Raw genomic sequence first — 226139 nt, forward strand, 5'->3', positions numbered from 1 at the left:
AGCAACTGAATTAATAACAGGAGAGAGTTATTCACAACCTGAATCATCAGGCATATAAGATGATGGAGGACGCTTTAAAAGTTCATGTATCCCATGTGCGCCAGTTTCTCTCTCTGTCTCTCTCTCTCTCTCACACACACACACACACACACACACACAAACCTTTCCCCATTTTCTGCCTATTTTTTAGTTTGAGGGATGTGCACAATGAAACCGTTATCAAACTTCAAACAAATGAAGGCTAATCTTGCTGCTATAGCCGGCAGAATAGGTGGAGAGAGTCAATAGACGTGAGCCGAAAGGCAAGATCAGCTTGATTAGGGAGAAGGACGGCCAGCGCATCCAACAGAGAAAATTACCCTCAGGTACACACCACGTGTCCACAGTCACAATCTCATGTAGTCCTGCCTCTAATCTTTCAAACACCTTCATTAAGGATTAAAAGGCCTTTCTATTTGCTTGCAAATGTAATGTGATTTTGAAAATCAGAATCTAATCAAGGTAGCTTTGACCTTTTGGTCCAGTAGAATTATTGTTGGATGAGCAATCTCATTGAGTTAGGCCGGTCATTTATGTTGTTAGTCAGCTTTTAATGCTGGAAGTGTCAAGGGGCTTCTTTAAGACAAATTGTGGCGGCCTCTTGTGGCCAACTACGGAAGTGAAATACACATGGTTTGCTCCACAGTACGGAAAAGTGCTGTTGCGATTCCATAAACGATCTAATATCAGATGCTATTATCATGATACTTTTATATAAATTTTAATGAACTAATACCATGGTATTTACACAGTTTTCCAATGCACAAGGACGTGGTATAGCTTATTGTGAAAATAGTCAATGTAGTTCGGTAACAGTTTCTTAATTCGTTGTTAATACGGTTATCCAACAATAAAAATATTAAAGTCGTAATTTAAAGATCCTCTATAGACCTCACGGTAGCAAAGGATAAAAGTACAGTGCGTTCAATGGGGTCAAGAACACCATCAAATTTTTGAAAGTTGTGAACATTTTGTAAACACATATAGGCCCATCCCTCATAGCTTCGTTTAAAAATTTAAAAAGATTAAAACCCTTTATAAAACGTCGTGCATTTTATATATTTTACAAAAGCTAAAAGGCCAATCATTGTACCTAGTCATTTACCCCTAAACGGTATGCATAATTGCCTTAAAGGTATAGGCCTACGTAATAGTACATTTTTGAATGTGCCCCAGAGACCGCATACAGTACATATTTGCTAGAATATTTGCTACTATTTATTTATTTTATAGATAATAAATATAGATAATTATATTTTAGTTTGATTTTCTATATAATTTTCAGAACTCATCAATTAAACCAACATGACAGTTCTCATGTATAATAACTTTAATGATTCAGTTGTACATATTCTCATCTCCATCATCCAGATATCACATCTACTACATGATACAAAACAATTTTGTCGAAAAAGGAAACAAAAGACATACAAAAACAAACAAAAGAGAAGATGCAAACATGACACCACGTCCATTACCATGATCGCCCAGCAGAAACCTTCAGTGGCAGTTTGATTGCTCTGAAATCCATCCTAGACACAAACACAATCTTTCTGTGACTTCTCCAGGAATGCATTCCAACATCATTACCACACTGGGTTCCTGAACAAATGGAATAACCGCCACTAATTGCTAAATTCTAAAGTATTTAGATTAATGGTCTGTGCCCTTAGTAAACATTTTAATTTGATTGACTTGTGCTAATACATATTCAACACCCTGAGCAACAAAGGAGTTGTAATGTTTTGTTTTTTTTCTTTTTCCACTTTCTAAACCCAGAGCTTCAGCACTTCTTCATACGCCAAACTGGATCCACTGTTTTGCATAAAACAATTTATAGATAGGCCTATTATGTTCAAAAGTTTGGGGTTGGGAAGATTTTTTACAAATGTTTTTGAAAAGTTTCTTATTCTTGAAATGCTGCGACGTAAAACAGGAATGTTGTGAAATAGTTTTTTATTATTTAAAATAACTATTTTCTATTGTGATATATTTAATGCATCCCTGTTGACTAAAAGTGTTAATTTATTTTAAAATAATAATAATAATAATAATAGTAATAAGACCTAATAGACTGTATACCAAGACAAAACATAATTATATTTCAATATTTCGCACTGGGAGTCACCCCCATGCAGGCCACAAAGGGTTTGCTCCCTAATTCTTTAATGCCAAGATTCATTAAATATTAAAAAGCTGAAAGAATGAAGACTTTGTTAGGCCATTTACATTGAAATAGACCCACTACTCCAATGGTTTAATTTTATGATTTTGTGTTTAAATAGTATCTCACAGAAAATCTAAATTCTCTGATCCTGATTTATTTGTACATATATGTTCAACTACTGTAACTACTCAAACTAATTTTGTCAAAGTAGTTGATTTACCTTTCCATCACTTTTTGTCCAGTTTATTAAGATGAAACATCATGAATTCACTTAATACTATTCATGCTCAAACTCTGTAATAGTGGCCACACTTGTGAATTAACATCCATTTAACAAATAGGCTACAATTTACGAAACAAGACAAGTGCCACAGAAAGGCCAGCACTGGTGTTTCAACTACAGAAGCTTTACAAAATGAGTATGAAATCTTTTAACATAACGCTAGTACAATTTATCTTTTATAAATCTATGTTTTGGCACTGTTTTTGTCTACTTTTATGAATTGGTTGAGAAGGAATCACAATCGAGTTTGTTCCACTGTAGTGCATGAGATACAATCAGAAGTCACTAAAACACTATAAATGCTTATTTAAATATCATTTTTGATTGTGGATTTCAGTACAGGAGATTTCAGTTGCAGTTAAAGGCTATAGCAGCTTATGTTAATGCACCTCCCTATTAGGGTGATTTATTGCTGAAGGTTTAGGGTGGTCAATATGACTCAACCTTCTGCTTTTTTACAGGATTAAACTCTTAACTGAGCAGTACATCTGATTTTATTACCAGGAAAACCTTGCAGTGCTGATGTTGGTTTAAAACATATTGATTCATCCTATATATGTTTTTAATGATTTAATGCTTTAAAGTGGTGGTAAACATTCAGCTCGCTAGAGGAATGGTCAAGCAAGTAATATCAGTAATATTAGATGTACTTGCATACAAACTTAAATAAGTCTATTTTTTTAAGGACTCGCGGGTACGTACCTCACATTTAAAACTGCCGCTGGTAAAAAAAACCTGGGCTAGGAAATCACAAACCGTATATATGAGAGTACTTAAAAGTGCTGTAACGTCAATAAATGTTCTCCTTTTTATTCTTCTCTTTTCTTACAGAACTAGTGCACAGTCTTTGGTCAATAATAAAAACCTTTCAAGGCTTATTATAGAACTACAATTTAAAGCTTCCTCTTCATCCAAAGCAAAAAACTTAAAATCGAAGACTAATCTGATTGGCTGCAGAGTGGAGGTAACATCAGTGAAAATGGCTTTCACTCGCACGAGAGGATCTGGATCCTGCAGCAGCATCAACCAGACCTGTGGACAGTAAAAAAAGACATGGATCAAAGAATGAATCAAAGTACATAAATGTAAAACAAATATATATATATATATATATATATATATATAAGTCAAGTAATAACCAAACAAATGCATAGGGGATTTATGGGACAGTTACAACAGCAATATCTTCTACACTGTGTTTGACCAGACAAGTCTCCATTAAAATAGAAGCAAAAATAATAGATTCCTTAGGTCCCACGAAACAACAAATGTAGCAGAATAACAAGGATGTGCTGTCCTTGCTTAAATACTGTATATCTCTTGACTGCAGATATTATTATAGAAATGCTGTACCTACCCTTGGTTACTGATCCCATATTCATATGGGAGAAATGCTCATCAGGAAGGTTCCCAAGCAAAAACCCTAAGAATTCACACAGACAAAAAAAATAAAATAAAAATTGTTACAAACAAAAAACAGTAGGATTTTTTTTTTTTTTACCAATAAACATGGCAGCACTGGCTCTGATCTCAGCCCAGTTACTCTTGAAGAACTGAATGACTGTGATGGGGTAGAAGTTCAGCATGCCTGGAAAATCCTGGATCTTTGACAAAAACACATATTTATTAGTTCTGGTTTTATAAACTTAAAGTGCATGGAACCGTAAAAACATTGAGTATTAAAAAAGGAAAAGTGGTTATGATATTCTCAATAAAAGGGAATCTCTGAACTCATAAGCAGACTCAGCTATTCTATGTGTGTTTTTATAATAAAAGGCTCCATACTAGGTATTTGGTGAGGTCATTAATTTAATTTTATTTAATATGTATTTTTTCTATTAATTATTTATGTCTTCCCATCATGCCTTATAAAGGGGTTCAAAATACAGAACACACATAAAAAAGTTTTTGGTAATTGTTTTATAATTGTTTCATAAATTATTGGATTTGTGCCTTTTTGTGTTTTAAAAAAATGTTATACAAATACAAGATCATCTTAAAGAAGTAGCATAAATACTAATTATAGCTGGAAATTGTAACTTTATAATTGTGATTTAAACATTCCTGTCTTCTTTCAAGACCCTCACATTCTCCAGGAAGGGTTTTATCTTCATGAAGATGTAAACCACAGTTAGTTGGACGTTCTTTTGGTCCAGGTAAAGCAGTATCTTGGACATTCCAGACATGGCCTCCAGCGTGATGAGTTTCCCTGGATCATCCTTTTCTTCCATACCTGAACTCATGGCTGCTAAAAGCTCCTTTGCATATTTATTCACCTAAATGGGAACAGAGGCAGTGAGATTAACATTTAGCAACATACAATTACATGCTGAACTGACTGCTTTTGTTACAACACTGTTGTAAGTAACTTAACTACAGAGAGAAGACATAAAATGCAAAGAATTGCTCCTTTCAGGCAGCATTTCAGAATACAGACAATTTTCTGCACACATCCTTACTGATTGCTGCATAAACAAGTTGCCATGTGTCTCAAACTGTTGCCAAGAATCACTGCCCAGGAAATCAATTAAGACTCTTTATCCAATGAGTGTTTTCAGATGTCAAGCGGAGCATCTATACCTTTTCAGGTGAGCCCACCGCAATGTTCCCCAGGCCTCAGACCGCCAGCATCCGAACCGTACCACAGGTGTCAAGTTATTCTTTCCATCATGTTGTTCATCAGCATGTCCAAAATCATCAGTTCAGTCACTACGTGGTGGTTCAGAAGCTTGGAGGAATAAACAAATAAATCTTGAACCGCTATGAGGAGTACACATTAATACAGGGGTGAAAAGGTTCCGGTAAAAAAAAAAAAGACCTGTCTGGTTCATCAGCCACAGTATGGTACATTGCTGCTGCACGGTTCATTTCGGATCTAACAACATCTTGGCAAATATTAATATTAGCACATACACTCGTATTGGACTTGTAAGGGGTGAAGATACAACAACATGTCAAAGCTTTTGGTTATCAATTGTAAAATGAGGTTGCCATTATTATAATCTAGAAATTTAATGAAATGAAACTTATTATTATTATTATCATCATCATTAATTGTTTTCTAGATTGCATTGTTTGTAAACAAAAAAACATTCTATAAGCTACAATTCAAATATCAAGTAAGATTTTTTTTTATGTTTTTGAAAGAAATTTCTTATGCTCACTATTTAATCAGAAATACAGTACAAATAGTAATACTGTTATAAACTACTAAAATTTCTAATAACGGTTTTCTATTTGAATATATTTTAAAATGAAATGTATTCCTGATTAGAATATTCTAATGACTATGACAGTTTCCACAAAATTCAGGATTCTCATAAAGTTTAAATGAACAATTTATTCAAAATAGAAATATTTATATTTGTTTCTTTTGATGAATTTATTGCATCTCTGCTAAATTGAAATATATACAGTACCATGAGATATCTGAACAATTACACTTATAAAAAAATGGAACAATCTGTGCTCTTGCGAAATAATTTGTCTTTAGTAATTCATGGTTAATAAACTTTGAACTAAGACCATTAACTAAAATCAAATTAAAATAAAGTGCTCTCACCTCGGAGAAGAATGCTGTGACTGTGATCCTCTGGCACTCATAAATATTACAGAGAGAAGGACACAGACTTTCCACAATGGCAGGGAGTCTTGGACCAGCATGCTTTGCCATTGCTCTGTTAGAAAGAATAGCTTCTTCAAAATGAAGTATTGTAGAAGATCACACTTAATCTTACCACAATGGGATAGAAAGCAGCATGTTAGCTCCAAACTCTTACATTTACAGGTACAATTTCCACAAGTACACTGCATGAGACCATGCACATTTACGAGAGCTTGAAATTGATGTGTGGTGCTCTCAAAATATTGTAATAAAAACACATCATGAGTCCTCAAGAACAATTCTACTGCCATACACATCTTCTTTAACGAAGTAGAACAAGTAGAAAAGTTTGCAAACAACAGACAGTAACAAGATGACTTGAGGATGACAGAGGACAGGTGTATGTACCTGGAGAGCAGAGTGACTCCTGTTGTGTGCTGCTGCGGGTCCTTCATCTTGTCCCAAGCTCCCTCCTGATCTAATGGTTTCACGACAGCGTCCGGCTGAGCTCGACCCAGCAGGATCCGCAGGGCCTCCACTGCCACCCTGAGCACACAGCAAAGAGAAACACAGATGTCTCATTAACTCGGAGCTCAGCGATGTCTGCATGGGTAGCTACACTCAAATTCACCATCCGACCCAAAATGTAACTTCAGTTATCGATCTGACTAATCAACACATAGGCAGAACGAATCATTAATTATAAAAATTGAGTTACCTAAATTATTCTATATTCCATATTTATGCCACTCACCAACACACATCAAAATTTGCAACATTAATTTTGTTGGTTGTTTTGCGGTCTAAAATGATGCTGTTGCTGTTGAGATCTTTAGGTAGCTGAACTCCCACACTGGAGCCCAAGCGCACTAGAAGAGCACTGAAGAGCTTTGGAAATAGATACACCACGGCATCAGCTGACTGGCCGTTCAGCATCATCTCACGCAGGGCACAGGTCATCTACAAAACAGTGCATTACAATAGAAAATCATTAACTATTAATCAAAACAGTTTTCCCAACAAAACTCGCCCTAATGCTACTCAAATCACATTTTGAGGAAGGTCCACCAGTAAAAAATTGCATTCCGGTTGGGTGAAATACACGTTTTTGGCAGGGTTCCCTTTATAAAATTCGCATTCCATGGGCTAAATATCACAATATTGGGGACGCTTCCACCTGCGGACATGAAAATCAACCCGCAGCAACAGTGTTTAGGCCAAATCTGCGGGAAAAGCCTAGACTTGGCAACCATTGATATGACCAATTTTTTTCTTCTTTTTTTTTTAAATAAATTATTTCTGTTATTCAGCATGGACACATTAGATTGATTAAAATAAAATGAAAGACATGTTTAGAAATGTTTTCCAAGCACCAAATCAGCATATCAGAATGATTTCTGAAGGATCATGTGATACTGAAAGCTGGAGTAATGCTGAAAATTCAGCTTCCGACATATTCTTGCCAACATATGAATAAATTACATTATTTCAAAATAGAAACCAGTTATTTACATTGTAATAACATTGTTGCATAATATTACTGTTCTCATCTATTTCTGATCAAATAAATGCAGTCTTGCATACAGACTCCAAAAATATGAACAGTAGTGTAAGCCATTTAAAATAGCATTAAAAATTAATAAATGGAACAAAAAAGTTGTAAAATTTTAAACCATTTCCTAACTAATGTAACAGTAAAGAATCTAGCAATTAATTGTTTTCATTAGCATATGTTTTAACAAGCTCTGAAAGTCAATGGCATTGCGTGTCAAGATATTTACAAAAACACATGGTTTTTATTTTTGACGTGTTCAGATGGGAAGTCCCTCTAACTGAATCGTCTTTGTAGTCCAGTGAAAAGCCTGAAAAATGAAAGAGCAAAGACCCTTTGCTAAGTATATCAGCATTACATAACACATCATATAATATTGAGATTTGCAATCTGAAGCTCACCCTAGGTTAGACAAAACTGAGTTGTGCTATGAAAAACTGGGCAGTACCTTCATAGCGCAGCTGAATGTACATTAGTCTATAGACGCAGTCTATGGCTGCCCGTCGCATTTCTCAGGGTTTGGGTCTGTGCACCGTGGGACCAGGCGCCCCACAAGAGCTCCCAAATTATGGAATGTCACAAGATTCTGGACAGAGAGAAAGAATGAAAGAGAAAGATTCATAAGCACCGAGCTTGAGATCTAATAAGATTTTAACTACATTTGTTTCCCAAAGCACATATTTCATTAATCATTGCCTTGAGGAAACCAAAACATCTTTTAGGAAGAGCAAAATAAATGATCCTATGTAACATTTCAGCTTGGGAGAAATAATAAAATAATAGGTGTTGAAAGTGAATGCACTCACAGTTATTTTTGGTAACAATCTACAAATAACCAGAAGACATTTTTTTAACCAAGAAAGTAACACTTTAACTGTTAAATTTAAATTCTATATTTTATTAAATAACTGCTTTAATGATTACTTAAAATAACTTAATATCTGTAACCTATATCTTTTAATTATAGTATATTCAAATTACTTTTCTACAAACAAAACCCTTTCCTTGCTCATGTGGTGCACAAGTACTGTAAAACAAGCTGTTCTGGGGATTTTAGAGATGCTTAAAATGTAACAATAATACGAGTATGTCAACACAGTAACACATAATCCTTCAAAATAATCCTTTCCCAATTCTAAGAATATTACTAGTTACTGCATTATGGATGCTATAGATGTGCATGTAATATACAAACACATACAGTATGTGTCAATGATAGGGGTGTAACGGTACGTGTGTTCGTACCGGACCGTTTCGGTACAGGGCTCTCGGTACGGTGCACGTGTGTACCGAATGACAGAATGCAATATTTTGTGTGCGGAACATAAGTACATTTTCGTGTTTCCAAACGAACATATTAAGTGGCGGAAGTCTCTGCGTTCAGCGCAAATCCCGCCCTACAGCTGATTCTAAGGCCGGTGAGACACTGGCTGCATGGCGTTTCTGCTGCGTGTCAGGAGCGTGACGGCTGCTTCGCGTTTTCTGTGTCTTTACACACCAGAATCTTGCCTGACGCAGCGCTGGGGTGCTGCTGCTACTGTAGGTGACATAGAGGGAGACCGCCGACAGACCAGGATCTTGTCTTCATGACGACAATATAAACTTTTTTTTACACACCTACAACTACGCCTACTGATAAAGGACACCGTCAACAGTATTGACCGCAAAATATACCATGTTTGACAGGTGCAATATTTGAGAAATCGATAATTATTTATTTATTTTTTTAATTACATTTATATCTGAATTTATCTCAACCTATAGACTTTCAAACATCAAAATGTCATGAATTAATATGTATTTGTGTATAAAATGACATATAAACATATTTTCCTATTATATTTTGCCTGGAAAAGCTTCGAACACGCGCGCGTGTCGTGTGAAAAATAGGCGTCTGTTCTATTTCTAGAACTTTTTTGTCTCAGCTGCGTGGCGTGTACGTTTTTAATTCGGCTCCCATGTTAACAGGATAGAGCTTGCAGACTGCCTGGGTGAGACGCGCGTCTCAGGCGTGGCTCGAGCAGTGCGGAAAACGCGTGCATGCTAGAAATAGAACCGACGCCTATTTTTCACGCGACACGCAAGCGTGTTGGAAGCATTTCTAGGCAAAACAGAATAGGAAAATATTTTATATGTAATTTTGTACACAAATACATATTAATTCATGACATTTTGATGTTTGAAAGTCTATAGGTTGACATAAATTCAGATATAAATGTAATTTAAAAAATAAATTAATAATTATCGATTTTCAAATATTGCACCTGTCAAACATAGTCTATTTTGCGGTCAATACTGTTGACGGTGTCCTTTATCAGTAGGCTTTATATTTATGCTCAACATGAAGTATAGATATTGTTGTCATGAAGAAAAGAGCCTGGTCTGTCGGCGGTCTCCCTCTATTGCCGCGTTTCCACCGCAGGAACTTTACCCAGGAACTAGGGACTTTGGCCTGGTACTTGGTGTGTTTCTACCGCAGGAACCAGGAACTAAATAAAGTTCCGGGTTAAAAAAAGCCCCTCAGAAAGTCCCTGCTGGCGAGGTGGTACTTTTTCAAAGTTCCGGAACTTTCGGGGGCTAAACATGCTGATTGGTTGAGTTCAACCACCATTTATTCAGATCAACATTTTCAAAATATTACTGTTATTGTGTCATGAAATGTAATTTTAAAGGTATTTCAGGCGAGAATGTAGTTGTTTAAAACTCAAATCTGTGGTTTATTTAAAAAGACAGCGCCTATTTAAAAATGTGTTTCGCCGATCTCGGAGACGGTGAGCTCCACTCGATCAGCGGGAGATCAGTGTTCATCTATCCGCTGAGAAGCAGCCTCACCTCGGCTAGACCTTCTGATATGTGCCGCTGGCTCTGATGTCTCTTTAGTGGTTAAACATAAAATATAATTCAGCTGCGGGGTAAATCTAACAGGTTTTCTTTGGTCTGTATTCAATTTATCTATATGTTAAAATGAAAATAAAAAAGGCAAGTCTGTATAATATTTCGTTTCATTGCAATGGCTGTATATAACAGGGGTTTTCAAACTGTGGGTCGCGACCCACTCGTGGGTCACGGAATGGAACAAGGTGGGTCGCACAAAGTCACTTGGCTGCAGCTAATTTTGCGTTTCAATGACACACAGACACTAACACAGTTCAGTCTAGGGCTGCACGAATGTGACGAGTGGGGCGGGGCCTAGTGCCATGGGAACAGAGCTAGGCCGGTGGAGTGATTGGGAAATGAGCAACACTCACCGGTCTCAAGAACCACGGAGGAGATCGGAAAGATACAAAAGAGGAGCGATGACAGTGAAGGACGAGAGAGGACCAGGCCTGGGTTTTATTTTGTGTTTGTTTTTTATTTGTGCACGGCAGTCATCCGAGAGGGGCTGTCGCGCTGTTTTGTGTTTATTTGGTTATTAAAACTTTGTTTGATTGTCCGCCGGTTCCCACCTCTTTCCACGAAGGAGTCATCGAGGCAGTGGGCTGGAGTGAGTTCGCCCCCCCCCCCCACCCCCCCCCCCCCCGGCAACTCACTCCAGCCCACCACATCGAGCACCCTCGGCGGCAGACTCCTTCGCCCTGCTCGATGGCACTGCGGATTCACCCCAGCGGCGAAGGATCTTCGGCAGCGCGCCCCTCCTTCCTCCCTGGCTTCGGCACCAGTGTAAAACATTAAAATCTTCACAATCACAGGAAGAAGGAGGCGGGAACTGGGAACCCACTCATCACAACGATATAGCCCACCAACATTAATAATGAACTGCAATATCCTTAGTGTGATTTTCAAATTGCAATTAAGTCCGTGTGCGTTGCGTGTTTTGAAGGTCTCAGAGCAATGTCATTAAAAGGTTCAATCGGTCTTTTTTTACCTATTTCACAATTATTTTAATCTCCAAACTGTTTTAGATAGTTCTGCTTTGCTTCTTATGCTTTTCTAAAAAAGTGTTGGATTGTGCTCCGTTCTCGCCGACACACACGGAAGGATCATGAATGCAACAAAACACAGCAGCGCAGATCACACTTCACTGGAGTGAGCCTGCTTCACGTTTTTATGGACACTACATATTTTAACGCCAGTAAACAAAAATTAAAACTTGTAAATTTGTAGTGAAATTTTCAGTTGTACTCTAAAATAAAATGGTTATTTTTCTTAAATACTTAATTTCTGTCATAAAAATTTTAAGTAAGATTAGGTTTAAAGTAATTTCACTCGTTGTTTTTTTTTTTTTTTAATATTTTGGTGGGTCGTGAAATATATTACACTTGTCTAGGTGGGTCGTGGAATGGAAAAGTTTGGGAACCACTGGTATATAACATTACACATATCCCTGAACTAAGTACATTTCTGCAGTTGTTATTATGTTTAAATGAAAACGAAAGGAGGCAGTGGTATTTTATATCCTATTTCGTTTTATTGTAAATATACTGAGGGGAAAATTGCAGTAGCCAAAGCGATCTGAGTTCACGCAGCATTGGTTGAGTTCAAACACCATTTATTCGGATCATTTTCAAACATTACTGTTATTGTGTCATGAAATGTAATTTTAAAAGTATTTCAGACGAGAATGTAGTTGTTTAAAACTCAAATCTGTGGTTTATTTATAAAGACAGCGCCTATTTAAAAATGTGTTTTGCCGATCTCATAGACGGTGAGCTCCACTCGATCAGCGGGAGCTCAGTCCTCATGTATCCGCAGAGAGCAGCCTCACTTCGGCTAGACCTTCTGATATGTGCCGCTGGCTCTGATGTCTCTTTAGTGGTTAAAACATAACATATAATTCAGCTGCAGGGGAAATCTAACAGGTTTTCTTTGGTCTGTATTCAATTTATCTATATGTTAAAATGAAATTAAAAAAGGCAAATTTATATAATATTTCGTTTCATTGTAATGGCTGCATATACACATATCCCTGAACTAAGTACATTTCTGCAGCTGTTATTATGCTTAAATGAAAACCAAAGGAGGCAGTGGTATTTGATATCCTATTTCGTTTTATTGTAAATATACAGAGAGGAAAATTACAGGATTCGCGTCGTCGCGGACATCACACTTCCAAGTCGAATGCACAAAGCCTGAACTACCAAGGATGCACGTCCAAAATCAGCGTCCTTTTTTTTTTTTTTTTTTTTTTTAATCAGCGGTACTTTGTATTGAGAAACGCGCGCAGACCTACGTCACCAGTCTATTTGCCTAATCTACCCGGTACTTTACACCGCAGTGGAAACGCAGAAAACAACAGGTCTGGGGGGAAAAAAAGTTCCTGGTACAAATGTTCCGGGTAATTTCAGTGGAAACGCGGCATAAGTCACCTACAGCAGCAGGCACGGTTCTGGTGAAGCAGGCCTACAAGCTGGGATTGGTAATGCTGCACTGTAATCATAGTTATTTATTTATATTTTTCATTATATTTTATTATATGATTATTTTATTTAGTGGAGAACTTTGCAGCAGTATTTTATTTCTTATTCTTTTTTTATTTTATATATATTTTATTAAAAAGTATTTTAAAAAGAAGTGTATAGTAATAAACAACCTGCAGTTTAATGTTTGCATTTCTTTCCCTTACTGTACCGAAAATGAACCGTACCGTGACTTTAAAACCGAGGTAGTACCAAACCGTGATTTTTGCGTACCGTTACACCCCTAGTCAATGACCTTCACACTGAGATTGTCCAAGTAGAACTGCAGTAACTCTGCTGTGGTCTTTACTGCCCTCTCCCGCTCATGGTCTTTTCCTGAGCTCAGCCAGCTTTCTATATGCTGGAAAGTGCAAAAGCACTCAATAAATGGGGCTCAGACAAAGGGACTGCAAAATGGCAAGTAACTGATGGTTTCTTCTTTACCTTAAACACAGACTGCAGACAGACAGGACTCAAGTCTCTGGCTAGCACATTCCTCAGCAATTCATGAAGAGCATCAAAAGTATCTGAATATAAGACCTGAGGGAAAACGCATTGCAGTAAAAAAAACATAATTCCTGTTTAAAGCTTACAGGACAGAGTACTAATGTTTCACATGCATGCGTAGATACACGCATATTTTATTCTGACCTCTCTTTGCTGTGTCCACAGTAGGAAGCCCATAAACTCCATTCAAACGTGTTTTTAACAAGTCAAAGATTTCATTTTCTGTTAAAGGAGGATCTAAGTTTCTGAAGACTGGAGTCAAGTTCTTAACAGAGTGTGGCACTGCATCGCAATGGACAAAGATGCCAGTTTAGCATACGTTTACAAATCTTTTAAAAATGCATGAACACAGTAGTGAAGATGAACATAAGAAAGATTTCAAATGGTAGGATACATGAGGTTGACACATGTGGTCAATACAAGATAGCGAACAGGGGTACGCATGACATTTGATGGTTCAGCTTTTATGAAATCCTGCAGGTAAATAACAGACAAACGCCAAATAAGTCTGCATACCATTATGAAAATGATCTGAGATTTAAAGCAAACAATCAAACATTTTCTTACATTGAAAACACATACAGTTCTGTATATTAAAAACTGAATGATCTTCATATCAAACCTCTCACCATCATAACGCCCATCAACTCTTGTTTGCGGGAGAACAGGAAGCCCTGTTTACGAACACTTTTGCTGATGGCCTCGGCGATGAGTCCGACACTATGAATGAGACTGAGCTTCATAGTCAGGTCCTACGAAGTACCCATAAACATTCATACACACAAACACATATAAAGAGATGCAAACACACGCTCAAACTATGCGCAATGAAACAGAGCAAATGTCAATCAAACAGCAAAGGCAAATCAAGACCTGGAATTAGGAAAGTATTTCCTGGTCACAGCATGCTCATTATAAAGTCATTTATTTTAATTTATTTAGTGCTATAAGAGATGAAAATCACAATCTTTGACAATATAATTGTGATTCGATAGAAAAAGTTGAAATGATGAATCAAGCCACCTATAAAATCCACAAAAGCCAGAAAACCAAGACACCGTGACGCTGTAGTAAGACAAAGGTTATCAGGTTAGTGAGCCCTTTTTGAACTCCTCAAAAACATTGCACTTTTACTTAGTAGTGTAAAGATAGTTTTAAATGTCATCTTTATTTTAAACTCTAATATAACACAACAGACCTTTTAAAAAGATCCAAAATAAATAGGAAGAGCTTATAAATGCTTTTTCAAATCCATCTCAGGGTCATAAAGAGATAGCTGAGAGGTTTATGAACTTTTTTGAGAAGCTCAAAAGGTTATACTGTAAAGATTTTGATTGCAGCATCAAGACTGAAGAGAAAGTGAGTTAGTGAAGTCAGCCAAGTATGGTGACCCATACTCAGAATTTGTGCTCTGCATTTAACCCATCCGAAGTGCACACACACAGAGCAGTGAACACACACACACACACTGTGAGCACACACCCGGAGCAGTGGGCAGCCATTTATGCTGCGGCGCCCGGGGAGCAGTTGGGGGTTCAATGCCTTGCTCAAGGGCACCTAAGTCGTGGTATTGAGGGTGGAGAGAGAACTGTACATGCACTCCCCCCACCCACAATTCCTGCCGGCCCGGGACTCGAACTCACAACCTTTCGATTGGGAGTCCGACTCTCTAACCATTAGGCCACGACTTCCCCTAAAGTTTAAAGTTTAAAGGTCAGAGGTGAGAGAAGGTCCTTGTGATCACTTCCCATCACGGTACCTTGGTCTCTACTTTAATTCCCAGAACCTGTGCAACAATAAAAGTAATGATGCAATGTAATTCACAAGCATTAAAGATAATTTTTATTTAACAACAAAATGCACTTTAAGAACAATGAATTAAGTGAATCTTCAGATCATCTCAGTTTAAGAAAATTCTCCTAAAATCCCCCAAAAAACAAGACAAACTCAACTTTGATATTCAAAATGGACTGCAGAATGTTAAAACAAAATGAGTTACATGGCTCCCTAACAGTGAAATTATTTTAAATTGCACAATTACATTATGAATATTGATGAGGTATGATTCAGCACTCAAATAGAATTAATGATCCTTGTCGTTAAAAATCATTTAGATCAAACTGTCATAACTGCAGCCACAAAAGCAACCAACTGAATCCTGTCAACAATACACTAGGACGTTCAAAGGACTTGTTTAGCAAAACACCTCACAGCAGCAACACATCTTTCTTTTTTGTGCCTCACTGCTGTAACAAACAATGGGAAATTATTAATGTATTAATTCTGATCAAATAAACGGGCTGTTCATCTAACATAATAGAATGTCTACAGAGGCATGACATTTTTTCATTTTTCCAAAAACCTCCACCAAACATCTAATGCAACTGCAAGTCTAGTCATCAGTTTTTTTTGGTTCATTTTTCTCAGAAAAGAGACTATAATTTTTAAAAGTGTAAATATGCTAAAAGTTATTTTTTGTCAGCTTTTATGAGTACACTCTCATGTGGTAACGGACTAAAAAGACTAAAAGACTTCAGAGGAATAAATAAGAAATAGAATTTAGAATACCACTCTGCTTTACCTTGGTGTTGAAGTTCTTGGAGATGTTGTGGAGAATGTCACTATCGATGCGAGTGAGGAGCTTATCTTCTGGAGCGTGCAACGCAACAAAACCATAACACAAAATGAGCATGCTCTTCATTTTCTCCACATCAACATAGTTTTTATCCTGAATGACAAAAAAAAGTGAAACACAACAAGATAAATGTGTAAAATACAGTCTCTGAAGCACTTACGATTTAACAGAACTCTCAACGAAACACTGTGCGCTGTTACATTTTACAATTACCATTATTAAAAACATATAACATGGTAAAACAATCATTTCAAACCAAAATTAAATGTTACAGTTTTTAACAGTGTAATTTGGGAAATAAAAAGATGTTTTAATTTGAATCACGTAAGCAGTACAATGAAGCTCGGCCTACTTTGAGAAGACCAAATATCCCTAGGCTTTCCTGAAGGCGTCAGACTTCCCAAACTCCTCCAGTTTTTCCAGAGTACCATCGAGATGACTGCTGGCACACAGCCCGATTCCCATGGCAACACCCTGCATACCAAATACTGCCTGTTACTTTCATTATTCTTAATTATCACATAGTTTCTATGATTAGAAATAATGTGATATGTGATCTCTTGCAACACTAGGCAGTAGAAAAATTACCTAAATTTGGGGACAGCAATGGATAAGAATGTCCAATTGGTCACCCACCAATGGAGTACCATGTTTTCAACTTGAAACATGCTGCTATTTATTTCCTGAAATAGAAATATTTGACTTATTTTCCGTAAAGAATCTGCAGTCAATTTGCAACTCGATTTAAATAGTTTTCTAATATTTGATTTTTCTTCAAATTTTTGGTGGCAGTGTGGTTAAAATGATGAATCGAGAAACACAATTCCCTAGAGAAGGTTTTGGTGTGCCGTCAGCATGCGGTGCTTCAGCAAGCTGTTTCACTCTCTGTGAGAAGTCATACCTCTTATTTCAGAAGCTAGAAGTGAACTAATAATTGCTCAGAGGCATACCGTTCTTTCGATTGCATCATTGTGACGAGTGTCGATCAAGATCTCCTGCAGCTGTTTCCTTACCAGCTCTTTATTATAGCACTGCTGGAGAATCACACCGATACACCTATACAAAAAACTCTGAGAAAGAAAGAAGAGTTTATCACAAGAAAAAAAAATCTATCGGACTTAGAAAGTTCCTTTTCTGAAATAATAAATCTGGTTTATAGTATGAAAAGGCACAGATGGATTTCCAAACTGACCTTCTCCTCCAGAGCGTTGTTGTAGATAGGAAGGTATCGTGTGGCTTCTACTGCAAGCTGACCAGTCCACTGGCTATCATCAATGGCTGCCAGAGTTTTAGACAGCAGCTTGATCACAAACAGAAAGCAATGTCTGATTAAATACCATAAACTTTGGCCATTAGGACGTTTGCACCTGGTCAATGCTCAACTTTCACTATAGATATAGATATGATTTATTCCTATAGATCTCCTATAACATTTTTAATAACACAAGCCTCTCTTTTTAGCATGATTTATTCATACATGTTACTACAGACCTGAAGTAAAGTTTCTTCCCATTTCTTTTTACCCAGAGAATCTTCTGTTGATTCTGGTTTAAAGACAGAGATAAAATTTCGTCAGAGATGCATTCAAACCACACTCTGGAAAAAGTCAAAGATAATGGGATATCCAAATTTACATTTTTAAAGCTATACCATGTAACTATCTTGGAAGAGTTGTTGAATGTGAAATATGATTTTTCATATTAAAAAATTACTTTGGCTGCATCTTGGAAACATCTGGTTGTCTTGTGAGTCTCTTAGGACAGGTGGTTGTGGTTTTGGAAGACACATGAGAGGTTTCACTGAAACCTCATCATATCAGATGAGCACTCGTTTGACTAAAAACTGACAGAGCGAGGCTTGAGAACCTGTTAAGTATCAGTTACTAGACTAAATAAGGTAACAAGTCATTTTATGTCAGTAAATTTACCTACTTCATTGAAATCTCACAGCAGGTTCAATTAGACAGAGATGAAGTCCAAAATCAGTTTGGAGGTGGCTAGACCTTTGGAATCATCACGAAACTTTGAAAAGTGTAGCTGGATGTTATGACCAATAGGTGGCATGTTCTGGTAGCCTGATGAAGAAAAGCTCTGTACCTAATCCACTACATCACTGTTGTATATTTTAACAAACCTTCAAGATAAGTGACCAGCTTTGGAATCTCTTTTCCCACAGAGGCTCAGCCTTAGGATGAATGTTAGGGCTGATAGCATGGAGCAGACTTAGAGAGGGGGCACCATGTCCCCTCCATCGAAACGGGAACGCAGCATTCACCTGAGGAAAATGGAACATTAATTTTAGATGTTTTACGGTCTGCACTAAGCATAGACTAAATGACATGATGATTCAAAAAAGAGAGTATGAGGAGAAACTCTGCAGGAATTTTTCTGCAGAAAAATTGCAGCAGACTAAAATCTAGACAAAAAAATACTGTTAGCTTGAAATCAATATTTATGTTTAGAAATAGTTTAGATATGGTAGAATTTTTTTTATGTTTTTTATTTTGAAGAACACATCTTTTATGTACAAAATAAGAAATAATCCTGTACAGATTTAGAACAACATGAGGGTGAGTAAATGATGACAATTTTCATTTTTAGGTCAACTATCCTTATTTCATTTCAAATAAAATCTTGCTGACATCAAATTTTTGAATAGTAGTGTATGCAAGTAGCACTGGTATATATAAAAAGGAACAGTGAAATATCCACAGTGACTGTTATTATACAAAAATAATTTATTTACATTTTACCTTACTCATTGCCCAGTTGAAACTTAGGCCAATCTACAGTAAATAAAAAAAAAAAAAAAACAGTGGGAATTTGACATTTACCAAGAGCCTTATCATCGGGATATACTGTGAGGGAAGACTAGAGCCTGCGGGAAGAATGAAGAAACAGAGAAGACGACAGAGAGAGGGGGAGGGAAGACAAGGGTAACCCATTAGTGAAGCCCATGATCCAAAAGCATTACAATTAACGAATAAATAATCACTGAACCTGGGACTTATTTGTCCTACTAGAGTTCAATTTAATCACTGTCAGCGTAAGAAACAATTAGCCTTTGCCCCAAAAACTTTATTCAGTTGATAAATACCACATTTAATTTGACTAATTAGAAACAGACTGAACAGGCAAAGCAAACGACTTGCAATGAAAACAAAACGAAATTTAGTTTCAGGCCAACAGCGGAAAAAAGGGTTTAATAACTGCAGCTGGATTTGCCACACTGCCAAAAAGACAGAAAGTGTGATTCCAGAGTGTCTTTAGGTCAGACAGTGGAAAAACTCTGAGTCTGAGTCTAGGCTCATCAGTGACATCATGTGTGTGTGTCCACACCTTGTGCATTGAAGTTGATGATGAAGTTGGGTTCTTGAGTTGTTTGTTTCTTGTTGGCCAGCAGAATTAAACTCTTGCACAATGGGGTAGCAACGTTGGCATACTGATTTGGGGTCAGGTAGCAAAGCAACATCGGCCACAAAACCTACACAGGAAATAACATCATTTCAGATGTATATGAAGTAAACCAAAGCGACACATATGGGGGTGTTGGTCAATTTAAGACAAAGTGTTAATACCTCCCATCAGGGCCACAATTATTACACTAAAATAAATAATAAAGAATTAATAGCAATAAACATCAATTAAACTTTGTAAAATGTAACATAAAACCATAATCTACTAATAAGAAAATAAATAAGATCATTTTATTTTAATTAATAAAATACATCAAATGTCAAGTGTGACAGGGATTTCTGAGAAATGTCAATTTACGTTTTTATGTTTTTTATTTCACTTTCAATTTTATGATGATTTTCCTTATTCACTTGCAATAACAAAAAATGTAACAACATTTTTTACTGTGTATAGTAGCCTAAGTGAAGTTACTGGTAACTAATACAGTTTTTTTCCCTTTTATAGATAAAATAATTTTTATAGTGGAATTTTGTTCAATATTTTGAGGTCATTTTGAAGTGGAGGTCTTACATTGTTTATTTATAAATATTTTATACTCTATGTATGTATAAATGTGTGTATGTAGATGTGTGTAGATGGATAGATACAAATAAATGTGAATTAAACAGAATAAATCCCACAAAACATAAATCCATATTCACAATAAACTTCATAAAAGTCCAAACTCAGTGCTTTAAAACAACATGTTAACAAGATAGACACAACAAAAGTCTAAATATAGTCTGGCTATATGTACATCTCCTGACATTTTCCTGGTTATCATTCGAATGTGTTTTGGCGGAGGGAATGGAGACAGTCTCATCGGCACATAAACTGTCTTCTTCTGTCTGCGGAGGAGAGATCCCTGTCAACAGCCTGCTGTTGATGTTGGGAGGCTCACAGGAAAAAAGATCTAATATTTCTCTAGACACTCTCTCTTACAAGCGGCAGTGCCGGGCTGGGACTGCTGACTTTGGCTGTGAAAATGATGGACTGTACTGAATGACAGCAAAGCCCATCTTTCACTATGTAAGAGTTTCATTGAGTTGTTTTTAGGATAATAAGATGCATTGCAGATGTGCATGTGCCTGATTTAGGGGCAGCAGGACTGTCACCACTACAGACACTGATTTTCTCCCTAATACCCTTATGAAAATTACCCATGGTTTTATTATAGTAAAAGTGTGGTAACCATGGATTTTTGGCGGACTGATTACTACAAATACCATGCTTAAACAGAGTAGTACAGCAAAACCATGGATTTAACTACAAGTTCACTTGAAAAATGACATGCAATTACAATCAATCATAATGCTGCACAACAGAATAAAACAGAACAAAGGTGATTACTGCACATTTTGAAAGACGAACCATGACTTCATGACCTCATCAAGATGAGGAAAGTATATGCTTGTTTGTACTTATCTGCATACTCACATCAGTCAGGCGGCCCACTGTGGTAGTGAAAAGGTGCAATGTGTTATCACACATGCTACGCAGAGCCTCATTAGTCACTTCCTCTGGGTCTGGAGGTCGCTGTCCTGGCTGTGTGAATATTAACAATTTTAGTATTGTGTCCCACAACCTAGCATAACTAGGGCTAGACTAAAGCCAATAACAGTGCAAAGCTAACTAACTAATGTAAATATTTAAAAACTGAGGTATGAACTGAAATATTGCTCAACATGGACTATGAACTGAATTTAAAAAGCTGAATTGATATTAAACGAATGGACTATAGACAATCTTGCAATGCAATGCATGGGAAATCAAGCAAGGAGATTGGGAACATAAAGAGAAGTTAAATATGATCAGCGAGCAGGATGTTAATTTGCAGTTACAGTCATGTGACACTGCTGATCAGCAGTAAGATAAGAAATGTGTAATTGAGTAAGTGTTGTTTGTACATGGTAAGTGTCTGGTAGAGCACAGTGCTGGATGATGAAACGGACAAGCAGGTCTCCTCCCTCCTAGCTCTGATCACCTGAACCACTCTCTTCTTCACCTGCACAGGCAAACACCATTATTGAAACCTTTCTGAGCACTCACAATGAGCAGTATTACACCAGTATGAGTTTTACATGAAAATAAAAAATAGATCACATATTTATATAACTTTTGGTACTTATATGTACCAGACGTTGAATGTCATATTAAAACTTTTAAACACTTGAAAACAAAAAATGTCATATATTATATCGTGTTTACACTTGTCTGACTTTCACCATAAACTATTCCAAGACAATAAAATAATCAACAGTGTGAAAACATATTTATTCTGCAAAAATCATGAATTTTCAGAAAAAAAAAATGCAACAAATGTGTAATTTTCAAACTGTCCAACACCAAATGACAAACCTATATATTTGTGTACTTGATTACCCAGGTGTCAGTGTAGAACACTTAAGATGATAGATGTGATGTGTGAAGAAAACCAAGAAAAATCAAGATTAAAAAACATCTGTGAACAAAACATTTTCATGTCATTTCAAATTATGCAAGTGTGAATTTAATTGTATTCATTTATACCACATAATCCTATCAAAAGCAATACATAACTTGAGATGTGGTAGCAATGACACTCTAGAAATGTTTTTAATGTTAATAGCTATGTTTCCATCCACCTATTTTTCCATCATCAAACAGCTGCATTCCCAATCATCAAGAAATGGAACATTGTTTGCGATTGCGTTTTGTCTGGCACAAGTCATTTATTTTGTAGGAATAAAGAGTTGCAGCATTTTTCATTTATATTACTGATACTTTGCATCAGTTTTCAGGAAATGTATTTTTTTTTTTTTTTTTTGAAGACATAGGATGGAAACAGTTCTTTATTTGCAAAGGTTTTATGCAATATTCTAATTTTGTGCATAAGTTAAATTCACAACTTTGAATGGAAGCCAATGTCAAATCCTTCTATGATGCATGGACATTCACTGCTGGACATTTTAGTAGAAAAATTAAATAAACTAGTAAAACTGTGAATAATGTACTTTAAGGGAGTTTATTTTCAAAAGGTCCGCAGGACAGAAAGTGCCCAAAGTTAATGAAATACCCATATTTTGTCACTTATCACATAGGGAGGATATATTTATGTACCTTATTACTGTGGTCAGCCAGAGATTGCCTGATGCTGGCTAGAATTAGGAGCCTGTTGGTTTCCATAATGGAGGCTTGAACAGACAGAACAGAGTTTTAAAAATACAGGTCTTTAAAATGACAATGGCAGCAAAACATTCTGATATTTTCATAGCCAGGTATGATAATCTGGATAAGAGTGTCTGGCTGAGGAAGAAATCATTGACGTATTTTGATTACATGTTTAAAACTCACTGGAGGAGTTGATGAGGTGTCTGAGTACAGCCAGTGAGCCCATTCTGTTCCTTTCGTTACTGTTCTCCAACCTCTGGAGAACAAATACCATCAGACGGTCCGTGAATGTGTTAGCTGGGGCCAAAAGCAGCAAAATATAGAAGTGAAAATGAATGCAATTTGCCAAGTTTACCCTCAGTTACAGATAAAGGCTTTGGCAGTGTTCTGTTCCAATAAATGAACCACCAAAATCTATGTATGAATGCATACATTAGTCAGTGGTGTCTGGTTTTAATGCCTGGTAGATGCTTCATATAAAGGCAGCTACATTACCTTGACCAGCAGCTCTCAAAAGGGTTTTGTTTTAGGACCCAAGTTGAATATTATTTGGGCTAAAAATCTGGGTAAATTGTAAAAAAAAAAAAAAGATTTGATTTATTTATTTCCTTAAATTATATCTAATGAGTCATTATTCTAATTTATATATTTTATGCATTAGTAGTCTAGCACCAACACAATTTGAAACACCAGCTCATGAGTGACACACACACAGACAGAAAACACTTAACAGCTCCTGGGACTCCTTGCATTTGCTTGATAAAACCCAAAAGCAAAAGAAGTGCGATCCAGCTGGTGTGTGTCACCTCAAATCAGCACCGAGCACACAACTGTATGATATCATCTCCCTGATTGGAGGAGCCTGCTGGTCTGACACTAAACTTAATCTCAGCTCAGACTCCATCTGCACATGACAACGATATTGCTACAGCAGTCAGCTGACTGAGAATACAACATTAGCTTGAGTTCATGTCCACATGACTAGTCCAGAAAATAGATTTGAATCAGATGTTTACATTCGCATGCACCTTAAAATTAAGGAAAGGGTTTAACCAAGACCCACCAAGAACAGTAAAGCATCGCAGGACCTCGTTGTGATTCTTCACAGTTGGGGTTGCTAAAATCCATAGGTGTGCATATCTGGAAGGAAAAATTGAGGACAATGAGGACCTGAAACACAAATTATTATCTAATAACTAAGAAAACTGGAATTTCAATGGAACAAAGCAGTGAAAAGGTATGAATACAATTAAATGATCTAAATGAAAATGATCAAAATTAATTAAACTGGCAAGAAGCTGTTAATTTTAAAGGAAATAACTAATTTTAATAAAAATGCTCAAATTGCAAAATGAATGGTTTAAAATAAACAGTTAATAAACAACTGTTCTAATCTGATTTTTTGTGAATAATTCCTACTATGTTAAACCGTTAAATGGCCCTGGGCTGTGTAACTCTGTGTAACACTGTTAGGCAACTTAAAACTTGTTCCACCAAAATTAAAACATGATTATAAGAAGTTGTGCAGGGGATGTAGAAGAAGTCTGCAAAACGCTTTTGTCTTAATGAATACGAAAAAGTGGTGCACATGAAGAGTGAGTGAAAGAAACACTGACCTGCTGGTGCAGAGCAACTAAGAGACCATCAATCTGTGTCTCCAGCACTCTGCTGCCCATATTCACAGAGGCCTCCAGGACCTGACACAAGCTCTAAACAAACACAAACAGAATTTGACTACATTAGGCAGTACAGGGTCCTGGATTGTCTCGTAGATTGATCATAAAATCAGATCTGACTATGTACTGTAAGTCACAGCAGGCTGATTAAATGATGGCAAAACAATTACACATTTCCATGTCTTTATTGAACACATGGAAACATTCCAGAGTGGGGGAAAGCATGTGAACTAATAACTTCCACCAAACATTTGCTGTAATTGTGAAATGGTGAGGAGGACTTTACCTTGCTGATGATGTAGTGTTCTGAATTATTCTTGTAAAGGCCAAGTATAGTGGGAAGTAGTTTGGGAAGCTGTTCTTCCAGTTTATCATGTGCCATCAGGTGACTCATTGACCCAAGAGCCTCTGCAACAGTCAGACGCAGCTGCAGAATGACACACAAGAATGTATCATTTTAACACATACATAAATCCACATTCACACTACAGGCAAATGAACAAAAACACTGAAATAGATAATAACAAAAACAGAGAGAGAAAAAAACTGACTGAGAAAAATTTCTAAAATGACATCTGAATCTTGAATGATTAGTGACCAAGAAGTATTTTAAATAGAACATAAGATTTGTATTCTTTTCCGGCTGCAATAATGTTATGTGTAAAGGCAAAATTACTACATATAATCCAATCTTCAGCTTTTACAAAGAAATCCACCTCTCTAAAAGAAGTAGATTTAGTTCACAAGCTCACTTCCAAAGAAAACTGAACTGAACCCAGTTGGCCCTCTCTGGTCTCAAAGTGAGTTAGCTGTAATTGGATGTGTGCTTCGTCTCATTAAATGTACCTTGGACTCTCTGCTCTGGATCCAGCTGTTGAACAGGATGTCATAGGCTGAGTAAATCTCACTAGAGAAGGTATCTTTACGCACAGTGGGGTCCGGAGCTTTGTCCAGGTTGGCCAGGTATTCTAGAATGCTCTCGCTGAAGCGGCACAGAGCTGAGAGGAAAAGCCACGTCACTACAAACATTTAACACTTATCAAAGCATTTCATGCAAGAAAAAGACAACATACAGTCATTTTTTAAAGAAATTCATTTACAGCAATGATTTAGTACAATGATAAAAAGTGACAGTAATGTTTTATGCTGTCACAAAAAATGATATTTAAAATAAATAAATAAATTTTGAGCACCAAATAAGCATATTTGGATGATTTCTGAAGGATCATGTGAAAATGAAGACTGGAGTAATGGCTGCTGAAAATTCAGCCTTGCCATCAAATGAATAACTTTATAGTACATTAATATAGATTATCTGATCAAATAAATGGAGTCCTAAGAGAGCATAAGTGACTTTATTTCTTAAAAATCATTCATTTGGCTGATACAGAAAATTTACCACTTTACGCAGATCTATAACTGAACTTACCAGATGAGAAGACCCATTTCATGTAGTCTTGTTTGGTCATGCCCAGCATAGGTAGCATGGTCCCTATTATAGCATTGAGAAAAAGCACCGTGCCGTATAATGTGGGTAGAAGTCAAACATATCAAAACAGTTCAAAAACTTAACACAGGCCTTAAACACACTTAAACAAAGCCCTTTTATTTTATTACTCATAATTTCCCTAAAGTTCAGTGAAATGAGGAACAGAAACAATAATGATTAACTGTCAAAAGCATGATCTAACTTCAAAGGTTGCATCAGGTCTGTAACTGTAACTTCCATTTCATTTCATAAAGTTAAAACGTGCATTTAAAATGTATAGGCATAACTAGAGAAAGCGCTAAATTAATTTCAGGCGTTCTGATTAAAGATACGTACCATTTGAGTCAGAGAGATTGGCTAGTGTTTGGACCACAAAAAAGTGAGGCAGAACTCCTGGATGGAACTTGCAAAGTATCTCCTCCATGATGTCATTAATATATTTGTTTCCCACAGCAACCAGAATATTACTAGCTGCTTGCTGCCATTCTGGGACAACCTCCTATACAGAGTGGACAATTCGTTTTACTGTAGGTTTAAATATAAAAATCATCACTGTATAATTTGTGTAGTATATTAAATTCACAAACAATAAATAACTAAGAAAAGTAACGCTTTGTGTTACTTAACTTTTCTAGATGTCACATAACTATTTTCCAAAATGTAATTTAAAAGCAAATGACTCAAAACAAAAACCTGTTCTTTATAGTTTTAATGGAATGGTTTAAACATTTGAGGTCAGTAAGATTGTTCAAATGTAAAAAAAAAAAAAAAAAAAAAAAAAAAATATATATATATATATACATTCTCCAAAGTCTTTAGTTTCATCAAAGTTACAATGAAAACGGTAATATTGTGAAATATTATTGTAATTTAAAATAACTTTTTTCCTATATATTTAGAATTTATTCCTGGAATGGTAAAGCTGAATTTTCGGCAGCAATTACGCCAGTCTTCAGCATCACATGATCATTCTAATATGAAGTATTAACTTTACTGACCTTCAAACTTCAGAACAGTAGTGTAAGTCAGCCGTCCCACCTTTGATTTCGTCATCTCATCTGAAGCTAGCTGTATGACACTCCTGATCTTGGGGTAACTGATGTCATCAATCCTGCTCTTCATCACCAATTCAATGGTTTGCAAGATCACCACTCTGTGCCCGACCACCAGCTACAGAAGACAAAGATAACCTGCAAGTAAACTCATGCACAGGTACTACAGAAATCCAACATCAAAGACATGGTATCCATAATTCTAAATTTATCACAGGTTCATACATCCTAATTCAACTTTTATAAAGTAGGTCTATTAAAAACTATTAAAACGAACTTTAGCCAAATAAGAGGCACAAAACACAGAAACACAGGCCTGTCTGTGAGCAGTGGCTTTCCCCTGCAACACTAGGCATTACAAATCAATAAAAGGAAGAGCTCTGGTTACAGATAAGAGGTTTATTACAGATTAGATTTATGTGTTTCCTTTTTAAAGAAACATGCACTAAATTATCATTTTCCTTTCTGTTTAGGGAAATTGTGATTTTGACCTCTTCAAAGGAAAATCTCCACACAAACAAAGAAATCAGATGTTTGAATAACATCATAGGTGTGATCGACAAAGGACAAAAAGCAGGAAACTATACAGTGCACTTACCCCCCCCCCCTCCACACCACATGCACACAGTGACATAATTTATATAGTATAATAATAAATTAATAAAAAATATTGTACTTGTTTTTTGTTTAAATGAATTTATAAATTAAATAATTAAAAAAGGGAAGAAAAATTTAAATACACATCTAAATTAAATGATTGAACAAAAAAAAATCATAAAGGAGTAATGTGGGAAATATGCTTCAAAGACTGGGCAAAATAGGGAAGAAATCCAAAAAATCTGTCAATAACTTGCTGCTGACGTGCACGTAAACTAGCCATTTATTGGGCATTTCTTGTCCTCCCAGATGTTTTGTTTTTCCTTATTACTATGGTGTCCTTTACATCTATTAAAAATAACATCTTTATTTGCCTCTATATTTTTGAAAGGTATCTTTTGTTTTTGTTCAGCCATTTTGTCAGTGCTTTATTATAAACTTATATGATTCACAACAGAAGACGATTATTAGGTTGAACGTTCAGAATACGATTCCATAGGTTGTATTTCAGCACGAATTTCGTGAATGGACAGGTAGAACTCGTTCATGTCAAGTAAAGTTTTCGGGAAAAGCGCGTGGAATTGCGGCAAGCGTTTATAACCTTGCACGTTGAGAGCGCTCTTCAGAGCTAAGATACATTGTTATCGGGAAACTCGACCCAGATCAGATTTAAGCATTCATTAAAGTGAATCGGTTCAAAGGAGTCATTAGTTCGCAAATCGGACGAGTCATTAGTGGACAGATATGCTCATAAGCTCTGCGCATATAACGTTACTCCTAAATATATTTTTAGGTCGCACAGATTAAATTTCAGGAGCATATGCGACAAAAATGTTGTCAATTTCAAGCCTTGTAGAAGCTGCTAAACTTTCTAGCTAGAAGTAAGCAATAACCAACATGGCGTTACTTTGCAAAGTTAGACCAGAATCGTTTAACATTAATGTTATGGAATCATGACAAAAGTGATCAATTGATTGGTTAAATTTTACTAGACCTGCATATAAAAATGAAAGACAATTTATTGGATTTGCTTACATGAATCACCCGTGTTCACGGTCTTCGTCAGTCAACTGAAGCTGTTCACGTGATTAGATGGTTGGGTGTGTGCACATTCAGAACGGTGCGTGTACACTTTGAACTTCAATCGTGACAAATTATTGGACTACTTGAGGAGTGACATGACGACATGATTCAAAGGCACAAAAAACGTTGACAGCAGTGAGCGATCATTATGTTTACCAATACCCGACCCATCGCAACCGCCTACACCCCGAATTGATTTTGTTTGTGTGCGGCAGTTGGCCGTGAGGGGCTGCCGCACTGTTTTGTGTTTATTTTGATTATTAAAGTTTGATTTGATTGTCCGCCGGTTCCCGTCTCCTTCTTCCCGATGATTATGAAGTTTTAATGCGTTACAGTATTAATTACAAAAAATTTTCCTGTAAATACAAAAAGTATTCCTGTGATGGAAAAGCAAATAGCAATCAAGATATATTTCTGATCATTATCAATGTTGAAAACTGTTGTGCTGGCTATATTTATGGAAACAGAAATCTTTTATAACATCTTTATTGTCAATTCTAATTATCAATTTAATGCATCCTTGCGGAGTAAACAAATACATTTCTTCAAGTTAAAAAAAGTTTACTTGCACCAAACTTTGAATGGTAGTATATCTAAATCTACAAAGATGAGACTGATTTCATGATGCCTTCTAATATTTGATGCTTTACGTATCATAAAGGCCATATAAAATCCATGACATTCAGCAATAATCTACATAACCATTAAAGGAATGCACATACAAAACCTTGAAAAACCTCCATAAAACATGTTAATGTTTTAAGGAAACGCTTTGGCTGACCTTGGGATGTTTGAGAAGGTAGTCCTGGCACATGGACAGGACGTTATCAGGCTGCTGGTTTGCCAGTGTCAAGATGGACTTCCTGACCTGTTCCTACACCACTGGGTCCCTGTCATTGGCAGCATCCAGAAGAGCCAGGGTCACCTCTGATTGGATAAAACAAACACATTCATTCATGAACAGAACGTGATGGATATAGGTATGAATTGCTGATATGTGTGTACTGGTACATATTTTCTATTTTAATATATATTAAAAATGTAATTTATTCCCGTGATGGCAAAGCTGAATGTTGAAAACAGTTGTGTTCCCTGATATTTTTATTAAAACTGATACATTTTGTGCAAGATTCTCTTTTTAATAGAAAGTTCGAAAAACAGCATGTATGTCAAATAGAAGGGTCATTCCGTGTCAAATTTTAGATTTTGCTCATATTTATTCTGAAGAAAGATAAACATGTATAGTGATGAAAACCAAAATATAAAATGTCGTGAATTAATATTTACGGAGTGATCCACTATTTTGTAGAAGGGGGTCAAAATGGCAATTTTCATCTGAGATCTAGAGCCAAATTAAAGGGGTGTAAAATTTACTAAAGTAAGATAGCAGCATCATAATGTTACTTTCACACAGAGATTGGTAGGTCTTTTACTAAAATCTGTTGAATTTAGCAATCTTTGTTGCATTATGTGCCAATGGTGACCATTCAAAAATGGGGAAAGAGCACTTTTCAAGTTATTCTGCAAAGTTTTCAGGCCTGTAGTTCAAAATGTATTAAATATATCTTAAAGCCCTTTTAGATATTGGGTCTTAACAATCTTATCTTTTGGCATCTTCATTTTTAAAGCTCTATATGGTTCAGTTCCAAGTAAATGTTCGTCTATGATATTTAATATTTTGGCATTCATAATATACATGTTTATCTTTCTTCAGAATAAATATTAGCAAAAACAAAATCTTTTATAAACATTTTAAACGTCTTTACTAAAAATGTATTTTGGATTTAATGACTGCATTCTTGCTGAATAAATTTATTAATATCTTTACTAGAAAATCTTACTGACCCCAAACTTTTGGACAGCAATGTATACAAGAACAGCTTTTCTATTGTTCTGTTACTGTGTCTGTTTCTCAAAAGACCAACTGACCTCAAATCATTTTATAGGTTTTAGTACTATCAGACTATGTGGTAAATCCAGACAGAGCACTCCTACACAAACATATTCTTTTAACACCAGAAAATGTGGTTTCTTGCCTGCTCAAAAACAACTCTTTAGTGAGTGGGTGGTCAATTAATCATTGGGATTAGTGTAATTAACTCTGAGATATGCACTATAGTTAGTCATGAGCTTTGCACTGAGGACATGATTGATGCATATGACTCACTCCTGCCCCTAAACTCACAATACAGACGGTACAACGTAAGGAGGAAGATCTGCAATGCTGAATATCTTAAAACAGACTATGCAACATCTGGACATTTTAACCTCACTTAATTTCCACATACAGACCCATCCGATTAGATTATTCTAATCTACCTACAGCGCACTGAGTAAACGAGTTGCCTAAACATATTCATTGGGCAATTAGCTTCAGATCCAACCTAAAGAACAGTGTTGAAAGACACTAATGGGATAAGAGAAAGGAAAGACTAGATTCATGGGGGAGTCCATTTTAAATGAAAAACAGGTGTTTTTGTTTTGCACTAAATATGCCCTTTCGGTATCTACAAGTGATATTAATAAAGTAGTAGTAGTATAATTTTACTTAATGCCATGTCAGCATCTTAGGCTATTTTCATGGCAAAAACAATTCAGAAAATACAAATATAACAAATACAATAAAAACCAGCAAACATACAAACACAAGTTATATCACACATTTTTTTTTTTTTTTTACATTAACATGGTAAAACTTATTCTGGCAAAATTATATTGAACAACTCTTTAAGGGATTTCACTTCATAAAAGAGTTTCATATTAATAAAGACGTGTAAAGGTATATACAGTATATCCAGGCAAATATTGATTAATAAACATTAAATACAATAATATTTAAATGTTTGGAGTATTATTTTATATATATATTTTAAAAGATATTTATACTTTTAGTTGGCAGGGTTAAACTAAATTGATCAAAACAGAGTGTAAAAACAAAAACATGTATTTTACAAAACATTTCTATTGCAAATAAATATTGTTCTTTTGAACTTTCTATCCACGTTCTATTCCATCCAAAAAAATTCAGCAGAATAACGGTTTTCATAATCAGTATATTAGAATGATTTCAGAAGGCTCATGTTACATTTGACTGGAGTAACAGAAAATTCTGCTTTGCCATCACAGGAACAAATTATATTTTAAAAATTATTAAAATAAAGAACAGTTCATTTATATTCTAACAATATTTCTTATTTACTGTTTTTACTGTAATTTTGATTAAGTAAATACATAAGAGAATTCTTTTTTTTTTTTTTACATCAAAAATCCCAAACCTTTGAACAGTAGTGGATTATCAAGAAATCTGCTGGTAATATGAAATGAAGCAACATGTTGTAATGACGAAGTAGAGGCAGTCGGATCCATCTGCAGGACTTTATTGAAGCAGGTATCAAACCAAGGATGCACAGAGCATAAAACACTAAGGTAGCATGAAGCAACATGCAGCGTGGTAAAACAACACTTCACAGAGACACAGAACCAGGCAGTCCAGATAAAGGGGGGATAATGATTAACAGGTGGATATGATGATGCTGATGAGAAAACCAGACAGGGCTGGAAACTAATGATAGCAGAAGGGAAGGATGGGAATTGCAGTCCTAGAACTCAGGTGACAAGGAGCGCATGAGACCGGAGAGAGGTGAAGCGCTCCGTGACAGAGCCCCCACCCTGCGAGCGGCTCCGGAAGTGAGGACCTGAACGACGGCGGGGTCTTCCACGGGGTCTTGGAGCGGGACGATCTGGGTGAGTGTGATGGTAGGTGGTAAGAAGAGCAGGGTCCAGGACGTCCTGAGACCTGACCCAGGAACGTTCCTCAGGGCCATAGCCCTCCCAGTCAATCAAGTATTGCAGTACCCCGCCGCGACGTCTGGAGTCCAAGATGTCTCGTACCCGTATGCCTCCTCGCCTCCGACCTCAATTGGGGGAGCCTGCACGGAACCGATCCCCTCCTGAGCCTCCTCTCTACTGGGAGCGGGAGCGGGTCTGAAAAGACACATATGAAAGGTGGGTGAGATTCTATAATGTGCTGGGAGTGCCAAACGAAATGAGACCGGAGTGATCTGTCGAAGAATCTTGAAGGGCCCAATGAAGCGAGGGGACAACTTCTTGCTTGGGAGCCTTAAACGCAGATCACGGGTGGAGAGCCACACCCACTGTCCAGGCCTATACCGCGGACCCTCACGTCTCCTACGATCCGCATGAAGTTGAAAGTGGCGGATGGCACGTCGCAGATGGACATGAGCGGTATTCCAAGTGGCCTCGCTGCGTTGCAACCACGTATCCACTGCAGGGAGGTCTGACGGCTCTCCTGACCACGGGAAGAGAGGGGGTAGGAAACCTAAGACACATTGGAAGGGCGTTAGACCAGTGGCAGGCTTTACCAGGGAATTTTGGGCGTACTCCGCCCAAACCAAGAATCGGCTCCAGTCCTGTTGGTTCTCGTAACAGTATGTCCGTAGAAACCGAATGAGGTCCTGGTTCGCCCGTTCAGCCTGACCATTAGACTGCGGGTGGTATCCAGAGGTGAGGCTGATGTTGATATTGAGTTTGGAGCAACTCCAAGAATCAAGAATCGGCTCCAGTCCTGTTGGTTCTCGTAACAGTATGTCCGTAGAACTTTAAGGGAAGTCGTGGCCTAATGGTTAGAGAGTCGGACTCCCAATCGAAAGGTTGTGAGTTCGAGTCCCGGGCCGGCAGGAATTGTGGGTGGGGGGAGTGCATGTACAGTTCTCTCTCCACCTTCAATACCACGACTTAGGTGCCCTTGAGCAAGGCATCGAACCCCCAACTGCTCCCCGGGCGCCGCAGCATAAATGGCTGCCCACTGCTCCGGGTGTGTGCTCACAGTGTGTGTGTGTGTTCACTGCTCTGTGTGTGTGCATTTCGGATGGGTTAAATGCAGAGCACAAATTCTGAGTATGGGTCACCATACTTGGCTGAATGTCACTTCACTTTCACTTTTTTTTTTCACTTTCTTTTCACTTTTCCAAAGTCCCCTCCATACACGGGAAGTGAACTGAGGGCCACGGTCGGAGACAATGTCCTCGGGGAGACCAAACAGACGAAATACGTGATTGAGAAGTTCCTCCGCAGTCTGCATGGCAGTGGGTAGACCCTTAAGGGGAATGAAACGACAGGACTTGGAGAAGCGATCCACGACTGACAGCACTGTGGTGAATCCCTGAGACGGAGGTAAATCCGTTACGAAATCCACAGCGATGTGGGACCACGGGCGCTGAGGAACTGGAAGTGGCTGTAAGAGACCGGCAGGTTTAAGGTGGGAAGATTTGACAGTGTTACAGGTGGAACATTGATGGATGAATTTGATAACATCAGCCCGGAGTGTGGACCACCAGAAGCGGTTGGAGACTAACTGTACAGTAGCAGTGATACCTGGGTGTCCCGCGCTGGGTGTGCAGTGAACCCATTGAAGCACCCGCTCACGGAGCTCGAGAGGCACGAAAAGGCGGTCCACAGGACACTCGGCCAGTACAGGAAGGGCTTGTTGAGCCTCAGTGACCTCAGAGATAATATCCCACTGCACAGGTGCCACGATCAGAGTGGGAGGTAGGATGGGTTCTGGCTTGGTGATTTTGTTGAAATCCTCGAACTGACGAGACAGAGCATCAGCCTTCCCGTTCTTGGACCCAGGTCTGTACGTGATCCTGAAATTGAAACGGGAGAAAAACAGTGACCAGCGAGCCTGGCGAGCATTCAAACGCTTGGCAGACCTGATGTATTCAAGGTTTCGGTGGTCTGTGAGGACGGTGAAAGGTTGACGTGCCCCCTCCAGCCAGTGCCTCCATTCCTCCAGGGCAGCCTTCATGGCTAGAAGCTCCCGGTCACCCACATCATAATTGCGCTCTGCCGAGCTTAACTTGCGGGAGTAAAAGGCACAGGGAAACATTCTTGCAGGGTTACCGTGACATTGGGACAGGATCGCACCCACTCCAGAGTTCGAGGCGTCAACCTCCACGACGAACTCCCTCTCCGGGTCTGGATGATGGATGATGGATGATGGATGATGGAGGATGGGTGCGGCAGTGAATCTCTCTTTCAGCTGATTAAATGCTGCAGTACACTCAGAAGACCATCGGAAGCGCTTCCCGCCCTGGAGAAGAGATGTGAGAGGAGCCACAATGAGACTGAAGTTACGAATGAACCTACGATAAAAGTTGGCGAACCCCAGAAATCGCTGTAACTCCTTCACAGAAGAAGGTTGAGGCCAGTCCACCACGGCCTTGACCTTGCTGTCATCCATGAGAACCCCCTCAGCGCTGATGACATATCCCAGGAAGGTGATGCGCGTCTGATGAAACTCGCACTTCTGAGTTTTGGCGTAGAGCTGATTCTTAATCAAACGTTTGAGAACTGCACGCACGTCCCGTACATGAGCTTCGAGAGTCTCTGAAAAAATCAAGATATCATCAATATAAACAATAACCCTCTGATTCAGCATGTCCCGGAAGACCTCATTAACGAAAGACTGGAACACAGAAGGACTATTGGACAGCCCGAAGGGCATTACCCGATACTCATAGTGGCCAGTAGTCGTAGAAAAGGCCGTCTTCCACTCGTCAACTCTCCGTATGCGAATGAGGTTGTAAGCGTTCCTCAAATCCAATTTGGTGAAGTACCGGGCTGAGCGAAGCATCTCCAGTGCTGCAGGGACTAAAGGCAGAGGGTATCGATATTTCACAGTTACCTCATTGAGACCACGGAAATCGATGCAGGGCCGAAGACTCCCGTCCTTCTTCTTGACGAAGAAAAAACCCGCGGACGCCGGGGATGTGGAAGTGGTGATAAATCCTTTAGCAAGCTGTTCCTCGATATACGCTCTCATGGCCTCAGTCTCCGGTTGCGAAAGTGGATACACACGGCCGTGCGGGGGAACGGCTCCAGGTAGAAGTTCAATGGCGCAGTCACTGGACCGGTGCGGGGGTAAAAGTGAAGCCTCTCTCTCGCTGAAAGCCTGAGCCAGATCATGATATACAGCAGGAACTCCTTGCAGATTCACACTCTCGGGGGAACTGTGGCTAGATTCAGGACCATGGAGAGCAGGCAAGCAGTGGGCGTGACAGAAAGGGGACCATTGATTGATTCTCCTGTCGACCCAGGAAATGAGAGGGTTGTGTCTCTCCAGCCATGGCAATCCCAGAATCACAGGATGAAGGGGTGAGTTTATTGAGTACAACTGAATTCTCTCCGTGTGACGAGACCCGTAGCTGAGCGTCAGAGGCTGCGTGATGTATTGTACCTCCCCTGTCCCCAGGGGGCGTCCATCCAGAGCGGCCACAGCCACATGAGACTCACAAGGAATGAGAGAGATATTTTTAGACAAGGCAAACTCCAAATCGACAAAATTACCAGCGGCACCAGAGTCAATTAAAGCTCTTGTTTCACAACTACTCCCATTAAAATACAATGAAACTTCGAGGGTGAGAGAACATGGAGAATTAATCAAAGGACTCACCGCAGAGGTATCACTGGATCTGGGTCTTACAGGACATGAAACTCTCTGATGACCGGCTTGGCCACAGTACAGGCATAATTTACTCCGCATCCTTCTCTCACGTTCCTCTGTGGTGAGATGTGTGAAGCCGACCTGCATAGGCTCGTAATCCGTGCCGGAAGGGGGAGGAGTGAAAAAGCTGGATGTGAGAGGCGTGCGTCGAGAGCGGATGAGATTGTCGAGGCGAATGGCAAGCTCCATAAGTTCTCCGAGGGACATCCCATCATCGCGACACGCCAATTCCCCTTGCAGATGCGTTTGCAGCCCCCTACGATACAGCAGTTTAAGCAGGGACTCTGTCCACCCCGTCTGCTCTGCCAGGGTGCGGAAGGAAAGCGTGTAATCCGCCGCGGTGGAATTCCCTTGACTTAATGTGAGGAGTTGCTCCCCTGGTTCCTTGCCGCCAGCGGGATGTTCAAATACCTCTCTAAATTGAGACATAAACACATTAAAGGAGGGAAAGGTATGATGACCCCCAGACCAGAGAGCAGTCGCCCACTCCAACGCCCTCCCGGTGAGTAGTGAGCAGATGAATGAAACGCGGGACGCGTCATTGGGATACAGCTGGGGTTGCTGGCTGACGAACAATTCACACTGCAACAGAAATCCTCTACAGGCAGCTGGTGAGCCATTAAACTTCTCTGGTAGAGATAATTTGGGATTGCATGCAGCCGTACTCACGCTTGATGTGACGGGCACAGGTGCAGCGGGAGCTTGAGCTGAATTAGCGACCGCGCTCTGCAGAGTGAGAGTATGAACAGACCTCACAAGTTCTTCGGTGAGATTCGTTAACTTGGTCAGCTGCTGTTGGTGTGTGAGTAACACAGATGCCTGGGAATGAACCTCGGAAGCAAGACTCAGGAAGTCTGCTGGATCCTGTGGTGGTGAAGTGTTCTGTAATGACGAAGTAGAGGCAGTCGGATCCATCTGCAGGACTTTATTGAAGCAGGTATCAAACCAAGGATGCACAGAGCATAAAACACTAAGGTAGCACGAAGCAACATGCAGCGTGGTAAAACAACACTTCACAGAGAAACACAGAACCAGGCAGTCCAGATAAATGGGGGATAATGATTAACAGGTGGATATGATGATGCTGATGAGAAAACCAGACAGGGCTGGAAACTAATGATAGCAGAAGGGAAGGATGGGAATTGCAGTCCTAGAACTCAGGTGACAAGGAGCGAATGAGACCGGAGAGAGGTGAAGGTGCGCGCTCAGTGACAGGCGCGCGCTCCGTGACACATGTATTGTGATGAATGTAGTACGTTTTTAATTAGACAATTCCGTTTCCAATAACTATGCACGTCTAAACTGGTGGATGTAAAAGAAGATGACTACATTTTGTTATGTCATGTTTAACTTTTTTCTACTGTTGTAACTCTTAATTACAGTGCATTCATCATTTTGAATCTACTTGCCAACATTTATTGTTAGGCTAAAATTATAGTTCTTCTAATTACAAAAAGACACCCTTTTTAAAACACTTTCAGAAGAAATACACAAATGTTGAGCTGTATATTAATATTGTCAAAAGGCTGAAAATACGAAGATATATTTTCAACTACATCAACCTGCCATAACCTCTATGTATAGCAGCCAAATGCACTACAAGTATCCAGTGTTGCTTTGTACATTGAGACACTGGAGATGAAAACCAACACTGTTTAACAGAAAAAAATGATTCAGGACATTATAACTGCTCTACACATGCATTGTCACAAGATCCTGTTCACATACATGTGTTGTACGTAGGTGTGTGGACTAACATGATATTCCTTGACATGAAATAGTGTGCAAAGTGGATAAGAGTGTTACTCACGCTCTACGTCAGTCTCCTCTATAAGGCCCATAATGAGGCTAGCAGCAGAGATGCTATTAGGAATGCATCTGGTGGTACAGTATCCCTAAAAAGAGCCCACCCTAAAGATATAAACCTGCAACATCAGAGATTAACCAATAATCAGTTTGACCACTAGAATTAAAATATCAGGGACCAAATTTTTGCTGAAAATTTTTGTCTTTTAGACATTTATAATTTATTAAACAACATTATGGCTTGTTATTAGTATTTTTAGAGTTATAATCAACATTATAGTAGTATGAATTTTCATAATGCATATTTAAATTGTTGCATTCTAATTCTAATTAATTATCATTGTCAAAAATACAAAACATGTTGTACATATTAATACCAGTCATAGAAAGTATCTCAAATATAGCCAGCAGACTAGACAGACAACAATGTCGGCATAATATACAACTGCAGCTCTGATTCCTAAACATGCTGTCTAGGTAGACAGCTCGATAGGTTTTGAGACGCAGCCCGACACAGCGTTCCATGTGATTGAAACATAAACATGTAAACATGCACTGAAAACGGGACGTATCGAGATATTGACACATTTTTTTTCTTCTCATTGTTCATCTAACATTGTTGGTCACTTCCACAGTCGTTGGTATTTCAGGTTCAATGTCAACTTCCTCAAAGCCACAGCGAATTATTAAACTACTATGATAGCGTTTGCATTAGACTTGCGTTAGCTGATATGCAGTCAAGGTGAGTGCAGTACAAATTCAAACGGTTAATATGATTTTACAACAACGTCAAATATCTAAAGGTGCACAATATGTCAATCTTACCTTTCCCCTCGTCTGTCTGTATGGCTCACTCGCCCTCAGGCTATTCACTCGACTTCCCTTTTCTCAGATGCATCTAGCAGTCACTAGTCAGCGAAGGGCCTGATGTCAACCCAGTAAGTAGTTTTGATCCTGAGCGTGACCGTATAATTGATTATTCGGCTGAGGTTGATGGTCTCATAGGCGCTACATTGTACCATGAGTAAACACGCCAATCACGTGCTTCTGCCCAGGAGGAACGCATCAGAGTGGGCGTGGTCGTCACGCAGTCCTCCAAACATCAACAAAACTGTATGCAAATCGACCTACTTAATTATTCATAGGTGGCGTGTGTGATAAAAATTTAAAATTTGGGACGGATATGTATGTGTGTGTGTGTGTGTGTGTGTGTGTGTGTGTGTGTGTGTGTGTGTGTGTGTGTATGGATATAAATTTGAATTTAGATTAGAGTTTTATTATAATAATAATATTTTATTTTCACTGGAAGTTTGCTGAGGCCCCACAGTGGGGGACGACTAGGTCTAGAAAAGAAGTCAAATCTGTTTGTCTTGTCTTGAATAAATAAATAAATTATTATTATTATATATTTTAATTATATTAAAATTATAATAAATTACAATAAATTATACATAATTTTATATATATATATAATTATATATATTAAGGGGCTGGATATATATATATATATATATCCAGCCCCTTAAAATGTATTTAATAGTGCTCTTAACCTTCATCCGTCCCCTCGGTTGAAAATGATTTTCAAAAAAAAATTTCTAAAAATCGTGTGTTGATCGTACTGGTTCAAAATTTCTTTACTTTTGTCACACTTGCACCGGGAATACACACACAAAAACAACAAAAAAAATGGGTGCAATATAAAAAGTAACAAAAGTGTCCCTCACAGGTCATTTTGACCCGCGTAGGAAAGAATAGAATTTACGAGAAAGCTACATTTTTCATTACATTTGATTTATATATATATATATATATATATATATATATATACGGATGAGAATAAATTAAACGGATGAGAGTAAATTAAAAACATGCAATTCTTGAAATTTTTGTAATCTAAAAAAAACTAAAATAGATTAATCGTAGTTATTTTAATGTATCAATCATATTGGTTTCTGTTATGAATGACAATAATAATAACAACTTTAAAAACAAGCAGAAATGCCAGAAATATAAATAATTATAAATGTTGATGTTTATATATTGTGTTAGACAAACGAAGAGATCAAAAAAGAACCACTAGACACATGACTGCTTGATTTGCACTTTCACATTTTCACAGAATATATTACTAAGTTTGAGAAGCATGTAAAACACTGTCATCCTATGTATTCTTACTGTATAAGTAGATATGTATACCATGTCCTGAAAAATAGCGAATACTAAAATCTGGATTATTGGAAGATAAACTTCCCCAAGGTTTGGAGGTTAACAGGTGTTATTCTCAGCTCACACAATACACACAAGAAGAAAGCCAGTGAGCTCTTTTGATATGAAATGTGTCTGCAGCCTTTGTCATGTTTTGTCAGACAGTATAGACAGCCTTATCTCTGGGCTTTCAAACTTTTTCCATATGGGTCTAAAAAAACATATTTATGCAATTAGACTTTTGAATAGTTATTAAATACTGAGGTATAACCCTTGCTATAATAAATTGCATGTGTGACTCTGGTAACCACACACACACAAATAAGATCTGAATCTTAAAGTCGCAATAAAATGGAAGAAGCCACATAATTATTCTGTATTATGAGGTACATCCAAATATAATGGATTAAAAAAGAAAAGATATTATACTGGGACTTAATTGGGGAGGCATCGGTTGTTGATTTGACTTTGGGTTTTAGCAGAATAATTAATAGGAGAAGTCCTGCACACATCAAAGAGAGAAGGCTGTTGTTTTATATTAAACATTAAAAGATCAACATTTTATTTTATTTTTTCAAATGAAACATGCACAGATTAACAACCAGATCAATATCGTGCATTAAGCAAAAAGAGTACTATTATTATTATTATTTACATTTAAATATTTATGTTTATCTAAAATATATAAATTTTAAAGATCTGGTAATTTGGTTAATCACATTGCATTTATTGTGAAATATAATTATCTGATGATATGAGTACTGAGAGTACAGATACTTCAATCAAATAAATATTAATCAAATTAAATATTGTTATTTACAAATATTGAGGAGTGTGGAATTTATCAAACTGCAACCATCCAATCTGTATTTGTTGTTTAATGAAGCTCAATGCGGCCAACAGGATTCACTACCAGCTAAAACAATGAGGTCAAATGAATGATTAAGGTTCGGAATTAATGACAACAGAATGTTAGGAGGCCAGTTTAATGCCTCATATGCAGGATTCTCCTTTTCACAGTCCAAAGTCTGCATTATTACACTAGAACTTTTGCAACCATTCAAGCCAAGGAATGATCACCCCCTGCTGGCTGGACTAAAACTAGCTGCAGCAGACGGTCTCCCACCAGTGTACTGACCACACTGTACTTAGCTTTAGTGAGACTCTATACTGCATGCAACAGCTGCGTTCGTAGACAGTACCTTAATAGAGAGGTAGTGCATCCTGACAAGCTGAATGTGGCCATCAGGATGCACTACCAGCTTAATAATCTTTTACATTTTTACCGGTCTTTTAAAGTGCAAAAATTGAAACGCCATTTCAACAGAGATTTGAATGCAAATGTTTGATTTATTGCAGAAGTTGTTTTGTTTGTGGCCTGCCGCTGTAATTACACTGTGCTGTAATGTATTTTATTTGCACAGCATGCACCATATTTTTTGCTCCTCATTTTCTTGGCCTTTTCAGAGAGATTAATGAAAGGTTTACTGCAATTGATGAGACACAACAGATAATTTGAGTTTAATTAAACAAAATCCAAAGTCCACTAGACTGTGTGGCCTTTTTAATTAGGAATGCAAAACTACTGAGACATTTTCTCTTCTGTTAAGAGAGGACTGGCAGCCATTGAAGTCATTTGTTTCATCCAAGTCTGAGAGAGAATTACAGAGTCAGTCTCATAAACAGAACTCGGGATGGATCGCTCACAAAAACCTGCTGCTTTTACTGAGAGGCACCTAATGTGCGACAGAAACATGTATGCACTACGCAGCCAAATAAGCAGATGAAATATTTTCAGTCATGAAAAAATTTGACATTTTAGAACCGCTTTGAATGTTTCATAATATACGTTTGTTTAAACAGCCAGTTATGATGGAAAGGGTTTTCTTTTTTTCAGCTTTCATTTGGAAATGATAGGCTTTGCTGACATCCAAATATGCAAAACCACCTTTAATATAGATCAATAATTCATATAACATTTACACACTCAATAAATCTGGCGTATGTCTTGCAAACAGATTCACATATGGGTCTGACTTTGTATCAACTAAAGAATTTCTAAATTAGAAGTTTGCATAAATAAATCAGGGTAACAAAAGTCCCTTACACTGCATGAAAAGGTGTCTTTAATGCACTCAGTCCCTTTAATGGCATGACCAATTTTAGAGCCCCCTGCAGCTCTGTCATTACTCCCAGAATTAATATTTTCATATCCAGTGAAACAAAAGGTGAATCGCAGGAATATAAAGGTTAGGCACACACCAAATCTCTAAATCTCCCCTAGAAATCAGGACCACATGTAGGGGAAAATGGCAGCATTACGTCGGGGTCAATTTTGCTGTTAATGCAAGGTGGCAAGACAGGAGTGTAATCTGATCTGAGACCAGATCTCTGACGTGGTGTTTGAGAACAGTTCAGGATTGCGTGTTCAGCAGTGGACTGACATGAAGCATTATATATTTATGTATAATTGTGTGTGTGTGTGTGTGTGTGTGTGTGACCGTGGACCACAAAACCAGTCTTAGCACGGATATATTTGTAGCAACAGTCAAAAATATATTGTATGGGTCAAAATGATTGATTTTCCTTTTATGACAATATCATTAGGATATTAAATAAATATCATGTTTCATGAAGATATTTTGTAAATTCCCTACTGTAAATATATCAAAACTTAATTTTGATTAATAATATGCATTGCAAAGGACTTAATTTAAACAACTTTAAAGGTGATTTTCTCATTATATTGATTTTATTTATATATTTTTTGCACCCTCAGATTCCAGATTTTCAAACCTATCCTAACAAACCACACATCATTGGAAAGCTTTCAGATGATGTAAAATCTCAATTTCACAAAATTGACCCTTATGACTGGTTTTGTGCTTCAGGGTCACATATAATATATATGTCACACCTCAAAGACCATGTGTTTTGTGTGACCTAGTTTTCCCTCATGTCTGATTATTGTCATTTGGTTCAGGTGTTTGTCATTAATTACCCTGATCAACTCTCCTATTTAAGTTATACATGTCTGGCCTGTGTTTGCCTTATTGTGGTTTATTAAAGACTATTTGCATTGTTTGTCATCTCCTTTGTGTGTTTCATTCACTGTAGCTGTGTGGAAGACCGGCCCTAAAAAGAAAAATATACCCGTCGTGTTTTCCCCGTTTATTTTTCCTGTTTCTGTCAGCTTTTGGTTTTCTTTATGGATTACACCTCCCGACTCATCTCCATGGCCCATGCTAACCCTGACCTGCTCGACTTCGCCAGGGACTTCAGTGTTTTTGCCGTGACCTGTCTGTATGATGACGAGACATTAAAGTCTCTGTTTTGGATTGGGGTGAATCTTCACCATGCCATCAACACCCCCACCCCAGACACCACTGGACTGAGTTGGAGGGAGGCCATCATTCGGTGTCTGGGGAGCTTCAACCCCTAGATCTGGAAAAAAAGAACTACTGTTTCATTTCTTAAATGGATCGGACTGTGATATTGACCTTCTGATTCACATAGGCCTTCATAATTTCCATATGAAACACGCAATAGCCAAACATATTTGTCCAAATGGAAAAGTGCAGGAGTAATTTAGCTTTATTAAATGTGACACGTCCCCCTGAGGACACAGATAGTAATAGGTCTTGTTTGTTTCAACTGATGCATTTGTTGACAATTGATTTTAAAACAATATTTTAATGCTTTTTTTATATATATACTAGACAGATCTGACCCATTATTTCCATTATGAAGAATATGCAAGCCCAGAGGTCTGAAATCTAGAGTCCAATATGTCACATCTCTAAAGCTGGAGATTACCTGTGATGATGTCATGGTTGTTATCACGCTTACTGACGAGAGGCTGGAAGAGGAGGAAATGATCTTATTAATGGTATTAAACTGTCTGCAAGGTCTGGAGCCATGAGTTTCTTGTGTGCGGCATGAATCCATTGCTGTTAGCTGGTAAGGTGATCCGTAGGATGAGGGCCCCGTGTCTGAAGCCGGTGTGAAAACCGATACGGCATACCTGTCAAGTCTCTGGCAACAAATGCGTCTTGGATCAATTGAGACATCATGCAAATCAGACATAAATATGAGATACAATTTTGCAGTATGCGTGTGTTTGTCTGCAAGGCATTTGAATCGCACTTTCAAACCACCAGCCCAACCCAGATTTTATTTTCTTGTGGTTTATGCTCTTGCTTTCTCAACTTTTAAAATTTGGCTCTAGCATTCTAGACATTAATACAATGCACAAACACAGGAGAGAGATCTGAAAGATTCTGGCTGGCTCAAACACTCTGTTCCAAAGGCCAGATTTATCACACCATACCTGCCCCAAACAACACGCTCTCCAAGATCCAATTGTGTTGTCACTGTCTGTGATTTAAAATGTGAATATAGCTGCGTGTAAATATCCCAGTGAGAAATTTTGCAGGTGGAATTTGGCTCCGGAGGAAACTATGAAGTCATGATAATGAGGTCATATTAGTGACCTGTGGGATGAGTGTCTGAATTCTTTTATTTCCCCATTGCCTTCCTTTTTTTCTTTTCTCTCTCTCTCTTCTTATCCTGCATAGCGGCATTCTTAGAAAGACTTCAGTGTTAAACAAGGTACTCTCTTCAAAAGTTTTTTAATTTATTCATGTTTTAAGAAATGAATACTTTTGATCAAACGTAACAGTGAAGACATTTGTTACAACATATTTTCATTTCAAATAAATGCTGTTCTTTAAAAAATTCTATTCACCAAATAATTCAGAAAAATATATAATGGTTTCCACAAATAATATATTAAGCAGAATAACTTTTATAACAATAAGAAATCAGCATATTAAGATGATTTCAGAGGGACAACGTAACACTGAAGACTGGAGCAATACCTGCTGAAAATTCAGCTTTGCCATCACAAGAATAAATATATTAAAATAGAAAAGAGTTATTTAAAATTGTAACAATATTTAACAGAATTACTGTTTTTATGATCCAGCCTTGGCGAATATAGTGTTCTTTCAGAAACATTTTTAAAAAATTGGATGACCCAAACTTTTGATAGTGAATATAGTTCTAGTATTGAAGAAAGTGTGAATTTTTTTAGTTTTATTCTACAGGATTTTTGCCTATTTGAGTTTTTCTGTCTGCCTGGCAAAAACTTCTTACTAAGGAAAGTAGAAACACACCTTTCAGCAATAACCAGCACAGTTTAAGGCCCAGAACAGAAACTAGGTAATGCCTACGATTTGTCTATATCATGAGCAATTTAAGTAATGATGCTTTTCTTCACAAGAACAAATAATTAAGAAAAAAATAATAATTAAAAAACATTTAAAGATTCTTGATCCCTGTCCGCTGCCAGCAACGGAAGTTCCTAGCTTATCAGAATTAATGGACAAAGTGTAGTATTAGGATCTTTGCCACTCTCCACATACACAGCTTTTTATTACACAATATTTTACAACCCTTGTGGCTTTTTCTTATTAGGCACGCTGAAATAGCTTTGTGTTTGAACAGCTGTGAACTAGAGTTTTACTTCTCCTGAGGACACTCAACACTTGCAAAAATGTGAGTTCACCCCTCTCCTGTCTTTCGTCCTGGACACTGACACCAGCTTGTAAATCGGTAAATCTCTATGAATAAAGTTTTATTCTGGGCTCATATATTAGTGTGTGCTTTGTGCCATTCTCAGCAATGAGTCAGATGATACATGACAATATCTGAATAGTGAGTCCTTTAATTGCAAGCTTAATCTCTAAGAAAGCCTAAGAGCAACTTGTACCTGCTGGCACATTACAAATAACTACTGACACAAGTACACCTAAATAAGGTGGCATGCTCACAAAATCTTTTATAGTTTATAGTTTTGTACATTTTATTTATTAATAACGAATCTGAGTTGGGTACTTTCGGAGTTTAATTGTGTTTACTCGGAGGATGTGAATTGCAAAGGCAATGTTTTAAGAAAATTAGCTAATGAATAAAAGCTTTAAACTAGGACTCTATATACTCCGATCAAATCCAAGGCACATAAACAAGCGTGATTGTCCATTTGAGTTAAAATTTCAATATTTGTTGCATTAATACCGTATTTAAAAATTAGCATTTAACAAAATATTGTATTTCACACTAAATTAAAAGCAGGGGTTTGTTTAGAAAGAATAGGCAGCATCAGATTTTAATTCTCTTAAGCAAGCGGATTAAGGTATCAAAAATTAATCATGATGTTCCAGCTTTCTTTGAACCAAGTTTCATTTATATCCCTTCTGAAATAAAAAATAAATATCGGCCATCTGAACTGTGTTAGTTTACCTGTACTTTGTAAATGAAGTCCGCCAACATGATCATTTTTCGTCATCTTGCTCAGTAGTTTTATTGTAAGTTAGTTTTGTCTTTGCATTTTAGTCTTTAAAGGTCCTGTGAAAATGCAAAGTCTGATCCAGTGAGTAGTATGAAAGTTACTATACCCAACTGGCACATAATATGAATATTGTTTGACACTCTTCTTGGAGGTCCTCAAAATACAGTGAAAAGCAACAACTGTGAAAAGTTATTAATCTTTCGTTGTTTGCTAGAGAATGTTTTCTGTGTCATGGCACACATATTGATGCTTTACAAGCCCTATAGTTTTTTTATTTTTATGAAACTGAAAGTCAGAAAGCATAAAAGGAATTTTAACACACTATACCCTGAAATAAATATGCCCCTGCATATCAATATTTCTCTTTAACACCATGCACAGTATATTCTTAGTATTCAGTGAATTAAAGCACTGTGGCTGAGATTGGACAGTCAGAGAAATCTGAGAAAGAGAGAAACTCTCTGTCCTTTGTATACATTTTGGCACTACTAGGTACTTTATTACAAAGCAGAAAGATGAATTTATGCTTTATGCGTGCTTGGCTAATGTTGAGGATAAAAAACCTGAACCATTAAAGATCCACTAAGGACATGTTCAGACTGCATATAAGACTTAAGAGTAGCAACCAGGACCTAAATCTTTCTAGCCAATGAGCTAATCTTAAGATATCCTTCTTTCTGTGAAGTCATTTAACATTTCAAGCCATTTTTAGTTTTAACTGCAATTTATATATGACTGTCAGTCTTTAAAAAATATGAATCATTTAATTCATCAATGCATTTTGCAATAAAATAGAAGGTACATTTACACTAAAGGTCCTTGCACACGGAGTCAGAAATTTCCATATGCTTTTTTATTTTTATTTAATTTTTTTGTCATCCTTTTCTATTAAATTGCTTGTAACGGATGAGAAAATGCAGAAAATTGATCTTGATCCAATTTTTTTTTATGACGGACAAAAGTTTCGTAGGCAATGTGTAAACATGATTGACACATTGTGAGGTCATATTTATTTTTTAACATACACAAATTTTGGACTCAGTATGCAAAGACCTTAAGAGTGGATGAAATGCTGGAGCTACCAATATGTTTGTCTCTATAATAGGCAGTACTATTGGGATGTGGTATCCAGCTGCATCACACTATAGTTAGTCATTGAATCTTTCTGCTCCTAATTTGCATAATGTTTCTACTTACAATGGTCCCTGGCACAGGTGTCTCATTGAAAATTTATGACATCCAGTTGTTTAGATGCAACAAAACTAAGAAATGGGAACACACCAGTGTAAGGAAATAATTTACTGAAAGGAATTAAATTATTTCCTTACACTAGCATTTGTGGGGCACACTGCTATAATAATTTTGGAAAAAATATTTAAATAAATAAATAGTGTAAATGCTAATAGATTAATAATTCTTACATTTTGGTGATGGATCTTTACATTGTCTACTTGATATGTGCTCTATGATATGTGCATAAATAAAGGCTGTTTCATAAACTATGTAAACATGCACTAAATGGATGACTTCGGACAATTGCTTGACTGTGTCAAATTAAAAAGAGCTAAAAAAAATAAACATTTAAAGCTCATCACAGGAATCCTGCTTTCTGTTCCACTCAGTTGCACTTCATCTAGTTCATTCTTTGCTACCCGTCTGTAAAAGTGAATGGGTCAGGGAGCTTAAATGAGTTCTTTTTTTGTAATTACCTCCACAAAGAGCTAACTGATCAAGCTTTAGCTTCTTCTAGCCATATTTCCAATGCCATCTGTAGGTAGTAATCCACTTGTCAAGCATGTGTTTTATGCTAGGAGGACCAGGGATTAATTTCACGGCCATTCTGCATTCTGCAGAGTGTAAAATGGCCTGCTTAGCTCTAAAGTTAAAAGATTTATTGCAATGTTCATGCAAACTACAATAGCAAACAACAAGATTCTTCATTCTAAACCATTAAGTCTGAGGGACGGATCACAGAACAATACAAAACTCTGTATTTATTTATTGATCCTCATCTCGTCATTCAGAACTGATTCATTTCTTCTGTGGAACACACACAAAAAGTTATATTCATTTATACGTTGCTCCATAGAAGAATAGCAAATGGTGACCATCGCTGTCAAGCTAAATTTTCTGTAATTTTCTGAAGTTTTTTTTTGCTCTTTTTGAGAAGTTTGAATTTGAGAAGGAGCTGTATGGAAGTGAGCAGCTGAGACATTCAAATGTTGTTTTCTACATAGGAAAGAAACCATGATGGTGAGTAAATAATGACTGAATTTTTCATTTAATTTTGGGTTAACTATCCCTTTATGTGCTTTCCAGCTGAGGACTCTGGCTTTCTGGTTCATGGCACTCTGGGGGTTTCCTGTTGTGCTGAAGGTCAATACACAGCTGACGCTTGAGAACGAGGGAGGGATAAATCAAAGTACGGTTATGAAGGAGGTGAAGAGAGAGAGAGAAAAGGGTAATCAGGGAAAGGAAGCAGGAAGAGCTGGTTTACTATGGCTGTCGTGGTCAGTTTTTGACAGCTAAAGTGGCTTGAGTGGGTATCCTCATAAGAAAATGAATTACACAGGAAACACTACAGCACCTGCTATTACAGTAGTGCTTTTACACTTTGACTTTGTAACAAATCTCTCTAACAAATGCATGTGAGAAATTACAGCCTCAACCTCATGGTCAGTCCTGCATTACTCTTTTTCCCAAGGGAATTATTTTATTTACATAAAATGAAAAATAAATCCATTAGACTTCCCTCCAAAGATAGAGAAGGGGATATTCATCAGTTAAAATCATATCAAGTCTAAAATAATTGATTTAATAATCAAACACACCTTAAAAGAGGCCCATAATCCTGGAACACTTGTGGTAGTTGAAAGTATATCCGAAACAAATCACTCATCTGTAAGAAAGGAAACAGAAGAAACAATGTTTATTCAGGTCATCTCTCATCTAGAGAGGTTTCAATAATAAAAGCAACCTTTTTATGTTTTTTTTTTTTACATCAGGGAAAATTTAAGCTTTGTGGACCTCCAGTACATTCAACTTCATTAAATGACAGAATATACATGCATCCAGTCACTGTTAAATCTCACAGATGCACTCTTTCTGAAGCAGAAGGTGTTACATTGGGCTTTGCCATTTTGTAAAGCCAAGTCAGATGTTACTAGCTACAGCATACTTGAGTGAAAAATAAGACGGAAAAACTGTTTTGGCTAAGAGTTTGCATTTCTATGCAACTAAATTATTCAGCATAATACATTTTGAGTAATATTAAACCTTGCTGACATAAAAACCACATGTATATGTATGTGGGTTGAGAAAGAACATTCTGTATTCTTCAAATTCTCTGCATAAATGTGAATGAAAAACACCACAAATAATCAAATGTCTCAGTTTTTATAGATAACATCCCTATGTTGTGAATATAGCATTCTGAATACAACATCTGACACATTTTCAATGTATATTAAGTAAAATCACTCTTACTAATTTAATGGATCATTTTTGTGTGGCATTGTTTGCTTAAGATGGCATTACAACACCAACTCGCAGAAAAAGTAAGAAATGGATCATATCAGACAGGGTAAATCAGCAGTAAAGGAAGGTATCAGGTTCAGAGAGGGAGAAGAAAGGTTAAACCAACTCCACAAACCCAACACGTTATAACACACTGCATAACGTTTCAGACACAAACCATGTGGACCTCAAAAATGATGGATCTGCCATGAAGAGAAGAATGTTCCTCAGGCTTGTGCACGCTTTTCTGTCTACTTATGTTTCTCTTGGCAAAGCTCTCCATGCCCATCTTGTTTTTCACAAGGAGCCTCTGTCCACGCATATATGGTTGAACTTTATGAGCAGAGTAGACAAAAGTGGCAGAAGCACATTTCGCTGGCTGGAAGACCCTCCATCCTCTGTCAGTTCTAGCATCAGCTCGGTGAATGAAACTAAGCATATCCACGGTCACAGAACCGGAGCCTTGAAAGGCTCTGAGGCCACTTAGCTCATGACTTCTGAGTGAACTTGACGGCTGGAAATATATTCCAAACTTTCAAACTCTCTGCTCACTTATTGTAAATACAGGAGACGTTTAAAATCAAGCATTTCAGTTGTCATGCACAGACAAAAAAAGAAAAGAAAAAAAGCAATGGTAATCTCGTCAGTGGGATTATGGGAAAAAAAGTTTATTAATAAAGTGTTTTTGATTTTGTCAGTGATTAGATGAGCCTGAAAATTTACATAATGACAATAGATCTTTGAACTGAATCAAAACATATTGTTGATGAAAATATGATGAAGAATTACTAGACATATGAGAATATACATATCAAAAATATGCATAACATCAAAAGGGCACAAATGCACAAGCAAACTATATATTATGCACTAGTCAAAATATTCCTTCCAAAAAAAAAAAAGACAATGAAAAACTAAAGTAAAAAAAATATATAAAAAAATTTACAATGTCTTATACCATAAAACACTGCAGTCATTCTGGTTCCCTCAACAAAAATCTTTTGGATTGTTGTTTATGATTCTTACATGCTTTGTTCACTTAATCATCACAAATAAGCAAAACTTTTATGAATTTTGAAGAATAAATACAACTGGCAGAAGTAAAAAGGTTAGGATATACATGAACTACACCACAGTCACACCAGCAGACTCTTTCAGACTTTATTTATAAAAAAAAAAAAAAAGTTTTTAAGAGTGCAGTTGTTGAATTATAAACACAACAATGCTGTGAAAGCAAAGTCACTGGACTAGTGACTAGACTTTACCGTGTTGGCGTGATGATGTTTCATGTCCCGGACAACTTCTGTAACCTTGTTTTAGCCACTTGTTAACAACTGCATTTTTATTTTTTATTATTATTATTATTTATTTTAACACCAGTGTTTCTTTAAAATTGTATGACCAGTGTATGATTGTATGACCATTGTATGACCATGTATCCAGTACATCAGTATGGCTGCTGTTCTGAGGGAAATCAGGGGGGGGGGGGAGACTTTAATTTTGGTCTCTGGCAGGCCCATAAAAATGCAGTGTTGCTGTAAGTAAAACATCTTACGCCATGAAGCATGTACCAAGGAATCACTCCTGAGGGCAGCATTGAAAGGTTTGGGTGTTGTAGAAATGAAAAGTCTTGAAACATTCTCAGTTCAGTCCTAAAGCTCCTCCTTACCATTTAAAGACAGCCAGGCAACGCTTAAATATAAAATAAGAACTTCTCATCTAGAAAAAAAAAAAGAAGAAAAAAAATATTTTTCAAGTTCCAGTGCAGAGAAAAGAAGGTTTTTTTGGCCGTAATTTATCGTATTTCATCAAGCGTACAGAGGATCTGAGCTGTAAACTGCACTTTCCCTGCATTTATTTTCTATTTTACAGCCATTACAAACACATTTGTGTGATTTGTAATCTCTGCAGGCTGCCCTTAGGACATTTCATATGAACTTATGCATGATTCTCCTGGAAGACGGTTTCAAGGCAAAGGTTAAATCAACAAGGCACCATTCCAACTCATCTTGAGGAAAAAAAAACTGCACATCTGATTATGCGAGTTACACCTCAGTAAAGGAAATAGTTATGAAATGAAAACTTTCAAAATAATCACGGATAATCTAAATGATGAATGCAAATCAAATCCAAATAATGCAAGATAAGTGTTGCAGTAATTCAAGTACAGCTCTTATTTACCTGAATGGGAAAAGAAAAACATTAGTGAAACTACTCATCAATGATGCATTCAAATTTAAATGAGAATTCTAATCAGACAACAATATGCACATAAATTGTACTTGTTTACATCAAATTACACCAACGAAATGTATTTTTCACATACATATTCAAGAGTAAACAAACATGCAATGCCTCTATGAAAATGAAATCTCGTAACTACAACCTACAGGCGCTGATTGTTATGATTTCTCCCATTAACATCATAATGTCTCATCCACACTGTTCATCAAAACACCTTAGAATTGGTACCGTCAGCTTCATTCCACACTGCATCATTACAAATTACCAGTAAAATGTCCAGTTCATCCATTATCATACCATGACGACGGATCCAGCACTGATGGTACTCTTTCTTGTGGTGCTGATGAAGTGCTGATATTCCCTCTCTGTCTCGAGCCAGTTTCAGGCATAACTCAGCAACACAAATGTATCTGAAATGAGGCGGCATAAAGGGTGCAATTTGGCAATTCATTTCAGATGGCGGAGTGACCGCAATTATTTGTTTTTGGATGCTATTGAGAATGTACGTTTTGAAAAAGGATGTGTGAGGGCAAATGTTCCGCCAGTCTATGACTGATATATGCCTTGTGGATTTCCTGTACACTCACTCAGAGCTTTTTCTCAATGGATAATGACAAGCATATGTCCGAAAGATCTCTCAAACACACACACAGGAATCAGTTTCAATTATGAATAGACCGCATGATCAAACGTACTAAAGCACCATCATAAACTAACAGCAAAAACTTCCTGTTAAGCTTCAAAAAGTACATTTGAAAGTTCATACGTTTTATTGACAATTTACTATAGGCTTCAATGCCAAATTTACAGAGGCCATTTTGTAAATCATCTGAACATTTTATGGCCTGCAATAAGCGTTTTCATATTATTTCTGATATGGCCAACTATAGTCGAGCAATTTTGCCAAACGCTATAAAGAAAAGAGACAACCGAGCCAATGCTTGAGGATAAAGCAGACACAATTGTACATTATACTCAATTCTTGTTTTTTACACCATACATAATGGAGCCGTGCGAGATTCCAGCAAATATTTGTTCAAAAAAATCCATCTGCATGTACTCACCCACACCCAAAATGGATTGACTGGTTTTTGGGCCCTAATCTACATTAACAGGACCATACAGCCAAAAAAAATGAGCTCATTGGTCTCACTGCAAAAGATGATATAAGCAGCCAGTTAGCTACTGCTTACATTACAAATGACCACAAGCAGCAAAGTGGGGCGTGCAATGTTGATGGAGATGAAACGTTGTTGGAAACGGTCCATGATGGAATGAACGGCAAAGGAAAACCTCCAGTTTCCATTTAAGGTTCATTTCCATTCAGATATGTTTGAGATGTCTGTGTGTTTCTGGCTGCTACTGAGCTAAGCAGCTGTAATTTAAAAAGCATAGTCATTTTTATGTATAATCATGACTGGATATTTCAGCTAGATTTTATTATGCATCTAATTCGATTAGCATTTAAATGAAAGACAAATGCTGAAGACAGACAGTCAAGGTTGTACACTCACTGTTACTCATGTTTTCTGTGAATCACTGATACACGATGTTACGTAATGAACATATTTCAAATGTAATGTGTAATGTAATGAACATATGTCATGGACCATGCTGGTGAATGTTGTAATGGAAACATATGTGACCTTGTGCACTCTGACATTCTGCCTTGGTCGAGCAGGAATCAGCGATGTTGCTGGGTAATCACCATTAATAAAAAATAATAGCTGCAAATTGCAAATTTCCTGTCAAGCTAGCCACCGCCTTGAGAAGTATTTGTGCCTGTAAATGTGTGATTTTTCTCTAAAAAGCTTGCAAAATCCGGCATTTTTCCTGAAATCTTACATTTCGGGACATATTTAAAAAAAAATCTGAACCACTTAGAATTTTTTTTAACTAATACTATATCAGTGAAAACATTCATTTTAAGTGCATTTTTGATAATGAAAGTATCTGTTAATAAGTCATTAGTTATTAACTCATCATTATTAGCTCTAAACTATTAATTAAAAACATTAAATACTTTTCTTAAAACCTTTGTACAGTTTTTAATAATAATAATAATAATAATAATTATATATATATATAATATATATATTATATATATATATTATATATCACTAAAATAAAAAGCGTGAAGCTGCAAATTAGTGAAGTGGTTGCATCCTAAATGATGATCAGAGGTTTTAAAGGGATAGTTCACACAAAAATGAAAATTCTGTCATGAATTACTCACCATCATGTCATTCCAAACTCATAAGAACACAAACTAAGATATAAATCCGAGAGCTTTCTGATCCTGCATAGAAAGGTAGTAAGGACCTTGTTAAAATAGTCCATCATGATATCAGTGGTTCAACCTTAATTTTATGAAGCTACGAGAATACTTTTTGTGTGAAAAAAAAAAAGAATTTACAAAAAAAAAATTATTCAACATTTTCTTCTCTTCCCTGTCAGTCTTCGACGTGTATTCACAACAGAGTACTTTGTTTGCAAGCAGAGGAATACATATTTTGCATTTTGGTAATAATGACAGATGTTTCATTTTTGGGCGAACTATCCCTTTAAGATTTAGTTCTGGTGTGGCACCTGGAGAAGATATATGAAGTGTTCCAACAATGAAGAGTGAACAAAGAGGAGAATGCTTTGAATTTAAAAGAGTCACTAAATTAGCAGTGAGCCATTGTTAGCGGGGCCACAGGTTAGTCCCAGGGCTCCAGTTAGAAGGGGTGGAGGTGGATTTTACAAGCCCATGCTGAAGAGCTGCAGTGGGATTGCCCACACCAGCTGCCTGCTTTACAAGGCAATCTTCAAAGATAAGGCCTTGACTTACCCCCTCTAGTACTTGCCACATCACCAACTACACTCCTTCTTTGGGTTACAAAGTGTGAGTAAAGCAACATGTCTCACGGTTCACTTGTAATGACTTATTCTGAGTGACACACTCCATTATGTGAGAAAATGCTTGTTGACTAATGGCTGTCACATAAGATGTTGGCAGGGCTCCACAGGCCACTAAATATGATGACCCCCTTCCTAATATATACTGTAAAAGCAGCCATATATTTTCATACATAAAGACTAATTTATACTATGTGAGAAAGAAACTGAAAACATAAAGACATGCTGTCTGCCAAATCAAATAACCGGCTTTTATATTATTTCTGTATAAGTCAAAGTAACAAATTAAAATATTATCAGGAAAATACTGATTTTGTAATAACTATTTTTTATACTCTCTAATATTACAGTAATTCAACAACATTTTTATAGTGCTTTTCGCAATAGGTATCGTTCCAAAGCAGTACTGATGTTAACTTTGATGATTGTGTTAACTTGTTCACTTTACAATTTGTTTCCTCTCAAATTGTATAACTATAATATAAAATTATTATATTATATTATATTATATTATATTATATTATTTTATATTATATTATATTATATTATATTATATTATATTATATTATATTATATTATATTATATTATATTATATTATATTATATTATATTATATTATATTATATTATATTATATTATATTATCAATGTTTGATGAGGATCCTGTAAGGTAGATCTGTCAGAAAAGCTCTGAAGGGCACAGAATTCCAGAAGTTTCTAAACGGTTCACTTTTTCCATCTCAAAACCCCACTGACCTGCTTTGCCGTCTGAATTCTTTGGCTTCCGAGGAACGGGACGATTACGGCATGGAATTTCAGTGAAGACTGACTTCATTTCTGCTCCTGAAATAGAGGGGTTGGAAGTCAGAGGCAAGGCCGCAGAAAGGCAATTACCAGTCAGCAGTGGAGAGATGAGATAGACGCCAGATTATTTCTCCTAGGTCGACTGAGGGGTTGAGCTTACTTGACCTACTCTAAACAGCATTGCCCTATTTTACAGAAACAGCCCCAGTCTATAGATTTGACTGATGAGGTCACAATTCATTACTAATTAGACCTCTTGCGTGACACGTAAAGTGATATGCACGTTAAAATGAGACGGCTGATAGGGTCTCTGTATCCCTCTCTCTCTCCCTCCACCCTAAATCCATCTCATCTTACACTAAATGAGCCAGCTGCAGAGGCCCTGTCCTGTCAGGCGTGGTTGCTGGCCTGTCCCCAACTATGGCTAGACAGCGGAGTCCCAAGTTGACTGGACGTACGTCCGGCAGACATCCATGACAACCATCTGCAGTCCTGAGCAAAGGATTAGTGATGGATTTTGACAGTTTCCTGACCAATGCCAGAAGAGTTCAACTACATAGGGTACAAGGAGAAGGGCACTTAATGCTGGGATGACGTTTTACCACAGATGTTCCAGAGAAAGGAATTATAATCAGATGTAGAGAAGAACGAACTACCGATCTGCTCTGATTTATAGACATTAAGTTTCAGAATACACAGCATTACTTATGCAAGTTTGCTCATACTGTTGACACAAGTCTTTGTTATTATTTCTTTCATCTAAATAAGTCATTCTGGTTAAGTATATGGACCATTCTACAGAATGGGTGCAAACTGCTGTCCCACAACCATAAAAACACATTTAAGAAGCATTTAAGTATTAAAATCTTAGATGTTTACTGAGATGCTTCTATTATCTATTGAAACCAACAATAATATTTAAAATAATTAGTAAGATTAATATATATAAAACCATTATTTATCGGGTACTTCCAGTTGGGAGGTGGCTGTCCTGAACCCTAAATTTCAATTTATGAAAATGATATTAAATTGTTTTTGTATCTTCTTCCATTGTTGTTTTTAAAAGTATCTTAATTATATAGATAGATAGATAGATAGATAGATAGATAGATAGATAGATAGATAGATAGATAGATAGATAGATAGATAGATAGATAGATAGATAGATAGATAGATAGATAGATAGATAGATAGATAGATAGATAGATAGATAGATAGATAGATTTTAACTACAGCCCTAAATTTATGATCAGGAAATATTCCTGTATGAGTAGATAGGTCCCATCTCTTCGAGGTAAATGTGTCTGAAAAATCTGTGTGTAACTTTAAGTAAACTCACTACCTAACACTTTTTTTTCTGTATTCCAGAACATTTAGTTTAACAGTCACAACCAAAACATGTCATTATTGTTTAAGTAGTGACAAAAGGCAACACATAATCCTCATATTTGGGGAAGAATTTTTTTTATTTTTTTTTTTGTAGTTCAATTCAAGTTTTCAATTCAAGTTTATTTGTATAGCGCTTTTTACAATACAGATCGTTACAAAGCAACTTTACAGAAAATTTCTACAATATTTAGTAATAGCTTATAAGTGGTGACTGTCAGTTTGTGCACATATGACAGGATTTGTAGAAAACTTATACAAGTCGTAGTCAGCAAGATGATGAACATTATTAATATTATTAACAATTAATAATTATTATATGATGCAGTCACACTTGTAGCAATATTTGTTAGTTCTGTTGTTGATTCAGGGTTAGCATCATCTGGGGTCCTCTGAGGGTCAGCATCATCTCTTCTCAGGTGTTCTGGATCCAGACTGGAGCTTGTGTAAATCCTAGTTACATAGCAAAACATAGAAACAAATAGAGACATCATTAGCATAGCTGCTGTTCCAACAAAGTAAAATTAATTAGTTCAACCCAACTATACTCACAATTTAAGATACATTATTCAAATGCTTGGCGAAAGAGGTGCGTTTTTAATCTAGATTTAAACAGAGAGAGTGTGTCTGAACCCCGAACATTATCAGGAATGCTATTCCAAAGTTTGGGAACCAAACGTGAGAAAGCTCTATCTCCTTTAGTGGACTTGCTATCCTAGGAACTACCAAAAGTCCAGCGTTTTGTGACCTTAGAGAGCGTGATGGATTGTAGCGTGGTAGAAGGCTAGTTAGGTACGCAGGAGCTAAACCATTTAGGGCCTTATAGGTAAGTAATGATAATTTGTAACTGATACGGAACTTAATAGGTAGCCAGTGCAGAGACTGTAAAATTGGGGTAATATGATCATATTTTCTTGACCTGGTAAGGACTCTAGCCGCTGCATTTTGGACTACCTGTAGCTTGTTTATTGAAGAAGCAGGACAACCACCTAGAAGTGCATTACAATAGTCCAGTCTAGAGGTCATGAATGCATGAACTAGCTTTTCTGCATCAGAAACAGACAACATGTTTCGTAGCTTGGCAATGTTTCTAAGATGGAAGAATGTAGTTTTTGTAACATGGGAAATATGATTTTCAAAAGACAAGTTGCTGTCTAATATAACACCCAGATTTTTGACTGTAGAAGAAGTAACAGTACATCCGTCTAGTTGCAGATTGTAATCTACAAGATTCTGTGTAGTGTTTTTTGGTCCAATAATTAATATCTCTGTTATTTTTTCTGTTAAATTATTGGTCATCCAATCTTTTACATTTTTAACACACTCTGTTAGCTTAGATAATTTAGAGGTTTCATCTGGTCTCGTTGAGATATATAGCTGAGTATCATCAGCATAACAGTGGAAGCTAATATTTCTAATAATATTACCAAGGGGCAACATGTATATTGAAAATAGAAGGGGACCTAGGACGGATCCTTGTGGCACTCCATATTTTACTGATGATAAATGAGATGACTCCCCATTTAAGTAAACAAAATGGTAGTGATCGGACAGGTAGGATCTAAACCATCTTAGAGCCTGCCCTTGAATACCTGTATAGTTTTGTAATCGATCTATGAGTATGTCATGATCTATGGTGTCGAACGCAGCACTAAGATCAAGTAAAACTAGAAATGAGATGCAGCCTTGATCTGACGCAAGAAGCAGGTCATTTGTAATTTTAACAAGTGCAGTTTCTGTGCTATGGTGGGGCCTGAAACCTGACTGAAATTCTTCATACAGATCATTTTTGTGCAGGAAGGTGCTCAATTGAGCAGACAAAACTTTTTCTAAAATTTTAGACATAAATGGAAGATTTGAAATAGGCCTATAATTTGCCAGTTCACTAGGATCTAGTTTTGGTTTCTTAATAAGAGGCTTAATAACCGCCAGCTTGAATGGTTTTGGGATGTGACCTAAAGATAACGACGAGTTAATAATATTGAGAAGCGGTTCTTTGGCTACAGGTAACAACTCTTTCAGTAATTTAGTGGGTACAGGATCTAATAAACATGTTTTTGGTTTAGATACAGTGATACGTTTATTTAGCTCTTCCTGTCCTATATTTGTAAAGCACTGCAGTTTATCTTTATAGTAGTGTTTTAGTATGTGAGTTAAAAATCTGTAGTGTGATGTTGTTGCTACCAAAGCATTACTGTCACTACAGAAAATGTGCCGTCACTACCAGAGCATTGGATGTTTTGTCAAAAATAAAGTATACTGAATAATCAACTAAGGTGTTATGGTAGTTTTTGGTTCAAACTAATGAATCCTTAACTTTGAAATCAGTATTATAACCTTTTTGCCTTTTACAAAGGAAAACTGGATTAGAAATACAACAAATCTCATAAATTACACTTGAAATATTGTTAAAAATTAAATTATTATTTATTTACCTCTAATTTTTTAAATTAAATAACAACAAAAATATATATATTTATAATGTAGATGAAAGCTAAATTTTAATAGGTCAATATTACCCTTCTACTTAAATGATTATTACTGTGTTTTGGTAGTGACAAATTTGGTACAAGTATTCCAAAACTTTGGATTGACCAGGTTGCCATTTCTCCATGTTTCTAAGTTTAAATGTAAGTGTGCCCATAACTGTTATACAGCTTTTCAAACAACCAATCCACCTATAACCTCCACTCAACCATTATAAGCATCATTATGAGCTTACAGTGCAAACCCTCCCCAGCCCAGGGCACTTCCTGTTTAATCAGCACTAGAGCTGCTAGTGAACAATCCCCATACACAAGAACTAATATTATGAATTATGAAGAATTTATATTATGAATGTTGCATAATATCCTGTGATATTAACCCTCAGCAACTATGCAATCATTTGTCAGGCCTCCTGTGACCGTGGTGCCAAAGGCAAAATGATCTGGGCTAACGTCCACAGACTAAATGCTGTATTTAGGTTCGGATTGGATTGATTCATGAGCATCTGGCTCTGACAATTCACGTTTGTAAGGGGGGAAAAGTGGAAATGTAATAGATTGAATTGAAATTTCAGTGTGAAAGGAATAAAAAAGTAATGCACTGAAAGAAATGAAGCAATCTATCATACAGATTAATCTTCAGTGGAAGCATTTCAGGGTCAAGTTTTTAAAAATACTAATGTGGAGTGAAAGAGACAGAAGGAGAGAGAGGGGAGTCACCATATTCTCTCATTCCTCCCACTTGCTCACTGGATTTCACATTTATGGTGGTTAAAGTGAGAGCGGACCCCAGCCACACCCCCTGACTATAAATCCAAGGCATAAGGAAACACTCAGCTGAAATCACACGTGGAACTGAAGGATCTGGAGCTCACAAACTCATTCACACACACACGTATGGGAGACAACTTGGCATGCTGTGAGCCCAAATAACCGATGACAGTGGAGAAAAGAGCATTTCTTATGAATGAGTGAGTCAGAAGTGACTCGGTCAAGCATCGCTGGATTGGTTGGATCCCTAAAGCAGGACTGGTTACAGAAGCTAGTCACTTCGCATGTAGACAATAGTTTAGACTGGGGTGTATGATTAGAAATTGGGATTGAGTTCACTCCTGTGTTTGTGCAAAGTCCAGGGGTCCTGTAAGGTGCTGAGTATGTCTTTTGCAGTGGTGCGACCAACCCCAAGTCATTTCTTGTGCTCTGAGATCAGCATGCACTCCGAGGATGATGACAACGGCAGTGAGGGTTCTGGATCTGATGACAAGTCCTTCCGAATGGCTGGCCACGGCTATGGCGCATTTAAGTTGGGTGCTCGAAAAAAGAGATACAGCTGCCGACCTGTAGCAGCTCCCAGCGAGCTCCGTTCTCAGATCGTGGAGATACACCAGCGGAACGCCGCGAACGCCCGAGAGCGGGATCGCACGAACAGTGTGAACACGGCGTTCACTGCTCTGAGGACACTCATACCTACCGAACCAGCTGACAGGAAGCTGTCTAAGATTGAGACGCTGAGGTTGGCCTCCAGCTACATCTCACACCTGGGGAATGTGCTGCTGGTTGGAGAGGAGTGTGGAGATAGCCAACCTTGCCTTAGGAGCTCGGGAGCCTTGTATCATCACCTCCACAATCTTCCAAAGAGCTTGACACCCAGCTCAGACTCAGAAAACTCACAGCCCAAACAGATCTGCACATTCTGCCTTAGTAACCAGAGACGACTGGTGAGTAGAAAAAAATGAAATGTTGCTGTCAAAATGTATGACAGGTTAGATAGAGATCAAATCTGACTGACATTTATAGAACAGTCAATACTTGTAAAATTAGGTGTTTAGTTATAAGTTGTTTTTTTGTGACAGGTCAGAGGTCAGTGCATTGTTACTGATTCATGAACTTAACCCCCCCAAAAAAAACACTCTCCATAATGTCATTCTAAATCTATATGACTTTCTTTCATCTCTGAAACTGATAATTTAAATATATTTTTGTCCAAACGATAAAAATCAGTGGGGGTTTTTATTGTATGTACAAAAACTTTTTTTTTTTTTTTTAATATCATCATTTGCATTCTACAAAAGAAAAGAAAGCCACACAGGTTTGGAACGACATGAGGGTGACAAAATGATGACAGAATGTTCATAGTTGGGTGCGCTATCTCTTTAAATGCCATTTATCATACTATTCTAGTGACTGATACAATGAACCGTTCTGAGTGTGCAATTGACAGATAAGCAGATATTCATATAGCTGTCTGAGCTCACATTAGCATAATTTCTTGATTTCTTGATGTCATCAGATCATAAATACAGATCACTTTGGCACTGAAACTTGGCAAAACCCTTAATATACTTGGTCTGACTTCAACCACATTAATTAACATCCACCGCATTCTTAACGAAAGTGTTTACATGAGCCTCTGTGATGAAAACAAGCGATTTATTTTTTCTCTAGACAAAATTTTCATAGAGAGGTAAACAAAATGACACGAACACTCTCTGCACAGGCTGCTATGTGTCTGCTGTGTTTGTGCAGCGCACTAGAAACATCTGGTCTATTCCCCTGACAAGCTCAATGTCTTCCTGCGCAGTTCACAAATGTCCTGAGTTCCACCAAAGCCTTCAACACCCTCATCATCATTATGACGGCTAATCCTGAACAGACCCTTTAAACACCACAGTTTAATGAAAACACTCCAGATTCATCCTTTCATCTAGCATTTCATATGCTATTACTGGAATAATACAGCCGTATTCGATGGGCCACAGAGGATTATTTATTTATTAATCAAAATTTCATCGGCTGCGACCAATTAATGAGAGCTGGTGAACTCAAATTTGTCAGTGTTCAACTGCAAACATTTAAAAGACTTTGTTTTATCAGCTGAAAGCACTTATTCTTCTGTTATGAGTTAAATTTAAATTTAAGATTCTTCTCTCTTAGTCCATTGTTATAGATCAGTCTTTCTTAAAATATGTACACCTAAAGTCCCACAGGTATTAAGCTCAAGTACCCCTTCATAAATGGCAAACCAGAAAAAACACATTAGGTTTCATAAAAAAATATATATATTTTTTTTTTTTAAAGAAATCAAGACCTGCATCTATCTAACAGCTATAAAATTAGCATCAGCATTATTAAAATGATTTAAATAAAATAATGTATTAAAATGAATGTAAAACTAATTACCCAAAAATCATGCGATTGATTTTATTTTGTTTTTTATTTTTTATTATATGTTCTGATGGCCCTAATTATTTTGAAATGCATGATTTATGTGTTTTTAATTGGTACATTTAATTAAATGCAAATTGAAAAATAATTGTTAAATTTGGATATCAATTTTTATTGACAGAGAGCTATCATAATCCCTAAAAGTTTTCATTTCTACACAGACCTGATGTATTATGGAATGAACAGATTTTATGCTACTTATTCAGAAAAAGGGAATAAGCACAAAAACTTGCCAAACTATGCCAAAGTAATGGCAAAACACACAGCCAGAAGTGGCAATTGATTAATATGTACCAGGTGGATATTTGTGGCCAAAGATGACGTTATGGTAAGACCCCTAACACTCCAAAGCGATCAGATTCCCAAAATGAGATCTATCTTTGAGATGGTCCTGATTACGGTTCAGACGTCTGAATAAATCTGACCTATTGGTAATGACGGTCGGAGTTCAACTGCTCATCAGTGTCCTAATGTGTTTAAACATCTAATGAGATAATTGTTTTTATGTGTCTGTAAAATGAATGGATGTACAAGATGTATAAAGACCCTTTAACCTACAAGCTACTCATTCTCTGATCACTTTGTTTTCTTTTCTTTCAGAACAAAGACAGAGAAAGAAAAACTGCATTAAGAAGTTAATGAGGAGGAGAAGAGAGAGTAAAAGAGCATTTCCATCACATCTGCCTGAAGGAGCGCGCCGGAGCGTACTAAAAATTTAGTGTAAATTTGCTGTAAATAAGCTGTTTAATTGAATGCAACACTTCTTAACCAAGTTACAACTTTCTGGTGGATGGCGTCATAATGGACAACTACACTGCATTCCACACTTCCATATTTAGAAGCCAAAAACTATGTGAATTTCATCATAACCTCTTTTTTGTTTTATATAGAGGTGATATACTTTTATACATAAGTGGTAAGAATGAAGAGGATGATTTGTAATTTAAAAACAGCGAATGAAAGAAAAAATGAAAGAAAAAAGTGACTTGCTTGCTAACCAGCAAAGAATCTGTTTGTGTTCTTTTGAGTTTGTCTATGATGCATATATTTTGTATGCACTACACTGAACTTTATTTACAAATGTCAAAACATAGGCTTTTTCCCTATCAGAACACATTCCTACAGTACGATCAAACATTCATGTCAAGGAGTTGTTTGTTATTATGCAACAATTATTGTTATTTTTATTTATTTATGCCAATTAAAATTTCAAAACATTGTTTAAACCAAATTATGTATATGTCAGGGTTGAAAAATCTTGAGTTCGAGGGCTTAAATGAAGTCAGACAGACTGTGAGAGGTCTGCAAGAGTAATTGAGAAAGAGATTGAAAGATGAACGGGAAGGGAGTCAGTAGTAAGTTGGATTCTGTAAATTCAGTCTTGATGAGATCTGCAGGTAGATTGAGTTTGGGAGACAGTGTCCTCTACTTTACCTCTGCCCACAAGCTCTTACTCACATTCAAACATACACACACAAGCACACCAACCCCCTTCCGTCTAATGTAAATGCCTGTCCAGGGTCATCAGCTATGATTAACAATTATGATATGATTTACGATTAACTGCTAGAGATATTCAACTATCGTCTCTATCGCTGTTACATGTGATGTTGCTGTGTGGTCACAAAAAATGTTTGGTTGGAGGATTTTTTATACATTGCTGTTTAAAAACAAGTGATTTTAAGACGTTGAAATGCAATCAGCAGCAAAAGAGAACTCATTTCTCTATATGCGAACGCCATCTGAGAGACTGTTTCATAAAGCGTGGAAGTACTGAACTGAGTTATTTTTGCCACTTTATAGGCCTTGAACAGTCAAAAAGCCCATCTTTGCAAGTGAAAGCAAACAGCTGAGAAAGAAAGCACTTGTAACAGTATATTGGATCCGGGCAGCTCTTAAAGTGACAGCAGTCATTCATGTTAATCAAGCAAACAACTGAGAGAAAATCTCTCACTGCTCATGACTAAATCACTTTTGTAACTTTGATTACTTTATGCATGTAGCATTTCCTATTTATATATTCTACAGTAGATTTAGTTTTTTTTATCACATGTAATTAGTTTCTTATTCTTATTTAAGCGCTGACTGTTTTTTTTTTTTTTTTTTACTAATATTAGGTTTTTGGTGATATTGACTCTGGTTACAAGAACTATGACGTTTTAATGTTATCATAAAAACCTAATTTAAAGCAAAAATGACAATATTGTGATATATATTGTTACCGTGAAATAAAATGATCGCCCAGCCCTACTATATACTGACAAATTTTCCTAGAGTACAATACATTGTTATCTAAATCCAAGTAAACAGGTAATCAAAAATTTTTCCAAAATGTGATTTTCTGTAGTGCTGAATGTCACTATCCTAAAATCGTCAGCATTGTTCTCGTCTCCGTTCAGTAAACTCTTAGTAAAGTCTCCCATACTCAGTGGATCCCTCTATTCAGCTCAGCCATATTTTGCTCAATATAGAGTCTGTGAACTGTAACCAGTCTAGTGCTCTCAGATCATTTAACTCACTCCTTCCCTCTCCATCTGCTTCTCTTATCCAACATCAACAGTGCTTCATCATCCCCTGTGGCTGGAGACTGCACTGTAGAGACTAGTTGATGGCAACAGAACTGGTCCACTAATACCACTTTCTTCATGGAAACAGGTCCAATATTCATTTTCATACAGTCAATTTGCATACAGTTTAACTAAGGTTAAGAGATCAAGAGCTGAATGGCACAAAAAATGGTGACTGTTTCTGGGACACAAGGCTTTAAAATCATGTTAGTGAAAGTTAAATTAAGTTGAAAATGATATCTAGCGTGGCGCTTTTAGCATCAAAAACAAAGGTTTGATTTCCGAGCAAATGCATGAAACCATAGAATTCAAACCTGCAACGCAAGCTGCTAAGGATAAAAGTGTCTGAATAAAAGTACTGTACACTGACCTGTACGGTGGATGTCATTGGATATTATTGTCAAAGAAAGAGTCAAACCTGTAATTAAAGACATCAGAAAGCTATTAGAAACTTTCCACATATGATGAACTCCACCAAAAATGTTACAAACAAGTATGACCTTAAAAATTATCTGACTGATTTCATATGAAGTAAAATACAAACCTTCTCTCAGTGGAATAATACGCGCCCTAGTTATGCTAACCAGCAGCACCTGCATACTGAAGAGGGAAAGGGTATGAATATCCTCAAGTCATTCCTTTGGTAATGGGCTTGGATTTGGAATGTTTTATATGGTCCAAAAATGAAAAGCCAGGATCCTGTGACAATTCTCAATAATAATATGTGTCAATCAAAATACTTTGTCTTTTTGGTATTTGAGTTATTGGATTTCAAACAGATTTGAAGTGCATAAAGACGTTCTTTACTTCCCCTTTGCTTTTTTGTTTTGTTTTTTTGTATTAGATCCATTTTGTTTTCTGTGGGAGTGTTTATGTATCAGTCCATATCTCAGGCTTCTGGTAAAGCTTTCACAGATCCAGCAGGGAGTCTTGTGAATACCACAGGACAGGAAGCAGTAAAGCAACGATGGAATGACAGGTGTCCAAAGAGCCTGACTGGCCAGTTCCAGCTCTGTCTAAGTCTAATCCCTGCAACACACACACTTACACACTCACACACCTGTGGGAGAGAAAAAACTCCTTTTCTGTGACTTGAGTTTTTAGCCAGCTCCCTCTGTGTCAACATTTCTTCAGTCAGAAAACACGATCCTGTCCACTTATACCTGCTTTTAGCTAATTGTTTCCTGCTGGAGAGGCTAATATTGAGCTGCTATTGTTGAAATAGGCCTGCTAATTTGCCCTCTCCTAATGCTGGGTTACACAGAAAACAGTAGAGCATGACTAATGTGGCAAGATTTCGTCAGGCTTTCTTTTGTTAAAGAGCTCTCAAGTAATAGCAATATAACTGTTTCCATGTTTCAGAAATATATGCAAATAAACAAAATATATACACTGGTGCCAAAGTCGAACAATTATGAAGTTTAACAATTCTAAAGAAACACAAACAAATCTGAATGTTAACTTGCTTTAGTTATAAAAGCAAAACAAGAAGAACACATTTTATTTCTGTATTTATTTACTGTAATTATTTTAAAAATATCCACACTGAACAGCTTCGTCAACTTTATAATTTATAAAGCTATACCAACTTTATAAAGTTTTATCAAAATAACTATGATCTGCTTTTTTTTCTTCCTTTTTATCAGGTAAATATTACAAGCAAATTTGGTAATAAATGAGAAAACTTTATCCATTACATCAAGTATCCAAGAACTGACCTCTAATCTTGGATTCAAATGACTTTCCCTCAGGTTTTAGTGGGCACCAGTCTTGACATCTGACCCCTGATATTACAGTGAAGAAGAGGATGAGGACAGTGATGTCAAAGGTCAGTGAGGACAGAGGGAGTTGGACTTTGCAGCTGCTTCTATCTCCTCATTTGACTGGCCTTAGGAGAATAGGTTCTTCTTTGTTTTACAGCACTCCTAATCCATACACACACTTTTATGCCCAAACATGTGTTCTCAAGACCCTGGCTTTGATGCATCCTCTCTTCTTCTATACCTCCCTCCCTCTGAATCCCTCTTTCTCTCTCCATCCCATCCAATTCCTCTAGTAAGAATGTGAGTTAACAAGTTTTGATTGTAAAGGAAGCCTTGAGATCTTAAGGGTCTCTGTCAGCCCCCTGTGGCTGACCACAGACCCATTGGCTTCATAGCAGACACGAAAAAAGCAAAGGGAGGGAGTAAGAGAGCGAACGGCAGAGGAACAGAAAGAGAAAGGTGGTATAACCCAGTCCCAGAAGCTCAAAATCAAGACTTGCTGTACTTTGTCCCATCCAATTGGGCCTAGAGTTTAATACTGGAAAAATCTTCCTTTGCTGTCAATCAAACACTTTAATAAAAACAAAGTATAACATTGCGGTCTTGCTCACTCTCTCTCTGCCCCTGGGAGAGTGGAAATGCGAGGGGTGCCTGCGGAACTGTGAAAATCCCTCCTTTTATTGCCATCAGCCTGCAATGGAAAATTGGGTTTGCGGAGGGGCCCATCTGTTGGACATTAAGCAGCCACCTGGAGCTTTAGCCAATCATGAAATTAAACATGAGTATTAAAGAAAAATGAAAAATCTCCACTCCCAGACATGTGGGTCGCCCAGTCTTTGCCGCATTTAATCAAATTTCCGACAAGAAGCAAAGGCTTAGTTGTCACCCACCACTCCACCAGTAAAACCACTCCTGTTTTTCCAGGTTTTAAATGAATAAATAAAAGCTGGTATATATGAATATTAGCCTAAACTGGTTTTTGAAGTACACTAAGTGAAACAAATTTTCTTATTGAGTGATTTTGTTCCAATAGAATTACCTAAACATTCTAAACAAGAACATTTACTTGAAAAGCCAAACAAAAAGATTTTTTTTTTTAATCCACCGGAATAATAATAATAAAAAAATAGCTTCTCCTAAATTCCCTTTGAATTAAATTGTATTTTTTTCTGAGGAGTCAGTATTTTATGTAATTTAGGTTCTCAAAATAATTTATACTTTCCATAGGATGTTTATATATTTTTTGGGCTGAAAACAAGACAAAAAGAAAATATTAAGAAAATGATTTTTTACATTGAACTGTTTGAGTTAATTGTAGATGCAGAATCAGCATAGAGGCTGTTTTTATGGACTGATTTCAAAGACATACATTTAGTCCTTGGCTAAGGTGCAATCTCAGAGCAGAGACACCATTAATAACATTTAAGTACGCAACTAAGTGTAAACTTTTAAAAAACCAGACGACTTTTTCTCTAAACATATATCAAATTGATGCACTAAATAAGCACAGAAGCAAAGCTATTAACCTGATTCTTGACAGTCATCTTTATGATTAAATTTAGTATATTGTGTTGAATAACAGCAACTTTGACTTCTGAGTGTTGGAATTTTGTACAGAAAAAATTAATTGGGTGTTTCTTCTACTTTTGGCCATGTGAACCTGTCTAGAAAAATTATTTTATACTCACACTATTATTTAAATGTCCTACCAACATTGTGCATGCAATATCTTTATGGTTTATAATTTCACCCTTTGTAACAATATTTTATGATGTTTTTTCATGTTTTAAGATTAAAGTCATCATCAAAAAAGTCTATACATGCAAAAACAATTTTCCATATAAAGGTATGGAAAAACATTTCAATGACATTTATAATATAATGTTCACATAAGAAAGAGGCCTAAATAAAAAGTTAGTTGTTAATTGTAATTAAAATTAACATAATTAACATAAAATTAAAATTAACATAATTAACTTAACTCAACAGTAGAGAAAAAAGTCAGCAAATATTCCTGAAGGTCGGAGCCCAGGGTTTGAAAATGAACCAGACATAAAGATACTCATCAGATCCTTCTATGAGTTAAAGTTAAAGTTTTTAATAAGGATTCTGGGAGTTATTTCTTCCCCAACCCACAAGACCCCCTATACCCCCTTCACACACACTCATTTCATCCATCATTTAATATCTGGAAATTGCTGATTTTTCTCCGACAGGCTCTGAATAACATGCTTTTGTGTTAAGGGTCTCTGTGAGGGGCTGGAATTAGACTCCTCTTCCTTCTCCTCTTTCTCCCTCTGCATCTCCTTCCCATTCCTTGTTCCGCCTGGAAAAGCCATTGCAGAATAAAAATCCCACTTCCTCCCGCAGAGGCTGCAGCCAGACATGGAGCGGTCACATATGTTCCCCCTCACTCCGCATAGACGGAAACAGCTCTCTATGGTGAACATACTCACATATCTGCTCACACGCCTGATCTGGTGTGTGGTTCTGCGTTGGGTCTGAGGACAAATTGCATTGGGGGCCGCAGGGGGTTTCTGTACCCATAGCCGGAAGATTTCAGGGGTCTGGAAAGAACCAGACTCATTGGCAGATGGTCAACTATCCAGCAGTCATCATGGGACAGCAACTCAAATGAGGCTTCAGTCATTATTACAAACTCATGATTTGGTTTTGTCTGTAACAAGGCAAAGATGTAATCGAGACTCTATTGAATGACCAATAAACCCATCAGCTTTGTCAGCATTTAGATCTTGCTCATAGCATTTCATGTTTCAGCAGAGTCTCATTATTTTTGTTGGTCTTTTAAAATCCGGGCAGAGAAAATGTATTTTTGATGTAGTATCTATAGTATATTTATCCGTCCAAAGTGGTCACTTCATGGTCTCGTAAACAGCGCCAACTGGCTGATCTCTAGATATGTATAAATTTGGAACATGAAACATTTGACATGCAGTTACCAATTTTCCTGGGTGGTAATATGAACCTAAGGGAATGTACACGCATTCTGTATTTATGAAATATAACTTAATGCAAAATAAATATGGAAATATTTGGAAATATCAGTGTAGCACAATTGAATTTAAAAATAAAATAATGAAATACTGAGTAGAGTAGGCCTTCTTACCGTACATTTTGGACACAACATTCCCAAAGACACTTTGTCTATTTTCAACGAAATTATATCCAAATCTGGGACCACATCAGAATCATCCGTCGCCTTTCTCCACGCAACATATGTTTGTGGCATTTCTGAATGAATCAGTGTTTGAACGAATCATTTGAAGGAAATAATTTAACTCATATTACACGAAAAGTCACTTATAGCCACTTACTGGTGTAGGGATGTTAAAGACAGAACACTGGTCACTAAATAAGGTGAATGAGCAAAATGTATCGGTTTTAAATTCTTTTGGCTATTTAGGCTAATTGTGGAGGGTAAAAAGCTTTGAGTTCTGTGAATAGGTGGAATCTACAATGAGCTACATTTAAGTAATACGACATTTTTTGTTTGTTTGTCTAACTGTCTGTTTTAAATTGAGAAGAAAAATGAAAAAGACAACCACAACGAAGAGGGAGCTTATTTGAGTGATTTTGGGTAAATGGAAAAACAGTGAGTTGTGTCTCACAGGGATTTAAATTTTCCCGTTTTGTGTGAAATAGGACACACAAACTTAGATTGACTAATTTTCTATGTGGCTTAAATATATTCAACATCAAACCACACAGACAGCATTCAGGTCAGTGTATCCTACATGGCCTGAGACCAGCTGGATGTGCTGATGGTGCTCAGTGAACCACTTGGTTTTACAGGGCTCAAGTCCCAGGACAGAACCTCTATAAATGAGGAATCTGAAGAATGTGGAGCACCGTGGTTGGTGTTCTTGGACAGGGTTGACAACTTTGACCCATAAAAAAAACCCCACGTCTTTTTTAAAGGCTATTTTTGCTCTATAAAGATTGATTACTTGTGAATCGGCTGCTGTCCTGGGTGTACTGTATATCTTTACATATAAAATATATATACACAAGACACTGGAGCTGCACTGTATTGTCCCAACGGCTTCATCCAAGTGATAGATCTTTCTGGAGATGTTAAATGTCTCTACATTTAATGCACACAAGATGCGTAACGGGTCAACATCTTTTTCATGAGAAGTATCATAGTATTGGAAGGTAGAACCTGAGACTGTGAATGTTGAAATGATTATCTCAATGTCAAAAAGTGACAGATTTACATCACTGTACAATCTGCTGATGTCCATTGTTTGTGTTATGTTGACAGGCTTTGATGTGTCAGATCAGTTGCCCTTTGTCACCTTCCACACGTGGGAACTATTGCTGTAAAGCCGAACGAGATGACAACATACAGTATGACTCCTACAACTGGGTGACTGCCATTGAGTACTAGATCTGTTCAACGTTGCTACAAGGTCTGTAATAATTTTAAAAGATGCTTTAAAGGGTTCAATATGAGTTAAACTCAGCTGACAGCATTTGTTGCATAATCTTTCTCATTAAAAGAGAAGAAGAAACCAAATCGAGGTTGCAATGAGGTACCTGCAATGAAAGTGAAAAGGACCAATTTCTGTAAGATTTAAAGGGATAGTTCATCCAAAAATCTAAATTATGTCATTAACTGACCCTCTGATGTCACGTGGACTACTTTGATGATGTTTTTCTTACCTTTCTGGACATGGACAGTAGACCATTCACACAGCTTTAATGTATGTACTGAGAGCTCTCGGACTAAATCAAAAATATCTTAAACTGTGTTCCAAAGATGAACAGAGGTCTCACGGGTTTGGAATCACATGAGGGTGAGTTATTAATGACATAATTTTCATTTTTGGGTGAACTATCCCTTTAAAAGCATACTCTCTCTTAAAAAAAATGAATAATATATATATATATATATATATATATATATATATATATATATATATTATTGGTATCTTTGAAAAACCTTTAGCATCATTGGAACCTTTCCATTCCACAAAAGGCTCTTTAGATTTTAAAATATTCTTAACAAACAGATTAAAAAAAAAATAAGAATAAAAATAAAAAAGGTTATTTTAAGAACTGTTCAATAATTGTTCTTCCCTTTTGGAACCTTTAGTTTTTAAAAGCCTAATATGAACCTTGAAAAACATACTGTGAATTTTAATTAGTTTCAAATTATAATTAAAAAACAATTATTAAATAATGTTAACTACATTTTTCTGTTAAAACTAAAATTGTATTATTTGATCTGTAAATCTGTTCTTGTCATTGTGTGGTCGTTTTAGATTTTTATACACAGAGAAAAATAGTGCAGTCAATTCAGTAAATTTTACACATAATTACAACTTTAAATGCATTTTACACAAAAAATTTACTGAAATGAGTATGAATGAATATTTTTAAAGTTAGATTGTCCCCTTTCGCTTATAGTTGCCTCACTTGTAACCCTGAATGTGTTGTTTCCCCCCTGAATCAGCATTGTAACATATAGTACAGTCGAATGAGCTTCGCTAGATTTTTTATCCCAAATAAAAGTTGAATCAACACAAAGTGCAGTGGATTGACCTTAACTTGATTTAGACCACTTTAATGCTTTTCATAACGGCCTTGTAAGAAGTTTTGTTTCATATGATCTATGTCTCTCATTCAACAGGATTAGTTGTAATTTGATGGTCTTTTGGAGATGAATGTTTCTTCAATAACCTGCTATATTACAGCAGCTGTGAGTGGAGTTGTTTTTTCACAATTGCTTTGAGTGAGAATCTCTTGTAAATCTCTTTAGACATGCTGACATCTCTGTCACGATTACGAGTAAGAAAAAGGCTCTCCGAGGTCTGGTAGAGTTGATGAAGCCTGCCATAGTCGAGAGACTGTGTGATTTATGACCCCGACAGGACGCCATCGAGCCAACGGTACCTTTCATACAGTCAGTTGGACACTGATTGTGAAAACCCACCAAAATCAACACCGTAGGACAAATAAGCACCCACGGGAACGAGATCTATATGATAAATGGAGAAGAGAGTACGATCTGTCTGATAAACGGATAGGAAAGGTGGATCTGGCCGACATATTAGACACACTCATCACCATCGCGTCTATAGAGCTGCGAGCTGTCTTGTCATAGCTGATAAATATCCTCTATTTGTCTGTCTAAAACTACATGCTGAACGATTTAATCATTTAGCTCTGTTAAATCAATGATAGACTCGCAGCAAGCCGTTCTGTGCGAGTTGGGACTAAATTTAGCAGATAAAGCACCGTTGCTAACCTCTGACCTGAAAAAAGCCATTTAAATCTTTTAAAATACTGTCAGTGGGACACAAATCAGTTCAGTGGAATGAATGGAACATTAGTGCCATTAACTGCATATGGAGAATGTTTAAGGGCATTTAAACAAGGTGTACTATGTAGTAAATATTGGTACTTAGAGAGAACCATGGTAAAGTCGGACACTTTTGTAGCTTTTCCTTGCACTTTCTAAATGCCATATTACCTGACATTACACTTTAATGGAAATTTTCAGATGTATACAAATGATCCAAAATACTAAATATAAGGGGGAAGGACAGATATGACTAATTATTATTATTATAATCATACAAATATTATAAAACATTATTTAAAAGATTATTAAAATGATGAATACCATTAATGATATTATTAATATTACAATTAACATTTTCTTTTTAAAACTCCCATTAACATTCTCTCTATGCTAATAATAATAATTAGTAATAGCAGTAGTAGTGGTATTGTTGGTCTGATACAATTTATTATCTTTTTTATTTTATTTTAATGTGTACTAAGTTAAGGAGAGGCTGTTTCAAAGTAATTTATTTCTTTGATAAAATGTATTTATTTATTGTTAAAATTACTGTTCATATACATACATACATACATATATACATACATACATATATATATATATATAATTATTAAGTCAAGGAGGCTTTCATAATCATTTATTTATATTTTCAATAATATTCACATCTTACAGACTTAAAACTGATTAATAATGATTTATTTATGCAAGTTCAACAAACAAACCAAGAACAAATTAGTTCAAATTGACATTGAAATCACAGTGTCAAAAAACAACAACAAAAAGGTAGATATTGGGCAAAAAAGATAACTCTCTACAAAGGAACCACCACATATTCCAGCATCTCTCTGCTGATGTCTCTGTCCAAAAGTTCACTGTTGACTCTTTCTGGACTATCTAAATCCAGCTGTGCTCTTGGGTTGTTGGATTCTCATATTCTCTTAGTGGGACATATTTTCTTCAGCTGGTTCTGATAGCTCATCGAGTCCTTTTGAATCTTCTGGTCCACATTAGGGGTATCCAGACTGTTGTTCTCTTCCATGAGATGTTCAACAGACGTTTCAGTGCATCCTGGGATCAGATCGACCAATTCCCTGCTGTCGTCCAGTGTGTCCTGGTCAGCGGCATAGTTCAGTTTCGCTTTGATTCCTGCACAATATTTAATAAGAGTCTCATTAGCAGTTTTTGTCTGATTATTTTAAATGAAAGGTTTTTTTTTAGTGAACTAACCTGAGATTTGTGTCTGAGACGTTCCTCGACCATCATCACCACGTTCTTCACTGTCTGGTCTATCCGGGGTGTCCACAGACTCTGGGCTGTCTAAAACCATTGCCCTTCTGTGGCTCTCCTGCTGGGGTTTATCAGTATCATGTGATATACCAGACTGGCCTTTGAGGTTCATTCTACCGGCAGAACTCTGAATTATGGGATCCATCTCTTTCATAAAGTCCAGATTGTGTCTGCCTGTGTCTGAGTTGTGTTTTTCTAACATCTTCCGGGTGCTTGGAGGTCGGTATCTCCCGTCTTTATCAGGTCTGTCCATTTCCTGACTACTAATGTCCTTCATCACTGCACAGAATTGTAAGATGATATTTTGCATGATAATTCCAAAAAAAGATTCGATTTATTTAGTGAGCCAAAACATGAATTATTTACAGACCTTGTGAAACTACAGTTTGAGTTTTATAGCTTTAAGCTATAAAACTCAATGTAAACTTAATTTATGGTTAGCTTTAAGAACCATAAATACTCCTAAAAGTTGACAAATGTAAAATATTCAAGTTAAAATAACTTTTTTATTTTAATACATTTTTAAATGTTTATTATTCTTGTGATGGCGATGCTGAATTTTCAATAAATATTTCTCATTATTATCTTTGATGAATAGAAAGTTAAAAGGAACAGCATTTATTTACCATCGAAATCTTTTGTAACATTCTAAATGTATTTATTGTTATTTTGGGTCAATTCCATGCATCCTTGCTGAATAAAAGTATTAATTCCTTTAAAGTAAATAAAATCAAATAAAAATCTTACTGACCCCAAACTTAGTGTATGCATTTAAATATTTAAACATTTGCATAACGTCTAGCAGATCTGAGCACATATACAGTATAAAACTACATACCTGTTGCTTTATCAATATGTTTGTTTGAGTCCTCAGTCATGTCTATGTCCATGACAGTCCTGTCCATACTCATACTCTCTATATTAACACAGAATATCACATCAGCAGATATGTTCATAAACAGTAGCAGGGTTAGACCAGATAGAACTATTGCTTACCTGCTGAGTTCCCATAATGCTCCTGTAATGCCTTTTGTGTGTCTGTTGTCCAGAGTATGTCAGTGAGTTTTTTTATTTTTTTAATGAAAAAAAAGTTTATTTCAACAATCACATTAAATCCAGCAGCATACCTCTGAGTGTTGTTCTCAGCTGTAACCTCTTGTCGCTGTCACCATCTGAAGCAAACCATATACTGAATTAGTTACATGCCTGCAGACAAATTATGATTATATATTTTACAGGCTGGAGTGTTTTTGTCAAATAACATCTAAAAGCTTGCATGCAGAAGTAAAGTGAATACAATACAGGTCTCTACCTCTGCTGTCTTCGATTGATGTTCTTTCTGCTAATCTGCTGTCTGTTTAAAAAGGAAATGAAGAAATAATAAATATCTAAACAATATATACTAAAGGTTTTAGTCTATGTTTCATGTGTTTTACTTGACTGATCACCTGAGTTGCTCCTCTCAAATGATCTCTCTTCAGCAACATCTTAGGAAACATAAGTTGGACAGACCAAAATCAGTAGACAAACTAATATTCAAACAGAAGTCTTTTTATTGAATTGGATAGAACAAATTGTTAATTTACCTGCAAGATCTGCCAGATTTGGTTTGGGTGTTGTATTGGAAAAGTCTTGATCAATTAAATCACCTTTTTAGGCGCATTAATTTTTAAAGCAATATATCCAAATATGTTTTGATAAAAAAAAAGAAATAAAATAAGAAATAATAAAACATACCAGCAGAGTTGACAATTTCTGGGGCGTTACATTCAGTACATAGAGAGAGAAAATCATGTTAAATAAATAAATGTCATGTATAGGACTGTACAGAATTTCTTAAATCATCAATCATACAGGTCTGAATATTGCATCAGTTTTTCCAGCACTGTCTAATTACTGACCTGCAGTCGGATCGTTTGGATGTACAGGATCCAGAATCTTCTCTGTTGCTAGATCCATTTCTAAGGAAAAAGGGGTGTCAGAGGTCAGAAACCAAAAACCAGTAGCACAGCGGACTTTTTCTGATAGAGTATTAACTGCTATTCCCCTTCACTTCCATGCATCAGACTCAAGAAAGATCATACTGAAGAAAGAATTCACAGACCTGAGAGCTGTGTTGGATCAGTGTGGTCAAGAGGCAGATTCATTTCAAATGCATCTGAGGAGAGAATGTACAAAAACACGATAAATAATAAATGTAACATTAATTTAAATAATCCCTTTAGCAGGAAAAAAAAAACATGCTCAACCTTCCAAAAACATAACAAATCTTTACTTCTTTCTAAAAACACAACTAAAATGAGTTTACCTCTCATAGCTGCTGAATGTACTGCGTTTATAAAGACTAGAAGAGTCAGGCAGATGTTGGTCCTGAGCCAGGAGGGAGAACGAAAGGGAAAATTACAACTTTTTCTAAATGTCGATGTAAATGAAACATAAACACACATTTAATATTGTCGAGCTGTCTCTCCATGCGCAATATCATTAATTTTTACACCAGCACTCATAAAACAGTCCTACATATTTGAAAACTAGTGACACGGATCTTGTATTTTATTATGGAAAATCCTGACTAAACATATCGCAACAAAATTAATCCAAATAAAAGGAAAAGGGAGTATGGCAACTTACAGCTTCATGGTGAGTGCTGATGTCCTTCTGAAGGGCTCATGTGCCATGTGCGGCTTTATACGAGTGCAGGTCTCTGATCTGGACAATAGGGTCATAGATGACCAGTTACAGGGACACTGGAGATGAGGCCTGAGAAGCCAACAAAGACCTGTTTTACTCTGAATGCCAGGTGTGTTGTATAGTAAGGGGATGCATGGCCGAATTCACCCCATGGCATTTCCTTCCCTTCACAGAGATCCACTGAAGGAATTTGTTTGTGCCATTGTGAAGAAATAGGAACCCATTATACTAAAGGCTTCCATCAGTATATTCATTTAGCTTATATACTTCTCAAAAAAGGTTTTCAAGTAACAACTGAGGAAAATGTCTTTATAAATAAAAAAGCATATCATCAGAATAGATCTCTAGACTGAGGATAATAAAGTTTAGGATGAATATAGGTCAAGTGAGACATTTTCTGATCATTTGTCATTGGTTTTAAAATGGTATTACATTTGTTTAAATGACAACCACCACACAATACACAATTTAATATAACACAATTAGATAAAAAAAAATCACAATTTTCTCAGGACTTAACAGCTTGGGACACCTTCAGTGTAGAGACACTTATATTTAAACAGAACAAAATTAAATTGGAAATGTAATTATTAAAACATAACACATGGTTCGATCTTCTAGGCTTAGTTAAGGTTGGAATTATAGGAAGATTTTAGAACTGAATAATGGTTCTTTGGTGTTACTTTTAGTAAGAATAATGATTAAACTTCAGTGCCCAATTTTAGCTCTAATTAGTAACGCTTTCAAACAAAACTACTAAATGTTCTGTAAGAACTTTTGTAACAATCCCAGTTTGTTAATATGACATTAAAAATGGCTTTAAAATAAAAAAAATAAAAACAATTCTCTTATGTCCACTAGATGGCAGAAAAAGCTAAAGAAAGAATGTGTAACGCATTGGACTACGCCACAAACGTGCAGAACCCTTTGCTCCAAATGTCAACTCGACGGCCAGGAAAAACAAGACACATGAAAGACTGAACAACTTTCTAACGCTATTACACAAGTCTGTTACACATACTGGCTTTTTAATGCATGTGTCTACTTGATTTTTATTTCGTTTTATTCATGGTCCATTTACCTTAGCTTTTGAAACTTAGTAAAGCAAAATAAAGTTTAAAACTATTTACACTCGCAATTTGCAAACATTTTAAATCAGAAAATGAACAGTTAGCATAAAATAATTAGTTTGACAATTTGGTGAAGGACTACAATTTTTAAGAATATTTGTCTTTGTGTGCGACAGCAACTTTTTTCACAAAATTGGTATTAAACGAACGATTAAACCTAGTTTTCAACGACAGCCAACAATTGTTTCCTTTTTTATTATTATTATTAAAATCCATATAAATGTGAGTGAGGTAGCCTGTTTTTCCCACCTGACTTCAAACATACCTTTTATGTTCGGACCACTGTATTAGCGGCGCTGCATTAATATAAACGTACAGCTAAATAAAGCAAGTGACATGGTCTTTTTACTTAAACAATATATTTTCTCTTTTAAATGATTTATAAAACAAACAAAAAGAAATCTCTGCAAAAGTTTCTATTGCAAACTTTAAATGAATGAATTTACAATACAGTAAAGAGATTTAGATTTGAACTCGTCACACTGAACACAGGCAGAGGACAAACAGGAGTTCAGAGCTAGTCTTTAACATCTGGTTATTTCACTACTAGACAAGAGCAAAAGCAAGAACAATTTAAGAAACACTTAAACAATTAAGGTATTAAAGATACAGTTTGTCTAGACAAAAAGCTTTGGGAGTGACACAAACCGTCCACATAATATTCTTGTTTGTTCTTCAATCAGCCCAACTAAAGGCAAACAACAGGAAAACACAAAATTGAGTGCTAAATTGACATTTCACCTGTTTAATTGATTAAACCGTGGGGTAGAAAGAAATGTGTGCATTTCACTGAACAGTCGCCTCTCAAAAGAAAATTACAAAAATTCTTCATAGTATCAAACAAATGTCTGAAACTTCTTAAAAACGAAAAACAATTCCACTCATGCGTACACACACACTGAAAACTGAAGGTAACACAAAAATTGGCAATTATTGATTGTGTTACTCAGTAATTGGTATAAGTCCTTGAACAGCAACTAGTGAGAGTTTAACAAGATCTGGGACCAAATCCAATCAACCTGCAATATACAAAGAACCAGCACAGCTGAAACAACAGAGCATCCATTATTGGTAAAAGACTGCTTTGTTACACAATGATCCAACACAAATCAGAACTGTTACAGTAGTTTTGATTGGATCTGGGCTTTAGTCTAAATGCAGAGCTGAATCATGACTCGAACTTCAAATCTGCATTGTCTTGTCCCTATAATATTCTTCAAAACCAAGGATCAAATCACTCCTGGTCTGCATTCATACTCAAGAGGTTCAATTTATGACACAAGGTTTTGTGAACTTTGTGATCAAGACTCGTTCTAAAAACAGGGACTAAAATCCCAGGTACAACAAAACAAGTCTCCCAAAAAACAAAATAAGTCAGTAAGTGAAATGGTTTGAGCACGAGAACGCTAGAGGGACATATAAAATTAATTTTATTATCCTTCTTCAGGTGGACATTTAAGTGTTTCTAAACAGTCACGGCGAGTGAAAGTTCACACCCGTTTGCTTTTCTAACTCACACAGACAGGTGCAAAAACATCATGGGTTTCTTTGAGTTCACAAACCCCCAAACAACACCTCAGGAGAAAAACAAAATGGTAACTTAACATTAGTTCGGTGTTATTTGCAACATCATAAAAATAGCCACAAATGAAATCAATGCCCCCCACCCCCTCACCACTGATTCACAATTCCAAGCAGGCCCACAGAGAAGAGAGACGGATAAAGGGATGTGAGAAAGAGGGGGGATGTTGGGGCGGGTGGTGTTCAGGGCTGGGCTCCAGCGGCAGTGGGCACTTGTGTGGCCATTGTGTTTGGGGCAGGGATGACTGGCGAGCCAGCGCTGATGTTGGCGATATTGGGCTGTGTGCTCGGAGTCATAGAGGTGATGCCTGCAGGGTGAAAAACACCAACACATTTAACCTAGTGCATGTTGAAACCTGAAGATTTCTCTTAAGAACATTCTTGGCCAATGATTTTTTACCATAGATTCAAGTCTCACCCAATGAACATTGTCATTTTCTCACCCTCATATTATTTCAAAATGGTAAGACTTTCTTCTGTGGAACATAAAATATAATATTTTGAAAAAAATGCTTGTTTTTGTCCATATAATGAAAGCCAGAGGGGTCCAATATTGTTCTGGACTCCACTGACCTGCACTGTATGGAGTGGGGAAAGTTAAAACATTCTTCAAAATATCTTTTGTATTCTGCAGAATAAATCACTCAGGTTTGCAGTGACACGAGGGTGAGTGCATGACAAAATGCTCATTTTATGCAAAACATCCAAAGAGGTGAAGTGCTGAGGAGAAAGGTAAACGGTTTACCTGCCATCGAGCTAGAAGAGCTGACAGGTGTGGAACTAGCAGCCATTCCTGCAGCTGGCGCTCCTCTGCCTTGGTCTTTAACTATAGGATCTATATACAAAAACATGAAATACATTATCTCAAATATATGACAAATTATGACATGAAGTGTCCATCAATGTGTACATTTCCATCTGAAGCCAGTTATACAGTTACATTGAAATGTACTAACCAAGGGCTCAACAATAAGCAGAGCCTTGTCCTTGTGTGATCAATTCTATTGTTTTTGCCCATAGCATTTTATAGCCATTAAATCTTTAATGTTGTTGATCATTTACTTGTGAAAGTTCCATTGAAATTGTATTAAATTAAACAAAAGTAACATTACCTAGCTGGTTGGCAGATAAAGTTGTTAAACTTATGACGACATCATAAACATATAGATACAAACAAACAAATCAGTAATCTTAACTACAATACGTCAATGTGAACATAGATGAGGTTTTGAATTTAGAATTGTCAGAGTTCAATTATAGCTATCAAGTGGGCTAGGGTTACAATTTATTCTGGATAAAATAAAATAAAATTTAATTGAGGTTTGTAAATCATCTGAAAGACAAATAAATAAGTTTTCCAATGATGTGTGGTTTGTTAGCATAGGACAACATTTGGCTGAGATACAACTATTTGAAAGTCTGGAATCTGAGGGTGCAAAAAAAAAACGAAATACCGTATTTTTCGGACTATAAGTCGCACCTGAGTATAAGTCGCATCAGTCCAAAAATACATCATGATGAGGGAAAAACATAAGTCGCACTGGACTAGAAGTCGCATTTATTTAGACCCAAGAACCAAGAGAAAACATTACCGTCTACAGCCGCGAGAGGGCGCTATATGCTGCTTAGTGTAGGCTACAGGAGCACTGAGCAGCATAGAGCGCCCTCTGGCAGCTGTAGACGGTCATGTTTTCTCTTGGTTAATTTCTCTTGGTTCATGTCAAATTAATTTTGATAAATAAGTCGCACCTGACTATAAGTCGCAGGACCAGCCAAACTATGAAAAAAAGTGCGACTTATAGTCCGAAAAATACGGTACTGAGAAAATCGCCTTTTAAGCTGTCCAAATGAAGTTCTTAGAAATGCATGTCACTAATCAAATTAAGTTTTGATATATTTACAGTAGGAAATTTACAAAATATATTCATGGAACATGATCTTTACTTAATATTCTAATGATTATTAGCATAAACTAAAAATCGATCATTTGTGACCCATACAATGTATTTTTGGCTATTGCTACAAATTTATCCGTGATACTTATGATTGGTCCGGGGTAGGGCTGTGCAATTAATCAAAATCGAAATCGCGATTTGAGACGTTGCGATTTGCTAAATCGCAAAAGCCTGTGATGTGGACGTGATATTACTCTGTTCCAGAGCATATGCATGACTGTCAGCCTTCAGTGACAGTCCTACTAACCAATAGAGTGAGTGCACCTCTGTTCTCCGTTACAACAAGGAAATTTCAGTAATGGATTTACACCACCGAAAAACCCTTGCTGTAACTCTGCTACAAGATTTATTTACGAAGAAAAGTTAAATAAAACTTTTGGTGCACCCCGTTTTTCAAAAACAACGGGTATTTTCACCCTGAAGGGAGCTGATTGAGTCGGTTCTTTTCACATGACCTGGTGTGTTTGCTTCATTCTGAAAAGATGAGATGTTTTTAACTAGATGTGGTGTAGACGCGCCTGGAAAAAACAAGCGCGTCTCTTCCATTATGAGCGCGCATACCGCATTTGAAATAACGAACTTGAGCACAAAAAAGACGTGATGTGAACGCCCCCTTCTTCGGTCAAAATGTTTACTTTCGGTTAAAGGTTAAACAGTCAATATGAGCATCTCTTACTGGCATATACACGTAATATAACATACAAAATTCATTTTAAGCCACACAAAGTTAACATGTTGGTATTTCTTGCTCTGAAACTGCCATAAAATAAGTTTATTGATCTTTGAAAAGGTGTACATCCGTTAATATGCCATTATCATTATATTAGTTGAAACTGGTCTTAGAACGACGATATTATCATTTATTGCGATAATTTCTTGGACAATTTATAGTTCAGCAAAATTTGTTATCGTGACAGGCCATTATTCACTAAATGCTCAATGTGTATAATAAATTAAGTCAATTTATTCAGCTGTGTATAAAAGAACACACATGCAAGAATGTACATTGCATTAGAGACTGGAGAAGCATTCACAGGTTTTCATGAACTCACAGAAGTAAGGGTGGTCCATGGCCTCGCGGGCCGTCAGTCGGGCCTGGTGGTCATAACGTAGCAGCTTGTCCAGAAAATCCAGAGCCTCGGTACTGACCAGGTGCTGATTCTCACTGTGCACAAACCGTTCCCATCTCTTCCGGGAGTGTCTGGGTAAACAAGTGAAAAATGGTACAAACATGATTACACACAAACAGACACACACACACAGAACTATGGAGATCATTTAAAACAGAATACTACTTTTTATCAACTTGATAAAGAGTCTATGCTGATCAACACTGTATTAAAGTCATACCTGCCCAAAATGTCATTAAAGCGTGGGTCCAGCTCAATGTTATATTTGTCAATGTAATCATACAGGTCCTCAGTACCCAGAACCTTTGCAATCCGAACCAACTAGAAAGAAAAATAACATCAAAAACTAAATTCAAGAGACAAATAATAAAAGCACCCAGCAATTTTTTTTTCTACACAGAAAATTTATGAATTCATCAATTGAATGACTGAACATCCCTGCTATAGGTTTATAATAAATAAGGCTGTTTGTGCTAAATCAAAAATAAATGTTTGACCTGGTCATAGTTGTCATGTCCATGGAAAAATGGTTCCTTCCTGAAGATCATACTGGCCAGCATGCATCCAAGACTCCACATATCCAGACTGTAGTCATACATCTAGATACAGACCAAAATATTTTTTACAACTAAGAAAAATAAACTGAAAATCATTAAATGTGAAACTTTAACGGGATGAAAGAAAATTTAATTTAAATTAATTAAAATTAATGTTCAAGAAAATTAAAATCCTGAATTTTAGGACACTAACCTGATAGTCCACAAGTAGTTCAGGGCCTTTAAAATATCGGGAAGCCACACGTACATTGTACTCCTGGTTTGGGTGGTAAAACTCCGCCAAGCCCCAATCAATCAAACGAAGCTTTAAAATTCAACAAATCAACAAATCAAAATTAAAAGGTCAATGAGGTAATTTTATTCAGCAAGGATTTACCTTTTTACTGAAAATATTAAGCAGCGTGACTGTTTTTAACATTGATAAGAAAACGTTTACTTGAGCATCAAATACACATACTAGAATGATTTCTGAAGGATCATGTGACACTAAAGACTGGAGTAATGGCTACAGAACATTCAGCTTTACCATCACAGAAATGACCAGAACGCTCAATGTAGGGTAAACTCTTAACTTGGCCAATACCTTTCTGTGCTCATGGTCGATCATGACATTGTGTGGCTTTACGTCTCTGTGCATTATTCCCATACTGTGGCAGTAGTCGAGAGCCTGGGGATAGAAAAGCGGAGATAAGAATTAGATCCTACATAAATTTGAGCAGAGCACTTTGGCACCGTTCAAACTTTCAAACCTAAACTATGGGCAAAACTGAAACCATGACCGACTGTTAATGGATGGCTTTGTTCCATGATATCACTTCATAAATGACCCACTTTTAATTATTTTTATTTATATTTTTAGTGATCATCTTACCTTAAGAATTTCATACATGTAGAAGCGGATGTCATAGTCTGATAAAGTTTGATACAGTTGCTGTGAAGAAAAAATGTATTTACTACAACATCAAATTAAACAAATCATCTATGGAGGGGTGTCAAAAAAAAAAAAAATCTCTAACCTTGAAGTCTGTGTTGTTAACATGCTCAAAAACCAGTGCTGGTGTTCGGGACTGTACATTGAAAATAAAGCAGAATGGGTTTTAAACCTGATGGCACACAAACAAACTGGCACATACATATATATATATATATATATATATATATACTTTGCCAATGCATCACGGTTCCAAGACAATAAACTAAACCTGCAAGTCATTAATAAAAAGAAAACTTTGTCTTGAAGATAGGAAACCAATAGAAAGTAAACTCCCCAATATTATATCATAAACATACCACAGGATCCTTTATGATGTCTAAAAGCGTTATTATGTTGGGGCCTCCTCTCAAGTTCTCCAGAATTTTTATTTCTCGTTTAATTTTCTTCTTTTTCACTGGCTAAAAACAAACAAACAAACAAACTGACATATCTCCGATCAAATCATCTATACAAGTGTGAATGCAAACATCCAAATATACCTTGAGTATTTTGACGACTACTTTCTCATTGTTAGTGATGTTTATGGCTTCAAACACTTCACTGTATTTTCCCCGACCAAGCTTTCGCACTAACTGATAGTCATCCTGATTTCTGCAGAGTAGAAACAATGTGAGTTTAACACACTGAACGTGTCAAATATAGCATTAAGTAAAAAGCAGCACATTTGATCCAAGCCCCTGAAAGAGAGCAACAAAAAAACTATCCACAGGGATAATGCTGCATAATTATAGGTCAAATTGGCTATTTATAGTCTATGGCATTTAAAGGTGCTGAAAATTCAAGAGTACGCACCCCCAGTCCACCACATGGGATTCATAGTCCCAGTACTCTCTGGGTCGCTGTGTGTTTACATCAGGGTAAACTCGAGAGCGACTTGGGACAGGGCCAGACATATTCTACACAAGGTATTCCCTGAAACACCTGGAAAGACAACAAAATATTGCACTGAAAGATTACAGGATGACCAAAAATATGTTTTACAAATTTAACAGTCGAATAGAACAGTAAATAAAAATTATGAATTTTATGATCTAGAATGGGGTTTTCAAAATGGGTTAAAATAAAAATTAATTGTAAAAAAAAAAGTTTAAGGGGATCCCTAGAAATATTTAGGGGGGGAAAGCGAAATATATTTTATATTTAAAATAAATTTTAAGTTAAATAATAAGAGAACGAATAAGCAAATAAATTAACAAATAAAAACATCTAAAAGTACAGTCCTATAATGAATTAAGAAAAATTAACCTGATAGAAACCAATTTTTTTTTTTTCAATCAATACTGACATTACTTTTAACAGTATAAAAAATATATATTTTTTATTTTTTTTAAATAAAGAAACCATATAAATGCCTTTGAAATTTTAGGATGGTCTACATTAATTTCATAAAGACTCATATATATATACTTGTACAGGTTATTACCTTGGAGGGTTCCTCCGAGCAGCAGATGAAAGGTGGAGCTGATGAAGGCAGATGTGATGACTTTATGGTGGAGCATAGGCTACAATATAAATAAATAGGCCTGTTAAGACATCTGATAAATCAAGCAAACTCGGAGTAAACCACTTTAATTTGCAATGTAATATATTTCCAGAAGCGCCACACGAACACCACACCTGATTGTAATATGAATGAAAGAGGACATCCAGAAGCTTATTCAGGAGACACAGCAATCCTAGAAGTCATTCCTCATGGCCCTCCAGATGCTGGAAAACACAAAGATGTTGTAAACTTTAGACACAGCTGTGCAACATCAGCCTGGGTATCAAAGTACAGATTCAAGGACCAACGTCCATTAATAAGCAACCAGGTCTCTGTACTGCCATATAGTCAATAGACTAACAAATTACTGTTCGTGACAAGCCTTTTGATCTTACTGAATTAATTCCTAATTATTAGAACTACATAAATGATTTAAATTCAAGCGGGGGTGGGAGAAAAACACACCACAAACACATAAAAGCCTAACTAGGGATGATATTTAAGTACCGCCAAGATAACGAGGAACACAAAAACATTTTCCTTTAAATCAATATCTTGTTTTGAGCCACAGGCCTTATGCTACAGCCAAAAGAAACCGGGCAAGCTCAGTGGATAGTTTATTTGCATTCCCAACTTTATCTACATATAATCCACATTATAAATTAATTGCAAACGAGTCTTATAAGCAATATAATAACAGGATTTCTCAGAATCTTATTATTAGCTTCCAAAACAGCTGTTAGCCAGCTAAGTTAACCGCTAAATAGTATAGCGTTTGCCACGCCTAAGTCATTTCTAAAACATTTTCCGACGCATTTAGCTAATTTACCCTCTAAATTATTTATTACATTGTTAAGCACATTATATAAGCATAATTTATTTACTATATGAACACAGGGCTAAATATCTTAATGTTTTATCGCAGAAACGTTGCTAGCCGAACGTGGCGCGACACGCAACAACAAAGCTAACGTCGCTAGCTACATTCGCACAAAAGATTAAACAAATTTATACAAGAAAACAAAAAAACAATTCATATTCATGAGAATTATTAAACATACACAAAGTTAATATTTGTGTTTAATCGGACATGAAATCAAATAGTCCATTTATGTCTGTTTTTATAAAGAATACACGACGGGTTTAGTGGTTAGCAAATAGCACTGGCACGCTCTAACTGTGTCGCCAGCAAATAACACTATGTATTCACATAAGCATGTATTAGTAGCGTAGTGCATTACGTGTGTCCTTATCTGAAGGAAATATTTTAAAAGTCCAAAAATACAAGTATCAGTAGGTCGTAAATGCACACTGCATTACCTCTCGGCGTCTCCTGGCAGACAATATGGCGGATGCTGCATTGAAGAAAGGCTGCGTATCAATACCTAAAACGGGCTGCTCGAAAGAAAAAAAAACGCTCGGAACGCGCATGTGATGTCTACGATGCTTTCTACGTAGGGAGCTCACTAGGTTTTTAGACACGGTCAGAAAGAGAGAACGCACAGACACACAGACAGACCGGTTTCTATAATATGTTGCATATACATGGTGTACACTCTGGGAAAACCTGTTGCCATTACAAAACAGATGGAGCTAAATAGGAATGTTCTTAAGGAGAGACGCTGTACTAGAATAACTGTCAGATTTAATGAAAATCTAAACTGATGCAAGGGTTAGAATAATACACCCATTATTCCTCTAATAGAGATTTTATGATTACTTGTTACCATAAAAACAGTAACAATTCTATTTTATAAAATGCATACATCAATAACAACTCAACGACTGGCACACACTCGTGAGAAACACCAGGTCTTTATTAAATTTTTAAGTAATCCAGATTTCAGATTGAACATCTGTTCCAATTTCATAAAAGAGCAATATGTACATCAATTAACTTTTGTTTGTTTGGCATTAAAAATTATGAATAATGCAATAATGCCAATCACTTTAGATATGAATAGGTAACAATAGATCATTATGTATCACGGTTTAATAAAACGTGTAATACAATAATATGTTAATGTCAAAAATAGGCCACGTTAGATATGATCTGGAAACCAGTGGGTCAGTGAACCTTACTATGTAGCAATAGTGTATAGTTAAAGATACCACCCATGCTTTTTAAATACTGACACTATATCATCCAGTGTCAAGGGTAATGACTTCAGCTCTGTTGGTCAATTCAAAAATCAGAAACTCAAAACAAAAATCAAGAACATTCTCGTGGATGAAGTCTTGTTCTTCAGGACCAAAAATGAATGAGGTCAGGATAAACTTGAGACGTGGTGTGTAGTCTTGCACCATCCTTCATCACAAAAGCAGGGCTAGTGATGATACCTACAGTAAATATATTCCTGAAAATGTTACCTTTGATTATTTAAAAAAAAAATTAGCTGATCGCATCGGTTACTAGAGACAATTCATCAGAACATTCCAGATTTGTAAATGTAGACACTCAACAGTAATAAAAGTGACTATACAGCACGTGAGAGAGGAGACCTTTTATATGGGAGCAACATTGAGCTGCTTAATTCACACCCTTTTATTCACTGTAAGTGTCAAAACCTGAAATGCAAACTTGATACACTTGGGCCCGGTTTCACAGACAGGGCTTAGACTAAGCCAGGATAAGACCATAGATCCATTAGGACATTTATGTAATTTTTATAAACATGCTTATAAAAAAAACATTACCGATGTGCATCTTAAAACTAAAAAGGCACTGATATATTTTTAAGATCAGTCAGTGCAAGTTTATTTCAGTGGAAACAGCTCAGACTTACATTTTAGTCTAGGACTAGTCTTAAGCCCTGTCTGTGAAACCAGGGGTCAATCTCCTATCTTAAAGTTCAGCTCTAAATTGGAGTGAGCTTAGCTTTAAAATATGTCCGTTCTCCAGCCATTGTTTTTGTATATAAACATGAGAGGCCAAGTGAATAGAATAATTGACAATTGTAAGCAAATGTAACCTTATTCCATGAAACAATTTTTCTCTTAATCTCCTCAGTCGCAATTATGCAGATACTCTATTAGATATTTCCTTCACTAGCTTTTGCTCTGGATTTCAAAGGCAGAGAAATATGTCAGTATCCCAGATCCAAGGTCATATGCATTTCATATTTGCAGATTAATGATGCATGTGAGATCACTTCAGTACCTGACACAGATTCATTACCTTTTTTTTCTTCCTTCATTGGTGTCTATATGAACACTAGTTAGGCAGAGATTATGTGATTCCATTTCATTTCCTACTATATGGACAAGACTAAATATTTTAAGCCTCTTTTTGAAAAGTTTCTTCTGAAATTCCACAGTTAATAAGTGTCCAGAGTACAAAAATGTCCATGAGAAAAAGCCACGCATGAGCACGGAGTGCAAACAGCAAAAAAATAAATAAAATAAAACCCCGGCAAGTCCAAAAAGATTTTTCATGTGAAAGTTATAGTGTGATGACTCCCTCTTGTGGCTGCAAATTAGAACAGAACTACTGATCTGCAATTGTGCTCACTCATGGATTTCTCTCGGTTTACGATTGCAATTCAGTGGTACAGAAGTGTATCAGATTAGCTGGATTTCTTTTTTATGAGTTTCAACAAGATTTCGAAGCAGCTAAAACAACCAAAAACCTGGAAGTCAGGTGAAAGTGTGCCATGTTATCCATCCAGATGCCCACAGTTCTATTAATAAGCAGCCAGTGGTGCAAAAAAACTTGAATCCCTAGAGTAGATTCATGATACCATGTAGAAAAAAAGAGAGCGCTAGGTTAGACCACTCACATGCATCTTCAGAAAAGTACAGCGACATGCATTCTGAAACTTCAAAATTACAAAAGAGAAAGAACAGGGTAGTCAAGCAGTTTCATACGAAAGCATGAGTAAAACAACAGTGATTGAGTTCTATGAGCAGGTGGCTGGTGGCCATGATCATCTTTGGACTGGGTGCTGCTGGTAAAGTGTGCATGAGTGTGTGCATCGGGCGTATGTTTGTGTTCATTTGTAAACACTGTGAGGATGGGGGTTTGTGTGTAAAGACAAAATTCAAGAGGCTTGTCTTTCACAGCCCTGAGCTGGTGAAGACCCTGTGTGCAGGGGTCTGACATATACACAAAAGGGGGTTGAATTCCCCTCCTGAATTGTAGCAAGAGTTCAAATGCACTAGATTGGTAATTTAAATCCGGTTTAGTCCATGAGTGATTGGTTCCTTCAGTGGCAGGCTGGTAAGACCAGATCACATGAGGCAGCACTTGCTTTTGTGGTTGTGTGGGTCTTTGAAACGCAGTCTCTGTTTGGGGCGGTACTTCTCCAGGTATGTCAGCTGCTTGCTGTTGATGGCGCCCCGGCGTTTCCTGTGTGGAAAAAAATTTTTATTTCTATTTTTTTAGAAATATGCACACAAAATATTTGTATTTAAATTAATGGTTTAAATTAAATTTTTGTTGAATACATAAATGTAAAGCACTATGAGAGCTACATAAAATTATTAATATCCATTTTAAACAAACAAAACTGAATATATAATATATAAATGTTTTTAGTCATATATACAAAATATTTGTTTTAATGGCTTAAATTAAAATATAAGTTTGTTTGTACATACGTTAATTGTTAATTTAAGCAGTATTACAATTATTAATGTAAGCATTTTATTTTTTGCAAAATTGTTTTCTGTAATTCATTAGCGCTATTGTGTGCTATTGTTATATTTCATAGTGGCATCAGTGCAAACTGTATTCATCATTTATTGACTGCATAATTTACTCTAATTTGTTTTTGCTGTATAATTAGCTGTAATGCATAAATGCTGCACAATCTGTCATGTATCAGTGCTGCATCATTTACTGTGCTTGTACTGAATCGCTCACTGTATTGACTGGGTGTTGTATCGCTCTGCTGCAAGGTGTTGGTAATGTATTGTTAGATTTTATGTATACTTACTGTCTGATCAACTGAATGGCGTCCTCATATTTCATTCCGCTCTCTATAAGTGCCAGAGCCACCAGCACTGGAGCCCTGCAGCACACACACACACACACACACACACACAAAGGGTTTAATACCAGGAAACATCACCTCTAACAGCTTTTGTGTGAGCACAGCCCACAGAAACAATAGGCTTTCCAGCAATAGTGAACCATTCAGCCCTTCTCAGCTAGGTTACCACCTAACGCATGTGAGAACAGGTCTGCAGTTATATATATATATATATATATATATATATATATATATATATATATATATATATATTTACATTTACATTTTTTCATTTAGCAGACGCTTTTATCCAAAGCGACTTACAGATGAGGACAGTTGAAGCAATCAAAAACAACAAAAAGAGCAATGATATATAAGTGCTATAACAAGTCTCAGTTAGGTTAACACAGTACACGTAGCATGGGATTTTAAAAGGGTTAGTTCACCCAGATAGCAAAATTATGTAATTAATAACTTACCCTCATGTTGTTTCAAACCCGTAAGACCTCCGTTTATCTTTGGAACACAGTTTAAGATATTTTAGATTTAGTCCGAGAGCTCTCAGTCCCTCCATTGAAGCTGTGTGTACGGTATACTGTCCATGTCCAGAAAGGTAAGAAAAACATCATCAAAGTAGTCCAGCTTCAATGGAGGGACTGAGAGCTCTCGGACTAAATCTAAAATATCTTAAACTGTGTTCCAAAGATAAACGGAGGTCTTATGGGTTTGAAACAACATGAGGGTAAGTTATTAATTACATAATTTTGCTATCTGGGTGAACTAACCCTTTAAATAATATAATAAATAAAAAGAAAACCGATAGAATAAAAAAAAGAATAGAGCAAGCTAGTGTTAGAGGTCTTTATACACACACACACACACACACACACACACACAATTGCATAATACATGAAAAGAAAATAGAATACAAAAAGATTAGAAAGGTAGTTAGATTTTTTTTATATAAATATATACAGTATATATATATTTTTTTTCCCTCTCTACAGCTTACCTCATAGTCTGTTCCCCACAAAAAGCTACTATATGGCTTCAAGACAAAATAGACCCTGACAGCCCAAATACCAATTCATATTCAAAAAGAAGAGTTGATAAAACAATAAAAAAAATTTTGTGAGGATTGTCCACCCTTAAAATATGATTAAAAACCATGCTGTGTATTGTAAATAACAATCGTTTATACTTTAAACTTTTTAAGTAGTAAAACATACAAACGGGGCAAAAATCTGTTTTAGGTTTAAAAATATTTTCAATCTCTCCCTCCCTTGCCTCACAGTGCTTTGATCCAAATGCCTACTTTCCTCCTTTGCATCACGTCAGTGTTGCCAATTGGGTTACTTTAACACTGTTGCCGTGTGTTGAAGTGACCCCAATAATGTGATATTTAGCCCCCAGAATGTGAATTTTACCAGAGGAACCCGCCGAGAAACATGTATTTTATCCCCTGGAACGAGACTCGACTGGGCTAGTTTTGAGTAGCAATTTGGTGGGTTTTGTTGTGAAAACCTGGCAACCCTGCATCACCTACACCAGGGCTATTCAAATCTTGCCCTGGAGGGCCAGTGCACTGCAGAGTTTAGCTCCAACCCTAATCAAACACACCTGAGCCTGTTAATCAATGTCTTTGGGATCATTAGAAAATCACAGGTAGGTGGGTTTGATCAGGGCTAAACTCTGCAGTGCACTGGCCCTCCAGGGCAAGATTTGAATAGCCCTGACCTACACACACAAGTCTGTTGAGCAAATACAATAGTTGTGCAACTGTTAAGTTGTGTTCCTCTTTCCTGGCATTCTCCTGTGTTCACACAGGGTCCGCAGCTCGACTCTGTCTGCTCCATTTGGCTCAGTATGTGAAGTCCTCCAGGGCTAGGTCCACCGCTCTCATATCCTCCTTGCGGAGTCCATCCACCTTTTCTTGGGTCTTCCTCGCAGCCGGCGGCCACCAGGGTCAAAGCGGAGCACTGTTCTTGCCACGGAGTCCTTGTCACTATTCATGGACCGGCTGTACCATCTCAGGCAGGCTTCCCTTATCTTCTCAATTATTGCAGAGACACATTGGGAGACACTGTCTCCCTTCTACACTTATAGTAGTAAGGCTTTCCCCTGTGCATACATATCCTTACAAGTACAATTTTATCTGTAGTATTTGTGTCCTCTTCAAAAATAGCACTTGAGAAATTTTATGTTTATTTTCTATTTTTACGGTTTGCGCTCAGGGTCCTAACAGCTTTGAAGTCTCCAGAGTGTGCCCCTTTCTTATGCGTAACAACACAAACTTATCCTACTAAAGCAAACATTGGCTCCCTGTCAAAAACTGCTGAGGGCTCCCACAGGAGCTGCAACCTACGTCAGAGAGGCTTGGTGCTTAACTTGTCGGCAGAAGCGGTCAGGGGTCAAAGTGGGAGGAGGGCAGGCAGGGTAAACCGGACTGTCATTAGCCTACAGTTCCCGCAGAACCGCCAAATTTGACCGTCTGGCTCAACAATTCTAGCGCCACAGCTTAATTAAAGTCTGTGTGTTTTGATAGCAGGCCAGAAAAGAGGGCAACACCGGGACTACACTAGGATCCCTCACTGAAAAGAGATATGAAGGAGCAATTAAGAGAGCTGCTTATCATTCGCTTCCTGTTTCGTCTTCGGACGTCAACCTTTTGTGCTTCGAATAATAAACTTGGATTAATATTGTGTGTCCGTTTGGACGGTTGGTTTTGGCACACAGCAGTCAGGCAGAATGGGTTTGACCTGCAGAGAACTGTGGCCAAGACTGAGAGGCCTGTCGCTGAGGGGTATTTGGGGTAAAGCAAAAAAAAAAAATTCTGATGAGAAACCAAATGTAAACAGCAGGACTCAAACACTACACTAACACGAGCCAGCTTAAAGCTCTGCCAGAGATATTACACACACAGTCCTTGATTGCATTCTGAGGGAAAAAGAGCAACAGATCCTGGGAAAGGCTGTTGATATGTTTGAGAATTCTTGTAAGAGAGAAGGGAGCCACATAAAGCCTGACCCAATTCAGATGAGCATTTGCACGTCTACAATTTCTGAACAGCCACATCAGCAAGCTGGGAAATTACTAGGACTACATGGAATCTGCGCCTGCAGAATACTGTAAAAAGCTCAGCAGATTTTTATTTGGACCAATTCTATTTCAGTATTATTTCTGCACTATTCATATTTAGAACTAGGTATTTCTTTTATATTTTCTGTTTACATTTTCATTTAAGATTTTGTACATTTGTCCTCTATTTAGCTTCTGTTCATTTTCATTTTATCTACAGTAATTCTAACTTAACTTGAACTTCAGTTGACATTTTTCAAGTTTTTTTTTATGTAACCATTTATACTTTTTTCAAAGTAATTTAAATTCTGAAAACAATTTAATAGTTAAATTTTAGTTAACAATAACAACACTGATTTGAATGGCCACTGTTAAAAAAGTCTATATATCTCTCAATCGTTGTAATTTAATAATTTTACTAATATAATTATACTTACTAGGCAGATTTTTCCCTAATTTCCAATCAGAATTATCATTTACATTACAGTGTAATTGACAAAACAGTGACATTTTTTGCTAAAATAGTCAATAGATGTCACATCTTCAACCAAAATAGACTTGAGTGGCCATATAATTCCACTGTGGAATATTAGTGAAAAAAGATTATATTCAGTGTGGTTTAATAAAGTGGTGTTCAATTCTTAACATAGCATACAGGTGGCTGTAGTTTTGGCGTTAGCAGCACATCTGGAACATCAGGATGACTTGACACTCACCGGCCCAGTCCGGCCACACAATGCACAGCCACACAGCAGCCTGGATCCTCACAGAATTTATTCTTCAGCAGACTAAACCAGTCATCCACAATCTTGGTAGGAGGAGGTGCGCCGTCATCGAAAGGCCAATCCTGAAGGAGAGAAACAGGAGGATGAGTTCACATCTATTGTCGCTACATATTTCATATTTGTCTGTACGTTACAATATAAACACTCATATAGATAGACACAAAATACTAGCAGATAAGATAAAAGTTAAATTAAAGGTAAGTAAATGACTCAAGTCACCACCAGCAGATGGTGCTCTGTAAAGATTCAGCATTATGCATCATCTCAGATTCACAGCAGCCTGCGAATCCCTCTGATGATTCCGGTGCGATTTTCACAAGTTCTGCAACAGCTAACATGGCACTCGTCCTGTCAACTCTACCGGTTCAATCAGATCTGTCACGAACAACTCGATTTAACACCATGTGCAAGAGCTGAATCATCTGAAATGTTGAATTATGTAAGATGCAAACGGGCAGTGATCACATCTTATTCAATAAGCTGTCTCAAAGTCTTTAAGTACTTAAAAGGGATGGTTCACACTAAAATTTTCATGTTCTACTGTGTGACTTTCTTCTGTGGTTCACAAAAGGTAATATTTTGAAGAATGTTTCTACTGTTTTTGACCTCACAATTAAATCAATGTGTGGTAAACAACACTGGTACTGATGGAAAACACACACACACACACACACAAACAAGATGATCTTCAAAACACATCTTTGTGCTCCGCTAAAAAAAAAGTAATAGAGGTCTGAAAGAACATGAGGGTGGGTAAACATTTTTAATGATAAGACCTGCCTAACTCAATCCGAGCAGCTGAGACCTTAGACATCTTCAAGAATCGGCTTAAAACACATCTCTTCCATCTTTATTTGACCCTCTAACATTAGCACTCACTATTCTATCAAAAAATAAATAAAAAATAAGAAAGAAAAAAAATTTAACTAGCTTTCTAATCTTTTTGTATTCTACCGGTTTTCTTTTTATTATATTATTTAAAAGCCCTTGCTACGTGTACTGTGTTAAGCTAACTGAGATTCGTTATAGCACTTGTATATCATTGCTCTTTTGTTGATTTTGATTGAAGTCGCTTTGGATAAAAGCATCTGCTGAATGACTAAATGTAAGACTTTTTTTCTTTACACAGACAGCTTTAAATGGAAGACTGAAACAGAAAGATGTATTAAAAATACAAATGTGCTCGGTCAAAATACACTGACAAACAGAGCATGGTGTTTTGCATCGCTGCTTTCTCAGAAAAGGGGACATTTATAGGGAGCGAGTTGAGGAGAGCATTTTCTATGAGGACCGTCTATGAGAATCTCCTGGTTTAAAAATAACATTTTAATCCACTAAGAGGTTAATAGGCCCCTCCTTGTCTGGTATGTCAACAGTAGGCTATTAATTCCAAGAGTCCATTCTGAGATGGAAGTGCTCTGTACTCTTGCCAGGGCACACCAACTCCAGAACCAGTAGCGTAGGGCCTAATTGTGGAAAATGCCCTGACATCACATACCTGCTATTTCTCCAGCAACTCGTGCTTCTGCTTACAAAAGAGCATGAGAAGTTTGAGGCACCTGTTTGCTGTCAACCAACACTTCAGTTTCATTACTTCCTTTAAAGGGATTCTTGTTTTTGAAACTTGAACTTTGGAGAATGAAATACTGACATAAGGCACCCAAAATGTCAACAAATCCGCTCACAGATATGTTTTCTCCTCAAAAAGAAACATTGTTTCATGAACTATACAAGAATTTAAGTTTTTATTTCAATGTGATTTATACTTTTCGGTTCGTTTTAAACAGTGTATCTAGAATTTTTACCATCTTATGCTTGTTCTATCAGACAACTGGGATCTGAAATCCACAGGTTAATCATAAACTGAAATAACACCAAGTAACGTATTGAGTTCACTGAACTTTTCTGATCCAACGGTGTAAAAATGGGGAGGGTGACCATTTGAATCCATCTGGAGTTGAGGGTAATACAGAGGAAATCCCATTCCATGTTCTGACGCCCTGCAAAGCTTTTGCCTCATCTCCACTTAAGAAGAGCAGAAGTGATCAGTATATATAACCAGAAAAAAAAAAAGGATGAGACACACAATTACAGTCCGTAAACCGAAAAAGAGAGAGCATATAGATAGAAAGTCAACATGCAGAGAAAACTATGTAAACAAATCTTAGGTAATACTGTGTATTCAAAATACCATTTAAACAGTGTGACATATCAGCTTCTGTATCATCAGTGAGAGAGTGGGGCAGGACATCTGAACAATGAAAGAAAATGAAACGAAAAGCTTAAATATGTTACACTAAAAACATTTCTTCTACACCAACTAAAAATACAAGGACAGCTGTACTGCAGAACTATACTTCAAAAGCAAAATAATTAAAATGTCATTTCATATTACGAGTAAAACATTAAATAAATATTGTATGATTATTCCTTAAAAATAAGGTTTTAATAATTTTAGTAGTAGTAGCAGCAGTCTATTCTGCAGCAATACTTTCAAGGTCAAACCGAACTTTTATTTTTGACAGGTTGCCGTGAAAACGTTTACATTTCTGTGAGTATATGATATGAGGATAGTTTTACTCAAATGAAACGGTCAAATGCTCATGAAGTGACTCTCAGAGCAGTTCTGGAGATGTTCATGTATTTTAGTGAGCGGCAGACTCTAAAATCACCGCAAGTGTCACGCGCACTTCAGTACAAGTGGTAAGCAAAACGCACATCAGCGCCATTCATTAGCACAGAGACACGAAGAAATCATATTTAAATAGTCGGTTTGCAGCTTAATATTGAAAAATACTCTTGAGTGCTCACGTGTGTGTTAGTTTTTTTATTAAGTTAATTTAGAAAATCTTTGTGCTATCATTTTACACCGAACTGCCTAACAATTCGAAGATTAGTTCATCACTGGTGTTGAGCAAAGATTGCTTCTGAAAGAGGGATTGATACCAACGCTTCGTGCACAAATGTCCAGACTCCAGACAAAGTAAGCATTACGTGTCATATTTTGTTTTCCAAAAGAGCTTCTTGGCTCTTTGTAAGGCTAATGTTGCTAAAGCTACCATTGTCTGTGTTTTCACTAATGCTGCCTTCATGTGCTACCAGAATGATGGTAAATAGTAATGTGTTAAAAATTGCATTTGGAAGCAATGTGAAGTGAGTAACACAGTCACCACCAGTTAAACTGTAACACTGCTTTGACCGCAAGCATGAGCTCTTGAAGCTCCACACTCTTCTGAAAAGGGAGGTGGGAGCACCAGCTCATTTTCATTTAAAGGGGACAAACACAAAAAACTGCGCATTTTGGCTCATACCCTAAAAGTGGCAAATTCAACAAGCTATGAAAAATTATTTGTGGGGTATCTTGAGATATACACTTCACATACACACTCCCAACATCAAAGAACAATTTAAAATATTGTATCAATGTAAACAAGCACGCATGACGCGCTGAATGAAAGCACATTCACTCTCTGACAGCAGATGGTGCTAAACTTCAGAAAACGCAGCCGGTACCCTGGAAACCCCATAAATAAAGCAGCTGCACTGTATTTAAATAGATTTAAATTGCCATTCAGATTTGTGGATTTGCTATGATGTTCATCACAGTGACAAATACTTAAATATTTAGACTTAATAGGGTATTCATTTTCAAACCTTTTTTACATTTTAATCTGGACTACAACATGATCTAGATAGTGTTTGAAAGTGTTTTGATACTTTATTGTTCATTCACATTCATTTACATTAGGGCTTCATTAATTAACATTAGTTAATTCAATAGTTAAACTGCCAATGAAAAATTATTCTGAACATTCATAAATCTTAGGTATTGCAATATTTAACACATTGTTAAAATCTAAAGTTGCAGCTGTGTTATTTAATGAGCTAACATGAACTAAGACTTTTTTTTTGACAAAGATTAATAACTTCGCAAATGATACCTTCATATCCCTAGCCCACAAAGATAATTTTTTTATAAAACAAAAAAAGAAACTCTGCCTTTGTTCATAACCCCTCCTCTAGCCCCAGCTGGCCCGCTTTGGCCCAAAAAACCCCGGCCGTTGGACCCGAGGAAGTCCTGACGAGGCACGATCAAGCCCCGGAAAGTGACAGTGGAAACGCGACTGGCCCTGGCACGCACTAGCACGCTCAGCTTAAGCTCGCCAGTGGAAACTCGGCTACTGTGGCTCTATAGAACAGTGTTGGTGGTAACGAGTTACAAAGTAATGGATTACAGTAACTATATTACTTTTTTGGGTAACGAAGTAAAGTAACGCATTACACTAATATAATTGGTAACTACACTACTTTACTAGACAATAGGATCGCGCTTTCCTGTGTTACACATGCCGTGTTTGCCTGTGTGTAAAGTTCTTGGCCGGGTTTCCCGATAACGATTGATCTTAGCACTTAACCCTCAAAGACCGAGACAGCCGCCCGCGGCTAAAAATAACTGTTATTCTTTAATGTTTACTAACTTTTGAACTGCTTATCCAATCTGAATGCTTTAAAAAGTGATGTAAAGCAGAGATTATCCACGTTACGGTGGTATCCTATTCATCTCATTATGTATATTCAGAGGTAGTGTACTTGTGTATGTGATTACGTCATCGCATTTTGACAACACTGATTCGTCAGAAGAAACCAATGCTTTTGTTCCTCTGAGCCAAACAGAATTGATTGTTGAAGCTTAGTCCTACCCCCGTACCCAGATTGGTTCAAACTCTCCCATATTAAACCAATAAGTACTCTTTTGAACTACTACTTAACATAGCCTATTGCTTTGGAAAATGAACGAAAACAAAGTGAAAGTAAAGTCTGTCGTGAGTGCATGAATACAAACAAACAATAACACATTTGCATGAGAAAACTCTCCGAAAAAGCACAGAAAACACTGGACAGAGTACTTTGACATAAAACAAATAAAAAAAACAAGGATGAAACAGTGGTACATATCTGATAAAGCACTGGGATTTATGTCTTGGGACGCTAGGCGATGTGCCAGTAAAATCGATTTTGAAACAGATTACAGTTAACGGATCGGTCATTTATATTATGTATACTTAGTAAATCAGTATATAATTATACAGTTCATAAAGATAGTTGCACTATTTTTTTTCTGTTGCACTTTGTATTGTAGAAGACAGTTTGTGCAATTGTTTTTACTATATGCTGCATAGTTTGTGTTTATTGTTCATACTCAGATTGAAAATATATTTCTCAGAAGAAGAAAAAAGAAATGCAATTTATCTTTAAAAGAAAATATAAATGAATGTTTTATGCCTTCATTTGATAACCAGAAAAATGTAAATACACAACAGAATTTCTGAGGGGAAAAAAACATTTCATAAGGCTATTTTAAGAAAAATGTAATAAATGAAGTTGTTTTTATGCATTTAAATAATTACACATGCTAAAAAAATAAAAAATATGGTGAAGAAAAAATAAAAACATTTCATAGGGCCCTAAACATGTAATTTTTGTTAAACATTTAATAAATTGCTGTGAAAATGTATAAGTGTTATGAATTAAATTAATTAGACATGCTTTTTGATGAATACAATTAAATTTAACCATTAAAAAGGAGTTGAGAAAAAATAAAACGGATTTTATAGGGCCCTAAAAAAATAAAGTAAAAAGTAGTGAAGTTCCTTTTCAAATGCAGTAACTGGTAAAGTAATCTCATTACGATTTACAGAAGTAACTAGTAACTAATTACATTTTTTGAGTAACTACCCCAACACTGCTATAGAACAATCAAAACATTGCTCTATTTGTTTAAGTATCCTGACTAGCCTGACTACAGCAATACTGGCTCATCCAATGCTGTGAGTTTAGGTTGAGATCTGTTTTGCTCCAACCAACAGAAGACGGGGAGCATTTTGCAAAACCTGTTTGAAAACAATCATAATTTTAGAAATTATTTTTTTATGACTCTACTGATACAGAAAATACACACTGTAATTTTAAACAACTATGTACACTATTCAAATTGATCCTGTATCCGGTCTAGATGAATGCAGTCATGTTTTTAACAAGCTCCATGCTCTTTTGATGGAGAGCCATGGACTAAAGCATTACAGCTTGTCCAACTGAGCATAAACACAGCAGTGATCTTTCAAACAGGCTCTGTAGTCAATAGTGTTTCTCTCTTGCGGAAACAAGTTCTCTTGATGGCACAGAGGAGGAAATTGATTTACATAACTTCTCATGCATTTCACAGAATTTTTAAAAGTAAAGCCTGGGATGCACCAGCATTCTGGATAAATTCACAAAGACCTTGGGTCAATCTAGGAGGCTTAGAAAGCTATTCTCCTTGATATCAAAGTTAAATATGTAGTGTCATGTATATGTCTTATTTAATGAGAAATCAGGCAGAGTGAAAGGACACAAGAGTGTATAAGACTTAATAAAAAGCACAGAGGGAGAGAGATCAAGCTCCCCCATGGTTGTCATGGTAACGGGGAAATGTTGACGAGCAAAATTGAAAACACATGTGCATGATGCATTCAAGCGGTTAAAACGCAGAAAAAGATCTGATGTTTGGCAAAGCGTTATTGGATTGAATCCTCAAACGCAGAGTTCCCTTCGGAGGACAGAAAGCAACCTCATCTCACTTCATGTGACATCATATCACATGACTGGGCGGCCAATTCATACAGCATGTGTGTTCCAGGACTAGATGTGCACTGAAGGGGATGTGCAGATATGGTTTATGCTAACCAGAATGAATTTCATCCTACATATGAATCCAGACAGAGGCTTTACAAGATAAAGGGAGCCAATCACCTTCATAACACTAATGTTGTACCATAAGTACCACTATTAACAGCAGCATTACTGCAGTATAGCAAGAGTGTTAATTAAAGGAAGGGTGGCAAGGAGTGGGTAAAAATATAGATATCTCGATATTAATCGATTCTCAATTTTATGGAACGATATCAATGCTTAAATCCCAAGAATCGATTAGTGTAGCCTGTTTTCAGTTAATGGACAGAGCATTGAAGGGACCTTCCCATCCAATAAATTGCAATAAGCATTGTGCCTTTAATGTGGTTAATATGGTTAATCAGGTTTCAATTTATGTCCGTTGTATTGCAGTATTCAAACAATAAATGCTGTTTTGGTGCTGTTTAATGTGGAGTGACAGATCACTGTAGCGTCTCGAGGCGCACGTGAACTGATCATCTCCTCCACATTAATACCAGCTTCAACACAAAATAATCACGACTAAATTGCTGAAGTTATGTTAAAAGAGTACTTTACAATCTGTATTCTGTCTCATGTAATCACTCATTTAGTGCTTCAGCCCCGCAAAGACGTCAATATAAAGTCTTGTAAACAATGTCACGTAACGTCACATTTACCTCAGAAGATTCGGTGACCATAAACTCATTAGTCAGATAGAAAAACAAACTATAGAGAGGGGTATTTTGCTAGATATATCCACCGCATAACATATTAATTATCATTTTTGCTGTTCTAATGTTTAATTTATGTTTGAATAAATACATTTTTTATGACAGCCACCATTTAAATTTTATAATTTTGCCATTTAAAAGTAGAAATATTATGTAAATGTAACTTTATTGCGTAATTTTAACAGTTGTATGCTATAGCTTACAAATCTAATTTTAAGATAGTTAATTTTAACCTTCAATATTATATTAATGTAATACCAACTGACTCTCATGTATATTTTATAGCATTAGTTGAGAGATTTTTTTTCCTTGAGAAAATTTGGCAAGTACTGTACCTGATATATATCCAAAATTATCAATATCGATTCGGTTATCGAAATGAATCGAAAGCTTGTGAATGAGAATCATGAAATTTGTGTCAAAACCCGGCCCTTATACTGTATTTACAGTACGGAAGGTCAAATGCACCTGAAGACAAAACAAATATATATAATAGGTCACTGTATTAGTTATTATTTAGAATTTTTTTTAAATGTCCCAATTAACACAATACATTAGAGATCAAGTGATACAAATGTTTTTTTATCCATATGGATATTATTTTAATGTAAGTGTGTGTTAACTGATGTTTACCTGATAATTGTTTTTAATGTTTTTTTTTTTTGCTTTGACAAAATGCGAACTAAATAAGACTACAAATAATAACGTCCTAAAGTGAATGTTTCTCTTTATATTTTATTATTTTTAAGTATAATAATAATAATACATTTTATAAGCATTAATATTAATAAAAATATATATCACCATAACAGTAATCCCATCCTTTTCCAGCGGTGTCTTATCGTAGGTGATTTCACACACACGCACCACTGTTGTTGCCCCATACTTCTTCAGATCCTGAGGAAACAAGATTGCACAGGTTTTGAGGGACAAAACAGATTACATTTAGGATTTTGAACAAACCTTTTGAATTTGTTCTTGGCTGTGGTCCATTTATGTGTGACATTATGTGTCACATAAGATTAGTTACCGACACTTCAGAGCAGTATGTCATCTGTCATCTCTCACCTCAATGAAGCTGCTCAGTGATGCATTGGTTGGGTTGTGCGTGATAAGGAAGCGCATGTTTTTGTAGCAGACCTCGACAGGAGCAGGACGGTTCATCCTGACCATGCTGGTGTCCCTCCACTCTACAGAAGAAAAGAGCACCCAATCCGGGCCACACAGCTCCACTCACAGTATGGCCCTACTCTGACCTAGAGCAGTTATACAGCAGATGCACAATCACAGTGAAGGTGTCAGGGATTTGCAGGATCCTCTGTGATAAATCACTACTAATCAGCACATAAAATTGAAAGCTGCCTTTTTTGGTAAATAGAGGCCACAAAAAGTCTTCCTCTTCCACCAAATCTGCCTCTTCCTCTTGATAGGGATACTCCGGGCAGCTAGAGGGGTGGAACAGTGTCCGGTAGCTAAATGCCAGGTGCCACGATGCCAATTAACCCATTTGGCGCACAGCAAAGCGGTCAGTCAGAAAGACCAGCAAGAGAAAAGCAGAGAAGGCGTTTCTCCAAACATTCAGTGGCAGATTTCGGGCATATCCCCCCGTGATCAAGCGTTGCGATGTTGGGCGTGGCAGTAATCACCGCTGCCCTGCCGGAACTCCATTAACGAACAAGAAGCTGGAGAAGGAAGCTGTTAAGAGAACAAGACAAGTACCGTTTTAGACAATCACATCCCAATCTATAAATATTCAATTGTTGTTCTATGAAGTATAATACAATATATTATTCCTCTAAAAGTTCTTCAGAACCTTCTAAGACAAGTTTCAAAGAAAATGCAAAAAAACATCATGTCTATAGACAAAGGATTTTGGATTTAAACGGACAAACAGTTTAAAATAACAAAAATATGGTACTTAATCACAAATGATGACATTCAAGACATCAGATAAAGCCATACAAGCAGAAGTCGCTGATTGTCATATTTTAAGAAAAGTTTAAGAAAATGTAGAAATATTACATCCATTAAGAAAAAGGTGAATAATACAAAAGAGAAACTTGAATTTAGAGAAAATAAATTTTAGTATTAAAATGGACAAATTGGTTAAAACAACAAATATGTTCTTCAATCAATAATTATGATGATACTCGATACATCAGAGATAACACAACAAAAGCATAATATGAAACAAAGTCAATGGTGTTCCAATTAAAGACATAGTTCACCCAAAATAAAAGTATCAATTATGACCTGTAAAGATAACAGCTAGTCTCAGTAACCATTCACTTCATTAAATATTAAAAATGATGTCTGTTGTCTTACATCATCTTCGGTGTTTCACAAAAGAAATAAACTCACACATGTTTGGAACTACATAAGGGTGAGTAGCCTAAATGATAATTTTCATTTTTGGGTGAAATTGCTCTTTAAAAAAATAGCATACAAAATCAGAATTGCAGACTATTAACAGCAGATAGTTTGACAGCAAAGAAAGCAGAGTTGACCTGTGCCAACGTCTCAGCGCCAACGCCAACATTTAACAAAACTAAAGTTCATGTTGTAGACAAATCAAAAACAAAGTATCACACCACTAAGTTCAAGAAAAAGAGAAAGAAGCTAAATGCAAAGAAACCTCAGTTACACACCGTTTTTCCAATAATACGCATGAGAAAATCATGCTGAATGACTGTGTCTGATCTCCCCCAGGACTCGTGAGAGTTGTCCCCCCTTTACCTCTGTGACAGGCTGCGTTCTGCTCAGGATTAAGCCCAGGGCTCTGCTGGATACAGTGGAGGGTGAACAGTTGTGATCCAGAATAACCGTCTCTGCTCTAAACCAGTCAAGGCTGCCTTGGCTTGCCATATGACAGTGACAGCACACTCTGCTAATGTCACAAACAAATGCACTCGTAATGCTCTTAGGACGAGTGGAGACCAATTCACCCCCACCTCTCTCTCTCTCTCTCTCTCTCTCCATCCAAATATAAAAATAGCATGGCCAATGAACCTAATAGGTATCAACACATACACTCATGTGTAATGTTTAAGGATGAGATACAACACACACTTCATTCCCACAAAAAAAAAAAAAGGAAGACGAGTTATCCCATTAAAAGTTTACTAGACTGTAAGTGGTTTAAAACTCACATACATCCATATTCTGGCCTGTCATTTGAATATTTTCACATGACTGAAACAAGAAAGAATATATAAATTGACCTTCAAGGCTCATTCACACACACACAAAAAAATTATTATTATTATTATCATTGTTTTCTCATTACCACGCTGTTCTAAACCAGTATGACTTGCTTTCTAACATTCGTCGTATCTATTTCTCTTTTATTTTCCATTCTTAATAGTCAATAGGTTTCAAGTCAATAGGGTACAATGTTGTTTGGACCCTAACATTGTCCAAAATATCTACTTTTGTGTCCAGCAGAAGAAAGTCATGATATGAGGCTGAATAAATGATGAATGTTCATTTTTGGGTGAACTGTTCCTTTAAACAATCTCTAGAGATTTTATTTCTATACAAAAACGTTAGAATTCATAAAGTTGAAAGAAACAGGTCCTTTAGAAATGTGAAACAGATCAGCAACAGAACATTTTCTCAACAGTGAAGAGGAAACCTAAACTTTGACAGCAACTTTTTTTTTCTTCATGAAGTTATCATTCTGATATCTAAACCATGTAAATCATGTTACTTAGGATTTAACACAGATAAGAAAACAGACTCACCACAGACTTCCACCCCTTAGTTACAAGCCATGCTTGTTGAGGGCTTACCACATCTTGAGCCAAATCCTTTTACATAAAGCTTGGATAGGCCTCTGTGCCCACTAGTGCAGTGTGATTCAGGTGCTCTGTTGTAAATATAAATACTCCGACCTATGAATGTACAATTAAATTGAACTGCTGGCAGTCTGTTTTTTATTTTGCTCTGTAATTTTTGTTCCTTAAGAGAAATTTAAGACAGCAAACATGGAGCGAAGAAAGAGAAAAATGAATGAAACAACCTTACTGTGCTAGTATTCACCAACAATTCCTGAAATTAACAAGATTCTGTGATCAACAAGGCTTGTATTTTTTTCCCCCAGAAATCCTGGCTTGACTTCAAAAAGACCAATTAATTGAAGGATTAAATGCAAATTACATCATCCAGGGCAAGTGTTCCAAGTGATCAAACAAACACAACACATGACTCATCTGGCCAGAACTCTCATCATGACAGAAATTACAGATTACAATCAGAGAGAAAAATCATACAGAATTTCTTTTTAAGCAGTACGGAAACGCTATAATGGGAACATTGTCAGCATATTATTCTAGAATGATAAAATTGGAATTAAACGAATGAATTAATGAATTCATTAATTCTGGTACTAGGTCAAAATATTTTGAAACATTTTGGACAAAATGTATCATTCTTATTAAAAATACAGCTTAAAATAAAATAAAAAATTATGTTTACGATCTGTTCAAAATTCACAGGTCCTGGGACATTTTGTTTATGGATGTACCTTTCACTATGCACCCTTTCCACTATGCCTAATAAGCAGACTTCCCCTCTGCCCCACTCAGCTGTGCTCAAGTAACCTCTGCACAAGGGCTACCGTGGCACGCTCCGCTAATAGCAATGGGCACGAAGATCATGCCTTGGCAGCACAGCTGGTGTCATTAGTTTTGCCTTGTGAAAATTTAAATATGATCTTTTTTTAAACTATGTTTACGATCCAAAATTACCAGACACATTAACACTCACACTCATATATTTTAGGATTTCGTTTGGACAGAAAACAAATACATTTTGAATGACAAGGCCACAACTCAAAGAGTGCAGGAGGTGGAAGTTCATTGAACAGGTTTGCAGGTGTCTTCCTGTTGGTGGGGCTGAACCAGTATTTGACGGATGAGAGTGTTTTGAGGACTGGACTGGCTTTGTTCTGCCTCAGTTCTGCACTTGACTGGAGAGGAACTGCAGGGCAGGAAGGCTCTCATGACCACCTGTGTTCTAAATATACCTCTGCCAGCTGTCGCCTAGTAAATTTAGCCGGATCCAAAATGAAAAGGGTAAGGAGTTAAAGATAACTGGGGACTTGTTTTGAAACATGAGCATCCTCTAATAAAAAAGGAGCCACTGAGAAAGGTCTCGCCTTTTACAACTGGATTAAATAATTAGCTGGAATAACAGGTAACACTTTTGAATAATAAAACTATAACACTTATTCACTATTAACTATGACTTTTCCCTCAATAAATTTCTAATTTGCTGCTTATTAATAGTTACTAAGGTAGTTGTTATGTTTAGGTATTGGGTAGGATTAATGATGTAGAATAAGGCATTAATATGTGCTTAATTGCTACTAATAAATGGCTAATATTCAAGTAATATGCATGCTAATAAGAAACTAAAATAAAGTGTTACTGAAGAAAATAATGAATCACACATACATTTCTTTGCCATGTAACTTTATAAGGTTGGACATCGGAGTAAAGATTCCTGGGAGCTGAGAGAACAGATGCCATACCCAGAATTTAAATGTCTGCTTAACACAACATTTTGAAGATCACAACAACAAGTTTTTGACAACAGTAACTTTTCAGCCACATATTGAAGGTTTTTCATAAAAGTAAACATCTGGTGTAAATCTAACATTCAAAAACAAAATAATAAAAAAATGACAAAATCTGACATTTGCAATGTGATGACAAACCCTTTTTCAAACTGATAACCAAGATACGAAAAATCAGCCAATGGCATGCAAGTGGTTGCTTCAAAGATGTACCTAGGGCAGAGGTGATTTATAAAATAAGATGAGCAATTAAAGCTAGAATGTTCATGCAACATAGTGACTCGACCCAAATAGGAAAGATTAACCAGAATTTACAAAAAAAAATTATATCAACATTTGTCCAGCCAACTGCCCTCAATAACTAACAAGAAACTTTCCTTGAACATAACATTTAGGCTACATTTGCATAATTTATTTTCATATTTTATATACACTTTCTTTCAAAGCAGTGCATTCGAGATACACAGTCAATGTCCTCTCTCATTCAAACTCTTACGACCTTGGCCAGCATCCTGTTCTGCCAAATGAGATACAAGAACACCTAATGCAAACCCTAGTGTGCTTATTTTAAAAACTGGAGGTTGTAAAATTGAGTGACAATTATTACCTTTAACAGTATGCAAAGATCACGCTGCACCAGGATAAGGTCACTATGACCAAAACAAACATGCGCAGGAGCGCAGTGGTTCTCAACCCTTTTATTCCACTGGGCCGCACTATGGTCTAAGTGCAAGTCTCACGGGCCACATGCCATTTACACATTACGTCACCAACACAAACCAACCAGATATAGAATATTATAGCTTAAATATTATATCTAAATGATTACATTGAAATAAATAAATAAATAATAATACTCACGATTAATAAAACACCTGATGCTGTCGGGAGCTGACCAATTTAGTGAAATTCAGCTTGAAAGGAGTAACAGCACGATGAAGTTGCGATTTCTAAGTTGCAGTCTGTAAGATGTGCATGGAAGCGTGACTTGATGTGCAACATTGCAGAAAATGTGCATTCAAAATGTGTTTTGTCTTCAAGTGAGTGGCGGGGGCAAACCGAATGTTTATGCCAAAAGTCCAGCACTCTCCTTCAATGCTGATGCTGCAACTGTTCTTGTTTGTATGTGTTCCTTCGCTGGCATTTTCCACTTTTTTTTTCTCCCTTAAAAACAAATTTGTCCATTCTGGTACTTAATTTTACCAAACTAATGGCTGCTGATGGCTATATGAATTTAATTCATACACAGAGTACATTTGGTCTGCTCTGAAAATAATATATGAAAAACATAATTTACATAAAAACATTGTAGCTTATATTTGTTTAGTACATTTTTAAATTAATGTAAAACTGGAAGAAATCTTTAAATTGTGTTCTGCACAATGGGCCGCATCTGGATTCGCAACGGGCTACAAGTTGAGAACCACTAGGTAAAACAAGACACTAGTGTTGTCACGGTACCAAAATTTCAGTATTTGGTACCGATACCAGTGAAAATCCACGGTTCTCTGTACCAATTTCGGTACCAAGGCAAAACACAATATGCTAATAAAAAAAAACAAAAAAAAACACACTTTTTATCACTATAAATAAAACCAATGCCATTCTTTATACTTATTTAAAATTGTGATTAAAGTTTTTTTTACAAGTAATACAATTATATATATTCTATTTTTTGGTAAATAAAGGATTTGCTATTAAAATTAAAACATGGAAGAAATATTGTGTGATTTGTTTCTTTAAAAAGTTTTATTAATTTTCTCAGCAGTATCACATACCTTCTATTAAATAATAGTAATATTTCTAGCACAATGCCTTCTTGTAAAAATGAAATTATTTTGACGGGTTGCCGTGAATACCTTTAAACTGACACTGGTTTTACTCAAATGAAACGGTAAAATGCTTGTGAAGTGAACAGTTCTGGTGATGTTGTTTATGTATTTATGTCCACATTGAGATGGCAGATGCTGAGATTACTGCAAATGTTACACGCTTCAGTCTATGCAACCCTCTACGGACACCTCTGCAATTGAATCGCCATTGGCCATTAAATATTTTAGTTTACTCGCCAGACTGATATATAATTAGAACTTTAGTAATTAGAAGTAAACTTGATAACCATGTTTAAATGCATATTAGTCAATTTAACTGAACATTTTAACTGGAATGGTGGTGGTGCTTTTTTTGTCATTCAGTGATTCTGTAAAAAAAAAAAAAAAAGGAGGTGAGAAAAACTAACAAGAATACTGATAAGATAATATTGATACGAATTCTAATAAGAAGAATTATAAAAACACACTAAAGATTACTAAGGATTAATTAGCTGCTGGATTCATGAATATTAATCAGGTTTTGAACTGATTTGCTGAAATCAAAACGAAAGATAATAGGTGAGCGCCAGCCAATGAGATTGCCATTTGCGCATTAACTCCACACACTAACGTTACCGGAAAACCCAGCTATTCTTAAAAGCTGAAGATTTCCATAGATATGCCACTATTTTGACAGGAAAAAATACAACCAAGAATAGTTTAAATGTAGTGCGTCAATTCTCTCTCTCGGTCTCTGCGTGTGTGACAGCGATCTGTGCGCCTTCACACTAGAGGTACATTAAACACAGGTGCGCTGTGCATCCATTGAGATCACACAGATCGCCTGACTGAGAGTGAAACTTTAAAGCGCTCAGTCAGAGAGTGTTCGGCGAGTGAACATATATCTGAGCTAAACTTATACTTAGCCTCTAACTCACACAATGGCGAGTAAAATCGGAGAATTTATTAGCCATTGGCTAATATTAGAAATTATTTAGTCGCCAGAAGGAAGATTTAGTAGCATATGCGAGTGGTGTACTTGCAATGTAGAGGGTCGCTATGTAGTAAACAAACCCCCACGTCTCTGCCATTCATTCATTCACACAGAGACACGCAGAACATGCAGGATTCAGATTTCAACCAACTTTTGCGGCTTAACATTTAAATACTGGTCCATATGGAGATTTGATTTGATTAATTTATGCTAACTTTGACAAATTCTTTGACTGTCCATATTAAAATGTAAGTTTCATTTTCATGACTGGATTTTGAGATTCCGTCCGCGTCTTCTGCTTCGCGGTAATCATAGCGCTGTATGCGTCAAGAACCGGGTTTGAACGGGACCTCGGTACTACCGGTACTTACAGAAACCTGGTACCGTCACATTTTCATTTTTTTAGTACCGACTTGGTACCGAAGTACCGGGTCTTTTGACAACACTACACTAAACTGGCAAGTTTCTTATACTTAAGTGCATTCATTATAGGCATTGAACATGCAATATTACTTTGGAATATGGACAACAGGACATGATGTCACACCCAGAGACATTATACTTTACCTTCCCACAACACCCAAAATCATGCGGATTGAAAATCTGGATACTTTGTCCTGAGCCAAGAGGTCAATCTGAGATTTAATATCCTCAATCTGTCCAATATTTTTTAACTATACAAATTAGCAGTTCAGAATTCAACAACATTGGTATGCAGACACTCCTTCATAAGGCACTCCTTAAATCAGATCAACATATTATGTGGCTAAATGTTTCACCATTAGACCTTAATGTGTGTTAAATACGAGCACACATGCACATGTTGCACTGCATGTAAGTGTGGTGTGCAATTTGTTACCAGGCATAAGATACACATAAGGAAGTACTTAAAGTACAACACCATACCACATGAAGACGACTCAATCCTTTGATTTCCAACAGACATAATATGCAAGCATATGCTAATAGAAAAACCACATGGAAAGCTGGAAGTACAACTAAATTACAGCATTTCCAAATAAAGGCAAACATAGACTAGCAAAAGCATTATTCATATCTCCACAAAATCAGAAATCACATTCTGAGATATTCAATGGGTGCCATTCTAAAACAGAGAATACCAACTTACATTTTGACTAAGATCAGATACAACTCAACTTCACAAGGCTGAATTAGTGCTTATGTCCAGATGAACATCAATAGCATCTTCTAGACTTGAGAGGGACATTTCACTCTCAGTCCGGAGTCTCTTAACCCCTAAACTTCATTACAGTGTTTGCAGAAACTAAAACAAGATGATTTTAAAGAAGAAACTTGGTTTTGCGTGTATGCATTGGTGTTTGTTCTCTATAGCAACATCCCTGTGATGTCACAAGAGGTGTGGGGTTTTATCCTTATCCCTTCTGACCTGCAGGACCCAGTGTCCCTGATAACAGAAGAGAGGTACGAGCAGTGCTGTAATCCCTGTAAGAACACTCAGATCAGCATCATCTCTTTTCCAGTCACATGACCCATTCATACACATATCAACTCATTCCAAGCAAGTTCTGGAAGGTCATTTCATCAGAGGTCATTTCTTCAGAGAGAAAAGGCTGGATACATATTCAACAATCTAGCAAATACATTACTTTCACAAAGCTTTATAAGGGTCACAATTAAGTAATTACAAACATCTCATATTCTATTCAAATACATCTCTTCTGCATTGACTGAGTAGAACCAGGTAAACTAGACAACCACTATACAACTCGCTTCTCAAATCATTTTAAAATGGGTTCCTTTCAGAATATAAGAGATTTATTTTTTCCTTTGGACTTTTTTACATGTTAGTTTGGTACCCAAATTAACATCATATTCACGTTCTCTACATAAGAGGCAAGTTCAGTGGGCATAAAAAGCTGTTTGTTCAGTAAATCTGACTGAATCCTGATGATTAGTTAATATACTGGGATTAACGCTCATTGTATATTTAATGCAAATTCATTTTAGATTCCAAACCAATTAGGTTGTATTTATCAATAGCCCAAACATATCAAAGTAAATACAAATGAATACACAAAGTGTTTTACCAAAGAGTGATGGTTAACTTTTCCAAAATGTTAGAACTCTCAAGCTCCATGAACTATGCCTTGTAAAGCAGCATCAAAAAGACTGACAGGCAGAAAGACTAACTTGCAAAGTTCCCATCTAGCCTTTGAGGAGGTCTAGTGAATTCAGAAACATCTGAGAGGTGTTTCCAAATGTGTTGCTCAAGCACACATCCATAGGAATTGGTGGGTCAAAGTGTTGCAATGCATTTCACCTTCCCTAAAGCTTTCCTTTCACTTCTTGTGTGTGGGGTTCATGGGATTTGGGGGAGGAAAAACAGAGACAGAAGACTTGCTGTACGTGTATGCTGGGGAGGCTCCCTAGTCACCACCTATCGAAACTCGACTCTCTTTTCCAGCTGGCAGACCAGATTTAAGCAAAAGATTCCTCCGCGCCTGGTGTTCACCCCTGCAGCTGACACATGAAATATCTATATAAGAGAACAAATGCTGTAAACACTTTTGCACAGTCATCTGATTTACATAGTGTGACTTTCAGAAAACAACCTGTCATGAATCAAAACAAATAAAGAACCTTTGAGTGACTCATTATTCTGAAATCCTTATTTTTTTTCGTGTGGGATGGCATATGGGTTATTTTGCTATACAAATGATCAAACCACCATCATCAGCATGGCATCCAATTAGCAGAGTCCAAAGCCTGTAAAGACTTAGAATGGAAGCCACTCCATCAATGGCATGCTGTCTGGGATTTTCTTTGACCAGTTTCTAAATGTAAACTGTTGCTCACACAGTAAACTGAAGAGTACAACAGTCATTGCTAGGGATGCACCGATGCATCGGCTGAACATCGGTAATGGCCGATATTTGCCTCGTTAACTGCCATCGGCCATCGGGAAATAAAAATGATAATGAAATTCGCCGATGTCTGATGATTATGTGTGTCATGAACGCTGTGCTCAGAAGAAACTTTTTTTTCCCTCTTTTTATTTGGCGGGTGGAGATACCGAGTCCGAGACGGGAGAGGGCGGTGTACAGCGATTACCTGCAAGCTGACCAAAAACAGAAAAATTAAGCCGCCAAGAAAGCGCAAACCCCCGGTAAGACTCAGACTTCAATTGACACGGCATTTGAGAAAGCCAAACAGCTGCCTCCAGACAGCGCCAAAGCGAAACAAATAACAAACAAGGCAGTGTTGCACTCCCAGGAGTTCGCAGGTACCCACTCAGCATCTGCTATCTTGGAGGCATTTGAGAAAATGTTCCAGACGTGGAAAATCGACAAAACCAGAGTGCATGCTGTCGTGAGAGATAATGCTAGGAATATGATGAAAGCTATGATGGACAGTGGTCTGGCTAGTTTTGGCTGCATGGTGCACACACTGCAACTGGCAATTCATGACGGTGTTTTTAGCCAGTGCAGCCTCACGGATGTTGTGGCTATTTGCCAAAAAATCGTCGGCCACTTTAAACACTCACCCCTCGCATATTCACGTCTCCAGGCTGTGCAGATCCAGTTGGGAATGAAACCAAAAAGGCTACAGCAAGATGTTTCCACTCGCTGGAATAGTACATTTTATATGATGGAGAGCTTGCTGGAACAAAAGAGCATACTTGCTACATATGCCGCAGACTACGACCTCCCGGCCACTCTCAGTGCGCACCAGTGGCAATTAATTGAAAACTTCATATCACTCCTCTCCCCGTTTGAACAATTGACGAGAGAAGTTAGCTCATCAGAAGCATCAGCTGCAGATGTCATCCCCTCTGTGACAGCCCTGAGACGTCTTCTGAGTAAGCAGGCTGACACATGACACAGAGCGCAAGAGGCAACGATCCGACAGAGCAGGGCCCTCCCTGCATGATGTGTTTGAGGAGATTCTGGAAGAAAATGGACCAGAGAGGACAAGTACCTCTGTATCCCAACAACTGGTTATTTTCCTGGCAAAGACCACTATTCCCAGAGGTGAGAGCGCACTCTGTTATTGGAGAAATAACCACCTGCGTTTTCACAAACTCGCACAAATGGTATGCAAATACCTTAGTGCGCCATGCACCAGCACCGAGAGTGAGCGGTTATTCAGCTCTGTGTCTCATGTCTTGGATGAAAAGAGAAATAGGCTTTGCCGTGACAAGGCAGAGATGCTTATCGTTGTAAAGAAAAACATGCATCTTATTAAGAAGTAGGCCAGAGATACAGCAGGTGACTTATGTGTCATTAATGATCAGAAGTGGAGGTACTGTTTTTGTTTTATAAGATGCCCCATTTTCCAGCCTGTGAGTTCTGAAACACTGTAATGTTTTATTCTGTATGAGAAAAACAAGTTGAAAGATAGCCCTATTTATGTTTGTATTTATGAATAATTTATTTTAATAGCATAATTTATTTATTTCACTTGTTTTTGCATTTACACTTGATGTATTTTTTTTTTTTTTATCAGAAAAAAATGTTTTATTGGGCCATGAAAATAATCTTGAGTAAGTTTTTGTTTATCAGGCTAAAACCACTCAAATAATTTTGTTGGGCAATGTACTGAATCAATCTTTTCATTGATTAGTTAGCAGTCAAATGTTTTTGAATGTTATTTTTCAAAAAAGTAAAGAACTTGTCATAAATAAGGTTATAACTAATGTCAACCAAAAACTGACATTAAAGGTTGTTTTTGTTTTGTTTAATTTAATTGGTCTGATTGAATTTGTGCTCATTCTAGGATAGTGTGATCAAGAGCCGAAAGACTTGTATGTTTCCGTGGCACAAAAGAAGAAATAAATAACAAAAAGAAAAACATCGGCATCGGCCAAGATGTTATGTTAAACATCGGTATCGGCCCAGAATTTCCCAATCGGTACATCCCTAGTTATTGCAATAAGGATATTTATATTTATTCAGAGATCTCCTTTTTGGCGCATTCTTTTGGGAAAGTATGATTGAATTTAAAATATTCAATATACCCGATATTTGCAAATTTTACATTGTCGTCAAAATGATTCTGATATTATCGCTAATATTCGATATATCGCCCAGCCCTAAGCCCCAACACTATCAAACAACACTGAATCCCATTTGGGAAACTTGTCAATCACTGTATGTCTCTGAAAAGTCACTGGATATTCTCATGGATTCTCCCAAGGATTTTAAATCCAAACGTTGTCTCTGAAAATGCTTTGCTGATTGTAAATTTGCAATAAGACCGACCAATTTTTTTTTTACTCTTCAAACAACTAATACAAAAGCATAAAATACTATTAATTATATTTAAGTACATATTGTAAATATATAAATTGCCTAGGCCTACATACAAATGAAGGCTATCTTCTTTAATTAAAAAAAAAAAAACGTGTCGTCATCTATGTTTACACTATTGGTTAACGGATGTCACACTATGGCCTGTGCGTTTGCTTCGTCTCCATAGTTCGTCTTATACCCTCAGTCAGAGTCAACGGTTCGCGCTTGGTAATGATGGCTGCAGTAAATAAGATGTTCCCGGTCTCTGTTCAAAGTCATACGGGTTCGGGCACCATAATACATCTAAAAAAATGCATTAAAACAGCTCGACAACTTGGCACGAAGTTCTGGAAAAACTGTGCCCAGATATTTTCCCATCCCTTCTCACGTCTAGTCTAAAACCGTGACCGTGTCGACTGTCACTTTATGTTCGAAAATCTATTGCACGAATCAAGCACGAATCAACCAACACAAGTTTCGAAAGCGAAAATAGGAAATTGATTTTAACGACCTTCTCTCGGAGCGCGTTCAGGTTTTTTTTTTTTTTTTTTTTGAACAGGCGTCAAAGAGCAACTGCAGCTTGGGCACCCTTTAGTTTTCTATTAAGGTAGGACACAAATATGCATAACAGCAAATAATACTTCTGCACAATGTTTCTCTTTTTACAACAGAAATGTGAATTCTGCCGGTATGCAGCCAGTCTCATGCATACAGATACAGATTCGGGCTAGAATCGCCTAGGATGAAGAAAAGTTTTTGCTTCTCTTCTGAGGCCTCAAGATAGCGCATCGAGCAAAATATTACTGCACGTTTATTCAAAGAATTAGAATACATGACTGTAAAAAAACAACATAATATTTAAAATAATGTTTATGAACCGATTATTATTAATTAAGTTGCTTAAAGAACTATAAACAAAATGTCATGTATGCATGCATTGTTAAATAAATAAAAAGGGCGGAAAACCAGTCACACAGAATAAATTTTTTCATTTAAAAACATGAGATGCAGTGGGATGGGGAACAAAAACCCAACATAAAGTCTCGAGATATTTTTTGAAAATAAAATTAAATACATAAATTTTACATGTCTTCTTGTGCGAGACGCGAGTCCAACGATGTCCATCTAGAAAATGCACGAAATACGCAAACGGCTTGGTTTCAATTTTGATGTAAACAAGATCTTCTCCACATTGATGTTCTCTCTCTCTTATTTTTTTTTTTTTGTAGTGGCTTCAACTGGATAGGCTAACATAACCTTATAATGCAATGCCACATACATCGTCATTGCATCGCGTCCGCCACTGATAAAGATCAAGTATATTTCGGCCGTCCGCACACTGTCTGCATTATGTCCTTTTCGTCATCGGTGCACGTACACGAGGTGAAAGATGAAACAGCAGCTACTGCGTGTCGAGCTCGTCCGCCTTTGGAAGTTGTGTAGACACGGCTGTGCGCACGGCTAGATGGAATGGAACACGGACTGCCCTAGAAAATCGCCTATGCGATTTGTTGTTGTTGAAATTTAATCGTAAACACAGCCATGTTGAAGCCTGAAGTAAATGTTTTGCATTATGGCAGTCCACTCTGCTTATTGTTTTTCGAAAATGTTGCACTCCTGTTTGTCATTGTGCACGTAAATTCACGCCAATAAATCATCAGAAATATTGGTCTTTACCAATATATTGAATCTTTACATTCCCCCTGCCTGTTGTCCGTGGATTTACCTATATTTGGTGTTATTTGCCGTATAAAACTTATTTAGACATGCAAAATCAATTTTACAAACAATTCAATGAACACTTGGCACTCAATCAAACAGGATTTTTTTTTCACAAAAGTGACAACCCAAGAAAGCAAAGTAAACGGTCTCTCATTTGTAGGTTGCATTGACACGTAGCGGTGAATGCAAGTAAAACAGTACCTCTTTTTTTTCTTCTCACCTGAAATTCATGCAATAAACATGTTTTTGACAAAGATTTACATTTGTTTGTGGTCTATATAGCCTGCATCAAAATGAGGTTTGCAATGATGCGTTTTACATTCATACCTACGTCATCACCATCACAAAAATGTACTTTTTTTTTTTTTACATTGAAACTTGAAAAAAAAAATATATAGACCGACCTACCGACCATTTTTTTTTTTTTAATTACTGTTACTGCAAACCAAGATATTTTTAAGGATGGCCTTAACAGAACACAGCATAGATCTAAGATCTTGTTAAGAAGAAACCATATTATTAATGATTATAAACGAGACAGCTGACAGCTTTACCTGTTGTAGTTTGTTCAAATTGTGCACAAAATAGATTCTGCTTTTCTGGACTTCTCTCTAGTGCTGCACAACTGAGCTGTGTCACAGGTGTGCGTAAGCGCTGCAGAGATGAGGACTGTTTGAAACTCTTTTTTCCACTAAAAGTTTGATGCGCATCGTCTCAGTTTTTTACTTGAACATAGCAAAACAATTAAGAAAAAGGCACTACATGCACGTTTTTAAGTTATAACATGTAAATATATAGGCTTTGTTGCCAGTGTACTTTTTATGAGCACGAGTCTTAAAAAAACATTTGAAAATAATCCAAAACTTTTGAACAGTAATTTTTAAGTGCTAAAAACTTCACTCGCAATTTAACATTTTTGGTCGCATTAGCGACTGTTTTAGTCACAGTTTGGAGCCCTGAATAAGAGCCATTCATCTAGGGATTTGACTACACTAGTCACACTATACACCTTTGATTCACAAAAAATTAATTGGACTACATTTGTGGTGCTGTATGTTCTGGATTCAGTAAAAAGAACAGGTTCAAAGAGTCATTTTTGGGGGGATTGGACGACACAGGACACATTATACATACTACATTTACTAAAACTACATTCGATTAGGGATTGTAGACATGCTGAGCTGTTTATTTTTAATTCAGTAAAAAGAACTGGTTCATAAGTCATTTGTTTAGGGATCGTACTACAAGTTGCACTGTATGTTTTTGATTAACTTAAATGAACTAGTTAATATGACTCAAATTAAATTAAGGTCACAACATCTCACTCTAAAAGAACCGCACTATTTCACATGACAGGTCTACGTGCATCCATTCACTCTGGACAGACCAGTATAAACACTGGCTCTCTCAGGGGTCACCATGGTTCCAGGTCAGCCGTTTTTGGCCACAGTTGCTGGTGCATAATCAGATACTTGTTTGGATTTCAGATTGATTCATATATAAACATTTAAAATATGAGCACAATATGACGTAAAAGTACTTTATGTTAATGTATAATCAACTGTCCAACATGCATGTGTCTGTGTAAACTGCATGAGAAATAAAACTGAAGAGAGAATTCTCAGTCCACTGGGATAACTATATGATAACTATGATAACTATAGTTTATACTGGAGCTCAGGGGCTTCCCAATTGCCCTGTGGACCACTGTTTGTTTGTTTGTTGAGATAGGGGTTGCAAGTCGTGCACTAGATGAATGCAAATGATGCTTGCAGAGATCTATTCCCACAAAAGAAAGATACAGTTGTGCAAAATTCTATGGGATCCCCAAAGGAAGCATTTCCCTTCATTGTGTCTCTGTACACTGGCCACGAGGAATCCCCTGGGAGTGTTCGGACAGCAGCTTGTGCTCTCTCTCTTTCTCTCTCTATCGGGTTAATCTGAAAAAAAATTTGACTTCACCACCATGACTCTATCTCCCTGTGAGACACTCACCACCCTTTTTCCCTCAGCTACCCCAAGCACATGCAGCCACACACAGTGTCCAGACCTCCAGCATATCACCTAAGGGACAGCGGGAGAATTATGGAGAAATCTCATTAAGAAAGCATTCAGCTTTAGGAAATGAACCTTTCTGTATGTGTGATATAGACAGATAGAAAGAGTAAAAAGCATTTGCTGGGGATGACTATGACTAACTTTGACCACACATCTTAAACACAAAACAGCATTGTTTTAGAGCAAGTTGATCAGAGGAAGATAATATTATCAGTCGGATATTAAATAAACACACCTGCAGTGTATGCTGCTAAAATCCACAAGATATGAGGGCCTAAACCCTAGAGCTTCCCAATTAATTGAATTTCTAATTGCAATAAAAATTATGGATGCCACAATTATGTAATCATTCAAAGCTGCAATTAATCGATCAAAGTCCACTTATGTTATTTGGGGTGCTTAAGATGCTTTTTTTTCTTTCTACATTATCTTATCTAATTTTAGTTTTAGCATAACATTATAATACCATTCAGATTTGTATTTTTTTTTTTTTATAATTTAAAGAAGAAACCAAGCCCATGTATAGTTTACATTTGAGGCTTATTACTATAGAAAAGCCCAAAAGTTTTTCAATTAGTGTTCTCTTACGAGAGCTCTCTCGTACTGCGTCTTAGCTAAGACGCTACGGGAAAAGTCTCTTTTCACGAAATACTGAAGCAAAAAATTATCCTTAATTTTGTATTTTTTTAAAGCGCATTTGCAGCAGTACACAGCCATAGGCGAGACGGCTCGTTCGCTCATTGGCTTGTTCTGCGGCAACTGCACAGCCTATCGAGCGCAGGCTGATGCAACATCAGACCAAAAAGGGCGCTTCGCGCCCTTCTTGCCACTTCCTGCCGAAACGGGTGTGGCTCAACCTATAAAAGGAGCTCGAAAAGGCTGTCTCACATGATTTTTCATCTCTTCAGCGAAGCTCACGCATCGCTGGATCACGAGGAAGCAAGCGCCGTCTGGAAGAGCATATCAGCAGGACGAGCCATCCTAAAGCCGCTGTCACCGCCGCCTTCCACTGCCGTTCCTGCTGCGCTATCCGGCGCCCATATCCTTTACAATCCTTGTTCTGTAATATTCTGTGTGTGTGTTCGCCCTGCGACGCACATTCACAAAAGAGCTGCGTCTTTTTAAAGATGCCTTCGTGCGGCTCGTGCAGAACCCCGCTCAGCGAAGGAGATCGTCACGTCATCTGCGTCTCCTGTCTGGGTGAAGACCATGCAGCGCTCGCGCTCGCTGATGGCGGATGCCCTCATTGCGAGTTGATGCCTATGGTGACTCTGAGGACTCGCCTGGCATCCTTCTCGAAGCCTGCATCATCCGCTGCGCCGCAGCGCCTACCAGAACCGCCTCCAGCTCGGCCGAGCTCGCCGGTTCCCTCCGCTTCGCCGGTCTCCCCTGCATCGCTTCCCGATGCTCAGCGTCCGCTGCTTGCCGACGCGTCATCGGAGGAAGTGGATCTCAGGCCCGCGTCGGAGGAAGAAGACATGTGCTCTCTGCTTGCTTCAGGCAGTGAGGGTTGGGCGAGCTCCGTGGATCTCGCGCCCGCTGCTCAGAGGCCCAGCAGACGGGGGGATATCGATAAGGAGCTGATGCGTGTACTCTCGTTGGCCGCGCCGAGCCTCGGCCTCGAGTGGTCTGCACCAGCGCCCCCTTCACGTTCCCGGCTGGATGGTAGCTATCTTCCGGATGAGCACTCTTCCTCAAGCTCAAAACACGCCCCTTTTCTTCCTGAGCTTCACGAAGAAGTGGCGAAGGCTTGGGACGCTCCATTCTCGGCGAGAATCCGCTCATCTGTTTCGTCAGCATTCTCCACACTGGACGGTGCTAAGAACAGAGGCTACCTGTCACTTCCGCCGGTGGAACAGGCTATAGCAGCGCACCTTTGCCCGCCCTCTGCTGGACGGCGGACTAAGGCGGCGTTGCCATCCAAAGCCTGTCGCATGACGTCATCGCTGCTCGCACGGATATTCTCTGCTGCTGGGCAGGCTGCGTCTGCGTTACACACCATGGCGATGCTACAGATTTTCCAGGGCCGCACCGCGGGAGCCGCGGCAGAGGATTGCGGTGAAGCCAGAAGCCCCGAAAGCATCCTAGCACTGCTGGGAAAGCGCCGGTGTTCGAGTTCCGCTGCGGCCGAGCTCTCACCCAAGCGCGCCGCTGTTGCAGTTCCAAGAGTTGTGACTGCCTCAGTGTCTTCTGCAATGCGCAAGCCTGCACGAGTGCCAGCTTGCCTGCACACAAAAGCCGTTATCACGGCTACCCAGATGTTTCACAAAAAGAGTGTTTTTTCTGGTGTTCCTGCCACGGCCGATGGTGCTATAAATGTTGTGACGATGCCCCCTCCTCAGTGCCCATCTCCACATGTAAGCACAGCCCTACACACAGGGCCTGCGCCCATAATGTCGACTCAAGTCGGTCGCGCACACTACATAGTAAACGTGCCCACCCCTCAGTGCCCACAATTACTATGTCACACGCGTCATGTGGTTTCTGTAAAAACGAAACCCGTGCACGCTCGTCCGGCCACGGCCGATGGTGCTTTAAATGCAGTGACGATGCCCACTACCCAGTGCCCATCCCCGCATGTAAGCACAGCCCTGCATAGTAAACGTGCCCACTTCCCAGTGCCCACATACACTATGTCACTTACGGCGCAGGGGTTTCTGTAAAAACGAGGCCCGTGCACGTACATTCTGCACAGGCAGACGGCGAGTTGAAAGTGGTAAAAGTGCACACATGCAGCCCACGGTTACTCGCAGATATATCGAGTCCCACGGGACCCGCTCAGCCTCCCTCCAGTCGGTTAAGCGCCGGAACGGGGTCGAGGATGAGCGATCTGCCCGCGGTGATCAGCGCGCTCCCCGCCTCAGATGCGCAGCACACTCGAGCGCTGCCGTTGCCCAGTCAACAGAGCGCGTGTCGCATCCAGCCCTTAGCCATTCATGCAGATGCATGGTCAGCGCTTCCAGGGGTTTCGGATTGGGTGCTAGGCATTATAAAGAGAGGCTTCTCGCTACAGTTTTCTCGACGCCCACCGCGCTTTTCAGCGCGCGTCGAAACTACGGTCAAAACAGAAGTAGCACACATACTTTGGACCGAAATATCAAAACCTGTGTCTCAACCTCAGAGAGAGGGGGGACTGTACAGCAGATACTTTCTGGTGCCGAAGAGAGACGGGGGTCTCAGGCCCATACTGGATCTAAGACAGCTGAACAAGGCATTGATGAAACGCAGTTTCAAAATGCTCACGACCAGGAAGCTCCTCGCGCAGATTCGCAGAGGGGACTGGTTCATGTCAATAGATCTGAAGGACGCGTATTTTCAAATACAGATAGCGTCAAACCACAGGCGGTTTTTGAGATTTGCCTTCGAGGGCCAGGCATACCAGTTTGCAGTCCTGCCATTCGGCTTGTCCGTAGCTCCTCGTACGTTTACGAGGTGCATGGATGCAGCGCTCGCTCCTCTCAGACTCAGAGGCATACGAGTGCTGAATTATTTGGACGACTGGCTGGTTCTGGCCCGATCACGAGCGGAGCTCGTGGACCACAGGGCCGTTTTACTCGATCACCTCGAGAAGCTCGGCCTCAGTGTCAATTGGGCGAAGAGTTCGCTGAACCCCAGTCAGACGATCCTGTTTCTGGGTATAGTTCTGAACTCGTGTTCCATGACGGCGTGACTGTCACCACAGCGCACGATGGGCATTCAGCGCGCAGCGAGTTCTTTCCGCTGCGGCGCGACTGTGTCGCTCAAACACTGTCAAAAGATGCTGGGTCTCATGGCCTCAGCATCTCCGGTTCTGCGGCTGGGCCTGCTCTGCATGCGCCCCTTGCAGTTCTGGCTGAAGGCTCGGGTGCCGCGCAGAGCGTGGGCGTCTGGCCGGCTGCATTTCAAGGTCGATCAGAGCTGTGTTGCGGCTCTAGCACCTTGGACAGCGAACGGCTGGTACCCATCAGGTGTAAGCCTGGGGACTTCCCCGAGTGTGAAAATGGTGTCGACGGACGCCTCCACTTCGGGATGGGGAGCGCTGCTCGAAGGCAGACCGTCCTTTGGCCTATGGTCAGAACGGGAAAAACTCCATCATATCAACTGCCTGGAAATGCTGGCAGTGGAGAACGCGCTGACGCGCTTTTGTCCCCATATCAAGGATCACCACATCGTAGTCCGTTCGGACAACATGTCCGTGGTGTCCTGCATAAATCGCCAGGGCGGTCTCGGGTCCCGAAACCTGTGCAGGCTGACGGAACGCCTCCTGATTTGGGCTCAAAGCAACGTGCGCTCGCTGAGAGCAGTGCATGTGCCTGGACTGCAGAATCTGGGTCCAGACAGGCTGTCCAGAGGCAATGTCCCTACGGGCGAATGGTCTCTACACCCGCAAACAGTCCGGCTGTTGTGGGAGAGATTTGGCATGGCGGAGGTGGACCTCTTTGCGTCCCACGAAAACGCTCACTGCCCCGCGTTCTTTTCCAAGAACGAAAGCGCGCTGTCACGGAAATGGCCGTGCTGCCCGCTTCATGCGTTCCCTCCCGTCTCCCTCCTTCCGCAGGTGATAGAACGGGTGAGAGAAACGAGATGTTCAATACTGCTTGTGGCACCTCTTTGGAAGAACCAACCATGGTTCCCAGATTTGATGCAATTAGCAGATGTCGCCCCATGGCCGGTACCGTTGAGGAGAGATCTCCTCTCGCAGGCCAAGGGCTCGATTTGGCACCCTCAACCGGAGTTGTGGTCCCTCCATGTATGGGCACTCAACGGTTACCCGCTGATCTGGCAGGGGGAGTGCTAAATACCATCACTCAGGCTAGAGCTCCGTCGACACGACGTCTGTATGCCTCGAAGTGGTCGGTGTTCTCCAGCTGGTGCACAGCTCGAGGTTATTCACCCCTTAGTTGTGAGGTGACGGAGGTCCTCTCCTTCCTACAGGAGCTGTTGGATAAGGGCAGAGCCCCATCCACGCTCAAAGTTTATGTGGCGGCCATCGCGGCGTTTTCTGAAACGGCGTCCGGTCAGTCAATAGGAAGGAACGATTTAGTCATCCGGTTCCTCAGAGGAGCTAGGAGGCTGAATCCTCCCAGACCTCCGTCAGTCCCTATGTGGGACCTCGTGGCGGTTTTGGAGGCCTTGAAGGGTCCCCCTTTTGAGCCTATCCAATCGGTTAGCCTTCAGCATCTGTCATTCAAGACGGTATTCTTGTTGGCTCTCGCTTCTGTGAAGCGTGTGGGTGATTTGCAAGCGCTTTCGGTGAGCCAGTCGTGCTTGGAGTTTGGGCCCAATGACTCAAGGGTCATACTCAAACCTAGGCACGGTTATGTGCCGAAATCCCTCAACACACCGTTTCGGGCTCAGGTTATTGCCCTGTCTGCCCTGCCGGTGTCAGGGGAGGATGGAGACTCGAGTCTTCTTTGCCCTGTCAGGGTTTTAAGAGCTTATGTCTCGCTCTGCTGCCTTTCGGCAGACGGAGCAGCTATTTGTCTCGTTCGGTGGACGTTCCAAGGGAATGGCTGTTTCGAGACAGACTCTATCCAGATGGATAGTTGACGCCATAGCGTTAGCTTACGCTTCCAGGGGCCTTCAGTGCCCGTTGGGCGTCAGAGCACACTCCACAAGAGGCGTCGCCTCGTCGTGGGCGTGGTCTACTGGGATCTCCTTGCAGGATATATGTATGGCGGCGGGTTGGGCCTCGCCATTTACATTTATCAGGTTCTATAACCTGGAGGTTCCCGCCTTGCAAGCAAGGCTGCTGTCAGTATAGAAGAATCGGGGCCCTGAGGGGAATTCTGAGTTCATGAGCGCTATGCGCTGCCGACTCTTATATGGGCAGTATTGCGTAAGACCCGCATTCCCACATTGGTCAAGCCTTGCCTCGGCTGTGTGATGTCATATTGCCGCATCTATGGATGCTGCTAGATATGGGACGGAGGGCTTTCCCCCTTTTCTGTCCCGGACTCTCTGTGAGTCCCTCAGGTGACTGTGCACTGTAAATCCTGGGCGTTGCTTCATTGGTGTGTGATCCCTGCACGCACGGCGTTTTACATCGGGTTCCCGTAGCGTCTTAGCTAAGACGCAGTACGAGAGAGCTCTCGTAAGAGAACGTACTCGGTTACTAAACGTAACCTCGGTTCTCTCTAGAAGAGCGAACGAGTACTGCGTTCTCTGCCGTGCGTACGATTCACTCTGGTTCGCTTCGGCGATGGAATAAATCAGGTGAGTCAGCCTTTTCGAGCTCCTTTTATAGGTTGAGCCACACCCGTTTCGGCGGGAAGTGGCAAGACTGCGCTCGATAGGCTGTGCAGTTGCCGCAGAACAAGCCAATGAGCGAACGAGCCGTCTCGCCTATGGCTGTGTACTGCTGCAAATGCGCTTTACAAAAATACAAAATTAAGGATAATTTTTTGCTTCAGTATTTCGTGAAAAGAGACTTTTCCCGTAGCGTCTTAGCTAAGACGCAGTACTCGTTCGCTCTTCTAGAGAGAACCGAGGTTACGTTTAGTAACCGAGTACGTTTTCAGCTTGTTTATTTTCATATAAAAATTTGGTAAGCAGTTGCATCAAACAATGGTATAAACATAATTCAATGTAAATTGTGATAATCATAATTAATAATCGCAATTACAAGTTCAAGGGAATAATCAACACTTATGATTTTTGTCATAATCGTGCAGCCCTACTAAATCCCAAACTATATACATTTTTTAGGCATAAACTAAGTTATGCATATAATGTGCACAATGCAGATTTCATCATCAGCATACTGTTCTTGTACAGTTGAAAAAGAAACCAATATGACAGTTCAACAACAACTACAAACTACTTGAGACGTAGGGCTGGACAAGAATTAAATATCAATTTGTATCGCAACAATTTTTTTCTATAACGGTGATCTGATGTTTTTACCTTTCCGATATTTCAATATACATTACCAGTGTTTCCCATACACTGATTTATTTGTGGCGTTTGACTTCATTGGATAAACATGAGCACTGCACGTTTCAAAATCAAAACACGTTGTGGGTGTTTTATATGAATGTATATCTGAAGGGAACTGAATGTCTTCAGAAAAGTTTCTATGGATTTTAATTTTATCTTATAAAGAAGTGTTCATAAGCGGAGCTGCTTTGATTACAGCCGTTACTGGAGAAACCACTGGTTCTACCACTCTCAAAGCACCTTCTGCTGGAAGATAATCAGTTTGCATTCAAGTCCGGCTCCAGAAACATGATGTTTTTTTCTCTGCAGCAACTCAGAGCACTTTTCATACTCTTTATACTGCTAAAGCACATTTGTTTCAATCTATAAGAATAATCAGCTAACAGTAAGATTTTTTTGTTTTTAAAATGTAAATAATAAAAAACAATTATTCTGCTCACCAAGCCTGCATTTATTTGATCCAAAGTAAAGGAAAAACTGCTTACTTTTGAAATATTCTTACTACTTAAAATAACTGCTTTAGTTTATAACTGAGATCGAAACTGCATTTTTAGCATCTTTACTCCAGTCTTCAGTGTCACATGATCCAGAAATCATTCTAATATGCCGATTTGCTGATTATCAATATTTAAAACAGTTGAGCAATTTTTATTTTCCATGATTCTTTGGTTAATAGAAAGATCCAAAGATCAGGATTTATCTAAAATAAAAAAAGCTTTTGTAACATTATACATTATTACATTCAAAAGCTTCGAGTCAGTATAATTTCTTTCTTTTTTTTTTTTTTTGGAAATAAATTATAATTTTTTTTATTTAGCATTGCTTTAAATTGATCAAAAGTGATGATAAAGACATTTATGTTAGAATTTCTATTTCAGATAAATGCTGTCCTTCTGAACTTCCTATTCATCAAAGAAACCTGATGTTTTCAACATAATAATAAATTATTTTTGAGCAGCAAATCAGAATATAAGAATGATTTCTGAAGGATCATGTGACTAGAGTAATGATTCTAAAAATATAGCTTTGAAATCACAGAAATAAATTACATTTTAAAATATTTCCAAATATAAAAAATATTTTTTTTAAATGGTCAAAATATTTCAAAATTTAACTGTATTTTGGATTCAAATAAATGCAGGCTTTGTGAGCAGAAGATAATTTTTTAAAAACATTAAAAATCTTATGGTTCAAAAACTTTTGACTGGTAGTGTATTTTAGTCTATAGTTTGAAGTTAAAGATATTAATATTAATTAGGTGAGTCTGAGACGATTATTTGACAGTGATTTCACATTTATTGTTTGTATGAAGGCTAAATAAAAAAAAAAAATTCACATTAACTTGTGTGTTGTTGGGTTTTTTTTCTAAAATATTATATGGTTTTAAATGAGGTGTCAAAGACTTGTCAAATTCATTTTTCATAAATTTGTATTAGGGCTGTGTGCAATTTCTAAATCGCTTTATAGCACGATTTTCCGTGGCCCTGGCCTCCCGCAGTATGTTAAATCAACCAATCAGGATGCAGCGCGCCTAAGTGGAGCGCGAGAACAGAGCAGACTGGGCATATACCTAACTCCAGGTTCACACACACTGTCTATGATGCGTAGCCTTTTTTTTTTTTTGAGCCCATGTTAACGGATCAGAACGTTCACACTGCACGCAGTAAAAAGATGAGAACAGAAAAGGTTATAAATAGAAAGGTGCGAAAAGATTTAATATGATCTGAGCACGCACATCTGGTTTTGTTAACAGAGCAAAGAAAATCTGCGTGCGAGCTGTTGTTGCTGCTTCTGAACCGCGTACACGTAACTTAATGTATACGCACTGCAGACGGAGTACGTGTGAACCTTGGGCAATAAATATATTGGGCAAAACATATAACACCTGAGGCACCGCTACAGTAAATAAATAAATCCCTGAACACGGGGATTTTTATTATTATTTTTTGCCATATGTCTAGACATTTTGTTTGACATCTTTACTTAATGATTATTTTGACTTATGTTTTCTCTAGAGACATGTTACAACTTTTTGATAAAGCTCTCATTGGTTTTCTTTTGGAAATATGTTAAAAAAAATTAGAAAGAAAATGTATAAAAAAATTGAAAAAATTTATACTGAATGCATTTATGACTAGGGATGCACCGGTTGACCGGCCATAAATCGGAACCGGCCGGTTTTTGCTTAAAATACGCGATCGGCAATCGGCCGGTTTTTGGTCTTTTTTCGGCCGATTTTCCTGGAAGTGCGCCCGCGTGCACATACTGCATTGTAATCATTCGCCATCATGTCATTCGGAAGTATTTCAAAATCTGTGCGCAGGAGCAGCAGGACACGGGCAGCCGATCAGCACTGGAAGTGCAGAGCTACACGTCTGAGGCACATTCATCCAAATAAAAACATTTAGGGTAATGATTCACATCTATATTTTTTAACTTGAGACAATAGTTATTTATTTTTCATTGGCTTAAGTAAAAAAATATAGATGTGAATCATTACCTTAATGTTTTTTTTTTTTTTAATTGGACGAATGAAACACTTTTCATCTTTGTTTTATTCGCACCAACATTATTTGATTTTAACATTTTGGAATAATATTTATATAGCATACTTTTATTTAGTCAGATATTTCGAAATCTGTGTGCAGGACACTGGCAGCCGTTCAGCACTGGAAGTGCAAAGCTGCACGTCTGAGAAGCAAACTTCAGGTCTGTATAGGATGATTATTTTTATTTTACCTTAAAAATACATTGACTTAATTTGATTTAAAAATCACCTGCTGTAGCACAGTGAAAAAAAGTGTTTCATTCATCCGATTAAAAAAATTGTAAGGTAATGATTCACACCTATATTTTTTAACTTGAGACAAAAGTTATTTATTTTTCATTGGCTCAAGTAAAAAAATATGTGAATCATTACCCTAATTTGTTTTTAATTGGATGAATGAAACACTTTGCATCTTTGTTTTATTCGCGCCAACATTTTGATTTTAACATTTTGGAATAATGTATTTATATAGAATACTTATTTAGTTTTACTGGTAGGGCTGTAGCTATCGAATATTTTAGTAATCGAGTATTCTACCAAAAATTCCATCGATTAATCGAGTAATCAGATAAAATGTGTTTTTGCTTAATTAAAGTGCAATATTAATTATGCAAGAGAAAATAAGACTCCTGGGTCTCTTAAAATTAACAACTAAGTTTCCTTTTTTAGAAAAAAATATTTTTATTTTTTAAATGCATAGAATGCAATGCATACATCAAAAATAAACATTTAATTATTATCTATTGTTTCGCCGTCTGTACTTGTACTGTGAACAATGACAATAAAGTTGACAGATGAATTAAGTGCATTTAAGTGCCATTCAGTTGGGGTTTTAAATAAAGCATTTTCTGAGATGCACATTAAACACATAAAACATTAATTTAATTTATCTTTTAATTATTGAACATTAACTTAACTTTTTGGTAAACAAAGGGGATTTACTATTAAAAATAAAACATGGAAGAAATGTTTTGTGATTAAACCTTAAAAAAAAAATAATGTTTGAATATTTTTTTTTTTTTTGTAGTAGGCTATGTACATTCTGTCTTTAACTGGACTTTTATTTTGACGGTTTGACGTACCTTTACAGTTCTGTGTATGTGATGTGACGCTAGTTTTATTCAAATCAAACGGTCAAATGCTCATGAAGTGACTGTCAGAGCAGTTCTGGAGATGTTGTTCATGTGTTCACGTCCTTATTTAGTGAGACAGCAGATGCTAAAATCACCGGAGCGTCACGCGCGCTTCAGTGTGTGTTAATAAAGGAAGTCGCGCTTCTGCACCATTCATTAACACAGACACACAGAACATGCAGGATTCATATTTAAATAGACTGTTCCGGCTTAATATTTACAGATATTAGTCAATATCGTGATTTGATGTAAGTGCAATGACCTATTTTTGATTAATTCATTCAAAATTTGGCAAATTCCGTGCCATTTCACGTTAAACTGTAAATTCCCTCCGCGGTTCCCTCCGCGTTTTTTGCATCGCGGAAATCATAGGGCCCTAGTTGTGGTATGCCAACTCTATCTTGCAATGGACACACACCATGACGTTCTCTTTACGTTTGCCCGCGCCCTCAAATCAAAACACTGCTGACTCCTTGCAGTATGAGATTGGCGCTTGTGTCTCCTTCTGCTTTGTGGGTGACGTAAAAGCGTTGTGTCACATTAAAAAAAATAATTTCGAAAGAACCTGACGTGAGATTTAAAATAAATTAAAAGAGGCTTCGAGGCAGAGGAAGTTGCCTCGATCATTTTTTGTAATCGAGTTACTCGAGGAATCGTTTCAGCCCTACTGGTAAAGACATTTTGTTTTTTGTTTTTAAACCAAATTTAAAAACTAAAATACTGAATGCTGATTAAGAAACATCTTATTGAATGTGTGTTGATTGTGTGGTTTGGACTGTAGAACTATGCAGTTGTTGCCTTTAATTTCACATGGTTACAGTTAATCTTTTAACACAAGGTCAGTTCTATGTAGTTTCAACCCAATTCAAATACAAAAGCTAAATGTTGATGTCTGTACCATCTATGTTTGTATTGAATGTAGTCTGCTTACTGTGCAGATACTGCCGTTAATTTCAGATGGTTAAGGTTATTGTTTTCAATAGCCAAAAGCCAGTTTGGCCTATTAAATACCAAATAAACATCTTGTTTATGCTTACTTTACTTCTTTCTTGTTTGTTGCTTAAAGAAAATAAATCGGTATCGGAATCGGCCAATTTGCTTGTAAAAAAATCGGTATCGGAATCGACCATGAAAAATCATGATCGTGCATCCCTAGAAAACACTATGATTACGACAGATGTGATCCATCTTTTACACCAGCATGTATGTGGTCAAGTGCGATCTGATTGCGAAGCGATTCCTAAAAAGGTCTTATTCACTCTTAAGTAAATAGTTAATATTACAATAATGCACTCAAAGCTTGCATATACATGTATACACCACCAAACATGACTGTATTGTACTTTCCGAACCCAAAAGTGACCTTAAATGCCAGTTTAAGAGAACGGGGACAACTGCTCCTCTGGGAATTGCGGCATAACCCTTTATTTGGCAACAGTGTACTTCTGAAACCTCCACTACTTTCTTCCCTTTTTCGCCTCTTTGTGTGGCTGTCAGGCAGCCAGAAACTGCCAGGCACCGGTAAAGTCAGATGAAACCATTTTGATTGACAGGCAGAATTGCAGTGGGAGAGTCCTAAGGCTTATTTCTTCTATGAAACTACTACAATTATGTAGCAGTGAGTAACAGGTTTCTAAGACTCCGGCCCCGCGTGACTTTGTTCTCAGGGAGGAATTCCCAGCAGCAGGCTTCAGTAAATGCATGCCGGGTAAATGTCACATACCCTTGGAGGCCGACTTTCCTCGAATGAAGGAGCTTGCTTTGATTAGACCCACTGCGTTTCGGGTTGAATAACATAAGTAACCCTCTAATAAAAAAAAAAAACACAAACTATTGCATCTGTGTTGAAATGGAAAACAGGCAGGGAGGCTGAGGTGGTGCTAAATTAATGGGAAACATATACAGAAAAAAAAGCTAAATCAAAGAAAACATTAACACCCCCACCCCTTTATAATCTCTCCCTTTCTTACAAAGCTTCCAGCTTCGCTCACTTTTTCCTAATAAAAGGGGAGTTACTCACTTGTCGTGGAGGAAGCCACCCTTTGCCCCATGGTGGCAGTTTACGTCATCGGTTAAACTTCAGCATACAGAGCCAAGAGAAACTCTTCCAACATTCCATTACTAACAGCAGGGCGGGTTGGTGACCTGCAGCGTGAAGTGCACCACAGGTAGGAGGAAACCCATCCCAGCCTAAACTCTTCCTGCCTGACTGATTAGAGGTGGGCTTACCCACCTGGCCTGGACCTACTGGACATTTCCACTGCAACGGAGTCTGTGGTTGCAAAGATGACGCAATGTATGTTTGCTTAGATTAACAGTTAGAGGAAATGGCAGCAAATCAAATGAACTATGCTGGAATGGCAGGCTCACTTACAAGTTCAAAGAAATATACTATAAGGTTGTTTGACAGAAAAACTACTAGACTCGAAACTGCATTTGTCACACCTGCAGTCAAAAACCAGACACAGGAGTTGACCTTTTCTGAGAATTTCTCACTTCACTAGAAGTGACAGGAACGTCTTTATCTATATCTTTCCAGCACAAGTCTAGAGATTGTGTTTGCAAGCCAATATTAATGTTTACAGTGTAATTGTACACTGCAAAAAACAAAACAAAAAAAATTCTTATCTAGGAAGACTTGAAAGTTATAGGTCTAAATCTTGTTTCCTGTTTGAATTAAGTTTATTTTTCTTACTTTGACCATAAATTGACTTAATTTTGAGACATTTCATATAAAACAAAACTTAAAGTCATTTTGATTCTCGAGTAAATGTATCTTGATTTAAGAATGTTTTTGTATTTGTACAGGAAAACAAAATGAAAATACTCATTAAGAAAATGACATTTTTTGCAGTATATTATACTTCCTCATTTGTCAGTTTCTTAAAATCATCTGTTGAATGAATATAGCTAATGCATAATATATATATATATATATATATATATATATATATATATATATATATATATATATATATATATATATATATATATATATATATATATATATATATTGTCCGATTTCATCTTCACTACAGCTCAGTGAATTTTATGAGGGACAGTTCAACCAAAAACTTAAATTGTGTCTTAATTTACACACCCTCATGCTGCTCCAAATCTGTGTGTTTTTTTTTTAATCTGTGGAATATTAAAGAAGATCTAAAAGAAGTGTTTTTGTATATACAGTGGAAGTCAATGGTCACCAAAACTGTTATTCAAAATATACATTTTTATGTTTTGCAGGAGAAAATCAGTCATGCCAGTTCAAAATGACATGAAGTTTGGGGGTGAACATCCCTTTAAATAGTCCAGCGATACGACAAATAAAATTGTAATGTAAAAAAAAAGAAAAAAGTAGAACAATACATAGCAATTAGCCTAGTATAATTAATATGTAATTGTAAATACTGCATGCATAACTGCAAAAATAACAAATGTTATTTAAAATGTTTTAGATGGAGCTTGGCATGTCACAACACAGGACTATTTTATGTCTCAACTACAAATCAAACATTTCAAAGCCTAAAAGCATGTCAACTGATGCACTCAAATGTCTTGTATAAATATCTGCATCTTGTAAATATTTGTTCAGGGTTTTACAGCACCTTAAATTAAAATCATAAACAAACCAAAACACAAAGGCAGCAGAAATGCTCCTTCTGAGCTAAAGCCAACAAAACAACAAGAAAGCTGGAACACTTGATCCAATACTTTACACAAATCACATCTTCGCAACGACAGCTTTGTGTTCCCTTCTAGCAGCATATATCTGAAACACAGTCACCTACAGCTGTGAAGAAAAACGCAAACGTGAACTCGGGATTGATAACCTGGCACAAGAGAGCTCTTTAATCTGGGAACATCTCTTCCTGAGAACGCAAATCGCAATTTCAGCAGAACTGAATCATCAGGTCTTTCGAGTGACAGGAACATAACCGCGTTTGTTCAAATAATAGGAGCATCATCAGTAAAGGTTTTTAAGACGGACACGATACCAGACAAAGAGACCACACACATGCACAAACCGAGCCTGATCACAACTTGTTGCTTTTATTGTGCACAACTTAATTATAAATCAAAATCAACATGACCACTTTATGATCAAGTAATAGTAAAGCACATCCAAAGTTATGGAGGTTTTATTTTACTTTCTCCATCGTTATGTGATAAAGATGTTTGCTGATATGCGTCCAGATGTGCCTAATTATATACACACAGCGAGTTGAGTTTCTAGCACAGAACAATAGAGATACAATTATTATCTAGATTCTGTATAATTATTATACTAAATATGAACAGAAATGCTTAATCTAATCTAAAGAAATACCTCCACACACACCATTAGCCGCGCGCTAACGCTAACAGCCCCTCAACGCTACGCTTTTGTTCTGAAAACGCCGGTAGCAGACGATCACTTTCCTTGACAAATTAACTTTCCACACTGTATAAAATCCACAGTCACAAGATAATATGTAGGGCATTTACTTATTAATGTTAGAAGTTATTACTATAAAAGCTCCTAACAGTTAAACTAAACAATTATTCGTTCAGCGCGCGCTCCCCGCCGTCAAAAATACAAGTCGCGCGGACAACCAGAGTACACAAGATTTCACTAAGCTGTTAAACAAAGTTTTATATAAGTAGACGACTTTCTGCTGATTTTGATACTGATTTTTCATACTCACAGATTTGTCATACTCGCTCCATGCGATTCAGTGTGTACCCGTGTGGGTGGGTGGGTGCGTGTGCGCTACGCGAGCGAGCGAGCGCGGAGATTCCCCCTGCTGCAACCATGGAGACCTAGCGTCACCCAGAGCAACCGAGAGGGAAGAAGATAATGCATAAAAATGAGATTAGAATAAACATTTAAATTTTTATAGTAATACATGTTTATTGTTTTGAAATAAAAAATAAATTATAAACAATAAAATACATTTATGTGAGTAAATCTGACAATATGAGAAGAGTTAAAATAAATTCATTTCATATTTGCTAGTTTTTAAAAAGTTATAATATTTGAAATGTATATATTGAATTGAGTTGAAATTTAGTAATTAAGTGTAATCCTATTCACAACAATAAGTACAGGTTTTAATCTCATGCCGAGCTAATTATTACAATAGGCTGCTAGATCATGAAATACTACTAATATTGCGCCATCTAGCGTGCGATGATGAAAATATGTCAGTGGGGCATCTGAAACTTATAATTCATCTATTCACGTAACATTTTGATTACTTTAACCGTGTCATCTACGTACATTTGCATATGACATATGGAAATATAAATTACATTATTTCCGACATGCCCTAAAAGAACAGTATCCAGGTGTCCTGCAAAATGATAATGTATAATGAGATTTAACTTTAAATTAAATTGAACTTCTTTAATATGGCATCATATTCATCATCTTTAAATATAAGTTATAAGGTCGTTAATATTATTTTTACATCGTCCTTTATAGGTTAAGTACTCTGTCTGGTTCAGAATTTATGCAGGTCATTGCCAATTAAAAGATGAGGCTCACATATGTCCAGCAACAGATGGATGGTCCACGTAAGTTGTGACCTTTGGAGGAAATAGTAGGCTATTGTTTGAGTTAAATTATTATAATAGGTTAAACAGTTTTTAAAATAACCCCCAAATATCTTTTATTACTTACACTGGCTCTTCAGAATTTCCATTAAATCTCAATTAAAACAGGTTAAATAATTGAGTTGAGAGGATACTGGCAAACAATTAACAGTGGGACATTAAGGATATAAAACAAGCCTGCAATTGCAGATAATGTGATTGTTGAAAATGCTTTATGCAGGCGATGCCTGACCCTTTCTGCATCATGGATATGGATAATGAATTTGTTATTTATTTTAATTTGGTCACTTTTAATATTTAGGTTGGGTATTGTTAGAATGTTTCTTTTCCTTCTTTATTGTAACTATATGGATTTTTGCATAAATATATAAAGTGTAATTGCATTACTGATTTTATTTTGTGAAGATTTTAATCTTTCTGTATTAGACCAATTAAATTTTAAATCAGATGTAGCAATTACAAGTATAAGAGCATTTCCCAAGCATGCTGTCTCATGGTGGACGGCCTGACATATGCCACTTCAGTGATAAGGATCACACACAGCTCACATTAACCCTTCAATAATAGACATGCATTACCTGTCTCTAACAGTACTTAGATCACATCACAAAATGCACTGACTTATTGAAATAAATGCATTCCAACAGTTAACAAAAAAGTCTATCAGTTAAAATTATAAAAATTTCAACACATTGGCCAGCATTTAAAAGTTTGTGATCTAAGACCTTTTAATATTTTCTTATGTTCACCAAGGCTGCATTTATTTGATCACTGTAGAACATAATTTAAATCTAAATATGTTCTATTTTGTTATTATATTTTGTAAATATAATCTATTTTTGTGATGGCAAAAACTCAGCAGTCATTACTCAGGACCTTATGTCACATGAACCTTCAGAATTCATTTGGTGCTTACATTTTTTTTAATTATTATTATTATCAGTGTGGAAAAAATAGAAATGTATTTGAAATATAAAATATTTAGAACAATGATGATGTCTTTACTATCACTTTATATAAACTTTTAATACATCTTTGCGGAATAAAAGTATTAATTTCTTTAAAAAAATATCCCAAACATTTATATAAATACATATCTATATAATATATAAACATACAGTAGCTATCAGTTCTGAATCACAAAGAGGACTGAACAAACATTCATGTTGATCCTCCAAGAAGATTTCAGTACTGTTTTCCAGGCCACAGCTGTGTACTCGACAGGGACACTTGTAGGGGCTCTCAGCATCAATGACGTCTTGACCGCAGACATGCCATCTGCCCTGAACTGCCTTACACCTGCACAAACACGTAGCAGCACATTGTTCCTGTGCTAAAAGAGCTTAACGCTCTTACTCTGATGATGTACACTGTAAACAGAGTACTTCATATCAATCACTGTGAGGTCAAGGTTCTTAAATGCATGACTATATAGAGTGCTATGTGCCTGATGTGTGTTCTGATCTTTTGAGGTTTGTGCTTTTTGGAGTCATAAAACATTCACATTACATTATTGTTAAAGACAAATTCCTTTATTTTTACATTGAAAGCCATTTGACATTCAAAATATCTTGTAATCCATAAAAAAGATAGAAAGTTACTATAGTGTTTATATAAAGTGGCAATTGCTGTGCAACTCCCAAGATCTCATGTGTTTCATTCATAAAATGTTTACGTACTATGGGAACACCACAGAGGTGGGTGATGCCAGTGTTCAGCTTAACTTACTGATCCAATTTGTAGATCTCTCCATCCTTTAAGAATTAGGCTCCTTCTGGCCACTATGCAAGGCATGCTGGGAATTCCATGTTTACACCACTGTAAACAAGGGGATATAAAACCCAGACCTCACTGCATTCTGCGCAACTTGGAGCTTGAGGCAGCAGCAAACCAGGATCTACTCTTTTCAAATACACACAATTATTTTTTACATCTGCCTATACATCATCCTTCAACAGCAACTGTAACCATGGTACTGGAGGACTCTGAGTGCAGCGTTTTTGAGCTTGACATCACTGTGAGTTGATTTTATATTCTGCTGTTGTTGTATATGCTGTTTTAGTAGTGGATACAAAAGATTAGATTTGTGTATGCATGAGTTTTATTTTAAGGGGTTTGTGATGTTAATGTTTGTGGTCTGTTGATGGGATTTGTGTTGTTTACTTTCCGTCAACTGTATACTGTCCGGTCAATATATATTTATAATGTCCGGTCAAGGTGCTTCTGTGTTTTTGTCAGAAATAAGCAGGCTATTTTTAACTAAGGTGGTGCACAACATAAACAAAAATACTTTTTGGGTGAACTGAGGGAAATGGTACAATAAATATGTTAATCTTTAATCTGTCAAAACTATTTGGACCCATATGTTCCAATGCATTCTTTTGGCAGCCATTGAAAATAATCATCTTTAAGATTAATGAGTATGCACTGAGGCATTGTAAAAAAAGGTTTTTAATATGTTACAAAACTAACCATAACATTGCATTTGTAGGAGGAGGATGTGGAGACTGCTTTTGGTCTGGTGCACTGCACCATGATGGGTATTCCGAAGGGTAACCGGCCTACCATCCTGACCTTCCATGACATCGGATTGAACCGTAAGAACCACCTCTGTACCTTCTTATTCCCCTCTGCTGTAAGACTTTACTGTAAACAGTTCAATGCCTCTGCAAATGCCAGTCCAAGTTCCAATGCTCTTAAAACAAGTCCTATATAACATCTCATTTGTATTCTGTCTCAACGGACTGAATAATTTGTGAATACTTATCTTAGTAGCACAGCCGTGTTCTTTGTTCTGCAGATAAGAGCTGTTTCGAGTCTCTCTTTAATCACAAAGACATGCATGAGATCATGCAACACTTTGCTGTGTGCCATGTTGATGCCCCAGGACAGCAGGAGGGTGCCAGCACACTCTCCTCTGAGTAAGTGAGGGTCATTATGCCACCAGATTATGGTTCCAGGTCCATCAAAGCATCTGAAGGCATATGATTAACTAAAATCTTAAGAGCTATGTCTTAGAATTAAAAATGAATGGCTTCCCTTACTCATTCTGTCAACAAAGACAAAAAAAAAACAGCTTCCCCAGCCTCTAACACAGGAAATGCGTTTAAAATCTGCTCAAACAAAGCAGATCTGCTCTAGGAAATATAATGCACAGCTTTAAACAGCACCCTATGTCACCAGACTGACAGAATGTAGGTCAGCGTGTCACTTGTAGGGTTTGAGGGGAGCAGAACATGTTTATGATCTGCCATCTGCTACAGCTATACGTAACAGACATCCATTGCCAGAGCAGCATCCAGACAGATTATGACTTCACTAATGCCTGGAAGGCCATCAGCCAAACCTAATTAACCTGTCGTGCTGTTTGATTGGATGTCACAGTATTTGACTTCCATATTGTTCCACATGTTTGAGGCTAACAAATTAAGCACTGTCTGTTAATATGGTACTGTAGGTATACCTATCCTTCTATGGACCAGCTCTCAGAAACCCTCCCTATGGTCCTACAGCATTTTGGGTAAGTCTTAAAACTAGTATTAAACCAGTTTATATGTTTAACTCATATTTTTGAGGATTGTATTATAATCTTACGAGTGGTCTTGATTCAAACCTACCTGAATGCTTGCTCTTTTTCCCTCATAGTCTGAAGAGTGTGATTGGAATAGCAGTTGGAGCCGGAGCCAACATCCTTACACGCTTTGCAGTGAGTTTTATACACTTTTTCTTCTCAGATGCATTTTGAATAGCTTTAAATAGCTTGGATTGCAGTTTTGCAACTCTTAATACAAAGCAGTGCTATCCTGCTCGTTAATATTGCAGGCTTGCTTGTTAATGCACAGGAATGTTTCCTTTACACAAATCACATTCCAGTACTGCATATTAAATAATAACTTCTTTTATTCTTTTTATTTTTGCATTAATATTTTTTTCTTCCTTTCTTTTTGCATGTGCGTCTTAAAGCTAAAACATCCAGACATGGTTGAAGGTCTTGTTCTGATTAATTTAAATGCACACGCAGAGGGTTTCCTGGAAAGGGCAGCACAAAAGGTACAAAAACTGATTTATTTCTGCTAGATCTGGATTCTTATTAGATTAATTTGTAAAAGATTGCATTATTAAACTAATTTGAATGTGCAAAGCCATACCATTACACAAATCCTCACTGAAGCGTTACATTCTTGGCAGATCACAAGCTGGACTCATGCTCTCCCTGATACAGTCATTTCACACCTGTTTGGAAAGGTGAGAACTGAGGGAGTCTATGATTAGTTTGACTGATTATTAATGAAACAAAATGAATTTAGTATTAATATGTTAGGATTTGAAAATATATAACCTGCTAATTATTTCTCACTATTAATTTTGACTGTTTTGTCACTTTAATGTTAACATTTACTAATGTTGTAGGAGGAGATACAGAACAATCATGAACTGATCTTAACCTTCCGTCATCTCATTACAAACAACATTAACCAGTCCAACCTGCAGCAGTTTGTTAAATCCTACAAAAGGTATTAGTTTAATTCTTTAAATGAACCTATAAGACCTATATATTCTATATCCTGCAATGAGTTACTGAAAGCCTAATCTTTCCATCATTTCTCAGCCGAAGGAATCTGGAGATCGAGAGACCAGTACAAGGAGAAAACGTAAATGTAAGAATGCTCCAGTAAGTTCCACCTAATGATAACAAACATATGAGATTTTGACTAGTGCCTTAAAACTTTAAATTGTGCTTCAATGACTAAATTGTTTGTCATCATGACAGGTGTCCAGCTTTGCTGATAGTGGGTGATAGCTCTCCAGCTGTGGAAGCTGTGGTGAGAATTATTATTTTGTTATTTTCTTAAATATGTTAGAGAAAGTAAATGCTGCTCAACAGTGATTGGTTGCAACAATTTTCCAATTATTGACTGTAAAGCATACAAAACATGAATATAATTATTATATAAATATTTTACCTCACAGGTTGACAGCAACTCCAGAATGAACCCAACAACAACCACATTTCTCAAGGTCAGTGACCTTACCCTCCTTTGCATCCACTCAAACACACAATTAACTTTTACATTTCAAACACTACTAGAAGCTAATTTTAAAATTTCATTGTAATCTGATTTGATCTAATATGACTAAAATAATATAACTGATATCAGACAGATATTTTTGTGCATTCTTAGTTTATAAACTATATTTAAACTTTTTTTCTAGATGGCTGACTGTGGCGGCCTGCCTCAGGTTGATCAGGTATGTATAATTCGCATTATTTTACATTACATTCAAATGCATTTTTAATCTAGATCATATATTTGATTTTATAGTCATTATGAGTATATTTACACTACATGTTCATGTTCTCTCACAGCCTGGCAAGCTTATAGAAGCTTTCAAATATTTTATCCAGGGCATGGGCTACAGTAAGCACACATTGTTTTAACAATACTGACCTACTATCCATAAAATAACAATAAATAATAGTACTTTTACATTTTATATGAGAGAAAACCGTGGTCATACCCTTTCTTATTACTTACTCTTTCTTCTCCATAGTGCCCTCTGCCAGTATGACCCGTCTTGCTCGGTCTCGCACGGCCAGTAACTCATCTCTGGAGCGGGAGCGGGAGCGAAACCGTAACCGCGGCGGTACAAACACGGATGAGCAGCGTGGACGCTCCCACACCGACGTCTCCATGGAGAGCACCCCTGGCACGGAGCACAGCTCCTCAGGCCCCACACATTCCGTCGAGCTGTCCTGCTGAACGCCTTGTGAAAATAATACCACCGTGCAAATCAGAATGGAACTCAGCAGGCGGTTTGATATTGGACCTGAAATCACAGATTTTGAACCTGAAAGCTGATGCTCCTGTGATTAGATAATGTTTAATGTATCATTGGTATTTTTCACAAGATGGCGCTCAAAGTAAACAAATGTTTCACGTACTTAATATATTGACTTAGCACTAGTTTAAAATATCTGAACCAGTGGTTTAATTTGACGTTTTATTACTTACAATGAACAATATGTGATATTTTACAATTAAAATTGTATATAATTACGTTAAGAAGGTTCTATGATGTTTACAGATTGGCTATGAGAATGTATAATATATATATATATATGTGTGTGTGTGTGTGTGTGTGTGTGTGTGTGTGTGTGTGTGTGTGTGTGTGTATCTTAAAATGCGGAGTATGTGCGTGGTTTTGTTTGGAGAGTTCTCTGATCGGGATGAATGTTTGGGGGATTTGTTTATACATAATTTCTGTACTTTTAATCCCTAACAACAGTAGTGTAAAGTTTTGATCTGGGAGTATTTCTTAGTCTGACAATATAGTCTACAACATCTGATATAGTATCTGAATCATTTCTAGTGGTTGTGGTTCTTACAGTCCCATCTTATTTTTTATTAATTAACAAGGAAGGAATGTTGGTAAAATCACTTTATATTTAACAACTGTATTCCTAAAATAAATATATATTCAGTCAGCCTCACTGCTGTATAATGTCTAACACTGAAAAATTAAAAGTACATACAATTTAACTATGTAACCCAGACAGCAACATAATGTTGTCCCAGATTCAGCCCGTGTGAAATCCATGCGGGCCAGATGTGGGCCGGATCTGAGCCGAAACCGCTTGCTGTCTGGGAATGGATTCCCAACTATACTATTACAGAAATAAATACTCAACAGAGACAAATAAATACAAGCTAAAGCATAAAAATAAGCAAACGTCTTTTATTAAAAAAGATACATTTCTGCATATTTCCAGAATTAAATATGAACTGTAACAACTTGTCAAAATGAAAGCGTGAACATCAAGGAGATCACTGTCAATTCTATTATATGTTTTTTTCAGAATATGTTACATAACAAAGATACAAACTCGTCCTTTAACACCATTTTAACTAATATATATTTTCAGAAACTAAGGATGTGTATTCCTTTAAGGAGAATTCCTTTTTCCGTTGAAGGCTGTATTTAAAAAAAAAAATAGCAAAATATTACAAACTTTTTTTTTTACTTCACAGATTTGGAACAGGAAGTCAACATCTTAAATGTAACATTTTCTTAATTTCATATTCATTCATCCATCCTCATTCATCCCAAAAATATTAAGTCCATAAAGTCCTTCAGTCTGAACTATAATTGTACACTACACGAACCATCTCTATGAGTAACTGTGCTGATGTTTATTCATAAATCATTCGAATTTGATCAAAATTTCTCATCAACAGTGCTTTATGTGCACTCCAGCATCCCTCTTACTGTCGAGTGTGATGCACAGACTACAAATGTGAGCCTAAGGAGGATGCCATAAAAGAGATTGTATCTGGCACTCAGTGAATTAGTTAGTTAACAATCTCATTGACCTCATAGTATTGCTCGAGATCTGCAAAGATATCGTTTGGATTCCTGCAGGAGAGGTTGCAGAAGCAGGCATTGATCCACATGTATTTCCAATAAAAAACGGACCCATTTGGACACACAAACTCCACCTCGATGGTCTTAGACTTGTATGGGATGCAGCAGCGCTCATCAGTACAGACTCCACAGTACTTGGGCCAATACGCCCTCGTACTGACACACCCCGAGATGGTGAAGTTCTGAAACTCTGGCTCACGGTAGATGTTCAGGCATTTCTTACCCGGCTGAGTAACAGATAGGACAATCAGTGCATCCGTCCATGACAATGGTATGATAATTCATCCATCCATCCATGCAAATGAAATACAAATAAACCAAGGTAGGAACGAATTCTTACTCTAAAGTGCTTGGTGATGTCCACCTCACAGGGTCGGAGGTTACACAGTCGAGACTCTTTCTCCATCATACAGCCAGCATTGTCATTCGAGATACGCTGTGATATGCCCCGCCCACAGGTCTTTGAGCAAGGACTCCATGGGGTAGTCTGGGTAATGCAATTTTTATGCCAAATATCATTAGAGGTGAGGGACACTGAAAAAGAAATAAAGGAAGATGATTAGGAGCTAAAACATTGGAAGTTCACCAGAATCTCTGATGGACATTTATCACCACACAAAGCAATAACGCAATACTCACCCTCCTCAGGAGCATGTCTGGGGTTGGTCTTGCGTGGTTTACGGGACTCTTCACAGATCCATTTTTCGCAACACTGGCCTGGGATCTTGACTCGCTTGGGCGACTGACACCAGACTCGGGGCGGCAGGGACTCGGTGCAGAGCGACACACATCCAATCGCCCCATTCACACAAAGACAACGGTACTTACAATTGGGCTGGAAGCTTTGGCCATTACGGTAAATCACACCATTGTACTCACAGCCTGTTCCCATAACATCTGTAACAGAGAGGTCTGGATATATGTACTTACAACTAAAAGGTTCTGTGATAGTTTTGTATCTGAGTACCAATATATGTCCATAATACTGCCTTATCTGTATAGTTATTGTACATATTGTAGACCTTGTATATTCTGTACTTACTGCTTATTGCACTTCTGGTTAGATGCTAACTGCATTTCGTTGCCTTGTACCTTACATGTGCAATGACAATAAAGTTGAATCTAATCTAATCTAATCAATTTGACACAGAATAAAAAAAAAGAAAAATTACATATTGTAAATTACAAAATCACATATTACATACATGCCTGTTGGAACAAAACACTATTGTAGTAGTGTAAGTAGTATACACCTATACACACAATGCATATTTGACATTTTCTCAAGTGACGTATATGCATATGAATTAATATGAATACTATTCAAGTTGTTTTATTGTATTATATTAGGAAAATCAACTGCAAAATAAATGTTTCTTTATATAGTATTTTAATTTTAAAGGAATACGTAAGGTCACTTACATGCACACACTCCTTTTTCGTACCTCGGCTTGTCAGCACTGTAGTCACAGTAAAGCCCTTTATGATAGTCACAGGTATCTCTCTCATTACAGGTCTCTCCCACCTGCTTGGCACAGGTCTTGCAGCAGTCACATCCATCTGTCAACAAGCTGACCCCATGTGGGCAAACAGGGGCACTCTTGGGACACTTACAAGGCCATTTGCAGTATCGATTTCTATTATAGGGGTCTAAATCTGTGGTCACAAGAGGAGAGTCTGTGGAGTTGTGGGAACTGGCCTGTGTGGGACAAATGAGAGGAACATGAAGAAGATATGCCAACTTCAGCCACTATGGGGCAACAGAGAGTTTGCTTTGAAATTGCATTGAAATTGGGCCCTTCAAATAGGCTCCCAAGAACTTTGCAGAGGATGCTTCGGATTAGTTTCTAATGATCAGCACAGGATCACTTTTACACTGTGACACAGAATTAGGTTACCGTTTTCCAAAACTGAAGGCTAATTTGAATAGATATACCAACAGAGTGAAATGCAACATTACTGTGACACAATATTCAGATTTTTATAAAGCTAACACTGTCTGTGGTATTGCCTACAACAGCTTGTTTTGGGCTTTAGAGTCTCATTTGATTTCTCCCGTCAGACCGGTGTTCTCTCTTCTACAGTGGATGTAACTTTAAAAAAATAAAAAATAAAAAAAATAAAAAACCCTGGAGTGACCTGCAGCGGATTGCAGAAGATGATAAGTTGCTCTCTGCAGATCCGCTCCACTCATATATGTAGTTCCAGTCCGGAGTTTCAGTCTGTGAATCGCTTCATTCTGATAAGCAACGATTTGATGCTTTATTTTCGTTGGCGGAGAAGAAATTCCCAAATTTACTGATTTTTTTCTATGTAAGGCGGCATAATCTATTATTAATATTAATAAATGTACACTTGATATTCAGATAATAACAGCACTTTTGTTAGTGTGATGAATGTAACCAAATGTGGTAAAATAAGATAAAACACATAATAATAAAAATATAATTCCTAACATATAAATCGTGTTTTATTGGACATTTGGTATTAAAATATACTGATCGCTTCTTAAACTTGATGCAACATTTCCAAACTGAAAAATGGCTCCAATTTATGACTCCTGGCACATAATGCAACAAAAGACAGGTTATTTATTTGTTTTATTGACATCATGAACAATCAAACAGTCACTTTCAGTTTTGAAAACATTATCGGACTTCTTTTTAAGAAAGTGTGGGTTGTAATGAATTTGCACTTATGGCACGCATAGGACAGCTTGCAGTTTTTGCTCTTTCCAAAAATAGCGCTTTGATAAACAACGTCACCACTTTATCTGGACTGAAGGGCAGAATACAACAATATTCTTGCCATTCTCAACTGTGAAAACCGCGATTTTTTTGTTTTTAACTCAAATACTGCACTGGATCAACAATATGGTAAGACCCACCTGGTGCAAACTGGTTGTCAAAAGAATCCACGACAGGAGTCTCCACATTACTGTATTCCTGAGAGAAATGCATTGAAACAAGAAATGTCGTTTGCTACAGGTAGAATCCACAAGCGTTCCCTCGTGGCATCCACAGAGCATTCAGTGACACGCGCGGATGTGTCGGGCAGTGTTACTGGAGTCTTGCGTGACGTCAGTCTGTCAGATTTAGAGGGAGTCTGCTGGAAGCTTTCTTTCAGTGCACTCCAGTCCAGTCTTCAGGGGCGGAGGAATCAAAATAAAGCATCTGAATTATTTAGAAAGCGAAAATGTCCAGCTGTTTGTATAATCAAATCACTAACATATACAGAGGATAAATGTTTAGATTTCTAATGTCTTAATTATGTCTTGGTAGTGGCATAATTATTGCATTTGCATGGCATTTAATCTCAGCTAGCCATTCATTCAGGAACTTCACTTACTGTTCAGAGGAAAAATGTAATTTTTTTTATACAGTACATCTCAGTGTTCATTTAGACCTGAAATTTAATTTTGCATGCTTTTGGTTTAATTTAGTGGCCTGAAAAAACAAAATTACACAAATGTGCAGAGCTGAAACCCATTTGTGCTTTTGAGGTCCTCTTCTTCTAGTGCACACAAACACAGTCCAGAGAAATATGTTATTTTCACAAAAACAACATAAACCAAACAATTAAAATTTAAAGAGCTCATGGAATGAGGTTTGCAGTCAATGTAATTTGTTTTCTTTGAGTGAGGTATTCAATTTGTTTTTGACTCATTTAAGTCAAAGAATCTGATGACAGATTTGTATTAATGTCAGTGTATTAATGTTTCTAAGCAGAATATTGATATAAAGAGGAGAGGCAATCATTATTAAAATTTATAGTTCATTTATTACTTACATTGCTCTAACTGCTTAACATTTGGACACAAATCATTCCAGAGATCAGCAAGAATTCAAGATAAGAGCAACTGGACAAGGACAGAGAACATTTCCTTCCGTTGAACTGCCAGGAGCTGAGAATGTATGTGCAAGTGACCAGACATTGTTGTAATTTAATATCTAAAATATACTGTAGTTACCTATTGTCAGATTATTTGAATGTACTACAAAAACAATATATTCAGAATAATTGTTTTTTTTTTATAAATTTGAAAAATATTTTTCATTCATGTAAATAAAAAATTAATTTTGTCATATTACATACATTTTTAAATGTCAAACATATAATTGAATTTTAAAACCCAAACGTGGTTAAGTTTAGGCTTGTAGAGAAAACGAAAGTAAAGCAAAATAACATATCGGTACATAATTATATTTTAGAGAAGCACACAAACAACATTTTGCAAGGTTTGTGTGATGTGTTCATAATTAAAAAAAAACTGAAGTATGTGCTAGGTTGTTGTTGAGGTTTCTTCTGTTTACCAATTGAAGCCGACAGCTGGGCAGCCTGCCACTGATGCTCTAAACAGAAGAACAGTAAATTCTAAAATAATCTCCTACACCACAGACTAAAAAAACTTTCATATTTCAGCCCTGAATGTGCGAATTGTTTTCATAGTTCATGTGGAAGTGATTTAAAATGGTCTCAAAATATCACATTGAGAAAATGCTCTGACCTTGACTTCGTTCATATGGATGAATGTAATCAAAAGTGTCCAGACAGCTGGGACAGTAGAGTCTAGACAAAGAGGAAAGGCTAGTTATAATCTCCAGGAATAAAGTGATAATTAGCATCTCAGAATAGCCCTCAGTCAGTGGCACACAAGTCTTTTTCAGTTTCTGGAAACTTGGAGAAAGGATTACTCATATGTCCTCCTGGCACTTTGGTCAGTCCCTTTCCATGTGACTGTATACATGTCTTCATTTTAATATTAAATCACCTCAGTAATTATTAATGAAGATATTTCAATGCTCTACTAAAGATAGTTTAAGCACTTAAAAAAAGTGTTTTGAATTCAGTTTATTGCTTATATTCTACTATGAATGTTTAGAATCAATGATTTACATCAACAGAAATAGCACAGTAATAGAGTGCTAAGATCGAACTTGTTTAAAAAAAAGCAATTACAAGATAATCAGAAACATTTTAGACTAATTGTAAGCATCTTTCTCAGATTTAAGTTTGATTGGAGTCAGAGAGAAGCTGGTGTCTGGGATGGACTTTGGCTCTTGGGTTGAACTGTGAATACCTCCAGAATCTCACTGACGTCTTACAGGAGAATTTGGCTGTTAAGTCAAAAGTCAAAGTCAGGTCTGCAAGTATTACCAAGTGCACAGGATTTTAAAGATTTATAAGCATTTTTGACTGTGAAAACCCCTCTGTTATCTTCCAATCTCTAAATTCAACAACCAGGAGATAATGTGGATGTGTAGAGCAGTACTAACCGCTAGAGGTGATCAGAGCTGGCACATATTGAGACCAGAAGGAGCACTGAGGACTTTGGAGGTTCTTGCGGACATGAACTGAGGCCATGAGGGTAAGAACTTACTGAAGGACGTCCTACATACTGCAAGAGGCAGGTTGGGGTTGCCGTAAAAAGCAGAGGAGAGATGAATAGAGCTGAGTTTAAGTATTTGCTATTGAATGTTCAAATGCAGAGTTTTGCGCATAGCGCGTGTGTGTGTGTGTGTGTGTGTGTGTTAGAGAGAGAGAGAGAGAGAGAGAGAGAGAGAGAGAGAGAGAGAGAGAGAGACAGGATCACACAGTGGAGTCAGCTGTCTTAACCGTCCATGGCTAGTGTACTGCAACATACGAGCTTCATCACTGTGTCGTGTCATGCATCTCTGTTCCCCTTTCCGGCTTGAACTGATGGTAAACCTAAAGACATTATTAACTGTCTTTACATTTATTTTAAAAGATGAAGCTTGCAGTTATGGAAAGGGGGATTACATTTCAGACTGCTCTTGTCAAAAGGAGGGACTTTGTAGAAAACGATGCGTTTGAGAGAGGTGGGGCATGGAGGACCGACAATAATGTACAGTATTTGAAAGAAAAAGTGTTGTTTTTTTAACATTCAAGCATATCAGCATATTCGGTTACTCCAAATACACCATCATATGCATCATATGACCCCTTTAAAAGATCCAAAAGGATTCATCATTGTTAGATTAAATAAAGCCTAAATTAAAGGTTATATAAAGTGGTTATTTCTCTATATAAGATTTGGATAAATTTTATGCTGCTTTCATACTGTAATTTCATGTATGCAGGAAGGTGGTACATGTGAACACTGGATCATGTGTTGGCTGCCCAGAATTCAGCCATGTCCACAGTTAAACAGATGATGAAGAGATCTCTGTAGAAATAAATGGCCCTTATTTGGATGCATGAATGGCAAGGTCCAGGCGGCAACATCTGCATTTTAGGATTTTAATATCGACACAGGAGTTCTATCACATTATGGTTCATTTAACATGTTTCCTTTTTGTGGATTTCTGTGGTTGCCATTTTCAGGTACAACAGGATTGCATATTTATGCATAATAACTATTATAACTTATAACCACTATTTCATTAAATTAAATCATGTTAAACCAAGCAAGTTTAACTAAAATCTACTTTTTATGAAGCAAAATCTACTTTTTACCCATTTTAATGATATCCACCACAATTCTACAGGTGGTAAATAAAGCAACTTGATAAACCAAAGTTCAAAGTAAGTGATCTGTCCATAACTTGTATATAGATGGTGCACATGGTCATAAAAAAAATGCCATCGGGTAACATACACTAAAATAATGCAATAAACATTCACTAAAGAACAGATCACTATTCACTCAAGTACAATAACAACGAAAATGGCAAGCAATGGCAAGTTAAACAGTGTGAAATTAATGTAAAGAATGAAATAATATTTTCTTTTAAATAAAAATGTGTTATTTTTGACAGAGTACAGTATATATGCCACAGTGTTGAAACAAAAGAAAATGAAATGAAGGTGAAAAGAGGATCAGGAAATTATGCCAGACTTAAACTTGGCTTTATCAGGTTCTTATATGTATATGTATATGTTCTTTCATCTCTTCCCTGTTTGTGTTGCTATGCTGCTGTGTGTGCCGCAGGTCACTGGGGTGTGTTGGTCAGGTTTGGTCTGTACTATATCTGACACTAGTGATTATGTGGCCAGCCAGCTTGTTCTCCTCCTGAACTGCTTTCACAGCTATAGAAAATTGAGAGAAAGAAGCAGGAATTTCAGGACAGAAGTCCAAATGAAAATGTGAAATTTACTTTAAAAAAAATAACTAAAAGTATTGTGAACAAATTAACAAATATTACTGAATACTACAGCCACTAGCATATTTAAAACCAGTGTCATTGTAGAAATTATTATTATTATTATTATAATTTTGAACCTTACTGTAGCAGAAATTGAATTCTACTCAGCATTTCTTTCTCCATTTAAAATATTTTGGCTATGTTTCAAAAAGTGAACAATGTAGTGTTTGAAGACACTGTCTGGTAATCACAAACAGCAATTAATCAGAGGGAAAAGACTGAGCTTTTTGTTAAATGAACTCTTGACTCAAAAGATTGTACAATGCTAGCCTGCTGAACTCATATTTTCCAGACACACTTGAATAAAATTGAAACTGAGCTCAAGAAGGATGCATCCGCCACACATCAAGTATCAATTGACCATCATTAGAAGTTTCACAGACAGTTCTAGTTTTGCTAGTGTCATGAAATTGCTATCAGAATATTAATGAGTGACAGTTTTTACTAGAATGGTTTTAAACTCACACTTGAGTATATTTCAGTCAGAGACCTATATATACCATTTCCTTCCTCTTTGCCACAAACACAGCAGCCTCCACACCCTCAGTGAATGCAAGACAAGCGCGGTGCAAGCAAAGAGTCCTACCCTAAGGCTCAAAATGATTTCAGCTCTGGATTCCTCGGCATTCCAGACCACTTAACGTTTTTTCAAGGGTCTGAACAAACATAATCGTTCACTTGGGCAGCTTTGATCACATGGAGAGATGAAATCTATTGTTCATTTTGGCATCCAACTAAAGAGTTGCAATTAGGTTTTTCAAACAAAACGCTGATCAGAGGCTTTTAAATGAGGTTCTTTTTACCACTGCATTCATTCACGTGGCATGAACGGGGAAACATTTTACTTCTCTAACAAATCATTTTGGCAACTTAGGCCAAGTTTTCATTTCTTTCCTTCCATACAAAAAAAAACAAAAATCAAAAAAAATCTTAGCTTGGGAGGTAAAGGCCTTTAATGCAACATTTGTATAATGAAAACAAAAATACACTCTTGTTCTGTATGACCTTTCACTTCTTACCTTGTAGCATTTTCCAGTGCGCGAGAGAACACATTGTATCCTGAGGGAGTGAGGGAGTGCTGTAAAGAGTAGAACCAGGTCACAGCCTCCTTCAAGAAAGCATTAGCATTATCTCCATCCAAAAGTTAGACAGGGCTGTGCAAAATGCCGTCTTGCTGTCAGCCCTTCCCTGAAGCTGCTCGAAATTCATCTCAAATAAAAGAAAATCAAAAATCAATAAGAAAATGCGAGCCACCTGAATAACTATTTACATTATGTAACCACACCTGGCTTTGTTCCTCACACTTTCTTCACAGTGCTTTCCTCTCGCTTATTTCTCAATTTGAAATATTTGTGTCCTGACCTTAATGTTCTTGGCTCTGATGAGGCCTTCTTCAATGGATGACTCCAAAAGTAGGGTTTTCCCGAACTACAGTTCCATCAACCACCGGTGACCAGACCTGCAGAGGACCAATAACTGCTAACAACTACACACAAACAAACAAACAAGCAAAAAAAAAACAGAGGATGTTAAATGACTGTTTTGTGCATTTCTTCACCAAGCAACCCATTGTACCTTTGGGCAGCGTTGATGCTCTGAGCCAGTTTACTACTGGGAAGGTCAGCAGCTGTGAAGTATCAGAAGTATCGGAGGCCAAGCAGCCTAGTTTCCTAGCCAGGGATGCAGTTTGCGCCTGGGCTTTAGCTGTACTCATTACAACAGCTGGCGAAAACACTGATCCACCCTATAAGCAAACAACAGCATTGTTGTGACCACTAAAAAGGTATCGGGATCTTTATTCATCAACCATGATTAACTCTTTTCCTCTAGAAGTCATTAATTATGTTTTTTTGTTTTACTTTCAAGACATTTGTTACTCAGTTTGAGAACTGAGAGAGAATTTAGAGCACTTTTCCAGTCAGACTCAAATGTCAATGAGACATAAACATGTTTTATTTTATTCTATTAAGGTTTAGACAAAACAATTTGTCAAAACAGAAAATCGTGAAACTGTGAGTGGTTTTCTTTGCATACCAATGCTATTTATACACCTGTATACCAGAAGCGGTGCATTATTTCCATATATAGAGTGTACGTGAATGAAATTGCATGCATTATAAAGCAGTTAGATTTCAACACTTCCTACTTTTGTTTATTTGTAAAGTGGAAAGTGTGGTGAGAAAGCTTCCCCGTTTACTCAGGCCATGCCCTTAAACTCTTATCAGTGGGAAGTTGCACAACAGAACAACAACAGAATCTACAAGAAGGGGAGATGGTCTCAGTTGGGACAGACATCTGATGGCTGATTGGATGTGATACATTTGTAGGACTAGCCGTGGGAGATTGACAATGGGAGGCACTCTGGCAAGCCAAAGAACCTTGGAGGATTTCAGTCAAACACGTACTAATGAAGACCTTCCACCAAGAGGTATGAAAATGCTGAGCACTGTTTGAGTGGTTTCAAGTGATGCTTCCAGTTATTGTAAGCTGATGCCATATCGTTTCAATCATTTACAGATGTCGTGGAGTGTGAAGAGACTTAAACTGTATTAATACATAGGCATATATGTATATGTATATATATATACATATGTATATATATATATACATATATATATATATCAGTTCTCTTTCTAGAATGTGCGGCGTAAGCTGTGGTCTGTCCTTAAAATGAAATAATATTCAACAGCCTAAGCTGAACTCCTCTATTCTGATTTCTCCTCTATTTCTAAAAATGTATAGCCTGAATGCACTGTAAGTTGCTTTGGATAAAAGCGTCTGTTAAATGCATTAATTTAATTTAATTTAAATTTCTGGCAAAAACAAAGTTTGTGTATGACCTAAGAAATACTAAGTCTCTAAAATTGGACACAAGTGCGCAACAATTAGCTTTTAACACACACAGGACTGAATATGAACAGACAAGGAAGTTTGTTTTTCTGTTTAGTCAGCATTTTTTGCTTAAAAACAAAAAAAGCAAAAAGAGCATATTCGAAATACTTCCTCCTGGCACTGCAAATAAATAGAAATGAATAATACTAAATGACTTCCTAACACAAATGCTCAAAAATACACTTTTGTTTAAGCTACAAAATTTTTTTTTTTTTTAAAAACAAGTAACAACCTAAACATTACGAAAATCAATGCAAATGCGAAATGTTCTGTTTTACAGTGGATGAGAATGACATGGCATTAGTGTTGGATAACTACCCTCCTCCTGATATCTGCGAGCCCATATTTCGAATGGGAGATTGGCTGAAAATAGTCTCAGAGTAAGCATTATTATCATATGCTTCTATAAGAGCTTTTGCCTCTATGCTAATAGTAAAATCTGTCCCTTAACATGCTTCACAAGATTATTACGCAACATTTGCTAGCAAAAACATATATAAGTTCAGCTGTGTAAACACATACATCTGCAAGAGTGTTTTATGCTCACAATTTACGTGATCAACAACATTGTAAGATTGTAAGAACAAAATTGTGAAATACTTTTACAATTTAAAATACCAATTATTTATTTATATGTAAATATGTAATTTATTCCTGCTGAATTTTCATTACTCCAGTTGTTGAGGAAACCATTCTCATAAGCTGCTTTTGGTGCTTAAGAAACAGACATAATTATTAATGTTGAAAACAGCTGTGCTTCTTAAAAATTTGTGGAAACCGTTTTTATTTGTATAATTTTCATGATTCTTTGATAAATACTAAGAGAGAGAGAGAGAGAGAGAGAGAGAGAGAGAGAGAGAGAGAGAGAGAGAGAGAGAGAGTGTGTGTTTGTAAGTTTGAAGTGTTAGTGGATAGATACTGAAGTGTTAGTATGTAAGTGTTAGTAGACAGATACTGAAGTGTTAGTATGTTAGTAGCAGGGGTGGGACGGTTCAGTGAAAAAAAACGAACCGGTTCGGCAAGCGCTGGCACCGCGGTTCAACTTACTGTAAATCAGACAAAGCATCTGTAATATGGTTTGCTATAAATAACACATAAAACAAACATGGTTCAGTTAATATATGTTTCTGTTGATGGATGCACATTCTGGCTTCCCAGACATTACAACAACAGTGATAAAAAAACAGCTTCAGATCACGCGCAAATATTAAACTCTCTCTGAAGTATTGTGTTTAAATGGATTCATTCACACAAAAATGATGTCAAAATCCCCATCTTGGTAAGTATCCTACAGCCGGATGAGCGTAGGCCTACTGTATCAGTGCACTGGATCAGTGCATTCTCTTAAAGTGACAGTCTTTATATTAATCGAACAGCAACAACAAAGAAATCACTTACTGCTTTTGATTGAAAAGATTTTGAAAAAAAAGCTTTTGTAAATTTAAGAAAGAATAATCTTTAATTCATGCAGTCCAATATGCAATGCTGTTTTACATGGGATTACTTTATTCAACTTCTGTACCTAAATACTAATGCTAGACCTACCTAAAAAAAACTGAAAATCAGTTTATTTTATTTGTATCTTTACTCTATTGTATGTATTTGTGCTTGTAGTTGTAGTAAAATATATATTTTTTGAAAGTATAGTATGTTTACATAAACATAGCACAACCGTACTGAAACCGTGACTCTAAAACCGTGAAACAATACGAACTGTGGAGAAAGTTGAACTGTTCCACCCCTATTTAGTAGTAACTATATTTTCCATCAATAACAACAAACAGACAGTTGTTGGGCACAATGTATGAATACACAACTGAACACTAATCATTGAAGCCAGTGTTAACGTTAACACTAGCCTACTTTCTGCTGTTTAACTTACACAGAATTTTTTTTTCACTGAATAGAAATATACACATATACATATATATATATATATATATCACTATAAACTTTCACATTACAAGTCTCACTTTGTTTCAGAGAAGGTTACTGGTGGAAGGTCTACTCAGTTAACACTAAGGAAGTGAACTATATACCGCACTGTCATGCCACAAAAGTCTACCATGGGTAGGTACTGAATAGCCAACTATACTAGCTATACCACTAGCTGTTTAATGCTCTCTGAGTGCTAATGGAAACATTCGTGACTGTCTCAGCTGGCTGTTTGAAACTGTGACCAGACCAAAAGCTGAGGAACTCCTTCAACTCCCAGGAAACCGAGTGGGGTCGTTCTTGATCAGAGAGAGCACAAAAGGTCAGAATATATACTTAAGATGAACACTATATCCTAGTCTAGTCCCACACAGTACAAGGTCTGGTCCATGGACAGTTTTATAAAAAGACCAATCCAAAGGATCGTCCAAATAATATTTTGTATTGTTCAATAGTATGGTTGATGTTACTATCATATTGATTATATTTTTCTAGGTTCGTACTCCTTATCTGTGCGCCACAGAACTATTAAGCATTATCAAATTGTTAGAATGCCAAACAACTGGTATTACATCTCCCCACGTCTCACATTTCAATGTCTGGAAGATCTGGTCAACCACTACTCTGGTAAATCAAATACTACACCAAACAACAACCACTCTTAGAGTAAAAGATGGTCAATTTGATTCTTATCAAATTCCCTCTCGCTCTGGTTTAGATATAGCAGACGGACTGTGCTGTGTTTTAACTGGCCCATGCTTGATCAGCTGTGAAACAGCTCTGAGTGAGCTCACGAAAACACCAGAAGAGAGAAAATTATCTTTTGACTGGAGAGCAGTGAACAGGTAATAAGATTAAGATAAGATGTTGTCCCTTAACCACTACCACTCAAAAGTTTGAGGTCAGTAATGTTTTTGAAAGAAGTCTTCTATGCTCACCAAGGCTGCATTTTTTAACCAAAACACAGTAGGTAAAGTAACATTGTGAAAATTATTTAAAAAAGGTTTTATTTCTATATATTTTTAAAATAATTGTAAAATTACTTTATTCCTGGCAAAGGCAAATTTTTAGCATCCTTTACTCCAGTCTTCAGTGTAACATAATATTTCAGAAATAATTATAATATGCTGATTTGGTGCTAAAGAAATTCTTATTATTATTATTATTATTAAGTTGGAAAACATTTGTGCTACTTCATATTTTTTAATGAATAAATGTAATTTGGTATTTATTTATTAAATGTATTTACTGTAGCGGAATAAACGGAATAAAAGCTTTACTTTTTTCCAAAAAGTTTGACTCCAAACCTTTGAATGGTAATGCATATCTTACAATTTTCCTTATTGTTTCTCTGCTAAAACTGAAATTCAATTATTTGACAAGTATTTAAACTATCATATGAACAGAGAAGCATTTTAAATGCTGTAAATCCTTTCAAACAACATCTATAACGCTAATGCATTTTTCCCCTCACTCAGCTCGGAGCTCGTCCAACAGAGCACAAGCCCTTCAGCGGTCAGTTATGGGGTTCAGAACAGTGTCTCTTCGTACCTGTCTTTGCTGGGACAACAAGAGAAACCAGCGAAAAATAAGTTTAGTTTGAAGAAGAGATGGAAGTCTGTCTACATGATGCAAAACCACCAGCTTGACAGTTTGGCCACTGTGGAAGACAACTATGAGGAGGTGCCTTTATAGACCACATCTGATTCATTCCTGGAGCTCAAAAGCTGATTGAGGGGTGGGGGAGCATAAAGTATCATTATATGTGGATGATTTATTATTATATATTTCCAACCCATCTAAATCTATTCCTGCAATAATTTCCACTTTAAAGAAATGTCAGGGTATAAACTTAATATGGTGAAAAGTTAAATTAACAATTTAGCTGATCAACAATCTTTTGAAACACTGCCCTTTAAAACAAAACATATATATTTGTAGATAACGAGAATTTCTCAAAATGACTTGATCAAACAATGCAGGATGTACAGAGATGGTCTCATATCTCATTAGCAGGAAAAAATAATATTATCAAAATAAACATTCTTCCAAAAATTTTATTTCAGTGTATACCAATATATATTAAGAAAAGTTTTTCCCATAGTCTTGATTATGAAAATTATTTCAGAATTTATTTGGGATACAAAGATACCTAGAATAAGGAAGCCATTTTTACAGAGACCCAAATCAAGAGGAGGAATGGGACTTCCAAACTTTCAGATTTATTACTTGATGAGTTATATAAGGTTGCATACTATATGGTTGTATACTAATGGTTACAAAAACAACCCACATTATGAGTAAGCAATGAAAGTGCATTCTGTTATCATTCCTCACTTTCTGCTCTACTGTGTTCACCTTTACCCACTATATGCCCTTGTGAATTAGACAATCCAGCAGTTTTATATACACTCAAGATCTGGACCCAGTTCTGAATAATTTTTGGCTGGCGAGCTGGTTCCCTTTAAAGAAATTTAAAAAATACAACATTTGATTATTGGGTTGGAAAAGGAATTTATAGCTTTATATGTTCCTGTAGCTCAATTGGTAGAGCACTGCCTTATCAAGCGCAAGGTTGCAGAGATGGGACCAAGTCACACATGTGCAAGTCTCAAGTAAGTCTCAAGTCTTAACCTTCAAGTCTCAAGTAAGTCTCAAGTATTTTTTTCTTGGGCAAGTCAAGTCAAGTCAAGTCACAAGTTATGTCAAGTCAAGTCAAGTCCTGTAGTAAGTCAAGTCAAGTCCAAGTCAAGTCACCTTATTATTGTAATTTTACCTGCAGAATCTGATCTTAATAAAGTTAAAGACAAGATATAAGTAACAGTAAATTAAAATAATTTGGATTTGCATTGTAAATACTCATGTTCAGTAAAATACATCATGGAATCAGAAATGTTTTACATTTTCAACATTGAGTCCATAAAACAAATAACAGCTAAACATCCAACAGACTTCTCTCTGAACACCTCTCTCTCTCTCTCTCTCTCTCTCTCTCTCTCTCTCTAACGACGTGACATGACATTCGGCCATACTCAGAATTCGTGCTCTGCATTTAACCCATCCGAAGTGCACACACACAGAGCAGTGAACACACACACACACTGTGAGCACACACCCGGAGCAGTGGGCAGCCATTAATGCTGTGGCGCCCGGGGAGCAGTTGGGGGTTCGATGCCTTGCTCAAGGGCACCTAAGTCATGGTATTGAAGGTGGAGAGAGAACTGTACATGCACTCCCCCCACCCACAATTCCTCCCGGCCCGAGACTCGAACTCACAACCCTTCGATTGCAAGTCCGACTCTCTAACCATTAGGCCACAACTTCCCCTCAAACACAGTTTACATACAACATTAAACTTTCTTACATTTCTCCTCTCTCTCTCTCTCTCTAGTTCAAGTTCAAGTTGCTTTATTGGCATGACATTTGAGTTACAGTATTGCCAAATTTAGCATTTAGATACAGAATAAAATATGATTACAATAAAATACAATAAAAATAGCAGCAGCAGATAATATTTCTAATATTAATAATAGTAATTATATAGAATTAAGAAAATAAAATAAAACAGTTGAATACAATAAATGATCCCTTTCGTATGGTGTGTATGGTGTATAAATATTTAGTAGCTATTGTGACTGCCGTCTCATTCTCTCCAAGTATATAGAGTAGTTTCTCCGAGTCATTTAGAGACAAGAATGAACGATTCAAAGCTTCAAACTGTGGGAAGAATGTTTTCTCTTGTAGTGCTGTATTTGGGACAGACAAGAAGGAAGTGTTTCTCATCCTCTGTTTGATTCAGCTCACAGTGTTTGCCTCTCTTCTCTCGGTAGCCAGGATCTTTTATGTCTACCAATCTCTATTTCCAAATCATGATCACTGGGTCGATATTTTGAAAGGATTTGTCTTTCTTTTAATGGCTTTAGTGATAAGTAATTTGCCAGTTTTGTGGTTCTGTTTAGGGCCGAATAACACTGTTTGGTTTGGAGCTCAAATTCATTTTTTTAATTTTTCATCATAATTATACTTCAGATTTTTGTCAATTCGTTTCTGAATGTTGGGGTTGTGATTGGAGTCAGACTCAGTTTGGGTTTCCTTCATCAGGTGAAGCACGAGTGTTTCTCTCTCACTCTCTCTCTCTCTCTCTCTCTCTCTCTCTCTCTCTCTCACACACACACACACACAATCTCTCTCTCAGAGTACATCCCTAAGTCATTACCTCTATTACAAGGTATTGCACTTGCAAAATATAAGATTCGAGAGTCTTGTCTGCAAGCCGAGCACGATGTGGCCTATCCCACCATGTATGCGCCACCGGTATGCGCGCTCATAATGGAAGCAACGCGACACGCTCGACGCCTCAGGGGCGCAACTGCCCGAGCGCTTTGGAAACAATGAGAAAGCGGCGCGACTAGCGATTTCCACGCGTTTTTAGGAGCGAATTATTGACGACAAAAGCGATGACCCTCAGTACCCCTCAAGCTGAGATGTTGATGTGATGTGATATCTGATCTAAGTGGGCGTGGTCTGCGTAAGGTAGAGAGGGCATGACTGATGATGTCATGACATGACAACGCGATTCTCAGCCTGCGCTCCAGCTGAGTAATCAATTTTATTTTTTAAAAATAATTTATATATTTTATATTCAAACTGAAAACATAATGTGATTAACACTCAAGTCATTCAAGTCATCCTGTCTCAAGTCAAGTCAAGTCCCGAGTCTTTAACTTCCAAGTCCGAGTCAAGTCTCAAGTATTTTATTTTTTGTCAAGTCAAGTCACAAGTCTTAAAAATAGCGACTCGAGTCGACTCGAGTCCAAGTCACCAAGTCACAAGTCCCCATGTCTGCAAGGTTGGGGGTTTGATTCCCCAGGAACACATGATATGTAAAAATTGATAGCCTGAATGCACTGTAAGTCGCTTTGGATAAAAGTGTCTGCTAAATGCATAAATTTAAATTTAATTTAATTTTTTAATTTAATTTAATTTTAATTTTATATTTATTGATAAAGTGTTTCCATTATTTGAACTGCCACAAAAGAAATATAACATACCTCAAATGGGGTCACCAATTTCGGTCCTGGAGGGCCGCTGTCCTTCAGAGTTTAGCTCCAACACCAATTAAACACACCTGAACCAGATAATCAAGATCTCACTAGGCATACTGACTTTCAAACAGGTGTGTTGGAGCTGGTTGGAGCTAAACTCTGAAGGACATCTGCACTCCAGGACCGAGATTGGTGACCACTGCTTTATATATATATATATATATATATTTGCAGCTGTGAAATTTTGTTAAACAAAATAAGTCATTATACCCTAACTCCCCAAATCAAACAATAATGGAAATGATACTTTTGCCTGATCCTCACAATAAAATAGGTATTTCATTATATATATATATCTCTCGTATTTTTCGGACTATAAGTCGCACCTGAGTATAAGTCGCATCTGTCCAAAAATACGTCATGATGAGGGAAAAAAACATATAAGTCGCACTGGACTATAAGTCGCATTTATTTAGAACCAAGACCCAAGTTAAAACATTACCGTCTGCAGCCGCGAGAGGGCGCTCTATGTTTTCAGTGTAGACTGCAGGAGCACTGAGCAGCATAGAGCGCCCTCTCGCGGCTGTAGACGGTCATGTTTTCTCTTGGTTCATTTGTCTTAGTTAATTTCTCTTGGTTCATGTCAAATTAATTTTGATAAATAAGTCGCACCTGACTATAAGTCGCAGGACCAGCCAAACTATGAAAAAAAGTGTGACTTATAGTCCGGAAAATAGGGTGTGTGTATATATATATTCCAGCACATCACTATTCCAGCACATCAACTCTAGAACACTTTAAGTCCTCTTGGGTGGAAGTCTTGGATGTTTAAATTACAGAGGAGCAATGGGAGGCAGCCCTTAAACAGATTTGTGGCTCATCGTTTTGTGCAAAACATGAAGGACTCATACAGTTTAAAGTAATACATTGTTTACACTGGTCTAAACAAAAGCTCAGTAAGTTATTCCCAAATGTAGACCCTTCATGTGATCGTTGTGGGCGTGCACCAGCATCACTGGCCCTGTGGCCCTTCATCCTACTGGAGAAGTATTTTTGTCAAGAATATTACAAAGGCCTATTGATCTAGATCCCCTGATGGTGGTTTTAGGTATTGTTGAATCGGAGATAACTAAAAACAGGGCTGAACAAAGTATAATTGTATTTGTTTGTCTACTAGCACAAAGTTTAATATTGTTAAAACTGGAAACGGAAAGATGTGCCCACATTTATAAATCTGATGAGGGACATAATGAAACATTTGGATCTAGAGAAAATTTTCAGAGATATGGCAACCTTTTTTTTAATTACTTTGGTTATTGAATCTACAGGAATTGTTCAACTGATCAATTGAGATAAATGATTAAATGAGCTAAGAAAATGATTAAATCCATACTTGGTGTTTATTGGACTAAAACCCCCTACTTTTGTTTTAGATAAATGGTCTACTGTTGTTTTCTCTGTGTATTTTCTTTTTGTTTTCTTTTCCTTTTTTTTGCTGTTCTGTAATTATATGTTGGATAGTTATATGTGAGATATTAGTTAATATGTGTTGGTGTATATGTGTTGCATGGTTCTGTAAAATCTAATAAATAAAGTATTTTGTTTTTAAAATGCCAATAAGGGGATATCTAAAGGCATTGTTGTGTCTGGACTAGAAAGAGACAGACTTTTTGTCAGAGAAAAGTTAAAGTTCCTCAAGTACGTGTTTATTTAAATTTGTTTTGAGTATGAATGTTTTACAATGGTTGTGCAAACTTGCATCATTCTTTCTCGGACTGGAGAAGGTTGATTTTACTGTAAAGGTGACCTCAGACATTAGTCTTGTTACATAAAACAGTGATGTCATGTAACCAGCAGTTCTGTTCTTACCATTAGTAAAGCATGGCGGAAAAGTGATAAAGCTGACGGTGAATTGAGATGAAGTCTCGCAATGTCGGCTCTGTTTCTCTCTTCTCCTAATGTTACTTTAGTGGGGTCTCCAAAAAGAGCAATGTTCTTCTGAGCCCAACCGAGAGCAGCTGCCTGGTCCTGCAATCCACAATTCCTCGGCAGAGCACTGGAACCTACACAAAATCAACAGAGTTAAATTCATCAGGCACATCCAAATGTGTTTTCCACACATAGATTAAAACAATGACACAAGAGGATTTGCAATAAATGACTGAAAAATCACCTTTTCATTATAACCACCATGTGAAAATCGATCCATTATACAATAGTAATAATAATAATAATAAACTTTTATATGTTTAAGAAAATATTCCCAGCTCCACAGGGGTTTGGCTGGGAAATACCATTGTCACAAATAGTTCAAGAAACTTAAGGAAGCCAATCAGGCTTCTGCACGGCTTTCACTGCTTGTTGTTTTTGGCTGGACAATGAAAGCTCATCCTGGCAGACCACTCAAAGGCACCAGTCAGGCCTCCTTTTCAAACTTACTCAGCCAAGGGTGGCAAAGGGGAAAAGAATCTGAATATTTTCACAACCACTGTGCGGAATGGAACTTCTCACGTGGACATTACACAACTATATTCCATAACCATATCCACTCCATTTTTTAATTTTTTTGGAATTCCGTTCTAGGGAAAAAATTATCCAATTTTTGCAATACATCATTTCTAACCTAACAGAGCTTCCAGGACACAGTTATATTCCAGTGTAGGATATATAATAAAACTGTCTTCATAACATTGAGATTCATTCATTAAAATATATATTTTTAGGCTTTATAAGGCTTTCTTTTTTTTAATATGCAAACCAAAAAAGACAAATAAAACTAAAGATGTAAGATTGTATTCAGGGCTCATAATGGTGAGGACCGTGTTATGTAATAAGATTCTAGATTGTATGTTTCTGAATGCCAAGGGTTTTCATTCTGTACAGATCTAGAACCCAGAATTGTTTTATTTATTTATTATTCAATGGATGTAAACTGAAAGGTTTATTTTCTTTTAAATAAATGAATACTTTTATTCAGCAGGACTGCATTAAATTGTTTAAATGTGAACTTTGAACTTTCTATTTCTAGAATCCAGAAAAAAATGTTTCATAGTTTCCACAAAAACATTAAACAACATTAACTGTTTTGAAAACAAAAATTCCTTTGGCACCAAAACAGCATATAAGAATGATTTCTGAAGGATCATGTGACACTGAAGACTTATGGCTACAGTAAGTTTGGCTTTGCCATTACATTTGAAATATATTTAAAATAGAAAGCATTTGTGGGGCTGGCTAGATTCTTGGAATATTATCAAGATGCGTATGTGAATGTAGTCCCTTTCATGTATATGCGTGTGTTTGTGTACCTGCACTTAGGAAACCAAAAGCAGCTATCCTGAAACTGGCAGTCACTACTATTATGTTGCCAACAGCAGCGAGGTAAGAGCCATCTAAGAGACCCGATCCAGAGTTGTGGAAGAACACCAGAACCGGAGCATTCCTTCCCTGTGACAAAACAGAAAACTTATACTATGAATACCAATGAACAGCATTCAAACCACAGTCAGCAGATACAGTGGTTTATGAAAATATGTATTAACATATATAAAAGTCCAAGACATACAGTGAGTTCCAATGAGACACTTAATTAGAAAAAAAAAAATAATGAGTATATTATGTATCATTGTATTATTTTGTATGAACTTATTGGCTGCAAACTTCTTAATAGTACCCTACGTGTATACCTATATATGAATTTATGCATGTATGAGCTCACAAGTATATCATGTGATTCTTACCACACTACTAGCAACAAATTCACTGAGGTAGAGACAGTCTTCGCTGGAGGTGGGTCAGTGGGATCACCAGCTGAAGACAACTGGATCTAAAACAGTTTAGATCAAGCAAATCAGATCTCACTCAAGAAAAGTGACTCTATTTAGAGTTTGAGGGTAGAAATTTGAGAAATTTTGCAGATTTGAGGGTAGAAATACATGTTCATTTCGAAGAACATACATTTATACTTTTACAATCTGCAATCAAATGTGTCATTCCAGGTACCAGTCAAATCAGCTGGCTTCTCGGGGAGAGTGAGGTGAAACCCATTAACTGGCTCATATAGCTAGCGTGTGACCTACTTCCTGGGTGTCCCTTATGCTCATCGACCAAAATTGAAGAATGTATTATTTAAGTTCCCACCTGACCTGATGTAAACAGATTGAGCAGGCTCTTTGATGACTAGGAAGCAGTGTGGGCCGCTGGTCGTAGGAAGGCAGGTGTGTGTGTCTGGATACATCACACACCTCATGGCTGACTCTCTGCTATCGATAGAGACACCTGAACAGGACTCACTTTACTCACAGGCTACAGATGAGGTGCACAGATAAGGAGTACGAACCTAGAAAAATACAAGCAATATGATATATATATATATATACACACACACACACACACACACATACAAATATATATATGTATAATACTGTACATTATGTCAGCCTTGTCATCTTAGAAATAAATTATATTTTAAAATATATTAAAATTGAAAAGATACTTTAAATTGTATCTTTAAATTATTTCAAAATATTACTGCTTTTACTGTATTTTTGATCCAATAAATGCAGCCTTGGTGAGAATAAGAAATAATATTTATTCAGATCAAAACTAAACTATGTTGCTACTGTATATGTGTTTAGCAATATCTGCCTCTATCACATCAGCTTCCTGTAAAAGTTCTCAGAGAAAAAAAAAAAAGGGTGAGAAATGTTAGCAGATAGACACCGCTCTCTGACTTGATCTAGATCCTCTGCTATATCTCTGCTTATGTGAACAATGTTAAAAGCTGAAACAGACCAATCCACCTTGACAGAGGCGGCATCCAACTGTTTCCAGTTCTTTAAATCAGCTGCTTGCACATAAGCAATGAGATGTGTGGAAATTACATAATTTACTTAAATTATAAATACATTAATAAAAATAATACTATGCTAGAAAAGAGTAAGTTATTATTCATTTAGGAGTATCTTACCATTCTTTGATGGAGAGCAGAGACTAAATAGTGGACACATTCTGGGATTCTTTATCCATTGGTTTACTACAGACTTAGAAAGGTGATGGTAAAATCTTACCCAGAAATACACAGAGTTCGTAAAGGCACATATACCTGGCTTTTCATACCAGCCGAAGGGATAGGCTTCAGTCTGCACTTTTGATGGGGAGCAGTCCTGAATCCTCCAGTTAGTGCTGTTGTTCTCACCACATGTCTGGATACCCAGACTATTCAGAGTTAGACACAACACATCTGATCCTGTACAAAAACAAAGCAGAGGCCAACTGTGAGTGGTTTCATTCCTCAGATTAGACACATCACATGTGTTTTGAGTGAATAAGCTGTGTGATTTGAGATTGGTCTGAGTGTAAAGGTTCTTTTGTACCAGGTACTCCTGAATCTTGAACATATCCTAAACCACGGCAGCATGGATCTTCATCACATCGCCTCTCACACTCAAAAAACATGCTCGAAAAATTACACCAGCATGACTCATGAAGGAAACAAAGAAACACAAATTTGTTGGCTTTCCCCTCACCCTTCTGTGATAGAATTACTGGACAGACTGACTCAACTGCATACAGAGTAGGATACCATCTTCTTAAAAGGAACATGGCTGTAAAAGCTCGTCACACTTCCAGACTGCACAAGAAAAAGAAAATGATGTCCATATTATACATGACTGTAAAATTGAACTTGATCAAAAGCACTTTGGTGGAATAGGTTGGTAAAAAATAGTTTTTTTTTACCTAATGTTCCAAACAGTGGAACATTTATACACACAGAAACTTCCAAGTGGTGCTTTTGAGGCAAAACATTTGCTAATTATGAAAGGTTTTTTTATTTCCCTCAGTAAAAGCCAAGATAAAACGTTGGTTCAAAAAGAAAAAAAAACTAGAAATGCTCTTTTACAGCATTGAGAAAGCCCTTACGGCAGATTTCCACAAAGGTAGCATTATTTTCCACTCTTAAACATCCACAGCAGATGGACCACATGTTAAGAGTTTATGATCACACCTTTTTGTTGTGGATTATTTTATAGGCCATGAAACATTCAAGGCCCTGTGATCCCCTATTATGACTGAAAATCCTTGTATTTGTGTTCCAGGAACACACGATAGGACTATCAAATTCAAATATTCCTGTTTTGCTATTTTAAATTGTTCAAAAGCATGTTGTCAGGAAGACATTTTTCGCAAATGCATTAAATTGATTAAAAATGACACTAAAGTCTTTTTTTTTTTTACATTTCTTAAAAAAATTAAATGTGTAATAGTATCCCTAAAAATATTAAGCATTATCAACATTGATAATAGTGACACATTGTAATATTTCACAGTTGTATCATTTTTACTGTATTTTTGATCAAATAAATGAAGTCTTGGTGAGCAAAAGAGACTTCTTTCAACAACATAATAAAACCCTCATAAACACCTAACTTTTTAATGGTTCTGTAATCCAACACAATGTAGTAAAAAAATATTTTAAAATAAAATTTCAGATTTGAATTAACTTTTTTAAATGACAATTTCCATATAAGCATCTTTAAAAAGGCATGTACTATACAAAAAAACAGACAAAATCTCTTGCATAAAACCTTACATAGTCCACATAGTGAACAGCCCTTTTAAAAGTAAAGCTAAGTGGCTAAAGAGCAGACAAAGTCTTTGCTATACAGAGGAATGAACGACTAAAGCAATCAAAGAGACACTCCGTCTCTCCGCTTCTGTTCAAATAAATCACTTGTGATGCCACATGATTTAAATCCTAAAATCTGTTCTGCAGTTTAGACATACATCCAGAATAACCACATTATTGGGTGGTCACTCGCTCACTTTACCAAATCTTACATAACACTACTTTTCCATTTCTAATTGAAAGGCTAACAATGAACATCATGCATAAACCACAATTACACAGAAGGTCTCACCCATGTGCTTTTCTTTCAGAGGAAACTAATTCTGAGACCTAGAAGAACAGTCCAAAGGGAAAGCAGTGGAGAATGTTGAAATGTGACCCTGGATCACTAAACCTTATGTCTATTTTTCGAATTTGAAATTCATACATCATCTGATTGATGTATGGTTTATTAGGATCGGACAATATTTGGCCGAGATACAACTGGAACCTGAGGGTGCAAAAAAATCGAAATACTTAGAAAATCACCTTTAAAGTTTTCCAAATGAATTCTTGGAAAGTCATATTACTAATCAAAAATTATGTTTTGATATATTTAAGGTAGGAAATGTACAAAATATCTTCATGGAACATAATCTTTACTCAATATCCTAATGATTTTTGGCATAAAAGAAAAACCAATAATTTTGACTCATACATTACTTTTTTGGCTATTGCTAAAAATATACCCCAGCCACTTAAGACTGGTTTTGTGGTCCAGGGTCACAAATGAAGATGAACGGTATTGAAATTCAAAATCAAATCAAATTTTTATTTATTTATTTATTTTTTGTACACCATGGCCAGAGTAACGGACATTCATAGTCCCCTTGAAATCACTTGAAAATTTCAGTTTTCTTCTAAATGGTTTATTTTATTAAACCATTATTATATGAACCATGGATTATTATATATGAAAGAAAAAAAACTTGAAATTTAGGAGGACAGTATAGCATATGGATGGCATAAAAACTAATAGAAACTAATACAAAACTTGATACCATGATGCTTTTAAGTTAGAGGCGTCTAACTTAGAATGTAGCTGGCAGAATTTCCGTTAGATTTCACACTTTAGTGGTCATGAAACAGGCTAATGAAGCTACACTTCTAAGATATTAACGGATGACTTTGACACTTTTTTTTTGACGGAAGCAGAAGCATTTAGCAGAAGTAATATGTCAGAACATCACTCAACTGTACCAGCTAGACAACATGTCAAGATAGTGGATTTTTCAGGCGGTGTTGAGGAAAGTCGCATTAGATTGTGTTGGCCTTTGCTTCCACGTACCGCAGACAGCATGAGCTCATCGCTGTCTGCACGCCACATGGATGAGATGGAGTTTTGCCACTTCACCTCACTGAAATGTTCTCCAGTCATCCAGACAATTCCTCTTACTAGCTGCTCAAAAAATGTGTAATGAGAACTAGAGATGGTTTAATTATGGCTAATGACCAGTGAACTCCAGAATACAGGAGATAATGATCCTGGTTCAAGTTTGCAATTGGAACTGTAGAAAAACAAGTAAACATAATTGCGTAATTAATGTACAGCTCTCTTTCCTTTAATAATTATTATATTATAAAACTAAAAATTATTCAGGCACCAGATATAATTTTTGATATGTATATATATTTTTTACTAGTGGGTGCAGGACACTATAGTTCATTTATGTATGTGAGGATAGCAAAGCAAACTGTGATATATTATACCCAAAAATTCTTCATAATGTGGACTTCCAGTATAAAAATAAAAAAAAGTGTAAGGTGAGAAATTTTGAAAGTGTCTGAATAAATTATGGTTTGACTGTCCCAAATCAAAACAATATTTCAATATTTATTTTAATATTTATATCTTTTTTTTTTTTGAGTCTGCTTAGTGTTGGCCAGACTAGTGTTGAGACTCTATCATCATTGTCTCCTTTTGCGCTTTCACCTTATGTCTCTATCAAGCTGCTGCAATACTAAAAAAAAAATCGGAATCATCTGCATTCCATGTTCAGTTGCTAGGATCATATCTGAAAACAAATAAAGTAAATGACAGACTCGTTCACAATGAAAGTAGTCAGAGACTGACATCAGACTTCACCATAGACCACAGTCACACATCCTGCTTAAAGCAATGCAAACCCCATCTGTTCAATCACAGAGAAATGTCTCTGAAAACAGACAATAATATACAGTGTAGTATAGTGTATATGTGTGATTACCTGATGAAATTGGGTATGACAACCAAATCATTGGTGTATTGAGTTATAGTGTTTTGATAATTTCAGATCCATGTGGAAGTATAAACAAATTACCTTTCTTCTGGTATGTAGTCTGAAGACTCTGTGTCATCACTAAACTGCATGCCAGCCTGAGGGGTTTGTCATATGGCCCCCATACACGTGTGTCAGGATACAATACGCACACAAAATACAGAGAGCCTTCATCACAAATATCAGACACATGACAGAATTCTTCTTCTTGGCAGCCTGAAACCCAAATCCCACATTTACAGATCAGAATGTGACAGATTCTTGGACCATACAAACATTTAGTAGGTATAACTATTGCAATAACTTCTCAAGATTGCATCTTACGTTTCAGACACCACAGCTGTGCCTCCTGGAAAGTGTATTGGTACTTAAAGGTCCAGTAAAGCTGACTGGGAAGTTGCCTCGCTGGGTCGACTTTAATATCACCATTCTCTAGAATACTAAATGTCTCCTTTATGGAGTCTAAATAAAAGATTATTAGAGAGAGAGAATAAAAATTAAAATACAGAACTGAGATTTTTTTTTTTTTAATGCCAATTTTAAAACAGCAGAGTTATATTTAACTTCTTTTTTACAGGGTATTTTTAAGCACTAGAACACACAAATGCTTTAGTAAATAAATACATAAAAAATTAGTTTGGCCTCATTTCATTCATTCGTACCAGAAAGTGCAGCTGATCCACTGCAAGCAGAGGGAGTTTTTGGACGTGTGTTCATATCGGACTCTGAAGACATAAATTATAACCACCATAGATTATACAAGAATAAAAGCTAGATAATTATTCATCAAAATATATACTTTTGTTTATGATAGGCTTTTAAAAACGCTTTAGCTGATGTGCGCAGAATGTCCGAACCTTTCCAGAGGTAGATGCGTTGGAAGCTGATGAGAGTTTCTTGGTAACCAGTTTTATTTTTGCTGGATGCCGTTAAGGCTGCATCAGCTGCAAGAAATGTTCATTTCCATTATAATGCCCACAATTCCATAAAACCATAAATCTTGACATACAATTGAATTCGCAATCATGTAAAACTTAAATATATGAAAGCTAAGATTCTCAAGCACTGCAAATCGGTAATGATTCAGCAAGTCATAATCAATCAGACAGAGTAAACTCTGTTCATTTTTGAGTTTATAAAATGGGTACCAGGATGGAAAAACAACAGAACGACCCAATAAAGAGCAACTACTGGAAACTAAACAATTGCTAAAGGTCAAACAACAGCTGAAACGAGTTAACAGCTGAACTAAAAATTTGTGTACAGTTTGAAAGTGTTAGGAAATCTGGAGTGTGTACGTGTACATGGACACATACTGATGGTGAATGTCCACCAAAACTGAAAGTGAAACATTTCGGTTGTTTGCTGTATTGGACACCAGCACCACAGATGTGGCTAGAAGCTAGGGGTGTGGCTAGAGGAGGCCACACCCCCTAGGGCACGTCCCAGTCTGCCTCACTGCACTGAAGGAGCACTCATGAGCCCACACATGATAGAGCCTTAAACACAAGACACAACCATTTAACAATTCTTAATTGATCATATATTAAACATATACATATATATATATATATATATATATATATATATATATATATATATATATATATATATATATATATATATATATATATACATACATACATACATACATACATACATACATACATACATATATATATATATATTTCGGAAACTCAGCCCCTCAAAACTCTTCGGGCCTGCTGTGCTGAATTCATGACCTTTTGACAGAAGATGAAGGGTGCAGAAAAGAAGAACATATTCTTTTAGTCATGGCCAAGACACACAAGTGCATCTAAATGTTTTTGGGTCGCCAAAAATAACTAGAAACTGGAATCTCTGTTCCTGAGAGGAGTCTCAAAGTATCAAGTCATTTATTTCACATGGAAAAATATTTATCTCGTAACAAAACAAGTCTTAGCAATGTTTTTATTAGAATTTTGTTTTATTTTTGTGTCCACGGATGACTAGACCGCTTTGTTCAAATCATAACTCATGGACCACAACTTAATCTTTGGGACTATGGTTCAATTTTGATATTGTATATTGACTATTTTTCATTTTCATGTTCTTTTCCTCATAGAAAAGTTCATTCTCTATTGAGATAAACTCAAACTCTCAATACTGTATGCATCAACACATTTTATTGTAATGTGTAGCCAACACAGGGTCACAATATGACTCACAATAACGAACTGAAGTGAGAACATGTGGGATTTAACTAACAGCTGATGATCTTACCTTTCTTTCTCAGCACCATCAGATTGGGATCATCTCATTGTATTTTCAGAACACAGTTGAGAGTCTGGAATGTATCAGCGCCATCATTTCCCAGAAACCACTTGCTCTGTAATGCCAAAAAACCACAAGACTTTTTTTCCCTCTTATTTTGCAATAATCATCACACTTCAGGGAAAGGAGATGTGTTACTAAGACCAAAAAAGAAAAAAAATCCCAATGCCAAATCTAACACTTAAATATGATTAATCTCTTATTTCTCCAATCAAAATGTGCAATATTTTATTCTTATTAGCTTGTGTAAAAATAAATGAGGATTTATGTAAAAAAAAAAAAAAAAAAAAAGGAAAAAAAAGAGGTTGTTAAAACATGTACAGTACTTGGTTAAATTTTGGACAAATTGATACTGAAACTATAAAGTCTGGAGATGATGATTGAAGATACATTTTACAAGCCTTAGACTACTGTTCAAAAGTTAGACAATATTGATATAAAACATACCAAATCAGCATATAAGAATGATTCCTGAAGAATCATGTGACACTTAAGACTGGAATAATGGCTGCTGAACATTTCGCATCACAATATTAGTATTACATACAATAGTACTATCGTGTGCATGGATTTTGGTCATACTTGTTCAGAGGTCCTGCATTCAACATTATCCACATTTGTGCTGTATAGCTTACAGTAAGTTTTCATCACTGAAAACAGCCAGATGTTGGCATGAATCTTCATGGGCACAGTCTTACAGAGAGGGATGAGATCGACATCAGTCATGAAGAGTGTACGTGGCCACCTGACTAATTCAAGTACAGGTGCAGTGTGTGTATTTAACAGTGCAAGTAAATGATTTACTCATTTACTTAAAGGGTTAGTTCACCCCAAAATGAAAATTCTGTCATTAATTACTCACTCTCATGTTGTTCCAAACCCATAAGACCTTTGTTCATATTCGGAACACAAAGTAAGATATTTTTGATGGAATCTGAGAGCTATCTGACCCTCCATAGACAGCAATGCAACGCTAATGTTCCCAGGTCCAGAAACATAGTACGGACATCAGTAAAACAGTCCATGTGACATCAGTGGCTCAACTTCAATTTTGCTAAGCTACAAGAATACTTTTTGTGCACAAAGAATACAAAAATAATGACTTTATTCAACAATTCTTCTCCTCCGAGTTACTGTCTTCCACCATTCTGGAGAGTATCACAACACATACGAATGCTTTACCAACAACGCTGATTATGCCAATTACATTCATGTGCACGCTTTCACCCCAACATAAACAACTCTGATTACATTCTTTGGTACTCTCCAAAATGGCGGAAGACACAACTAATGGAAGAAGAATTGTTAAATAAATTGTTAATTTTGTTTTCTTTGTGCACAGCTTCGTAAAATTTATGTTGAGCCACTGATGTCACATGGACCTTTTTTACCGATATCCTTACTACGTTTCTGGAACTGGGAACATTATAGTTGTGTTGCTATCTATGGAAGGGTCGAAGTAAATATCTTAATTTGCGTACTGAATATGAACAAAGGTCTTACGGGTTTGGAACAGTATGATGTTCATTTTAGGGTGAACTAACCCTTTGAGCACTGCTGAACCAATACTTGAGACAGTCTTGTGGAAGATACTTTCAAATTGTAGCTCCCCAAGCTACACGCAAGCTACATTTTAAAAAGTAGTCAGATACACTACAACTCACTAACATAAAGTTGCGAACTACATTAAGAAGGCAATATAATATAAAACTATCAGCATCATATGATTTACTTTTACAACCAGAGCAGAATTTATCTGACACTAAACAATAAAGATCTCAATGTATGGGTTGGGTAATATTAGGGTATTATCGAATAAAAAAATCTAGTCAAATAGTAAGAAACAGCAGAATTTAAAATTTACAATGAAACGGAAATAGCATCATATTTTCTTCAGTATTGTGATGTACATCTGACTGAAACAGATGACAAAAATTAGGGGGACTTGGTTCCATTCATTGGTTGTTGATTGGATGGAGGCAGATGTACATAACTAGAGAGAAGTTATTTCACAGGAAGACCCATTTATGATATTTTGGTTAAATAAAGAAATCAAAAAAATGTAAAAATAAAACAAATAGCCTTGTGGACAGTGCCCCCAAAAATAGCTCAAGTTGCGATTTCTCGATCCCATCCCCCTCTCTCACTCTCCCACATTGGTTCCTACATACTGTTCTATTATAAAAATAGAAAAAAAGCATGGATGATTCATTCACAATGGGATCAATAACCTGCATTTAAAATACATAGAGTGATGCATACTTTAAATAGTTTGCTTCTAAAAAAAGATAGACCAACAGGGTGTCACAAACACGCCAGGTTCCACCTCCACACAATCACGGCGCACACCCTCACCTGAATTCTAAACATCACCACCTGATCCTCATCACCTGTCATCCACCACAGCACCATAAAAGCCACACACACGCACCCAGTCATTGTCCGGTCACGTTCGCGACAAGCTCATTCCTGCGCTTACTATTAGGACTAACTCCTCTTTACCTTCTCTCCAAGGATAACCTCCGAAGACCCTTCTTCCATCTTCTCTCCAAGGATTGCCTCCAAGATCCTCCAAAACCCCATGGTGCGTGTGTGTGGCCCCTTCCTTCCCGGCATGGATCCCAACACCCATCCACTCCTCACTTCCCGCTCCTCTGCTTGTGTCAATTCAATAAATACCATCTTTCATCTGTTACTCCTCTGTCTCTGAGTGATCCGTAACAGATGACCGGACCAGCACCGAGAGACACAAGCATGAGCCTCACGGATCCCTTCCAAGAATTAGTTGATGCACTCCGTCGGACACTCATGACAGCACCTGCATCACCACCACCAGCGAGCACTTCCGCGGATCCCATCATCCCTCCTTCACCTGCCGTGCACGCCAGTCCCATGGCACGGCCAGCGCCCTACTCTGGTTCGGCGGAGGAATGCAGCGGATTCTTACTTCAGTGTTCACTGGTCCTGGAGATGCAACTGCTCTCATACCCAACGGATCGAGCTAAGGTAGCTTTCATTATCTCCCAGTTGCAAGGCAAGGCATTACAGTGGGCAGATTCTCTCTGGACCCAGAATAACCCTGTAACCCAGTCATATTCTAGCTTCATCGAACATTTCCGAGAAGTTTTCGGCAAACCCGCCTGGGACTCCTCAATAGGTGAGAGACTATACAATTTGAAACAAGGGAATATGTCTGTCAATGATTATGCCTTGCAGTTCAGAACTCTGGCAGCCTCTAGTGGGTGGAACTAACAGACCCTTCTCACTACCTATCGCCAAGGATTGGAGCCCAGAGTGCGGTTGCATCTCGCTGCATACGAGGATACCATCGGCCTCGAGCGATTCATCCAGCTGTCCATCCGCTTCGCCACTCGTATGCAGTCGTGCTTAGAAGAGCACCAGGGCCAGGCGCATTCCTCCTCTCCGCTCTGCCGACCAGAGAACGTCAGCTCCCCAGAACCAGCCAGCGAGCCCATGCTCGTGGACTCCTACCGGAGCGTCAAAGACGGCTGGCCCAGAATCTCTGTCTGTACTGTGCAGCCCCGGGGCATTCCATAGCTGGGTGCCCCGTTCGTCCTCCTCGTCCCATGGTGAGTTCCATCCTTCCTTCACGTTATCAAATGAAACCACTCACCACTGTTGTGACACTTACTGCGGCTGATGTGTCTCTTCCAGTTTCCGCCCTCCTCGATTCTGGGTCAGCCGGCAACTTCATCTCCGGCGCCCTCTGCCGTCAACTCAGGCTCCTAACCTCGGCCACGCCGGCCGCTTACCAAATCCACACCATCACCGGCAGGCCGTTAAGCAAGAAATATGTACACCATGCGTGGGCCCAATCTCCCTCCAAACAGGACTCCTTCACCACGAGGATATCCATCTGCTGGTTCTGGAGGATTCCACCGCTGACGTCATCCTAGGGCGCCCATGGTTGGAGCAGCACAATCCGGTTATCTCCTGGAAGACCGGAGAAATCCTGAAGTGGGGCGAAGCCTGCTTTCAATCATGTATCTCCGGCTGTCCAGTTCCCGTGGAACGTCCCCCCGAATCACTACCAGTCTACACCACCTCTATTGAAAGCCCTGTCGTCAAACAGTCCATCTCCATACCCCAGTGCTACGCCCCCTTCAGTGATGTCTTCTGCCCGAAGCGGGCCTCCAAGCTGCCTCCACACCGGCCATGGGACTGTGCAATAGATCTGCTGCCGGGTGAACCAGTAACTAGGGGACGGATCTATCCCCTATCCGTTCCCGAGGAGAAGGCCATGGAGGATTACATCAGGGAGGCGCTGGCTCAAGGATACATCCGTCCATCTACCTCCCCTGCTGCTTCGATCTTCTTTTTTGTGGCCAAGAAGGATGGAGGTTTACGGCCATGTATAGATTACAGAGCCCTCAACAAGATAACTCAGAAGTTTCGCTATCCTCTTCCCCTCGTCCCAGCGGCCCTAGAACATCTCCGTGGTGCCACTGTATTCTCCAAGTTGGACCTCCGCAGAGCGTATAACCTCATCCGGATACGCGAGGGGGACGAGTGGAAGACCGCCTTCATCACCCCTACTGGCCACAACGAGTACTGCGTGATGCCGTATGGGCTAGTAAACGCCCCCTCCGTATTCCAGGATTTCATGCATGAGGTGCTCCGGGATTTCCTCCAATTCGTCCTAGTTTACATCGATGACATCCTGATATACTCCCGGAGCCAGGCCGAACATCGACGCCACGTTGCGGAGGTCTTGCAACGCCTGAGGGACTTCCAGCTCTACCTAAAGGCAGAGAAGTGCTCATTCCATCAGCCCTCAGTGCAGTTCCTTGGCTATACCATCGACCGCAGTGGCATCCGGATGGACGAGGGGAAGGTAAGCGCTGTCCGGGATTGGCCCATTCCTACCACCATAAAGGAACTACAGCGATTCCTTGGCTTCGCTAACTTCTATAGACGATTCATTCAGAACTTTAGTACCATCACCAGTCCTCTAACCAACCTCCTTCGTCAGAAGCCCAAGTCCCTGTCATGGACTCCTGCCGCCACCGAAGCCTTCCAGGCCTTGAAGCTGGCCTTTACGACCGCCCAACTCCTCGTGCATCCTAACCCAGATCTGCCATTCGTCGTGGAGGTGGACGCCTCTACCACCGGAGTGGGTGCGGTCCTGTCTCAACAGCAGGGGACGCCCAGCCGCCTCCATCCATGTGCCTTCTTCTCCAGGAAGCTCAACCCGGCGGAGGTAAATTATGACATTGGTAACAGGGAGCTACTTGCCATCAAGCTTGCCCTGGAGGAGTGGAGACATTGGCTGGAGGGAGCCAAACACCCTTTTCAAGTTCTCACTGACCATAAAAATCTGGAATACCTTAGAGCAGCCAAGAGACTCAACTCCAGACAAGCCTGCTGGGCGCTATTCTTCACCCGCTTCCAGTTCTCCATCACTTACCGCCCTGGGGCAAAGAATGTTAAGGCCGATGCTCTGTCCAGATGTTACTCACCCGAAGAGAGGTCTGAGAACCCCGAACCCATCCTCCCAGACAAGGTAATAGTTGTCCCTATCACTTGGTCTGCAGAGACCCTACCTCCAGCCGAAGCTCCTAACAACACTCCGCCGGGTTGCCCACCAGGACACCAGTACATCCCTAGGACACATTGCACTCCTCTCATCCACGCCACCCATACATCACTTGGCACTGGTCACCCGGGGGTCAATGAAACCCTCTCGTTGCTACGGGAACGCTTCTGGTGGCCCAACATGGCCTCGGATGTCAGAAGGTACGTGAATGGATGTAACAGCTGCGCCATGTCCAAGAGTCCTCGCCATCTACCATCTGGCAAACTCCATCCTGGATTTCATGACCGACCTTCCTCCCTCTGATAATAACACATGTATTCTGATTGTTGTGGATCGATTTTCTAAAGATTGTCGGGTTCTTCCTCTGAAGGGTCTCCCCACTGCCATGGAAACGGCAGAACTGATGTTTAACCATGTCTTCAGGTACTTCGGCATTCCAGAGGACATAGTGTCGGATCGGGGCCCCAATTCATCTCCCGGGTATGGAAAGCATTCCAGTCCCTCCTAGGTGTGGCCATCAGCCTGTCCTCTGGCTACCACCCGCAGTCCAACGGGCAGACGGAAAGGAAGGTCCAGGAGATCGGACGCTTCCTCCGTACCTTCTATCACGGCCACCAGAACTCCTGGAACCAATTCCTGGGGTGGGCCGAGTACGGCTACCAGCCACCTCTGTTCCCCTGGTCTGGAGAGCCCTCTGATGTTCCCGCGGTCGACTATTGGTTCCGGGAGAGCGAGAGGGTCTGGGACGCGGCCCATCACCAACTACAACGGGCGCTCCATAGACGCAGGACGGCAGCCGACCTTCGCCGTTCCGAGGCCCCCCAGTACCAACCCGGTCAGAAGGTCTGGCCGTCTACCCGGGACATCCGCCTGCGTCTACCCTGCCGCAAGCTTAGTCCCAGATTCATTGGCCCGTTCACAATCACTCAGCAGATCAATCCGGTCACCTACAAACTTCCTCCCGAGTACCGGATTCACCCCACTTTCCATGTCTCACTCCTGAAACCTCACCATCCTTCTGTTCTTTCCTCCACAGAACCTGGCAAGACGGAAGCCCCCCCTCCTCTCCTCCTAGATGACGGCGCAGCCTATTCGGTCAAGGACATCCTGGACTCCCGGCGGCATGGTGGGCAGCTGGAGTACTTAGTGGACTGGGAAGGATACGGTCCAGAGGAACGCTCCTGGGTCCCACGTAACAACATCTTGGACCCCGCCTTGCTGGATACCTTCCACTCCAGACACCCCAACCGACCAGCTCCCAGGGGTAGAGGACGCCCACCACGACGTCAGGGTCCCCGGCCCTCAGGAGCGGGCCCTGGGGAGGGGGGTACTGTCACAAACACGCCAGGTTCCACCTCCACACAATCACGGCGCACACCCTCACCTGAATTCTAAACATCACCACCTGATCCTCATCACCTGTCATCCACCACAGCACAATAAAAGTCACACACACGCACCCAGTCATTGTCCGGTCACGTTCGCGACAAGCTCATTCCTGCGCTAACTATTAGGACTAACTCCTCTTTACCTTCTCTCCAAGGATAACCTCCGAAGACCCTCCTTCCATCTTCTCTCCAAGGATTGCCTCCAAGATGCTCCAAAACCCCAGGGTGCGTGTGTGTGGCCCCTTCCTTCCCGGCACGGATCCCAACACCCATCCGCTCCTCACTTCCCGCTCCTCTGCTTGTCAATTCAATAAATACCATCTTTCATCTGTTACTCCTCTGTCTCTGAGTGATCCGTAACACAGGGACTCAAATTGAGCAATCAATTTAATTTGAGTTTGTGACATGAACTCTTTGAACAACTGAAGTCATTAAAATAAACTCCTACATACAAACATAATACATAATTCAAAACCCTACTAAAATAAAGTACTACATACAAATCAACTGAATTAAGGGACAGACAGCATGATTTTTCATTCCACATATTTTCTTGTTTGTGAAAGTTGTGTTACTTGAAAAGTTCCACTACTTTAAAAACACATGAACTACTGTCATACTATATAAAATGTAAAAATAAAACTAGTTCCTTCCTAACACTGACTGTAGCACATACCTTTGCACTGTTCATCTGTCACTGGAGCATCAGAAGATGTCCAAGAAGTTGCTCCCCCTGTGGAGAGACACACAACCATCTGCCAGACATGGGGTCCTTCTGGGCTGACAGGAATTCCCCTTTTTTGTACAACTCAGTTTACTCTGCTGGCACTCAGTAAGACCTAAGGAGCATCAAGACAGCGAGAGGACAAATAGAAAACAAGAGGAAAAATCACAATCACTCATTTTCCTCTGAAACCTGTTATCTACATTTTGACAGAGCTGCCATGTATAATTGTAACTATCTACACCTGCTATTCTTGAGTTTGTGTGTTGGGCTGGGCTGTTTCAGCTTGGCCTTTACTCACAATGAGAAGCACTAAAGGCTCCCTGGGCCACAGTGGATGTTCCTGAGGGGCAGGGAGAACAGAAAACCTGCCCTTCTTCCTCTTGAAAAGTATCACTTGGACACGGAGTACACACACCACCACTAGAAAAAGAGCCAGCAGGACACACTACTGCATGTGAGAGGGGATAAAAACACAAACACACCGGGAGCAGAGTGATTAAGCTTGGATAATGATGGTGTTGAGTGGAAAAAGAGGAGAAAGTGTTAGAGATACAGAAGAAAGATTAATAATAGAGGAGGAAAAATTGCATACAGTTTGAAATATTACCTTATACATATATACAATTTTGCTCACCATATTTCTATGCCAGTAAACTAAAACATGCACCAATTCTAGAAAACTTTATAGGTGCATATTCGGAAATACTAGTAATGCCATTTTTCTTTATGGTATACAGGCCAGTCTGTCATTAAGACAACCAACTGGTACAGAAGCCAACCTACCACACCCAGTGGATTGTGGGAGCTGCTTATAGCCATCCATGCAGCTTAATTATGGAGGAGTAGAAAGAGCAAGAGAACGGTCATAGAGGAAGATAGACTGGTATGACCCACTTTGGATTAATTCCCTCATGCCATTTAACAACATTTCATGGCCAAGTGCCATATCTGCAAAATATACACATGCATTTATTTAGAAAGAAAATCACGTAATAATGTAACAAATATATTAAATATACAGAAATGACTAAATAAGGTGCATAAAGCTGTTCACACCAATATCATAGAGATCAGGCAGAGATGCTATTGGCAGGTCGGAGAGTCTGGCCCTAAAGGTGATGCATTGTCTTTATAATATTGTGTGGCTTTTATTTTTTTTAAGTTTTTAATACACGGAAATATATATAATAAGTGGGAAAAAGGGTTCCTCACATGGGAACCATCATGAGCATCAAAGCAGACTGTGTTGTATCTGTAGGCTGCAGAGGCCTGTAGTTCTCACGTCTCGCAGTAAAGCAGCCTGTAGCTGAACATTCTGGGTGCTGCAACTCTGTTGACCAATAGCCAGAGACAGCTTCAGTTGTAAGGACACCTGCACTGTCTGTAAAACCCGAGGCTCTGATGGACATCACAGACACACAATTGCTCAGTTCAAACAGATACACAGCAATTAGAGCAAAATACATTTCATAGAACGACAAATCCCGAAGGACATACTGCAACCACCTGTGAGTGTTTTAACAGGTAAATAGGACAGTGTTTGTGTCTGTGGCCTTTACTTTGGCAGGCGTAGGATAATGGAGCATCATCGAGCCAGTTTTTGGCCTTGGGATCATACAGGAAGCTGGCGACAAGAAGGGTGTTGACATAACCTTGGTCACAGAACAGCTCAAAGTGCTTCGTCTGCTGACCCGCAACATTCGCAGTGCTACACAGAACAGCACCATGGGAAATATCTCCAAATGGAAGAGGGCACTCGGGAACTGAAAAGGGAAAGAATAAGGGGAAATCATGTTGCAACAACTTTACAGAAAAGTTGTTTATTTACTGTCGCAGGCTGGGGTTTGTCCTGTGCTGTGAAGGGTGCGTGTCCCTGGCAGTTCCTTTCCGCTTTGAGAAACACACCAACAGTAGGACAGGTCACACTGCGGGGGTGAGAATCTCTGCCCGTCCTGCACACAATGAAGCTCATAGTCCACACGACCTCTCTCTGCAATGCCAGAGACTTCTGTAGAGGACACCAACCTGCACCTACAACACACAACATGGGCCTGACATGGTACCTTTCTCAATGCCCCACTGCTTGATATGGTACTAAATCTTAGTGCTAGAATAACGTTACTATCACCCTCCAACCATTGCTCCTTTCAATTTTGAATTTGGAAAAACGGGCCACTTGTGCTATGAAACTAAATTCCTAACAACCTTTTATTTCCCTAAAGGTTTATGGGTAAATTATGGGTAGGTTCAGCAGCAAGGAAAGGGTCAAGCTTGTGATCGATTGACAATAAATTTGACCAACAAAGGCTGTTGATCGGAGAACATGTTGCACTAAATCACACTCTACAGATGAATAGATGAAATAATTACACTGCAGTTTTCCAGACTGGTGATGGCAGGTTGGATGGCTTGTCCAGTTATTGGACTTACACACAACCCCTGCCAATGGCCTAAACTGGGCTTCTGGAGTACCGAAATTCACCATCCTACAAACACGTGCACACATACGATGAGACAGACAAACAAGAAATGCAAACCTTCAGCGGTTAACATAGAATGTTGTCTGTATGTATAATACAATCAAAAAAAAAGAAAAAAGAAAGAAAGCCTCACCTCCTCACATGATGGGTTGTACATGTAAGTGATATCAGAGAATTGTTTGTGTCCAATCCGAGAGCAGGAAGTGACTTTGTAGCCTTTGGCATGTAGTTTGGCTTGGGGGACATTTTTTTTTTTTACAAATCAGCTTGCATACTTATTCACAAACAATAAGTCAAATCACAAACAAAATAACTAAATCGAGCAGTTAGCCTAACTACTTTAATTATTATAAAAAGACTGGACATAAATATGGTATTGGACTCTCACACTGCTGAGAGGGTGCAGAACTAGACATCAGAGAGCCTGTGATGTATCTTCCCTCCTCATCAACACAACAAGTGACCTATGATATCAAACAGCAAACAAATATTAGAAGAAAATTATCTGCAAATACATTTTTTAAACTTTCTATTTATCAAATAATAATTTCCACAAAAATAATAAGCAGCACGACTACTTCTAAAATTGATAACAAATGTTTCCTGAATAGCAAATCAGCATATTACAATGATTACTGAAGAATCATGTGACACTGAAGACTGGACTAATGGCTGCTGACAATTCAGCTTTGCCATCTCAGGAATAAATTACATTTTAAAATACAATTATATTTCACATTATTATTGTTTAGAACAGTGGTTTATGTGTCAAGCCTTTTACATGAAAATCAGAAAGTATGTTGTTGTTTTTTTATCAGGATAAAAAACAAATGTGAAAAATGGTCTCATCTGTGCTTTGGTAGCACTGATTGGGCAGCCACTGGCCATAAGTTCACACTATGGGATGTAGGCTGGTATCCCAGCATTAAACTCTGCCTGTCTTTGTCATCGGACATCAGTTTGCTCAGCCAGTAGAAATGTAGGGCTGTCAAGAAGCGAAAGCAAATTAAGCCTTAGTATGAGTGAAGCATTACAGCACATCTCAGATGTGTCCTCTCCCAACCTTACAGCTTTTATTAAATAACTGGAATGTGTAGGCACCTTTGAAGAATATATAGTAGGGTTCAAATGTATTTATTTATTTATTTATTTATTTAAATAGTGCAGATACATTCTCTATACTCTTAAATATAGGTATTTTATTTCATACATTTATTTTTATATTATTTTCAACAACCTTTATTTCCAAGTTCCATCAGATGTAGTCTCAGACTTTTGAACCTTCTTGTGCAGTTTTTGAGCTTTTATTTTGAGACTGATCAAACATAAGTCTGTACTGGAATGAGCTGCGAGTCTCAGTGCCGAGTTGAGTTTGCGTGTCTGCTCCAGCTCCTCGGGGCTCACATAGACACTCTCTGCCAGGAGAAAACTGTAACCCACAGGTACATGTGAGCTGTTTGAAGCAGAGATCAGCTCTTCAGCTTGCTTCAGGAACTCAGAGACCTGATTTTGAACAATAGAGCATGGAAATGGACCTGAAGAGACACACAAAAGAGATCATGGGAAGATAGTAGTACTGCATTACTACTATTAACTACTACTAGTATTATTAGTATAATAGTAGTAGGAGATAGTACCACTGCATACAGTACATTAATTGCTATAGTATATAATTTGTATAACTCACATTTGGGGATTTGTTCTACAGGAGCCTTACTACTTGCTAGCATGTCTCCTTGAGGGTTAACGCACCAGCACTGACATATGTGAAAGCTCCCAAGAGGAAGACTGAAATCTGACAGTGGGCCTGGATAACCTGTATACTTTCCCACTCACGGTAGAACTCAATCGCTTGTTCTGGAGGCCCATCACACCGAATCTGATGCCAGCTGCCATCATAAGCACAACGAGGGATGTACACTACAGAAAGCTGGGTTACTGAAGATGGATCATAGAGAACAGAGCGCACTTTGGACAGGAATTGCGGGGTGGCTGTTGCCTGGCAGCTTGTTTGCCTATAGGAATATCAGTAAAATAATATTAAAAAGTCATAAATCTAACTTTTACATTTCAGATTTGAATAATTACTGTTAATGTGATTCCAGCTTAGTAAAGTGTAATGCCTTCGTTGTGAATGAATTCCTTTGTGAAGATACCTTGCAAAACTGAAAGCAATTAAGCTCCATAAAAAAATGAACAAAGTCTGTATAATGCATTATTGAGATGTATGGCCATTTGTTTGTTACATATGTGCCAGATCATTTGAATGCGTGTCTAATTAAATGCATGAATACTGGAAGGATCCTCTCTGGCTCTGTAATTAATCATCTATGGTTAGCATTCAGACTCGCATTGAAGAGAGCTTCCTGAGCTATGAATGCTGAGTTTCATTCCAGAACAGTCCATGCAGAAACAACTTTTGCCAAGGCACTGATGTGCAACGTAAGCACCATCAGTCTCACATTTAGGAATGAAGACCTCAGATCCTGCAGAACTGCTGGCTTTGACTGCAATCGCCATCTGACGTTCTTTCTCACACTGGGATGAGCATCTCGGTATGGACCCAGTGATGTGAGAACCTGTTATTTCCAGACTACTAGAGTCCACACACCAACACTCTGAGCCCTGACACTGAACTTCCTGGTATCGCCTATCCTCAGTGCACTGGGGCACGATTGGGTTGAGGTGGAAGTCACAGACTTGCAAACATCTGTTTCTGGAAAATGGCATGAAGTTGATACAACTGGGTGCTTTCTTCTGCCTTTCAACTGTTTGATTGCTTTTTGAAGGGTAGTGAGAAACTGCTCATTGTCAAGAGTCATTGAAACAAGTTTAATCATATCTCTGTTGTTTTTCAGGTTCACTGAACGGCAAAATGCATCAGAGATCTCTTGGTCTAGATTAAAACTGGCAGAGTCATCTGTAGGTCTTGGCCAACTGCATCAAATCAGTCACAGCTTGCATCAAATAAACTTGACTGAAACTCATCGTACCACTGTTTCCAACAGTGCCCGTGAAGTTGAAATTGCCAGTGTTCATTAGGAATTTTCCTTCAAAGAGATATTCCTGGAGTCTCTTGGGATTCGGGGCAAGAGCTCCAGAGGGAAACATGCCTTGGAGGACCTCTGCCAGGATGTCTCTGACATTTGGATGCTCCAGCTCTGGCAATGACTGAAGAAGACCATAGTTGGCCAGAAGCTCCTGATATTTAGGACTGCAAGTACCAAGAAAAGAGAGGGTGTCTTTGGAAACAGAGAACACGTTGCTCTTGCTGAAGTCTCCAGCTGGGCCATAAAAAAGCCAGAAGAGGACTTGTCTCCTCTCAGACAGGCAGTCTTTCATTCCAGCGCCTAAGCAAACAAGAAACACAACATTAGTCAGTGCACAACTCCATTGTACTCAAGGTTTCACTCACCAAGAGACTGGTAAAGTTTTTAGTTTTTGTTTCACCGGTCCCTTGGCAGGTAAAATCACTCCAGCAAGCTTAAGATCACAATAACTAAAGAATAAATTGTATAGTTAAAGCACCACAAAGTTCTATCGCTAGACGAGATTAATTAGATTAGTTTGCAATGTTTGCGTGGATTTATTTGAATGCATCTAACTTCCTGAACATTACTTATGATATTGATTAATAACATTCAAGATTTACTGATACTAAACTGTCATGAAACAGAACTGTTAATATTCCATAACACACATACAAAGGCCAAAATCACTACAATTTTGGTACTGACTGAAACTGGGTTGGGTTGGCACACATGCTCCATTATCAGTACAGGAGGGTACAAAGGAACTGCCAGCCTGAGTAGCTGCAGCCCATTCATTCTCACACAGGGTTGGACCTTATTAAAAAAAAGTAAGAGTTCGGTAAACACTTGTACTTTTATACAGATGTAGCAAATAAGTGGAAAAGAAGGATTTTAGTCCTGCACTGCTAAAACAACTACTAGTTTGCATATATTCTGTCCCTATATTAACAGGAACCATTTTTTAGTATTTTTATTTTAAAATAATAATAAAAAAAACCACTTATGCTTTGACAAATTTTACTTGTTTAAAGAATTCATGCAATATATTATTTATATATATATATATATATATATATATATATATATATATATATATATATATATATATATATATATATATATATATTCTAACACCTGTGCTTGGCATCTCTCTTCCACGACTGTCTGCACAGAAACAATAACTAGAGAGCTCTGTGTAGGCCTTTCTGAAAGCACTGAAGGTCTGGAACACCTCTGGGTCTCTGGTAAAGTAAATTAACTTCAATTAAATAAATCACTTGTAGCAGATGCATTCAAACTCTTAGAGAGGACTTTAACAGATTATCTAGGAAAACTGGAAAATCATGGAAACTGTTACATGCTTCTTCTATCTGACACAATACTGCTGTCTACTGGTTAAACATGTAAAGCATGAGCAGCTAACCCAGATACAGATGTGTAGAGCTAAAAAGAGCTATTGGATGTAAGTCTATTAATTCAATTAAATTTCAATTTACTACGAGAAAATAACCATTATTTGGCAATTTCCAATTTTAGTCTTACAGAATGATATCCACTATCATTTAAAAGTTTAGGGTCAGTAAAATGTATTTTAAATTAATACTATTAAATTAATAATAATAAAAAAAAAATACATTATTTTATTCAGCAAGAACGCATTAAAATGACCGCAAACACATTAAAAATGTAACAAAAGATTTAACATTTCACAATATTACTGTTTTACAGTATTTTGGATCATATAAAATTTTACCAACCCCAAACTTTTGAATTCTAAACCACATCTCACCTGTTAAAGGTGTGTAACAGATCAAATATCATTCTGTCAGTGGTGTAGATACATTTGACTCATCTAAACTGTTCAACCAATGCATCCAGGGAGTTAATTGAATACAACAGTGAATAAATGCACTCACACTTTTAGGGCTTTCCGTTCTGCCTGGTTCCATAGATCTCCGTGTCTTCTTGGTCCACGCACCAGCACTGGCCATGGGATGCATCACACTGCACCAGCATTTCAAGAACATTTCGGACATCATAAAATGAGCAGCCAAGCTTGAACTCTTGATAGCACTTCTTTAAGAAGAATCAGCTAAATCAATCACCTGAAAACCACTTCTAATAGACATGAACTGAGCGGTGTGAAGTAACATCTCTCATTTTGTTGCCCCGTACTTCTATAAAGAGGAAAACACTTATTAAAAATAAAACTCACCTTTACATCAATGCATAATTAAGTGTAAATGATGACCACACACAAAAAAATGTTGAGAACTTTTTTTAATGAAGTTGTACATACAGATAATTACATCAGGTCTTTAAATAAACTCTTTAAATGTACAGCTGGTATTTCTCATCAAAAGAAACTTCAAGTTTTAAATCTAAATTCTAAAACACTCTTTGTACAGATTAATAGAAATTGAGATTAAACAGGCATTTTCAAGAATTATCCCCTTATGCCTTAGTTTTTTTTTTTTTTAGTTTTGCCTTACAGTTATAAAAACTGTATATAAATTATTTTTCAAGGGGGAAAAAAATTAACAAAATGGATTCAATATATGCCTTTACATCCATCACAGGATTAGCTTAGTTCACAGTAGCAACTCTTAAATTATCAACATGATAAACAGACATTAGTGAGAAGATTCACCTATCTCTGGACATCCTGGATAAAGTTAGAGTAGCCTGTTTTCTTGTGACTTGCTACAGCATCCTTCAAGACTGTAGAGAAACATGCTGATGTATTAGACGAGTTGTATGAAAACTATCTAGTTGTTGGTCTAATGAGCTTGTGGGCAGTGTGAACTTTTAGTCCATTTCAAAAACTTGTAAATCCTGGACTTTGTGTAAGAAAAACAAAACAAAAAAAAGACCACAGTGGTCTGTTTTCTTGGCACTTTAACGTTACTATGTAAGTGGTGAGAACCTTCATAACCAGATATTTTTTCCTTGAACGTTACAGAACTCTTAAACCTGTCTGCTCTCAGTGACCCTCTTCAGTCAAGTTCATATTTCCTTAAGCTCACAGAGTGGAAATACAGACTGGATCTGCTTTGGGGGTCTAACTGAAAAAAAGAAGTGAAAACCTAAATTTGGGTGTGGTGTTGTGACCTCTTCAGGTTTTTATTTTTATAAAATAGATAATCCCTTCTGTGAACATGAGAAAGAATTAATCTGCTATAATGAGCTCTTCCTATTTAGGGGAACAAAAACTTCTTTAAGCAGATATGTTTTTAGACTTTAGCATGAACACACCAACATCTTCCTGTTTCACACATTATGTGTGAATTTTCCTCATTTCATATTTGGCGATGACCAATGTTTTACTTCACAAAGAGCACATCTACTGAACAGGAGAATCATGTTGAAAAAAAAACCTTCTCAAACACGTAGTTGTGTGCAAAAAGCGTGAGGTTTCGCCAGAAGCTCATAAAACACACTATAATGTGTGCATCACACAGAGCAGAGGGTGCTCATCTGCTGCACTTTCCCCAGGTCCGTCAGAAGCTGTTTGATGCGGCACTTGAGCTGTGGGAGTCGGGCCAGGGGTTCAGGGGGCTCCAATTCTCCAGTGAAGTCCAACCAACTCTCGAGCACTTCATACAGACAGGAAGAAAGAGAATGAAACCTTAACAAAATATCAAAACTCATCTCTGCTTCGTGCATGATTTTTTATGGCAAAAGCAAGCAAAAGGTTTCTGATACATAATGTATAAATCATTACCCATGACAACTGTGCTCATGAGCAAGACATTTAACGTTAACTTAAACTCATGGTGGTAACAAATTCAACCAGCCCTTGTCATGTGGCAATAAATATAATTTAGGCTTTATAATGGCACCTTCCATATTTCTTCCCCTTACCATCAAGCTCTTTCTCGATAAGGTCCATACGGCCAGACAGCTGGTTCTGAACATCCTCTATGTGTGTAAGCAGATTCATCTGCCATTGCAGACAGTTCCTGGCCTGCTCCATGGAGCCCTTATTGTTGTCATCAACACAGCCAGACAGAGCAATGGCACTGCTCACCTACACAAACCATAAAGAGCACCGATTTCAAAATCAGTTCAAAATGTACCTTTTCATATACTGAACCTATCCAGACTTGAGTTTTAATTGTCCTTTGCGTACCTCTTCTTCCTTTCGGTTAAACTGAGAGGCCGTTTGCGTCCCCTGCTCATCCCTTGAGTGTTCGAGGCCTGTACCGGGAGGTTTCTGGTAGCTGTGCTCACTGGTAATATAGGTTTCAGGGCTCGAGTTTTGGTTGAGGTGCTCTTGGAAATGTAGGCAGTCTGGAACGCCACCCATAGGCTGGTCCTCATCAGAGTTCACCCAAGACCGGGCCCACAAGTGCAAACTTGGGTTGTGTTTGTTTCTAAAAAAAAAAAAAAAATGTTGAGTTGCAGTGTGTATTTATAGTTTTTCTCAGAGAAACTGTGAAAAAGCTCATGAAGCTCTGGACTGTCCACATAAATTGAGACGTGTTGTTGTCATGTTTGCTGTCTCACAGGTTGTTAGGTTAATCCATAACGAGTACAAATTTCCACATCTTCTCATCATTAGCAACATACATTTTTTAATTTTAAGATGCAGTTTATCACCCTGCCCCAGCTTAACCCATCTTTTGCAACAATTCTTTTTGGATGGTTTTTATGGTAGTAATATGTTTTTTTTTTTTTTTCAAAAATGTCACATGTAAAAAATTTGGTATGCTTCTGGAAAGGTAGTGTCTCTTACTGTAAAATATCCATCTTCAGCTGAAGGCCATGAAGCAAGCTTTTAACACTGTAAACATCAGCCAGCAGCTGGTGAGTGGACACGATCTTCTTGGCATTCTGATGTGAGTAGTTCTCTGTGAGGAAGGACAAGCCATACATGTGGCCCTTTTGGAGCCAGTCTTTATCATGGCGGTGTTTAGCACTCCACCTCTGACCTGAAAAAACAAAAACAAATACAGTTCATTAACAACTTTGGAGCAATTTCAGTTTTATATTTTCTGTACTTAAACTTAATTTCCCTTTAAAAAAAAACTGTTGAAGATAAAGCTACAAAATCCTGCTGACCCTTTGTGCATAGTATTGACACACAGGAATGTTACCTGGAGGGTCTCTGCAGATGTAACATATGTAGTGATCAGGGATGCTGTCCTCCAAAAGCCCCATACACACACTGTGCTGCCAGCACATACACTCCTCACACTGTAAAGACAGAGAGATAACATCAGAAAACTATTATTTGCAATTTTACAGCACCTTTCAGCAGATTCAGAACAAGGACACCGAAAAGGTACTTAGAACCATTTTAAAACACTCAAGATGTTTCTTGCATGAAATTGTATATATACAGAGAGCATTAAAACTAGTTTCATAGTTCATCTAAGAGTAAACCTACCTGAATCATAAAGCCGTTTTCTTCATCCATCTCACAGATGCAACGAACGATTTCATTGGCACCATTATCATCCTCATCCTGGAAGTCCTCCATGGTGATCGAGTCCAGATCCTGGTTATACTCATCTCCACTGAACAGCAAACTCTCAGTGGTTGAGTCTTCCAGGAAGTCGATGTCTGATAGGTCTAAGATAGGAAAAGTAAGTAGGACATGAAATGAGGCTCAACATCACATCACTGACACCATATTCATGCTGACTTCTATCTATTAGCCACAGAACACATTAAAATTAAAAGGTAAAATGATTCCATTATTGGAAAGTGGCTACAAAAAGCTGTAAATCAATGAAAAGACATACTCTCCCCGGTGAGGTCGACAGACAGTATGGCACGAGGGTATTGGAAGGTACTGTGCTTGAAGGCACTAGAGGAAGAACGATGTATTGGGGAAGATGCCCTATCCAAATAAGCCAACGACAGCTCATCCAGGTCTGAGTAACCTTAGAATAATGAGAACAATATGACACTCATTTCATACATCAAATAGATGGCTAAAGTGAAATGAGGCAAGTCGAAATTGAGGAAATTTGAAAGTTGCTCTATTTTTTAACTCACAGATGTAAGATTCAAATATTCATTTGTAAAACGTTTAAGTAAAAAGACCCCTGAAAATGAGGCAAACATAAAACTTAGCTTACAGTGCAGTTTTGATTTCTTCTTCTTTTTTTTCTTTTTCTTCTGTTTAATTCGGAAAATGTCCTTCTCCTTTCTGTCCCTTCTGTCTTTATCCCTCTTTTTCACTAAATAGAAAATAAATACAAGATTTGATGAAAACTTCTTGGTTTAAGAACGTAAAATTGAGATAAAAAAAGAGATTTGTTAAAAAAAGTCCATAAACTGACCAAACAACTGACATTTATCCTCCAGTTTGAATTTCCGCTCTGTCTTTATACAAAGCCCTGAAGACCAAATAAACATCCATAAGATAAAAATGGAAAAAAAGCCTCATTCATCGTCTTTAGAATCTAAAGAAATATCTCACCATCTAGGTGCTTTTCCTTCTTGATAATCTTGTCGTGGAGATTATCGAAGCTGGGAGGTGGTAGCGAGACCTCTGTACTGTCTGAACTGACAGAAGCAGAAGAACGTTTCTTCTTACAGAACTTAGGAGGCCTCACACAGCCAGAGCTGTCCATTTGAAGCATGAAGCCCTGAGAGGACAGAGCTTAAACCACAAAGAGGAGAAGATAATTCAGTTTAATTGTGTAACTGTTAATTCCATATCCATTTCACTGAAATCAGCCTGACAAATAACAACTTACAGGAAGAAGTAGAGACGGTCCTGCGTCTCTTGTTATCTGACATATCTGACAAGGTGCTTGTAGGCATGGAAGCAGACGTGGCCCTGGTGCGGCCCACCCTCTCTGGTGAGCAGACCTCGCCATCCATTTCTTTCTCAGTGTTATGATAGTACTTCAGGTGATAGTCCAGCAGTTTTGCTTTCCGGAATGCTTTAGAGCAGCCAGGGACTTTACACTTAAATTTATTATGGTCCAGGTCTATTAAAGACTCATTGGGAGCATTGGGGTCATCAGACTTCTTTGTGTTAATAACTGAAAAGGAAGGGGAAACCTTTGTAAGATATATATAGAGACTTTTAAATTGAAGTGAGTGGAAGACAGTGATGATTCATACTTGGCTCTCTGGCATGTTTGTTGGCTTTAGGAGTCCTGGAAGGGACTTTCTGACATGCAGCTAAACATAAAATGAGAAGATAATACATAGTATCTACATTATCACAAAAGCCCAGCAGCAACACCATTACAACCATTAACATTACACAATCTAATTTGATATTTTCAATATATCCCGGTATGTGACTTTGCAGTTTATTATATCAATGAAACACGAAGTGTCCTTCAAAAGGTTCATGGAGAAACAATCAATTCTATGGCCAACCAACCTGTCACTACAGAAGTTGAGTTCCCGTCCAGTGTTGTTTGATTACTTGACAACACGTCAGTCATCTTGTCCTTCTCACTGATTGGTGACTGAGCAATGCTAGTAGGAGGAGCTGTGGATGGGCTTCCTGGAGGAGCTTCTGTTTTAATTTCAGTGCTGCTGTCTTCAACTAAAAAAATAAATACATAAAATAACATGCATCATTTACACAGATCAAGTGTTCATGCAATTTTAATTACAAGGTATTTATTACTATTCTACAGCGGTTCTATTGGCATGCGTATAAACTGCCTCTCAAAAGGTTTTTTTTAAGTAATAGTTTTATTTAGCAAGGATGCATTAAATTGATCAAAAGTGACAGTAAAGAGATTTATAATGTGACTAGGGTTGTAACGGTATGAGATTTTCACTGTATGATAATAGTCTCAGAAAATACCACAGTTATACGGTTTAGCGGTATACGATATAAAACAATCAAAGCAGTTTTGTGAAGTGACGTGACATTCAGCCAAGTATGGTGACCCATACTCAGAATTCGTGGTCTGCATTTAACCCATCCGAAGTGCACACACACAGAGCAGTGAACACACACACACTGTGAACACACACCCGGAGCAGTGGGCAGCCATTTATGCTGCGGCGCCCGGGGAGCAATTGGGGGTTCGGTGCCTTGCTCAAGGGCACCTAAGTTGTGGTATTGAGGGTGGAGAGAGCACTGTACATGCACTCCCCCCACCCACAATTCCTGCCGGCCCGGGACTCGAACTAACAAACCTTCGATTGCGAGTCCGTCTCTCTAACCATTAGGCCACGACTTCCCCCTCATGTGTTTATTCAAATTTCATTAATCAAAAACAAGAAAATTTACCATTGATTATTTATTAGTTTAATAACTTATATTTGTCATTAATAATTCATACAAATTAATAAATTCTGGTTTGACTTAATTTTTCTGGATTCTGTACTTTTATGATTTAATACAAATATACTATCAAGAATGGTGTTAATGAAAATGCATACAAATGTAACAATTTAATTGATGTTTTAAAAGCTTTATTCTTTTATGTTTTCGCAAGGAGCTGCTCAACAGATTTACTAAATTAAAATGAGGGAAAAATGATATTCCCTAATGTTTATGTAAATTATTATTATTATTATTATTTTAGAAGTAGGCTACATTATAGTACAATCGTAATTTCTGTCAATTTTTTCGAGTTAAAAAGCAGACTTTTATTTGGACGGGTTGTATTGAAGAGCGTCAAAGAGTGTCAATGTATTTGTTTTTGACTGGTTTTCTCAAATAAAATGATGAAATGATTATTAATTGTTCCCTCAGTGAAGCTCTCATTGTGTGTGTTATGTCCTCAGATAGTGAGACAGCAGGCACTGTTAAACCTGGCACCTTAAGCCACGCTGGCGCATAATTGTGTATGTAGTACACGACACAACGGCAGTCATTCACAGAGAAACATGCAAAACAAACAGATTAGCCTATATATTAATATAGCAGTGCTTTTGTCATTATTTTACAGCTTTGTTTTTTATTTATTCATCAATCCATCAAATCGCAGATTTTGTGTGACATCTGCTGAGTAGCTAGCTACTGTAAATTCATTGTCATGACTGGATTCTGTGCTTCACTCCGCATCACAGAAATCATAATGCATTGACTTTAAATTATAAATGGGACATAGCTGTATCTGCACGGTATGATGATGTTCTGAATAGGTACCTCGTTTTGCAGTGCTTTCCGACCACAGTTTTTGCAAACTGTGTCTACCATCAAGGACAAATAAGCATTTATATAAAAAGTATTCCCATGAGATTCTGTGTCTGTTATTTTCTCTCAATACCGTAGATAAGCAAACGTACACAGCATGATAATAGTACATATTTATATCGTCATATATCATTACAACCCTAAATGTGACAATTTGTATTTCAAATAAATGCTGTTTTTTAACTTTCTATTAAAAGAATCCAGAAAAAACTGTTTTCAGAAAATATCAACTGTTTTAAACATTTATGATAAGGTATTAAGTTTTTTGAGCACCAAATCAGCATATAAGAATAGTTTCTTAAGGATCATGTAACTGAACACTCAAGAAATGGCTACTGAAAATTCAGCTTTGCTTTTAAAATAATTATATTTTAAAACATAGAAATGGGAATTCAGAATATTACCGTTTTTACTGTACTTTTTATTTTAAAAAATGCAGTATTGATGAGTGTATGAGTCTTAAACATTTCAAAATCGTGCAAAACTTTTGAATCGTAATTTTTAAGTGCTTTACTATGCCATAAGCTCTACTTAAGAAAGTTTATGTCTTTCACCAGTTTTTTGAGAGTCATCTGGAGGAGGAAGAGGAGGAGGAGGAGGGTGAGTGCTGGAATCCCTTGTGTGCGGTGAAGAGGGATAAGCCTGGTCAGAGCTTGTTGCTAGACGCTGAGATCGTCTCCTTCTCTGAGGGGAGTTGGTAGGGGCTATGCAAAAACAGATATGCATATTATTTTCGCATCTACTTATATTTAAATTTATAAATATATAAATTTAAATATTATATTATATATTTAAATTTATATATACATACATACATACATATACACACACACATATATATATATATATATATATATATATATTTATTTATTTATTTTTCTGGTGCCGATGAGTTTGTTGTACCTTTTGATACCTGACAATGGATAAACACTACATACCTGTGTGTGTACTGTCTGGGAGGGTGTGTGTTGAACTGGGTGAAGGACTAGGATCAGGGGCTGCGATTGTGTTCTGATTGCTAGTGGTGGACTCTCCCGAATCATGTTTGAGTCTTCTTGAGCGAGACTTGCACAGGGATGGGCTAGAGAGGGATGCTGGGTTTTTTTGACAACTGAGGGACTGGGATCTCTCATCAGCTGGACTGACCTCTGCACCTGACGCTTTCTAAAGGGTGGTAGAGAAATAAACATGACAGAGTGTGTGCACTACACTGATCAACATGTTGAAAACAGTATGTCAGTTTTATCTATACCTGCTGTGATGTCGCTGGAAGCTCTTTTGACTCTGCTTGGCATTCAGACTCAGTGTCAGCACACCCTTGATGATCAGAAAGGAAAAATCACACACAAAAGTCATAATCACTATGCCCTGCTGAATTACTGTTACAGTCTCTTTAATAAATAGTGAAGCCATGATCACTATTAAAGATGAATTCAGAAAAAAATTTTACACTAAGGCCGGTGACACACTGGATGTATGGCGTAAGCGTCCCAGCTGGGTGGCGTGTCCATTTTTAATTCGGCTCCTGTGTTAACAGGTTAGAGCTTGCAGGCTGCCTGCGTGAGACGCGCGTCTCAGGTGCGGCTAGAACCGTGTGGAAAACGTGTGCATGCTAGAAATAGAACCGACACCTATTTTACACACGCGACACGCAAGCGTGTTGGAAGCGTTTCCAGGCAAAATAGAATAGGAAAATATGTTTATATGTCATTTTGTACACAAATCCATATTAATTCATGACATTTTGATGTTTGAAAGTCTATGGGTTGACATAAATTCAGATATAAATGTAATTTAAAAAATAAATAAATAATTATTGATTTTCAAATATTGCACCTGTCAAACATAGTCTATTTTGCCGTCAATACTGTTGACGGTGTCCTTTATCAGTAGGCTTTATATTTATGCTCAACAAAGTATAGATATTGTTGTCGTGAAGACAAGAGCCTGGTCTGTCGGCGGTCTCCCTCTATGTCACCTAAGGCAGCAGCAGCAGCGCACCAGCGTCAGGCACGTTTCTGGTGTGTAAAGACACAGAAAACGCGACGCAGCCACAACGCAACTGACACGCAGCAGAAACGCACGCTCACGCCACGCAGCCAGTGTATCACCGGCCTAAGATCCTAATGTTTCAAAACAATATTGTTTACCTGCCCCCTTGCTAAGACGCGTCCTTTTACTGCTGCACAAGTTGCCTTGTCTTTTGTTCCTCCTTTTTGCTGTAGCAGGTTCAAGCTCTTCAGTAGCTGGCTTACTGTCCTCCTCTTCAGAGTCCATTTCTGCTGCATAAAACAGGAAATAAACAGATGTGGCTGATCAATATGAACAAAGTGCTGATTTAAGATCAATCTGAAAACCAAATGACAAAGGTTTATGAAAGATATATAACACAAATCAGTAGGCAAGAGATTCACCGTAAAGCATCCAGAAACTCATTGGGCAAGAAAAGTCCTAACAAATCACATACCAAGTTTCTCTGATTCACTCTCATCATCATCATCTTCGTCATCGTCAAGCTCTTCATCCGATCGCTGTTCCCTCCTGTCCTCTCGGTCCTTGTTGCTGTTGGCGCTGGTACGTGGTCTGTTTCCTCCTCTATTCTTGGCTGCAGCTGAAGCAGCCTTCACCAGAGCGATCCAGTCCTGCTTGAACACAAACCAATACACTATCAGTCACATCTGACATGGACCAGTCACAAACACACCTCTGACCATGGCTAACATGCAGAAAAAAAGCTATTAATAAAGTAGTAAAGGTAACTGAGGAGGAAGAATAAAGTGATTTGGCATCCCTGAGCTGCCTGACTGGCACAAAGACGCAACTGTAAGCTGTGTGGACCAGCTGCTTGTGTCTTCAAATATTATTCAGGATTGACCCCATGCATTTTACCTTCTGAAAGAGAGGAAGAGGTCAAGGACAATACTATAGAGGGCCACACTGAAATATACAATTAACTATAAAGCATTCTCAAAAATGATCGAGCTGTGAAAAGCAAATCTATAACAGGGGTCATATGATGCGATTTCCAGTTTTCTTTTCTCTTTGGTGTGTTACAAGCTATTCGTGAGTAGATAAGATCCCTAAAGTTGCGAAGACTAAAGTCTCAAACCCAGAGAGATATTTTTTTATAAAAGTTAAGACTCGCCAACGCCCTCCTAAAATGCCTCCTGAACACGCCCCTACGTCTACGTAACTGTGTGGGAAAATTTGCATAACGCCGCCCAAATGTTCACACAAAGAAAGGAGGAGGAACTTCTCGCTGTAATATTGTTACTGCAGCTGCCATTTTGTGGAGATGCTGTATTTCTTTGTGAAAGCGAAGCTACTATGTTTGGCCTTCCGAAAGAGGACACAAGGCATTGACTAGAAATCAGTGGTTAAGTTGTTTTTACAACACTGTTCCAGAACAGTTCAACCCAAATATTCAGATGTGTGCAGCACATTTTATGAAGGACCATGTTTACTGGGAGACTGTTTACTGGGAGAGTAGCCTACAATGCTGGTGTTTGGACAAATAACGCTGACTCACAGCCTGTAAGTAGGAATGGGTATCGTTAAGGTTTTAACGGTATTACTACTCTTACCGATACTGCTTAACGGTCCGGTACTTTAACGGTATTCTTATCGGTACTTTGTGTCATGTTACTTTGTGTTGTGTTAGGCAGTTGAAAACTCTGCATTTCTCTGTCTGCACATAATGCACTTTTGAAAGATGCTTTGACAGATTGCTTGTGTTTCCGCCCTTACATGCAAAAATTTTGTTGCACTTATGATAACCTGTCATAAGTCTGGAGTTTTTTTTTCCCAAAGCCTTGGGGCACATGCGCTCCTGAGGAGTTTGCCGTTGCTAAGCAACCATGACCTGCTCTCTCCATGAAGACGCGGAAATTTCAGCAATGGATAAATGGATTTGCAGCACTAAAAACTGCTTGCAGTAGCTCTGCTACTAAATTAATTTAAAAATCCACATACAGTTATCAGCTGTTCCTTCATCTTGGCTGAGCTTTCAACGTTGATACGGAAAAGATGAGGAAGCTACATGACCTGCGGTGCGCTTGCGGCATTCTGAAAAATTGAGATGTTTTTAACTCGATGCGGTGCGGACCCGCCTCGCTTCCATTATGAGTGCCCCTACCGCGCGCCTACATTTGAAATATGTTTTTACATTTGAAATTTATATTCAGTAAATATGTACCCACTGGATGCAACAAATGCCTCATTTGTAATGGGTTTTATTGGTTTTGTCTCGTCGCACCGGGACACGGGACACAGTGGTGAAGGCCGTAACATTTCCATCACACGCTTGAGGTATTCTGCAAATCACAACACACTGGATAGCCGGCCAATCAGAGCACACCTCGCTTTTCAGAATGATGAGCTTTATAAAAATCGATGTGTTTCAAAAAGCAGGGGCATAGAGGAGAAACAATAATGTACAGTTTGTGGAAAATAATGTTTTTTTTTTTTTTTTACCTAAAACCACAAACACATTTCAATACACCAGACACACAAAATGTCTTTCTTTTTTTTAGCAACGTCATATGACCCCTTTAAATTTATTAGAATTTATTTGTTAGAAAAAATTAAAAAAGGAACTAATGAGGACTCTGTGAATTCACTTTAATAAACTTACTTGTCCTTTTGCGTCTTCTGGCATGGACTTGATATGGATTCTTTTCACACAGCGAATGACCCCATCATAAAATTGTACAGTGTAAGTGCCTGAAGTAAATAAAAATAACAGCAAATACATTCTTGACCTTTTAGATTTGATTTCAAAGAATGTTTAACCTGTGGATGCATTTGGCTAAATCCTATCCATCCTAAAATAGCATTTAAGTAATTTTCTTATGCATTTGAGAACAATCATTAGTTAACCAAAGAAAGACAGATTCATTTCAACTGAATGATAATTACAATGAACTTCTTAATTGAAAACTGACAGAAAAATTATATTTCTGCCCGGAAGGATCAGCTAGGTGATCTTACCTTCCTTATTGAAACTTTCAATCTTGGCAGGGTAGTAGCGGCAATCTGTCCATCGGGCAAGCACTTCCTCACCATCTCCCAATTCCTAAAAATGCAATAAAAACAAAATAGACATGCAATTAATTATATTCAACAACCCAGACAAATGCAACCAAGCCTGTATTGAAGATATGGAATGTGCTGTGATCGTAAAAGTGAATGGTTAGAGCAGAACAAACTGTGATGAACACACCGCAAACCTCTGATTACTTCATGTAGCACCTGACAAGCTGATTATAGTAGTTTAACAACCACACAGATAAGTTAATAGTGGTTAAAATCCAATTTAAGAAAATCACAGAACCTTCAACTGTATTTATAGATTCTTAATCATATTTTTGGTAAAGTAAAGCTTTCTCTAAATATGCTATAATTCAAAAGTTTGTTGTCAGGGAGATTTTTGTTTTTTCAAAGAACATATTTCAAATAAAAACCTCAAAATCCTTTTGACAATTCTATTCAACAAAAAAATCCTGAAAGAATTTGCCACTGATTCTACAAAACTAATAAGCATCAAAACTGTTTTCAACACTGACAGCAACAAGAAATGTTTTTTGAGCAGCACTGCCACCACAGGAATAATTTATTAAAATATTTTACAGTATTTCTTTTTTAGACTGAATAATAGATGGGCACAAGACAGTTCATTTAGAATCTTACCAAAACCAAACTTCTGTAAAGTAGAGTAAGTGAAACAACACCTCTTTAAATAAAAGTCACAAAGGTCTATGCATTTTTTTTTTCCTTAAATGGATGATTGCTTGCAGCCCAAAGAAAAAAATTGAAAGGTTTTGGCTATGTAGATGGAGGAAAAACCCAAACAATGATGGGACAAGCAGTTTGAGAGAGCCAGAACAAGGTAGATGGGCAATTGAGGTATGTACTTGTCTCTTCTGGGGTATGTCTTTTTGGTCCTCTGTGCTCTCTGTACTTTCAGGAAGCTCAGGAAGGCGAGATGCTCTCATCTCGCTGAGTCTCTCCTGGCGGAAATGTTTGTAAGACAAGAATTAATCAATCACTCATCTGATTAGCAAATTAGATTTTCTTTTATTTCATTTGAGTGGCTGAAAAAGTCAATAAAGTTGCAGCTTCATTCGACATACATACTCTAAAAGCCAACAAAGTTCCTTGCATTTCTCATGCTTGCCATGTCATCCTAGACATTTCAGATCATAAACATATGAAAAGTGAAGGTACTGCAAACATACAGACACCTCCTCTTCTTTGAGACCCTCTTTGCGAAGCGCCGGTCTCTCTAATGGTCGAACTCTGTTGCTGTCCCAGAGAATCCATTCATCGTACCTATGGCTCCAACGGTCAAAATGCACAAGCATCTTTCCCTCATCGTAATCAATCTTTTCAATACGGGAAGGGTACCTGCAAAGAAACCATTCAGTGTGGATCATGGATAACAACAAAGCACAGAAAACATTTAAAACTTAATAACAAACTATTCTTAAAGAAAGTGACACATAAACAGACAAATGCTTCAGTGTTCTTCCAATTTGTTTTAAATAAGACCAAATTAAAAGCATCCTTAAATTTAGAAAGCTTTTATACATTGACTTATTGATTTAAATATCATATACATTTTTACACTATAATATAATTTTTTTCTATTAAAATGTCCACAGTCCCTTAGCACTACATTAAAGCCATAGTTGGACCACAGTTTAAAACTCTCTGTTTTAACAAATATTTGCTAGCAATAGTGATTGTACTGAATTTTTAATGGACCTTCAAAACGAATTCATACCATTTTTGTAGGTAGTCCTGGGCCTCAACCCTGGCACCAACCTCAAAAGTAATCCCTGGTCGATTTGGAGGTTTCTTGCTCATTCTGAGTGTACTCTTACCAGGTCTTTCTCAAGACACAAATGCTCTCTCGTCCTATGGATGGACCTATGAAAAAATACATTATCTATGAACTATATCACTTAGACAATCATCACTTATACCAACTATATAGTAAAACAGACAAACCATTTGACTGCTTCAACATGCACTGCATTTGCATAGGTAGTATTTGCAAATGGACCAGTAAACATACACGGTTTCAATCAAGCTGATTAAGTAGCTTATACCTAACTATTTTACCAGCTTGCAAAATGTACCCTAAACCAGGCCTTTGAGAAACCTACTGTATTCTGATAAACTCATATCTGGAGATATCTTAAGATATTTGTCTAACGTTTACATACTTCAACGTGTCATGAAGTATTACTTTTAAATGCAAACAACAGAAATCAAGTTAATGCATCAAAGTTGATAGAAAATCGTTCAGAGATGACAGTGGCTAACTACGCTAAACAGCTACTGTATTCCACTTATAACAGACTAACGCACAAGTTAAATCTCCATGTTTAAAACTAGTTATCCTGTAAGGAAAACTCAAACTTCTAAAAGAACTACAATCAAATTTAAGAGTGGAAAAACATAAAAACATGAAAAGAGGGTAGCTGACTATTTTCACTGGATTATCTTAGCTTGCTAATGCTAGGTACTGGCTAACGAGTTTCTCAAATTTCCTGCAGTGTGAACATAATTGTCAAGGCTTTCCTGAAAGAGTCACTAAACCCGCGAGCAAAAATAAAACACCTCATTATTTTACAGTTGAACCTTCAAGTCAAACCTCTCATTGTCCAATTAGCACAGCAGAACTAGCCAAGCAGCTAATGCTGTACCAGCTGACCTAGCTAAACCGTTCCGAGGGGATAAAACTATGTGCAAAAAAGAGAAAAAATGACAGGCCAGTTTTTATCGTTGTTGAAACGACTCTAAGAATGACAGTTGCTTTCTGATGGCCGCTATACGCGTGACATAAACATTTACCTTTGAAAATTCATTGAGAGAATAGCAATTAATTCCTATAGTGTTTTCTATTCATTCCAGCTCAGTTGATTTTTACCCAAACTGGACGTGCGCGCACACGCTTGCGACGCACAAAATACTTGGGCACGAGCGCCACAGACTGGCACGTGACCTATAACCAGACGCTTTGCGTTTTGCTTGTTTTATTGTAAAAGAGACAGAGCCCATTTACTTCAGCTTGATATCACAGTCTATGCTTGATATCGACCATCTCTGCTGCAGTGCCAAATATGGTTTTTGTGAAGTTTTGTAAGTTTACATGAATTGGTAATACTTAAAATTCATTGTGCTGGGATAAAATTACTCCACCATAATTATTTTCTTTTGGCCATAGATCCAAGACACATCATCTGAATATCAACATTTGTAGGCTTTAGTCAGTATGAAAAGGTTTTAGACCTATGTTTATTTGTTAATGAGGAATTTGTGGACACATTAATGTTTTATAGTTTGTGTTGTAAATATATTAAATATAGGCTTATTAAATATCTACACATAAATATACAACATTTTTTATCAAGTATATCCATGGGCTTCTTGCCACAGGTTTGAATTAGGCTATGTTTGAAAACAGTGTTATGAGAACTTAATTAGCATTCTAATAAATGGAATGTTTCTATTTACCTCCCTTAAAAACCTATTAGCTGTTACATCATCATCCTACAATTTAAACAGAAACACACTTTTCTGAAGGAGGGCATAGTCTCCTTTCTTCCACTTTATACGTTCCACAGCTTTTGCCATTTTGCAGGTACGAATCATAAATAAGCCTTTCTCTAAAGAGATTCAGTGTTAGAGAAAATAGAGAATTCCCTCACATGTGCGCTTTTACTAACTTTAAATCAATTTGATGGATGAAGAAAAACAAAACTTTGACCATAGTTTGTTAATTCAATTAATGCTTATATAAAGATGCAGACAATGTAAAAAAGAGTACACAAAGTAAAAATTAACTAAATTTATAAATGTACCTTTGCCCGATGAAGATTCAGACACTATGGCTAACACAGCCAGGAGTAGCAGACCCAGTGCAGTCTTAAAGGATGTAATTGTTTACAGCAAATTGTAGCTCTTGAGAGTCTCATGAGATTTTTATATCAAAGCATTTTTTGTGTGAAAAAACTTTTTCATTTGACTTCATTTTTCAATTCTAATTTATCTAAACAAACATGGCTTGCACAGGGTAACGCTTTGGGAAAGAGCCAGACTACACAGTGTCATGAATAGACTCCCTTGGAGTCAGTCAACAAACTGAATAGTAATGTAAAGAAATATTAAACTTAATTTCATAAATGCTTGTTTAAATGATGATAAATGCTGTTCACACAGATATATGGGATAGGATAACAGGTGAGGTACAGTCAGGATAATTTATTAGACAGTGTCTATTTAGCCAGCCTCTTTGACAAAATTATTTGATTATTTGTACAAACTCCATCCACCATTGTTCAGTTTTAATATAATAATATATAATAATAATATTTGAGTGAGCTATTTCTTTAAGACATAATGTGGTTAATATAAAGAAGCTTCAGTCCTCTAAGAACTGCACAAGAAATTCTAGAAAGTAAAAAATAAAGGAATTTCTTGCCAGAACTAAACTAAAAAGAGAAAAAGTGTACAAAAACAGCAATCAAGTGCAGGTTAGTAATAAAATTAAAAAGTTGGAGTGAAATGTAATGTTTTACAAATAGCCAAACCTGCAACATTTTCTTTAGAATTTAATAATACCCAAACAAAAGGTATGGTGTCAATTTAGTTTATTTTTATTAACCCAGCTTAATATTAATCAAAATGATCAAATATAATGGATTTGCACACTAAATGCACCATAAACTCAAAGAATCAATATTGGAATATTTTCAAAAGCTTTTTAAAAGCACTAGACAAGCATCACAGTGACTGAGTACACATGAACCTCTGTAGCAACCTACAGCTCCTGATTACTCCAATATTACACATTTTTAAATTTCAAAACGTTTGAAAGTGAAAGTTAGCTACATTTGAATAATTTTGATACTGAACCATCTATTTATAAATTCTAATTACTAATGTCCAATAAATTGAAACAATCACACATTTACATTTTTTTAACTGCTTACACACGATTTCAAAACTGCAAAATGCCTCACATCTTTCCCAATCGAAATATCACAAACATCTCAAAAGCAAAAATTTGCAAACACCTTTGCCATAATATGAATTCCTCTTAGATTTTTGTGTGTTAAAGAATTGTGTGTTGTGTTTTGCAAAAAGTGTTTTAAGAAATTGAAAACTGAGTCAAAAGCCGAGGATTGGTGTATGGTTTTGCTGATTTGGGGTGTGGTTCTGATGTCTGAGTGTCAAGTTTTTGAAATTGTGTGACAAGTAAATATTTTTTGTTTAAGCAGTTGAAAAAAGTTTAAGCAGTTTAAGAATGCATTATCAAATTGATTTAACAAAAAATAAATTAAAAAAAGATTAGTGATGCTTTCTTCACATATAACATTTTAACATAATTGTTGTCAATTTAACCATCCATCATCCTGTCAGCTGCATCATGACAGTTATCAAACAAAAGTTTGTAGTCTGTTCCTCCAGCTTTCACAAAGTCAGACACTGTCTTGCTCCCACGGAAATTTTTTGTCTCCACAATCTGTCAAAAAAAATATAAATCAGTACAAAATGCTAAATTAAAGTGAAACTGAGAGTGAATCATGTATTAAATAACTCCTAGACTTTAATGCATGGATAAAATACTGACTCTTATCTTTAAGCTACACCAAAGTTGCAAAAATACTTGCCTTCCAGTTATTGCTCATATGACGTGCAGCCACAACAACAGTGTCGGATAAGATGCCATAGTGGTTCCCTTTATGGACCAGCCATTTAGTGCCATCTTCTAGAGTGACTCTAAAAGCAAGACCAGTGGACAAAATGCATAAGATTCAAAACACTCACTCCTCTTACTTGAATACATCACTTACAACTGTGATGTATTCAATATGATGCATACAACACAAAATAAATGGACGAAAATGTGGATGATATCTTGATTTTACCTGACTCCAGAGTGGCTAAGTTTGCCTGCTTGGAATGTCATCCCCTCTAGAGGCCTGGTCATCCTCTCTGCCATGAAAACTTTGGAGTTGTATAGCTTCGTCAGATCAGACATCTTGGAAAGGTCATAATTGTAAGAGTTCCCTTTATCTGAAGAGATTAAAGTGATGGAAAAAGGATCATTCCCTTGAATGTGCACCAGTGCTTACATTAAAGTTCAAGTTAAAGTTTTAACAGCTGAAAATAACTTAAATCCATATTCTTTTTTGTTATTAAATTAAATATTTTGAATAAATATTTCAAAAATGAAAAAAGATTTGTAAATGTACCACTGCCCCATGAGGATTCGGCCACCATGGCCACCATGGCCAGGAGAAGCAGACCCAGTGCAGACTTGAAGGACATCATGGTTCACAGCAAACTGAAGCTTCTGCGTGTCTGAGGGTTTGTTACCAGAATGATTTTTATACTTTTTTTGATCCTATGATCCTCCCCTTTTCAAAATGCTTGCTTCACTGCTGATGTCAACTGAACAAACATGTCCAGGCAAAGTTTTGGGAATGAGCAGGATTGCACAATTTTAGTTTAATAGATTGTTTTTTTTTTTGTTTTTTTTTTTAACTGTGCTAAGTTCTGCTAAAGTTCTGAATCTCCTCCAGAGGTCGTGTTGTTCTGCTGGTAAATGGAAAGCGGGAAAAGCCAGAATTGCGCAACTAAATAAAAAAAGAGAGAAACACACAGTTGAACAAAGTACCCAGTTGAAAAATATCATGAAAACAGGCCATGCAGATCTGCTTTATTCAACATCAAGAAAAGCATGCCCTTTCTTTGAGAACATGCTGCACAACTCCTTGTTCAAGCTCTTGTTCTATCCAGGCTGGGCTATTGCAATGCTCTCTTGGCAGGTTTTCCAGCCTGTTGTAACAAAGCTTTACAATTAATCCACGCAGCAGCAAGATAATTTTTTTATGAGCCGAAAAGAATACACGTCACACCTCTGTTTATCGATCTGCACTGGCTACTAATAGCTGCTTCCATAAAATTCAAGGCTTTAATGTTTGCCTACAAAACCACCATTGGCTCTGCACCACTTCACCTAAATTCATTACTTCAGACTTATGTGCACTCTAGAAGCTTGCGTTCTGCAAGTGAACATCCCTTTCTTGTACCATCCCAAAGTGACACAAAATCACTTTCAAAGACTTTTACATTAAATGTTCCCTCCTGGTGGAATGACCTGCCCAACTCAATCCAAACAGCTCAATCCTTAGCCATCTTCAAGAATCGGCTAAAAACACATCGGTTCCATCTTTATTTGACCCTCTAAACCTAGAACACTCTATTCTAATTCTAATCTTTCTTTTTTTTTAAATGTTCTGTTATTCTACATCTGTTTACCGCCAATGTTATTCACCCTCTCACTGTCAGAGGCCTGGTTTGCAGAAATATATTTCCTATTAATTTAAACTGAAATTAAATTAAGTCTTAAAATTTGTAGAGTTTGGTACATAAATAAAAACCATCCAGTGGGCAGTTCTGTGAAAGAAAAGACCTTGATTTGAGAAGCTTTAGAGAAAAATTTCTATACATTTTTTTTATGTTATTTAAATCTTCCAGTCAATTGAAATTCGATTTGAATATAATGTATTTGATTCTGTACTGTTTCATGCTGCATTACAAGCTTCAAAACGAATCCAGACACACCAAACCAGTGGCGTAACCAGAATTTTATTTTTGGGCGGGCGGCTGGGCAAAAGTGAGCGGTGTCACAATACACACAAACAGGGAGATCCAGTAGCAGTGTTTATTGGGTTATCGAGAATCGTAACATAGCCAGGCAAAGGTCAAAATCCAGGTGAGCAGTCCGAAACAATAAACATGAACAAAAAAACAGGGAACACAAAAAACCGGGTGACATAAGCCAAGGACTCCATAACAATGACAGAAACAACAGGGTATTTAAGGGATTGTGCAAACAATGTAAGTGGGGACAGCTGTGTGCAATGAACAGTGATGAGTAATGACAAAGGCTAGTGTGAAAACAGTTCCTGAAGTGGGGTGATGATATGGGGAAGTGAGACCTCTAATGGACACCCAGGGATACACGAACCAGACACTGTGACAAGCGGGCACTAGGCTAAATGGGACGGAGTCCATTGGCATAGCACAATCTGCTGATATATGTTGCAATATTGTAAATATTTGTTTTAAACCAGGAAGGCAAGCCAATGGATATCACACAAGCAAAGTGCACATTTTGAACAAGAATTATGCCTGAACCTCTTAATCTCAGTCGATTCACTAGAAAGAGAAAGTAAAAACTGATGGCACTTTTGGTATCTGACACTGGATTAAAAGCGCACAGAGAGACGAACGACAAATCTACTTCATATGCTGATAATGGTATACACAGTAGCTAAATGGGATGCTAATACAGAAACCTCCCAGTGGTGCAGCCTGGGAAACGCTGACTGGTACAATCTGATAGTTTCTATCCGATATTACTACCGCCAGTAGGCCAATATCTGTATACCAACCTGAGCAATCAAACAGATGGCGATGCAGAAGCGCAACAGATACTCGCCCCCCTCGGGGCCTGCACTGTCAATCGCCTCAATTAATATTGAAGGTTTCTCCAGACGTAAGGCAGACATACTAGCAACAGCGTTTAGATGCTTCGATATAGTGTGCATGCAGGAAACCCATATCGGCCCTGAAAAACACAGAAAAGTCATCCCTGAAATTAAGCTGGTGGCTGAGATCCGACACAGACAGTATGGGTCAGCTGTATTCAGCAGACCAAACCTTGCGATCGAAGAGGTTTGCACCCATATCACCAAAGGGCAAATTGAAACCATCACAGTTGCCCTGCCGAATGTCTCTGTCACATCTGTCTATAAACCCCCCCATAGCCCGTTCCTCCACCCTGACTCGCCAGATAGTTGCAAAAGGAAATATCACTTCAGCATCGGGGACTTCAATGCTCATAGCACACTCTGGGGTTATAAAGTGAACAATCAAGATGGTGATGAAGTCGAAACCTGGCTTGAGTCGAAACACCTGACCCTGATCCCCGACGCTAAACTGCCAAAATCTTTCCATAGTGCCAGATGGAAACGACGATATAACCCAGATCTTGTTTGCGTGATCAGTGAACTAACATCGAGAGCTGTGAAAGTCGTCTTGGATCCTATCCCCCACACGCAACACCGGCCAATCACCGTAACCATCCAATCTGTTCTCCAAGCAACTACCGTCCCCTTCCGCAGAAGGTTTAATCTGCGGAGGGCAGACTGGCTGTCGTTCCAACAGGAGATTGAAAACTCCAGTATTCCACCACACCACAAAAACTACAACATGTTTATAGACTTGCTGAAAAGGTCAGCCAGGCGACATATACCAAGAGGATGTCAGACCGAGTATATCTCCGGGCTGTCGGGAACATCTAATGAACTATTGAAAGCCTACCACAAGGCATATCATGAGGACCCTTTCTCCCCCACCACCACGGAACACGGAGAGACCCTGCTGAACAAAGTTGGGGAAGACCGAAGGCTAGCCTGGAAGAAGGAGCTGTTAGAAAATACCAACATGACCAACAACAGCAGGAAGGCATGGGCCACAATCCGCCTCCTCGGCGAAGACCATACCACACCACCCACTCTCACAACAGTCACAACAAACGCAGTTGCAGCACAGCTGGTGGCAAACGGTCACAGCCAAAATCAGCGCAGACCCACAGGAGAATACTGCTGGACAGCGGTACCGGTCCACCCACAACCAGCTAGTGCACTTACAAAGCCTTTCGATCCACAAGAACTGGAAGCTGCAATGAATATGCTGAAACCTGGGAAAGCAGCAGGAACTGACGATGTACTGACGGAAATGATACAGCACCTGAGACCTAAAGCAAAGACCTGGCTCTTAGAAATGAACTCATGCATGGCAGAGAAAATAACCCCACCGGCATAGAGAAAGGCCAAGATAGTCGCAATCCTCAAACCTGGAAAGGATCCATCATCCCCAAAGAGCTACAGACCAATTTCACTCCTTTGCACCACCTACAAGCTCTATGAGAGGCTATTACTCCAACGCCTTATGCCAGTTATAGACTCTAAGCTTACTAAAGATCAAGCTGGTTTCCGTCCTGGTCGCTCTTGTGCTGGGCAGCTATTGAACCTCACCCAACATATTGAGGATGGCTTTGAGTATAAACTCATCACTGGAGCAGCTTTCATAGATCTTACTGCTGCCTACGATACAGTCCAGCACCACACCATGATTAGGAAACTTTTTGACATGACTGGTGACCTCGACCTGTGCCAAATCATCAAAAGCCTCCTTAACAACAGGCGCTTCTTTGTCCAATTAAATGACAAGAAGACCAAATGGAAAGCCCAAAAGAACGGCAGTGTACTGGCCCCCCTCCTTTTCAACATCTACACTAATGACCAACCACTTCTCTCACAATGCTGCCGCTTTATTTATTAGGACGATCACTGCATCACCACCCAACAGGAGAACTTCCAGAAGATTGAGGCTGTCCTGGAAAATGCCCTCCAAGAGATGACAACCTACTACAAAAACAACCACCTGAAACCCAACCCATCAAAAACTCAATTATGCAGTTTCCATCTCAAAAATCGAGATGCGAAAAAAGAACTGAGTGTCTCATGGGATGGCCACAAACTCTCCAACCACCCCCACCCTGTGTGCCTGGGAGTCACACTTGACAGGACCCTCTCTTTCAAAACTCACCTCCAGAACACCAAAGCCAAGATCAACACTCGCAATAACATTCTGCGTAAACTGCTAAACTCAAAATGAGGTGCCGATCCATCAACCATCCGCATAACTGACATAACCCTGTGCTTCTCCACAGCTGAATACGCATGCTCAAGCTGGAGCCGCTCCCACCATACCAAACTGATTGACACAGCCCTCATCGACACCTGCCGCATTATCACGGGTTGTATACGTCAACGTCAGTCCCGTGCCTCTATGCTCTGGCCGGCATTGCTCCCCCTAACATCAGACGATCCATCATCGCCCAAGACGAGCGGAGAGCACAGAAGTTTGACACTAGGCACCCCCTGCATGGACACATAGCACACCCACCCCGTTTGAAATCGAGAGCCAGTTTCCTGCTAACAGTCCCACTTCTCCAAATGAACTGCTAAATGAACAAGCTGCTGCAATCAGTTTGGATCAGTTGCCGTATTGGTTAAAATCCACAGACTGTTTACTTAAGTATTAAAAGTAATCACTTTTGGTAGTCTAAAATACTTTTCAGATGTAACTGTAATCTGATTATCCCTCATTTAAAATGTAATTATAACGAAATCCCAGCTAGAAATTTTTCATGTTCTGGGAATGTTTTCAGCTGCAAGTTTTATTTTAGTTCCCAAAATGTTCTTTTAAAAGGTAGGATAACATTCTCTAAAAACATTCTAAAAATGTCTATTGATAACATTGTTAGAACATTATCCTCTAACATTCTTATAAAGCTTCCCATCATACTAGATGGGGCTCAGAAGTCAAATGTTGGTTGAGAGTGAAAACCCAAACTTTGTTTGATGTCAAACTCCAGTGTAAATAACTCCAAAAACAGTATTACCAATTTCACTTATTATAAAAAAGATTGACTTTATTTCTTTCATAAATGTAAAAAAGTTCTTATAGAGATTAACAGAGGTGTTAATGGTTTATTGAAAATAATAGTTTATTTTGACGTCACCATCAGTGGCGGCTCCAGACAATTTTGATTGGGCGGGCAATGGGGGTCTTGGTCATTTCAAGGGGGGTCTCATGAAAACCAACAAAAAATACAGTGGACACGGCTAATAACTGCATATTACTGCTACTAAACAACAAACACAACACAGCATATCAACTACTTTGTTTTTAATTAATCAATCAATTGCAGTTTGCAAACAATATGCTCAAACTTTAAAGGGTTGGCGTTTTAAATGGTTCGCGTCTCCAATACGCATTAATCCACAAATGACTTAATCTGTTAACTTTTTTTAACATGGCTGACACTTCCTCTGAACAGGGCCTTGCAGAGACCTTGGAGGGGCAGGTGCTCAAAGTATAAAAGGGGCACATGGAACAAGGCTTTAAATAGCGCTGGTCAAAATATCAATACAGCAACATATTGTGATGCATTCCTTGCTGATTCGTGTATCGATATGGATGATTATGTATTGATACGGCAGCAAATGCTGTGATGCAGTTTTGAAAAAGAAACAGATTAGAAAAGACAATTTTAAGTTTAAAAGTAAAAGAAAAATCTTTCCACTTAATAACTCTGGATTAGAAACTGAAATGTCTTAAATTGTCCCAACCTGTTGGCTTTTTCTTCTCTGTTCTACAGAATAATTAAGAACAGCGGTTATAGTAAAAACTATAGAAAACACTTGTGCCTCTACATTTTCCTCTTTCTCACCAGCCTCTGTCTCCTGGCTTGCTGTTCTCTGCTCTCTTTCTGTCACTTGTGCCTCCACATTTCCCTCTTTTTCTTGCTCTATCTCCATCTCTTCATTTGATCTATTACTTTCCACTCTCTGTCCATCTAGGAACAAGGCACAATTTACTATTTCAGCATTAATCTATTATTTTAACCATCACTACTACTCTTGCACCTAATCAATAAGTCCACCTTAAATATTGATACAAAACATAAAAAAACTGATACACTGGAATATAGTGATTAATATTATTATTACTGTTGTAGTTGTTGTTGTCTAAAATTGAACACCTTTGCAATGTAAACAAAAGACAGGTTACATTTGTTATTCATATCCTTCACACTGCACTTTGATGTCAGGTACATTATGCATTTTTTATTGACAGTGATATTTTTACATTTATTTCCAGAGAAAATGCTATTGAAGAAAAATAAAATATTTGCATCACATTTAAAATATAATTATATTTTACTTCATTTCTGAATTGTTTTTATTTTTATAATGATAATTCAGAGAATGAGAAAATCTGCCTTACCAGTGTTGTGATAATTATTTTTAAGGCACTCTACGTGTTAAAAAATAAATAAGTACTGTAATATAATAATAGTTTAGTCAAATAACATAAAAAAGACCAGACCCCTCGATGCCTGTGAAACTTTTCTCCCTCAAACAGCACGCTAGTGTTACTTCTACACTACAGGCTACACACAGCAATATAACAGATCTGCATGTTCTCACGTCACATCGTTCTTGTAAAATAATAATAAGTAAACTAGAATGTACATTTCCTGAAGAAAATGTGAGTGGTGCTTGCAGTGGCAAAACTCTGCGCCCTGTAGCCACCCATGATGCCTGTGTGATGTTTTGGAGCAGTGATATAAGTTCTTTATATTGCTATATGGTTTCTAGGGTGCACTATATGGTTGCTATGGAGTGGCTATATAGTTTATGGGGTGATATTTAAAGACTATTTGCCAGCCTGAATCCAAAAAGCCAGATCTAGTGTTTCTATTTAGTTATTTTGCTGAGATACAGCTTTTAATTATAGTTAAACAGTTGCTAGGGTGCTTAAAGTGGTTGCTAGGGCGTGGCTATGAAGTAGTTATGTCACTACATATGGACTGATTGATAGGCCGAGTCAAAAGAGCCCAGTCCCAAGCCTCTATGCCTTCCTGATTCAAAGATATGATGTCAGATAATTTTTCCAATGTTAAGTCTATGGGATATTTTTACACATTTTCTTCGCCCGCTGTACGATTATCGTAAGTCCGATTGCTTAGAAAAGTCATAGCACACCTCTCCTCAATAAGCCGCACGTTTTGACATCTCATTCATGGGTCTGTGACAAAAAATGCGGGAGGAGTAGCGCGCCAAAGTTTTGTCAAGGCGAATAGTAATAGTGCCTCCGGCAAGCACCACTAATAAACATCAAAATCACTTCGCTGAGAATGAAACACCACTTTCCAGCTAGTGATGTCCGATTCGTGAACGAATCGTTCAATTTAACCGGTCCTTCTTACTACCGGTTGAACCAGTTCACCAAATCGAACTGAATCATTTGAAACGGTTCGCGTCTCCAATAAGCATTAATCCACAAATTACTTAAACTGTTAACTTTTTAATGTGACTGACACTCCCTCTGAGTCAGTATAAACCAATATCCATTTACTCAAACAGTACACTGACTGAACTGCTGTGAAGACCGAACTGAAGATGAACACCGAGCCGAGCCAGATAATGAACGAACACGCCCACTGCTGGAGCAGTTCTCGTTCTCAAGTCAAGAACCGGTTGCATCGGTTTTCGGATCACCAGTAGGCTACAGTTAACCGAAAACCGTTTTTTTTTTGGACGCGTCTGATTTGAGAACCGATGAACTGATAATACTGCGCATGCGTGTAATTTTTCAAGTATTTTGTTAAACATCGGAAAGTGTGATAAAATAACTATATTCTATTTTGCTTTTTTTTTTTTTAAGATGAATGTTTCTAATCTGTATATTGTAGATTATGTATAGGCCAAAAGGGGTTTTCAGGGAAGTTGCACAATAATTAAGACTCTAAAGACTCTATGTTTAATAAGGGATGATTTATGTAATATCTGAACTGTATTTAAAGTTAATGATGACACATTCACAAATTGAGTTTGTAGTAAACAGAACATGAACACGAGTAGAGCAGCTGATGAAACTGAACTGCAGCACGTGCTGGTTAGAGCGATTCTCATTTCTCATATTCATATTCATATTCATATTCTCGAGTCAAGAACCGGTTGCATCGGTTTTCGGATCATCAGTACACTGAACTGAAAACCGTTTCTTTCGGACGCATCCGATTCGAGAACCGAGGAGCTGATGATACTGTGCATGCGTGATTCAGCGTAAAGCCGACTGACTCACTGTGCTCCTGAACTGAACGGATTCTTTTGGTGATTGATTCTGAACTGATTCTGTGCTAATGTTAGGAGCGCGGGTAAACCGAGGGCTTGAATAAAGGGCAATCTGGCGAAATGTAAGTTCATTTAATAACAAATACATCGCAATGGATTATGTATAGTAAGTGGATCATGGTTTCTGCACTGATGACACCTAATTTATTTACTTTATATCTTCAAGACTTAAATTCTCGTATGCACATTATTGCTGTTACTGTATTTGGTTGCGTTGTTGCAAAACTTAATTGTAAACGTTTCATGATTATGAGGTTTTTAACTGACTAAAGTTGATTACTGACTTTATATATTTGAATGTTTGATAGACGTGACGCCATTACGTCATCGCCAATTATGTCATTACGTCGAGCGTAAAAGAACCGCTGAACCGTTTTTTTCAACCGGTTCATTGAATCGAACCGTCCGAAAGAACCGGTTCGCGGAAAAGAATCGAACTTCCCATCACTATTACCAGCTGCCACGCTGTTAAAAATATCCTCTAGCAATTAAAAAATGCGCGTGCGGCGTGAGGAATCGTCACAGTCGGAGGTCGTCGTCATCAGGTGAAAGGTCATCATGTTGGTCATTTTATTTACGGCTAAATTATTATTAATAAATTGTACTAATATTACGATTGGGCATGGGCAGGCATTCACAAAAGGGAATGTTATTACAAAAAAAAAATTCTAGGAAATTTTGCTTTGACAAAAGGGCGCTTAAGGGGCAAAGGAGCAGGTGCTCAAGTGAACCGGTTCTTTCGGACAGTTCGATCAAATAAACCAGTTGAAAAAAAAAACGGTTCACTGTTTCTTTTGCGCTCGATTTAATGTCATTGGCGATGACTGCCCTTCATTCAAGCCTTCGGTTTACCCACGCTTATAACATTAGCACAGAATCAGTTCAGAATCAATCACTAAAAGAATCAGTTCGGTTCAGACGCTCTGTGTGTCGGTCTCACATGTGCCGGATATATATATTTTATTAATCAGGAAGAGGGTGGGGGGTCAAATGGGGTGTCAGGCGTTTTTTGGCAGGGTCTTGAGACCCCCCAAGACCCCCACTGGTGCCACCGGTGGTCACCATTATGGTGATCAGTACTTAGGCAGTATGACTCTTTTCAATGTCACTTTTTGTTTAACTGCTGTAACTATATTTGTTATGGCGAAAACAGTGAGCATTAAAAAAAAATCATCAGGTGATGTAGGTTACTTGCTGATGTAAAGAATTTCATCATGTAACGATCTGATCAATTGGTTTTATCTGGAGTCTAGTCTATGCTATTACTTTACTGTTAGTGACTATAGCATGTGTTGCAATGCATAGGATCCTGTAGATTTATATCATATAAATTTTTGCCTATATATTTTGACATGCTTCATGCCGCAATGCATTCTGGGTGCCATGGACGAGTTTTGTATGACGTACCCAAAATACATTGCCGCATGAAGCATGTCACCATTGTTGAGAGTCATACACTGAATCTTGATGTTTGTGTGACAATGAAAAGTTTTTATCAAATTCTTGAAATTATATGCTTTATATTCAGCTGGGTCTCAGACTTTTGACCCATTGAGTCACTTTAACAAATAATACACAACTAACGCCATGCATTAGGTTGGGTGAAACCATGTAACCAGACCACATATGTGGTGATATCTTATCCATCAACAAGCAACCAGCGTCATGCACATGTCCTCTTGCTGTGTTTGCCATAATAAAGATTACAGCAGCTAAAAAACAACACTGACAAGTCAAGTGTCAAATTGCACAACTAAAGCCAACACTCACCACCATTATGGTGACATCAAATCAAACTATTACTTTGAAACAGACATCAACATCTAAACCTCTGCTTAAATCTTAATTAGAATGTTAGGGGATAATGTTCTAATAATGTTATTAATAAACATTTTAGAATGTTTTTAGAGAACTTTATCCTATCTTTTGAGAGAATGTTCTGGGAACAAAAATAAAACTACTCACTAAAAACATTGTTAGAACAATGGTAATGTTCTTAGAACAGTTTTAAAACAAAAAAATTCTAGCTGGGATACAGTTACTCATATTCTGTATTTTAAATAGTTCTGTATTTAAAAAGTTGTTACATGTATTTTGTTACTCCCCAGCCCTGCTTATATGTAACACATATTACATTCTATTTATCTTAGCATATTACATGTTCTATCAAGTTGTTAGTCACTTAAATTGTAGTATTATGCCACTCATTTATAGTGTCATCCAAGTGACTAGTGCAGTATTTTGAAACATTCGGAAAGTCAGATTTCTCAATCACAACCACTGCTTGCTTTGCATCATGTCCTTGTCATCCAGAGACAAATTTGCTGTTATTTGCAGCATATTTTGTGGTTCCTGCTCTGTTCTCCAGTGCACTCATGTTGCATTGTCAAAGTTTTATGAGAATGCAACACAAAGTGTCTGCCCTCCACTGTAACCTGCATCGCTCCAGCTGTTGCTTCTGTTCTTTGATGGAGAATACTTTGCTTGTGCAAGAATCTCCTGGGAAGGACTTATAGTTCACACTGATATTACTACTTCAACAACATGGTGTCAAATGGTGACCTTTGATCATTTCTGACAACATCACTGTAAAGCAAATAAAAAATGTTGGCTTTTGAAATTATTTTAATTTGATGTGAATGAAGAAGAGATTCATCACATTAAAGGGATAGTTCACTTTGAAATAAAATTTTGGTATGTTTTAGCTTACCTTAAGGGCATCCAAGATGAAGGTGTCTTTGTTTCCACAGTAGTTTCAATTTTGATATTTTTAGGTCAAACCGTTCTTGTCTGTGACTCATATAATGGAGGTCTATGGTCACCACCTCAAAGAGCATGCACAGAGAAGTCCAAATTAAACAATTCCTCTTCGTAAGTACACATTGATGGCCTAAGACACAAAACGAGCGGTTTGTGTGAGAAAACGAACAGTATTTATATAGTTTTTACCTCTTGTACACAACCACGTCCAAGTGATTTGAGGGCGCTCGCGCTTCCTGGTGTGTGACATGTGCGCTCATTTTGGCTTAGTCTGCGCAAGCGCCGGATGGAAACTACTGCGGAAACAAAGACACCTTCATCTTGGATGCCCTTGAGGTAGAAGTCTTCACAGTGCACCCGAGACCCGTCGACCCGGAACATGTACGGGTTCTGGTCTATATTTTGAATATAGACTATATTTTTGTGGGGTCCAAATCGTCCTGGGTCTGTTTAACATTGTGTGTAATACTCGTGCGATCAGAATCATCGGATTCGGAGAACACCCAGCCATGATCAAACACTGCTTGTGTTTTTTGTAACTTGCAACTTGTAAAATTAGGAAAAGAAAAGTGTAAGCCAAAAAAAAAAAAAACAATCTCTCTCTCTCTCTCTGCCGTTAGAAGCAGGGGCACAGACTCAGAGTTAATGCAAGTGCTAGCACGGTAATAATGCTTGCAGACTTGACACACTAATATTTCATATATTTCAAATCAGCAACACAATCTGAGGTGAACTGTCACATTAATGTATTCCATGATGCTCAAATTGCGTTAAAGCATATTTTCAGTTGATCCAGCTAGCACGCATGTGGACTCTCGAGCCTGTTTGATGTTTTTATGGCAACCAGTGAGGGACACAATGACTTTGACCGCCAAACCGCACTCTACATTTTCTCCCATTTTTCTAATAATATAAATGAATAATCTTGGTCAGATTCAGACTCGACGCAGAGCAGAGAGCACAGAGATGATAGCAAATAAATAACCTCAGCGGCCACGGCACTTAACGAGCAATGATTATTACAGTTCAAAAGGGCAAACTGTTGAAGTTATTATGCGAGTTAACTCGAGTCAGAATGTACATGTGCACAGTTGCATTTGTCATCCGTCACCATGACATCAAGTGGACTTTTGAAGCTGAAATAATGAGTGGATTAAGCTTGGACTTGGAATAACGAGAGGAATAACATGGATAACTTTCTTGAGGATGATTGTAATGCAACACAGGCAGTCAGGTACAAGGGAGAGGACTACGGCTCCTTAAATTAGGTAAGACATAAGTTGTATTTTTTGCAACAGGTTTATTGACTTGTAATAGCAATTTAAGGTGGAATATGTGACAATCGGGTCCAGTCGGGTCTGTGTCTTCCCAGCGGCTTTCCGGCACTTCTCAGATCTACACTGGTCCAGGTCCAGCTTTTGAAATAATAGACAGGTCCGGATCGGTTCGGTGTAGTATATTACGGGTCTCTTTCGGGTTCGGGTAAGAATTTTTGGACCCGTGAAGACCTCTACCTTGAGGTAAGCTAAAACATACCAAAATTTAATTTCAAAGTGAACTATCCCTTTAATAGTACCGAAGATTTTTGTCAAATGCTTTAAATGGTATGACACACATTTTCACTTCAGATAATGGCTTTTGCCATGCTGGGTCTGAGCTCTGTGCCCCTACTTGATGTATAAAGTGTTGCCACAAAGCCACAGGAACCGAAGAACATTAAGTTTAACAAGTGGAAATGTAGGATTCTGGTCAAAGGTTACTGATCATTCATGAGAGATTTTCATTAATGAAGGATGGAGAGGAGATCTTGCAAAACACCACTTATCGTTCACAAACATGTTACAAACATCACAAAAAAGGGGAAACAACAACGTTTGACGCACGTTCTCATCCAGCTGTACCACTAAGTGCATTTGTTTCTCAGATGCCTTGACGTATTGAACAGCAAGAAACCACATCCTTTCATTCAGTGCACTGCGTTATGTACAAAGATCACTTATTTTTATGCTTTTGGATTGTATACTAACTTTGAAGTTTGCAAACACCCTTAAAGGTTACCTCAGTGTTTTAGAAATATAGATGAAAAGAGCTAAGGTTTTATATATTTTTTTCAAAACATTGCTCCATTGCAAAGATTGTGAAACATTTGATTTAGAAACTATGGCAAATCACTTAACAGCAATTAAATGAAATAATATTTTTTTTCTGCCTTTTGAGCCTCAAAATAATAATTTCTGTTCTGTTCTCAAAATATAATCAGGTCATTTAGAAGCAGCTTTATTTTTAAACTTTAAACTATTTCCCCTTTTAAATTAAAAATAATTGTGAGTTCTGTTACAATTACCAGATATACTACGTACTGTATATACAATATATAAGTAATTTAAAAATATTATATAAGCTCTCCTATACAGTAAATCACAATCCTGTCACCAGCACACCATATGTCCTGGGCAGCGTTCTGTGTTGAGGGCTTGAAAAAAAAAAGGCTATTCAGAGGACTGTGGACAGCTCCTCCAATAGAGGGCAGATAAGCATTATGCAGAATAGGTAGCTGCAGAGACAGCCTGCGCCGAAGTCTGTAGAAAAAAAAAAATCAAAACAAACTTAGGAACTATGGAACCAAGGAACCAAACTAAGGAATCTGCAGATGATTGCACATGTTCAAATTCCTGCTCACTGTTAAAGGACTGATAACGATATATGAATGCACCATTCAGGGGAGTTAACATCCTCCAGCAGATTCCTGTTACAGTTAAAGCTTTCAGGGAGAGTCAGACATTTCTCCTTGACTGAAAAGACAACAAGAAAACCAGTCCCTTCTATTCACATTTGATAAATAATTGAATGAATACAGTACAGTAAATAAGACCTGGAACTATTGTTGAGTGAAACTCAATCTTTGGAGGTCTAACAAAATATTAAAGTAAATGTTTCATTTTCATGTATGTGACCAAATGCTGGTTCATAGGTACTTTATTGACAAAACATGGGACTTGTGTCATGGGAAGTGTTCTGCATTCAGTGACTTTAACCATCAGTCCTTAAATACTGTGTTTGCTGCATTTCACAAAGGTGCTCACAGGCATTTTTCCTTCACCTGCTACGTGTACAAAACGTCGACGATGACATTCTCCATAATGTGAGGACTCCGTTCATTCAGTTGCCTGGTCCAATCCTCCAGCTCAGAATCAAGCTGCGGGAAATAACAATAAATGAAAAAAAGCATACTAATGATTATAAAGGCAGTTTATCAATCCCTCACATACTGATTCACATTGTTGTACTCCCTGGGTGTGACATCCTTCTTGATTGTGTTATTGCTATTTGAAGGAATTCTTTTTTTTTACTGTAACCACCAGATGTCCCCCTTCCATATTATGTTAAAATAGAATCCACCTGTGTCAAGGGTGATAGATGTTTACAGATAAATATACATTATGCACTGTGATTTGTGGATATGTTAATTAAAAAACAACCTCTTTCAGCTTTCATGCAACTCTGTAGTTGATACACTCTAGAATAAAAAAGGTCTGAAAAGTGTGTGTGCAAACCAGACCCTTGGCATACATGCCTTTAGTTTTTTCACACAATCACAGGGGGCTTCAAAGAAGTTCTCGGTCTCTGCAAGCTGGATGATAGCTGCCTCCAGATGCCTGCTTAAATCTCTCTGTACCTTTTCGAGAGAAGGGAAATTTTCAGTTCACATTCTATCAAGCCCAAATTAGGATTACCTCTGTGAGTCAGTCTACCAACTCTACTCCATCTATAGTGCCTGAGAAACCTCACCAGCACCACATTAACTGCACTGTCTGATGACACAGTATGAAAGAAGTTTGGGAATCTTCTTTTGTTGGCCAGTGAAGGTGTTGCTACTGCAAATGACAGCTGAGGAACACAGAAATATTTGACAAAAACAAATAAAAAACCAAGTCAAAATATTTCTTGTGTTTACAATACAAATATGAAAACGTACTCGGTTACTAACGTAACCTCGGTTCTCTCTAGAAGAGGGAACGAGTACTGCGTCTTAGCTAAGATGCTAAGCTAAGACGCTACGCTAAAAGTCTCTTTTCACGAAATACCGAAGCAAAAAATTATCCTTAATTTTGAATTTTTGTAAAGCGCATTTGCAGCAGTACACAGCCATAGGCGAGACGGCTCGCTCGCTCATTGGCTGCTCTGCAGCAAGTGCACAGCCTATCGAGCGCAGGCTGATGCAATATCAGACCAATTAGGACGCTTCGCGCCCATCACGCCACTTCCCGCTGAAACGGGTATGGCCCAACCCTATAAAAGGAGCTCGAAAAGGCTGACTCACCTGATTTATTTCATCGCCGAAGTGAACCAGAGTGAATCGTACGCACGGCAGAGAACGCAGTACTCATTCCCTCTTCTAGAGAGAACCGAGGTTACGTTATTAACCGAGTACGTTCTCTTACGAGAGTTCTCTCGTACTGCGTCTTAGCTAAGGCGCTACGGGACCCCATGTAAAACGCCGTGCGCGCAGGGATCACACACCAATAAACCTGAAGCAACGCCCAGGATTTATAGTGCACAGTCACCCGAGGGACTCACAGAGAGCCCAGGACAGGAGAGGGGGGGAAGCCCTCCGTCCCATATCTAGCGGCACCCGTAGATGCAGCAACACAATCATCACACAGTCGAGGCAAGGCCTGACCAATGTGGCAATGCGGGTCTTACGTAATACTGCCCATATAACAGTCGGCAGCGCATAACGCTCACGAACTCAGAATTCCCATCAGGGCCCTGATTCGGCTATACCGACAGCAGCCTTGCTTGCAAGGCGGGAACCTCCAGGTTATAAAACCTGATAAATGTAGACGGCGAGGCCCAACCTGCCGCCATACATATATCCTGCAAGGAGATCCCAGTAGACCACGCCCACGACGAGGCGACGCCTCTTGTGGAGTGTGCTCTGACGCCCAGTGGGTACTGAAGGCCCTTGGAAGCGTAAGCTAAGGTTAAGAAGGCGTAAGAAGGTCCCTCCTCAATGGCACTGGCCACGGGGCGATGCCTGCTAACCGCATCAAATCTGGGAACCATGGTTGGTTCTTCCAAAAAGGTGCTACAAGCAGTATTGAACATCTCGTTTCTCTCAACCGTTCTATCACCTGCGGGAGGAGGGAGACGGGAGGGAAAGCATAAAGCGGACAGCACGGCCATCTCCGTGACAGCATGCTTTCGTTCTTGGAAAAGAACGCGGGGCAGTGAGCGTTTTCGTGGGACGCGAAGAGGTCCACCTCCGCCCTGCCAAATCTCTCCCACAACAGCCGGACTGTTTGCGGGTGTAGAGACCATTTGCCCGAGGGAATGTTGCTTCTGGACAGCCTGACTGGACCCAGATTCTGTAGCCCAGGCACATGAACTGCCCTCAGCAAGCGCAAGCTACGCTGAGCCCAAACCAGGAGGCGTTCCGTCAGCCTGTACAGGTTTCGGGACCCGAGACCGCCCTGGCGATTTATGCAGGACACCACAGACATGTTGTCCGAACGGACTAAGACGTGGCGGCCCTTGATTCGGGGACAAAAGTGCGTCAGCGCTTTTTTTTCAGTGTGCTGCAACATGGGATTTACGCCTGTGGCATTTGAGGCCGGGAGCACGCTGATCACAGCGGGCAGATCGCTCCTCCTCGACCCCGTCCCGGTGCTTAACCGATTGAGGGAGGGCTGAGCGGGTCCCGTGGGACTTGTGATGTCTGCGAGTAACTGTGGGCTGCAATTGTGCACATTTACTGCTTTCAACTCGCTGTCTGCCTGGGCAGAGCGTACGTGCACAGGTTTCGTTTTTACAGAAACCATGCGCCGTGTGTGACATAGTGTTCGTGGGCACTGAGGAGTGGGCACGTTTACTATGTGGAGCGCGTGACCGATCTGAGTCGATCTTATAGGCGCGAGCCCTGTGTGCAGGGCTGTGCTTACATGTGGAGATGGGCACTGAGGAGTGGGCATCGTCACTACATTTATAGCACCATCGGCCGTGGCCGGACGAACGTGCACGGGTTTCGTTTTTACAGAAACCACATGACGCGTGTGACATAGTGATTGTGGGCACTGAGGAGTGGGCACGTTTACTATGCAGTGCGCGCGATCGACTGAGTCGCTTTTATGGGTGCGAGCCCTGTGTGAAGGGCTGTGCTTATATGTGGAGATGGGCACTGAGCAGTGGGCATCGTCACTACATTTATAGCACCATTGGCCGTGGCCGGACGAACGTGCACGGGTTTCGTTTTTACAGAAACCACATGACGCGTGTGACATAGTGATTGTGGGCACTGAGGAGTGGGCACGTTTACTATGCAGTGCGCGCGATCGACTGAGTCGCTTTTATGGGCGCGAGCCCTGTGTGAAGGGCTGTGCTTATATGTGGAGATGGGCACTGAGCAGTGGGCATCGTCACTACATTTATAGCACCATCGGCCGTGGCCGGGACACCAGAAATTACACCTCTTTCGAGAAATATCTGGGTAGCCGTGATAACGGTTTTTGTGTGCAGGCAAGCGGGCAATCGTACAGGCTTGCGCATTGCAAAAGACGCTGAAACAGTCACAATACCTGGAACTGAAACAGCGGCGCGCTTAGGTGAGAGTTCGGCCGAGGCGAATCGTACACCGGCGCTTTCCTAGGATGGCTTCGGGGCTCCCGGCCTCACCGTAATCCTCTGCCGCGGTCCCCGCAGCGCGGGGCGACGGCCAGTAGAGCGAGAACGGGGGTCTCGAGCTGCGTTGCTGAAGCTGTTGTGATAACAGCTTTTGTGTGCAGGCAAGTGGGCAACCGTGCAGGCTTGCGCGTTGCAGAAAACGCTGAGACAGTCACAATTCCTGTAACTGAAACAGCGGCGCGCTTGGGTGAGAGCTCGGCCACAGCGGAACTCGTACACCGGCGCTTAGATGAAGCAGCTATCGTGTGTGGTGCAGACACAGCCTGCTCAGCAGCAGAAAAGATTCGCGCGAGCAGAGGTGACGTCATGCAGCAGGCCTTGGATGGCAACACCACTTTCGTCCGCCGTCCAGCAGAGGGCGGACAAAGGTGCGTCGCTATCGCCTGTTCCACCGGCGGAAGTGACTGGTAATTCCTGTTTTTAGCATCATCCAGTGTGGAGAATGCTAGCGAGACAGACGAACGAGTTCGAGCTGAATATGGAGCGTTCCAAGCCTTTGCCACCTCTTCGTGAAGCTCAGGAAGAAATGAGGCGGGCTTTGAGAAGTACGCTCATCTGAAAGGAAACTACCATCCAGCTGGGAACGAGAGGAGGGGCGCCGGTGCAGACCACTCGAGGCCGAGACTCGTCGCGGCCAGCGTGAGCACTCGCCTCGGCTCCTTCTCGATGTCAGCTCGTTTGCTGGGCTTCTGAGCAGAAGGCGCGAGATCCTCGGAGCTCGCCCAGCCTTCTGGAAGCGGCGCTTTTACGGCGCCTCAGCGCAGCGGAGAATGCAGGCTCAGAGAAAAAGGCCAAGTGAGTCCTCAGAGTCACCATGGCAACAGCTCGCAGTGAGGGCATCCGCCGTCAGCGAGCGCGAGCGCTGCATGATCTTCACCCAGGCAGGAGACACAGATGACGTACCGGTCTCCCTCGCTGAGTGGGGCTCTGACGAGCTGGATATAACAGAATTGAAAGGATATGTGCTTCCTTCGTGATCCAACGATGCGTGAGCTTCGCTGAAGAGATGAAAAATCAGGTGAGTCAGCCTTTTCGCGCTCCTTTTATAGGGTTGGGCCACACCCGTTTCAGCGGGAAGTGGCGTGATGGGCTCGAAGCGTCCTAATTGGTCTGATATTGCATCAGCCTGCACTCAATAGGCTGTGCACTTGCTGCAGAGCAGCCAATGAGCGAGCGAGCCGTCTCGCCTATGGCTGTGTACTGCTGCAAATGCGCTTTACAAAAATTCAAAATTAAGGATTATTTTTTGCTTCAGTATTTCGTGAAAAGAGACTTTTCCCGTAGCGTCTTAGCTAAGAAGCAGTACGAGAGAACTCTCGTAAGAGAACTGCAATCTTATTGAATGAATACCTGCACAAGGTTCCAAACTTCCAGAGACTGGGCTAGAATAGACATCACGGATGAACACACCCCTCCAAAGATCCCTCCAAAGGTCATTGAATATGGTGTCAAAAATGCTTTGAGAGCTTTTCTGTTTCACACTAAAAACAGAAAGCGCAATGGGGAGGGGTGTTGATTTACCACAGTACTGATTGATCTGTGGAAATGTGGTACCACGTGATTAACAGGTATGAAATGTTTAACCACACTAAAAATAGGAAATAAAATACCTACCATCTGTATACGAAGAGTTCATTTTCAAAAACAGATAAATCCATTTTTACAAAGGTTAAAAAATCATATCGTGCATATATATACATTTATTTATTTATATATATATACACACACACACATACAATCATCTGCCACTTTATTAGTGGTTATTAGTGGTTTATTAGCTGGTCTGAGTATATCAAAAACTGCTCATATACTGGTCACGCACAACCATCACTAGGGTTTACAGAGAATGGTCCGAAATAGAGAAAATATCCAGTGAGCAGCAGTTTTGGGGATGAAAATGCCTTGTTGATACCAGAGGTCAGAGGAGAGTGGGCAGACGATGAAAGATGGTAGAAAGGCAACAGTAACTCACATAACCACTTATTACAACCAAGGTACTGTATGCACAATACCATCTCTGAATGCACAGCACGTTGAGCCCTCAAACAGATGGGCTACAGCAGCAGAAGACCACACTGGGTTATGCTCCTGTCAGCTAAGAACAGGAAACGGAGGCTACAATTTGCACAGGCTCACCAAAATTGGACAAAAAAGATGGGAAAAATGTTGTCTGGTCTGATGAGTTTCGATTTCTGCTGCGACATTCAGATGGTATAGGGTCAGAATTTGGTGTAAAAAACATGAAACCGTGGATCCATTCTGCCTTGTCTCAACAGTTCAGGCTGGTAGTGGTGGTGTAATGGTATGGGGGATATTTTCTTGGCACACTTTGGG

The 226139-nt window shown here is 38.0% G+C and overlaps 7 protein-coding genes, 4 long non-coding RNA genes and 3 pseudogenes across 20 annotated transcripts; 4 read left to right on the forward strand and 10 right to left on the reverse strand.

The window, feature by feature from the left end:
* Window positions 1-3880: 3880 nt before the first annotated feature.
* Window positions 3881-4298, reverse strand: LOC132158584 (uncharacterized). Of its 2 annotated transcripts, none has more exons than XR_009437698.1 (3): window positions 4275-4298; window positions 3991-4093; window positions 3881-3912 (listed from the first exon to the last, which is right to left on the reverse strand). It is a non-coding gene; the product is annotated as an uncharacterized LOC132158584 (long non-coding RNA). The 2 variants fall into 2 exon arrangements; XR_009437699.1 differs by having other exon boundaries at window positions 3968-4093.
* A 130-nt stretch (window positions 4299-4428) lies between these two features.
* LOC132157929 (maestro heat-like repeat-containing protein family member 1) lies at window positions 4429-36639 on the reverse strand (annotated as a pseudogene).
* A 15716-nt stretch (window positions 36640-52355) lies between these two features.
* On the reverse strand, window positions 52356-66226 carry LOC132157790 (uncharacterized). The gene is made up of 3 exons (XR_009437617.1): window positions 66072-66226; window positions 55990-56076; window positions 52356-52743 (listed from the first exon to the last, which is right to left on the reverse strand). It is a non-coding gene; the product is annotated as an uncharacterized LOC132157790 (long non-coding RNA).
* LOC132157789 (basic helix-loop-helix transcription factor scleraxis-like) lies at window positions 61038-64594 on the forward strand. Its single transcript, XM_059567073.1, has 2 exons — window positions 61038-61627; window positions 63735-64594. Exons 1-2 carry the CDS (start codon window positions 61064-61066, stop codon window positions 63771-63773), a joined length of 603 nt encoding a protein of 200 aa, XP_059423056.1. The 5' UTR covers window positions 61038-61063; the 3' UTR covers window positions 63774-64594.
* Window positions 66227-74473: 8247 nt separating the features above from the next.
* LOC132157931 (uncharacterized) lies at window positions 74474-78210 on the reverse strand (annotated as a pseudogene).
* A 1422-nt stretch (window positions 78211-79632) lies between these two features.
* LOC132158585 (casein kinase II subunit alpha-like) lies at window positions 79633-87989 on the reverse strand. Of its 2 annotated transcripts, none has more exons than XM_059568041.1 (15): window positions 87924-87989; window positions 86738-86827; window positions 86544-86622; window positions 85913-86041; window positions 85600-85711; window positions 85417-85518; window positions 85143-85193; window positions 84998-85057; window positions 84710-84793; window positions 84320-84430; window positions 84067-84168; window positions 83790-83890; window positions 83492-83640; window positions 81230-81319; window positions 79633-80792 (listed from the first exon to the last, which is right to left on the reverse strand). In XM_059568041.1, exons 4-15 carry the CDS (start codon window positions 86011-86013, stop codon window positions 80668-80670), a joined length of 1188 nt encoding a protein of 395 aa, XP_059424024.1. In that variant the 5' UTR covers window positions 86014-86041; window positions 86544-86622; window positions 86738-86827; window positions 87924-87989; the 3' UTR covers window positions 79633-80667. The 2 variants fall into 2 exon arrangements, with proteins under 2 accessions (XP_059424024.1, XP_059424025.1); XM_059568042.1 differs by lacking the exon at window positions 87924-87989 and adding an exon at window positions 87665-87789.
* A 2105-nt stretch (window positions 87990-90094) lies between these two features.
* Window positions 90095-135601, reverse strand: LOC132158589 (protein tyrosine phosphatase type IVA 3). Of its 3 annotated transcripts, none has more exons than XM_059568048.1 (6): window positions 135581-135601; window positions 103929-104555; window positions 103665-103757; window positions 95371-95501; window positions 91541-91615; window positions 90095-90951 (listed from the first exon to the last, which is right to left on the reverse strand). In XM_059568048.1, exons 2-6 carry the CDS (start codon window positions 104031-104033, stop codon window positions 90834-90836), a joined length of 522 nt encoding a protein of 173 aa, XP_059424031.1. In that variant the 5' UTR covers window positions 104034-104555; window positions 135581-135601; the 3' UTR covers window positions 90095-90833. The 3 variants fall into 3 exon arrangements, with proteins under 3 accessions (XP_059424031.1, XP_059424029.1, XP_059424030.1); XM_059568046.1 differs by lacking the exon at window positions 135581-135601 and adding an exon at window positions 105597-105767; XM_059568047.1 differs by lacking the exon at window positions 135581-135601 and adding an exon at window positions 105509-105767.
* Window positions 135602-138338: 2737 nt separating this feature from the next.
* Window positions 138339-142558, forward strand: LOC132158587 (protein NDRG1-like). 2 transcript variants are annotated; one of them, XM_059568043.1, is made up of 14 exons: window positions 138340-138507; window positions 138982-139087; window positions 139291-139411; window positions 139948-140010; window positions 140136-140196; window positions 140454-140540; window positions 140679-140735; window positions 140901-141004; window positions 141100-141162; window positions 141262-141313; window positions 141462-141509; window positions 141705-141740; window positions 141859-141910; window positions 142044-142558. In XM_059568043.1, exons 1-14 carry the CDS (start codon window positions 138460-138462, stop codon window positions 142250-142252), a joined length of 1107 nt encoding a protein of 368 aa, XP_059424026.1. In that variant the 5' UTR covers window positions 138340-138459; the 3' UTR covers window positions 142253-142558. The 2 variants fall into 2 exon arrangements, with proteins under 2 accessions (XP_059424027.1, XP_059424026.1); XM_059568044.1 differs by lacking the exon at window positions 141859-141910 and having other exon boundaries at window positions 138339-138507; window positions 142044-142185.
* LOC132158590 (uncharacterized) lies at window positions 140289-142171 on the reverse strand. The gene is made up of 3 exons (XR_009437700.1): window positions 142028-142171; window positions 140639-140742; window positions 140289-140519 (listed from the first exon to the last, which is right to left on the reverse strand). It is a non-coding gene; the product is annotated as an uncharacterized LOC132158590 (long non-coding RNA).
* A 654-nt stretch (window positions 142559-143212) lies between the features above and the next one.
* Window positions 143213-147016, reverse strand: LOC132158588 (CCN family member 4-like). Its single transcript, XM_059568045.1, has 5 exons — window positions 146803-147016; window positions 145338-145614; window positions 144555-144812; window positions 144256-144449; window positions 143213-144142 (listed from the first exon to the last, which is right to left on the reverse strand). Exons 1-5 carry the CDS (start codon window positions 146941-146943, stop codon window positions 143843-143845), a joined length of 1170 nt encoding a protein of 389 aa, XP_059424028.1. The 5' UTR covers window positions 146944-147016; the 3' UTR covers window positions 143213-143842.
* Window positions 147017-149842: 2826 nt separating this feature from the next.
* Window positions 149843-185685, reverse strand: LOC132157932 (thyroglobulin-like; annotated as a pseudogene).
* On the forward strand, window positions 152704-157834 carry LOC132158601 (src-like-adapter). 2 transcript variants are annotated; one of them, XM_059568075.1, is made up of 8 exons: window positions 152704-152864; window positions 153409-153509; window positions 154254-154353; window positions 155957-156043; window positions 156133-156230; window positions 156404-156535; window positions 156627-156753; window positions 157387-157834. In XM_059568075.1, the coding sequence occupies exons 2-8, from the start codon at window positions 153431-153433 to the stop codon at window positions 157601-157603; spliced, it is 840 nt and encodes a 279-aa protein (XP_059424058.1). In that variant the 5' UTR covers window positions 152704-152864; window positions 153409-153430; the 3' UTR covers window positions 157604-157834. The 2 variants fall into 2 exon arrangements, with proteins under 2 accessions (XP_059424058.1, XP_059424057.1); XM_059568074.1 differs by lacking the exon at window positions 152704-152864 and having other exon boundaries at window positions 153221-153509.
* LOC132158605 (uncharacterized) lies at window positions 160899-162564 on the forward strand. Its single transcript, XR_009437703.1, has 2 exons — window positions 160899-160982; window positions 161715-162564. It is a non-coding gene; the product is annotated as an uncharacterized LOC132158605 (long non-coding RNA).
* A 1954-nt stretch (window positions 185686-187639) lies between the features above and the next one.
* On the reverse strand, window positions 187640-202493 carry LOC132158591 (PHD finger protein 20-like protein 1). Of its 4 annotated transcripts, none has more exons than XM_059568051.1 (24): window positions 202369-202493; window positions 201293-201438; window positions 200745-200913; window positions 200421-200516; window positions 199498-199582; window positions 199142-199230; window positions 196976-197150; window positions 196659-196790; window positions 195761-195825; window positions 195447-195672; window positions 195063-195212; window positions 192730-192897; window positions 192462-192521; window positions 192089-192379; window positions 191809-191991; window positions 191669-191725; window positions 191465-191566; window positions 191126-191266; window positions 190768-190952; window positions 190475-190574; window positions 190114-190309; window positions 189508-189751; window positions 189240-189405; window positions 187640-188971 (listed from the first exon to the last, which is right to left on the reverse strand). In XM_059568051.1, exons 2-24 carry the CDS (start codon window positions 201373-201375, stop codon window positions 188829-188831), a joined length of 3306 nt encoding a protein of 1101 aa, XP_059424034.1. In that variant the 5' UTR covers window positions 201376-201438; window positions 202369-202493; the 3' UTR covers window positions 187640-188828. The 4 variants fall into 4 exon arrangements, with proteins under 4 accessions (XP_059424034.1, XP_059424033.1, XP_059424032.1 ...); XM_059568050.1 differs by having other exon boundaries at window positions 196659-196787; window positions 196976-197153; XM_059568049.1 differs by having other exon boundaries at window positions 196976-197153.
* Window positions 202494-226139: the final 23646 nt, after the last annotated feature.

The sequence above is a fragment of the Carassius carassius genome, chromosome 15 (genome assembly GCF_963082965.1).
Source record: "Carassius carassius chromosome 15, fCarCar2.1, whole genome shotgun sequence".
Lineage (NCBI taxonomy): Eukaryota > Metazoa > Chordata > Actinopteri > Cypriniformes > Cyprinidae > Carassius > Carassius carassius.

Coding starts and splice junctions, on each gene's coding strand:
- LOC132158591 (XM_059568049.1), bottom strand. CDS start 201,375: ATGAGCAAGAAACCTCCAAATCGACCAGGGATTACTTTTGAGGTTGGT. Junction 200,914..201,292: donor CAGGACTACCTACAAAAATG/GTATGAATTCGT, acceptor GTTTCTTTGCAG/GTACCCTTCCCGTATTGAAA. Junction 188,972..189,239: donor TATCGAGAAAGAGCTTGATG/GTAAGGGGAAGA, acceptor GTCTGTATGAAG/TGCTCGAGAGTTGGTTGGAC.
- LOC132157789 (XM_059567073.1), top strand. CDS start 61,064: ATGTCTTTTGCAGTGGTGCGACCAACCCCAAGTCATTTCTTGTGCTCT. Junction 61,628..63,734: donor TTAGTAACCAGAGACGACTG/GTGAGTAGAAAA, acceptor CTTTTCTTTCAG/AACAAAGACAGAGAAAGAAA.
- LOC132158585 (XM_059568041.1), bottom strand. CDS start 86,013: ATGTCTGGCCCTGTCCCAAGTCGCTCTCGAGTTTACCCTGATGTAAAC. Junction 81,320..83,491: donor CATGGACCACCCTTACTTCT/GTGAGTTCATGA, acceptor TTTTGTATATAG/ATCCTATAGTTAAAGACCAA. Junction 80,793..81,229: donor CTCTTCTAGCTCGATGGCAG/GTAAACCGTTTA, acceptor TTCACCCTGCAG/GCATCACCTCTATGACTCCG.
- LOC132158589 (XM_059568048.1), bottom strand. CDS start 104,033: ATGGTCAGGATGAACCGTCCTGCTCCTGTCGAGGTCTGCTACAAAAAC. Junction 103,758..103,928: donor CACTGAGCAGCTTCATTGAG/GTGAGAGATGAC, acceptor TTGTTTCCTCAG/GATCTGAAGAAGTATGGGGC. Junction 95,502..103,664: donor AGGATGGGATTACTGTTATG/GTGATATATATT, acceptor TCTCTCCTTCAG/GATTGGCCTTTCGATGACGG.
- LOC132158587 (XM_059568043.1), top strand. CDS start 138,460: ATGGTACTGGAGGACTCTGAGTGCAGCGTTTTTGAGCTTGACATCACT. Junction 140,197..140,453: donor ACATCCTTACACGCTTTGCA/GTGAGTTTTATA, acceptor TGCGTCTTAAAG/CTAAAACATCCAGACATGGT. Junction 141,005..141,099: donor TTTGTTAAATCCTACAAAAG/GTATTAGTTTAA, acceptor ATCATTTCTCAG/CCGAAGGAATCTGGAGATCG.
- LOC132158588 (XM_059568045.1), bottom strand. CDS start 146,943: ATGCTCTGTGGATGCCACGAGGGAACGCTTGTGGATTCTACCTGTAGC. Junction 144,450..144,554: donor CAGACATGCTCCTGAGGAGG/GTGAGTATTGCG, acceptor TTTCTTTTTCAG/TGTCCCTCACCTCTAATGAT. Junction 144,143..144,255: donor ACATCACCAAGCACTTTAGA/GTAAGAATTCGT, acceptor TCTGTTACTCAG/CCGGGTAAGAAATGCCTGAA.
- LOC132158601 (XM_059568075.1), top strand. CDS start 153,431: ATGGGAGGCACTCTGGCAAGCCAAAGAACCTTGGAGGATTTCAGTCAA. Junction 156,536..156,626: donor TCTGGTCAACCACTACTCTG/GTAAATCAAATA, acceptor GCTCTGGTTTAG/ATATAGCAGACGGACTGTGC. Junction 156,754..157,386: donor GACTGGAGAGCAGTGAACAG/GTAATAAGATTA, acceptor CCCCTCACTCAG/CTCGGAGCTCGTCCAACAGA.